At 42.5% G+C, this 288,358-nt stretch overlaps 5 protein-coding genes, 2 non-coding genes and 2 pseudogenes across 24 annotated transcripts; 4 read left to right on the top strand and 5 right to left on the bottom strand.

The window, feature by feature from the left end:
• Positions 1 to 11,347: 11,347 nt before the first annotated feature.
• Positions 11,348 to 11,423, bottom strand: TRNAS-AGA (transfer RNA serine (anticodon AGA)). Its single transcript has one exon. It is a non-coding gene; the product is annotated as a tRNA-Ser (tRNA).
• Positions 11,424 to 63,706: 52,283 nt separating this feature from the next.
• On the top strand, positions 63,707 to 145,691 carry FRMPD1 (FERM and PDZ domain containing 1). 5 transcript variants are annotated; one of them, XM_066367634.1, is made up of 17 exons: positions 63,752 to 63,812; positions 64,072 to 64,272; positions 102,465 to 102,554; positions 111,135 to 111,292; positions 112,068 to 112,170; positions 115,430 to 115,475; positions 121,262 to 121,369; positions 123,987 to 124,082; positions 127,412 to 127,537; positions 128,646 to 128,765; positions 129,614 to 129,750; positions 130,953 to 131,079; positions 131,218 to 131,313; positions 133,168 to 133,350; positions 134,165 to 134,312; positions 135,956 to 136,750; positions 143,142 to 145,691. In XM_066367634.1, exons 3-17 carry the CDS (start codon positions 102,469 to 102,471, stop codon positions 145,520 to 145,522), a joined length of 4,710 nt encoding a protein of 1,569 aa, XP_066223731.1. In that variant the 5' UTR covers positions 63,752 to 63,812; positions 64,072 to 64,272; positions 102,465 to 102,468; the 3' UTR covers positions 145,523 to 145,691. The 5 variants fall into 5 exon arrangements, with proteins under 5 accessions (XP_066223728.1, XP_066223731.1, XP_066223729.1 ...); XM_066367631.1 differs by lacking the exon at positions 64,072 to 64,272 and having other exon boundaries at positions 63,707 to 63,812; XM_066367632.1 differs by lacking the exon at positions 63,752 to 63,812 and having other exon boundaries at positions 63,937 to 64,272.
• Positions 78,001 to 87,491, bottom strand: LOC136392955 (zinc finger CCCH domain-containing protein 15-like; annotated as a pseudogene).
• A 7,851-nt stretch (positions 145,692 to 153,542) lies between the features above and the next one.
• On the bottom strand, positions 153,543 to 153,618 carry TRNAA-UGC (transfer RNA alanine (anticodon UGC)). The gene has a single exon. It is a non-coding gene; the product is annotated as a tRNA-Ala (tRNA).
• A 629-nt stretch (positions 153,619 to 154,247) lies between these two features.
• TRMT10B (tRNA methyltransferase 10B) lies at positions 154,248 to 171,184 on the top strand. 3 transcript variants are annotated; one of them, XM_066367628.1, is made up of 9 exons: positions 154,248 to 154,298; positions 159,428 to 159,630; positions 160,070 to 160,178; positions 160,794 to 160,918; positions 162,491 to 162,643; positions 164,230 to 164,308; positions 164,748 to 164,815; positions 169,398 to 169,521; positions 170,086 to 171,184. In XM_066367628.1, the coding sequence occupies exons 1-9, from the start codon at positions 154,286 to 154,288 to the stop codon at positions 170,190 to 170,192; spliced, it is 981 nt and encodes a 326-aa protein (XP_066223725.1). In that variant the 5' UTR covers positions 154,248 to 154,285; the 3' UTR covers positions 170,193 to 171,184. The 3 variants fall into 3 exon arrangements, with proteins under 3 accessions (XP_066223725.1, XP_066223726.1, XP_066223727.1); XM_066367629.1 differs by lacking the exon at positions 154,248 to 154,298 and adding an exon at positions 154,802 to 154,913; XM_066367630.1 differs by lacking the exon at positions 154,248 to 154,298 and adding an exon at positions 157,675 to 157,694.
• A 1,718-nt stretch (positions 171,185 to 172,902) lies between these two features.
• Positions 172,903 to 178,662, bottom strand: EXOSC3 (exosome component 3). The gene is made up of 4 exons (XM_066365644.1): positions 178,101 to 178,662; positions 176,853 to 177,002; positions 174,796 to 174,947; positions 172,903 to 173,298 (listed from the first exon to the last, which is right to left on the bottom strand). Exons 1-4 carry the CDS (start codon positions 178,419 to 178,421, stop codon positions 173,097 to 173,099), a joined length of 825 nt encoding a protein of 274 aa, XP_066221741.1. The 5' UTR covers positions 178,422 to 178,662; the 3' UTR covers positions 172,903 to 173,096.
• Positions 178,663 to 189,558: 10,896 nt separating this feature from the next.
• On the top strand, positions 189,559 to 244,684 carry DCAF10 (DDB1 and CUL4 associated factor 10). Of its 3 annotated transcripts, none has more exons than XM_066367613.1 (7): positions 189,559 to 190,172; positions 202,448 to 202,561; positions 215,595 to 215,792; positions 227,460 to 227,662; positions 229,886 to 229,999; positions 232,906 to 233,051; positions 236,370 to 244,684. In XM_066367613.1, the coding sequence occupies exons 1-7, from the start codon at positions 189,625 to 189,627 to the stop codon at positions 236,736 to 236,738; spliced, it is 1,692 nt and encodes a 563-aa protein (XP_066223710.1). In that variant the 5' UTR covers positions 189,559 to 189,624; the 3' UTR covers positions 236,739 to 244,684. The 3 variants fall into 3 exon arrangements, with proteins under 3 accessions (XP_066223710.1, XP_066223712.1, XP_066223711.1); XM_066367615.1 differs by lacking the exon at positions 236,370 to 244,684 and adding an exon at positions 235,420 to 235,569; XM_066367614.1 differs by lacking the exon at positions 229,886 to 229,999.
• Positions 225,784 to 226,356, top strand: LOC136393636 (pancreatic progenitor cell differentiation and proliferation factor pseudogene; annotated as a pseudogene).
• A 6,866-nt stretch (positions 244,685 to 251,550) lies between the features above and the next one.
• Positions 251,551 to 274,148, bottom strand: SLC25A51 (solute carrier family 25 member 51). 10 transcript variants are annotated; one of them, XM_066367621.1, is made up of 6 exons: positions 273,932 to 274,148; positions 268,380 to 268,504; positions 261,863 to 261,914; positions 259,569 to 259,641; positions 257,976 to 258,060; positions 251,551 to 255,527 (listed from the first exon to the last, which is right to left on the bottom strand). In XM_066367621.1, the coding sequence occupies exon 6, from the start codon at positions 255,485 to 255,487 to the stop codon at positions 254,615 to 254,617; it is 873 nt and encodes a 290-aa protein (XP_066223718.1). In that variant the 5' UTR covers positions 255,488 to 255,527; positions 257,976 to 258,060; positions 259,569 to 259,641; positions 261,863 to 261,914; positions 268,380 to 268,504; positions 273,932 to 274,148; the 3' UTR covers positions 251,551 to 254,614. The 10 variants fall into 10 exon arrangements, with proteins under 10 accessions (XP_066223718.1, XP_066223719.1, XP_066223717.1 ...); XM_066367622.1 differs by lacking the exon at positions 257,976 to 258,060; XM_066367620.1 differs by lacking the exons at positions 257,976 to 258,060; positions 259,569 to 259,641 and adding an exon at positions 257,339 to 257,425 and having other exon boundaries at positions 273,932 to 274,147.
• Between the last annotated feature and the right edge of the window lie 14,210 nt (positions 274,149 to 288,358).

Below are 288,358 nucleotides of genomic sequence, written 5' to 3'. Positions count from 1 at the left end.
ACACATGCATGTGTTATGGAAATGTGTTTATATAGCTGGGTGAGGTTTCTTGCTTTTTAATCAAACTGCAGTGTCGGAGTATAATAGATGCTCAATTAATATTTATCAAGTGAAAGAAAGAAAAATTTTTTATTGATTCAATTATCACAAGTCTACCTCTATATTGATCAACACACTCTCTCACCCAAGGTCAGGAGCCCTTTGAGAAAGCAGAAAGTGAGTATCTTATTTCCAACCTCCACAGGAAACAAAGGTGAGGCTACCAGGATCCATTGCCCACACCCTGTCCCCGACATTTTCAGGATGACAGACCTGCCTGATCAAAGCCAACAAGTAGATAGTCACAAGCATATTTTCTCATCTTAAAACAAACCAAAGCTTCCTAAAGGTAGGAACACATTTTGTTCTTGCATATCAAAGTTGAATTGCTATACATTGTTTGTACAAATTGTGGATGAAGAAGGAACATGCCGATCTTCGCACTACATAAAATTTAGAATTCACTTAGGCATTAATGTGTGAAACCTTGTTCTAACCATTTTCTCCAGTGGGTCGGGTCTCTCAATATCTCAGGTCTGAAATGGCCTGAAAGCCCATTCAAGCTTTCTCTGATGCTTGGCCTCCACCACCAACATTCCTGCTTCTGTTTGAGTATCTTCAGTGACAGGAAGCTTACCATTTTCCCATCTATCTTTGAATAGGCAACCCTTGTTGTTAGGGCCAAAATCTGCCTCTATATCATATCCCCACTGGTCCCAGTCAGAATGTCGAAACCAAGTCTGATCATTATTCCTCATGAATGTGTAAATGCAGCTTGGGTTTCCTTAATTCTTGTTTTCTTCAGGCTACAAATAATTTTGCAAAATTCTCTTAAAATTTTCCAGTTTCCCTTATCCAAAACTTAACTTTTCTGGTTAGTAATGGTGGACCGATTAGTTAGTAATGATTCCTCCGGGAATCAAAGCCAGCGACTCCTGATTCCTTTCTCAGAAATTGTCCCTGAACGAGAAGTATGTGCCTGAGCTATCTATTTCTTCCCTCAAGTCTCTCACAATGGTGGATAGAATGCTATGACCATTTTAGTTCCTGGTTTTTTGCACCGGGAAATAAAGGCCAGCTGTAGGAAGCATTCAGGAAAAGGAGTGTGGTTACTGTGGAAAAAAGCATGGGCTTTGGAGGGAAGCTGTTGTTTTAAATTCCAGCTCCTCTTTGAAATTGTTCTGAGCCCCTGTGCAAGATGATTAACTTTGCTGGGTTTTTATTTCTTCCTCTATAACAGAAAGATATATCTATGTTAAAGTGTTGCTTCAAGAGCTAAACAGGATAGTATACTTAAAGCCCTGGCTTATGATGGACCTGCTATAAATGGTAACTATTACTAATCAGAAGAAATAATTTTTCACTAGAAAAATTATAGCTCAGTCATACTCTGAATGGAATGGGTACTTTTTTACTACCACAGCATCCCTTCTCACTTGTTAGTCCTGCTTAAGTGCTCTCTGGCCTCCAATTCACAGTAGATCTTTTTTTTTTTTTTTTTTCTGAAGCTGGAAATGGGGAGAGACAGTCAGACAGACTCCCGCATGCGCCCGACCGGGATCCACCCGGCACGCCCACCAGGGGCGACGCTCTGCCCACCAGGGGCGATGCTCTGCCCCTCTGGGGCGTCGCTCTGCCGCGACCAGAGCCACTCTAGCACCTGGGGCAGAGGCCAAGGAGCCATCCCCAGCGCCCGGGCCATCTTTTTTGCTCCAATGGAGCCTTGGCTGCGGGAGGGGAAGAGAGAGACAGAGAGGAAGGAGGGGGCAGGGTGGAGAAGCAAATGGGCGCTTCTCCTATGTGCCCTGGCCGGGAATCGAACCCGGGTCCCCTGCACGCCAGGCCGACGCTCTACCACTGAGCCAACCGGCCAGGGCCACAGTAGATCTTTTTAAAGAATGACCCATATCCACAGTTCTCTTGTTCTTATCTTCTATTTATTCTGTAGCCCAACGACAGACGGGGCTTCTGACCTCGCATAGTCTCTGAAATGCCTCTTCTAAGGGAAGTCTCCATTGCCAAATCCAAGCGACATTATTGGCCACAAGACCCTTTCAGGAAAATTCTCCCCTCTTAAGAGATACCACATTCTTCTGGTTTTCCTCTCTGGATGCCCCAAAGTTTCCTCCCATACCTCTTCCTAGGGTCGACTCTTAAATGGCAATGTTCTTTTAGAGTTCTTCTTGGGCACCCTTCTCCTCCTATACTCATGGGCAATCTAATCTGACTTCAACTACCAGCCTTAGGCAAAAAATAGGTGTACAGTTGTTCGTATGGAAAGTAATACAATAATGAATAAATAATAATACAAGAATAAACTGTTTTTGCATACTCACAATTGTAAACCTACTTTTGCCCCAACCTGTGTGTCTCCAGCTCATATTTCTCTCCAGAAACACAGACCTATATATCCAGCTCATTCTTGATTTGGTGTTTTCTGGAATGTCCCTTGGGTACTTCACACTCCACTTGTTCAAAGTGGAGCTGATTATCTTCTTCTTCTAATCAGTCTGAACTCCTGTGCTCTGTAGCTGAATGACCACCACCACCATCCGGTCCCTCCATCTGCGAAAGCCAGAAATCTGAAAGTCAACCTTCAGTCTTCTCTCTCCCTTAGACTCTCTAATCTAATTAACCACCAAGTTCTATCAATTCTGGGTCTTTAATCTCTCTAAAATTCATCATATTCTGTCTATCCCCTCTGCCACCATTTTTGCTCAGGACATCAACAACTGGTCTTTTTTCTTTGGTCTTATCACTGCTACTGAATTTTCTACCCTGTGGTCTAAATTCTCTTTCCAACTATAATTTTTATAATCTTGGCCTCCTATATAAAATACTTTATTTTCTGGTGTCCTCAGGAAAAACTACAAATGACTTGACCCTGTTTAGAGGACCTTTTTATTAATCTGGCTCCTGCTTTTCTCACTAAGCTTATCCCTTTCCACTCCTCGGCCCCTATCTAGTGCCTCTTCTTCGTTCTTTCTCTATTTTTCTCCTTTCCCTCCAAGTCTCCCACCTCCATACCCACATACTCAACTAACTGGCTATCTCCTGAACTCACCAAACTGTTAGCTCAGTGTCTTTGCACATGCTTCCCTTTCTAAAAACGTATCTACTGGCCCTGGCCGATTGGCTCAGTGGTAGAGCGTCGGCCTGGCGTGCAGAAGTCCCGGGTTCGATTCCGGCCAGGGCGCACAGGAGACGCGCCCATCTGCTTCTCCACCCCTCCCCCTCTCCTTCTTCTCTGTCTCTCTCTTCCCCTCCCGCAGCGAGGCTCCATTGGAGCAAAGATGACCCAGGCGCTGGGGATGGCTCCTTGGCCTCTGCCCCAGGCGCTAGAGTGGCTCTGGTTGCGGCAGAGCGACACCCTGGAGGGACAGAGCGTCGCCCCCTGGTGGGCAGAGCGTCGCCCCCTGGTGGGCGTGCCGGGTGGATCCCGGTCGGGCGCATGCGGGAGTCTGTCTGACTGTCTCTCCCCGTTTCCAGCTTCAGAAAAATACAAAAAAACAACAACAAACAAACAAACAAAAAAAACTTATCTACTAGTTTAGTTAAAATAATGCGCCAGTGCTGGTCCCTTTGCTGTCACAAGTATATAGCACAGTAATATAAGATGTTAACACCATGGGGAACTGGGGTGAGGGATTTATGGGAAATGCTCTGCACTATTTTTCCAACTTTGCTTAAACTATTCCAAAATAAAAAGATCAATAAAAAAAATAAAGTTTCCATGAACCCTTCTGTGTCTGCTTAGCCACTACTTCTATGTATCTGTAAGACCTGTGCCCGCTCCTGTCAGAGCATTGAACACAGTATCTTGCCATTGTCCATGTGCCTGTCTCTTCCACTGAAAAAGGATAGAAATCATTTCTTACTCATTTTTGTATCCCTGCTACTAGCATAGTGCCTAGCAAATGGGAACTGTTGAATAAGTATCTCCTAAGTAAATGTTTGTTGTTCAATAAATTGATTTGGGGCAATAGTACCAAAGCTTTTGTTGTAGAGCAATATGAAATTATAGGCCTAGAAGAAAGGAACTTTAAAGTCTCAGATTAAATGACTTGTAGGCTCAGCTTGTTTCACAGCATGATGGACTTGACAGATATGAAACGATGGATACACCCGAATATCACATGTGTCCCTACATGCTCTGTGTGTGTTTCCAAGAGAGTCACTTCTTCCTCTGCAAGTAAAGAGTCCTGGGCCAGCCCAGCTGGGTTGGCTCACTCCGGGTGAGCCTTGCAGGTTACTGGGCACATCCTGGGAGGGTGTGGACGGTGTGTCAAGAGCATGAAAGCCAACTAGGGCAGAGAGCACAAGAACCTGTTGGAAGAAGAATGACACCACAAGGAGATGAATCTCCAGTTCAGCAATTCTAGTCCCAGCTCTTTCGTTAATGAGCTATGTGACCTTGGACAAGTGTCTTCCTCTTTGTAAGCTCCAGTATCTGTATTTGTAAAACAAGGGCTTGGATTGGCTGGTCTTGTTCAGGATTGATGCTCTGGGATTCCGTGATCAGTGTGAAGACAGTGAACACCAGCAGAAGGAACAAGTAAGTGAATATTAGGAACATGTGGCAACTAAACCATCAGTTCCAGGTCGGCAGCAGTCTTCAGCATAAAGAAAGTAAGACACAGATTTGTTTAAGTCATGGGGGGGGGGGGCGGGGGACAGAGACCTCTGGGGCACAATAGCTCACCATTGTATCTTAAGGTCTGTGAAAAGAAGCATTTTCAAGGACTAGAGTAGGGTTAGGTGGGTGGAAGAGCAATTTATTATTAATTTTTACTTAATAATAAAATGACCACATTTGGGAAAAAGTTTGATGTTAATTGGCTAGTAGCTGTGATTATTTTCTTCGCACTGAAATTATCCAACATTTAAGTATCAGAAACGATGTAAAGAGTACCAACTGGGACAGGAGTGATAGCAATGCAGTGTTTTTTCTGTTTGTTTGGTTTTCTTTTTTTATTGATTTTAGAGAGAGGGTGGCAGAGAGTGAGAAACATCAATCTGTTTTGTAGGTGCCCTGACCGGGTATCAAACCAGCAACCTCTGCATATTTGGCTAGGACAATGCAATGAATTTGTTTTGTTTTGTTTTGTTTTGTTTTTAGAGAGAATGAGAGAGACATAGACAGGCAGAAAGGGAGAGAGATGAGAAGCATCAACTTCGTAGTTGCAGCACTTTAGTTGTTTGTTGATTGCTTCTCATATGTGCCTTGAGGGGGCTTCAGCTGAGCCAGTGACCCCTTGCTCAAGCCAGTGAGCTTGGACTCAAGCCAGGGACCTTGGGCTCCAAGTCAGTGACCATGGGGTCATGTTAATGATCCCACGCTCAAGCCCGCTCATTCAAGCTTGTGAGCCTGCACTCAAACCAGAAGAACCCATGCTCAAGCCAGCAACCTTGGGGTTTTGAACCTGGGACTACAACATCCTAGGTTGATGCTCTATCCACTGTGCCACCATGGGTCAGGCTGCGATGCAGTGTTTTTTAATGGAACTTTTAAGTGGGTGAATTGAAATTACTTGGAGTTTGAAGCTATGAACTATCAAGTCATGAAAATTCAGAATTGCCTTAGCCAAGTGGAACAAAATTCTGTTGATTTTGAAGTTTACCTGTCTCAAATGGGCAGCTGTGGCTTTGATGATTATATTAAAGACAACTTGGGAAGCAGGAAGAAAAGTATGTATTTGCCTAATTGAATAAATACATTATAACCAACTGTTACTAGTTAGAGAACTTACTAATTCTGAGTAGAGCTACTGAGTAGAGAAGAATATACATTATGATTTTTTTAAATCCTGGGAATGTTTTTTTGCTTACCATTCACTGCTATCAGAATTTCCAAAAGGTGTGTGGAAACCACTGACTTTGTCCTTGAAGATCAGGAAGTATGTGGGCACAGGGTATGCTTAGGAACTGGCTCAGGGCGACTCCTTTCATATCTGGTCCTTCCTCTGTGTTGACAAGAGTTGCCTCACCTTCTTAGAATACTTATGCAATAATTCACTCGGGTTCAGAGACGGTAGACGATTGCTTCACCTCTTGAAAGTTTTGGATATGAATCCTCGTGGACACACTTAGTCAAACGTTAATATGCAGAAGTGTCATTTTTGGCCGTTAGCATTGAAGAGTGCAAGGAGCAAAGAAAGCCCCTCCTGAGAGACGAGAGAACCAGCCAAATTCAGAGAGAGAGTTCAGAGAAATGGGACAAGCTTTAGGCCCTAGATATTAAAGCCAAAGCACAAAAATAGTAATAGTTAAATTTATTGAGTATTTACTCTATACCAAGCAACATTCTAAATCAGAATCAGAATTATATTAATAACTCTCACACCAGCTCTCTGAGGCACGCTCTTTCCATTTTCTAAACGGAAAACTCAGGTACGCAGAGATTAAATATTCAAGTTGTAGAGCCAGGACACAAAGCCAAACCGTTGGGCTGCAGAGTATGTGCTGTTAACCACCCATGCCCTAGTGCATAAATATCTTTCAAGGTTGCACACGATGCTTATTCTATTATCTCCAGCATCCAGCCTGGGGCTTTGTTCAGTATTCAAGAACTGAATAGAAACAAGCAGACTCAGCCTGTGCCCAAGGCGGGTCCCTGGAGTGTGTGGGAGGCTCTGTTTGCTCAGCAAAGTACTTGAGAAATGGAATGCTAGGAAGTCCCTGAGCCTGGGTAGCAGAAGGCTAGGCCAGCCAGCTGACGTGGGATCGTGGGGAGGGTTTCTCCCCACTGCACAGAAAGGCGGGGTGGGGGGACCTTGGGTTTTTAGGAGCCCAGAGCTGAGGGATGTGAGAAAGCAGCCTGCTCATTCCATTGCACACCCTGAAAACTCAACCCTGTGCTGGGCGCTGGCCTCTGCCAATATAGGGTTGGATTGTGCACATTCCTTGCCCCGAGGAGCCCTCATCTAGTATTGGGAAGAGATGCCTATCCAATGGGACTCCAGAAATTGCCTTAGGACCCCTGTCCCGCTTTGTAAAGGCAGACAAGCTTAATTCTAAACCCTTTTGTTTTTCTTGGCGGAGTTTTTCATATTCAGCTAACTGCCCACTAAGTGGATTCAGGAGATGGGTTGTAAACCTTCAGACCCCTGGATGACCTTTCTGGATCAAGGATGGTGGGGGCTAAGATGACAGCAAGGCTGAGTAGTCAGAATTTGCAAAAAGACCCTGCAATTAAAATGGCAAGAGGGATTGTTGGAAAAGAGAAAGGAGGAGTGAAAGAAAGATACCTGTTCTTCCATTCACAAAACACTAGGACCCAGTTATCCCAGTGGGGAGAAGAGGGCGTTTATTCTGTGTTAGCCATGGAACCTTCTTTTGGGTCAGGTCTCTTGAGTGATGAGGAAATCTTGGTAGGCTAGGGAATCGTTTAATATGAAGGTGATGTCTGGTTTGTCTGCACAGTCCCGGTTTAGGTATGTTATTTATATTGCCTTATTCCACTCTAAAAGCTATCCTGGTTTGGATGATAATATTACCATTAGGCTACCCATGGACGAAAAACAAGTGTATTTTTCTGGTGGGCCTGAGTTATGAATTTTAAGGTCAAGAGATATTGGGGTATAAACACCACTTGCTGGCTAGCTGATTCCTGTTGCCACTAAGCCTGAGCATGGAGAAAAGTCTCTCCTTTTCCCCCTTAGCTTGGCTTGAAAAATAAAAAACTAAAATTTACTTGCAAAATTAATAGAAAACAAAAACAAAAACAAAAGATCTCTTTTGAAGTAGAAAAACAGACACAGGGTACAAATTTATTAAGTTGTTGTCACTGATCAACTTGACTGGCTCCATTGAGAATAAGCAGTTCTTGGATCTTCTAGCTTTCTTCACTTAGGGTTTTAGCTTTCCTCCATCCAGAGAGAGGCTAGGGTGGGGTGCAGGTAAGAACCATAGGTGGGGGTCTCAACCCCTCACATGTACTGCTAGACTACGGGACTGTGATGTGTTTGTGCTAGAGGTATACCCTCCTGAGTCTTGGGGAAAGGGAGGGAGATGAGTTATTTTCTTCTGTGGGAGTTACCCCTGAAGATCTGCTTGAAGCACACTCACAGAGAATGTAGCAATTATTAGAAATTTGCAAAGGAGTCAAGGAGAAGGAAAGAAACTGGTGTTTGGTGAAGTTTAATTGAGCATTGCCTTGACCATTTGCGGCAATCAGCTTTGCTTGTGTGGCCCGTTCATAGATGAAAGAAAGCGAGGATGTGAGGATAGAGCCTACTTTTGTGTCCTCCCCACCCCCACAGGCTCCTCCGTCCGTGTCTGTGTTGTGCTTCCATTGCTAAGTCCATCAGACAGGATCTGTGATTGTGTGTGACCTTAGTCATCTGTTTGTCACAGATGCATTTTGGACTGTTTAAATTGATTCATTGCCTCTTCCCTTTGGGTACAGATGGAGATAAGGAGGATTATTAATAGGCAATTATTGAGCATTAGGCCTGTCATAGACATTGAAGAGAATTACAGGGTCAGGGATTTATAGTCAAAATTTAAAGAGATGTAAAAAAAAAAAAAAAAGACAAACCTCAAATATTGTTTAGGTTTTGATGTTGGAAACTCATTGCTTCAAAGATCTAGAAGCGTGTAATAAAACCATGCCAGCTCTTGTTTCTATTTCCCCAGTAAATAGCTAAAGGTCACTGAATAAATTAATAACAGAGTGCAAGGGTGTGCTTCTTCAAGGAGGGTTCCTCTAAGAACTTTGCTATTTCAGGAAGACATGGGTGATGGCTTTTGTGTATCAGTTTTAGAAGGAGCCAGGTAAACTGGTGGCCAGCAATAACATCTGGAGCTATTGAAATTGAGACTGGGTAGTCAATTAGTTCTCATGCTTCCTTCCATTTAAACCTCCTGTGTCACACAGGCCACGTGAATGGTCTGGGAATATCCTCCCTGCAGGGTCCTTGCTGGTATTTGATTTCTTCTGACAAACTGCCAGTCTCCATGTCAAACCCTCTCTGAAAGTTGAAATAAATTCTGGATTGATAAAATAGCATACTGATTATTTAAGAGATGTGACTTAGCTTGACCAGGCGGTGGCGCAGTGGATAGAGCGTCAAACTAGGACGTGGAGTTCCCAGGTTCCAAACCTCGAGGTCGCCAGCTTGAGCACGGGCTCATCAGCTTGAGCATGGGGTCGCTGGCTTGAGTGTGGGATCATAAACATGACCCCATGGTCACTGGCTTGAGCCCAAGGTCGCTGGCTTGAGCAAGGGTTCACTCACTCTGCTGTAGCCCCCTGTCAAGGCACATGTGAGAAAGCAATCACTGAACAACTAAGGTTCTGCAACTAAGAATTGATGCTTCTCATCTCTCTCCCTTCCTGTCTGCCTTTTCCTATCTGTTCCTCTCTCTGACTCTCCGTCTCTGTCAAAAAAAAAAAGAAAGAAAAAAGAAAAAAAGGAAAAAAAGAAATGTGACATAACCTACTTATAAAGACTATTAAATGCATGCAAAAGCTTTAGACATTTTCAAGGAATCAATTCCTAAGGCACTGCCATTGCTCAAGACTTTGTTCTTTTCTACTAATCATGCCTAGAAACTGACACCAGAAACAATGTATCAATCTTAAAAGCAACCACACTCATAACTTTATAGTAATGATAGAAATACTGACTGAGAACATTTAAATGTTAATAAAAAATAATAGCCAAAAGGTATTGAGGGCATATTGTGTGCCAAATCCTACACTGAGAACTTTACATGCATTGTCTTGTTTAATCCCCCCAATAATAAGTATTATTATGTAGACATTATTATCTTATTACTTCAATTTTACAGATAAATATTATTAAGGCCCAAACTCTCTCCAGAATTCCTAACCAGACAGTCAACTGTCTACTCATCATCTCTATTCGGATGTTTAATAGGCATCTCAAGTTTAAAATGTCCCAAACCTGTCTCTTAATATTTCCCTTCTCATTCCCCTGCATCTAGCGAATTTGTACCCCTTTATTGTTCTTCATCTTGAGTAGTGACAACTCCAGCCTTCAAGTGGTCAGGCCAAACCCCTGGCGTCAGCTTGACTCACTTCTTTCCCTCCCATACCACCTTTGGTCTGGACAGCAAATTCTGTTGCTGCACCTTCAAACTGTGTCAGAATCCGACCACTTCTCAGAATCTGACCATTCTTCACTCCGCTGCTCTTACCCTGGTTCAAACCACCAGATCCTCCTTCACCTGGATGATTGCAGGGACCTCCTTCAGCCCTTGCCGCCTTTATGTCTATTGTCATCACCGTAGCCAGAGTGCTCCTATTAAAATGCAAGTTCAAAACCTTCTGTGGCTTTCCAGCTGACTCAGAGTGGAAATCAAAGCCCTTAAATGGCTACCAAGCCTCATCAAGGGCCAGTTTCTTTCCTGATCTTTACCTTTAGTTCGTAGACCGTGAATTTTATGCAGTCTCCGTGCATATGTGAATCTGTCCCCTCTTCCGGGGAGAGCCAAAGCAGCTGTCACCAGATTCTCAAAGGACTCAGAATCTCCAAAAACCTTAAGAGCTACTGCTCAGAGGAAGAGTCACACTTGAAAATCCGGTTTTAAAAAGGGACTTATTCAAATTATAAAATAATTTGGAGAGAATTCTTTATTTGACAAAAGGAATCACTTAAAATGTCTTCTGCCTTTCCAATAGAGTGAAATGAGTGACATTAAATGCATGCGCTTCTTTTACTGGATCTTTGTGACCAAAGTGTATCAGTTCTCAGGGGATTCAGAGTAAATCCTATTACAATAAAATCTATGTGTAACAAAAAGATGTTTGAGCCTATAGCTAAGGGTTCTCTTATTTCAAATAATAACAAACTTTTGTTTATAGCTTTGGGCTTGTTGTATGAGAGGTGCTGTATTTGGAGACATTTTTGACACATAGCCTAATGCAGAGCTTGGGACACACTAACCCTCAATGCCTGTCTTTGTATGCTTTGCCCTTTTCTCCTCATCCTAGAATTTACAGCATTTCGCAGGCACAGTTTTTTTTTTCTTGGGTTTTTTTTTTTTTTTTTTTTTTTGTATTTTTCTTAAGTTGGAAACGGGGAGGCAGTCAGACAGACTCCCACATGCGCCCGACCGGGAACCACCCGGCATGCCCACCAGGGGGCGATGCTCTGCCCATTTTGGGTGTCACTCTGCCGCAATCAGAGCCATTCTAGCTCCTGAGGCAGAGGCCACAGAGCCATCCTCAGCGCCCCGGCAAACTTTGCTCCAGTGGAGCCTCTGCTGCAGGAGGGGAAGAGAGAGACAGAGAGGAAGGAGAGGGGGAGGAGTGGAGAAGCAGATGGGTGCTTTTCCTGTGTGCTCTGGCCGGGAATCGAACCCGGGACTCCTGCACTCTAGGCTGATGCTCTACCACTGAGCCAACCGGCCAGGGCCCGCAGGCACAGTTTTAATGATATTGGGCCCAAAGTGATTCTGGAGCCCAAGGAGAGAGAACAGGAGTGCCTGCAGGTGGATTAGCCCAGAGGTGGGTTTTCAAGTCAATGAGACCCCAGCACTACATTCTCTCCTACATTCCCAGCATGTGTGTAAAATATGCCTTGGTCCTTGTCTTCTACCCCTGGACCATTAATAGGCCTAGAAACCCTGACCTATATCCCAAGGCTATTGTGTGGATTAACTAGTGAATCATAATTGATTGCAAAGTCAACATTAATTATTGTTATCACTGTCAAGTTCCAGTTTGAGTTCCTGACCTGGGAGAGAATCTGCTCACACAGTGGCTCTCTGTGGGAGTTCAGACACACCACAAGCCTATGAGGGATGTGTTCTCCTTTGAAGTATGTTAGGAGTACTTCAAAGTATTTTAAAGTACCTACGTCTACACTGGAGAGGTGTCCTGTTTGTAAGTGACTCAGGGAACCTGGTCACTGTCCATAAGATCAGAAGAACTGCCATGGGACAGAGGATGCAGTCTTGTTTGTCATGGGCCCAAAGGGCAGAACTAGCGCCAGTGGGAGGCTAATGTTAGCCAAAAGTGGGAAGAATGTTAGCAGCTAGAGCAGTTCAGCTATAGAACCAACTGCCTGAAAAAGCAGGGAGTTCTCTCGAGTTGTGGACAAGTTCAATCAAGCAAAGCTGGATGACTTTTATTTTCAAATAATTTATTGATTTATTACCTACCCTGTGCAGGGCATTGTGTCTTCTCCTGGCTAACTCTTACTTACCTCTGGGTTTTAACTTAAATGTAACTTTCCTGAAAAAGCCTCATCTGTATTCTCACATTACTAGGTACTTCTTCATGCCTTGAGCTCAAGGTTGCTGGCTTGAGCAACGGGTCACTGGGTCAGCTTGAGTGTCCCAGTCAAGGCACATATGAGAAGCAATCAATGAACAACTAAAGTGAAGCAACTATGACTTGATGCTTCTCACTCTTTCTCCTCTCTCTATCAAAATCAATTTTTAAAATGACTGAATAAATAGGTGAAAAGTTGAATGAATGTGATGTTCCAGGAAATTTTTCCTATGAAGGAAGAATTCTCTGAGTAGAGAGAAGACTGTCGTTTCTGGAATTCTTGGAGGCCTCACTCTTATGGCAGAATCCTAACTTAAGACAGAAGATGTGAATGAATAAGAAATAAGCTATGGAACTTCAGAGATGGAATAACAATTATGGAAATAGTTATAGAAGAGAGGGCACCTGACCTGAGTCTTGAATCAAAGATCAAAGATGGAATTTGGATTTGACATGTTCAGCTGAGAGGTGGAGGAAGAAAGATTATTCTAGCCAGAAATAAACGGTATGAGCAAAGATATCAAATTTGGAAATTCAGAGTGTGTGTAGGGTAGTAATGTGACAACACAAGGAAGGCCATACAGGATCCCAAATGAGACAGGCAGGATAAAGAATTTGGACGGAATTCTCTGTAGGCAGGCTTTGCCATAGAGAGGATCCCTCCACTGAATCAGGAAGGACGTGGGGGTCAGTTACTTCTGTAGTGTTCCTAGAGAAATGGTGTGGACAGTGACAAAGACTGAATGTCTCCAGGAAAAGGCCGGTTGGCTGTCTCTCTAAAGGCCTTCACAATGAGGTATTACAATAGTGATCTCAGAGGGGGTTCAGGTTCTGGCCATTGTCTATCAGGCTCAGAAATCGGACTTGTCAGCACTCACAAGTAGATCTAAGCTCACAAGGCTACTTACTATATATAACCAGGATGCTAATTTAGTAATTTACAAGGAAAACTAGAATTGCTAAAGGTATGGAATGCTCAAGTCCTATGACTACAGCATTCTAATTCTGTAAACAGATTGCATAAGAAGCCATATTTTAATTAGGCTTAGTCAGTATAGTAAATTACAATAAGTTACGCAATTGCCTAAGGATGCCCAAGTCCAATGCCTTGTGTATTGATTTTCTGTGGGTAGATCTACATGGAAAACCAAACTAAAATCAGATTGCTTGATAAACTTAGAGTTAGGACAAGGGGAAAACATTAAAAAGATGTTTAGCAACATCTGACCTCTATAATAGGAAGATACTTGTCACCAGAATTACCTAGGTCACCTTTTTAACCAGAGCCCCTCTGCCCTGGCTGGTATTAGATGGGCAATGCCAAGGTTTGCTTGTCTGACCTGATTTCCTTGCATTTTCCTGGCTAGCCAATCTTGTTCTGTCTGATGCTTTCCTTCTTTTGCTGTATGAATTCTTTCAATCAGATTTCATCAAATTCTCCTAGTCTGAGAACCATTCTTTTTCTTTAAGGTGACAGCAAATCTCTGCTGTAATCAATGATGTGTTGCCATCCTAGTTTAACTCTCAAAGAACAACTTTGTTTCTATTTCTTTCAGGATCGCTCACTAACAGCACTTTCCAGCCTCAGGTTCTAGTGCACCCCAAGTCCCACGTGGCTTAGAACAATCTTATTCAACGTTGTCAGAATTTCACAAACCAGATAAAACCTCACTCTGAGAAGGCTTTCCATTCCATTTGTGTGCTTCTTTGCAGTTAAAGCACACATTTACTTCTCCTATTTTATCCCATCCTTCTTAGAAATCGTGAAGTAAAGAGGGCGGGGGTTGAAGTTGCTCATGGTCACAGTTACAAAGAAGCAGAGACAACACTCAGACCCTAGGCCACTTTCTAGTACATCCTGCTGTACACCATAAAAGAGAAGAGTTTTCTTTTAAATTCCGCCTACACTGAAAAGAAAAATCAACACTATTGTTTAATTTATCCACTTGAAGGTCAAGCACGGAAGTCAGGTGCTGAGGCTTAGAGGGAAATCCAGAATTGAGAATTCTACTATCAGAACCAGAGTTTGGTTAGCAATAGATATGCCAAATCCCATTGCTACCTCAAGAATCAAAACACTTTCCTCTAAGCACTGCTGGATGCATGAAGACACATTCTTACCCCATCTTCCTTGCTCAGACTTCACATAGACTGCAGCCCTTAGGAGAATGATCATTACTGAGCACCCACACCATGCTAGTTTGGGTTTAGGTATATTATTTTGCTTATAACAAGCTTAAAGATTATGTTGCCTCCATCATATACCCAAGAAACTGTAACCCTTCAAATAAAATAACTTGCCCAAGGCCACTGGATAATAATATGATAGAAATGAGGTTTTAAAGTGCATCTGTTTGCATATGGGACTCAAGCTTTTCCCATTGTGCCATGCTGACCCTTGACACATTTGTGTCTCAGAAGGAGATGCTACAATTCAGCCTCTTTTGTCTTCCCATCTTGCTGGTCAGAATAATGAGAACAAGAGATGAGAGAAAGGCAGGACTGTTATATTCAGTACATGCTAGAACCAGACTGCTTGGGTTCAAATTCAGGCTCTACCACCTGTCAGCTGTGTGTCATCGAGCAAGTCTTACCCTCTCTGTGCCTCTTTTTTCTCTTTTAAAATGAGGATCCTGATAAGATTGTTGTGAGTATTAAATATGTTAACATAATTATATTTATTAGAAAAGTATCTGGCACATAGTAAATGCTCAATAAGCTTACCCATTATTATCCTTTGATTAAATCGAGGCATTGACCTTAGTCAAGTTTGATCCCTTCATTGGATTTGAGAGACACTGTATCCTCATTAATTCCATAATTCTAAGCCATCTCTTGAGGTGGGTTGCTTTCTTGATTGGTCATATTAACTATTTTAATGAATCATCTTAACCATTTTAACAGATCCCTACTGATGCCAATATTAGACCTCATCTAGAATTTTAGAGTCATACCATGGGTGGGCCTTATACTTTCTTGCTACCGTTCCCTCCTCCCCCTCCCCCTAGAAACACCAGCCTAAAGTGACTACAGATTTACTAGAGTGTTGCCTTATTGTGAGTCCCAGCAGCCCTCTGGTCTTTAGGACTTCCCAGAGAGCCCATTCTTTACATGCTTCAGAGCTCAACAGGCTCCCTGATGCCTGAACTGGCAGAAAAGGGTGGGCCAGCTTCAGTTGATTTCAGAAAGGAAACCAAGTCTGTTCATATGGACAACTGCTGAGCATTTAAAATGGTGCGCGAGCTAGTTAGGAGCTGTGAATGAAGTGCCCTTGCTCTAAGGCAGTGGTTCTCAAAGTGTGTGCCCTATGGTATTCCAGAGAAATACGTGCCTGTTGGGGACCAAAAAACCAACAGGGTTTTTGGAGTTTAGATTTTTGGGGGACAGAGGTGTGGGGAATTGGCTGTAAGCTGACAGTCTGCCCAACCCCCCAACTCACTTGCCTGATTAGGTTGCAAAAGGCTTTTAAACTGTGGTGCTGGATTGTTTACACTACACCCCATGTTCCCCAGAAAGACTGGAGGCAAGTTTCTTCTATCCTTTGTTTGGTGTAAAATAAGATGATATGTATGGTAGGGATTTTCTGCACTCAATACAATTAAGAGTAAAAAGAGAGGAATTCTTCAATGTATTGACGTGGAAATGAGAGTTTGCCTTTCAAATATATGCTCAAACACTGAAGAAATTGCTAGGACACATCAGGCTCATGTTTCTCATAAACACAAGAATAAAAAAACTTAACAAATTTGCACTGGGACCTGCCAAATTTACTAAATCTTACTAAGAATGTATCTATATATATTGTATAATGTATTGTATAATGTATAATATATAAAGATAATTTTTTTGTCATTTTTTTACATTTTTTAATCCCTCTTTTATACAAATTTTAAAAGCATAACTCAAAAAATGTAACATAAAATGTTTAATATCAGAATAAATTTAATTTTGTCATATTTATTTCATTTAATTACCATAAAAGCACGCTTGGACTTTATATTTTTTCTTTAATATTTGACTTAATTATTATAACATATTTCTCAGAAATTTGTATATAGTGTACCTACAATTATTTGTAGGATTTTAGAAACTTTTTTTTTTACAGGAGAGAGTCAGAGAGAGGGATAGACAGACAGGAACAGAGAGAGATGAGAAGCATCAATCATCAGTTTTTCCTTGCGACACCTTAGTTGTTCATTGATTGCTTTCTCATATGTGCCTTGACAGTGGGCCTTCAGCAGACCGAGTAACCCCTTGCTCGAGCCAGCGACCTTGGGTCCAAGCTGGTGAGCTTTGCTCAAACCAGATGAGCCCACGCTCAAGCTGGCAACCTTGGGGTCTCAAACCTGGGTCCTCCGCATCCCAGTCCGACGTTCTATCCACTGTGCCACCGCCTGGTCAGGCTATTTGTAGGATTTTAAATGCGCCCGACTTCAAAAAGTTTGAGAACCGCTGCTCTAAGATGTCACATAAAATTCCAGATAAATACCACCGTGGGAAAGGAACTTTCTAAGATTTAAAATTGGATGACTTAGGTGACAGGATTAAAACAAAAAGGACAAAACACCTGCAAGACAAATTCATCTTTCAAATTGAATTTTTAATATAGTTCAAGGAATAGTTATGAAACTATTTAATATAGTTCAAGGAATCAGAGCAGGGAAAAGTACTAGACATTATGGGGACACAATTGGGTGACAAGCGTGTTTTTCATCTCCGCTGCCACTTTTCACCAACACCTATGGTTCCTCTCACCTGACTATTGCAATCACTTCCTAACTGCTCTCCCTATCTCTTATCTTTCCTCTGCCCCAAGCCATACAAAACAACTTTGGTCACAGAATTCTTCATTCAGAATGGCTTTTCATTGCCTATGTATTGAGTGCAAATATCTTACCAATATTTAAAGATCCCATGGCTTGGTTCAAATGAACCTTTCCAGGTTTTTCTTTTTCTTTTCTTTTTTATTTTTTACAGGGACAGAAAGAGAGAGAGTCAGAGAGAGGGATAGATAGGGACAGATAGACAGGAATGGAGAGAGATGAGAAGCATCAATCATCAGTTTTTCCTTGCAACACCTTAGTTGTTCATTGATTTCTTTCTCATATGTGCCTTGACCATGGACCTTCAACAGACGGAGTAACCCCTTGCTCAAGCCAGCGACCTTGGGTCCAAGCTGGTGAGCTTTCTGCTTAAGCCAGATAAGCCCGCGCTCAAGCTGGCAACCTCGGGGTCTCGATCTTGGGTCCTCCACATCCCAGTCCAATGCTCTATCCACAGCACCACCTCCTGGTCAGGCCTTTCCAGGTTTTTCTTTAGTTACACTCCTCTCTTCTACCATGTTCCCTACCTGCCAGCCTCATTGGTGTACTGCAGTTCCGTCACACAACGCTTCCTCCATTCTCTTCCTTTCTTCCTGCTTCCCCAGATCTGTTAGAAGGCATAGCATGCTTTCATTTTCCACCTCTGATTACAGAGATCTTGATCACCTCTCAAGGCTCATGTCCAATGCCACTTCTTCCCTAAAGCATTCCACGATGTCGGCCTCCTTTAATGGAATATTATTGATCCCCATGTTCTCCTCCATTGCACTTGGTTCATCTTCTCTCTCTTTTTTTTTTTTTTTTAAATTTTTTCTGAAGCTGGAAACGGGGATAGACAGTCAGACAGACTCCGCATGCGTCCTACCGGGATCCACCCAACACGCCCACCAGGGGCGACGCTCTGCCCACCAGGGGGCGACGCTCTGCCCCTGCGGGGCGTGGCCCTGCCACGACCAGAGCCACTCCAGCGCCTGGGGCAGAGGCCAAGGAGCCATCCCCAGCGCCCGGGCCATCTCTGCTCCAATGGAGCCCTGGCTGCGGGAGGGGAAGAGAGAGACAGAGAGGAAGGGGGGGGGGTGGAGAAGCAAATGGGCGCCTCTCCCGTGTGCCCTGGCCGGGAATCGAACCCGGGTCCCCCGCACGCCAGCCCGACGCTCTACCGCTGAAAGAACCGGCCAGGGCCGGTTCATCTTCTCTTGTGTCACAGTTTTCCTCCTGCGAGTTCCCCTGGGGAATGGTCCTGGGATTGGTTTGTTATTCCCCTCTCCCACAGCATAGTTAGTATAGTCCTCACGCGGAGTGATTATATTGAATGGAATGGAGGACCTTGCCCAAAATGACTAATACAAACTAAAATGCCAGTGGAATAGAATTCAGCTTGGACTGGGGCTGAATATATTCAATACAGGAAGGGCTTGGAAAAGTTTCTCTCTCTCTCTTTTTTTTTTTTAGATTTTATTTTATTTATTCATTTTTAGAGAGGAGAGAGAGAGGGAGAGAGAGAGACAGAGAGGGAGAGAGAGGAGAGAGAGACAGAGAGAGAGAAGGGGGGAGGAGCTGGAAGCATCAACTCCCATATGTGCCTTGACTAGGCAAACCCAGGGTTTTAAACCGGCAACCTCAGCATTTCCAGGTCGACGCTTTATCCACTGTGCCACCACAGGTCAGGCTCTCTTTTTTTTCATGTAAACATTCCCTGATTTCTTCTCCTTGGCAGCATGTGTTCTTCCTGTTCCAACCCCCTCGCCCCCAGGGTGGTATTCACAACCCAGTACTGTAGTTATATACTTGTATGTCTGATTTATCTACTAGACTAGAAGATCCTGGAGGGCAGGGACCAAGCCTTAATCCCTATTATAATCTTGTACCTACTTGGCACATAGTGAGTGCTTAACAAATTTTTATGGGAGGAGAAAAAAGAGGGTGGGGAAAGGGAAGGAAGGCTTATTCATATAGAGATAAAGAATAGTGATGGCTACAGAGAACCTGCATCCAAAGAGGTAGTGTCACAGGTGAGGACCCTGCCATATTGTCTTTCTTGGTGGATTAGCTTGATATGACGAAGGTGCTCACTCGGTCTGCACTGTTTTTTGTAGGTGCTAACACTGAGTAAATAAGAAAAACAACCACCCTGTATTCCTAGATCCCTTTGTCTTCCTCTTTCCCCCGCATTCGGGAATCGGTGCAGTGATACATTCCTGAACAGAAGATTAGGAGGAGCTTGGCAATGCACTAGTCCATGATAGAGTATCACTGTGATTGCTGGAGATTTCACTAACACAAAGACCAGTTGACTGACCACTTAAAGTTAAGGTAGCTTTAAAAAAAAGAAATCAAAGGCTTCCAGATGAGACTGAAAGTTCTTTACCCTTCCTTCTACACAAGTAGACAAAATGAGGAGCGGAGCACTCACTTTCATCTGCCTCCAGCTCAGAGTACCGCAGCGGAGTGGAGGGAGCCTTCCGGAGAGCCAGGTGTGAGGAGCTGTTTGGCCACTTACAAGTCACACCACTTAAGACAAGTGCCTTAGTCAGAGGCTCATTTTCCTCATCCAGAAAATGGGAATAAACACTGTCTTCTTCATAGGACTGTTGTGAGAATTGAATAACACGTGCCATAAAAAACTGTGCCCAGAGTCCAGCATAAAGTCCTAAGTAAATGTTAATATCAATCACCATGATTATTATTTGTTTTAATTTGGGGAAAGGATTTGAGAGCTCAACAAAGTAGATAGCTGTTATATGATATTCAGAAATCCTGTTAGATGTTCCAGTCATCTGGGAGAGCAGTTTTAGAGCACTTGGTATTCCTTTAAAACTTTTTTTTTTTTAAATTTTGTTCCATTCATATGCCTGTATTTATAGGCTACAGAAAGTGTGGCCCAGTTATGTTGCCTCCTTAGTAATAGTTCAGTCCCTTACTGGCTCCTGTTTCATACTACACCAGGCCCTGTGTACTAGGAACACATGAAAATGCACCTTCTGTACTATAACATTCTAAAGAGCCTCTGTTTGCAAATAGCTTCACAAGAACTTTGCAAACTTGAACTTTGAAGAACCCAAGTCCAAATAGAAAACATGCTTTGGGTTAAAAAGAATTACTATGCTTATAAGATAATTCGACATCCACTATTTTCATTATTTATTGTAATTTTAAATTTTTAATTTTCTCAGTTTGTTTGTTATCCATTCTGGTACAGAAAGTGAAAATGTTTTCTCACATACATCCACAATAACAGCTGGGGATTTGTGGAGAGGGAGGAAGGGAGAAAGAGAGGGAATGATTGATTCTTCATCATAATATTTCATAGCAGGAAGGTGAAAGGTGGAATAATAAATGAGGAACAGAAAGGAAGTAGGGAACAAGAAAGAGCCACACTAGGGTAGACCTTCAATAATTGCTCATCAAATACATAAATGAATTGTAACAGTGTTAGTCTGAAACTTCCCATAGAGAATCAAGACATGATAGCTATCAGATACCCAAAGTTGTGAGACAGATCGGCCAGAAGAACCTACAAAATGAATTTGGCAGAAGAGTGGTTACACGACTCTTGTACTCTCAGACCACTGCTGGAGGCTTTTAGAGAGGATTTCTTTGGAGGGACCTGTGGGTGTGAGCAGTTGGATGAGGGATGCGGGTGCCCACCTCATCTCACCAAAACAGAACTACTCAGAGCTTGAGCTGTGTCTCCTGCACTTGGGAACCCTGGGGACTGAGTCTTGCCCAGTAAAATATGGGAAAAGAGCAGGGCTGGCTAATGCTTTGGCAGCAGAGCAAAGAAGGTGGCTGGCTGCTGCTTCCGGACTGGCCAACACTCCCAGAATTTGTTCAGGCAAAGAATGCTCCAAGGAGCAGATATGGGCATCAGCAGGGGAGAGCCAGTGTGGGGAGCACCTTACATCCATTTACCAGGGGGTGCTTCGCTCCCCAGTTGAGGAGAAGCTAGATGAGGGCTGCAGAGATTTCTAGGGCGTGGGGTGGAAGCTCCTGCTGAACTAGAATGTTTTTGCTCAGGTTAAGGGGTCCTCAAGTGAGAGACCGCCGGGCTGGGGGAGGGGCAGGTCCCTGAGGAACTTAAAATACCACAGAAGAGAAAGTTAGTTTTAGACAACTGCTAGGCCTAGAGAGTGTGACATCCTCTTACCAGGGTCCCAATCAAACAAGCACAGTTTGCCCACCTCCTCTCTCCTCCTCTCACTCTTTCTCTAGGAGGCCCAGAAACCCCATTGAGCAAGATCGGAGTATAATGAAGGGAAGAGAAGATTAACACCCTGATTTCCCACTTGCTCAAAGCCTCCCAAAAGAGGTTAGTAGTTTCTCTTTCTACATGGATGCGGATATTTTAATTTACTGAATTGAAACTGTGTTTGCAGACTTAAAGTGAAGGTCGGACTTTCAGCTATGTACTCAGGAATGACCACCAAAGGCCCAGGGCATGCTTAAGTTTATACCTAGTGGCAGAGGAAGATTTCTTCCCATTGCACCCCTAATTAGTTTAAAGGACAATAGGAGATTTTTATTATATTCCATGAGTTTTGGTTGATCATCTTACTGGTTACAGAATGAATGCATCAACAGATGGATAAATGAATGAGTATTATTGACATTAAGATGCACTGTGATTCAAACTTCCACTTCTCATTTTTTATTTTTAAAGATCTTAATTTTAGAGAGGAGAGAGAGAAAGAAAGAGAAGGGAGAGAGAAGGGGGTGGAGCAGTAAGTATCAACTCCCATATGTGCCTTGACCAGGCAAGCCCAAGGTTTCGAACCAGTAAACTCAGCATTCCAAGTCGATGCTTTATTCACTGCGCCACCACCGGACAGACTTCAAACTTCCACCTCTTAAAAATTGAGTTCTTGTAACATTTTATTACCTTCAGAAGGTATGTAGTTGAAGGCGACAGGTTATTCTGTAGCTCTTAGCTATATTAAGATCCTATGTCGAATTAACACCACTCTGTGTGTTTCCTGTTTTATCCATCCCACCCTAGAGACTGGCCTGTGAAAATATTTTCTGACATTAAACCGGTTGTGGCCCAAAAGCCTTTGCAAATGAGGAAGAAGTGTTAGCAATGTCTATTTGTTAGGCCCCTAACCTCCTTTTATTCTCTTACTACTTGCACGACCTGCTTAAAACCTTAGCCAGCTGTTCTGCTGAGGAAGTGCTGAGAATGCATCATACTCAGATGTAAATGAATTACAGAGTTGGCTATTTCCACAGACATTTTTGCTTTAACAGTAAAAGTGGCTGAGTTAAAAAAAAAGTGATGCTTTCATGGTAGATTTTGGGCAGGCATATGTCAATGGAGATTTCTTTGGGAAGGGGTTCCCCAGTTCCCTGGAAACCATACTTGGTATGCCCCAGAGTGCTGGGCACCTAGGTGGCTGCCCAGGTGCATACCACACCTTAGCCTAACTTGCCTGAGATGGTGAGTGTGAAATCCTGTTGTAAATTATAACAGTGCCATGTCAATGTGAGCGCATATGGTTATCATAGTTTTTTAATAGCTGCAACTACCCACAACAGACTTGTAAGTTCTTTTACTTTTCTGAAGCTGGAAACGGGGAGAGACAGTCAGACAGACTCCCGCATGCGCCTGACTGGGATCCACCCGGCACGCCCACCAGGAGCTACGCTCTGCCCACCAGGGGGCGATGCTCTGCCCCTCCGGGGCGTTGCTCTGTCGAGACCAGAGCCACTCTAGCGCCTGGGGCAGAGGCCAAGGAGCCATCCCCAGTGCCCGGGCCATCTCTGCTCCAATGGAGCCTTGCTGCGGGAGGGGAAGAGAGAGACAGAGAGGAAGGAGAGGGGGAGGGGTGGAGAAGCAGATGGGCGCTTCTCCTGTGTGCCCTGGCCGGGAATCGAACCCGGGACTCCTGCATGCCAGGCCGACGCTCTACCACTGAGCCAACCGGCCAGGGCCCAACAGACTTGTAAGTTCTTAAAAGGTTAATTACTCACACAGATGCCTCTGCTGTCCTTATCAAATTATCTCCTTATAACTGGAATTTCTTGAACACCCCAAAGGGCCAGAAGCAACTCCGATGCATCAAACATAGTTCTAAAATCAAAGGTTTAGTCCCTCTGGGGCATTTCTTCTTTCTCCTAGTCTGCTCCACCTGTCCAGAAGCATTTCTACTTCAGAGCCTACCAGTCCCATCTCGCAACTGAGGCTAAAACCCCTGCCTGGTCTGAGCTTGTCTGTGTGTTAGAAATGATAAAACAACAGCTGTCCTCAGATTAGTGCCATCCTCCCTGCTATGATTCAGCCATTCAGCTTGTGGCAGCAATTGTGTGTTAGATGAATGTCTCTCTAAATTTAATCACCCCAAAATAAATACATTGCAGTAGACTCATTAAACAAAATTGGATGGGGCTGACTGATAGGAAATGGGAAGTGGAGCATTTCAAGGCTGCACGCATTCAGTGCCCTACAGAAACCTCTTCTAGGACCTTGTTCAGCTTTAGCACATTTAGTTGTTTTTGTGTGTGTTTTTAAAGATGCTTATGTATGTGGTCCCCAACCCCCAGGCCGCGGACCAGTACCGGTCCGTGGGCCATTTGGTACTGGTCCGCAGAGAAAGAATAAATAACTTACATTATTTCTGTTTTATTTATATTTAAGTCTGAACAATGTTTTATTTTTAAAAAATGACCAGATTCCCTCTGTTACATTCATCTAAAACTCACTCTTGACGCTTGTCTCGGTCACGTGATACATTTATCCGTCCCACCCTAAAGGCCGGTCCGTGAAAATATTTTCTGACATTAAACCGGTCTGTGGCTCAAAAAAGGTTGGGGACCACTGCCTTAAAAGATATCTTTTTAAAAATGACAAATGATAAAATCCATTCATATTAAGGGACAGTTTTTACAAAATACACAAGTATACAAATATGTTAATGTGCAGCATCTCATATATAACATTTACATACATTATCCAGCTTGTTCAGTTGATCAGTCAAATTATTTTCAAGTCAAACCATACAGCAGACACAGTGTTAGGTCCTGAAGGGATGTTAAATTGAATTGACTCATATATTCACTCATCCAGCATGTACTTGCTGAGACCTACTCTGTGCTGTGTCTTGTGCTCATTGTTGGGGTCCAAGAACAAACCGGACAGCCTTTGGTTGGGAAAGATGCTTTAAATGGGGTGTTGGAGAGGATGGACACAGATAACTATCCTGAGAGGTTCAACATGCTAGTTGCCCCCCCCCCCCAACAAAAAGGCCCACGAGAGTTTCAAAGAGAAAGTGGTTATTTATCTTTGTAAGGAAACGAAATCTTCGGGCCAGAGGCAAGGTTTGGGCTGGATCTTCAAGTCTGTGCACAGTTTCTAAGTGGAGACCTTTCTAGGCTAAGGGAATGATGTAAGCAAAATGAAGATTCTTACTTTTTGGTGAGGGGCAGGAGGGTGGAGAGTACAGACACACATAGGGGAGTTGTAGGTAAGGCTGAGCACACAGACAAGAGCCTTGCATGCCGGGCTAAGGACCTTGAACTTTCTGCTGTAGTCACTTGTCAGCCATCGCAGGAATGATATGATCAGAATCATGCACCAGAGCCCTGGCCGGTTGGCTCAGCGGTAGAGTGTCGTCCTGGCGTGCGGGGGACCCGGGTTCGATTCCCGGCCAGGGCACATAGGAGAAGCACCCATTTGCTTCTCCACCCCCGCCCCCCTCCTTCCTCTCTGTCTCTCTCTTCCCCTCCCACAGCCAAGGCTCCATTGGAGCAAAGATGGCCCGGGCGCTGGGGATGGCTCCTTGGCCTCTGCCCCAGGCGCTAGAGTGGCTCTGGTCACGGCAGAGCGACGCCCCGGAGGGGCAGAGCATCGCCCCCTGGTGGGCAGAGCGTCGCCCCCTGGTGGGCGTGCCGGGTGGATCCCGGTGGGGCGCATGCGGGAGTCTGTCTGACTGTCTCTCCCTGTTTCCGGCTTCAGAAAAATACAAAAAAAAAAAAAAAAAGAATTATGTGCCAGAAAACTTAATCCAGTAGCAGGCTGGAGATAGAACTGATTGGAGGTGGGAGGCTTTAAAGACGGGAGTCCACTTAGGAAACCATCACGCAAGTTCAGGCCAAAGATAAAGAAGGGCCCAAGGTAGGATTGTGGCAAATAAGCACTGGAGACACAAACATTAATTATTAAAAGGGAAAAATCAATGAGGTTGTGACTGTGGATGTTTTAGGCTGGCTGTGTTCCTCTGGGTATTAGATTTATTTTGACTGGTTAGGGCTGTGTGGGAGAGAGGTTTGTGTGGCTTGGGCTGTAGGCGGGAAACAGAATCTAACTGACATGGCACTATATGTGGGGGTGGGGTTAAGGGAACCAACAAGGGGTGGTGAGGCACCCCCAGAGTAGCACGAGTGGGAAGCTGTTAGCAACCTGAAGGGGTAAGGAGAGGAAATAGCATTACCAGTTTCCAGAGAAAGAGCTGGAGCCATGGAGGGAGGACCTGTGGTCTAGGAGGGACAGTCAAGGGAGCAGGAAAGGAAGACCCTTACCTCTCTGTTGCGGTCCTGCTGGGTCCTTTCATAGGCCACACGCAACTGAAAGAGGACTAGGTAATGCAGTTATAGGGGCAGGCCCCTCAGGGGGAAACATGGGCAGAAATATATGTGGGGGAATAATGGTGGATAACCAAATACAGTGCCAAATTGTGCCATATGTTCAATGGCAGTTAGTGTCTTGGAGCTTCTTAAATCCTAGGGATTTCAAACAGAGGGTGTCACCATGAAACCTGATGCCAATATGATCATTATCATGCACTTGACAATAAAAGCTAGTAGTGAAAGCTAAGTAATGAAAAGCAAGGGCCAGGCTTGGGCACATAATTTAACTGTTGAATTTCGGTTTGTCTGTAGGACAATGATATTAGTTCCTGCTGTGTCTTACTCTGTAAGGTAATTCTGAAAATAAAGTGAGGTAACAGTTGTTAAACTGTACTTTAGATTAATTTTTAGCATTAATCACTAGAAAGATGTGAAGGATTGTTACTGTCGTCTGGGATTGTGCCTTTTTAGTGTGTGTGCTCTGCACCCCCACCAGCAGTGTCTGGACCAGGGGATTGTTCAGTCCATGTTTGTGGCATTGAATTAACTTGAATTTTGAACACATACACCCTTTCCCCCTTGATTCATGCACGATCTCTTCCAAGCAGCTTTGTTACTGTGAGACATTTTACCTTCTCTGACATATTTCAGGCCTCTAGCCCTGGCCGATTGGCTCAGTGGTAGAGCATCAGCCCCGTGTGTGGAAGTCCCAGGTTCGATTCCCGGCCAGGGCACACAGGAGAAGTGCTCATCTGCTTCTCCACCCTTCCCCCTCTTCTTTCTCTTTATCTCTCTCTTCCCCTCCTGCAACCAAGGCTCCATTGGAACAAAGTTGGTCCCATATGCTGAGAATGGCTCCATGGCCTCTGCCTCAGGTGCTAGAATGGCTCCTCTTGCAACGGAGTAATGCCCCAGATGGGCAGAGCATTGCCTCGTAGTGGGTTTGCTGAGTGGATCCTGGTCAGGCGCATGCGGGAGTCTGTCTCTCTGCCTTCCCACTTCTTACTTCAGAAAAATACAAACAAACAAACATATTTCAGCCCTCTAATAACCCTTCAGAAAAAACTTAAAACCATTCAGAATGAAAATAATTAAACTTTATGAAGGGAAAGCTCTTTCATATGTTCTTAGAGTGAGACACTGTTTAGCAGCTTTGACCAAGTATCCCAGGTCTAGAAGTGGAATTCCTTACCTGCATTTACTGGTTTCCATTTTGAGCTTGAAATTGCTGCAAATGCTGTAATCTGGAGGAGGTAGCAGTTTGAGAGATGAAAAGCGCCTCCAAGCTGTATGAAATCTCTAAGTCCCATGTGTGGGAGACTCAGCTCTTATAATTGCCTTTCTTAGTCTGGCCCTTTGGGAGAGGCCCTAAATGAGATACTAGGTTGGTTCCATCTCTAATACTTATTACAATTTTGCATTCACATCTCTGATTTTGCTGAAATATTTAGATGAAATGCAGGCAGAGAGCTTCCTGCTGGGAAGTCATTTGAGGAAAGTTCTGCATATTGCTAGCTGCAGCAAGCAAAGGGAATCTCTCACATTCTCAGGAGGTCCCCCTATTTTCTAGTCCCAGACATCAGCATGAAGAAATCTCTCCTGAACCCTGGGCCGTTCCTTAATGCTTAGGCAGTCTGCTGTCCCCTGTCCCAGGGGTCTGTGGATATAATGGCTTCCTAAGCCAAAGGACCTGGAGAAAACATGTAAACAGCTTAAAGCAGGGGTCCCCAAACTTTTTACACAGGGGGCCAGTTCACTGTCCCTCAGACCATTGGAGGGCGGGACTATAAAAAAAACTATGAACAAATCCCTATGCACACTGTGCATATCTTATTTTAAAGTAAAAAAACAAAACGGGAACAAATACAATATTTAAAATAAAGAACAAGTAAATTTAAATCAACAAACTGACCAGTATTTCAACGGGAACTATGGGCCTGCTTTTGGCTAATGAGATGGTCCATGTCCTGTTCCATATTTGTCACTGCTAGCCTTAACAAGTGATATGACGCTCTTCTGGAGCCGTGAGGCGAGCGTCCTGGGTCACTAGAAGTAGTACTGTACGTGAGCGACGCTGTGCTTTGCAGCGCTGCCACATACAATGCTCCTCTCATTGACCACCAAAGAAAGAAGTGCCCCTTCCGGAAGTGCGGCGGGCAGGATAAATGGCCTCAGGGGGCCGAATGCGGCCCTTGGGCGGTAGTTTGGGGACCCCTGGCTTAAAGGAACTGTAGGTGTGGAGCATAGAGATAAGATAACGGGTGGGAGGCATTGTGAGGTTTCACTCTATGGCTATATGTTAGGGAGTGAGGGGGTGGTCTCCCCCAGAGGACACCTTGTGTCCACAGCTCTGCCCCTCCAGGCCTAGAGTGCTCCTCCCCTATCAGGTTGGCTGCCTGAGCAGTGCTACTCCAAGTGTGGTCCGCAGATGAGCAGCAGCATCCCTTTGGAACTCGTCAAAAATACAAATTAGGAGCCTTGCCCACGGACCTACTGAATCAGAATGGGGGCGGGGCAGGAAGGCTGAAATCTGTGTTAGCCACGCCCCTAGGGAGATTTGTGAGCTCTTTGAAGTTTGAGAAGCGCTGGTTTAGAATACTACAGATATTGCTTTGCTGAAGAATGTAAAGATCTTGAGAGTAACATCATATGCAGAGAGGTGACTAAGTTTGTCTTCGTTCCCTTTGGTGTAACCGAGATGCTCGGGTAATTGGGCTTCGACAGTCACGGCCAGTTCCTACACCCTCCCGGCCACTGTTCCTAACGCACTTTTCCTTACTTTTGCCTGGAGCTGTTTATTTCAACTCTGATAGTCCCAAAGAAGCAAAATTCTCTCGCTTTCCATTCATTCCACTCCAGTTTGTAACTGCAGTCTCCAAGGCCGTCAGTATTCCAGTCCAGTTTCCCCACCTCAGTTCTCCGAGTTATGGAACTTCTCTGGCTTTCTCCCTTCCAGCTCAAGGGCCACGTTCAATCTCCAAGGGACCTCTTTGCTCCCCCTCTTTTCAGTTTTTCTTCTCTACCTTCTTCAACTGAAAAACGAACTCTCCTGACAAAGTTTTATTTCTTACTCTTTATATCTCTGGCATCTTCCCACATCACTGTCCACAGGAGTTTTAAGACATGGGGCCCTCTCCTTTCTTTCCAGTCAATGTTGGGCTTCCATTTTAAACAACCCAATTTTATTTCATCATGCCTTCCCCCAAAGTGGGTTACTCCTATTCTCTTTAGTTTTGGGATACTGGATGAAGGAACATATGTACTTAGTTAGTATGATAAAGTTGCCAGATTTTGGTTGGGAAAAGTATAGCCTGTTCTGGTTCCAAAGTAATGGGGAAAATGGGAGGTTCCTAAGAGTGATTAGCAGGCTCCAACGAGGCTTAAACTCAGTGCAACTCTACATACATTTATTAAGTCCCTGAACACCGTCTAAGATGTGTATTAGGGGGTCAGGGATGGGATTATGACATAAAATGGTATGGTTAAAAATCAGGATAAGGCCCCAACAAAAAAGAAAAGCCTCTCCTGGCAGACCCCAATTACTAATTAGGTATGTTCTTTTGCAAGGAGTAGACACTTAAGAAAATCTTTGTTAAACAAAGAAAATAATTCCCAGTCTAACACGCCTTTGATTATGTATGTCTTTTCACCCAATTGCTGTGAACTGGGGAGTCACAGAATGCATTTGGTAATGTTTCTTGTTGCCAGGTTGGGTGCATACACGTTTCCAGTCCTACCTGACTTCCTTCTGCTTCTGTGATAATGGATGGGGCGTCAGCATGATGGAGTTTTACTGGAAAATGTGAAGGAGACACTTGGACTCAAGACAAAAGAGAACTTGTAAACATATTAGTCTTTGGGGAAATCTTCCTGCAAATTGCTCTGAAGAATGTAGGGAGACAGAAAAGGGACAAACAGAAAGAGTGAGGAAGGAGAAATCAAGTTTTAAAAGCAGACAGAAATTATAGCTTAGATTGGATGGGTTTGTTTCACTAATAAACCTAATGACCTAATGGCCCAAGGAGTCTCATTTGATTATTAGCAACTATATTTGAAATTTAAATATGAAAGTGAAATATAAAATAAATTTAAATATAAAATTATCAGATTTATATTTCCCTTCTCTGAGTTGGCAAGTAATGTTGCTTCTGGAGAGAAGGCCACGTGGTATAGCACAATGAGGAGAAGGGACCTAGGTCCAGGCCTGGCTTTACCATAATCACAGTATGTGATCTTTGGCAGGCCCCTTCCCTTCTCGGTGCTCCAGTTTCTTGTCCATAAAATGACTAGTTTAGACTTGGTTGGTGGTTCTATATGTGTGGTCACTGAACCAGCAACATCAGCAGCATCTGGGAACTTGCTAGAAATGCAAATTCCTCCTGCATCAGAGACTCTGGGGTGGGGTCCAGCAGTTTGTCTTTTACCCAGCCCTCCAGGTGATTCTGAGGCATGCTCAAGTTTGAGGCCCGCTGGACTCATCATTCCATGTTTCTCTAAATGAAGTAATTGCAGCACATGCAAAGCAGATGCAGGAAACTGAGGCAGATATTGGTGCTGTGCTTTAGGCCACCAATTTACAGATGCTTGACCGTGGACTGTTGTAGGATTGCTCTACACAAAGTGGGCTGAGTCATGGGGCCAGACAGCCCATTATAGGCACAATAAGCACACTCCAGGGCACTAGCAAGACAGAGCCACTCACCAACATTATCTTTGTATGGAAAAAAATAAAATTACATCTGATGTTTTCCAAAAAAACATTAAAGTGGTTCTCAGGAAAAATCAGAACTTTGTTAGACTTCTTTATATTTAGTTTCTAGTTTAGTGCCTTTTTTTTTTTTTAATTTTAAAATTCTCAGGGCAGAGATGGGGACATGGTGGGGACATATAACCTTTACAAAGTTGAGGGTGTTTAAAGTTTTCCATCCTGCCTTTCTCCTTGTTTTTCCTTGCTTTTCAAGGTGCATTTGAGGTATTTAGTAAGTCATTTACATACTCCATAGACTCTAAGAAGCACATTTTAAAATTTCTGTGACTACAATAGATGGTGTCTTACATCCAATGAAATATGGTATATTGTTGGCACTGTTGATGTTTCTTAGAAGCCATCCTGTGTCAGGCTTTCACTCATATACTTTTCTGAAGTCAAACTTTCTTATAACCCCCGTCTAGGATTAGAGTTCATGGGCAGTGTGCACTATGATTGGGCATTCTGACAAACTTCTGCAGAAGGGACTTACTTGGTTACTCATAGAGGTCCCATGATTATGGTAGCCATGAATGCTGGGATGAGCAGCTTCCTCTAGGCAGCTTGACTACTTTGGGCAACAATTAATTTTCAGAAAGACAGTGTAGCGGGTGGGTAGACACATAGCTTATCCTTAAGGAGCTGGACATTCTAGTGGACATAGCATAAATATCAACAAACAATAAGAGTGTAATATGCTAAATGCTGTAAAAAGGCAAATATAAACTTGCACAGAAGGGAAAAATATTGTATGGGTTTGTCGGGTGTGACTTCACAGAGGAGGTGACATCGCCTGGATCTTGTAGAACAGAAAATCACTAAGTACACGTTCAAAGCACTTAGGGTACAATTACAATGGGTGAATTTTATGGTGTGTAAATTGTACCTCAATAAAGCTGTTTTTTTAGATATATATTTTTAAATAAAAGTGCTGAGAGTCTAAAATGCAAGGTGCATTTGAGAAATGACAAGGAAATCTTTGAGAGAGGGGGCAAGAGGGTGTAGTTCTAGTCAGATTGTGAAGTTTTGTCGGTCTTACTGAAAAGTTCAAGTGGTCAGGAATTTAGGAGACAGTGTTGAGAAGAAAACAGAGACTTGAACGTTGGCGGGATAGACTGGGAAGCTGTGGGATTTGTTGCTGTCAGCCAGAAAAAGTTGCTGTCTTGTGGCATGAAATTTAACTCTGACTTTCTTGGCAGCTGGACCCATCTAAAATGTGGGGTGAATTAAATGGCTTTCATGAACAGATAAAGGGAAACATGTCAATTTGTTAAAAGAGACAAATTCTTTTCCTGGCACTAAACTTGAAGGAATTTCTAATGTGCACCTTAATATCAAGGTCTTTGAACAACACCATTTAAAATAGTTTTGCAAATTTTACATTTCTTTATACAAACTCCTGAGTCCATGAGAATGGCAACTATGTGACTCATCTCTGTGACTCTAGAAGTTGGGGCTCAATAAGTACTCATGGAATGACTGGGTGGCTCTCAGAGGCAGTGGGAGGCTTGGTGCACGGGGCCCTTTGCTTTCTGGAGAGGTGGGTGGCGGTGCTCAGTCATTAAGGTCCCACAAGGTAGGCAGCATGACAATGATGGTGGCAGAGAGAGGACACTCAGCAATTAACTCATTATGGAACTTTGGATTAAGTTCAGCTGCAAATAACAGAAAATCCAAAATAACAGTGGCATTAACGCATAATGGATTAATTTCCTTTCATGTATTTTCATAAAGTGCACTCACTCACCCATGCGACCAACAACCAGATTAAAAACAAAAACAAAAAACATGACGTTACCCCAAATCCCTCTTGTGTCTCCTTCCAGACACTAGTCCTACCCAAGGGTCACTACTGTCTTGACCTCTAACACACAGATTAGTATTGTCTGTTTATAAACTTTGTTAAATGAAATCATTAGTATGTACTGTTTTTGTCTGCCTTTTGTTTTAACCTTTTTAAACACAAAATCATATGTAGAAACAGAAAACTATAAACAAATGTGTTTTTTAATGAGTTCTTATAAGGGTTGTTTGAAAAGAATTCTTGTAACCTAGGTCTGCAAGCCAACCAAGGGGCTCTTTCATGTGCAGTCTCAACTCTATTTCTCTCAAAGTAATTACTCTCCTGACTTTAGAATGATTATTTCCTTACAATTCTTTATTTTATCACCCAACTCTTTATCACTAGACACTATATTTTAATCTTGCTCATTTAAAATGTTATGTCATTTAAATCTCTTTTAATCTCCCAGCCACCCTTTCATTCCTATCTTTTTCTCATAATTCATCTGTTGAAGACTCTGTACCATTTGATTTATTTAACTTGTTGAGTTTCCCGCAGCCTGGATTTGCTTCTTGCACACGCATGGTGCAGTTCAGCCTATCTCCCTATTCTTTGTATCATCTGGCAGCTGGCTACAGAGTCTCTATAGACTTGGGTTTGATCCCACGTCAAAACACTAGTGGTGTGGCATTCTTTCATCAGAGGGGATATAATGTTTGGTTATGTCTTCTAGTACAATGTTGGCAGCTGTGGGTGCTCAGTGCCAAGATCCTCTAATTCACAAAATAGTGATGTTCTAATTCTGTCATTTCTTATTCACTTATAAGCGGGAATACTTTTGATAGAGAGGTCTCCTTTCACTACATGTTTTTTTTACTCAGAGATATAGCCAGCCAGTTCATGAGAAACAATCACTCACATCTCTTCCCAACCCCATGTTCACTGATGTCATATTGGCAGCTTGAAATTTACACCATGGAAATTGGCAAATGATGCAAATCAAAGCTTCCCCCCAAGAGAGTCAGTTGTTCAATGTTCAAAAACACACACTGGGTACTGTTCATGTAGGAAAGGTAGGAGAAATATTTGAATTCTTCCTCTTTATTGACCAGCTTTCAAGATAATGAATTGTTTCCCTAGCATCCACCAAAGGTTACCATATAGGTTTTTTTTTAATATATACTATTATAAATCCATGGACTTAAACATATTGGATGAGTTTCTTTTATTATTATTATTATTATTATTATTATTATTGAGAGGTGGAGAGGTAGAGAGACAGACTCCCACATGTGCCCCTACCAAGATCCACCCTGCAAGCCTACTAGAGGGCAATGTTCTACCAACCTGGGGCCATTGCTCTGTTGCTCAGCAACCAAGCTATACTAGCACCTGAGGCCAGACTATGTTGCCATCCTCAGTGCCCAGGGCCAACTTGCTCAAATGAGCCATGGCTGTGGGAGAAAGAGAGAGAAGGGAGAGGAGTGGAGAAACAGATGGTCTCTTCTCCTGTGTGCCCTGACTGGGAATCAAACTGGGACTTTCACACCCCAGGCCAATACTTCACTGCTGAGCCAAATGGCCAGGACCTTGGATGAATTTTAATCCAGTGCTCTCATTGTTGTTTTTTTTTGTTTGTTTGTTTGTTTTTTGAATTCTTCGGAAGCTGGAAACGGAGAGGCAGTCAGACAGACTCCCACATGCACCTGACCGGGATCCACCCGGCATGCCCACCAGGGGGTGATGCTCTGCCCATCTAGGGCATTGCTCTGTTGCAACCAGAGCCATCCTAGCGCCTGAGGCAGAGGCCATAGAGCCATCCTCAGTGCCCGGGCCAACTTTGCTCCAATGGAGCCTTGGTTGTGGAGGGGAAGAGAGAGACAGAGAGGAAGGAGAGGGGGAGGGGTGGAGAAGCAGATGGGAGCTTCTCCAGTGTGCCCTGGCTGGGAATCGAACCCGGGACTCCTGCATGCCAGGCCTACGCTTCATTGTTTTTATTGAGACTCAGATTGTTCCATCTTAGGCCAGTGTGGGGATATGATAGCTGGGGCTCTAGCAACTATTCATGCTTGTCATTTATTTAAGTCTATTGCCACCATCTTCATATTTATTTTCCATTTGTCTCACCTGTTTTATATTCTTTTTCTAATTATTGTTTGCCTTATTTTGAATTAATCAACTATTTTTAATTGAATTTATTGGGGTGACATGGGATCACAAAACCATACAAGTTTCAAGTATCAAGTTCAACCAACCATCATCTGAATGTTGCTTATTATTCCATTTTCCCCTCTTTGAGCTTCTTAATTACACATTCTTTTACTATTATTTTAGTGGCTACCCTAGCAATTATATCCTATATTTTTTACTTCTTATAGGTCCAGACTGCATTTATCTGTTTGTTCCACAGTCTTTAGCATCGTTTTCCATCTTCAACATCACCTCATGGTCCCAATAGCTGCTAGAGAAGCAACAGGAAGAAAGAAAGGGGAAGGACAGAAGGGAGCACTCCATTAGCTTTCTTGAGAATCTCTTCCCATGATTTAAAAAAAAAATTATCATTATTATTTTTAAGTGAGAGAAGGGAAGATAGTGAGACAAACTCCAGCATGCGCCCCAACTGGGATCCACCAGGCAACCCCTGTCTAAGACTAGCCAAGCTATCCTCAGCACCTGGGGCCGATGTTTGAACCAATTGAGCTACTGGCTGCAGGAGGGGAAGAGAGAGTGAAGGGGGAGGGGGAGAGAAGGGGGAGGGGGAGGGGGAGAGAAGCAGATGGTCGCTTCTCATGTGTGCCCTCACTAGGCATTGAACCTGAGACATCCATACACCAGGCCGACACTCTATCCACTGTTCCAACTGGCCAAGGATGACTTTTTTTTTTTTAAAAATGTTTATTTTATTGATTTGAGAGAGAGAGAGAGAGAGAGAGACAGGAATACCAATCAGTTCCTGTATGTGCCCTGAAAGGGGATTGAACCAGCAACCGCTATGCTTCAGGACAATGCTCTAACCAATGGAGCAATCTGGCCAGGGATTCCCATGATGTTTTTTAAAAAGTAATTTTCTTTAAAAATTTTTATTTATTTATTCATTTTAGAGAGGAGAGAAAGAGAAAGAGAGAGAGAATGCGGGGAAGCAGGAAGCATCAACTCCCATATGTGCCTTGACCAGGCAAGCCCAGAGTTTTGAACTGGCTGGTGCCCTCAGCATTCCAGGCTGACACTTTATCCACTGCACCACCACAGGTGAGGCCCCTGACTTCTTAAATCCCAGTGGGCGCCTTTAACTGAATCAAGGCAAGTTAGAAAATGTAAAGTTTCAGTTAGACACAATACCAAGCTTCTGCTCCTAAAAAGTTGCAGAATGCATTCTGAGTAAGCAATGAGCAGTTGCTGCCTCACTTTTCCTCTTTAGACCTCATCTGAAAAAGCAGGCCATTGAATTAGGTAACACCTAAGGCAGTTTAAGAATTCTAAGTATAATCAAAAGTATTTTTATCTCTCTGCTTTCTTAATAACTTAAAGACAAAGAAGTAAACACTTTTCCTTAATTAAAATTCTGTGTTACCTTTCTAAAACTCATTTTTATGCTGTCAAAATCTAATAGAACAGTGAATAATTGAGCAAAGCTCTCCATCTGGCTCTAGGAAAAATAATGTCCTATATCCTCCCTCTCCATCTCCTACAGCATTTTGTTATAAAAATTTTTTTGATGCAAGAGATTCTTTGCATAACTTGGATGCAGATTATTACAGTAGTATTGTTCAAGTGTTTCAGGAATGTGGCAGTGTTAGAACAATACAGCAATCTGTCTGTGGATAGGGATGGGTGGTATAGGTACAAGCACGCAGAATTATAGACAGAACTGCAAGGCCCAGAGGGACCTCTCAAATTTTTTCATTTCACAGATGGACAAACTGAAGCCCAAGCTGGGCATTTGGGCTAAGTTCATACTGCCCCTTGGACATATCCTTAAAACTATTACTTAAATTTTTTTTCATGTCTGACCTTATTATAATTTACTTCTTAAAAATCAATCTAGCTGCACTTAGCTGGAATTTCACAAAGTCTATAGCTGGCTCATGGAAACCTACCTCAGGCAGCCTGCCCTAGAGTTCACATGGGGAAAGCTGATGAAGTGAGCACTGTCCTGAGAGACAACCTAGAAACCTGAGTGCTAGGCTTTGCTCTTCCTCTAGCTCACTTGGAGATTTTGGGAATGTTTGTTAAATGCATGGAGCCTGTTTCCACATTTATAGAACAAGGGGATTTAACCCGCATGTAAAGTAGATCCCCCCCCCCAATATGAATGCATATTGTCCATCTGCTTTGCCTGCCTCACAAGGTGGCTGTGTAGAAATACTGTATAAGGAACCGCTTTCTACAACTCAAGTGATGGTCATCACCACCATCATAACCCATTCCCAGACCCAGAGCCAGGACAGCACTACTAACAGTGCAGATGGCGTGAGAGAAGGTCAAGGGCACTATCTGTCCTGGTCTCCTTGACATCAGCTGGATGGTTCACCTGAGGGCTGGAGGAGCCACTTTCAAGATAGCTGGTAAGTTGATATTGGCTGTTAGCTGGGAGTTAAGTCAGGTTAAGGACTAAGGACCTTGATACCTCTTCATATGGCCTGAAGATTTCTCACAGCATGGTGGCAGATTTCCATGGACAAATGTCCTAAGAGAGAGAATCAGGCAGAAGGTCTGCTGCTTTTTTATGACCTAGCCTTAGAATCACTAGTAGAGTAAACGCCTATACCTGTTGTCCTGCTACCCACTTACTTTCTCAGCTTTAGGCCTTCTTTCCATTTGTTTCCAGGCAATGCTGCCTCTGTGAGCTTCCTTGGATACCATTTGGAGCTCTGTCCACACATGGAAGGAGAGGGAGCGGAATAAACCAAACAAGGAGTCTAAAAAGCACGGGTACCTGGCCCAGTTCACTTGTTACGGACTCTGACTCTCCAGAGCTCTGGTCCTAGGAGGTATGATGCCTGTAACCTTCACAGGTGAACACCTTAAACACCAGTATCATACCTTGGTATGATAAAGACTTGTGGGGGCTGAGGTAGGAGGAGACTATATCCACTGTGGTTGGGAGAGGCATGGCAGAATCAAGAAGGACTTCATGGAAAATGTGATATTAGCTCTAACCTTGAAAGATAGATGAGATTTAAACATGTGAAACAGAGAGAGAGGCAGATTCTAAGTAGATAGGCCAGCATTGACATGACCAGGGAGACTGGAATGTGTGGGCCACTTTCAAGTCACCTGAGTGGTTTATGAGCCTGAGGCATGAGAAGATCAGAATGGTGAGCTGGGCCATAGTGTGAAGGGTCACCCAGTGCCAGATAATTCAGTACACAACAAACTATAAGCATCATAAGATCAGAACAATATCTGCTTTATTTGACATTTTTTATCTTAGCACATATAGTTGGTAATCAGTCTATATTGAATAAATGAATGTGATTAATAAGTGAGATACGAAAAGGTTTGGGGCAGGGGATGGATACAATTAGAAGTGTGTTTTGAGAGGCACTCTAGCAGCAGCATGTATTGTAGATGGGTTAGTGCAGGCGAGATGGGAGGTGGGGAAACCAATTAAGAAATAGTTCTAAGCCCTGGCCGGTTGGCTCAGGAGTAGAGCGTCGGCCTGGAGTGCAGGAGTCCCGGGTTCAATTCCTGGCCAGGGCACACAGGAGAAGCGCCCATCTGCTTCTCCACCCCTCCCCCTCTCCTTCCTCTCTGTCTCTCTCTTCCCCTCCTGCAGCCAAGGCTCCATTGGAGCAGAGATGGCCCAGGCACTGAGGATGGCTCTGCGGCCTCTGCCTCAGGTGCTAGAATGGCTCTGGATGCAACAGAGTGATGCCCCAGAGGGGTAGAGCATCGCCCCTGGTGGGCATGCCGGGTGGATCCTGGTCAGGCGCATGCGGAAGTCTGACTGCCTCCCCGTTTCCAGCTTTGGAAAAATGAAAAAAAGAAAGAAAGAAAGAAAAAAAATAGTTCTAGAGCATCAGGTAAGCACTACTGAGGACCTTTATCAGAGTAATGGAAGTGTGATGGAAAAGAGAATGAGTGCAAGGCATATTTTAGGGGTAGAGTTGATAGAACTAGTATTGGATGTATAAGGCAAGGAAATAGAGAGTTAAGGCTTCTTGGGGACTTAGGTTTGGGTAAAACTGGATAGCAATCAAATTGCTGCTCTCTATAGATAATACTGTGTTGGGTCTACCAACACAACATTTGATGGGTCCTGTTTTACTCTCATTGGTTGTAAAGTCAGGTACCACCGCCCTTGCCAGTACAGAAGAGCAGGAACCTTACTATCGGTGTGTGAGCTCCAAGCTCAAGAGGCATAATATTACCTTTTCTATGTGCCCCATCAAGGCACAGGCCCTGGAATAGAATGTGGAAATCTGACTTAACTCCTAAAGTTCTTCCTTCCCTTGATTCCAGCTCTGTTTCCCACCTACCTCTTCTCGTTGATTGTGGCTCTGCCCTGTGAGGGACATGAAGCAAACCTAATTTGTTTTGTACCACATGGGCCTCCATAGAGTTGAAAGCAGCCATCATCCTCCCTAACAGGTCTGATTTTTTCCCTCTGAAACACTCCTTTCTGTAACAGAGGGCACCTGCATTAGTCCACTATAGAACGAAACAGACTCTTGAGCAGGGGTAGTCAACCTTTTTATACCTACCGTCCACTTTTGTATCTCTATTAGTAGTAAAATTTTCTAACCGCTCACTGGTTCCACAGTAATGGTGATGTATAAAGTAAGGAAGTAACTTTACTTTATAAAATTTATAAAGCAGAGTTACCGCAAGTTAAAGCATATCATAATAATTACTTACCAAGTACTTTATGTTGGATTTTCGCTAAGTTTGGCAGAATAAATCTTTATAAAACAACTTACTATAGTTAAATCTATCTTTTTATTTATACTTTGGTTGCTCTGCTACTGCCCACCATGAAAGCTGGAACGCCCACTAGTGGGCGGTAGGGACTAGGTTGACTACCACTGCTCTAGAGTGTTTGAAATGAAGCTGTCATACTTGCTAGGAGCACGTCCTTGTGAACTGCCTCTTTACACATATTCTAGGGCAGGGGTCGGGAACCTATGGCTCGCGAGCCATATGTGGCTCTTTTGATGGCTGCATCTGGCTCACAGACAAATCTTTAATAAAAAAAATAATAACGTTAAAAATATAAAACATTCTCATGTATTACAATCCATTTATTTCCTACTGCTCATGTTCATGGTTGCGGGTGGCTGGAGCCAATCACAGCTGTCCTCCGGGACAACACCAAATTTTTATTGGATAATGCCTAACGTACACTGGTTGTTGTATGGCTTTCATGGAATTACATTTTAAAATATGTGGTGTTCATGGCTCTCTCAGCCAAAAAGTTTCCCGACCCTGTTCTAGGGGCATATCCTCACGGAGGGATGGCACTGATGCTGCAGCAGCCCCTGCAGGAGCTGAAGGCTGTGGAAGGAGAGCCCCACATTTTCCCAGGTGCGCTGGACAGGCTCTCTTCACTGATTTGGATTTAGATTTTAAAGTTTAAGGACAGTCTGTGAGCAATCTAAAAGCTCTGTGAGAGTGCCACACCAGGAGACAAGCAGAAACTTTTGTGGATTTCTTTTCCCCTGGTAATGGTGAGTAGCTATTGAATATATTCAACTATCCCAGACTGGGACTCAGTCTGTGCCCGGAATACAAAGGTAACTTCCCCATCAATGACTCACATTGTATCAGAGCTCAGAAGAAACCTCAGAGATCATCAAGTAGACCCTCTATGGGTGAGCAAGTGATGCATGGTTACATCCATTGCTGTTCTAGTACACCACCTGCTCCAACCTGTCAGACAGAGCAAAGGCCCATTCTTCTCTCTTCTTCTTTGTTTTTGTTTTGTTTTAGTGAAAGATAGAGACAGACCGACAAAGCGAGAGGGAGGGACGGACAGGGACAGACAGATAGGAAGGGAACAACTTGTTGTTGTGACACTTTAGTTGTTTATTGATTACTTTCTCATATGTGCCTTGACCAGGGGGCTTCAGCTGAGCCAGTGACCCCTTGCTCAAGCCAGTGACCTAGAGCTCAAACCAGTGACTTTCTGCTTCAAGCCAGGGATCTTTGGGCTCAAGCCAGCAACCACGGGGTCATGTCTACTATCCCACATTCAACCCAGCAACCCCACGCTCAAGCTGGTGAGCCTGCACTCAAGCTGGATGAGCCCACGCTAAAGCCGGAAACCTTGGGGTTTCAAACCTGGGTCCCCAGTGTCCCAGGCCAATGCTTTATCCACTGCATCACTTCCTGGTCAGGCCTCTCTTCTTAAAATAGTTGTTTCCCATGGAAAAAACACAAGCTTGGCTAAAAGCTTTCTACCCTCAGAACCTTGGTTTCTTATCTGTAAGGTGAGGGTGATGTCCTCAAGCTATCCAGGACCTATTTCAAGATCCAGGACAAGTGAGGTTAGAGTCAGAAATTAAGCTAGGAATAGTGTCCAGGCACTTCTCTCAACCCCTAGCCTCCTAGCCTGACCGCACCCCCCCACATACACACACACAAGTAAATAGAAAGAATAATTCCTTGCCTTTTTAGAGCTGTGTAGTATAATTATTCTGATTACTACAGAGAGCACTTACTACTAAACATGGGGATTCATTTTCTATGATGCTGATAATTTCATATCGGGAGCCTTTTAGGCTCAATTAGTCAGATAATGGAGGGCAATTGAAGTCTGTATTTTTAAATATGCAAGCAGTTGTTTAGGTACCTTTTGTTGATTCGTACTGCTGTTCCGCAGGAGAAGCAAGTGCTGGGTAAAGGTGCTTACATAAAAACAATATTCATAATCAAAATGTTGCCTGACTAACTTAAGTTCTAACAGCAATAATATTGGGCAGGCACTTTATACAGCGCTCCTGAACGCTGAGCAACATTCAAATAGCAACACAAACTTAAACTAATGATTTATAAAGTAAGAATTGTAAATATTGATAAGAACCTGAAAACACATTTAACTTCTCTTGTAATCAACTAAATGCAAACACATTTTTGTGTGTGTGTGACAGACAGAGAGAGAGACAATGAGAGGGAGGGAGAGAGATGAGAAGCATCAATTCTTTGTTGCGGCACCTTAGTTGTTCATTGACTGCTTCCTCATACGTGCCTTGATTGGGGGGCTACAGCAGAGCAAGTGGCCCCTTGCTCAAGCCAGCAACCCTGCGCTCAAGCTGGTGAGCCCACACTCAAACCGGAGGAGCCCACACTCAAACTGGTGACCTCAGGGTTTCAAACTTGGGCCCTCCGCATCCCAGTCTGATACTCTATCCACTGTGCCACTGCCTGGTCAGACTGCAGACACATTTTTTAAAAATAATGAGAAATAATTTTATTCCCTATAAGATTAATAACATTGTGTGTGTGTGTGTGCATGTGCATGTGCGTGTGCATGTGTGTGTGTGTGTGTGTGTGTGTGTGTGTGTGTGTGTGTGTGAGAGAGAGAGAGAGAGAGAGAGAGAGAGAGAGAGAGATGATGCTTAGTTTGGCAAAGGTGAGGTCAAATGCGTACCTGTAATGCACAGTAAATTGGTATATTGCTCCTAGAATGCAATTGAACAGTTATGTGTCAAGTGTGCTTTGACTCAGGAATTCCACTTTTAGAAATTTATTCCAAAGCATAATCAAGGAGACAGATGTTGCATTATGTTCAAAGATGTTGATCATAGCATTATTTAGGGAAAATTGGAAATGCAATGTCTAAAAATAGGTAAATGGTTACATAAATTACAGTACATCTTCAGGGAAGCGTGTTTTGAAGCATCACCAATCATGCTTTTAAAAACAGTTAACATGGGAAAATGTTAGGCTATAATGTTCAGTCAAAAGAATAGAATACAAAACTGTATGTCAGTCAGTTTTTTTTGTGGGTTTTTTTTTTTATTTTTCTGAAGCTGGAAACGGGGAGAGACAGTCAGACAGACTCCCGCATGCGCCCGACCGGGATCCACCCGGCATGCCCACCAGGGGGCGACGCTCTGCCCACCAGGGGGCAATGCTCTGCCCCTCCGGGAGGTTGCTCTGTCGCGACCAGAGCCACTCTAGCGCCTGGGGCAGAGGCCAAGGAGCCATCCCCAGCGCCCGGGCCATCTCTGCTCCAATGGAGCCTTGGCTGCAGGAGGGGAAGAGAGAGACAGAGAGGAAGGAGAGGGGGAGGGGTGGAGAAGCAGATGGGCGCTTCTCCTGTGTGCCCTGGCCGGGAATCGAACCCGGGACTTCTGCACGCCAGGCCGACGCTCTACCACTGAACCAACCGGCCAGGGCGTCAGTCAATTTTGAAAGAAACAAAAATATATAAATAGAAAAAAATGGTGGTATGTGGTAAAATTGTGGATTTTCTTTTCTAAATGTTTCTGTATTTTCTAAATTTTATTCCATGGCCTACAGCATTTTTATAATCAGGAAAAAAGAAAATATTATCTTTAAAAAGTAAAGAAAGGCCCAAGAAGGACTAAAGTAAATTCATGATTGTATCTAGATTAGAATTGCTTGAAGAAGACATGGAAACCCCCTTTGCCTTCCCGGAGAACTCAAAGATCTCCTTATAAGTGATGCAGGGCCGCAGTAGGTAAGGAAAGTCCAGCATGTGTGAGCACGTCTTTAGCCAGCTGTAGATTCAACTTGCTCTTCCCCAGACCCACTTGGGTCTGCTTTCACGAATAGTCTCTCACAATTCGAACCACCTTGGTATTTCTCTCATTCTTAAATGTTTCATGAAATTATGGTTTCGAGCAGGTCACCCTGTGTTCTAAACCATGCCCTCCCTCAGCCAACCCGAATCTAGGTTCTGCTGCAGATAAAATACAGCAAGGTCCAGGATGACCACTACCTGCTTACAGAAGAAAGGAAAAGCATCCAGGTAGCCTTACCTCAGTTGTGTGGAGGCAGGAGTGCCTCAGTGGATGATGTGTTTCCACCATTTCCCACTGGCTTAACTATTCCCCGTCCAAGGCAGAAATCCCAGAAGGGAGAATGTCATAGCAGCAATGGAGAGAGGACAGCAGCCTGCTACATTGTGAAAAGTGGTACTCAGCTTTGGTAATGCTCTCTCCAAGAAATCCCAGGACCTGAGAGTTCCAAGAGGGAAAACAGCATGAGGAAGGACCTCTCCTACAATTTGTGACTCTGAGGGAGCTTGGCTGGAGCAGTGAAGATGCAGAGTATTCAATATCTCAGGAGGGTCTAGTAGGACAGCGGTTGAACCTAGTTTACATGTGACCCTAATGATAGAATCTCAATCAATACGCAGAATTCACAGGGAGGCAAATTTAAACTCAATACAGAGAGTCCCCTGTTTTTCAACATGATATGCTAAATTTTTTGTTGTTATCGATTAGTTAATATTTGCACATTGGTAACACATTTGAAAGCTACAAAGGTGGGATTCAAATAATTTAACAACCGGTTCTCTGCCTTGATGACCATTCTAAGTATAAAAAAAGATATACCGAAAGGTAGTTTATTATTTCATGCATTTAATACTTAAATAAGAACAAAAAAGAGGTACATAAAACTAGATTATGTTAAAAGAAAGTTTTAAAATATTAATGAAAAAATATTAAATAATACCTGACAAAAAACAATAAAATTGTTATTTAAGGATATTTCTATATTGCTTCCTTCCTTTTTTTTTTTTTTTTTTTTTTGTATTTTTCTGAAGCTGGAAACGGGGAGAGACAGTCAGACAGACTCCCGCATGCGCCGACCGGGATCCACCCGGCACGCCCACCAGGGGCAAAGCTCTGCCCACCAGGGGGCGATGCTCTGCCCCTCCGGGGGGTCGCTCTGCCTCGACCAGAGCCACTCTAGCGCCTGGGGCAGAGGCCAAGGAGCCATCCCCAGTGCCATCTTTGCTCTAGTGGAGCCTTGGCTGCGGGAGGGGAAGAGAGAGACAGAGAGGAAGGAGGGGGGGGTGGAGAAGCAAATGGGCGCTTCTCCTATGTGCCCTGGCCGGGAATCGTACCTGGGTCCCCCCGCACGCCAGGCCGACGCTCTACCGCTGAGCCAACCGGCCAGGGCGTACCACAGCTTTTTAATCTACTCATCCACTGACGGACACTTGGGCTGTTTCCAGATCTTGGCTATTGTGAACAATGCTGCAATAAACATGGGGGTGTATATCTTCTTTTGAATCAGTGATTTGGTATTTTTAGGATATATTCCTAAAAGTGGGATAGCTGGGTCAAAAGGCAGTTCCATTTTTAACTTTTTGAGGAATCTCCATACTGTTTTCCACAGTGGCTGCACAAGTCTGCATTCCCACCAGCAGTGCAGGAAGGAGGGTTCCCTTTTCTCCACACCCTCACCAGCACTTATTGTGTGTTGTTTTGTTAATGAGAGTCATTCTGACAGGTGTGAGGTGGTATCTCATTGTGGTTTAAATATGCATTTGTCTGATGATTAGTGCCATTGAACATTTTTTCATATGCCTATTGGCCATCTGTATGTCCTCTTTGGAGAAGTGTCTATTCAGTTCTTTTGCCCATTTTTTTAATTGGATTGTTTGCCTTCCTGGTGTTGAGTTTTAGAAGTTCTTTATAAATTTTGGTTATTAACTCCTTATCAGACATATTGGCAAATGTGTTCTCCCATTGTGTGGGCTGTTTTTTAATTTTGTTCATGGTGTCTTTTGCTCTGCAAAACTTTTTAATTTGATATAGTCCCATTTGTTCATCCTGTTCTTTATTTCACTTGCCATGGAGATAAATCAGCAAAAATATTGCTACAAGGGATATCGGAGAGTTTACTGCCTATGTTTTCTTCCAAGATGTTTATGGTCTCATGACTTACATTTAAGTCTTTTATCCATTTTGAGTTAATTTTGTAAATGGTTTAAGTTTGTGGTCTAGTTTCATTTTTTTGCATGTACCTGTCCAGTTTTCCCAATTTCATTTATTAAAGAGACTCTCTGTACTCCATTGTATGCTCTTACCTCCTTTGTCAAATATCAATTGACCATAAAGGCGTGGGTTTATTTCTGGGTTCTCTGTTCTGTTCCATTGATCTGTATGCCTGTTCTTATGCCAGTACCAAGCTGTTTTGAGTAAAATGGCCTTGTAGTATAACTTGATATCAGGAAATGTAATACCTTCCACTTTATTCTTCATTTTCAAGATTGCTGAGGCTATTTGTGTTCTTTTATGATTCCATATAAATTTTTGGAATATTTTTTCTATATCTTTGAAGTATGTCATTGGTATTTTAATAGGAATTGCATTGAATTTATAGATTGCTTTGGGTAATATAGACATTTTAATGATGTTTATTCTTCCTATCCATGAACATGGTATATGCTTCTACTTGTTTGTATCTTCCTTGATTTCTTTTATCAATATTTTATCATTTTCTGAGTACAAGTCTTTTACCTCCTTGGTTAAATTTACTCCTCGGTACTTTATATTTTTGTTGCAATAGTGAAGGGAATTGATTCCTTAATTTCTGCTCCTTATTCTTTTATCTATTTTTTATTTTTTTAGATTTATTCATTTTAGAGAGGAGAGAGAGAGAGAGAGAAAGGGGGGAGGAGCAGGAAGCATCAACTCCCATATGTGCCTTGACCAGAGAAACCAGGGTTTTGAGCCGGCGACCTCAGAGTTCCAGGTCGACGCTTTATCCACTGCACCACCACAGGTCAGGCCTCCTTCTTCTTCTTTTTTTTTTTCCTGAAGTTGGAAACGGGGAGGCAGTCAGACAGGCTCCCACATGCGCCTGACCAGGATCCACCTGGCATGCCCACCAGGGGGCGATGCTCTGCCCATCTGGGGCATCGCTCTGTTGCAACCAGGGCCATTCTAGTGCCTGAGGCAGAGGCCATAGAGCCATCCTCAGCGCCCAGGCCAACTTTGCTCCAGTGGAGCCTCGGCTGCGGGAGGGGAAGAGAGAGACAGAGAGGAAGGAGAGGGGGAGGGGTGGAGAAGCAGATGGGTGCTTCTCCTGTGTGCCCTGGCTGGGAATCAAACCCAGAACTCCCGCACGCAGGCCAATGTTCTACCACTGAGCCAACCGACCAAGGCTCTTTTTAATGAATGTATGCAACTCTTTGTATGACTGTACTATAATTTAATGAGCCCTCCCCCATGAGTGAGCATTTAAGTTGTCTTTAATGTTTTCTTATTATGTAAAACACTGCAGTGAACATCTTTTACATATGGAACATATATGTAAATACATGTGTAGAGTTAATTCCTAGAACTGGAATTTCTGAGTTAAAAGATTTTTTTAATATTAAAATTAAAAATATATCATATTATTATGTAGTTCAAAATTCAGAAGATACTCAGAGTATATGTGAAAGGTCTAACTTTCATTCCTGTTCTTCAATCTTGCAGTTCTAGTCCCCAAGTCAACTGCTATTATCACTTTCATGTCTATTCTTAAAGAACTATTTCCTCCCCTTTTGTGCCTTGCTTAAAAAAATGTAACAATATACAATAGCAGGAAAATTGTTCTCAATTAGTGGTACCCAAAGAGTTTTCTTTTACTTTTTTTTATGGTGACATGGTCTTCCATTAAATAGATATGCCATAGTCTATCTGTTTTTAAATGATGGACATTCAGGTTCTTCAAAATGTTTTGCTATTGGTACATGGTTAAATTTTTTTCATAGATATTGTCAAATTGCTCTTCACAGAGATTGTGCGAATTTACACTCCCACCAACAAAGTATGAAATTTTGTTTCCCCACATCTTCAACAACACAGTGTATTTTAAAACTTCTTGATCTTTGATATTATGATAGGTAACACATATCTCAGTGTTGCTTTATTTGAATTTCTCTTATGAATGAGGTTGGGCATTTCTGTGGATGTTTAGCACCATTTATAATTGCATTACCATAAATAATCTATTCTTATCTTTTGCCTATTTTTCTATTTTATGCAGATTGATTTATATGAAAAATGATAATACTTTTTGCCTGATTATGTATCTTTCAACTATATTTATAGTGTTTTTCCCCATGAAGGATTTTTATTTTTATGTAATAATATCGATTCATCTTTTATTTAGTGCTATGACCTTCTCTGCTCCAAGATTAAATTATTCAATATTTTCTTCAAGTACTTTTATAGTTTTACCACCTAAATATTTTATTCATTTGGATTTTACTTAGGAATAAAGAGTAAGATATAGAAAGTAAGATAGGGATTCAGCTTTTTTCTTTTTTTCAGATGGTTATATAACTTATTTAAACTTTAGAGCCTTTTGAAGGTCAGGGTCATGTGTGACTTGTCCCTGTGTCCTCCATAGCACCTCTCATTAATAATAACTAGCACTTGGTGAGCACTTGCTAGGGCCCGATTATTTATTTTTATTTTATTTTTTTATTTTTCTGAAGTTAGAAATGGGGAGGCAGTCAGACAGATTCCCGCATGCGCCCGACCGGGATCCACCTGGCATGCCCACCAGGGGGTGATGCTCTGCCCATCTGGGGCGTTGCTCTGTTGCAACCAGAGCCATTCTAGTGCCTGAGGCAGAGGCCACAGAGCCATCCTCAGCGCCCGGGCCAACTTTGCTCCAATGGAGCCTTGGCTGTGGAGGGGAAGAGAGAGACAGAGAGGTAGGAGAGGGGGAGGGGTGGAGAAGCAGATGGGCACTTCTCCTGTGTGCCCTGGTTGGGAATTGAACCCGGACTCCTGCATGCCAGGCCGACGCTCTACCACTGAGCCAACCAGCCAGGGCTAGGGCTCGATTATTTATACATCCGAGAGCTGAATGACTCCAAAGCCCTTACACTTCCCAGGACACTAGTCTCCTCATAGCATAGGATCCCCTTCTAGCCTTTCCCATAGGATCCCAATGTTACTTAAATTAATGGATAAATTTGCATATACTTAATTTGGGCCACATCTTGATTCAGATGAGCAAAGAAGAGCAATTCATAGAACCCAATCAAGCCATGTAGATGCCTGATTGGGCACCCAGCATGAAGTTAGCTCATTACATTGGACTAAGCATAGCCTACCATTTACCTCTGACCTCCAAACAAATAGTTTAACTTTTGTGTGCTTCCATTTTCCTCATCTGTAAAATGGGATAATAATACCTAGCTCAGAGGAGTATTGTGAAGGTCAAATGCAATATTGTCTGCATAAGGCCTTTGAAGGACATCAAGGTGGGTTGTCTTAGGGGATCATGGTTCAAGTGTGGATAACACAAATACCATTAACGGCACACCCCTAATTATATGTATTTTCCTGGTAAGACTGAAAGGAGAAGGGGAGGCTGAACAGAGGACAGCTGTGGAAGAGGTGGGGGATATAAGTAGCTATTTCTGTTCTTCAAGTGACCATTCTCTAGGCATAGACTAAAATTCCCTCTGGTGCCACACTAATGGACACATTAGTATCAGTTGACAAAAGTGCCATATGCTCTGAAATGTTCTCCCATTAGGCTTCATGGGAAGTGGCAGGAATTCATAGTCCATTATAGGAGATCTGCCATAACTTTAGTCTCTAATAAAGCACACTCTTAGATCTCCTAGGCTCTGGAAAGCTAGGCTATGTCTCCAACTACATGATGATGCACAAAACATGACATTTTAAGACAGAAATTCTGTCAAGTCAGGTTATCCTTTTTGTCAACACTAGGATCATAAAGGCATCTTTTATTTTTGAAAACATAGTGTATGTTTTCATAATGAATTATTTTGTGAACACTTTTGCTGTTGGTTGCAAGCTAATCAGTATGTGTAACAGTCATTAATCAGGGTCTAGATTATGGAAATACCTCATATTTCCAGTGTCAGTAAGTATGTGGTTTTTCATAATTCACCACCTTAAATTTATGGTATCTTCAGCATTCCTTTGCAAAAAAAGTATCTTCTCTTTTCATATCAACAAATCTGCATAAAAAAAGAAGAAGACAGACCCAAGCTTCACAAACTAAAAGGAAAGGCAAAGTTAAAGTGTCAAGATGTGGGGGTTTCCGCCTGGCCTGTGGTGGCGCAGTGGATAGAGCATCAATCTGGAATGCTGAGATGGCTGGTTTGAAACATTGTGCTTGCCTGGTCAAGGAGTATACAGCAAGCAAACAGTGAATACCTAAAGAGAAGCAACTATGAGTCGATACTTCTGGTTCTTTGCCCCCACCCCTCAGTAAAATCAATCAGTAAAAAAAATTTTATTTTTTTTTTAAAGAAGATGAGGGATTTTCCAAATGCATAGTAATAGCTGCCTTTTATAGACAGTCTATAACACCCTGATCATACACTAGGTATTTTGTTCTTATTGTTTAATTTAGTCCTCAAAATACCCTTCAAGGTCAGTATCATCTCTTTGCTACGATAGGGAAACTGAAAGGTTACACTAGTTGTCCAAGGCCACAAAGCAAGCAAGAGCTAGATCTGGGATTCAAGCCACATCTGACTCCACAGCCCAGACCCTTCCCAGAACATCCCTCTAATTCAAAGGCGAAACTGAACACAACGTTGCAGTTCACAGTACATAGTAACAAAACATGAATAAAGCCTTGTTTTAAAGAGAATCTAGGTCATCCATTTCTCTCCCTAGCCTACACTAAAGATGGGAGAGAATGCTTCCAAGAATTTCCCCTGTGCCCAGGGCCTCTCCACATACTATATCCAGAATTTAGTGTTGCAAAAAAGTGTTTTTACACAAGAGGGTCCAGGCTAGCACCATCCCTACATCCTCCAGCTCCCTCCGGCTGGGTTTGCTCTGCCTTGACCTGTCTTCTCCTTTGGGCTTCTGTTTAATAGGATGTGTACTGAATAAAAGATTCCACTGCTCTCCCCTCTGCCAAAGTTAGAAAACACTGATGTAGCCTGATTCTCTGTTTTATGGAAGAAGACACTCAGACCCAGGGAAGTCTGGTTAAAAACATACAGAATGGCAGGACTATTTCTTTCTCTTTAATGTTTTAATTATTAGGTCACTCACTACAGGGAAACTATCGGGGTAGCAAAGACAACCACCATGGGAATATATGTTTGTTCTACAAGCCTTTCCAGACTGTTGATCTAAAGGGGGATGGTGGCTGACCCAGATTTAAATTTTGGCTCCATTATCTACAAGTAGAATTATGTTGAGCAAGTTACTGAACCTTGCTGAGTCTTTTCCTCTGTGAAATAGCCACCCTAATACCTCCTTGTTGAAATTTTGTGATAATTAATGGTATATTTTTAAAATCCAGTATGTAATAGGTGATCCTCCCCATTGTCAGAACCTTCCCAGGGGCTGTTCTCTCTGCCTGGGAGCTTTATCTATTAACTATTCAGATAGTTAACCTGTACTCATTCTTTAGTTTCTTTCATTAGGCAACCTGGGTTTGAATCTAAGCTCTGCCACTTACTAATTGACTGAATTTAAGACAATTAGCCTTAGTTTAAGTATCTATAAAATAGGGATACTTATGATATGTATCTCATAGAAGTGTTAAAATGAGATAACATAAACTGCCTAGAACAGTATCTATGAAATATTAGGTCTCAATAAATTTTTTTTTTTGCCTTTTTTCTTTTTTTTTCTTTTTTTTAAATATTTTTTTATAATAATTTTATTTTTTTAATGGGGTGACATCAATAAATCAGGATACATATATTCAAAGATAACAAGTCCAGGTTATCTTGTCGTTCAATAATGTTGCATACCCATCACCGAAAGTCAGATTGTCCTCTGTCACCTTCTATCTTGTTTTCTTTGTGCCCCTCCCCCTCCCCCTTTCCCTCTCCCCTCCCCCCCCCCCCCCCCCCCCCGTAACCACCACACTCTTACCAATGTCTCTTAGTTTCACTTTTATGTCCCACCTACGTATGGAATAATGCAGTTCCTGGTTTTTTCTGATTTACTTATTTCGCTTCGTATCATGTTATCAAGATCCCAACATTTTGCTGTAAATGTTCCGATGTCATCATTTCTTATGGCTGAGTAGTATTCCATAGTGTATATGTGCCACATCTTCTTTATCCAGTCATCTATTGACGGGATTTTTGGTTGTTTCCATGTCCTGGCCACTGTGAACAATGCTGCAATAAACATGGGGCTGCATGTGTCTTTACGTATCAATGTTTCTGAGTTTTTGGGGTATATACCCAGTAGAGGGATTGCTGGGTCATAAGGTAGTTCTATTTGCAGTTTTTTGAGGAACCACCATACTTTCTTCCATAATGGTTGTACTACTTTACATTCCCACCAACAGTGTATGAGGGTTCCTTTTTCTCCACAGCCTCTCCAACATTTGCTATTACCTGTCTTGCTAATAATAACTAATCGAACAGGTGTGAGGTGGTATCTCATTACCGTTTTGATTTGCATTTCTCTAATAGCTAAAGAAGATGAGCATCTTTTCATATATCTGTTGGCCATTTGTATTTCTTCCTGGGAGAAGTGTCTGTTCATATCCTCTTCCCATTTTTTTATTGGATTGTTTGTTTGTTGTTGAGTTTTATGAGTTCTTTGTATATTTTGGATATTAGGCCCTTATCTGAGCTGTTGTTTGAAAATATCATTTCCCATTTAGTTGGCTTTCTGTTTATTTTGTTATCAGTTTCTCTTGCTGAGGTCTCAATAAATTTTAACAAGGGGTCCATAAAATAATTCTGGAGGGTTCCCTTTCCTTCATCAGTAAGCTATTCACATTGGCTGGAAGCTTATAGCATTTTCTCTTTATTCTTGGAGTATAGCAATTTCACCAGGACTTGTTTTTAGAAATCCATTTTGCCAGTCTCAGTCTTTTAATTGGTGCGTTTAGACTACCTTAATTTAATGTTGTTATTGAAATGTTAAGACTTAACCCTGACATTTTATTATTTATTTTTGTTTGTTCTCCGTTTTTCATTTCTCTTTTTTTCCTGCCAATGACTTGAGCGTATTTTAGAATTCTAATCTGAGTTGTCTCTCATATTTTTGAGTACATCTCTTGATACTTTTTCAGTTGTTGGTCAAGTATTAAACTGTACATACATACGTTATTATAGTCTACTGGTGCTGACATTAAAAAAATTTATTTAGACAATTAATTTTAACAGAGTGATATTGGTCAACTAGATTACATAGATTTAGAGAAAACATCTCCAGATCATTTTGACATTCGATCATGTTGTATACCCATACTGGTGCTGACATTTTACCACTTCAAGTAAAATGTATATAGGTCTCTTTAACCATTCTCCTTTTTAATATAATTGTCTTAACTATTCCCTCTCTATATATTGAAAACATCTAATATTATTATTATTTTTGCTTCCACTACCAAATATACATTTTAAATGCAGGAGGAAAATGATAATATATTAATCAATATTTTTATCCTTTCTCTTATTGGTCACAAATTCTCTTATTTTTTTCTTCAAGTGAGCTCTTTCTTTCTTTCTTTTTGAGAGGAAGAGAGAGGAAGGGAGAGAGATGATTGTAGTTGTGGTACTTCTGTTGTTCATTAATTGCTTTCTCATATGTGCTTTGACTGGGGGGCTTGAGCTGAGCCAGTGACCCCTTGCTCAAGCTAGTGGCCTTTGGGCTCAAGTCAGTGACCATGAGGTCATGTCTAAGGTCCCATGCTCAAGCCAGCAACCCCTCACTCAAACTGGTGAGCTTGTGCTCAAGCGGATGACCTCAGGACTTTGAACCTGGGTCCTCAGCTTCCCAGGCCAACACTCTTATCCACTGCACCACCGCCTGGCCAGGTTAACTTAGCTTTTCTTTTCATTCCTGAAGGATATTTTTTACCGGTTATAGAATTCTGGGTTAACAATGCTTTCCTTTCAGCAGCTGAAAATGTTGTACCATTTCTTTCAGTCTCTATGATTTCAAATGAGAATTCTGCTGTCATTTGAATTGTCTTTTCCTTATAAGTCATGTATAATGTCTCTCTGCATTCAAGGTTATTTTGTCTTTAGTTTTCAGAAGTATAATTATGATGTCTTCGTGTGAATTTCTCTGAATTTATCCACTCGAGTTTGTGCAACTTCTTCAACCTGGGCTTATGTCTTTTGCTAAATTTGGGGAATTGTCAAAGATGAACTCTTCAGCTACTTCTTTTGTCCCACTGTCTCTCTCGTCTCACTTTCTGCGGTGCTGATGTTATAAATGTTAGCTTATTTCTGCTCATTTTGAGTCTATTTTCTCTCTGTTGTTCAGAACAGCAAATTTTATTAATCTGCCCTAAAGTTTATTGATTTTATCCTCTGCTACCTCCAATCTACTATTAAACCTATCCGGTGGTTTTTAACTTCTCTTTTGTGTTTTCTAATTCTATAATGTCCATTTGGTTACTTTTATAACTTCTACTCCTTTGCTGATCTTTTCTATGTTATCATTTGTTTCAAGAGATTCACAATTGCTTGTTGAAGCATTTTTATGATGACTGCTATAAAAGCATTGTCAGATAATTCTAATATCTGTAGCTTTTCCATTTTTGTATCTGTTGCTTGTCTTTTTCTCACTTGAGGGGAGATTTCTCTGCTTCTTGGTATGATGAGTGATTTTTTTTTTTATTTTACCCTGGAAACTTTGGGTATTATGTTATGAGATTCTGGGTCCTATTTGAATTTTCTATTTTAGTAGGTCTCAACTGATGCTGTACTGGTGGGAAAGGAAACACTGCTTCATTGCCCCTGGGCGGGGGTGGAAGGCCAAGTTCCCCACTCAGCCCCTGCTGGCACCACCCTGGGAGGGGGCAAGAGATGTGTCTTGTTACTTCAGAGCAGTGGTGGAAGTCTAAGTTCCCTACTTACCTTCTTAGCCTTTATTGACCAGGGCCGGAAGAGTAGGAGTGTTGTGTGTCATTTTTTTTTCTGTGGTGTTTGCTGGAATAAGGTGGGTGTTGTTACAAAGGCTTCTGTCTTGTTAGGCTGCCCTTTCCCATTCCTTTGGCTATGGATCAGACTTTTCTTGAGGCTTATTTTGTCTGTGCCTATTAGCATTTCCTAGTCGTGGGCTTCTCTAGCGCCCATCTGGAATATTTGGAGGCTAATAGAAACCACAGGGAATTAATTAATTGCCATGTTGTCTTAAATCCTTAAATCCTTAGCTGGCCTACCTTCTCTCCTCATTATTCATGAGTTTTCTTACATTTGTTTGATACATTATGTCTAGGGGTTTTAGCTGTATTTAGCAGAAAACTAGGGAGAAATGTATCTTGTCCAGAACTGCAAGTCTAGGTATATGTTTTTAAATTACAATGTGTAGCATTCATTATGTCTTTTTTTATAGATATTTATATATATTCATTTTAGAGAGAGGAGAGAGAGAGAGAGAGAGAGAGAGAGAGAGAGAGAAAGAAAGAGAGAAGGGGGAGGAGCAGGAAGTATCAACTCCCATATGTGCCTTGACCAAGCAAGCCTAGGGTTTTGGACCCGGCGACCTCAGCATTGGAGGTCAACGCTTTACCCACTGCACCACCACAGGTCAGGCTCATTACGTCTTTTCTATCTGAAAACACAAGTTTCTGGAAGTCCGTAAGATTTTATTATATTACTTCCTTATTGCTTTGCTCCCTGCTTATTTTTGCTCCATTTGGTACTCTTATTACTTGTGTATTTTCTAGGTAGTTTATTCATGTTTTTTAATCTTTTCATTCACAATTTCTATTTATTTGAGTTTTTGGCTTGGTACTAGGGGATTGTTCTTCATTTATACCTTTCAGATCATTAAACCAGTTTTCAGTGGTGTGCACTCCATTTTTCATTTCCACAATTAAAATGTTTGCATTTAGAAATTATCTTTTTAACTTTCCAAAGCTGTTTTATCTCGCTTATCATTTTCAATCTCTACTTGAATCTCCTTATGCTAAGTGAAATAAGCCAGGCCGAGAAAGGAAAATATCGTATGACCTCACTCATATGAGAAATCTAATGAACAATGTGAATTAAGGAACAGAATAGAGGCAGAGGCGGGGTCAAAGGGACCAGAGGGACAGCAGTCAGAGGGAAAGGGGATGAGAGGTTGGGATCAGAGAAGGGGAAGGGATTAGGGAAATTATATACACATAACACATAACAGATAAAGAGAGCAGGATAGCAAATCCTGGAGGGAAGGGGGGAGGGCGTTGGGGGGAGGGGGCAAAGGAGGTATGAAGGGGAACACGGGGGTGGGGGAGAGGGAGATATATTCAAAGGGTCACTTGAAACTATGTAAACACAATAAATTAAAATCAATAAAAATTAAAAAAAAATCTTATTTTAAAAAAGCTTATTTTTTCTTGTTTAAAATCTATCCTAACATGAATTCTCTCTTCTAGTTATTTAGCTCTCTTCATCTCCTTAACTTTTTCATAGCACTTTACAGTTTGTAAAACACCAGTCAGAAAAAATCATCTCATTTTATTCTCTTATGAGTAAATTGAGTTATGCAGGATGAACATTATGATCTCCATATTACAGATGAAGAAATTGAGACAAGCTCCAAGAAGTCAAATGATTTGTATAAACTGGGCTTCAAATTCAGGTGTTTCTGAAGAAAGCGGTAACGGGAGATGGTGGCCTCTGTCCCTGGGGCTCTGAAGACACAAGCGGTACTGTGAAACTACAGTCACCTAAAGCAGTGGTCCCCAACCCCCGGGCCACGGTGGGCCATTTGGTACCGGTCTGCAGAGAAAGAATAAATAACTTACATTATTTCCATTTTATTTATATTTAAATCTGAACGATGTTTTATTTTTAAAAAATGACCAGATTTCCTCTGTTACATCAGTCTAAGACTCTTGACACTTGTCTCGTAAGTTCGACAATTATATTTAAAAATACCATAGTTTTTACGCCGGTTACATAATTTTATTTTGTGCATTTATCCGTCCCACCCTAAAGGCCGGACCGTGAAAATATTTTCTGACATTAAACCGATCTGTGGCCCAAAAAAGGTTGGGGACCACTGACCTAAAGGATTCAGAGCAGAATTGGGCCTGTGGGAATTAGAGCAGACATAGTGGCAAGATCAGGGTAGGGCCACGCAAGACACTGGCCACAACCTCAAGGGCATGTCTTTGAAGCTGATCTTAGAAGGTGATCTCTCAAAAACCAACCAACAGAGGGAAAATTTTTTTTTTAAGATTTTATTTACTGATTTTAGAGAGAGGAGAGAAAGAGAAAGGGGAGCAGAGGGGTGGAACAGGAAGCATCAACTCGTAGTAGTTGCTTTTCGTACGTGCCTTGACTAGGCAAGCTGGGGGTGTTGAACCAGCGACCTCAGCATCCCAGTCAACACTTTATCCAATGTACCACTACAGGTCAAGAAAAACAAAAGAATTTTGAAAAGAGGTAAAAAAGATAGAGTAAAAGATGCTAAAGCTACTATATTTTCAAAACTGTCTCTCAGAACACTGAAAAAAATTTTTTTAAGTGAGAGGAGAGGAGATAGAGAGACAGACTCCTGCATGAGCCCCAACCAGGATTCACCTGCCACATCTGGGGCTGACTCTTGGACGCTTGAATCAATTGAGCCATTGACTGTGAGTGGGGAAGAGAGAGAGAAAGAGAAGAGGGAGGGGAAAAGAAGCAGATGGTCTCTTCTCATGTGTGCCCTGACTGGGGATCGAACCCCGGATGTCCGCATGCTGGGCCAATGCTCTATCTGCTGAGCCAACTGGCCAGGGCCCAGAACATTGGAAGATTTATCATTTGAGGAGTGAGATAAAATCTTGTTTGATAGGATACATAATGAGCACAAATATATTTTTTAATTATGATAAAAAGAGCAAAAATAACAAATAGGAAAAGAAAAAGAAAAAAAATTGTGATAATCATTCCCAAACCTTTGCAAATTTGCCAGCCTTTCCCTCTGTTTCCAATCAAGTCATTAAGTCCATTGCATTAGCTATTTATTAGAGTACCAGCTTTATCAAGGAGCAGAGAATGTGATTAGGAACAGGAAAAGAAGTTTAAGCAGACAAGGAAGGCTTCCATGAGAGCAAAAGAAGCAATCCAGAAAGGAGACATGTTTTTCAAACTTTCACACCCTCACCCCCTTCCCAGAAGAAAAAGTAGGTCATATTTGGGAGAATGACTGTGATCAAACAAGATTTGGAGAATACTGAGAGAATGATCTGTCTTCACTAATATACAGATAATCGACTTTCTAGCCCAACTCCCTATTCTTAGTATTTTGCAGTTAACTGGAGAATTCATTGTTAAGAAATGAGCAGTGAATGTCTGCTTCTGTGTCCTAGAATTGTGGGAGTAAGAACATGTTGTTTTTATGTCATCGTTTCTCTCTGTAAAGCAACAATTTATTTGTCCTCAAGAGGTAATATAATCCTCATGATAAGCACCCCATTTCTTTTGCAGGCAGCAGCAGAACCTCTCTTTTTTTGACTAGAAAATACTTTAGCTTCTTTAATCTCAAAGAATCATCCAATTTAGAGCTCAAGAAAATTCGGTTGTCATAAAGTATAATTTCCTCCTTTTACAGAAGAGTAAACTATGGCCCAGAGAGATGATGGGACTTCCCCATGACTGCATAGCAAGATAAAGACAAAACTAGGTCCTAGAACCTGAGGCACTGCTTTTCTACAAGCAGCTCGCTACAGTACTGGCATGGATCTCAGGTAGGGTATTCCTAATGGTCTTCCTATAATACTCCACTGGTCCATGAGTCTTGGTGCAATGAAACATCTCTATGAAACTGCCTTCATTATAGTTCAGTATTAAGTTGATCTTGAATATTAAAAAACATGTAACCAGCTTACACAGTATAATAACAAGTCTCTTAATCAAACCATTCCATTCCCAATCTGGTCTGGATTTATATTTAAATCACTACACCTTAAAAGGCATAAGCCCCTGGTAAGAAGTAAGCACTCAACAACGTTGAATGATGCCACTTGGGGGCCCATTAAGGAATCAGGTCATTTTAGATCTGAAAGAGACCCTGAAGGTCATTGTGTCCCACTCCTTTCTTCTGCTGCCTGAAGAGTGAGGAGATTTGGGCAAGTGCAGAACAGTATTAGAATCCTTCCTATCACCACTGCCCTTTCCCAGACTGGGGTTCTTTTTTTCACCTGCACTGCTCTCATTAATTTGATATGAAGGTATTAGAATTGCCAATTTACTTGTGCTCTGGTATACAAAATGAATGTTTCTAACATCTAATTTAAAAACGCTACTTCATACAAAATGAAAGGATCAGGGTTTCGTTTTGTTTTTTTTCAGCCATATGGAATTTGATCGTTCTGAGGGGGAACAGAAACATGTCCTAAATCACTGCAGACAGTAAAACTGAAATTTGAAGCAGTAAACTATTCTATTTCGGGAACAATAGATTTGAAGTCAGGGAGAGTTAGGCATTCTAAGAAGGAAATTATATAGAAACGCTAACTCTTAAGTCAGCTCTCAGAAATATTTGAATGCAGAGGAGATGAATACAGATAAGGAGAAGGTATGGGCACTTAGCAGATGACAAATGGCACGCTCATGCCATAGAGAAAGCAAACTTTTAGCCGAAATGGTACTTATGGGAAATAAATTCAAACCTCAGATGTTTTAGTCAGGAAGTCTCATTAGGATGCAACAGAGCTTCTCATTATGGGTTATTACATAGTGTCACTAAAAAAGGAGACACATCTGAGAGGGACAAGGCATGACCAAACAGCAATATGAGAAATTTCAGTCATGCTTTATATTAATAATGGATCATTTGATGCTATTTTTTCACCAAAAATGAATTCAGAGTGAGAAAAACAGAGGTTAAAAGTGATCTAGATATTGAAATGACGGCTGCTAGAGCAAAACTCTTTGAGAATCTTATGTATATTTTATTCATTGACTTATTCATTCATTCATTAAAATAGCTATAGAATTCTAGGAAAACAAAAATAAATGAGATATTGTCTTTCTAAAGGAAGTCTCAAGAAGAACCGTGTAAATGAATCACTATAATGTGGTGTGCTCTGTGCTTTATTTGAAGAATAAACCAAGTACAGCACAGACACAAAGGAGGGACTGGCAAAATTCAGAAGAGAAGACATTAAAAAAAACCCAACTTTTTGTTGAATTGATTGGGGTGACATTATTTAATAAAATGATATAGTTTCAGGTGTACAATTCTATTCTACATCATCTGTATATTGTATTGTGTGTTCACTATCCCAGGTCAAGTCTCCTTCAATCATCATTTATCCCCCCAACATCCCTTTCAATTCCCCCACCCCCTTTCCTTCTGGTAATCACCATACTGTTGTCTGTGTCTATGAGTTTGGTTTTTGCTTAATCCTTTCACCTCTTTCACCCAGCTCCGCCACGCCCTCTCCTCTGACAGCTGTCAGTCTGTTCTCTGTATCTATGAGTCTGTTTCTATTTTGTTTGTTAGTTTCTTTTGTTCATTAGATTCCACATATAAGTGAAACCATATGGTACTTGTCTTTCTCTGGACGGCTTATTTCACTTAACATAATGCTTTCCAGGTCCATCTATGCTGTCACAAAGGGTAAGATTTCCTTCTTTTTTGTGGCCAAGTCATATTCCATTATGTAAATGTACTACAGCCTTTTTATCCACTCATCTGCTGATGGATACTTTTGTATCCTTCTAGTTTACCAAAGTCATCCAGCAGTTCTAGTAGTGTTTTGGTGGAATCTTTAGAATTTTCTAGAAGTAAAACTGTCATCTGCAAATAATGACAGTTTTACTTCTTCCTTTCCAATTTGGATGCCTTTTATTTCTTCTTCTTGTCTGATTGCTGTGGCTAGAACTTCCAGTACTATGTTGAATAAGAGTGATGAAAGAAAGTGGACATTTCTTAAAAAAAAAACACTTGTAATTTTGCCCAATGGGTCTGATGTTGGCTGTGGGTTTGTCAGATAGGCCTTTATTATGTTGAAGTATGTTCCCTCTATTCCCACTTGCTGAGAGCTTTTATCATAAATGGGTGCTGGATTTTATCAAATGACTTTTTTCATCTATTGATATGCTTATGTGGTTTTTATCCTTCATTTTGTTCGTATGGTGTATCACATTTATTGACTTGTGGATATTGTACCAACCTTGTTTCTCTGGAATAAATCCCACTTGATTATGGTGGCATCTTGTTAATGTATTGCTGGATCTGGTTTGCTAATATTTTGTTGGTGATTTTAGCATCTATGTTTATCAGGGATATTGGCCTATAATTTTCTTTCTTTGTAGTGTCTTTATCTGGTTTTGGAATTAGGATAATGCTGGCCTCATAAAATGGGATTGGGAGGAGGAGAAGACATTTTTGACCAGAATGTAAAGGGGAAAGAAAAGTTTTTCTAATAGTTTGTGGTAAAGGTGGGGAAATGAGAAAGCTTCAGAACAGGTAAAAGTTTATGCAAAGTATTTGGCAGTATGAGATTTAGAATCACATATGAATCTCAGTGCAGCCACTTTAACACTGTGGAATCTTAGGTACATGACTTTACTTCTTGGAGCCTCGAGTTTCCTTCTTTGTAACAGGAGCATGGTAATCCTTACTGCATATACTAATTATGAACAGGACTAACAGAGCTGGCTAGCAGGTAATGAACGCTGTTCTATCTGTACTAACACTTTTCAGGTATCCTTATGTTCCCTTTGCAGAGGGAGAAACCTAGAACTGAGAGATTATGGAACTTTCCCAATATTACGCAAGTTAACAAATAGCTGCTTTGGTATTTGAACCCAGGCAGTTTGGCTCAAGACTATTTTTTAGTGCTATGCTCTATGTCTTTCACTATAGGAAACATTGTGTAAAAACACTTAACACAACACCTGACATAGTAATAAATTATAACTATTTTCACTATTGTAACATATGATGTGCCCAGGAACATAAGGTATTTGGTTTGCAGGCATGGGGTGAGGTGGAGAGGAGGCCACAGCAGTAATAGGTGGGCTCCCCTAGGGCTTCAGGCCGGGATAAGGAGTTAGAACCTTACTGCAAGGTCAAGAAGGAACAATGGAGGTATCTTCAGCAGGAGAGTGACTTGTCAGATTTGTGATTTAAAAAGATCACTGGCAGCAGGTGGCAGATGAATTGCAAATAGGCAAGACTGGAGACATTCACTGTAGCCTCATCCGGAAATGGCCAGGGCAGCAGGATGAAGAGGAGAAGACATGTACATGAGATATTACAGCGATAGAGATGACTAGACTTAATGATCAGTATGGTATAGGAAAGAGTCTAGAATGTCCCATTGGTTTCTGGTTTAAGTGCCACTACCAGTTGAGACATGGAAGCAATGCCAAAGGGGTAAGTTAAAGGGAAGATGCAAGTTGGGTTTTGGCTCTGTTAAGATTGGGGCACCTGAGGGACATTCAGGAGATGTCCAGCAGGCAGTTATGTCTCTGGCTTTGGAGAACAGAAAAAAGTCTGGGCAGAAGCCCTATAGCCAATGGAATCGCTCAGCGAGGGTAAAGAGAAAAAAGAAACCATGAGAGGACATGAAGAACTTTGGCATTTAAAAAGCTGGTGGAAAAAGGAAGGCTGAGAGGGAAGAACAATCAAAATGGGAATGTGAGCAGGGTGGGACCCAGGAGCCAAAGGTGAAATTGTTTGCACATGAATACATAAAGTACCCCAAGAGGTGGCTGCTTCTGGCCCGGGCAGTTAGAAAATTGAGAGGCACAGGACTAAATTCCAAAAGCAAAATTTGTATACGTTGGACAGGAGAGCTGAGTTTTTATTTTCCTTTCTGGAAAGTGCCCTCTCCAGTCTTTAATCTACAAGAGTAATTTGTTTATTAATCTTTATCTACAACACAACTTAAAAAATTAAACCTTATTTAGAGATAACTACAGCTTCACATGCAGTTTTAAGAAATAATGCAGAGAGACACAGCACTTACTTGTTTTAGAAGCTTACTTTATTTCCATCATGGCTCCAGAATTTTTTATGTTTGTCCAGGTCTCCTAATGGTGCTTATCCTGGGGCAGAACTTTGTACACTATATCTAGAGTAGAGACAGGTGAGGAAAACAAACTTCAAGGAGTAAAGGGCTAACTCACCCCATGGATGTGGGTGACAGATGCTGGGGCACTGACAGAAAGGAGCTTTGGGTGCAGGTATCTAGGGGGCTTTCAAAGACAAAACCTCTCAGGAGAGTTTTTGGATAGAAGCCTGGATTTGGGAATGAAGGATATAGAGGCAGTAGGTACTGGAGTGCTTTCTTTATCTAGGCCAGGTGGGCTCCAGTGTGCTGAAATCAATGTTACTTGTTTCTCTCTCTTTCTCTCTCTCTCTCTTTTGACAAAGAACACATTTATCTGGTATTTGCGCTCCATTCCATCACCAGAATGGTCTAACACGCCAATCTGACAGTGCTCCTTCCCTACTTCAAACTCCCGCCATGGCCTCTACTGCAGACTCTCCTGCTTCAGCTCTGGCTCCTGCCCCTCCCTCACTGGGATCTCTGTCATCCTGGATCTTTGCTCGTGAAGCCCCTACCTAGAAGGCTCTCTTCATGGTCCTCCTTTTCATGGACCAACCTGGTTGCCTTTTAGGTTTCTGTTTAGAGGGCCACCTTTCCAGGCACCAGCCATGGCCCCGGTGGCACTCTGGGCTCATGCTGTTGTTATAGGAACTGCACTGTATTAAGGGTCCATTAGACAGTACATTCCATGAGGACAGGGGCTGTGCTTTATTTCAGGCTTGATCTCATGTCTAATACAGGGCAGGGACCTAGTAAGTCTTGAGTAGATATTTCAGCAAGGAAAAGAGTTCTTGGACAGAGGCATGCATTTGAGTATGATGGGTAGGGAGATGGTAGGGCCCGAACCGGAGGAGTGAGTGAGATGGCCCAGGGATTCAGAAGAAAACTGAATGCAGAGTCCTAGGGCGCCCCAGCATTTAGGGTTTGGGGGTTTGAGAAGCACCCAAGGAGATCAAGAAGGAATGGTTGGAGAGGCCAGAAGAAAGCAGGAGTCCATTGCCCAACTCTGAGTTTCCAGAGGCAGGTGAAGTGGTCCGTAGTGCCCGATGTGGGCCCACCTCTGCCATCTCCCCTCAGCCCGAGCACCTGGGGTAGGGGTCAAGTTGGGCTCATCTGCCCCCCCCCCCCCCCCCCACACACACACCCTGCAAAGTCCCACATAGCTGCGTGCTCTTCGAAAGGCCTTGGAGTAGGAGAACCAGGAGAAGGGAGGCTTGCAAAGGGGTGTCGTTCCTAGGGACTCTTTTGGGCTCCAGTTCTGGCCCCACTGTGGCGGGTCTGGGTGATCTTGGGGGGGAGCACTCCTCTCCGACCTCAGCCTCTCTGGGTACTCGGCGGAGGCTGCGTGCCCAGACAGGGAGCTGGGGGAGGCCGGCAGAGGCAGGGCCCGGGTGGGAGCGGGACCGCCCACTGCGGCGGGCCGGGACCTCCAGGGCCCGCGGAGGCGGCGCGCGGGGCTCCTCCCCCGGGGCGGGGGTCGCGGCGCCGGCAGCTGGCGGCCCGCAGCTGCAGCCTCAGCACCTGCCGCGGCCAGACGGCGCGGGCGCGGCCGGGCCCTACGCCCCCCCCTCCGGCTGCAGCCGCGGCACGGGAGGCGGAGCCCGAGCCGAGCCCAAGCCGAGCCGCTGCCCGAGCCTTGCCCGCGTCCGAGCCCGCCGCCGGGCGGGGCCGCCCCTCGCCCAGAGCGCCAGGTCCGCGTCCGTGCGGGCGGCCCCTCCTCTGCAGGTAAGGGCAGGTCCCCGCGCCACAAAGTTTTGGGGGGCTGCCGGTCCCCGCGCCCCGGGCCTGCGCGAGCTGCACACTGCCTGCCGCTCGGCTTCCTCCGCGCTGCCCTCCGCCGTGCGCTCTGCTTGCACCGCTGGCCCCGGGTGACCCGCGACCACCTCCAGTCGTCTTGTCCCCACTCCTGGAGGGGGCGCGTCCGCGGGCTGGTTCAGGGCCTGCAACGGTTAAATCTTTACACAGTATCAATGTGTTGCTTAAGTTTTCGAGATCTGTATGGTGTAGTGCAAAGAGCGGCAAACAAGGAGGCAGGAGACCTGGGTTCAGGTGCGGTCACGGCCAGCGCCAACTTTCTGAGTGACCTCCGACCAGCTTGCCCTGCCCGGTCTCGACGGCCACACTTGGACCGGGAGGGGTTCGCCAGGAACCATCACCAGGAGCGCCATGCCTGTATTACCATTTTGTGAGTCAAGGGGCACCCCTCCGAGTGTCTCAGTTCCAGGGTTCTTGGGGGTGGAGAGGAATGTTGGGACCCACATAAGTCAGTGTTAGGGGTCCTGTTACAAACATGCAGTAGCTTTTGTTGAGCTTTAGGAGGGGTGTTGAGTCAGCCTCTGGGAATATTTGATGCTCCCAGGGCTGGGAATCGGTGTCTGAGGGACCCTGGCTCCCGGTGGCTCCTCTGTCATCCACTGTGTGACCTTGGGCAAGTACCCTTACTGGTGTTGCAGCCTATAAGAAAGAGGGTGTGTGTGCAGTAGGTGATCTTTGAGGTCCTTCCGCTGTAAATCTGGAGAAGTAGAATCTCCAGGTCTTTGTATATAGTTAGGATCAGTTTGAGTAGAGGAAATATTTCACCAAGAATTCACCCAGCGCTTGCAGATGGGCAATTAGAAAATAAAGAAGGCATTTGCAATTTACTTTGGGAATCCCGAAATAGATATGGCAAGGACTAGTGAATGCTAGCCTTCCCTCTTTCAGTGCTTTGGATCATCATAAAATATTCAAGGCATAATGATTTGTTTTCAAAGTGGCTTATAGATCAGGAAGTGTTTCTGTTTGCGAATCAGTTATTTTTATAAAAACCTCAAAATAGCTGTTTAGTAAAAAATAATGCACAGTTCCAGGGGTCCTGACACAGATGCCAGCATCTGCCTGTTTCTAGTCTAAAGTGTTGGTTGAGATGTTTTCTGATTAAGCTGATATAAAATCACTCCAGATCAGGCATCCTTTGGTGGATGTTCAACATAAGTGTGGTGGGTGAGAACTACAGTTTTGCAAACACACATTTTCCAGGACAGGTGAATTCTGGTGCAGCCGCAGCAGAACAAGCTTGAGGTTTGTTCATCCTAGAAGATGAACTTTGTCCAATCTCTAGTCCCCCTGGTGCTGCAATGATCATTTCCTCCAGTGTGTGGGTGAAATCCATTACTATGAAAGATTCTTATGGAAAATGATTTTATTATTTTATTTCTTTTCTTAACTTCCTGGTTTTAAGTTTCAAGCTTTATGAAACCAGAAGACTAGTGAGTATGCTTTGGGACTGGAGCAGGAAGATGGCAGTGTTGTGGTACGTGTTTGCTTTTCTTGCCCAATACTCGGTACTGAGTAGGGGAAGCTAATTCATCCAAAACCTTTGATCTCTCAAATGCATTCTAATGCCACCAGCCTTTCTGTTCTTCATTCTTCAGTGGTTCAGCAAACACTTTCTCACCCTCAGGAGGACACAAATAGGGAAAATACCAGTCAGCCCTACCCTCAAGGAGCTCAGGTTCTAGTGGGGGGAAGAGAGGAATTAGATCACAGGCCATTCTGGGAGTCATCGACACATGGGACCTCTGGGAACACTGAGGAGGCTGGATTATAACTGGAGAGATAGAGGAAACCTGCATCATGGAAGGCAGAAGAAGAGGATTTCAACAGGTGGTAGAAAGTGGCAAGGCTATTTTAGGTCAAGAATCTGGTGTGAGCAAAGCTACAGAGACAGGAAAGCACAGGGCCCAGATGGAGAACAATGAGTGTGGTGGAAGCACAGGGAAGTCAGGACACTTCAGAACAGAGGACAGTGGACAGAGGTTCAGGAGTTTCTGAACCTGGCCTTGAACCCACACTGGCTTAGGGATTTTGGGCCTCTGAGCCTCACTGTTTTCACTTGTAAAAGGGAAATAATAGTAATTCCAAACTCACAGAGTTAAATGAGATCATGTGTAAAAGTGCCTGAGTATTTGCTTACAATGGGTGTTTGATAACAGTTCCTTTTATTAGTGTGTTTATGGGCAAGCTCCAAATGTTGCTGGACACCATCGGGGTATCAAATGGTGCTTTTTTGTTTTAGCAGATGTATTGATTTAGAACCTTACATCAGGATGGAGTTTCTGTGACAGTGACATTTATATTCAAGGAGCCTCCTGATTCAAGAGTCAGGGGCTTTTTGTTATTTGGAGAGTGCTCAGATTAGGCACTGTCATCAACAGCAGCCAATACCCATTAAATACTGTTAGGTGCTGGGAAACCACAGAGGGGTTAATCGGAATATACAGTCCCTGCCTCCCACAAGCTTATCGCTCCATGCTCAAGGACCCAGCTGAGGGGATTTGACAGTCAGACACAGTTATAAATATATCAGCATCATCCATATATACTGGGAATGGGGTGCTGCTCCCATCTGCCCTAGTGGAGGTTGATGGGGATTTGCAGCAGCTAAGGAAGGAGAATCAGACAGGCTGTAAAGGATGATTGTGCAATACCTTATGCTCCTGTATAGTGTCACGTAGCATCCACAATACTGTCCTTCGTTTGTTTGCTCAACAGTTATTCATGGAACACCTACTCTGTGCCAGAGAATTATTCTAGGTGCTACAGGAATACATTGGAATGAAAGGGAAGATCCCTGCCTTCCTGAATTTATATTCTAATTGGAGAAACACAGTGTAAAACAAGTAAATACATAAATAATTATAGGTTGTGCTAAGGGCTGGGAAAGAAATAAGCAGGGTAATATGAGGGAAGGGGGGAGGGGGTGCTCCCTTTGAGGATGGGCAGGGAGGCCTGTCTGAGTCATAGAGAACCAAAGGAGAGAAGGAGCTGGTCATGATGAGAGCTGAGGAAGGGGCAGTCTGGCTCTGCAAGAGGCAGAGTAGCTTCATGTATGAGAAGGCAGACCCTGGGGCCACACCTCCTGGATTTGAATACTGGCCTCTCCAACAAATGCATAGACTCCAGGGTCAGGTTATTTAATCTTCTGGGCTTCCATTTCTTCATCTAAACTAGGAATAATAACCCCACCTGACAGGGTTGTTAAGATGAGATGAGTTGATGTATGTAAAGTATTTAGAATACTGCCAGGTATGGAAGAAGCACCAAATAAAAATTAAATGAAGGGTGGGCAGAGGGTGGGCAAACTGTTCCAGGCAGAAGGAACAGCAAATGCAAAGCCTGGAGGCCTGAAAGGGCTTGATGTGTTGCAGGACCAGCCAAGCTGTCTTCACAGACATTATCCCCATGGGTTATGGGAGACTCTAGAGCAGGTGGTCTGCCCCTTCTATCCAAAATCATGGTTTCGGAGTCCTGTGAAGAGAAATACTCTGCTTCAATACTCCCCTGCACGGTCAGGCCCTGAGTGGGGTGGTGAGTTGCTGTTGTGGCTGATGCTGCTTTAGGGGCATTCCACTGGAGACCCACTTCTTCAGGGTCTCTCTTCCTTTCTTACCCTTCCTCTCACACCCCTCCTCCCTTCCTCTCTGTCCCCGCTCCTTCTCTCCCTTTTCCTCATCTCCTTTCTCACCAGCAATTCCGGAAGAGGAGTGCCCCGAAGGTGCTCATCAGTGTGCAGCGGGGAAGCCTGGGGGGGGCTGAGTGCCTGGAACCACCAGCGCTCCCCACGCCCCATCACTGTGGGACCATGGCCAGCATCCCCCTTCCACTCCCAGGTGGGAAATGCCAGAGCACATGAGCTTAGTCATCTATAAACTTACCCTCTCTCTGGACCCCTCCTCACTGGAATTTAGTCACTCACCAACATTTTTATTCCTTAGATCTCTCTCAAACATGTCCCCCTATCTCATTCTCTCTCTGAACCACAGGCTTCTGTTTTCTTTAAAGTGTAAGGATAATGAAATCCAGAGTCCTCAATTGGGAAGACGTGATGGGCTGTCCCCATCTCTTCTCTCAGTTCCCCTCCTCCCTCACCATTCTACCGCATTTACGTAATCCCTCCCACCCCCATGGGCTGTCCCCATCTCTTCTCTCAGTTCCCCTCCTCCCTCACCATTCTACCGCATTTACGTAATCCCTCCCACCCCCAGGTCTCTAGGCTTTTGCTTCTCCATTTGGCCCCTCTGCCTAGTGTGTGCCTCAGCCCTGGTGGCCCTGCTCATGCCTGAAGGCCCAGCTCACATCCCATCGGCCCTAGGAACTGTCTCCCAGGTCCCCTCGTCCCAGGGTTTTCACCTTCTCTTGATCTCCCACTGCACGGAGTACCTCTCCCAGAGACACGGTCACCACCAACCGTAGAGGATTCTGTGTGTGGTCACTTGTGTATGTGGCTGTGGCCTTGAGAAGTCCCTGGGAGGGCGGGCACAATGTCCCTCTTACCCTCACCCCACAGCCCTGCTCGCAGAGCCTCACTATAGTGCAAGCTTAATAGGTGTTTGTTGCACTGGGTTGACAAAAGCCTATGGTTTTCCTGAGACCTGCAAGCCAGAAACACGCGGCTGGAGCTCAAAGCATCCGGTGCCTACTCATGTAGGGCCCTTCATCTGACGAAGACTTGATAGAACCTCAAAAATGAGTCTGAATTTTGAATTTAGCTTTTCAGTATGCCCTATTTTAATCAATATCCTATGTAAAAATGGAAACTTCAAGCTAGATAAACTTGGAAATAATTATTTATATTATGAACAGATTCTGCACTATATTAAAAGATCTGATATGGAAAACTATCAAATACCAAACATGCCAGTGTACTTAACACCACTCAGTATATAAAATTTTGATTTATGCACAGCTGTTGAACTGTATTTCCATTACAGCCTAAGATATACATCAAACTTAATAGACATTCCTGGAAGCAGGATAACACTGTCTTAAATTTGTTTTGGTAACTACTGATTACATTATGCAGCTCTGATAATATGAGAATTAAAAAAATTAACTCTGCCCAAAGGACAGTGGAAAGCTTGATTTGGTGCTCTGCTGATTGACGGGAAGGCAGTAAGCCATTATTTGCATTGAGATGACACTATTTTCAGAGACCCACCTGATGTTCAGAGACCTTTCTGCCTGGGGTTAGAAATGGTTCAGGCTTCCAATCTTTCCATAGTTGCTGCTAAATGATGTTTACGCTTAACACTGAATCTTTCGGGGGGGGAAAGAGAGAGAAAGAGAGAGAAACAGAGAGGGGGAGAGAAAGCAGTAATTACGGGCTAGAAAAGATATGGTGGTAGATCTAAAGTATGAAAGAATGTGCTTTTGACCTCTCTGGAGGAATGATCTGAGCTTGGCCACTGAGTAACACGGCACATTTTCAAAATCCTGAACAGAAAGAACTTCAGAGAAATTCATCCGGATGCAATGGTGCTAGTTCTCTGAGATTTTGGTTTAAGAGAAGACAGATATACAGGCAGAGAAGAAATGTTGCCCGTCCTGTTCTTTTGAGTATCTAGAACGTAGGGTTTGTGCTTGTCACAACCAGCAATAGCAATACCACTCCCAACCCCCCCCCAAAGCTAACTTGTGAGCATCCATGCCATTATGCTTCTGAGTTACTGCTTTGTTGTTTCCAAATGTTGAATTTAGAAGGATGAGAAAAGGAAAAGCAATTATCAAAAAAAAAAGACGATTTGTTTTTATAAAGATTATTTGTTCTTATGAAAATAATTCAATTGGTGGTCTCTCTTCTCTGTGGTTTCCCTGGGGAAGGACATCAAGCCCAGGCTGTCCAGGGCGCTCTACTGGCGCATGTGCTATTGGCTCCCCGTCCGGTTGGAGGGTGATGTTCAGATGAAGGTATATGATCTGCCTTCCTGGGTGTAGGGGATCTTTTGTATGCAGGAGTAAGAAGAAGTAATCATTTCTTTACTGAGCTCATTCCCGAGTAGTTGCAGTACTTAGTCCTTCACAAATGCTGTAAAACAAGTTTCTTAGAGCATTCTTAATGAGTGTCTACGTTCTGAAAACCTAGATTCATGCAGGGTATTTTACAGGATATTTTAGCTAACAGCTATGGGCCTTCAAACAGTGTTGCCAACTCTGGGGATGATCAAGAGCAGCCTCTGTTTGGTGCAGGAATTCCCCTAACCCAGCCAGCCCCTCTCTTCTTAGACCACCAATCCCTGAGGCCCCCTACGCCATTGTCAGTTGGCTCTGGTTACTAGGAAGTTCATTTTGCTGACCCAGACTCTTCCTTCATGCAGTGGCTGCCTCATTGGCCTTGATTCTGGCTGTTGGAACCCCACAAAAAAAGCTATTTCTTCTTTTCTTTGACAGCCATTTAAGCCATTTGGACATTCAAAGATAGGGATCAGGTTCCTGAGTCTTCACTTCTTCAGTCAGAATGCCCTGACTTGTCCATTCCCCTGAAAAGGACAGAGCTAAGAGTTGACACCGCTGTGTAGATGGTGCCTGACCAGCCTGGAAGACCACAGCAGCCCCACTTCGCCTGTCTCTGTGTTAGCACCGCCGGAGGCCCAGTTAGGCTCCCTGTGTCCTCCCCCTAGTATGCTGTTGGGCCTTCTTATGGGCTCCACACTGGGCCACTGGGGAGCTGCATGCATGTCAGTGTCAGAGAGGCCTGGTGGGCTGTGGAGGAGGGTGCCTGGAACCAGTGGCTGACGTGGAGTCGCTCTGGGGAACTCAGCCCCCTCTCTGGGCTCAGATCCTCATCAGTCTGATTACTTTAAGGTGCTGCATTGGTTTCCTGTATCAGCTGCAACAAGTCACCATAGTCTTGGCTTAAAACAGCAGAAAATTACTCTCTCACAGTTCTGGAGACCAAAAGTCTGAAGTCCAGGTGTGGGCAGGGCCACACTCCCTCTGGAGGCTCTGGGGAGAATCCTTTCTTTGCCTCTTTTAGTTTATGGTATTTCTTGATTTGTGGACACATCACTCCAAGCTGTCTTCTTGGTCCCATTGCCTCCTTCTCTTCTATGTCAGATTTTCCCTCTTAGAAGGACACTTCTCATGGGATTTAGGGCCCACCTGGATAATCTAGGATAAACTCCTGCTTGAAGATCCTTAACTTAATTGCACCTGTAAAGACTCCTTTTCCAAATAAAGTAACGTTTATAGGTTCTTGGGATTAGGATGTGAACATATGTTTTAGGGGCCACTATTTAGCCTTTGGGTCTCCACTTTCTCTCCAGCTATGTGACTGCCTTATTTCTCTATTGTATTTGAACCCAGCTCTCTGGAGTCACCAGCCTCAGGTCTTCAATCTGTATGAGTCATGTTTTGCTTCCTGCAGCATCATGGCTGCTGTTGTGAGGATGCCGGGCCGCTCCAATTATCCTGCTCCACAGATGTGGGTGGGGGCTCGGGGTGAGGCTGCCCAGGAAAACACAAGTTTTGCTAGTCCACCCCCTCATTTTCACCAGCATGCTCTAGCTGGTCAGTGGAGTTTTTATCAATGGGAAGGGAAAGCTGTGGCTATTAAAATATTCATGACCAGTTTTTAGACTTAGGGGAGATTGCACAGTGAACGTGCTCAGACCTGAGATGGGACACATAAGGGAAGACTTAATGTCCTTGTGTTTCCCCTCTGATTTAGTCTCAGCTCAGCTCATTGAACTTGAGGGAAATTATTTATATTCTCAGTGCCCAGTACATATCTCTTTCTGTAAAAAAAAAAAAAAGAAAAGAAAAGAAAAATAATCAGGAAATGCCACTTTGAAGCCCTGAAAGTGTGTTGGAGTGTGACCTTTTTGCCCTTTAACTAGACTGTTTCTGAAGTCCCCTGGTTCTTTAAATGGGACCTTCAGTCTGCTGCTGGTTAGTGGGCTCTCCGAATGTAATGCGCAGTACAACGTGCTTTTCTCCAAAAAGTGTGTGCACCATTTGGTTTGCAGTTGATATTCCAGAGAGCCAAAAAGGCCTGGGGCAAGCTGGAGTGTTGAGTCTGGTGAAGCTGGTGGGGGAGCTGGGGGAAGCAGAGGGAGGACAGGGGCCCGAAGGGGTCCGGCGCTGAGCAGCTCCAGACTCGCTCGTGGCTGTCACTGCTGCTCCAGGACTACTGGCTCACACCTGGCCGGTGCATCCTCCTAGACTGCTGCTCCACACTGGTTAATGTGCTTTGCTAAGAAAGGCCTGCACAGGGATGGGGGCGAGAGGAGGCTGGAGGAGACAGGTGAATCAGCCTGGTCCCGACTGCAGCTAACAGCAAGTCAGAACAGGGTAGGGGGCTGTATGCTATTGAGATTCATGGGAGCCCAGCAGAGCGCTCGCCATGCCTTGGGTGAGATCCAGGAAGGCTTCCAGGGGGAACTGGCATTTAAACTAAAACCTAATAGGTGAGTAAGAGAGAGAGAAAGAGAGGAAAGGCAAATAGAGCAGTACACCCCAAGATGTCCTCCGTTGTATCCCCATCAGGACCCCAGATTGCCCTCTGCCTGATCATCGACCTAGAGCTAAACTGAAGAACCTCAGGTCTAAAAGGATCACGTAGCAAGCCAGATATTCCTTACTACATGGAATATCTGCTTGGAGCCCCAAGAACAAGGGGACGGGAGCAGTTCAGAGACCTCTGCTTCTCATTTTGCTTCTGGTTTAAAGAAAAGCTATTTCCCATTTGACAAGGCTTGTTTGATGGAGCCGCTTGGAAATATCCCCACATCAAAATGCCCTGCTTCGTCTGGGAAGTCTCGTCCAGGCTGGGAAAGCTCTTCCACTCCTGTCCCCTCGCGCCTCCAAGATAACACTGCCCAGATCATGTGGTCACAGGGTGTTTCTATGGAACTTGCCCCATTTGACAGTGAGCCTCTCTGGGGCAGGGGCAGAGCCCTGCTGAGCACTCAATTCGAAGGGAGGAGAGGCACAGTGTGGACTGCTGAAGGGCTGATTCTGATGACTGCCTTCCTTGCATCTGGCTCCCAGCTGCCCTCCTTGCTCTTTCCAGTCACAAGTGGTATCCTAGTTAAGTCAAAGGCAAATGTGGGCCTCTGCGTTTCTCTGTCTCTTACCGGCTTCTGAAGTGGGTGTGGCCTGTCAGCCTAGTACAGGTACTAGGGATGGGTGGTCCCTACTCTGTACTTTCAGAGGTTAGGGAGGCTGCAGAGCTAACATTCAGCCTCTGGAGCTGCTGCCTGTTGTCCTGGGACATGGCCAAGCCCACCTGTGAACTTGCTCACTCAGTCCAGCCAGCTCTTCCTTAGTACACTGTCGCCTAGGACTAGAGTCAGAAAGGCAGTGAGGAGCAGGAAGAAGGTGCCGGGCTTCTTACTCAAACCAGCCATGGGTTTTCTAGCTGCATGACCTGACATACATTATTTACCATATTTCCCCATATATAAGATGCACCCTTTTTCAAAAAAATTGGGGTCTAAAAACTGGGTCCATCCTATACAGTGGTTATAGTTATTTTACTTGCATTTCCCGCTTTTTCGCACTTGTTTCTGTGCTCATTCGTCATCAGACACAGATGAGGACAAACTAATGGATAGGAGTTTTGACAGTGATGAGGAGTTGTATGAATTTTACTTTGATGAATAAAACTTGAGTTCAATAATTTTATGTAATACATTTTTTTTTTCAAATTTTGGGCCCCAAAATTAAGGTACATCTTATACATGGGAGTGTCTTATACATGGGGAAATATGATACTTGCTTATTTAATTAATTAAATGTGAGTGTTAAACTTCTAAAAGACACAGGGAGGATACCATCGCTGTTTTCAACCTACACATGATAAACATTCAATAAATGTTAATGCCCTTTTTATATTATCTGCAGGGCTGCCATGGAGAAGTGAGAAAAGACTTGCTCCGTGTGTTAGAGACCGTCCAGATCCAAACTTAGTTTTCCCTCAAGTCGCTATCCTTTCCAAAGTCTGTTAAGCCCTTCAGCCCAATTCCTCAACATTGCTAACATCTGGATTTCTTTCTTCCATCTGCTAATTACCACCAACTCTCTGTTGTGTATTTGGAGAGTTGCCTCCCCTGTCTGGGCCTCCGTTTCTTATCTCTGGACTGAGTTGTTTCCAAGGTCCTTTGTAGCCCTGGAACTACATTTAATTTCACAACAGAGGTTGATCCTCCTCCATGCGGAAGGTGATATTCTAAGCCCCAAGGCATATAAGGATAGAGAAACAGTCGCCAGCCTTGTAGTGGTCGCAGCCCAGTGTGGGGACAGACGAGGCGAGCAGTGTGATGAATGCTGTGGTAGGGGCTGAGTTCAGAGCTGGAGGAATTCGAACCAGATGAGAGACAGACTGGCCACTTGAGGAATACATGGGCTCTTTGCCTTCAGGAAAGAATTATCTAGAAATTGCTTGTTGCCTGCATACAAGTATGAGCAATGGAAACTGGTTCCTCTCAGGTGGCATTAGAATTTTCTCTTTGAATTGGAATTATCAATATGGAAAATCCCAGCAGAAATGGCAATTATTAGGGACCTTGTGCCCTCTCTTCTCCTCCTGCCTTTCTGCAAAGAAAAAAAAATCCAAATCTCCAGAATATATTGACCTTTATTCACAGAGCTCTTGGGATGTGCAGCGCAGTTTAACAAGGACCATTTGTGTGCCTGAGAAATGTCTAGGTAGATGCAGAATTACATGCCTAAAGAGAATTAATCTGTCTTTTGCCACGATTATGTTCAGAGCTAATTTTCAAAGGCAGTTCCAAATTCCCCAATTGTCTGAATGAGAGTTAGATGCATACAAACTGCACTCTCATCCCGTCTCTTGTATTTATTCCGCCCAATTTAATTTGGTTAGATTCCATAAGCTTTTATTGATTTTCTATTATAAGTTAGCCCAGTGTTGAGAGGCTAGTGGAACGAGAGAATGTATCACTATCCAGAAGTTCCTTCTCTAGCTGGACTGATAAATGTATACCGAGGAATAAGTGAACAGAGCCATCTATTCATTGGGGATTGCTGAGTACATTGGTGTGAGTGCCAGGAATCCTGCCTCGGGCACAGAAGTGTGGGGAGATGGATGGTGAGCATGGTTCTTCAGGAGGCTTTTGGAGGAGTCTGCACTGGAGAAGGGCCAGGGATTGCAAGCAGAGTTGAGGTGCAGGAAAGAGCAGAGCAGCAGGTGAATTCAGCATGAGCTGACTGTTCAGTCTCATCTTCAATCCCTCATTCTCATGCCTTAATAATGAAAATATTCCTTTTGCACACCACACTTCAGCATGTCTCAGGCAGGACCTTTGCTCACTCGGTTTCCTCTGCCTAGTCTGCCCTGTGTCCTCACCTATCAGCGGACATCGAGTTATCCCTTAATTCTGGTCTACTTCTGCTGTTTGGTCCTCATTAACAACTCTCCCTCTCCGGGCTTTTCACAGCGTTTTGTTTATACTTCTCTCTTAGTATGGTGCCTGGAGCGTTACAGACACCCCCCCCCCCCAAGAGATAGCAGGTGAATGAAAAGGCTGAGAAAATAAATGACTGATTATTGGGTTCTGAGTTTGACTCGCTACTGGAACTGAAATGTTAAGAAAGGAGTGGAGCATACCGAGGGGAAAATGTGAGCTGGGCAACCACTGAACTGCCTTTGGTGGCGGGTGGGAGAAGTACCTTTAGGAGAGGGAATAGGATGTTGACTTTCCAATGGATAGATGCACATGGTGAAAAATAATACTCTGAAAAAATACCATAGACGTGAAACATATGGGGAAAATCTGCCTAGAGCAGTGGTCGGCAAAGCGCGGCTCACCAGTCACATGCAGTTCTTTGGCCCCTTGAGTGCGGCTCTTTGGGCAGCTTAGGAGTTCCCTAATTAAGTTAATAACAATGAACCTACCTATATAGTTTAAGTTTAAAAAAATTGGCTCTGAAAAGAAATTTCAATCGTACTGTTCATATTTGGCTCTATCGACTAATGAGTTTGCTGACCACTGTCCTAGAGTAATCAAAGGACTGTAAATAAAAGCAGCAGCACCCCCTTAATAACTCCACTAAGTCAGGGGTCAGTGAGCAGTTGAGGGAAATAGCTTCCCATTGACCGAGGAAATGAGCTTGGGATAACCTTTCTGGAGGGCAGTTTGGCCATATCTAAAGCTTTAAAACTTGTTCAGTTTTCTACCCAGCAGTGCCTCTCCTAGGAATTTATCTTAAGTGAATAAGTAGAGACGTATTCTGCAAAGGTGTTTATCTCAACATTGTTTGTAACGCAGACATTGCTGAAGTAAACCAAATGCCCGGCAATAGGGGATTAGCTCACAGAGGGCACTCCTGTCTATAGGACATGGAAAAGAACGCTGCAGCCTAAGAAAGAGACAGGGAAACTGTTCTTAGAGGAAAATCAGGCTATGAACCAGTATATACAGTAAGTTTCCAATTATGTTGAGAATATATATATGTCACCCAAAGACTAGAAGGCTAATTAGCAATTGTAGATTATGCTGGATGATTTTTTATTTTCTTCTTTCCAAGAAGAAAAATTTCCAAATTTCCTACCAGCCTCATCTATTACTATTATAATCAGTGGGGGGAAATGAGTTATGTAAGAAGAAGAGATAAGCTGTGGAGAGCATTGTCTGAGTTTCTTTGGGTTGAAATCAATATGGGCACATCATTTATCTTGCAAATTTCAAACAGGTAGTGTTTTCATAAGGACGAGTGGTCTTAAATCCATTTGTGTGAGTGTATTTATAGAAGTGAAAGCTTTGGGGGAAGGAAATAGATTGATTTTTTTTTTCCCCTTGAACTTTTGAAATTATTTTTTCCACTCCATTTGTAATTGAGCCCAGGGAGCTATTCTTGTTTCTTCCTTTCTTGGGTACTTGCATGAGACTTAAAAATATTAACTGGCTTAGGATGTGAGTTTAGCTAAAATGATTCCCCTTGAAGTCTTCCCTGGACTCTCATGCTTAGACAGTAGGGTCCCAAGGAAGACCATCATTTAAAATCTCTTTTGCTTTGTTATCCGATGCATTTTGTCCCCACATCGTTGGATAAACCTGGATATCCACACTGGAAACCACGCCTGCTTTGTTGGGGTGGTTTCATCAGCTACCTGTAAGGGACTCAGGAGAAGGTACCTGCTTTGGGCGCTTTCTGTTGGAAAGGTTTATTTAGAGGCTAATCTGGCATCATCTTATCCTGTGGACGTAACATTAGTCTGCAGAAAAAGAGATCAGAGCTGGGTAGAATCTCTTTAAATATTAATTATAGTGATGCCTTTTGCTACACATCTCCAAAGAGCTCTGAACATTTCACAGACATTACCTCATCATTAATTTTCACAGTGTTCTTGGGTGAGAAGCTGATGGTGAGTATTATAGTCTCCCTTTGGAGCAGAATATAATATATATTTTAGATAGTTAAAATAAACTTTGGAGTTGTACTGACTAGATACCAATTGTTTTTTAAAAATCAAGGCAATCTTTTTGGTATCTTCTTCACGGCTGTCCTGTATTTCCCACAAATTAAATTGCCTTTCTGCATTTTTCTCCACCAACACTTATTGAGTGCCTACTATGAACAAGCTATAGTGCTGAGCACTGTAGTTAGGAGTGGAATTTAACCTACGTAGTCCCACACTTAAGACCTTTGGTGATATGGCCTCTACCTGCCATTCCCTCACTAAATCTCTCAACCCTGCTTCACATATTTTTTGACTCCCACACTCCTCTTCCTGAATTTGCCTTTAGGGTAGGCCTGTGCCATCTCCCTTTGGTGTACTTTCTATGCCATTCCTCAGCCACTGCCCCCAGTGCCCTCTTCTCCACCCCTGTAGGCCTCACTTTCCTATCCTTCATAGCTTGGTCACCTCTTCCACAGGGCCTGCTCTGGTATCACTCTACTGTATCCAGAGCTGGATGTGATCTCCTGTTCAACCTCCAGGCATTCTATCAGCCTCTCTGCTGTGGGCCTTACTAATTTTTTCTTAGTATTTTAGAGGTCTATGTGTACTCCTTGATGACATTTTAAGCTTCTTAACTGCAGGGATGGTCCAACTCATCTTTATGTCTCTCTCAGTGACTTGCCCACATTAACTCTCCAAGTACTCGTGTAAAGGAATGAAATGGACATGATCCCAGGCCACTGTTGCCAGTTTGTGCATAGCCCTGTGGGGTGCAGAGGACAGAGGCTACTGATAGAGCCCCGCTTGGTCTGACCCTTCCTTTGATCCTAGTCACTGAGGCCACACGCTGCCTACAGGCCTGTTCTGTCCTCTCATTGCATCCACACCCACGCCATCTTTCATCTAATAATTGTGTCTCAAAATCATTCTTCTCTCGTGGCATCCTGGGGAGGCACAGGAAAAGAGACAATTGGAGTGGTTTTAAGGGTTACCTTTGTGCTTATTTCTTTCTTTTTCACCTCTGTTGTGCAGATCACCCACACTGCTTGGGACCCAGAGTGTTCTCTGTCCATGAGCTGGCATGAGGGCTGGGATCGGCTTGTGCTCCACCTGTGGCAGGCTGGTGAGGCTGGGCAGGTTATTTAATCTTCCCGTGGCGTCATTTCCCTATCTGTTAAGAGGGGATAATGTGCTTGAGGGTGACCTGCCTCCCTAGGATGCTGTGAGGCTTATCAACTTAATGCCGTTGCTATTAACTTTAACTGAAAATGGCTAGGCAGAACCGGCTGGAGACCGGGTACAGGATAAATACAACAACTGGGAAATGGACTCCTCAGGCATCTTCTGTGTTGCCCTTGGCACATAGGAAGCCAGTTAGCCCACCAAGGACCTCTAGCGCTGGAAAGGCACTAACGGGCTTCTGGTCCAGCCCCTGGGTGCTTTGTGTGTCTGCGTAGCAGTCGGTGGCACCAGGGAGAATGTGTTATCATGAAGGTTTCAATTACCAAGTCTATGGGCCCTTTCAGGATGGATCTTTTGGCTATCTTGGCTGATTTGGCATGATTGGTCACCTATTCTTGTGTATGTGTATGGTAAAATACATATAACATAAAATTTACCTTGTAGAATGATTTTTAAGTACACTATATAGTAGCATTAAGTGCATTCACAATGTTGTGCAACCATGAACACTATCTAGTTCCCGAACTTTTTCATCACTTCAAAAGGAAGCCCTTTACCCTCCTCCCTGGTCCCCTGGCAACCACTAATATGTTTTCTGTCTCTATAGGCTTACCTATTTTGGACATTTCATATAAATGGAATACCACAGCATGTGGCCTTTTGTGTCTGCCTTCTTTCATTTAGCACGATGTGTTTGAGCTTGTTTATATGGTAGCATGTGTCAATATTTCATTGCTTCTTTGTGGCTGAATAATATTCCATTGTATAGATGTTCCACAATTTGTTTATCCATTCATCTGTTGATGAACCTGCAGGTTGTTTCCATCTTTTGGCTGTTATGCATCGTCGCTATGAACATTCAGGTGCCAGTTTGTTTGAACATCTGCTTTCAACTCTTTTGAGTATATACCTAGGAGTGGAATTGCTGGGACAATGATAATTCTAAGTTTAACTTAGGAAAGAACCACCAAAGTTCTCCATACCCTTTTTGGACCTTTCTTCTCCCCAGGCTTCTCAGGTAGCTCTCAGTCTTCTCTGAACATTTCTTCTCAGTTACCTTCATGACGCTCTTAGGTCTTCAGCCCCTGAAATGACAGTGCCACCCAGGGTTTGTTCATTCCTTCCTTAGTTCCGCTCATTCTACCCTAGTGATGCTCAACCCTAGCTGCACAATACAATTATAGGGGCTCCTCCAACAAACCCTGCCCAGGCCCTACCCCAGACCAGTTACATCCCTGCCTCTGGACTGGTAGGACCTGGGCATTGATTGGCGGCATTTAAAGGCTCTAGGTAGTTTTGATATGCAGTTTCTCTTGGAACAACCATTCATTCTCGTGGTTTCAACCTGATCACTGCCTAGTTTTTATTTTCAGCTCTAACTGTCCACTGGACATATCCATGAATGTTCTTCCAGTCCTCCAATCCAGCTGTTCCCAACCAAACTCTCCATCTTTCCTTGCAAACCTTTCCTCTCCCAGTGTTTCCCCCATTGTCCATCATCCAAACCAGAAACCTGAGACTTATCTGTGCCTTTTTTCTCTTTGTTATTCCAGTTGCTCTTTTATTTATTTATTCATTCAGTAATTCATTGCCCATTAGTTAGGAGAGAAATGCAGTTTAGGAATTATGTTTGGAAGACAAAAAAGACATAGGTGAAACAGTTAACTCATAATATAAACAAGAGGATAACCTGAAATTAACAGCAACATTATTATAACTACCATTATTGAGGACTTTGTACGACCAGTGCCTCCTGGTATATCTATAGACCAGATTACAGGCCTTCTGCCTCCCTATACAGTGCTCTGTTCCTGCCTAGGGTGGACACAAGAGGCTTAGCAGCCACAGCTGACCCAGCAATGTCCTTCTGTCATTCACCTTAAGGCTGCTTACGAGGCCCTTTCAAGTATAGCTGTGGTGAGGTGAGACCTTGCAGGGAGCATCACTGTGTTAGCATCAGCCCTTTCCCACCCACATCCTTTCCAGAGCTCACTGTTCATCTGATAAAGTGGACAGCTTATGTGACCAGCTGCTAGTTTTCTATTTGGAGTGGCCTGGATCCCTGTGCCCTCCGATTACTCACAAGAGAATGGCACAGCCTAGGCCCCATTCGTGCTGACTGTTGTGCTGCCGTCCTCTAGTCCCAGGAGGCCATCTGTACTGAGCTAGATAAGAGGCTAAGCCCTTCCTAACAGACACCTAATCCTGTTATGCAGATGTGAAATCTGAGTGGCATGACGATGCCCCGAACCCACATGGCACCCAAGATGATTTTAGGTGATATGTGAATGAACATTTCTGTTTCAATAGTTGTTTGTTTATTTTAATGTGTATCAGGGGCAAAATATCCAGCATGATCAAACCTGTGACTTAATGAATATTATTGTCAGGGTGAAGCTCAAGTAGGAGGCACTGTACCGTTGAATCCTTTTACACAGACTGTGTATTACAGGTGTGGTAGTGTGGCAGTTTGCTGACATGGCAGAAGTCATGACGGCAGATTGAGGTCACCTGTGATTTGGGGACTGCCACTCTAGGCTACTTTCCCATGAGCCACCTCCTGCATCTCCTTTTCACCTTGTACAAGGTGAGATGGCAGAAGATGCTGATGGCTAGAGTTCCTTTACATGACCAAGGGGCTTAGAAACCGGAGAAACAGCTGTGAGACACTGTGGTTCTTTGGTCCATGATCAGTCTTCATTCAGACACTTAAAGTCCTTTCCATGGAAAAGGGATTCCTATGGGAGACAGAGGCTACAAGAGGTCAGGAAAGGCAGAGGAGGAGCAGAGATGATGTATAGTGCTATTCCCCAACAGGAAATGAAAATAAAACAATTTCATTTAGCTTTTGACCTTTTTTATGACCCCGAGTGAAATGACCTGTGACGTCAGAGGGTCAGAGCCTGGGTTGCAGTGAAAGGCTTGACTGGAACCCCTGTGGGCGGGAGACAGAACTGAAACTCCTTCATGAGGTCCTGGTTACACTTAGGCTTTGAGGAATAATCATGTGGTGTAAGATAAGTCTTCCTTCCTTTGGCAGAACTGTCATTTTTCTGATAAAGCATCATTTTAATCAGAATTCCTTTTAGTAATGAATGCAGGTGTGGGGCATCAGCCCATTATCTCTTTCTGAGCCTTGATCACTGTAACGAGCCCACCCAGCATCAAATGATCAACATGCACTCCTCTAAAATATTTGCAAATAATATTTTCTCTTTCTTCCTTTATTTATTTATTTTTTTGTGAATAACTTTTTCTTTTGGCTTAGAACATTCAAGAATGAAATCTGCTTATTGTTCTAGTGTTCTGATCTTACCATAGCACTTCAGACATTCATAATCTGCCATTATCAATTCAATAAATGTCAGTTGAGCCTGACCAGGAGGTGGCGCAGTGGATAGAGCGTCGGACTGGGATACGGAAGACCCAGGTTTGAGACCCCAAGGTCGCCAGCTTGAGCGTGGGCTCATCTGGTTTGAGCAAAGCTCACCAGCTTGGACCCAAGGTCGCTGGCTCGAGCAAGGGGTTACTTGGTCTGCTGAGGGCCCACGGTCAAGGCACATATGAGAAAGCAATCAATGAACAACTAAGGTGTCGCAATGAAAAACTGATGATTGATGCTTCTCATCTCTTTCCGTTCCTGTCTGTCTGTCCCTATCTATCCCTCTCTCTGACTCTCTCTCTCTGTCTCTGTAAAAAAAAAATAATAAAATAAATAAAAATAAATGTCAGTTTGAGCTTAAGGTATTCTGCTAGGCCCTGCAATGACTGTAAAGAAACAATCCTACTCTCTTTTTTTGGATTTTAGTGTATGATGGTCTTTATTTATAACTTTATTGGCAAAAAAGAAAAGGGGTAAGTTTAAAACAGTTTATCATAGGGCATTGCAGCTGATCCTGTCAGATTAAAGAAGTTTCATTTTAAATGTCCATTTAATTGTCCAAAGACATACAACACTGAATCTGCATATGCAGTTTCCTTTATGAAGTACAGCACTTGTATTTTAGGCAGTCTTTTAGACATATAAATACAAAAGAAATAAAATCACCCATTAAAAACTGCATTAAAAAAGGATATTTTAAATTTAAATTTATGCTGTTCTTATAGTAAACATATGCCCAATGAAGATCAAAAGCTGGAAAAGCAATAACACTTCCTACTTGAATAGACAGTTACAACAACCATTTTCTGCAATGACCATATTTTCAATTTATCATGAACTACTCTGAACTTACTATGAGATGTAGCCAAAGTCAGGAGACAAGATGTAAGGAGAATATTCTTTCTGGAGGAGAGTAAGCCCTCCAAAATCAGCACGAAAAAGAAATCATTCTGTTGAAGAATTCTAGGTGGAAAAAAAAAATTAATGTAGTCAATTCTGATTCATGCTGAGCTGGGTTAGTTTTTTCACTGATTTTTTTGGTGTCATTCTTCTAAATCAAGTGTGTTTAATTCTTCTTCTAGTTCATCCAAATCTTCCCCGGTAAAAAGATTTTCATCAACAGGAACAGCATCAATGATCCCATTTCCTTGTCCCTCCTCTTTGGTGTCCTCTTCTAAATCACTTCTTTCACCATTTTCAGCCCTACCTCCGGAAGCTTCATCTTTTTCTGAAGTATATGTGCTGAATCCTTCAAGACTGGCTACTGTAATACCTGTCTCATCTACATCCCTTGGGATGTACAGGCTTAAATCTATGTCATTAATGCTCACTGAATCATCAACCTCATCGACACCTGTTTCCTGGGTATAGCGGGTATCATCTGCTTCATCATCATCATGAACCAGTTCAGGACAAAATTCAAACACTTCGTGACCACTGATCACTAATGCTTTCCCTGATTTGAAGTCTGCTTTTCTTCTTTCCATATCTTGCTCAAGTTTATCAATCTTTTCTTGTCTTTTCCTTTTCTTCCACGCAAGGAAAGATTCTAGAGTAATTTTGGTAACATTCGGACCTAGGGCAGAACGCTCTCTTTCAATTAGATCTTCTAATGAAATTTCATCTTCCTTCTCTTCTTTGTTTTTAACTTTCTTCAATACAAATCCAGGAGGAAGTGCATGACGATACATGCAAACATCACCCCCTCCACAGCATACCCAAAACCAGCCATATTTGTTGTTTTCAATAGCTTCAAGGAAATGCACACTATTTGAGTTTTTGGGTTTTTCTTTTCCAGCTCACCGTGCTTCTTGTTCACTACTTCCAGTTTTTTCTCATCCCAATTATTCATAGTATCTTTTTCAAGTTCTTCATCTCTTGCATCAATACAAACACTCGCTTTTCACACTTTCTCTCCAGAGTGAGGTCATGAGAGAACTTACACTTATCTCCTTTAGTACATTGTCCTTGCTTGAAGAATGCACATACCACAGATTTGGGATCTGCACCTTTACTGATTTTCTGAGCAGCAACTACAGGCTTAAACAGTTCATTTAGCTCTTGCAATTCTTTCTCTTGTCATCTTTCTTTAACTTCTTTTCCACTTCACTTTGTGCTATCTGACGTGGATTTTGCTGACCAAATTTTTTTTTTATAAATAAATTTTTATTTTAATGGGGTGACATCAATAAATCAGGGTACATATATTCAAAGAAAACATTTCCAGGTTATCTTGTCATTTAGTTCTGTTGCATACCCATCACCCAAAGAGAGATCGTCCTCCGTCACCCTCTATCCAGTTTTCTTTGTACCCCTCCCCTTCCCCTCCCCCTCTCCCTCCTTCCCTCCCCCCACCCCCCGTAACCACCACACTCCTGTCCATGTCTCTTAGTCTCGCTTTTATGTCCCACCAATGTATGGAATCCTGCAGTTCTTGTTTTTTTTCTGGTTCACTTATTTCACTCCGCATAATGTTATCAAGATTCCACCATTCTGCTGTAAGTGATCCGATGTCATCATTTCTTCTAGCTGAATAGTATACCATGGTGTATATGTGCCCCATCTTCTTTATCCAGTCTTCTATTTTTTTTACAGTGATTAAAAGCTTTTAAGCAAACTCTTGGCCAATACAGCAAGAATCCATAAAAGAGTAGTGTCCTTAACATGTTCACCAAGTCCAAGTTGGCCCCATCACCATGCCAAATCCCTGAAAAATGCAACCCAATCACAGTTCAGTCTGTTAGGAGCTGTCACAGGGAGTAGGAATCCAGGAAAAGTCCACATCCAGGAAAAGTCCTCATGGCACTAGAATTGTTGTCACCATTCTATACTTTGCAGCTCATGTCCAAGTCCCAGTGACCGCTGCTTCTAGCTGGTAATGATTCAGGTAGACTGGAAAAGCCATTTGCAGCATGCATGGATATGGAGCTTCTGTTCTTTGCCTGGAGAGATGAGACCAGGGTGCTTTTCCCTGGAGCTCTGCGACTGTGGCATGGTAAAGAGAACCTTGGGGTACACTAAGCTGGGTGGCAAAGGTAGATTCATAATAGAAGTTGGCAAAAGGGGGAAAGAGAGCTCTAAATTAGGAGTAGGTCCCAGCCTGAAATATGAGTGGGGCATTGAGGTAGGAGGGATAAAGGAAACACTATATATTAAGCAAAGCTGCAGAAAATAGGACTATCAACACCCACAACAGAGATCTTTGAGGGAAGAATAAAAAAACCTAACTATTCAGGCAAGACATAGTTAAGTGGCCCTTGTGCGAATGAGATCAGTTTACCTGCTTCTTGGAAGAAATACCCTAGGCTCTTCCACAGTGTCGTAGATGGGGCCGACGGCCCTGGGCGCCTTCAGCCTTCAGTGGCAAACCCCAGCTTTCTGGGCAAGGTTAGGTCATAGGTGGGTGGAGCAGGGCTAGAAGAGACTGAACCCTCCCTTAGAGGAGAGAGTGGGAAGCCTACCTTCCAGTGTCCCTGTTTCCTCACAGCAGAGGCATGTAAGCCTGGCAGGCTTTAGCTCAATGACCTTCCTTTCCACTATTGAAGCAGGACCCAGATGGCATCCTATGAGACCCCTTTGGGACGTTGGAGCCTTTAAGGGTGTATCCTAAAAGCTGGTAGTTCCCCTGATCTCTATTGGGCTTTTTCTGCCTCTAGGTATCTTAATAGCCATGCTCAGAAGATCTCGGTGAGGGGTTTGAGGATACCCATCTGCCTATATAAATCTTTTCCATATATCTGGAGCTATTTGAAAAAAGACAAAACAGTGTTATTAGCTGGATCTAATAAAGAAGGTAGTAGTTTACAGGCGAAAAAGATTTGGTGTCTCCTGTTCATCGGCATTCAAAAGAAATGTAATTTTTTTTTTAAGTAAAAAGCATGATATGGTAGACCCGTAGGAGTTCTAGGATGTGACTACCCCCTTTAAATTTTTTTTAATTGACCTTAAAATGTTTGCTGAGTACACTTTAATAATACCTTAACTTTAAAGATTGTAAGCATGACAAAATACAGTAAATGCTTTTGCTCCATATGCAGGAGCATTTTCAGTTTAGCCAGTTTAGGAAATCCAATAATAGAACAATGCATACAGACAATGAGCTATAACATGCTTAGCAGCCTCTCCTGTTCTGACAGAGGTTACTATAGATCTGGAATATGTATCCACTGTAATGTGGACATACGACTGTTTGCCAAATGAAGGTATATGAGTAACATCCATCTGCCAAAGTTGTCCTGGTAGGGGTCCTTGAGGGTTAACTCCAAATGAAGGGGCAGTATAGGACCCCTTGGACAGGATTTCCCAATCTGCCGTGCTGCTTCCCAAGAACGTTGAAACTGTTTACACCGGGCTGCAGCGTTCTGGTGATGAATAGTATGAGACTGACTTGCTTGGTCTGTCATGGTTGCTCCATATAATTTTCTTTTGGGTAGCTTGATCAACAAGGGCATTCCTAGGCCCTGGCCGGTTGGCTCAGTGGTAGAGCATTGGCCTGGTGTGCAGGATTCCCGGGTTCGATTCCCAGTCAGAGCACAAAGAAGAAGCGCCCATCTACTTCTCCACCGCTCCCCCTCTCCTTCCTCTCTGTCTCTCTCTTTCCCTCCCGCAGCCAAGGCTCCACCGGAGCAAAGCCACCCCGGGCACTAAGGATGGCCCCATGGCCTCTGCCTCAGTCACTACAGTGGCTCTGGTTGCAACAGAGCAACACCCCAGATGGGCAGAGCATTCCCCCCTGGTAGGCATGCCGGGTGGATCCTGGTCAGGCGCATGCGGGAGTCTGTCTAACTGCCTCCCCATTTCCATCTTCAGAAAAATACAAAAAATAAATAAATAAAAGAAAAAATACAACAACAACAAAAAAAAAAGAAAAGGAAAGAAAAGAAAAAGAAAAAAAAAGGGCATTTCCTTGTGCTAAAGCTTCAGGGAGCATGGAGTGAGCTTGAGTATGTCCTATGAAATATGGAGCTCTATGTTGACATATAAATCTTTGAAGAAGGAGGAACTGCTGAAATAGTTCATCAGCATTTGTCCCTAAGACAGCAGTCTTTATAGTGGAAACACCGTAAGTAAATATTTTCTGTCTGTCTATAGATTAAAGGGGGAATATGGCAAATGCTGAAAAGCCATGATCTTTGTGCCCCTCCCCTCCCTCAAACCCCTACCTCTCCTACCCCCACCCTGTAACCCCAACTGTATTGTCCATGTCTCTGAGTGTCATCTTTATGTCCCACCTATGTATGGAATCATATAGTTCTTAGTTTTTTCTGATTTACTTTTTTTGCTCAGTATAATGTTATCAAGGCCCATCCATGTTGTTGTAAAAGATCCTATGTTATCATTTCTTATGGCTGAGTAGTATTCCATAGTATATATATACCAAAGCTTTTTAATCCACTCGTCCTCTGATGGACACTTGGGCTGTTTCCAGATCTTTGTTATTGTGAACAATGCTGCCACAAACATGGGGGTGCATTTCTTCTTTTCAAACAGTGCTGCTGACCAAATTTAACTTGATGAGTTACAGCCTTGATAAACTTCTGTTGCTTTGCTTCTTTCTTATTCTTTAGACCAAAAGTTTTGTCTTTGATAATCTTTTTTTTTTTTTTTTGCTCTGCCTTTTTGCTGCCCTGGCCTGAGCCTGTTTTGGGGGGGGCATTGCGGAAGCAGGTGGCACCGGCCAGACTTAGGCGCAGCTGAACACCGTTAGGATTTTCTCAACAATCCTACTCTTAAGGAGTTTGCAATTCTAGGGGGCAGAAAACAAGACCTGAATCTATATGAATTAGGAAACATAAGACAAGAGCATAGATAAGGAGGTCATGGGCTGACTGGAATAATAAGCCACAGCACAACAGCTCTGTGATTGGGAAGCTGGGTGGGATGTGGTAGACCAGTAGGCAGGAACCCGTCCTGGATGTGCTGGTACATGCGCTGGGCAGTGAAGGTTAGACAGGGTTTGAATAAGTCTCAGGGAGTAGGGAGATCATGAACAAATATTCAAGGAGTGGCTACCTTAGGGCTGTTTGGAGGGACAGAGAGCACCAGAACAGAGAATTTTGAGACAGGAGGAAGATGGGATCTTGGGTCCCCTTGGCCACATTTTCTTTCTTTTGGTGATAGAGACAGAGAGGGACAGATAGGGCAGACAGACAGGAAGGGTGTGGTGCCTTAGCTGTTCCTTGATTGCTTTCTCATATGTGCCTTGACTGGGGGGTGGGCTACAGCAGACCGAGTGACCCTTTGCTCAAGCCAGCGACCTTGGGTTCAAGTTGGTAAGCTTTGCTCAAACCAGATGAGCCTGCTCTCAAGCTGGCGACCTCGGGGTTTCGAACCTGGGTCCTCTGCATCCCAGTCCAATGCTCTATCCACTGTGCCACTGCCTGCTCAGCCCCCTTGGGCACTTTGAGGAAGTTCTTTAACCTCTCCAAGCCTGAACTTCCTTTTCCTCAAAATAGAGTTACAGATTTCCACTGTGCAATGTTGTCATGGGGAGTAAATGATGTCACAGGTTAAGTGCAGGTTAGTTTCCCTCCTTTTCCTAATTGCTAGGGAGAGCAGCAATGGGCCATGGAGCTGGACGTGTGGAAAGAGGTTGGATTTTAGGGATGGGGAGCCCTGGACAACTGAAGGAGGGAAATGACGAGACAATGCAGTGTTTGGAATCGGCAGACACTTAGAGAAATTCAATGTTAAGATAAAAGAGGTAACCAGTGGTTTGATGACGGGAATCTAGGCTGAATTAGAGAGAAAGCCTGGAAGAGAGGAATCCAGGTCTCCTGACTTCTCATTCAGTGCTGTTTTTCAGCATCCCTAGCTGTTATCTAGAGAGACGTAAGAAATGCACATTCTTGGGCCCACTCTAGATCCACTGAATCAAAAACTCTGAGGCCTCAGCAGTTTGTGTTTTAACCAGCCCTCCAGATGCTTCAAATACTTTCAGGGAACCAGTGTTCTGGGTTTTACTAGAAAGAATGGGGGAGGGTTTTGAGAAGAGCAGGCTCCTTGCAGGAATTGGGGTATTGTCACAGGAAAAGGGACAGAGGGCAAAGCAGGTACCATAGATAATCTTCTTTTTTAAAAGTTGAGGCCCAATTTACATACCATAGAATTCACTCTTTTAATGTGTACAATTTAGTGTTTGTTAGTATATTCTCAAGGTTGTACCATCACCAGTCTAAATTTCAGAACATCCTTTACCCACTAGCAGTCAGTTTTCATTTCCCATTCCCCACAGTCCCTGGCAACCACTAATCAGTTTTCTATTGTATGGATTTGCCTATTCTGGACATTTCATGTAAATAGAATCATATAATACAGGGGTCCCCAAACTTTTTACACAGGGGGCCAGTTCACTGTCTCTCAGACCGTTGGAGGGCCGGACTATAAAAAAAACTATGAACAAATCCCTATGCACACTGCACATATCTTATTTTAAAGTAAAAAAACAAAACAGGAACAAATAGAATATTTAAAATAAAGAACAAGTAAATTTAGATCACAAACTGACCAGTATTTCAATGGGAACTATGCTCCTCTCACTGATCACCAATGAAAGAGGTGCCCCTTCCAGAAGTGCGGCGGGGGCCAGATAAATGGCCTCAGGGGGCCGCATGCGGCCCGCGGGCCGTAGTTTGGGGACCCCTGATATAATATGTGGCCTTTGAGCCTGGCTTCTTAGCACAATGTTTCCAATGTTCATCCATGTTGTAGCATGTGTCGGTTTTCCACTCTTTTCTATTTATGGCAGAGATAAATGTCTTATGCTTCAGACTTTTGCCTCAGAGAAATTTGGTCATACAACTGAACTCATACTACCTCAGAAAAAGAGGTTTTTCTTGGGTATATTTGAATAGAACTTTATAGCTTTTAAAGAATTGTCACCACATAATGGAATGTAAAGCCTTCAACCAGTCCTGGAACTCAGCTGGGCAGGAATCATTGTAATTGTTTTTATAGAGAAAACAAGCTGGAAGGAGACATGTTCTGTGCTAGTCTGGTGTGCTGCCACGCACACTCATTGAAGTGTGGTTGGACTTGATGGGTGGACAGGCAGAAGAAAAGCATTTTCCGAGTCATGACGGTGTGAGAATTCAGGGCCTGTTTTGGGAACCATAGGTCATTCAGTTCTACTGGAGTGGACAGTGTGACAGAGAGGAGATAGACAGATAGTCGGGGTCCAGATCCCAAAGGCTTTGACTCCTATCCCAGGCCCAGAGGGAGGCAGTGGGATGGAATAGTTGATCCAACTCCAGAGACAAGTAAGTAAGCTAATCTTGCCTGATTTGAAATTCCACTTCTGCCACCTCCTTACTGTGTGCTCATGACCAAAATACTCACCTTTTTCATGTTCAGTTTCCTTTGGTAAATGAGGATTGTAATAAACATTAAATATGATACCACACATGGTACTTGCCCAGTACCTGGCACATAGGAAACAGCAGTATCGCTAAAGTGGTTGTGTTAGTAGGATTGTAATTCTTCAGCTCAGACTTCATCCTAAAGGTGAAGGGGAAGCCCTGAAGGATTTTGCAAATAAAAGTGACATGGTTAGAATTACACGTTGTATCACTTTGGCAGTAGTGATGGAGAGTAGATTGATGCAGGGTATATCTAGAAGCAGAGACACTGGTTAGAAGAGTATTACAGTATTTCAGGCAGAATTAAAGTTTGAACTGTGGTAATAGCCCTAAGAAAGCAGAGGAGGTGAGAGGTTAAGATCATGGAGAGCAAAGTCAGTAGAACTTGGTGGCTGGCTCCGTGTGGGGCATGAAACGGGGAAGAGTCAGGAACGATCCCCAAATTTTTGACTTGGGAAGTTAGAGAAGGTAGTCTCCTTCAACAAGATGTCCTACCTGGGAGCAGGGGATCTGAAGTGTGAAGCAAAAAGACATGGTGAATTCTGTTTTAGATATAACTGACTCAAGTGCTTATTGCACATCTTGGTAGAGATTTCAAAGAGGCAGTTGTTTCTTTTTTTAGTTATATTTTTATTTTTTATTGCATTTGTTGGGGTGATATTGGTTAATAAAATTATATAGACTTCAGGTGCAGAATTCTGCAATACATCATCTGTGTATATTGTATTGTGTGTTCACCACCCCAAAGTCATCTGGTCCTTAAAGCAGCTGAAACTGTGGAAGTAAAGGACATCACCTAGGGAGTGTTTAGAGCAGTGAGTCTCAAGCTTTGCTGTATATTGGAATCACTGGGGTGCAGGGTGTCTTTAAAAACTACCAATACCTGACTTGTACCCTCCAACATTCTGATTTAATTGGTCTAGGGTGCATCCTGGGATTGTTAAAAGTTCCCAGGCAATTCTCATGTGCAGCAAAGTTTGAGAATGACTGGGTGAGAAATAGATACTATTTATTTAGATAAGAAGGGAGCTGAGAATCCAAGGCCAGAATTAGACGATGGAGGGAAGATGAGTTCGGAAGGTGGCTAAGCAGGTACAATCTGAGAGGCTGGAGGATGATGAGGAAACAGACGTCACAAGAGCCAAGGGGGAGGATTGTCAAGAGGTTTTAACACTTTTATTATGATAGTTTAAGAGAAGATGCTAGTTTGGCAGTTCTCTCACTATTCAAAAAGCTGGATATTTGCCATTCACTTTGGTTTCTTGTATCTGCGGGTGTTTCTGTGTCAACAGTTGGTTTATGTCCTTGGACCTTGTGGAAGTAATCTTTGGCTCTTTAATTTCTCTTCTATCCTTTACTGACTCTACTGATGCTTTTCATTTCTTAATAGCAGGTACTAGGTTCCTGGTCTTTTATCATCACCTCTTATATCTCTTTTGAAGGGTTTATATCCTTAATTGCCGATTTGCTTTTAAGAGAGCTAATCCCTTAACATTTAGACTTCTCCTTTTGCAAAATATTTTGAGAGAGTTTGCCTTTTTATATTACTTTGTTCCAGACAACTAGAAGGGTGTTCAGTTTGGGGAGTCATGCCCTTCACAGGATTTTGCCAAATTGGTGTGTGCCCAGAGGAGGATGGTCCAAACATGTGAAGAACTGTGGAAGGAACTAAGGATGTTTATTCTGGGGCAGAGGAGGCTTGAAGACAACAAGATTGCTATGTTCAAAATAGTCATGGGATGTAAAGTACAACGTGGGGAATATAGTCAATAATATTGTGATAACTATGTATGCTGGCAGTTGGGTACTGGAAATATCAAGGGGAACACTGTGTAAAGTACATGAGTGTCTCACCACTATGCTGTACACCTGAAACCAATACAAAATAATATTGAAAGTACAGTTTAATTGAAAAAAAAGATTGCCATGTTCAAATTTAGAAAGGCCGATGTATAAAAGAGGGAGCTGATTTATTCTGGATGATGGTAGTAGGAAGAAGCATGGGCAGTATCATGGTGGAGGACCAAAGAGGCAGAGAGCTAGAATTCAGCTTTATACAATATAATGAAACCGTCTAGCAATCAGACAGGTCCACAGTGAATGACAGGACAATTAGAGGCCAGATTACTTCTTGGCAGTGGGATTGTAGAACAGATTCAAATGTTTGGGGATTATCTGGGCTCTTATTTTCTTCCATTAGCCCAGCAATTCAGAGGCTAACACTAAAACCATTAGCAGGTCATTTTCTTGATTTTAAAATTTCCTGCTCAGACCTGGCTAAGGTGGGGAGCCATTTTAATGGCTTGGTTGATGTAGTTATTTGTTTGGTCTTTGGGGATCCCTGGGTGAGGCACATATCTGCCCACAGGCCAGATATATAATGCAAACTAATTCTTTTAATTAGAGTTGTATATGTTTATAGAAATCAATTAACTAAATTGTATTTGGCAGCAGTTTCTTAACGATCCCCTTTAAGTAATCGTTGCAGTTTGGTGACCTTTGAAAGCAATGGAAAGACTTGGTCTTCAGTCCTTAAGTATATGTCTGAGATCCCTGACACCTCTACAATCATTTGGTATCTGAAACAACGTAGTGGTCAGAGGTTGTGCTTTTTCCGGTGTTGTGGTTACTTCAGGATTTTCAGAAACTCCGGGGGATGTGGGTCTTTTGAATTTCAAGACAAAACACAACAAATATCATCAGGCCTGGTTCTTAGATCTAGCCTCAAGTTGAGATGGGAAGAACTGCAGAAGTCATCTAGTCCCCGTATTCCATAGTAGTGTTCCTCCTACAGCCATGCAGAATTAGTTATTCAACACCTGCTAGACTGCCTTCAGTGACCAGGATCTTGTTAATTCTTGAGAAAACTCTCTCCATCCTTGGATCCCTAGGAATATTAGAGAGGTCTGGCCTTTGCCAAGCCAAAGTCTCCCTCTCTGTGACATTATCCCCATTAATCTTGGCCCTGTACCCCAGAATCATGTGGATTATGTCTCTTCCACCTGGTGGCCTTTTGGCCATTTGTGAACCATAGCCTTTGTCAAGCAAGCATTCTCTGATTTTTCAAAGACATGGCTTTAATCTTCTTATCATCCTAGTTCCCTATAAAAAGGTGCTGAAAATGTGATGCTTAGACATAAGACAAACCAAGTTAATAGCCATATCCTAGAATTGCCAATTGACTTACTCCATTAAGGGCCTGATGAAGTAATTGATATTTAAAAACAATATCCTGTGAGCTTTGCTAGATGTTTATTTTCTATCCTTTGTGATTAGTTTCTGTGTTGTCAAGACACTAGAATCTATATTCTTGACCCTCCATACTAAGTCTCACAGAAATATGAGGTTTTGTGTCCTTGGGAAAGGACATTAAATAATCAATAAAAGAGCTTTTACAATAACAAGAAGATAAACAGTCCAGTAGAAAATATAAGGGGAAAGCAGAAATAGGAAAGTAACAAAAAAGAAGTACAAATGGCTATGGTGAATGAAAAATGTACAGGTGTATTCGTTATCAAATAACTTCAAAAGTATAATGAGCTTTAATTTGGAAAGATGTTCATAATATATTTATAGGTTGAAAAACGCAAAGTGCAGACCAGTGAGTATAGCATGATTCTATTTTTGTGGACTATATATTGTAATATAAGTAATATAGGTCTCTATTGATTTAAGGCAAAGTTAGTGTGAACACCCAGCCAACAGTGTTAATCTCTGAGGGACTGGATTGGATGCTTGAATTATGATACTTTATATAATTTTTAATGTGATGGAATGATGTCTGACATTTACTTTTGTTTTCTATAGGTCTCAAAAAAATGTATATTTAAACCAATAATTAGATGCTACTTTCCATCCAATTAGCAAATATTTTAAATTATAATATTCAGTGTTTATGAGAGTGTGGATGGTATTTACTTTTATTGTCTGTATTTTTCAAAATATAAATATATACATTGATAATTAGGTACTAAATGCTAATAGTCAATGTTTATGCAGGTCTGTCCTGGCAGGGGTGCAAATTGGTACCTTCCTGAAAGTAATTTGACAATACACCTCCAAATTCTTAAAAATGAACATATGCTTAAGTCTAGTAATATAATTTCTAGGAATTTATCCCAAGAAAATGCCTGGGATGTAGCCATTTACCATGAATAAGGATGTTCATTGTAAAGCTTTTATAATAATGAAAAATTGGAAACAGCACAAATGTCCAATGATAGATTTATTGAATAAATTATGATATAGTCAAAGCAAATAATACTATATAGCAATTTAAAATGATGATGTAAAATATTTAAATATTAATATGAGAGGATGTTCATGAAATATTTAGGGGGAAAAGTATACTATCTCATTTTAATAAAAATTATAGCATGTATAAGCATAGAAAAAAATGAAAAATTAATTGATAACTCTGGGAGGTAGGATTATAGATGATTTTATTTTTACTACATTTTTCTATATGTTTTACAGTAAACATATACTCAACTTTTAAAATTAAGTTAAAGTAATAAAAATAGTTAAATAAAATAGTACTAAGAGTTTATAACAAATCAGCAATTCCTGCCTTACTTCTCATCCTCTGATTTCTTTTCTTAGTGGCAGCCACCTTCAATTCTTCATTAAAAAACAATGAAGTAAATAAAGAAGAAATGGGATCCAGGGAATTGGGGATGAAATACAGAGTATATCCCCTAGATGTTTTCTGTGGGGATTTTTCCTCCATATTTCTGAGAAATGTCCTTGCATTACTATTTCTTAATTTATGGATTTCAGGTATTATCTAATTATTATGGTAGATGAACATTTAATTCTCATACCACTACACTAACTTCCCTGTACTATATCCTCTCAACATCTTATATCACTGTTTTTGAGAAATCATTTTTCAATATTTACATTATTATGACAATTATAAATATTGTCCATTGCTGAATCAAGTAGTGAACTATAATTTTGTTCCATTTTTGTACAACTCTCAGGTTTTTTTGAATTTTATAATTTCCTTTTTTTTTTTTTTTTTTTTTGTATTTTTTTGAAGTTGGAAACGGGGATGCAGTCAGACAGACTCCCGCATGCGCCCAACCGGGATCCACCCGGCACGCCCACCAGGGGGCGATGCTCTGCCCATCTGGGGCGTTGCTCTGCCGCAATCAGAGCCATTCTAGTGCCTGAGGCAGAGGCCACAGAGCCATCCTCAGCGCCCCGGCCAACTTTGCCCCAATGGAGCCTTGGCTGCGGGAGGGGAAGAGAGAGACAGAGAGGAAGGAATGGGGGAGGGGTGGAGAAGCAGATAGGTGCTTCTCCTGTGTGCCCTGGCCGGGAATCGAACCCGGGACTCCTGCACACCAGGCCGACGCTAATTTCCCATTTTTTTATTTGCTTAGTTTCTCATGTACCTGTTGCTAATTCTTTCCACATTCTCTAACAGCCTCTCAGTGAAATTTTCTGCACAAACACATCAGATAATCTATTTATTATTATTTTTTTTCTTCTTTGTCAAATTAGAGGAGGGGAGATAGAGCGACAAACTCCCACATGTGCCCTGACTGGGATCCACCCGGAAACCCCGTCTGGGGCTGATGCTCTGCCCAACTGGGGCTATGCTGGCAACCAAGCTATTTTTAACAACTGGGTGGAGGCTCCATGGAGCCATCCTCAGCATCCCAAGTGATGCATTTGAACCAGTCGAGCCATGCATGCGGGAAGGGAAGAGAGAGTGAGAGAGAAGGGGGAGGGAAAGAGGTGGGGAAGCAGATGGTCGATTCTCCTTGTGCCCTGACTAGGAATCGAACTTGGGACATCCACATGCTGGGTTAACACTCTACCTCTGAGCCAACCAGCCAGGGCCATTCTTATTTCTTTACCCTAAAACTTCTGTCTTTATGCACCAGCCTGTACAGACTACTCTCTAGATCTTAAATGTAGGTGTTACCACATCTCTTCACAGTCATTCTGGATGTTCCTTTTGCCTCTTGTCTGTATTTCATCCCCAATTTCCTGGATCCCATTTTTTCTTTATTTACTTCATTGTTTTGCAACAGTACATTCCCTAGTAGCATCCTGAGAAAGGGTATATGAAAGGTTAATATTTTGGGACCCAAACATTTGAAAATGTCTTTCCTGTTTGTTTGACAGTTTGGCTGGGTATTGAATTCTAGACTGAAAATTATTTTCTTTCAGAAATTTGAAGATAAAACTTCAGTGTCTTCAAGCTTCCATTTTTGTTACTAAGAAGTCTAATATAATTCTTCTTCTCAAATGTTTGTATGTGATCTTTTTTCCGCTCTAGAAATTTTGAAGATACTCTTTTTCTAGTCTCTAAAATTTAAGTGTTATTTCTTGATGTGGGTCCTTTTTCATTCATTGTTCTGGGCAATTAGTCGATGTTCCTTATCTAGAAACAGATTTTTCAGGGAAATTTTATTGAATTATTTTACAATTACCTTACCTCTATTTCCTTTACTCACTTCTTCTAGAACTTTGACTTGGATGAATATTGGACCTATTGAGTTGATAACTATGCGTTTCTGATCTATTCCATTTTTATGTCTTTGAATTTTGGTAACTGTGATATTTACTGACTACATTTTTGAACATTTTAATTGGATTTTTTATTCCACCCATATTATTTTTAATTTCTAAGTGTTTATTCTTATTTTATTACTTTTTCCCCCAAAGGAAATCCTCATTTTGTGGATATAATATGTTTATATCCACATCTAAAGATCTAAATTATAGATTTTTTTTTCTTCTGTTTCCTGCATAGTCTATGTTTCTTCTGATTTCTCTTTGTTTCCATTGTTTTCCATAATGCAGGCTCTCTTAAATGTTTATTCATGTTGATTATGGAAAAACCTCTGCAGTTTGATGGCCACACTAGAAACAAATGATTGGATGCTTTGTATGATAGGTAGAGCTTATTAACTAATAGTTTTCAATGCACGATGACAAATAGCTAGTTGCCAGAAATATCAATATCCAAAGTCTTTTTTTGTTTCCCCAGAAAAGGATTCTCTAGCCTATTATTTGGAATAGAAAGTCCTAGCTGCCAGTATTCTGGGCACTGGGCTAGAAATCTTATCATTTAGTATGAAGAGTTATACTTAATCCTTCTATTTTCATTTCTGTACCCTCTATTATGCCAAGTCTCTCCAAATTTGAAGCCTCTCTTTTTTATTTCTTCAAAGAATGAGCCTCTTGTCTCCAGTATGGTGGGGAAAGGTTGGACAGGGTTGTCTAGAGTGGGATAGTACCTGTGAACAATTGCTAGTTATAGAGATGTTTCCATATTTTCAGCCCTAAGCCTCATTCTTGCTGTCTCTAATTCTAAAGCCATCTTAGGGCAAATCAGCTCATTTTTTTCAACAGACTCCCTTCTGAAAGCACATAGATTTCTGTTTCCTTTGCTCTTCTAAGTTACCTTGCCTCTAAACAATGTCTATCTTCCAGACATTGTCAACATTTCATATCTATTGTCTTTTCTGTTGTTCTTTTTATTCTATAGGTTCATCTTCTTTTTTTACTTCTTTACTATTATTTATTTTTGGAAAGAGAAAAGATTAAAATATTGTTTCAACTCATCATGCTTAACTAGAAATCTGTTCTTTCTACCTTTTTAAAATTTTTTAAACAATTTTTTTTTGTATTTTTCCGAAGCCAGAAATGGGGAGGCAGTCAGACAGACTCCTGCATGCAGCTGACCAGGATCCACCTGGCATGCCCACCAGGGGGCGATGCTCTGCCCATCCGGGGCGTCGCTCTGTTGCGACCAGAGCCACTCTAGTGCCTGAGGCAGAGGCCACAGAGCCATCCTCAGCGCCCGGGCCAATTTTGCTCCAATGGAGCCTTGGCTGCTGGAGGGGAAGAGAGAGACAGAGAGGAAGGAGAGGGGGAGGGGTGGAGAAGCAGATGGGTGCTTCTCCTGTGTGCCCTGGCCGGGAATCAAACCCGGGATTCCTGCATGCCAAGCCAATGCTCTACCACTGAGCCAACTGACCAGGGCCTAAACAAATTATTTATTTATTTATTTTTAGATAGAGGAGAGAGAGAAAGAGGGGGGTGAAGTGGGAAGCATCAACTTGTAGTAGTTGCTTTCTGTATGTGCCTTAACCAGGCAAGCCCAGGGATTCAAGCCAGCAACCTCAGCATTCCAGGTCAATATTTTATCCACTGCACCACCACAGGTCAGGGTCTCTACTTTTATGATTTTAAAAAAGCAGGATGCCTACAACTGAAGGCAATATTCAGAACTGATGTCCTCATTGTGGAGAAAAACTAGACTGACATATCCCTTGATCTAAATGGAATTCATTTTTGTTTTCACCCAATGAGAGCAGCAATAAGAAAGAAGAATTTTAAAAATGAGAATAGTTTAAGGGACCTCTGGGACAACATGAAGTGTAACAACATCTATATCACAGGAATGTCAGAAGGAGAAGAGAGAAAAAAATAAAAAGGAGAAGAGAGAGAACAAGGGATTGAGAACCTAGTTGAAGAAATAATGACTGAAAACTTTCCTAACCTGATGCAGGAAAAGGACACACAGTCCAGGAAGCACAGAGAATATCAAACAAGATGAAGCCAGAGAGGCCCACACCAAGACACATCATAATTAAAACAGCAAAGGTAAAAGATAAAGAGTAAATCTTAGAAGCAGAAAGAGAAAGACAGTTAAGTTACCTACACGGGAGCTCACATAAGACCATCATCTGATTTCTCAATAGAAACATTTCAGGCCAGAAGGAACTGGCAAAAAAGAGGTGACATCTTTACCTTTTTGTGCTGTTTTTAACGGAATTGTTGTCAATATTGTACTGGCTGCATAAAAAGAATGTGGAAGCTTTCCTTCTTTATGCTCTAGACCAGGGGTCTCAAACTCGCGGCCCGCCGAACAATTTTGTGCGGCCCGCAGACCAATCCATGAAGTTCAAAATATTTTGGATAAAATTAAGTAAGCCTAGGGGCCTACTTGTATTTGCTGAACGGCTGTGATCTTGCTCTGCGGCCCACATGCTGAGTTGAGTTTGAGACCCCTGCTCTAGACTAAAATTGCATTTTGGGGGAAATAATCTAAGTTGACTAAAACAGCATTATCCTGAATTGGATCCTGGAATGTAAAAGGAACATTAGTGGAAAAAATGCTGAAATTTGAGTAAAGTCTGTATTTCAGTCAGTATTCTTGGACCAATGTTAATTTTTTAGTTTTGACAAACGTACAATAGTTATGTAACATTAGAGAAAACTTAAGGAAGGGTATATGTAGAAACTCTCTGTATTAGTTTTGAAACCTTTTATATATCTAAAATTACAGTATTCCAAATACTGTTTATATTTTTTTCAAAATTTATTTAAGATTTTATTTATTTATTTTAGTGGGAGAGGCAGAGAGACAGACAGACAGAGGAACATCATGTGCCCTGACTGGGTGTCGAACCGGCACCTCGTGCTTCAGCACAGTGCTCTTAACCAACCAAGCTATCTGGCCAGGCAGGATAAGTTTATATTTAAAATGAAACAAAAATGATCAGGATGAGTTACATCTTATAGATGTATAAGAATTCACTTTTCAACCTGTCTGGGACTTTTATTTTAGGGGGAGGTTAGTTCTTTATTTTCTCTCCTATGGTAATTGGCTATTTAGATTTTCTGTCTCTTTTAGGTTCATCTTATACCATTTTACATTGTATACCATCTGTCTCATCAAGTTTTTCAAATGTCTTCGTGTATTGTTAAGCAACATAATTGCTTATAATTCTTATTTTTCCCTGTATCCATGGTTATTTCCCAATGTCATATTTTATTTTATGTGATTATTTATTGGGTTATGAGATTGATTTGGTGACTTGAGACCAGTGTTTTAAGTGAAATACACTAGAATAGCCATATATATGTGTGTGTGTGTGTGTGTGTGTGTGTGTGTGTGTGTGTGTATAAAAGGTCTACCGGAAAGTTCTGTCCGTTTCTATTACAAGTTTCGACACGTAGGCACATGTTTATTTGGCGCATGTGTGCCTCTCTATTTTTATCACTTAATGTATACATACTGACGTAGCAAATTAACTAAAACAAAGTTGATTCACGTTAGTCTTATGTGTGAAGTGATAGTGTACCCATGGCTACTGATAAAGTTCATTTACGCCACTGTAATTTTTACAAATTTCAACAAGGAAGAAATGCTACAGAAGCATGTCTGTCGCATCCACCATATTCCCTGGACTTAGCACCCTCTGACTATCACTTGTTTTTGTCCTTACAAAATTTTTTGAAGGGCAAAAAATTCAAAAATGAAGAAGATATCAAACAAGCACTGGTTCAATTTTTCGCATCAAAAAATAAAACATTTTTCAAAAATGGGATATACAAATAGCCCTCATGCTGGCAAGAAATCATTAATAATAATGGCAATTATATTATTTAATAAGTTTATTGATGGTAAGAAAAATTTGTATTTTGTTTTATTCCAAAAATGGACAGAACTTTCCAGTAGACCATATAGATAGATAGATAGATAGATAGATAGATAGATAGATAGATAGATATAGATATAGATAGATATAGATATAGTTTTTGAAACTGGAATCTCAAGCACATATATTGATTTTTGTTTTGTTTTGGTAACTTGACAAAATCTATATCAAAGCAGGAATGCATATCATTTTAACTTAACAATTTAATATTTGGGAACTTACGCAGATATATAATTGCATACATGCAGAAATGATACATTACAGTATTATTTAGAATAGCAAGAGATTGGCAGTAACCCAAACATCTATCAAGAAAGGACTACTTTTTTTTTTTTTTTTGAAGAGAGGACAGCTTTGCCTGACCAGGCAGTTTCGCAGTGGATAGAGTGTTAGACTGGGATGCAGAGGACCCAGGTTTGAAACCTAGGGGTCACCGGCTTGAGCATGGGCTCATCCAGCTTGAGTATGGGGTCACTGGCTTTAGCCTGGGATCATAGACATGACCCCATGGTCGCTGGCTTGAGCCCAAAAGTTGCTGGCTTGAAGCCCAAGGTTGCTGGCTTGAGCAAGGGAAAACCTAAGGAAGGGTGTATGTAGAAACTCTCTGTATTAGCTTTGAAACCTTTTATATATCTAAAATTACAGTATTTCAAATACTGTTTATATTTTTTTCAAAATTTATTTAAGATTTTATTTATTTATTTTAGTGAGAGAGGGGTCACTGGCTCTGCTGTAGCCCCCCAGTCAAAGCACATATGAGACAGCAATCAGTGAACAACTAAGGTGCCACAACGAAGAATTGATGCTTCTCGTCTCTCTCCTGTCCTGTCTGTCCCTACCTGTCCCTCTCTCTGACTCTGTCAAAAATAAAAAGAGAGGACAGCTTTTTAAAGTACAATACATTCTTTCATATAAGGTAATACTCGATTGTCAGAAGAAGCACTCTATGTATTGGTGTGGAAAGATATCACGGAAATACTATATTCTAAGGAGAAGAAAGCATGGTGCAGAACAATGTGTATGGTGTACTATGCGCATTGTGTTAAAAAGAGGAAACATAAAATCTATATTTTTATTTGCTTGTATAAGCTTAAAGAAACTCTGGAAAGACAAATAGAGGAGAGCAGTGATTACAAATGGGTGTGGAAACTGGGTGGATAAAGGCCAGTAAAGATAGAAGGAAGACGTTTCACTGCACTTTTTTTTTAATTGTGTTAAGAACAAACACACTTAACATGAGATCTGCCATCTTAGCAAATTTTTAAGTGCACAGTACAGTAACTATATATTCTTTTTATAGTCTAGAGTTTGAATTATATAAATGAATTACCTATTCAAAAATTAAATATAAACTAGTGAGCAAAAGAAGCAGCACCCAGTAGAATAAGCATGTGTGTGCCCTTCCGGACGCTGGCAGGACTGAGCTACGCTGTCCAGGGTACACACACAGTGGGGGTGGGGCAGTGTCAGGCAGTACGGTGTGTCTTTTACACTGGTCTCAGTCACAGTTTGAGAAACTTTACCTATTTTATAACCTAAATCTTATGATTAACTGTTTAAGATGTAAAGCCATTCTGTTTACCATAAGACTGTGGACTCCTCAGGGCAGAGGGCTGCTAAGGGTGTGTACTCTGTGGACACTGAGCACATGTTTATGTTCATTTCAGGTGGAAGAAGAGCCCTAGTTATTTGATTAGCATGTCTTAAAATGGACAAATACAGGAAGCATCATACTGACTTGTCAGAATCCTCTTCAAAATATGTTTACTGGCCTCTTAAGAGAACTCTTTTTCCTTTCAGATAAATGGAAGAGCTGGAGACACGGAGAGCACACAGAATAGAACAAATGGTGGCAAGATGGCTTCGGCGCTCCCGGGACAGCTCAGCCCGGTAAGGCTCCTGGGCAAGCAGAGATTTCTGTCTGTAAAGGTTTGGTGTCCAGAGGGGAGGAGGTTTTGCCACTCTGGGCAGTGCCTGGGGATCACTATCTTTGGCTGTCATTGTTCTTACACCATATGGTGAGGGAAGTACAATATAAACAGGTCAGCAATTTTGCTGGAGTGCCTTTCTCTGTCCCCCTTCCAATTCTTACCCCTCTGTCACTCAGATGTGCACTCAGATACACAAACACACTCACGCCAAACTCATTCACACGTTTACAGAGACAGACTCACACACCAACACATTCATACTCACATGCACCTATATACACTCTGGAATATACACATTCATATATACATACTCCTTTGAACACACACTCATGCATGCTCGCTCTCTCTCTCTTTCCCTATCTCACACACACCCCTTGTCTTCGTACTTCATGTGAGGGGCAGACAATCTGCTGTTTATACTCTTGCCCAGTCTTTGTTTCTAGCAGCTGTTCCTTCCTTGCAGTCCCTGTTTCATTCTAAACAAAAATAAAATGAAATCAAATACAGATCTGATTTGACTGCTACAAGAGAACTTAAAATATGCTCTGTTTCAAAGCATTCATTTTCCGTCTCAGATTTCCCATCTGGCCCTGCCACACAGATGAAAGATCACATGTCAGGTGTTTCTGAGACACACATTCTTCCAAAGGAACTGGAAACAGCTGTTCTGCTGCTGAGCAGTAAACCTTGCTCAGGGCTGCACTGCCCTGTGGCCAAGTGCTCGAATCCTCACATACTATGATGAGATAAGGCTGGTAGAATTAGCCCCATTTTACAGATGAAACAGCCAAGGCTCAGAGAGAGACTTGTATAGGACCATCGCCACCCTCTCTTCTTCACTCAGAAACCTTTAATGGGTTTTCATTTCTTTTAGGGTGAGTTTAACATTTTGGGTTTGGCATTCAAGGCTCTCCATGATCAACCTGCTATCATTTCCAGCTCTTTGTCTTCTTACTCTGTTTCTTTCACATCATACTGCAGCTAAAATAACCTACTCATTATTCCCTTCCTGTAAGCACTTCCGCCCCCCTTCTACCCTGTAGTTAGACCTGGGCTCCTGTGTCAGATCCTTTCCTCCCATCTCCACCTGTCCGGAACCAACCCACAGTGCAAGGTCTGACTCAAGTGCTGTGTCTCCCGTGAAATGGTCCCCAGCCCACAGAGTTACTTTCTCCCACAGGGCCCCATAGTATTTGATTTGTAGCACTGGCATTGTGCTCCGCTTAGTGTGTTCAGCTTAACTGAGCATATCCCTTTTCTTTCCTTTAGATTGTAAGCTCTATTAGGGCAGGGAAAGTATCAGCCTCATCTCATAGCCCAGAGGAGATTGAATTCCAGGAGATTGCAATTCTTCTGGTTAAATCAGGGGTCCCCAAACTTTTTACACAGGGGGCCAGTTCACTGTCCCTCAGACCCCATTGGAGGGCCGGACTAAAAATAACTATGAACAAATTCCTATGCACAGTGCACATATCTTATTTTAAAGTAAAAAAACAAAACGGGAACAAATACAATATTTAAAATAAAGAACAAGTAAATTTAAATCAACAAACTGACTAGTATTTCAGTGGGAACTATGCTCCTCTCACTGACCACCAATGAAAAAGGTGCCCCTTCCGGAAGTGTGGCGGGGGCGGATAAATGGCCTCAGGGGACCGCATGCGGCCCGCGGGCCGTAGTTTGGGGACCCCTGGGTTAAATAGTGCTTGATGAATAAATGGGAAAACTGCTAGGTACATTGTTTCCTAAAGTTGGTTCTTCAAAACCTAGAGTGATGCAGCTCCTTGAAAAGGTTCCATGGTCAGATCTGTTTGGGAAGTGATGCAGCCTATATCCAACTCAAACTTGCCCCCGTTTGGTGATTCATAGTGCATTTTAGCACATTAGAGGCTCTGAGAACTCCTGCAGAAAAGAGATGGGAATAACTTTAACTTGTTCTTGCCTAAATATTCAACCTTGGAACTCTCTAATATTCAGCTTCTCTCACTGACTATAAATAAAATGTACCATTGATCTCTAGGAAGTTATATATTTAGTATATATACAGAATTATGCAACAGTCCCTACAATCTGATTTTAGAATTCTTATTTTCAATGCCCCCAAAAGAAACTTCATACCCACTACCAGTCATTCTCCATTTGCCACTCCCCTATTCCAGGTAACTACTCATCTATTTTGTCTTTATAAATTCTCCTATTCTGGATATTCACATTAAATGGAATCATATGATATGTAGTTTTTTGTGACTAGCTTCTTTCACTTTGCATAATGTGTTCAAGGTTCAACTATATTGTAGCATATATCAATATTTCATTCCTTTTTTATTGTCAAATAATATTTCATTATGGAATATTTACTTTGTTCATAAGTTAATGTACACTTGGGTTGTTTCCACTTTGGGGCTATTATGAATAATGCTGCTATGAACATTTGTGTACAACTTTTTGTCTGAATTGATGTTTTCATATCTCTAGGGTAAATATTTAAGAGTGGAATAGCTGGGTTATAGAGCAACTCAATGTTTAACATTTGAGGAATTACCAAACTGTTTTCCAAAGTGCTGTGCCATTTTTTTTTTGTTTGTTTGTTTTACATTTCCACTAGCAGAGTATGATAGTTCTAATGTCCATCTTTGTCAACACTTGTTATGGTCTGTCTTTTTTTATTGTAGCAATCTTAGTGGGTGTAAAGTGGTATCTCATTTTGATCTGCATTTTCCTGATGGCTATTGATGCTAATGAGCATCTTTTCATGTCTAGAGAGTTTTGTTTTCCAAGTGCTTGAGACAGAGAAGAAAAAGAGAGAAAGGTTTCTAGCAGTGTCCATGGAAGACCTAATTTCTGTGTTTCTAGGATAAATCACAAGTAGCCTTAATTAAATTGCTTCTCATCTCTAATTCTGCACCTTCAATATAGGCTCGGTTCTTGGTGTCCTCAGATTACTTGGTGATAAAGAACTGAAAAGTTAAGTTTGGGGTATATGATTGCAATTTCACTGGAGTAGAGTAAATGGTATTACCTACCACTCATTTGCTTAATCAAGAACCCTGAGGCCCTGGCCGGTTGGCTCAGTGGTAGAGCATCGGCCTGGCATGCAGGAGTCCCGGGTTCAATTCCCGGCCAGGGCACACAGGAGAAGCGCCCATCTGCTTCTCCACCCCTCCCCCTCTCCTTCCTCTCTGTCTTTCTCTTCCCCTCCCGCAGCCAAGGCTCCATTGGAGCAAAGTTTGCCCGGGCGCTGAGGATGGCTCTGTGGCCTCTGCCTCAGGTGCTAGAATGGCTCTGATAGCGGCAGAGTGATGCCCCAAGATGGGCAGAGCATCGCCCCCGGTGGGCATGCCTGGTGGTTCCCGGTCGGGTGCATGCAGGAGTCTGTCTGACTGCCTCCCGTTTCCCACTTCGGAAAAATACAAAAAAAAAGAACCCTGAGAGTCATCCTGAATTTTTCTTTCTTCTTCACTCTCCAATCTCCCAAAATGGTCTCTATGATGTGTTTTGAATTTCTGTATAAATAATGCAATACAAACTACTTTATAAAAGCTGAAACAGCCTGACCAGGCGCTGGCGCAGTGGATAGAGCATTGGACTGGGATGTGGAAGGACCCGGGTTCGGACCCCGAGGTCGCTGGCTTGAGCGCGGGCTCATCTGGCTTGAGCAAAAAGCTCACCAGCTTGGACCCAGGGTCGCTGGCTCCAGCGAGAGGTTACTCAGTCTGCTGAAGTCCCGCGGTCAGGGCACATATGAGAAGGCAGTCAATGAACAACTAAGAAGTCGCAACGCGCAACGAAAAACTAATGATTGATGCTTCTCATCTCTCTCCATTCCTGTCTGTCTGTCCCTGTCTTTCCCTCTGACTCTCTCTCTGTCTCTCTAAAAAAATAAATAAAAATAAATAAAAACTTTTAAAAAAAAGCTGAAACATAGTGACATTATTACATCATAAACTAATTTTTAAGCATTTGGTTTTAACTTAATTGGCATCTTCTTAACAGCTTTGTATAACTGTAGAAGTGATAAAATGAGAAAGACTTAGTATATCTGTCTACTTAATTATACCAATTTTTTATCTTCTACAAAAGTTTTGGTTTTAGTGTTAAATGGTATTCTCTTGGCAATTTCTTTGGTTGCTTTTAAGTTTAGAAAATCCTCACCTAATAATTAATTAAATTAAGTTAATTAATTTCCAGTTTAATAGTTAAAATACTTTGCATTTAATTATCTAATTTTTTATTTTGGTATGGGCTATGAGACGAAGATCTAACTTGATTTATTCCAAAGTAGAAAGTAGTTTGCCTCACCATTAACTGTAAGCGATCTTTCCTTTCTTTGCTGATTTATCACCCCTCTTTTATCTTACATGAAACTCCTGAGTCTGTGAGTGGGAAGTTGGATCTATTTCTAGGCTAGCTCTTCTGTTCCATTGATCTAATTTTCTGATTTCACATACCTGTATATTAAAGCTATTTATATTATCTATTAAATTAGACTTTTATTATCCTTGTTTTCAATTGTTTTACTCTTACCTGCCCATTTTTTATTAGAAAATAGAATTGAGTACATTAGATAATTTTATTGTATTATTAAAACAATTCAACATAAGAGTTATTGAATTTTTTTATGCCTAATCTGGAAATGTTAGTTCTATAGAGCAAGATATAAAGAAACAAAGAGATTAAAGCAACTTGATGTCTTCTACTTGGTGCTTGGTTTTATCCCCAGAGCTGTATAAGATGATTTCTTTCAGCCTTCCTTGAATCTTGCTACTAATGTGCACGCACATGCACACACATGTACACACATGCACACACATGCATCATGGCATCTTAGTGTCAGAGCCCTTGCTGTTGGTTTCCAAATTTATGTGTTCATTCCCATCGTCTCTTTACTAATTATAGGGATGGCCTTATTTGACGTTTCTAGTACTTCTGATGATGTAGAAAGACTATTACAGGTACCAGGTTTTTTATTGCGTTTTGACCCATAGGCAAGAATGGAAAAATCCAAGGAGAATAGGCTTGGAAGCTCCTGCATGGCATGTATGCAGTCGCCATCATCTCCTGAATCTCCTTTTTAAAGTAATAATGGAATAATTTCTCCTCCTCTCAGCTGCAGGCTGTTGCCCTATAGCACTGCACTCACAACATATATATTCAGAGGCCCTTTAGAAGCTGTCACAGCCACGAGCATAATCCTAAATTTCTTTCTGGTGCAGCCTACTACCTCTATTTATTATTTCTTTGACTAAACCTTCAATTAAACATCCAGCTAATACCAGATTTTAGTTTTTTAAATTACTCAAGATGAACATAATACAGTGTTTAAACATAGATTCAACATAATTTCTCCATATCCTGCTGGAACTCAGAGGTGAATTCTTTGTTGTTAAAAAAGCCAATAAAAAGCCAGGGAATGTTTGAAGCATAGTCTAGTATTTTTTCTTTTTCATGTTACTGATCATCTCAATATGAACTGATAGTCAATAAAATATGGAATTAGTCTACATGAGACTATTTTCGTGATAAATTTAACATGTTTTTTCCTTGTTCTACCTTAGTCTAGATCCTGTTCGGACAGGAATCCCATTAGTGTAGCCACAGGTCTTACCTCTGTTCCAATGTAAAAATCATAGGAATGACTTTAGATTTATAATTTGAAACCATTACAAAGGCAGCAGACATAGGCTTTTGGATTACCAGCACTCAGTTTGACATTTATAGGATGCATCAGGAGAAAAATTTTGCTATAGAGATCATTTCCTTCAATTCCCCGTCAAATATTGAACATATTTTTTTGTGAAGAGGATGTGGTTTGGTCATGTTCTTAAGCAATCCCTTTCCAAACAAAAGCTGAAACATGGCCTTTGGGGAAAATGTCAAATCCAGACTTTGGGTCAAAGCTACTGACACTGTCCAGGGATTAGTCAGCACAGTAGGACCTCATTTGTCCACCATTGTTGAAGAATGTACCTTTCCAAGTGGACAAGTCAGATAAGGCTACCCATTTGAAAAACATCAAAATGGATTCTAGTTAACCATGTCATAGGGTTTGTTTTTTCTTGTTCTCCAAATATTTATCAAGCCTTGTGCTATGCCTAGCATTTAATTCAGCCCATGGGACAAGGCATAGTTTTTGCCATACTATCATAATCAAACAGGAGACTTCACACTGATCATTAGAAATAGGTTGTATGTTTCACAAGGGGATGCACAGTTTCAGTAGGTGTGTTCAGCAGGGAGGGTGGGATATTTCTGTCAAAACCAGAGGACAGAGTTGGAGTAAAGTGCATGGTAGGGTATATTGGGGAAATCTGTAGAGAGAATCTCTGTTGGGGTGGGGGTGGAGTCTAGGCAGAGGGAAGAGCTTGTGTGAAGACCAGTGTATTTGAGGAACTCCAAGGAGACTACTGTAGTTTGGAATCCAGCATAACTTTGTCCAATTACTTATGTCTTCCTTTATTGCATCAGCTCATTGAGAATGCCTACTGCCTAATGCATATTCAGCTAATCTGTTTTTAATGATTGTTGAATGCTTTATGTGGTTGTGTTTTTATCCTGCAACTTCACCAAACTTATATTTTTTAGTACGAGCAGTTCTCTCTGTTGATCATTTTCTAGGCATATATCATCATCATGTTTTTTAAAAAGGTGGTACTTTTAAATTTCCTCTGCTTATTATGCTTCTTATTGTTTTTCCATCTGTGAAAACTATTACAAGCATTCCTCCTGCTACATTAAATAGGAGTAATGTCCAAGGTATCCTTCCTGTTGCTTTTTTACAGGGATGTAGATGTTGATTTATGGCTTTCAGAATAGTATGTTATTTATTATATTTAGACAATCCCTTTCAGAGTTTTAAGGTTTTTTAAAATCAGGAATAGCTATGACTTTTATTCAGTATAAATTTTCACAGCTATCTCTTCCCTTTCAGTAGGTCTGTCTGCTAACACTTCTCAGTGCTACCAGTGCTTGCCTAGAAGAAATCTTCTCTTTGTTTCTAAGCTGCGTGAGTCAGGCCATCCTCTATTCAGACAGCCTAAGCCTCGTCTAAGCCAGGGTCTGAGGAGCTTCTTGGTGGATAATGTGCAGGAGACTTTGTACTTGGACTTGTCGTATGCATTTTGGCTCCATGAGAGTGTTTTTCATATTTCCTGGTCCTTGTTGAAATGGGAGATCATTATAAATGACTGAGAGGTGATTCTCAGATAAGTGAGATCCAATTGCATTAGTCAGAGCTCCTGACAGTGTTTGGTAAATAGATGAGAATGAATAATAGACTGTAACTGCAGAGCCCCGAGGGAGCTGTTACTTCTCCACATTTCTGTAGTTTATAATGACAGTAAACACCTCATCCCATCACTATTTGACCTTCCCCAGAAAGAACCATTGACTCTTAAAGGGAGAAAAATCATTTGCCACTAATAAAAAATAGTTTGTGACTCACTTTGTGATTTTGAGAGATAGAAATTACAACTTTCAACTTACCTGACTTTTGGTAGACAGAGAACATATATGTTTTTAAGGAATAATATAGAGAGTTTTCACTATCTGGAATTTCATATTGGAATCTTCATGAATATAAAGTTGAAGGGGAAGCAAAATTCATCATAAGAAAAAAAAGAAAAAGGAATCACCAAAGACATAGTAAAGCAGGCATCCACAGACATCCAAACCGAACAACTCTTCATTTTGTTTGCTGTCCATGTTTTTCCTCTCTGTACTTCTGTTTAAGCAGTGCCTTCTGCCCACCCATCCATCCATCCATCTACCCACCCACCCATCATCCATCCACCTACCTACCAATCCATCCATCCATCCGACGACTACCACCATCCATTAAGCAACAATACTGTCCCACTCCACCTCACCCCGCAAAGTTAAAATTGCTCTCCCCTTGTCTGAGCGCCCATAGCAGCTCATGACCTCTTTTAGAGCATGGTGCTACTTGGTGATTTACCTCCTGGTGTTTGTGTCTTACCTCTGTCTAAGAAGAGTTATTGGTTCAGCTCTGCATCTTTCTTCTCCAGGATGCCTAGGGCTACCTGGTTTGTAGCACCAGTTAGAATGCTCTGCCTCTCGGGCCCTGGCCGGTTGGCTCAGCGGTAGAGCGTCGGCCTAGCGTGTGGAGGACCCGGGTTCGATTCCCGGCCAGGGCACACAGGAGAAGCGCCCATTTGCTTCTCCACCCCTCCGCCGCGCTTTCCTCTCTGTCTCTCTCTTCCCCTCCCGCAGCCAAGGCTCCATTGGAGCAAAGATGGCCCGGGCGCTGGGGATGGCTCTGTGGCCTCTGCCTCAGGCGCTAGAGTGGCTCTGGTCGCAATATGGCGACGCCCAGGATGGGCAGAGCATCGCCCCCTGGTGGGCAGAGCGTCGCCCCTGGTGGGCGTGCCGGGTGGATCCCGGTCGGGCGCATGCGGGAGTCTGTCTGACTGTCTCTCCCCGTTTCCAGCTTGAGAAAAATGAAGAAAAAAAAAAAAAAATTAAAAAAAAAAAAAAAAAAGAATGCTCTGTCTCTCTTTTCTACATACTCCTTCTCTTCCAGGGCTAAAGTTGCTGCAGCTGACGGCCCCCCTGGGATCCCAACCCAGACCTTCACCCCTGTGAAGCACACAGTAAAAATAGACAAAGATGCCCTCCTGCAGGACTATGGATTTCACATTTCCGAGAGCCTTCCCCTCACAGTGGTGGCCGTCACAGCAGGTAGGGGCTGACTGGGAAATGGAAAAGGAGTTTGGCTTCCTGGGGGGGATATAGCCCTTGTTCTCTTCCCATCTCTGTCCTGTAATAGTGCAGAAAATGCAGACCCAGGAAGTTAGAAAGGGCATGCCTAATTCTGACCTAATTCTCTCTTGGACTTGGCACCTTTTTCCTTTGGTGCTGGGAGGGAGGGAGCCCCAAGTGCACTTGCCGATGTGAACCCTAGGCTCGCTGGCCAGACTCAGGAGCAGGGACAGTGTTTGGATCAGCCAGCGCTCCTCTTTGAACTCTGCATGCTCTGAGCTGGGGAGAGTTTCTGGTCAGGCAGTAATAGAAATTATTGACTTGTTTTCACTCCAGTCTTTGTAAAATATAGGCTCTATCAAGGTGAAGTGTAGCAGGCCAGAAATATCTAATTTTTTTTCATCCTCTACCTATTTGTTGATGGTAGGCCTGGGACTATTAAAATGTATTAATTTCAATTTACACATACTCAATTATTTAGAAATGAATGTAGTAGACCAGCTCTGTTGATTCAGGGAGTTCTGCTGGCTGTCTTTCCCAGGACAGTCTCCTAACATCGCTTGAAGGTGATGGATGATGGGTACATTGTCCATGATTTGTGAACAGGAAAACAGAGATCCATGTGAGCCCAAGACTGTCTGAGAGTTGGGATGGGTTGGGGGGGTTTAGGGGACTGCCATTCAGGTGTGCTGCTGTAACACATGTGGTGAGGCCCTCTGGGACAAGCACCAGTTACTTCTTTTCTGTCCAACAGGAGGCTGTGCTCATGGCAAACTCTTCCCTGGCGATCAGATTCTCCAAGTGAACAATGAGCCAGCTGAAGACCTCTCCTATGAACGAGCAGTGGATATTCTGAGGTACTAAATTGTCTTCCATTGTTTAGAGTCATGCAGATCGGCACAGAGCAGAAATGGGTGACAAGGATGATCTCCCTGTGATTTTAGTAGGGTCCAGTCTCCTTCAGAGCAGCACCACCAGCCTCATCTTAGAATTCCATCTTGATTACTATCTCTCTTTCATTTGCTGACAGAGTGATAGAGAGGCACAGGATGCTACATTTATCAAACACTTGCTATGCCCAAGACACTGTGCTAGGGACTGTAATTATGAATAAAGACATAGGTGCTGCCCACTAAGGATTTGTAGGGTTGTTGTAATATATGTCAAAGATTGAATTAAATTGATCCTCAGTCTCTTTGTTCTTCTTTAACCCTTTTGATGTCTCTTCTTCTTTTTTTTTTTTTTTTTTTTTTTTGTATTTTTCTGAAGCTGGAAACGGGGAGAGACAGTCAGACAGACTCCCGCATGCGCCTGACCGGGATCCACCCAGCACGCTCACCAGGGGCAACGCTCTGCCCACCAGGGGGCGATGCTCTGCCCCTCCGGGGCATTGCTCTGCCGCGACCAGAGCCACTCTAGCGCCTGGGGCAGAGGCCAAGGAGCCATCCCCAGCGCCCAGGCCATCCTTGCTCCAATGGAGCCTTGGCTGCGGGAGGGGAAGAGAGAGACAGAGAGGAAGGAGGGGGTGGGGGTGGAGAAGCAAATGGGCGCTTCTCCTATGTGCCCTGGCCGGGAATCGAACCCGGGTCCCCCGCACGCCAGGCCGACGCTCTACCGCTGAGCCAACCGGCCAGGGCCTTGATGTCTCTTCTTAAATGTTGCAGACACAGCCTGGTTGGAGTACATGTAGTTCCATTGATATGGCACCTACCACCTTCTACTGGGTGTCATTGTGATTTGTGTCGATGCCTCACTTTCTGCCTAGACGTGATCTCCTTGAGGCCAGGCACACAGTGGATGCTTAGTTGAAGGAGTGGGTATGGTTGGCGCTGACAGTTGGTGACCCTGGTTTTAAGGAGCAGGAACGCTGGTGACAGGAGAGAAGAGGACTAACAGTCATTATAGAGGCGCATGCAGTCTTTGTCTTTTAGATTTTTCAATCAATACTGTTTTTTAATTATTTTAATGTGAGTAAAGAGAAATGAAAACGTAGATAACTTGACAATGCATCGTTGTTGTTTTTTTACTTCAGTTTGTGTCTTTTTGTGAGTGGCTGATCTGGTTTTGGGGTGGTTTCCGTTTCTGAGGGCATATCATGTGCGGCACACCCTGAGCATAGGTAACAATAACAAAGCCAGAGAGAGAAAATGAAAACACAGAATGTGGTCTCCACCCCAGGAAGCATTGTCTCGCTACAGACGTGGGCACACAATTTAAGATTTACAGAGAATCCATCGAAGTGCACAAAGTGACAATCTTTCAGCCAAGCCCAGCATTGCTTCCAGATTGCTGGAGGACAAGTTGAATGGGTGGGGCGGACAGGAAGAGATTTGGTGTTCATTTTTTAAAAAATGAAGTATGGTAATAGAAATCATGACATTCCCAATTATTGGGGAAAATTTTCTCAAAGGTGATCAATCCTAGCAAGTGAATTTGAGATTTTCAGCGCTACTAATATTTCTGCCAGGCTAGATCAAACTCTAACTAACGAACCAAAGTATTTACAGTTTAAAGCAGTACAGCAGAATTTGGGTGTCTAGGTAATACTGACACCCTATCTGTTCACTGAGCACCTTCCCCCAGGCAATGAACCCCGTGGGACAAAGGGGCTCCACTGCCCAGACACATACAGGCTGATGATACAGAAACAGCACCTGCACCCCCTGCTGAGACTGAGGGTAGCTGCTGTGTCAAGGGAAATGGGAGTTGGGCTGTAAACAGAGTTCTCCAACTTGTGGGGGAGTTATGGTTTGACAAACAGAGGGGAGTCAGTGTTTCCTCTGTCTCTTTACCGCTGGATAACATTTGGTCCACAAAGGTGGAGGTGAAGTGTGCAATCCAGACGAAGAGATAAGCAGGAGTAACTGAGTGCAGAGTAAGGGAGCACTGAGCACTTCAGTTTGCCCAAGGCAACGCCTGCTGGAGGGGAGTTCTGGGAAGTGAGGCCCAGGGGATGGAGGGTCGTGAATGCTGACACCACAAGTTCAGGTGGAACTCTCCTCCTGGAAGAGCAAGCCATGGAACGTCTGAGCAGGGATGTGACTTGACGTGCTCTCTGTGTATCTGTGTGCTCTGCTGTGCTGCGTGTGGGAATCCCCCCTGATTTTTTTTTTTTTTTTTAGCTTAGTTAGTTCCCAGGGTCATTGTTACTTACATGGGAAAAAAATTAAAAAAGCAAAGGGAAACGCACAACAACAAAACCAGCCAAACCTCCCTAATTCCTCCAACTCTCTGTGAGGCCAAAATGTCCTTAGGAGAACACTTGGACCTTGTTTTGTTGTGAATTATCTTAGAAAGGGCCTGTTAGTATATGAAACGGAAAAGAGGCACCTAGAAACGTGGGTTGACTTTATCCATCTGAAGAAGTAATGTGCTCACAGTGCTTGGCCTCAGTGTTCGTATTGCAAGAAGTTAAATGAAATTATTTTGCAAACTACTTCTCTATGTAGCAATAGAGAAGGAAAAAGGAAAATACGAATTGATTTTTCAGTCCTGTTCTCTAAGTCAAAGTGGAAGTTTGGCAGTTAGCTGGTTGATTTGGTCACTTTGGGAATCCACGAGATAAGACAAAAATGTCTGGCATCTTGATTATGTGATTGGGCTCATTACACTGACATTGTGTGCCTAACCATAAACACGTTGGCTTTTACCTGATAAAAGTCGTTCACACACATTCATTCTATTTAGTGAAATGTTTAGTCTTAAGTTTTCTGATGCAGCACCATAATATCTGTATTATTGCTATGTTTTCTCTTTAAATTGCTTTTTGGATATAAACCTAGCTAGTGGTCATAGCAACTGGATGAATTCTCAATCATATAGACTAAATTTAGTGGCTGTTGGCATAGACTAGATGGTAGAGGCAGGTATCTGTAGAGTCCCTCAAGTTAGAAGGGGCATCCTGGGACAGAGTAAGTTCCTTTGCAGATCATTACTTTCCTCAACATCCTTCTTAAGTTTCCTGAGCCAAAGAGGCTGAGGAGGGAGGGAGAAGCTCCTTTGTTGTTCTGCTCGTCTTTTTGACCCTAATACGTTCACACGCGCACGAGCACACACATACGCACACCCCTCACCATCACCCAGAATGACAAAATGTTTTTGTATTTTCTTTTTCAGGGAAGCTGAAGATTCTGTTACGATAACAGTTGTTCGCTGCACGTCGGTAAATCTCTTTCTATGTGTGTTAGTTTCACCCTTTTCAACCCCAAGACCCTGTCTCCCTGTGGGATATCCCCCAGAGGATACACAAGGGAGGCAAAGGGCAGAGTGGGCAGGGGCCAGGCAGCCAGCGTTGTCTGAAGACTGCCTGTGGGCCGGTGCTGTGGAGGAAACAGATACATGTCCAGGCTTCAGGAACTGGTGGTCCAGCTAAGGAGGCAGGCCCGTGATTACGCAGAGAGGAACAATGAGAAGGGCACCAGAGTAGGTGTCTCAAGGCAGATTTTAGTGGTATGGCTTCGGGCAAGTCATTTCATTTCAGTTTTCACTTTTGTAAAACAGTGGTGATGACAATAACTGCCTTGTCTCTCTAATGGGTTGTTATGACGACCAAATGAGGTATTGGATGTGAAAATATTTCATCAGCTCTGAGGTTTATCACAAGGCAGGCGTGGCATAGATGAGGCACAGGGAGGAAATGGCAATCCTAAACTACCACAGGGAGCAAGGAGCCCTCTACATGTGATACAGGGAGAGTATATGACAAATATACCAAGGGGGAAAAGGTGAAATAAAATTCTCATGCTGAGAGACTATAATATATACCTCTTAGCTTTGGCCATGTAAAGACAAAAGATAAGTAGAGGCATAGAGAATTTATGCATGTAATAATCTCATCTAATTGACCACACACCAGACTACCAAAGAAAACCCTCAACAAATTCCCCAAATAAGACACTGTATAGGTCTCTTTTTCCAGAATACAATAAAATAGAAATTAATAACTATCAAAAACTAATTAAAACCATCAATCCATTTGGAAATAAAAATGTTATTTCCTAATAAAGATGGAGTCTGATAGAAAAGCAAAACTACCAATATAGACTGGTTAGAAAATAATTTCAAATTAGATCTCTACTTAAAATGTATATATAGATGAAACTATACTCAGAATATAGTTAATAGCCATAAATGATTTTTTAAAATAAGGAAATAGGTCAAGTAAATATTAAGTGAAAGAAGTTGGGAGAAAAGACCAATAAAACAAACATAAAGCAGAATAAAGAAAATAATAAAAATTAAAATCTAAATGATGCTTTGGAAAACAGGAAAATGGTAAAGTTGATAAATAAATCCAAAGACTAGTTCTTTAAGGGAGAATATAAAAAAATAGGAAAACTTAAGAAAAAAGAAAGAAATAGGTCCTATGTGAAGGAAACTAGAATTTACTAAAGGATGTTAAAAATATTTTTTCCCATGAAAGGAGACACATACCATGTTCCTTGATGGGAAGACTATTATTAATACACTGGCTTTTCTCATATTAGTGTACTGTGCATTGAAAGCTAATCATTATAAATGGCTGTGCAGGTGTTAAGAAATTATTTTTATTTAGTTGATTATCATCTCAATAGAGAACATTTTAATCTTAATTAGGTGGTTATTTTCATTCTCTATTTCTAAGAAATGAATGCAAAAATTAAATAAGAAGAGGCATATAGCTGTATCCTTTAAAAAATGAAAAGTGTAGGGAGGGGAAGACATGTTCCAGTACCACTCCTGAGATTCCCTTGAGATTCCAGGAAAAGGGGAGTGTGAATGCTGTGCTCTAAAGTCCTACAGAGAAAACTGAAATTAGCCTAGTTGATAGCTCCCCTCAGTGCCTCCCAGGAATGCCCTGAACACTGTCTAGCCCTCTCCTCTCACCAGAAGTTACATGCTCCTAAGATAAATGATCGTAGAGGTCTTGCTTCAGCAAGGGACACTCACCTTTGCCTTGGTAGATTGTTAAGAGTCCTCAAATGACTGAGATTGGTCAGGGGTTATAAGATCCAAAATTGGTCTGTCAGTTACTGCTTCTGTAAGGCATAGAATTTGATGGGGGGGGGATGCTCTGTTTCAATTGTGAAGATCTGCATTTTTATTAATTTGTATATATTGTTATGATGTTGATACTAATATTTAATGTTTGATTTAGTTTTTACCAAAAGAAAATCCTGCAAGGCAGATATATTCATTACTGCCCCTTTTACAGATGAGGACACTGTGGCCTCACACGCCCATGGTCTCACATGAAGAAAATCAGTGCAGCTGGGTTATTTTCCAGGTTGTTAGGCTCCAGAACCCACACTTATTAGCATTATGCTATTCTACCCTGCTGTCTTCATAAAATGACGTTGGTCAATCTGGGCAGGGTGGCAGGGGCAATTGCAAAAAGATAAAGAAATAGTTTCCAACTTGTCCCTTTCATTTCCCTTTTTTTTTTTTTTTTTTTTTTCTGAAGCTGGTAACAGGGAGAGACAGTCAGACAGACTCCCGCATGCGCCCGACCGGGATCCACCTGGCACGCCCACCAGGGGGCGACGCTCTGCCCCTCCGGGGCGTCGCTCTGTTGAGACCAGAGCCACTCTAGCGCCTGGGGCAGAGGCCAAGGAGCCATCCCCAGCGCCCGGGCCATCTTTGCTCCAATGGAGCCTTGGCTGTGGGAGGGGAAGAGAGAGACAGAGAGGAAGGGGGGGGGGGGTGGAGAAGCAAATGGGCGCTTCTCCTATGTGCCCTGGCCGGGAATCGAACCTGGGTCCCCCGCACGCCAGGCCGATGCTCTACCGCTGAGCCAACCGGCCAGGGCCTCATTTCCCTTTTAAGTATTAACTTTTAGTTCAGCAAAAGCATGCACAGAGAGTTGGTTTTTTTTTATCAGCTTAGGTCTGCTGCTCTCTGATGAATTAATTTAAAACCCAGGGAGAACTTAGATGTCCTAGGATAATAGACAACTCATATCCTTTCAATTGTCTCTTTTTAGTATCAGATGGCGCAAGTGGGTAGTTTGAAATATGTTTTAGAGGCCCAGGTATGCAGCTAGTGGAGCTGACACAATGTGTAAAGGTGCCAAGCTATGGGTGGGGTCTGGGGTTGGACATTTTCGTTACAGAGAGTGTGTCTTTTCAAAGCAGCTAATTTCATGGTGGGATGGTTCCATGTGGAAGAGAGGCCCTTCTTCTGTGTCTCCCAATTAGTCCTAGTTCAGAACAACTCAACCTTGTATGAATGAGAGTTCTTTACATATTTACATGTTGGCAGTGTAAAGAGCTATTTCAGTTCTTCACTATATGGTATGTTTCTCTGAATTCTCACTTCTCTGATAACTTTCTGAACAGGTTCTAATTTTGTGGCAACCCCCTGCCCCAAATTGCAGCACCCAGAAAGGCATATCATTCCACCTATGGCCAACTGGTATGAGTACCACAGAGAACAGAGGGTGAAGTTCCAACATGTACCAAGATCACTAGTGAAGCCCAAGATTGAGTTAACATTTTAGCAGGCCCAGTCATGCTTTTGGCTTGGGTGACACTTGTGGTTGACCAAAATCTGAGCTGCTTTTCAAATGAATAGCTTCCCAGCCAGCCTTCCCCCGCCCCCATCTTATGCTGTGCAATTGATATTTTTGATCCTCAGTGCCACACTTCACAATAATCGCACTGCTTTGGCCCAGTGTTCTGGCATGCTGAGATTTTCCAGTCAGGGAGTTGTGACTTATTTATACAGTCATCAGCTATAGTCATTGTCTCTTCCTGTCAAAGAACCATGTCTTCCTAAGTCTCCTCCCCTTTTTCTATTATGCAGCCAGTTGGCCTTCTTTATTTAGCCTGATCTAGTTCTGGGCCTCACTCTTGCAGGGTTGCTTTCCCTGGGGTGACAGATAATAGCGGTTGCCTCCACAGATTCCTTTTCTCTCTGTATCTCCCCTTGTTCTGCCCCTGATTCTCATTCGTTTGAGTCTTTAGGGGGGAGGTGGTTGTACCTGTCGCTTTGACCATTCACTTTACCCTGTTCCCTTTGGCTCTTGACAGCCCTGTCCCCCTATACCCTCTGTGTTTGTTCTCAGTGGTTGCCTGGCCTCTGACCCGTCGCTGCCCCTGGTCCTCGAGTTTCCATTACATCTTTTATAGATTCCCAGTTCCTTTACCTTTTCTCCAAATTTTTTGCTACTTGAGATCTGATGACACCTTGCAGCACCATGTCATTTACAGGTCTGGTAAGTCCCATTTCTTTGACTTCATCCAAGGCATTGCTAAACATCATTGATGAAGACAGTGCCATTGGGAGCCTGAATTGCTTAGTTAGAAATCGGGGCATTTTTGAGGATAGGTCAACTAGTTTTGCATCCACCTAATGGCTCTGCATTTGGCCTTTTCCACAGGGGGATTATAGGGGGCCTTATCAAATGTTTTGCAAGAATGAAGGAATACTACTATAGCCACAGGATCCTGGCCTACTAATCTGGAATTCGGTCTTCAAAAGAAAAATGAACTTGGTTTGCTCTGACTTGTTTTTGGTAACTTCATATTAGTTATTAGTGATCCATGTCTGAAAGCTCTGACCAGCTCTTACCTTGGATTTTGCCAAGAATTAATGACAAGCTTACTAATATGTGTTTCCTTGAATCTTCTGTATTCATTTTCTGGGAAACTTGATATTTAACCATCTTTAGTACTCCTAGTATTTCTTCTATACTCTATTCTGTGAGTGATGCCAATTGATATCTATAATAGGGCTATCAGCCTGGTATAGTCACTGTTATGGGTGTTCTTGAAGACATTCAAAGCAGTCTAGTAGTCTCATCATTAATTTTGGGTTATAACTTTCTATCTCCTGTATTCCTTCTATCTCTTCTGGTAGGAAAACCATTCTGTTTGAAAGAGAAAGCAAATTGAGGTTAATTTCTCCAGTAGAGGGTATATCTCCTCTCTGGGAACATTGCCATTCCTCCCTCTCCTTCTACTAATCTTTTTTTTTAAAGCAAACCATATATTTGAGATACTAAATCATAGTGATGAACCCTATCATGCCAGGTTCTGGTTACCATAAGATCTTATTTATGTTCTTGCATTAAAATTTGATATAGGAGTCCATGGATACTGTTTCTAGCAGTTTCCCTGATTGCTATTCCATATTTCTTCCCTCGGCTTCACAGAATATGGCCCAGAGCCCCATCTTGGGACTCTTATACCCATGAACATTCTAGAAGCTGTCCTATAGGACTTTCCAGATTAAGAAAATAGGATGTCAGGCCGGGAAATAGCATATCAGGATTTCATCTAAGATCACATCCTGTTGGTCTAGATCATGTTGCTGTTCATTGTGTCACAGTTTAGCCTGATACAGCCTAGGCCAAGGGCTTCACCACATACTCATACGAACCTATGATGACTCCTTTATCTCTGGGGAGAAAAGGTACCACTCATAGATGAGAAGAACAAAGAGGGGCCAAGGATAATTCACGGGGCTGAGAGCTTCAGGGAACACTGGAGGGGGAGCCGGTCCAACTCTCTACATTGTGCTGGTGGGAAGACTGAAGACCAAAGAAGGTCCGTGACTGGGCCAAAGTCACACAGTTATTTTGTTTTACACACACACACACACACACACACACACACACACACACACACACACACGCGGGTCACACTCACACAATCTGGTTTTCTCCCGTAAGATTTTGTGTTGGAAGTAGTTCTCACAACCATCGAGTAGCAGAACTTGGACTGGGATTAGGGTCTCCTTATTCACAGGCCAGGTCTCTTTGTCTTCATCAGACCACAATCATGTACCCCAGCACTGAATCTTCAACTGTTCTCAGAGACATAAAAACATCGTGTGTGTTGGGGTCCCTAGATTTTATGAAAAGAGATCATTAATGAAATGTCCTCTTTTTGTTTTTAAGAATGAGGTAGGTGTTCAAGGCTTTTATGAAAGTCCTGTTCTAAAATGTGTCACATTAATGTTTTGCAGGGAGTCCCCAAGTCATCCTTCCTGACTGAGGAGAAGAGAGCCAGGCTGAAGACCAACCCTGTGAAGGTGCACTTTGCTGAGGAAGTGCTGGTCAGCGCACACAGCCAGGTGTGTCACTCAGCAGGGGGCTGAAATGACTCTTCATGAAGCTGGGAGCTACCTCCTGGCACACTGCTCCCTGAGACGCTGGGATCCCCTGGAATGGAGAGGACGCAGAAGAAATGCAATGGGTTTGACAGAAGCCCTGTTCACCCCCAGCAGGGTGCATGCAATCCACAGACAGGGCGAGAAGTAGGGGCTCTGGGTGGGGACCAGAGAAAGAAGCACTGAGGGTGGCTCTCTGTTATTCTGTGCCTCCATTCTCCTGCCATGAAATTTCAATAGATACCAACTGTTAAGTTCTCATTTTGAATCTTTAAACTCAGTATTCCCTCTGAAAGTGATATACTGATGGTGATGGTGGTGGTAGGGATGGCTTTTTTTTAAGAGCCCATCGGTTGAACCTCTATTGTAGGAACCTAAACTTTTTGTGTACTTAATCCTTAGTCATCACAGTACCCTACAAGGGAGGTGTTTTAACAAAAGAGGAAGTAGAGGCTTAAAGAGATTAAGAGAATTAACAGGTTAAGAGATCACATAGCAGTAAAATACAGGAGCTCAGACCCCTGTGACTTCACTTCTTTTGTTTTCCACGTGACATGCTGTTTAGTCCTCTTTGACATGAGGAGATCCTGGGTTGGGTGTTCTTAAGACATATTTGTAAAGAGAACATATTGGCTGGAGTTTTATGTTTTTAATGTGGACCGTTGAATAAGACTCACTGATTCATAGTTTACACATTTCCTTCCCAACAGGTTTGTAACATTTGCTCCTCTGAATTCAGCAATCAATGTAAGATTTAAAAATTTCCAGGTCAGCGCCTGTCCTTATCTGGTCTTCTCACATAGACACCAGGAAATGGGGAATCCTGGACATTTTAACAAAGGGCCCTAATGATCTGGTTCACATCTGCAGAGCCCTTATTTTCTACATGGGCTGCTACTTAACAGACCACACTGTCGTTGGACCTGAGAGTGCAAGGTGGATTCGTTCAGGAAGGGGTGGTGGGAGGCCTAATATGTTCATCATGGTGAACACTCAGTACAATGTGCAGATGATGTGTTGTAAAATTTTGTGTAGTTTTTGTTAACCAGTGTCAACCCAATAAATGGAAGGAAAGAGGGAAGGAAGGAAGGAAGGAAGGAAGGAAGGAAGGAAGGAAGGAAGGAAGGAAGGGAGGGAGGGAGGGAGGGAGGGAGGGAGGGAGGGAGGGGAAGGGAGGTAAGGAAGGGAAGGAAGGGAAAGGAAAGAGAGAGAAAGAAAGAAAAGAAAAGAAAAAAGAAAGGGAAAGAGAGAAAGAAGAAAGGAAAGACCCGAGATCCTGTCACTCAACAATGTTTGGGTCTCTGTGTGTCCACATGTGTGAAAATGGATTGAAACTCTTTCTTAAATTAAATTTAGATTCAACAATTCAACATGTGTTTTTAAGAGTAGCCCACAGTAGTGAGAAATGGGGGTAGAACCTACTAAGAAGACTGGTTGTAGCTTGGATCTCAGTGACTCTAGAACAGGGGTAGTCAACCTTTTTATACCTACCGCCCACTTCTGTATCTCTGTTAGTAGTAAAATTTTCTAACCGCCCACTGGTTCCACAGTAATGGTGATTTATAAAGTAGGGAAGTAATTTTACTTTATAAAATTTATAAAAAAGAGTTACAGCAAGTTAAAGCATATAATAATTACTTGCCAAGTACTTTATGTCAGATTTTTGCTAAGTTTGGCAGAATAAATCTTTATAAAACAACTTACTATAGTTAAATCTATCTTTTTATTTATACTTTGGTTGCTCCGCTACCACCCGCCACGAAAGCTGGAATGCCCACTAGTGGGCGGTAGGGACCAGGGTGACTACCACTGCTCTAGAACCTCTCACTGGTTTGGGGGGATGCTAGCCCCAAGGGTGCTCTTTATTTACATTAACACTCAGAGGCTGTGGTTATGAGAGCTGGCCCTGGGGGATGCTCCAAGTCCAAAGAGAATCTTTTCCTGCCCTGCTCCACCTCAAGGATTCTGGCTGGCTTGGGTCACCAGACATGGCCAGGCCTCTGCCTCCTTCCCCCCAAACCCTCCAAAAGTTGGTAGAGTCCCTTGGGAGATCCTGCAAGTATGGGGTGATAGTTGAGATGAGTGGAGGCAGCGAGCAGCCCTCTGTCTTTTGGTGATGCTTCCCTACAGGGACACAGCAGTAAAATGGGGATGAGGGGCTCTGAGGGTTTCACTCCAACCTCATAAGACATTATTTGGGACAGTGTGCATGCTTGTCATCTGACTTGCTAAACTGCATCCCCTAAGGATAGCAACCAGTAGTGACGTATCAGCTGGGGATTCTGAGACATCATGTAAGCTGGTGTAGCGCTATTGGTATGCTTGTGGCAGGGATCGCTGTTCTCCAGCATTCCTCCTGTCTCACAGATCTAGTGGCTGTCCCTTAAACAAAGTGTGCCTGTCTATGACAGAGGCCTCCTCCATTGGAGAAGTCTCCAGATGCCAAGAATCAACCCATGGCATGAGGAGGAGGTTAGAGAGGATCCTATTCTCTGCTCTAGGAAGGCCAGGGAGGCTGAGGATTTGTCACACCAGGGGCAGGAAGGGCTAGTAGTTTCAACAGTACCCTTGTGTTTTACAGGGAAACTCTCTGCTGTGTATGCCCAACGTGCTCAAGCTGTACTTGGAGAATGGACAGACCAAAGCTTTCAAGTTTGAGGCAGATACAACTGTGAAGGTATTAAGAGTAAAGTTGAATCTCTTCCCCAGTGAGGATTTGCTGGCTCCTAGGACTCCGGCATCTTGCCCTGCGGCTGTCTTGGTGGTCTCACAACCATCGTAGTCTGAGCACCTGCAATAAGCCAAGCACAACCACCCAGCAAGATGGTATCTTGCAGGGGAGGAAATCAGGGCTCAGAGAGGTGAATTGACTTGCCCAATGTCATATTACAACTCATAAGCTTTCAGCCTTAACCACTAGGATTCCCTGCCTCATGTGTGTGACCCTACCTGCTTCCTGAAAGACTAAAGCAGCTGAAAACCCAGGCAAGGTGTCACAGCGGGCTCAGGTCTCTGCATATTCTATTTTGAGTTGAAATCAGCTTCACTTATATTCAGCTAGTTCCCCCATACAAGATGCTGTGGGCAGGGGTGAGGTAGAGAGCTAGGTACAGTGTGGACACGGTCTCCCAGGAGCTTACAGCCTAGCTGAGGGAGGATGGACATTCAAGGAGCTCCAAGTAGCCCAGGGTAGGATGAAATAAGGGCTGTAGAGAGAGGGACAAGGAGGTGCTCTGTGCACAAGGGTAAGTGCGCCATCTGTTTCATCCTGTGTCTTTTCTTTTTTAACTGAAAGCAAATTAATTTGTAAAAATAAGGAATAAAAAGAGAAAATTTATAGAAGACTTCTGAACAGAGGGAAGGTGCCAAGATGCAGAGAAAAAGAAACATGGGGACATGAGGAACAAAGGGCTTGTTGGGAGGGTTAGGGTTAGGACATCAGAGAAGGCCTTGGAAAGAAGCTGGACCGGAGCTGAGCTTTGAAGGGCATCTAGGAAATTCCTCTTTTCTAAATAAGGAAACTAGTATGTCATTTGACCCAGCAAACATTTACTAACATTTTTTGTGTGTTGGCAAACTTGATGTTACAGAAATAAATTGCCTAGGGTCACACCCAAAGGGAGCCAGAGTCTTTGGGTGGGGCTGGGGTCAAGAGATGACCTGGGGATAATTCTGTATGAAAGGTACAGCATGCTCAGGACCATGGAAAGGGGACCATTTAAAGTGATTCAGGGGAGAGAGATCTAGTTGGTGGCAAGGAAAGACTGCTGGGGAGTGGTGGGCTATGAGGCAGACTTGGAAAGTTGGGTGGGTTCTGACAGGAATGGGCCAGGAGTGGGATGTAAAGACAACATCCTGGGCATGGGCTATGCCACTCAACCAAGATCCAAATATGGCAAAGTTTGTCAAATATATGGGGCTTATGAGCAAAGGTCATTGGTAGGAGCAGCAGAAGATAAAGTGGTAGAAATTGGTTGACATCTGATAATTGAGAGCCCTGAATATGAAGCTGAGGAGTTTGGATTTGGGCTAATGAGCCATCAGGAGCCACTCGGTGTTCTTGAGCAAGGGAGAGCATGACCAGGTCAAGCCTTAGACAAGTTCCTCTGTGTCAGGACTCAGGAAACGTTTTCTGTAGAGTGCCTGATAGTAAATATTTCAGGTTTTGCAAGCTGTAGGGTCTCTGTCACAGTTCCTCAACTCTGCATTGTAGCAAATGGCTGGGTTCCCACATACCTTTAATTACAAAAACAAGCAGTAGGCTGGATTTGACCTACTGGCTATGGTTTGTCAACCCCTGTTATAGAATCAAGGTACAGTGGGTGATGGGGGGTCCATAGGACACCACTCTACAAACCCAAGAGAAGTGTGTGAATTCAAGCCAAGATAGATGTGGGAGACTGGAGAGTGGGGACAGGCTCTCCATTATGGTCAGCTCCCAGTAGGCACTGAATTGGTGTTGCCGAGTTACAGAAGCAGAGAGACTCTTCCAGACTTAGTCACTGGTTTCACATGGAGGGTGATGGAACAAGTGGAAACGGTATTCAGAATCGGGAGCTGTGAGAAGGAGGCAGCACCTAATGGTTTGACACTTACTAAATCTGAGGTTCTGGCAGGACATCTATGATGAATCTGTGATGATGATTATTCATCAAGTGAAATTTTATTGAGCATTACTGAGGACCAACCTTTGGGGATATAATGGAGCACAAGGCCAGCCAGGTTCATGTTCTCGGGGAGTTTACCATCTAGTGGGGTGAGAGGCAAAAAGCAAGAAGACAAATCTTAGCAGCTAGCAATAATTGAACACTTGCTATCTCCCAGGTATTGTTCTAAGTGCCTTACATGGGAAATTAATTTAACACACACAACAACCCTATGAGATAGGTGTAAATATTACTACAATTTTACAGATGAAAACACTCAGCATAAGGAAAGTAAGCAGTTTATCCAAGGATACACAGCTAGTAACCCATTCACTTAACTTTACTATGCTGTATCTCACTAAAGAACATAACTTTAAAATATATTATTGATACATAGTGATGAGGTGTCCTGGCCAGATAGCTCAGTTGGTTAACGAGCATCATTCTGATAAGCAAAGGTTGAGGGTTCGATCCCCAGTCAGAGCACATACAGAAACAGATTGATGTTTCTCTCTCTCTCTCTCTCTCTCTCTCTCCCTTTCCCTCTATATGAAATCAATCAATTAAAATATTTTAAAAAATAGTGATGAGGGAGATAAATAGGACCCAGAAACAGAGAATGACAAGGGCATTCACATGTAGAAACAGTAACCAGAGAAAGCCTCTTCAGAGAGAAAGAAACAGCATTGTGAAGAGTAATGGAAAAAGTGTGCTAGGCAGAGGGAACAGCACGTGTGAATGCCTTGAGGCTACAACGACCTTGTGGTGACAAAGGGCCGCTGTAGTGAAGAGGGGGAACATGGCATAGCAACTCTAGTGGCACAGTATTAATTATTCCATCCTATCAGCAATTCTAAATAGACATCATTATCCTCTATTTCTCAGGAAGAAACTGAGGTTCAGAAACGTCTGGTTAATTTCTCACAGTGGCATAGCAGGTGGGTGGTGGGAGTCTTTCTGTTAAGCAGTTGAATATGCAGACTCCAGAGAGATGAATCTGGAGACCTTGAAGAGAGGCATAAGCCCCCAGCGGGTGGCTTTCATCTTCCAAGTGAAGCAAGAGAGGCATAAGCCCCCAGTGGGTGGCTTTCGTCTTCCCAGTGAAGCAAGAGAGGAGAGCCATGTGGGTGGCCCCGAATCCCTGAGGAATGGTGTACGGCCTGGATGGGCCATGAGAAGTCCCATGTGTGGCCGATCAAGGGTCAGCTGCGACTTGGCAGTGGACTGAATGAGCATGGGCTTTTCTCTCTCCAGCTGCACCAAGGAGCAGAGAGGCCAGGGAAGTCCTCGCTGTTCTGTGCCTGAGTGAGAGGGCCAGCCTGCTCCTCAGGTGACCCTCATGCCTCTCTGTGCCTGGCAGGACATCATCCTCACGGTGAAGGAGAAGCTGTCGATCCGAAGTACGGAGTACTTTGCGCTGGTCCTGGAAGAGCAGTACAGCGTCTCACGGCTGCACCTGCTGCATGAGGAGGAGCTCATCCAGCAGGTACGACCTGCTCCTGCTCCTGGTGAGGAGGTCAGGCTGGGCAAGCTGCATGCCTCAGGCAGGACCTTCGGGCACAGGGCTAAGCACATCTGCAGGTCTGATGCACTTTCTCGTGCCAAGAAGGCACAGAGCTCACTCAACCTGGGAACAACAGGACTAGAATTAGGCCTGATTTTCAAATGAGGTAGACGGCCCCATTTTGCTGATGGGAAACAGAGGCTTAGAGAGGTAAAGTGACTTACCCAAGGTAGCAGCCAATAGAACCTCATCTTTTGCTTCCAGCTCTGATGATCTTCCCCCGAACCTGCTGCCCTGGAGATGTCAGGGGAGCATTGGTTGCTGTGTCTGAGTCCTTTCTGTGAGACAGCACAGAGCAAACAGCCGGTCCCTCTGCGCCGCTCAATCTCCCAGCCAGTCAGTGATTTGTTTTACCAACCTTTTAAAGCCAAACACAGGTCAGTTCAACAAATCCTTGTTGAATGTGTGCTGTGACAAAGATGAGCAGGATTTCCACAACTGCAAAAGGAGAAGAGGCTTTGTAAGCAGGGCAACAGCATGAGCAAGGCATGGCTTCGTGGGAGCCACTCAGCATTCTTCATTGCAGATGGATTCTTACCCTAGTCACCCACCTTCTAATGCTGCTGCTTGCAAACTTTTAAAAAATAACTTCTATTAGCATTAGAAAAGAAAGTCAAATTAAATCCCTAAGATAGCTAAAGTGAAAATAGGTATGGTACAAAATATATATAATGTATACTATACTATTATTTGTGTGAAAGAAAGGAATACTCATGAATAGAAGCATGTATAATATATATACATAGACTGTTTCTGTAAGGGCATGTAAAAAACTGGAGATTTCTTTCCAGAAGTTTCTTTTGGAAAGAGGAACAGGTTGATGGAATCAGTGGGAAACTTTGCTCTTTTGAGCCTTTTACATTTTATACCCATGGGAAAATCAAATTAGGAGCAAATGTCTGCGCTGTCTTGGGAAGCACTAAAATTGGTATCTCCGGAGACTTTCATTGTCTTTTCCTTTGTTGTTTTGTGGAATAACCACAAGGACAAAGGCAGCTCAGATTGATGGTCTCTTTCTTACCCATCACAGGTGGTAGAAAGGGAGGAGTCACATGACTACCGCTGCCTCTTCAGGGTGTGTTTTGTTCCCAAGGACCCCCTGGACCTCCTGAAAGAAGACCCGGTGGCCTTTGAATACCTCTATCTGCAGGTGACTGGGTCTGCACTTCCTAAAACAACAGTAGTTCTCAAAGATGACACATCAGGTTATTTTGAACATTAGCTCAAGGCAGTAAGTGACTCTGGGGAGGGATTATCTTTATCTGAAGGAGAATGGGCCTGGATTTCCCTCAGAATTCCTTTTTCAGTCACTGAGTTGCTATGTTAGTGATAAACTGATAAAATTTTGGCTTAGTCCTAACTGTAGATGATACATTTCCTAATACCATTTAAGATTTTTAGAGTTACAGTTTTCATTGCTAAAAGAGGCTTTAGTGCTTCAAAGCTTTATTTTAGAAACGATGAAACTGAGCCTTGAGAAGTTCACATGACTTGCCTGGGTCACCCATTTGGTGGTGGAGCCAAATGGCTTCCTGGATCCCTGAAGCCTGCTGCTCCTTCCTCTGCCTCCTCAGATGAGATTTATTATGCCATTTTTTCTGATGAAAAGGAATCATTTGGGAGGCATCAACATTTTACAGATGAGATAACTCAAACTAGTTGGATTGATTTGCCCATGGTCTTACAGAAATGGTGGTAGCAAATAATAACACTCCTCTATATTTGTATAACACTGTATTCCTCATACCTGTTTTTATATGCATTATCTAATTCAGACCTCACAGAAACCGTGTAAGGTAGACTTCAGTATCCCCATTTAGCAATGGCAAGAACAACATTCAGAGACTTTTAGTCACTTAACCAAGGTCACACAGCCAAGTATCAGCACAAGCCAGGTCTAAAGGTGAGCTCCTGGTCCTGCTGCCTTTCACTTGAGAGAACTAGGAACACAATCCATGTGTTCTCGTTTCCCAATTCCTCTGATATGATCTCTTTTAGAGCTGCAGCGACGTGCTCCAGGAGCGCTTTGCTGTGGAGATGAAATGTAGTGCTGCGCTTCGACTTGCAGCCCTGCATATCCAGGAGCGGATCTACGCATGCGCTCAGCCACAGAAGATCTCTCTGAAGTACATAGAGTGAGTGAATGGCAGGGGATTTCCATGGCCCATCAACAGCAGCTGTGCTGCACTGATAATTTGGCTGGCCCCTGGCCAGAATGGTCAGATTCCATAGAGAGCTAATATTCACCTACCTAGCCATCTGTCCGTTGTCTTTCTATCCATTTTCCTTGCCACCCTCTCCAACTCAGCCAGGCTTCCCCAGATGTCAGAATCTGGCTGCTCCCTCTGGGTCAGAAGCCAAGTGCAGATAGAGTGACACAGGGCCCCTTTGTAAGTTCCCAGTTCCTGGGCAAATGTCTGGGGAAATTGTTTGATGGTGACTGCTCTGATAAGGGCAGGAATGCTTGGAAATTAATGTTGTGTGAACCAATCATGTTGCATTATGTTCCTAACAAGGCGGTTTCAAGTCCTGGGATTCCAACACCACCTGATTGCTAGCTTAAATTCCGCTTTGCTCTTGGCAGTGTCAGCCAGGTTTGCTAACCCCCTCACCAAATCTCAGTGCCGTTGTCCTGTCTGGACATCAAAATCAAGTGGGAATCATATTTAAAAAATAAAACAGATCCTAGGTCCTATCCCTGATATACTGGGTCACATCACTAGAGAGTAAGACTGAGAATCTGTATTTTTAACTAGTTTGTTGGAGGATTTGGAGGCTGATAGGCTGCCATTCTTTCTGAAGCATGACCTGGGGGAGGGGGGTGTCACAGGTGTTTTCCCATGAGAGTGTGTTATGCATGCATGATCATTATTTGTCACACATATATATTATACTAAAAAATGATTGAGATCTCCTGCTGTGATGAACAGAATATCACACCACACCAAGAGTGACGAGTCCCAGAAAGATCAGTGGGATTTAATTCCTGAGTGGCTGTGGTTTTTGTGTATGTGTTGGGGGGGGGAATACATATAAATATATTTATAAATGTATACATTACATATTTATATAAAACATAAATAATATGTTAACAGAACATTTTTATGTTTTATATATAAATTATATATTAGTATTTATATATAATATATAAAATATACATTTATATATATTTATATACACATGTCTGTGCATATGTATGTATCTTCTATTGAGAAAGAGGCTCAATTGCAGTACTCTGGGAGCACTAAATACTGAACCAAATGTAATTATGCTCTTCATTAGGACCACCAAATACACTGTAAACATGAGCCTCCTTGTCCCCAATGTCTCATGGCAGGAAAGACTGGGGAATAGAGAACTTCATATCTCCAACTTTACTCCGAAACATGAAAGGCAAAGACATCAAGAAAGCCATAAGCTTCCACATGAAGAGGAACCAGCATTTGCTGGAACCCCGACAGAAGGTAAGGCAGCCGCAGCCTCTGCCGACCACTCAGCGAGCTTAGCTGTCTGTCGTGGAACCTCAGGGACTGCATCTTCATCATGATTTTAGGCAACTGAGTAACTTGAACTTAACAGTCTTTTTTTTTTTCCTATTTAAGCAACTTATTTCTGCTGCCCAGCTACGTTTAAACTATTTACAGATCCTTGGGGAACTCAAGACGTATGGCGGGAAAATCTTCAATGCTACTTTAATGGTACGTAGTAGAGAACTGTGGAATCTCACTCCTATAGGGGACCTTAGAAGTCCTCTGAAGGTCAGTTAATCTTCTAGCCTAAAATTTTTGAGAACCCTGTCATGTGTTAGAATGGGTTTGGGAAACTAAATATCATGACACCGGGGAGTGTTTATTATGTTCTTGCTTGGTGCTAGCCCTAGCATTTTGAGGGAAGGGTACTGTAAGCTATTTACTCTGGGGCTTTGGGAATATGGAGGTGAAGAGAGAAACATGGAAATCATGAAGGAAAGATAAGAATGTTGGACTTACTGCCAGGCTGGGGTCCTGATTGTTCAAAAGAAGGGAAGAACTGAGAGATGGACCTGAGGATAGAAAAGAGAAGTAAGGAGCCCTGTGCTCTGTTACCCGTTCCTCCTCCAGCTTCCTTCTTGGAGCCTCGGTGCCTATAGCCCTGTGCTTTTCACCAGCCTGCAACGGGGTTGTGTGTGGCTCAATCAGCCCCACAACCCTCCAGCACAAAGCCAGACAATTGGCCAATTAGAGATTTTGTTTTTTAATATTTACAAATTTTTTCTCAGGGGATTTGATGTGCCTCTCGGTCATTTACAGTGATGAGTCAATTTAATCATACTGGTGACCTAATAATATAGATGGAAAAAAAGAATCAGTGCTTTGAGAGCAAGGGAGAGCAATCAGGTGGTTAGGGAAAGGGAAAAGTAGACGGCCTCTTGCACAAGTAGATGACCAAAAGGTGGAAAAGAGACTAGATCACAGAAAGGAAGGCTTGAAGGTACAAGAAAAGCTTCCCACTTTTCCCTAGGGCCACTCCTGCTCTCTCCCAGCTGGCCCAGTCCCCAGTTACCTTTCCTGTCTAAGGAAACGACTGGTAATGGGAGAGGAGGCCAACCACATTGAACTGGCTCGGGGTGCTTACTGGGCACTGGGTTACAAACGTAGATAAATACAGCCTGTCATCGGGAAACTTGGCAGGGAATATGAGACTTGAATACAAATAATTAAAATAAGAAATTGCAGCTCAGGGCTATGAGAGAAGTACAGAGGAAGTAGTGTGGGACTAGCACGGGGAAAGGACTCTTCTGGTTTGAGGAGGCTGATCAGGCAGATATTGCTGTAGACGTTTGCAGTAGGTTTTGATGGAAGTTTTTTTTATTTTTAATTAATTAATTAATTAATTTTTAACAGAGACAGAGAGAGAGTCAGAGAGAAGGATAGACAGGGACAGACAGACAGGAATGGAGAGATGAGAAGCATCAATCATTAGTTTTTCGTTGCGCATTGCGACACCTTAGTTGTTCATTGATTGCTTTCTCATATGTGCCTTGACCGTGGGCCTTCAGCAGACCGAGTAACCCCTTGCTCAAGCCAGCAACCTTGGGTCCAAGTTGGTGAGCTTTTGCTCAAACCAGATGAGCCCATGTTCAAGCTGGCAACCTCGGGGTCTCGAACCTGGGTCCTCGGCATCCCAGTCCGACGCTCTATCCACTGCGCCACCGCCTGGTCAGGCGGATGGAAGCTTTTAAAGAAGGGTCAGAATTTCAGTAGGTAATGACGGCAGGGAAGGAATTGCAAGAGGAGTGAAATTGGCACATTGTTGTGGAAACACAGGTTGTGTCTATGGAACAGGTTAGCAGCCTGGTTTGGCTATTGTAAAATGTCTTAAGGGAGGTAAGTTTATACTTAATTTAGCCGTAGATGGGGTCCAGTTAGGCTATCGCCTATCTTGGTGGTCTGGTGGTGAGGACTTGAAATAAGAATCAAGGAGTTTCCCGAGTGAGGTGCCATGTCTTACATGTGCAGTGTATTTTCACTAGCTTATGAATGGAAACTAATTCCTCCTCTGCCCTTCTCCAGTTACAAGATAGGGAATCCTACGTTTCCCTTCTAGTCGGAGCCAAGTATGGGATCAGCCAAATTATCAATAGCAAACTCAACATCATATCCACGTTGGCAGAGTTTGCAAACATCAGCCGTGTCGAGCTAACGGAAGAGTCTGAGAAAGTGAGCATGGTCAAAGTCTATCTCCAGGACATCAAGGTAACACACAAGGAAGAGATTCTGAATCCCACTTCTGGAATTCAGAGATAAATTATTTTAGGGTAGTTTATATGAGTTTTGATATTAACAAAGTCTAATGTCCAACATTTGCTTAAAGAGGACGATGAATTGTCCATTCTGTCCCATCAAAGGAACAGTGGTAATCAGGGTACATTTTCCTGGGCAGGTCCTAAAAGGATTTTTGTATAAACTGAGCCTGACCCTGTGCTTTCCTGAGGGGTTCAGAAACTTAGACAGGAACACCAGAGGATTGTATCATGTGCATGGGACCAGAATAGCTGTCCGAGAGTTTTGAATGGCAGCAGTTAAAATGGGTAAATGATGTTGTGTACTTCCTGAGTCTATCTGGAAAGTCCTGCATCCATCCTGCCTTCCTTTGCTTTAATATCAACCTGCTCAAGGATGGTGTTTTATTCTTAGCACCCTCACCCTCCGTCTCCATTTGCTTTTGCTCCTTTTCCTTTTCTAGGTCAGGTCTTGAAGGGGCCCTATTATATGAAGAGCAGAGTGGGGTGGGTGGTTCAGATGGGGGTGATAGGGTAAGGGAATGGGATGGAGAGGCAGGAGATATTGTGGATATTCTCTGGGAGGAACTTTCCACTCTGTGTGTGTGTGCACACGCGCACACACACTCTCATTTCAAGTCTTAAAGGTGAGAATACAGGCCATGAGGCCTGCCTGTGGGCTATGGCTGGATTTGCTTGGAATCTCTCATTGGCCCTACCTGGTCTTGTCAGGCTTTAGACTGTTCCTGAGTTCTTTATAAACTTAAGAGCTCTCTTTACCTTCAAAGGTTCTAACTTTGCTGCTGGAATCCAACAGTGCAAAGGACCTAGCCTGCCTGATTGCTGGGTACTACCGGCTGTTTGTCGACCCAGTCACCTCCATTTTCCTCTGGCCGGGGAACAAACAACAGGTGCACCGGGTGTCTGCTGAGGAAGGTGAGGCACTGGGGCCTGCCCTAGGGAGGACAGCCCCATTTCACCGCCTGTAGGGAAGGGCAGCCTAAGGGGAGGTAGTGAAGTGAATTGAGCTGAAGCTTCCCCCCAAGTCGATGACAGCTATTTCTCCATTTATTTCCTGGTAAACAGTTGCTCTTTCTAAAGTCCTGAACCGACAAGCTTTCTTTGTACCTCAGAGTCCTGAAAACCAAAGAAGGTCTCTGATTCCCTGTAGAATTTCCTGAAATCATCTCTAAGACTCACTGTATCTGTCTTTATTTGCCAGCAAACAGAGCTGTCAGTTATTTGTTCAAAAAATACAGATGACCTGGCTTCTCATTCCAGGCCCATGAATTCTTTTGCATTCTCTTGCATTATAATAGAAATTCTCAACCCTACACCTTTAGAGGAAGGGGCATCTGGAGATAGAAGGGACCCAGAATCGTATCGCATAAGGAATGGAGCAGTGGAGGCCGGTGGGGTGAACAGTCATCTAGGCCAACCTTCACTTTCTCTCAGGTTTCTGCTTCAGCACTGTTGACGCAGCATTTTCCCCGTGGTTTTCTGATAAATGTTTAACAACTGTCTCTGCCGAGAAAAAGCAACAACAAAACACAAGCCAACAAAAACTCCAAACCCTGATTTGAAGCAGTTGTGTATGTGCATGGGACAAACATTCCCACCATGACTAATTTCAAGCTCCAACATGATGTCACTGAGCGTGGAGATGGGAGAAATGCTCAGTAGCATATATATTATTATGTTGTATTTCCTCTATGTGGATAAAGTAGACATAAGTAATCTCAAGAGCTTAGATGATAGTAAGATAAAGTAAAATGAGCAGGCAAGGCCATGAGCTGGGAGAAGCTCTCTGTAGTAGCGGGAACACGGGAAGGCTGCAGCGGACCATCAGGCTGCCAAGGCGGGGTCAGGGCCGTCTTGGGAGGCCTTAGTTCTTGTGGAAGAGTTTAGGTTCTTCCCTGAGGGCAGGAGAAGCCATCAGAGGCTTTAAGTATGGGCGATGTTGATCAGAAAGAAGTTTTTAGAAAGATCACCCTGCAGGCTTATGGTGGAGGAGAGAGTGGAGACCTGGCTACATAGCCCCATCTGTCTCTCCATGGATCCTCCTGGAGTGCCAGCAGCTGGATGAGCTGTCACCCTCCCAAAAGCTCTGTAAGCACCTGTGGGTCCTCAAGATCAGGCTTCAGAATGGTGCCAGCCTCACAGCCTCAAATGTTCCATAAAGGTGCTACAATATACGCTTTCAGGCCCCACTTCCTAGATGTTTGACCCAGTACATTAGGGGTAGGGTAAGAATCCATTTTGTTCTTGAAATATGGTTCCCCATTAAGTAAATACCCACCATATTTCTGGGAACAGATAGCTCTCCCCGGAAGTAGGGACGGAGGTAGTCCGGTCTGTTAGGTGGTTCAGACAGGTGGGGGGACGGAGGCCTGGTGCTGTGGGAGAACATGCAATTTGGAGTCCCGTGATCCTTTATCAGTCAGTGTAGTGTGATCTGGGCCAGTCACTCTCCGGGCCTCAGTTCAGGTCTAATCTGGAATGAGAAGGCAGGAAGATACATAGGCCTCTGCCAGTCCCCAAAGGCTGTTTTGTAACCATCAGTGCCCCCTGTGTTTCAGGTTATGAGTCCAGGGCGTGCAGTGACTCTGAGGAGTCCTCTGAAATGGACTGCATATTGGAGCCTCTCTCTGACCGATGCTTGCCAAAGCTGGGCCCTGGCAGAGCACTCATAAGAGAGGAGCAGCCTCCTGGGGACAGCCTCATGCCTGAGATGGCCACGAATGGCCCGAGCACCTGCGGGGCCAGCAGCATGACAGACAGTGCTGAGTCCGAGGCGTCCGACTCGGCCAACACTGAGAGCCGAGGCTGCAGGACCAGCGGCTCAAGTGAGTCCATGGACGCCCTGGAAGAGGATGACTTGGATGCCTGCTCCTCCAGCAGGTCCAGCTTCTTCCACTTCGGCCCGCCAGGCTTCCCAGAGAGAGTCGCTACTGACAGCCAAGAGGAGCAGAGCAGGATTGAAACCAGTGGCTTCCTCTGTCTCCTGGCCCTGGCCCAGGGAGCCACCCCTCAGTGTCAGAAGACAGAGCTTTCTGAGAGTCCTGCTCCTGGGACCTTCAGCTGGGGACCAGACTTGAGTGCAGTCAGGCTGGATCCCCGGCTGTATGAGGGCAACCAGACTGACTACTACAGTCTGTGCACCAGTGTCTCCCCGGCCAGCCACCTGAGTGACAGCTCAGACAGCACAGCTTCCCGGCAGGGTGGGGGCCAGCCAGCCTGGGGCCCACAGGGCTGGACGGAGTCCCAGCCCAGCTCCACGCCGGAAGCCCCAGCCACTGCCTGTGAGGATGGCAGTTCGGATGAGGAGTACTATGATGCCGCTGACAAGCTCACACCCCCAGACACCCTCTCAGGTGAGCCTAACTCAGCGGGGCCCTGGACTTGGCCGGCAGGAACCCAGCTTGTGGGAAAACACATGAAGAAAGCAGGGTCATGATCCTCTTTTGAGGAGGCTGCCCTGGGCTCAGTGAACTAAATTATAAGCCTCATGACTTCAAGTCAGAGCTACAGGGGAGGTTCAGAGAACTGTAGGTAAGGGGGAATGGGAGGCATTCATTCAAGAATAGAAATCTGGGAAGGCTCCCCAGAAGAGGTGTGAAAGGGACTGAGACTGGTGAGATAGAATTGATATAGAAAGAAAAGGGTTTGACAGCAGTGTCCCAAGAAGGAAGTGGCTGTGTCCTTTTTAACCCTGAAGCTACATTAAATGAAGCCTTGAAGCAAGAAGAATCTACTTGACAGGCCATTGGTGGCCCTATAGGGGACTCAGACATAGGAAGGCAGGGGAGATCTGTTGGTCATCTTTCTCTCAGGTTCCTCTTGCCTCCCTCCATGTAGAGTGCGGGAGTCTTTCTATACAGAATGACTCCCCAGCTGACCTGAAAGCCTTCCAGGACATTTACTCACACACATGCTCTCTCTCTCTCTCTTTTTCTCTCTCTCTCTCTCACACACACACACACACACACACACACACACACACAGTCCACATGCTGCAGGAAAATAATTGGAAAACAGCATGCAGAAGTTTCAGCCTTTCCCTGTTGCTTCCGGCCCTGCAGTGGTTTCCTGGTGCTCATGGGAGAAAGGCCAGCTCCGTAGCAGCCCTGGAGGCCCTTTGAGGCCCTGTGTGCCCTAGACTCTGCCTGTCTCTCTCTTCATGTGCCCTCTCTCTGCACTCCTGCCAGACAGACCTCATTGCCATTCTTTAAAAGTGCCAGGCTCTCTCCCATCCCCAGCTTTTGCACATGCTGCTCTTTCCACCTGATACACTCCTTCACCATGGTCTTTGGCTGCTAATATCCACCCATCTATCAGGCCTCACCTGGAAATTCACTTCTTCCAGAAACTTTAACCAGACAAAAAGAGTAGGGCAAGTCACCCTATCCCCATCACATTTTTCTAAAGTACCTTGGGTGCTTCCTGCCTGGCATTTAGCACTGCCTGTAATTATGTATTTATTTGTGTGATCTTGTGTTGATGCTTCTTTCCCTCACTAGACTGGGAACACCTTGGAATGCATTTCCCACTCATCTCTGTGTCCCAGCACATAGAGTCTGGCAGTTGTTGCTAAGTGAATGAATGAACTCTCCTATCATCTACCCTGAGTTCATTAATTGGCTCTATGATATAATTTGAGGTCAAGTAGTATGATACCTCCAGCTTCATTCTTTTTCCTCAGGGTTGCTTTGGCTATTTGAGGTTTTTTATGATTCCATACAAACCTGATGATTTTTTGTTCTATTTCTTTAAAAAGTGACATTAGAGCCTGACCTGTGGTGGCGCAGTGGATAAAGCATCGACCTGGAATGCTGAGGTCACTGGTTCAAAACCCTGGGCTTGCCTGGTCAAGGCACATATGGGAGTTGATGCTTTCTGCTCCTTCCCCCTTCTCTCTCTCTCTCTCTCTCTCTCTCACTCTCACTCTCTCTCTCTCCTCTCTAAAAAAATTAATAAAAAGTAAAAAAAAAAAAAAATGACATTAGGATTTTGATGGGGATTGCATTAAATTTGTATTTTCCTTTGGGTAATATGGCCATTTTAACTATGTTCATTTTCCAAATCCATGAACATGGAATATTTTTCCATTTCATTGTATCTTTTTCCATTTCTTTCAATAATGTTTTGTAGTTTTCGGTATATACATCCTTCACATCCTTTGTTAAGTTTATTCCTAGGTATTTTTGTTGTTGTTGCAATTGTATAAGGAATTTTTTTTTAGTTCATTTTCCAAAGTTTCATCCTTGGCATATAGAAAAGCAATAGACTTTTGTATATTGATTTTGTATCCTGTGACTTTACTGTATTGTTTCTAGTAGTTTTTTGGTGAAGTCTTTGGGGTTTTCTATATACAGGATCATATCATCTACAAAAAGTGATACCTTTACTTCTTTCCTGATATGAATGCCTTTTATTTCTTTCTCTTGGCTCATTACTCTGGCTAAAACTTCCCAGAACTATGTTGAATAAGAGTGGAGAGAGTGGACAGCTTTATCTTGTTCCTGATTTTAGAGGAAAAGCCTTCATTTTTTTCACTATTTAAGATATTAGCTGATGGTTTGTCATATATGGCCTTTATTATGTTGAGGTACTTTCCTTCGATTCTGATTTTATTGAGCGTTTTAAACATAAAGAGATGTTGTATCTTATCAAATGCCTTTTCTTCATCTATTGATAGGATTATATGATTTTTGTTCTTTGTTTTGTTGATGTGGTGTATTACATTGATCAATTTCTATATGTTGAACCATCATGTGCTCCTAGAATGAATCCCACTTGATTGTGATGTATTATTTTTTAATGTGTTGTTGTATTCAATTTCCTAGTTTTTTGTTTTTTTTTTAGGATTTTTGCATCTGTATTCATTAGAGATATTGGTCTGTAGTTTTCTTTTTGTTGTTGTGGCCTTGCCAGGTTTTGGTATCAGGGTTATGTTGGCCTCAAAATGTGTTAGGGAGTATTACTGCTTCTTCTATATTTTGGAAGACTTTGCGAAGGATAAGTACCAAATCTTCTTTGAATGTTTGGTAGAATTCACTAGTGCAGCCATCTGGTCCTAGACTTTTATTTTGGGGGAGATTTTGTAGTTGTTTCTATTTCCTCCCTGCTTATTGGTCTATTTAGGTTTCCCACTTCTTCGTGACTCAGTCTAGGAAGATTGTATAGTTCTAGGAATTTATCCATTTCCTCTAGGTTATTGAATTTGTTGGCATATAGTCTTTCATAATATTCTACTGTGATCCATTGTATATCTATGATGTCTGTGGTAATTTCTCCTCTTTCATTTCAGATTTTGTTTATATGAGTCTTTCCTCTTTTTTTCCTTAGTGAGTCTAGCCAGTGGTTTGTCAATTTTATTGATCTTTTCAAAGAACCAGCTCTTTGTTGTATTAATTTATTCTATAGTTTTTATATTCTCTATTTCATTTAGTTCTGTTCTAAGTTTTACTATTTCCTTTCTTCTGCTGACTTTGGATTGCCTTTGTTCTTCTTTTTCTAGTTCCTTAAAATGTGATGTTAGGTTGTTTACTTGGGATCTCTCTTGTTTCTTGATATAAGCCTGTAGTGATATAAACTTCCCTCTTATTACTGCTTTTGCTGCATCCCAGAAATTTTGATACATTGTTGTCATTTTCATTTGCCTATGTATATCTTTTGATCTCTGCTTTTATTACTTCTTTGATCCAGTCATTTTTTAGAAGTATGCTGTTTAATTTCCACATTTTTGTGGAGTTTTTTTACTTCCTTTTTATAATTGAATTCTAATATCAAAGCCTTATGGTCAGAAAATATGCTTGGTATAATTTCACTCTTCCTTAATTTGTCCATTTGGTCCACTGTGTTGTTTAAGGCCAATATTTCTTTATAACTTTCTGTTTGGATGATCTATCTGAAGCCGTCAATGGTGTGTTAAAATCTCCAAGTATGATTGTGTTTTTTTGTCTGCTTCTATTTTTTAGATCAGTTAGTGAATGTCTTATATATCTTGGTGCTCCCTGGTTTGGTGCATACATATTAAGAAGTATTATATCTTCTTGATACAATGTCCCCTTTATCATTATGCAATCAATATCCATCTTTGTCTCTGGTTACCTTTGTTTTCTTGAAGTCAGTGTTGTCAGATATGAGTAGGGATACACCTGCTCTTCTTTCGATATTATTTGCTTGGAAAGTCGTTTTCCAACCTTTGACTTTGAGTCTACTTTCATCCTTGCAGCTTAGATGTGTCTCTTTAAGGCAGCATTTGGTTGGGTTTTGCTTTTTGATCCAATCTGCTAGTCTGTGCCTCTTTATTGGTAAGTTCAGTCTATTTACATTTAGGGTAATTATTGACACTTGAGGATTTCCTATAGCCATTTTATGTTTTGTTTTCTGGTAGCTCTGTTCTTGTTTGGTTCTTCTCTTTTTGTTTCTGTCAGTTGTTTTTGTTTGGTAGTATTTCATACTTCTTTCCCCTGTTTCTTCTTTTTTTAAGCTGTGTGTTTCATTAGTAGCTTTTTCGTGGGTGGTTACCATTAGGTTATTAAGCGGAAAATGTTTATATGTACAAAAGTCCTTTGTCTTATGAGTGCTCCTGCACTCCATCCTCCTTTGCTACTGAAGATCTTTATCCTCTCCCCTTTTATGTTATTGTTGTCAGAGAGTAGTTTTTTTTATTGTGACCTTGTTGGAGCTTTTACTTGTAGTTTTGATTTGTTTTGTTCTTTGTATTTGATCAAATAAACCCCTTGAATATTTCCTGCAGTGGGGATTTTCTGGTGATAAATTCCCTTAGCTTCTATATGTCTGTAAAAGTATTTATTTCTCCTTCATATATGAAGGATAACTTTGATGGATATAGTATTCTTGGCTGGTAATTCCTCTCTTTCAGTACTTTGAATGTTAGGGTCCACTCTCTTCTGGCTTGTAGAGTTTCTGCTGAGAAGTCTGATGATAACCTAATGGACTTTCCTTTATATGTTATATTCTTCTTTTCCCTAGCAGCCGTGAAGATTCTTTCTTCATCATTGATTTTTGACAATTTTATTATGATGTGCCTTGGAGTAGGTCTGTTTGGGTTGAGGTAAATCGGCATTCTATTTGCTCTTGGATTTGAGGCTTTAACTCCTTCCATAGGCTTGGGAAGTTTTCATACATTATTTGTTTGAATAGGCTCTCCATTCTGTTCTTCCTCTCTTCTTCTGATATATCCATTATTCTTATATTGCTCTTTCTAATGGAGTCAGACAATTTTGTAGAGCTCTTTAAGTTTTTTTAATTCATGAGTCTCTCACCTCTTCTCTCTGTAGCATCTCTAGTTGCCTGTCTTTGATGTAACTGATTCTTTCCTCTATCTGGCTTGTTCTGTTAGCCAAAATTGCTACCTCGGTTTTCCATTCATATATTGAGTTCTTTATCTCTGTTTTTAAAGTTTCAATCTCCTTGGTGAAGTATTCGTTTTGTTTTCTGAGCTCATTAAGTTGCCTATTGGTGTCTTCTCGCATCTCGTTGAGTATTTTCAGAACTTAAATTTTGAATTCTCTATCATTTAACTCCAGGGTTTCCATGTGATTGAGTTTGTTTTTTTTTCTGGAGATTTTTCATTTTCTTTCTGAACTACATCTCTGTCTCGTGTAGCCATGGTATGCAATTTCTTCTTCCTTGATGGCATTTGAGAGTGGTGTTGTTAAGAACCCTAACCAAAAAAATAACTAAAAAATATTAAAAATAAAAAATGTAGAAATTTTAAAAATTATGCCAAGTAAAGGAGAAAAAACACAGAAAGATAATAAAACAAACAAAAAATAAAAACCAAAACACCCAGGAAAAAATAAGAATAAAATTTATAAAAATTAAAGAAAATAAAACTCAAAAGAGAAAGAGAAAAAATATAAGAAGAAAAAAAGGGAAAAATGAAGAAAAATAAATAAATTTTGGTTTTGAGAGGTTTCTTACAGTAGGTGTCGCTGTATTACAAGTTTTAGCTCTATAAAGTTCCTGGGCTATCCTCCACTGAGATATTGCTGTCACACTGATATAGGTGGGGCTGTAGTCACGTTGGTGGGGCATGTTTTGAGGGCTTTACAGCTTTGGCTTTATGGCTTTGGCTTTCCTGCTTTACGGCTCTAGCAATGGTGATCTCAGGCTTCCAGGCACTCCTCCCCACATCTCAACAGACCTGGGGACCGGATGTGGAGCTTCTCAGGGTTGAGAGTGGCTCTGAAGAGCTAGCTGTGGGGTTTGTCTCTGCCACTCTTGGTACCGCCAGGTGAGGGAGGCAGGATCTGGGAGACTGGGGGCCGGACTTTAGCTTTCTCTGTCTCTACTGAGTGTGGGCTGCAGGCAGACTGTGGGAACACTGGCTGTGACCCTATACTCTGGCCGCTTTGGTTTATCTCCCCTTTGCCCCTCTATCTCACCACTCCTCCCAGCAGAAGGAGGCCCAGTCACTCTGGGGTCCCTCTCCATACCCCTCAGACAAAATCTAAATAGCCTGAGCTTCCCTCCTCCCCAAAAATAACCCAGTCTGGGTTTGTTTCCTCTCCAGAGCCAACCTCCATTGTGTTTTATCTTCTCCCCTTTTCACCTCATCTCACCTTTAGTCCATTCAGTGTGCAGATCTTTCAGATGTGCCTGTGAGCCCAGTTCCTTCACTGCGTTGTGGTTGTTCAATTTGTTGAAATTTCAAGGGGCGAGATCAGGAGTATCTCTCACGCCGCCATTACTCTGACATTATCTCCTACTTTTCCCTTTCTTGATTCTCAGGGCCCAGAGCTCTTTCTGCTGTGGAACCTGGTGCCACCAGTATGCAGAATAAGGCCAGCACTTCCAGCCTTGAGGACAGCCTGGAAACTGGACCAGAGGGAAGGGAGCCAAGCAGACGGGGAGGGGTGAAAAAGTATGCCAAGACCCTGAGAAAAAGAAGGTCTTTCCTACAGACCGACTACACCTGTCAGGTCTCATTCCCCCTGGTCCCATCAGCCTCCCTGGAGAATGTGGATGATGTGTGCTACTACAATAGAGAGCCCTACCTGGCCCTTGGTGCACCCTCCCCAACTGTGTCCACTCTGCAGGACATGCAAGGTGAGCCTGGCCTCCTGGAGACCAAGGCCCTGGGGCTTCTGGCTCCCTTGAGGGAGGCTAAGAGCAAAAACCCAGCCTCCCGGGTCATGGAGATGGAGCCTGAGACCATGGAGACCAAATCAGTCATCGACTCTTGCGTGTCTTCTATTTCTGCCATTCGCCTCCGGATTGATCCCAATCATAAAGAAAATTCTGGGGGTGCTTCTGTGACTGCCACTGTTGCCAGTTCCCCAGCAAGTACTCCTAACTGTTCCAACCCAGGTTCATCTGGCCAAGATACTGCGCAAGCAGAGCCTTCCCCAACTTTACCTGCATTTCAAGACTCAGATGGCAGTGACCTCAAAGAACTCACCATAGAACTTGAGGACAGCACATCCTCCCTCTCCAGCACTGACCCAAACCCAGACCGAGTCTGCCTGACAGTCAGCCCAGAGCCACATAACATCTCTCCAGGAAACACACCAGAGCTGGAAGGAGTCCAAGTGGAAACAGGATTGGGATTTTTGTTTACAAATCATATGCCAGAAACTGCCCCCAAATACACAACGCCATTGTTGTCTCCTCCAGACAGGCCCAGAAGTGATGAATGTGGAACACATTCAGGAGAAAAGATGGCTTCTTTCCCTACAAAGGAGGAGCAGCAAGGACAACTGTCTTTGGAACATGATGGAGAAGTTACTAACAAAAACAGCACCAACTTATTTCCTGACGAATCTGGGAAGGATCCAGGTGACCCTAAGGGTGATGTGTTGAATGCTGTTCTGCAGAGGATTGGTGTCAGTGCTCAAGATGAAATAATAGCCTCCCTCTCCTTGGAGACTCCGGTAACCGAGACTGAGCCGAACCTACCACACTCCCCAACAGAACTCCAAGGACAAAGCAGAGAAACCCTAAGCCAAGCCTGCCAGGCCCAACAACAAAAACTATTGGCAGAACTAGATTTAGACCCAGATATCTTGCTTGAGAACCAGACTATTCCATCAGACTTCCCTCTGGACAGGGTCAAAGCAGAACTACTTAGCTATGTGAAAGGGGAAGACACAGCCCCCAAGGACGCTTCTCAGCAGGTCTCTTTTAATCCAGGACCTTCTCTACTAAGCCCACTACCATGTCCCCAAGAGGAGCCCCACTTAGAAGGTTCAAACCAATGTTTGCTGTCAGAAAGCAAAGACAAAAGCCCTAGTGTCTGCCTTCCTGCCGAGAAGTCTTTCTTGTGCTTTTCCCCAGAAAGTCATCCTAAAGTTTCTGCCAGTCTCAGGATGGCCACATCTCTGGGGTTTGCAGGGGTGACTGAGACAGTGTCCCCCAGGGTTGGGATGGAGCAGTGCAGCTGCCAGTTTTCCTACGCCACGTGCTTCCGTGGCCTGCAGCCCGAGATGGAGGAAGAAGAGAGGGACTCAGAAGCACACCCCACCGTCCCCCTCACCTCCCCACCTGCTGCGGGAAGCCAGCTGGCCCTGCCCTGGAGGCCGGTCCGGGCCCACAGCTGCAGTGCTGTGCCCCTGTCCAGGAATAGCCACATCTGGCCAGAGTACTGCTCCAGGGCTCTGAGACAACTGAAAGCTGTGCCCACCAGCACCCCCGAGGGCTTCATCCGACTCACAGAGAGCTTGCTGGAATTACAAGGCATTTTAGAAGCTTCCTGGGGGAATGGGAAAAAACACCCCCCAGAGAAGTGCACCTGGCACTTTTCTGAAAGCCGGAGCCACCTGTGCATGGGCTCCCAGAAGCTCCTGTCCAGCTGTCAGCATGTGATCAGAATGGACCAGTCTCCCGAAGAGATGCAGGGTGCCGTGTGTGACACCTTCCAGTACCTGGTCCAGCTGGCTGGCCTGTGCTTCCAGTTGACAGACTGCAGCCGCTGCTCCGCCCGGCACAGGGAAGCGGCAGGGAACCTGAGGGACGTGGTGTACACCTACCACCAGTTTGTAGAGGCCGCCAAGCTGACCTGTGAGAGAGGCTACCACGACCTGAGTGTGAAACTCTTGGCCCGTCAGTGCACGGCCCTCACGGCTGCTGTGTTCTGTTTGACCCAGAAGTTCCGGGCATCCACTGCCCTGTGAGCAGGCCAGCTGCCCAGGCTCCCTGCCCTGCCCTGCCCTGGACTCTTCCCTGTGAAGCCTCTTCCATTCCTCCACCCACCCTCTCAAATGTTTACTATTAGAGCATTTAAATAAACTGCTGCTTACTCTTGGCCTGAATCAGACAGAGTGATAAGTTTGGGTCAAAACATTCACTCCTATCCATTCAACATACATTCACTGAATACCTCCTCTGGGCCTGGCTATGTGCTAGGAGCCTAGGATAATTATAGACAAATAAGACAAGTCCCACCCTGGTCAGGATGCTCACAGACCCTTTGGGGACACAGATAAATAGGTTACCATCAGTAAAGTGTATATTCTATATAAAAGGAGCATACCCTGTGGGCGTGGAAGCAAGAAGTCACAAACTGTCCTAAGAAGGCAGGGATGCTTGAAGAAGGTGAGGGGGGTCACCAATAAACACAATCTCCTGATACCATACTTATTTGGCAAGAACTTTGGGATATAGGAGTGAACACATGATATCTGGTAGATTCTACTTTCTCAAGTTTTGGTTTGCAGTAGCTGCACCAGGAGGCCTGGTAATCTTGGCTACCCAGCTGTGATAAGCATAGGTTGCCACCAGGTGTCAGTAAATGCCTTAGCTACATGGCTACATTCTTCAGGTGTGCTCTGTGCTTCATCTGAATTGACTGTACCCCTAAATCTTGCACCATATTTTTGTTTAACATAGTTAAAAGGCAAACATTAAAGCCCTGAATTGTATTTGGCTTTTTAAGAATAATATTAGTGCAAAATAAATATATTTAGTACCTTTCTTACTAATCCCAGTTGAGCTAATTAATCCTAGTTAGTCTTGCTGGGACCTTGGACAAGCAATTTAACCGCTCAGTGCTTTGGTGTTTTCTTCTGTGCATTGGGGACATTAACAGTGCCTGCTCTGTAGGGTAGAAACCTAGTAAATACTCAATCTAGTAAATAGTAAGTAATAACTCCCAGCGTTATGGCTGCCTCTCTTCCTCTGAGATCCTTCCCTGCATTTGAGATCCTTCAGACCCCAGGAAACCTGATTTAAAACTATCCTTGTGATACTTTTTACCCCTGGCTTATCTGTGCAGGCCATAGGTGGTTTAGACACTCACCTTGGACTATTAGAGTTTTTCAAGGGGTCCCTTTGGCCCTCTGGAGCTCCGGATCAGTTGTGAGCCCAGTGCTGCCTCTGTGGTTCTTCTCCCCTAGGGCTCCCTAATCCCTCTCCTTCACCCTGCAGAACAGGAGCAGAGATGAGGGTGTTTAGTCACTGCGCACGATCTCTCCAACCAGAAGGAAAGCAACACTCTGGAAGAAGAGAATAACCATTCTTTCTATCCCCTGTTACCAGTAACTTGTTAACTAGTCAACAATTAACCAGTACCTGTGCCAGGGAAAGATTTATTTTTTTAGAGCCCTGTTTCTTTTCACAGAGTACTTTGAATAAAATTTGAATAAGGCTCTTTTTTTTTTTTAAGGATATATATTTTTTATTCAAGTAACTGCAAATAGGAAACCAAAGGGGGGGCCCCAGGCTGGGACAAATCACGGCCATCTCCTCCCTGGCAGAACAAGGGGAGAAGGTGGCTCTATTGTTGGCCATCAACACGGGCCCCTCCCCCCTGCTCACTCTGCTGCAGCATCCTAGGGGCAGAGCCCCCCTTCCCTGGGACTGGGGTTGCCGGTTCCCAGCCTGCTTTGCCCCAGGCCCCTTCCCAAGAGTCTCTTGGAGGGGAGTGTGGGCAGAACAGGAGGCAGTGAGGATGAAATTTGGCGCTGATAGCAGCAGCAATAACAGATGTCTAAGAATGAAACAAACAAAAAACAACACAACTGTCCAGAGGTAGTTTGTGAACAGAGGAAAGATGGAACCAGAACCTTGGGGGGTGGGGAGGAGCAAGGGGGGCAGGCAAGGCTGGCTCCTGGTTAGTGCCCCATGTTAGGGGAGGGGAGACTCAAGCCTAGAGTGGAAGCAGACAGGGAAGGGGGCTCACACCCCTCCTGCCTTCTCTTCCTGTGCCCCAGAGCAGGCCGCCCAAACTAGAGCAGGGCCTACGCAAGGCAGGGAAGGCAGGGGTGAGCTGCCCCTGTGAGACACAGGTTGGTGGGGCATCTTTGGGCCAACCAGCCCTATCCATGACCACACATGCTGCTGTCGCCGCCAGTACAATGGAGCGGGCATGTCAGAGTGAGATGGCGCTCGGGCCCCTTTAAGGCCGGGGAGCCCTCCCAGGCCCCTTAATAGGAGGCCAGAGGTAAGAGTGGGAAAGGGACCCCCCCAAAACCAGGAGCCCAGTCAGCAATGTCCCCACCACCGAGGGAGCAAGGACGCAGCAGGCGCAGGATGCGGCTAAGTGAGAAGTCAGCTTTGTCCAGGAGGGCGAGTGAGTGAGTGCACGTGGGCGGGTGAGGGGTGTCTGGGAACCGAAACCAAAGGAACGCTGCCGCCGGGGCCCTGCAGCGGCTGGTGTGCTGTGTAGTGTGGTGGTGCGGGTGGCGGGCGGGTGCAGGGGTGGTGGTGACCGGGGCCGGGGACGACGGGGGCGGGGCAGGGGAGCGGAGCTGTTCAGTCCCAGGAGGAAACTGCTCCCCAGGGGTGGGGGGCGCGGCCCGGTCACTGCTCCTCCTCTGAGGACTCCTGCGAGATGCCCTCTTCTTCCTCCTTCTCCTATGAGGTGGGCAGGGCCATGAGCTCGAGCGCCAGGCCGGCCCTCCTCCACTCCATCCCCTGAATAAGGCTCTTGAACAGAGATTTGAAGTGAGTTTGTGGCAATGAAACATAGGAACACCAGGACATTGAAAAAATTAAAAATTGTGTGATGTGAAAAAGGGCTTGAATGCTTTCACCAGCAGAAGGTTATGAGGAGCTACATCACTTGTTTACGTGAACACAATCTACACGTTCACAAATTTAGGAAAGGGAGCTTAGGGCTTCAACTCAATCAGGGCTTGAATCCTGGCAGTGTTATGATAGGAACTTGTTGGGGTCTCAGGTTCCCAATCCGTCAAAAGGAAATACTAGTCTTCATTTAGGGAGGGCCTACACTGTGCCAGATGCCTTGAATACATTTTTGTATCAACACAACACCCCAAAGTAGAGATTGTTATAAAATACACACTCCGCATTATTATGAGAAACAGATCATTAGGGAAGGCAGGAGCCTCCAGCACAAGCACCCAGATGTTTGTTTCCTTCTTTCTTTGCTTCCTCTCCCCTCAAGTCCATGACCTTCCTTGGGTTGCTACAGTATGAAGCTGGTATTTTGTTCTGAAGTTTTCATGAGGAGCACTAAGTCTCAGAAGTTCTGGGAAACCCCTCATTGCTTTGAGATGCTGAAGTACAGGAGGAGTTATTCTTTTTTTTTTTATAAATAAATTTTTATTTTAATGGGGTGACATCAATAAATCAGGGTACATACATTCAACGAAAACGTTTCCAGGTTATCTTGTCATTTAGTTATGTTGCATACCCATCACCCGAAGAGAGATCGTCCTCCGCCATCCTCCATCCAGTTCTCTCTGTACCCCTCCCCCTCTCCCTCCTCCCCTCCCCCCACCCCCCATAGCCACCACACTCCTGTTCATGCCTCTTAGTCTCGCTTTTATGTCCCACCAATGTATGGAATCCTGCAGTTCCTGTTTTTTTCTGATTCGCTTATTTCACCCCGCACAATGCTACCAAGACTCCACCATTCCGCTATAAGTGATCCGATGTCACCATTTCTCCTAGCTGAATAATATACCATGGTGTATATGTGCCCCATCTTCTTCATCCAGTCCTCTATTTTTTTTACAGTGATTAAAAGCCTTTAAGCAAACTCTTGGCCAATACAGCAAGAATCCATAAATGAGTAGTGTCCTTAACATGTTCCCCAAGTCCAAGTTGGCCCCATCACCATGCCAAATCCCTGAAAAATGCAACCCAACCACAGTTCAGTCTGTTAGGAGCTGTCACAGGGGGCAGGAGTCCAGGAAAGTTCCCCACAGGAAAAGTCCGCATGGCACTGGAATTGTTGTCACCATTCTATACTTTGCAGCTCATGTCCAAGTCCCAATGACCGCTGCTTCTAGCTGGTAATGATTCAGGTAGACTGGAAAAAGCCATTTGCAGCATGCATGGATATGGAGCTTCTGTTCTCCTCTGCCTGGAGAGTTGAGACCAGGTTGCTTTTCCCTGGAGCTCTGTGACTGTGGCCTGGTAAAGAGAACCTTGGGATACACTAAGCTGGGTGGCAAAGGTAAATTCATAATACAAGTTGGCAAAAGGAGGAAAGAGAGCTCTAAATTAAGAGTAGGTCCCAGCCTGAAATATGAGTGGGGCATTGAGGTAGGAGGGATAAAGGAAACACTATATATTAAGCAAAGCAGCAGAAAATAGGACTATCAACACCCACAACAGAGATCTTTGAGGGAAGAATAAAAAAAACCTGACTATTCAGGCAAAACATAGTTAAGTGGCCCTTGTGCGAATGAGATCAGTTTACCTGCTTCTTGGAAGAAATACCCTGGGCTCGTCCACAGTGTCGTAGATGGGGCCGACGGCCCTGGGCACCTTCAGCCTTCAGTGGCAAACCCCAGCTTTCTGGGCAAGGTTAGGTCGTAGGTAGCTGGAGCAGGGCTGGAAGAGACTGAACCCTCCCTTAGAGGAGCAAGGGGGAAGCCCACCTTCCAGTGTCCCTGTTTTACAGGAGGAGTTATTCTATTCAGCACTTTCTGAGTACACAGCCCCCTACATGAAATAGGCAGAGTGGGACTGCCTAGTCTGCAATGCAAGTTACTTGTTTAATGATTAAGAAACTACTGGACATTTACAGTCCTCCTTTCTTTTCCCACCCACCATCCTACTGGCTGATTCATTTCTTTCCATAAACATTTATGGCACACCCGTGCCAGGTGATGCCTTGTCATTTGGGTTCCGTTCCTCTCATGGGGCATCACTTGTCGTGAAGAAAATGACTACTTGGAGACCACATGGAGTGCACTGAGAGACCTAGGGGAGACTGCCTCACAATCCCCTATACAGGTTTCATGAGATAGCCCTGACCCCGAGTCCTTAGGGGTATTTATTGATACACACAAAATAGAAGCAGGGAGAATGAGGAAGTCAGGAAGCAGAGAAGAGAATGAGAAAGTCAGGAAGCAAAGAAGAGAATGAGGGAGTCAGGAAGGGGAACTTCATTAGAGCAGATGAAAGGGTAAGGGAAGTAGCTCGAATATCCCCACTATTGATTAATCATAATTGTTAAGCCTAATCCGGAGGGACCCGAAACATTGAAGACACGAACAAAGTCCATCGATTACACATCAAAGCTTTATTATCTAGCTTGGCCAAGCGGCGGCAACTCTGACAGAAATCTGAGAGAGAGCGTGCTGGCCCTTTGTTCTACCTAGTTTTTATAGTATTGTAAGTGGGAAGTACAGAAGCAAAAATTGTAATTAGGAGCCCTTTACTACTATTGGTTATAGTCATATGTCCTTTAACATGATAGGACCATGTTAAATTTGCAAGCCATACATCATTTTGGAGAAAACAAAATTTACAAGCCAACACAATGGTAGAAAGATATCTCTTTACATATTAAAAGGCATTCCTATATTATCTAGTGTTCATCCGCCATCTCTCTGTCCAGAGTCACACATGTTAACCACATGCATTTACATAGGAGAGGTAGTTTCTGTGGGGACAAATGCCCGCAAATGGCTCATTGCTATAAGAAAAGGTTTATTATGGCTTTTCTCTCCCTGTACCTGGCTAGTCATTCACCCCTTTCCCCACAGGCGTGGTGGAATGTCTGGGAATCCATGTTTTCCTCCCCTTTGCATTTACAATACAATGCCAAGGGCCATCCTGGTCATGCCAATCACACAGTACAGATACTATTCTCACAATTTCTCTGCACACCTTAACCCAAATTAATAAAATGTTCTTCAAGCCTCTTAAAATATTAATATTAATTCTGTAGTTTTTGGTACCTTACAACACCTGCGGGTGAAGTGGCGCAGTGGCTCCTCAATAATTGCTAATTCTATCCCTATTGTGCTGCATTCAGCCCGTTGGTACTGTGTTCAGTACTTTTGTGAGCAGAACCACTGTGGCTTTTGCCTCACTGAACTCTGTCCCTGTTCTGTGTTCCTATTCAGGGCTTCTACAATGCCTGATGCAGGATTATGGATATAAGTAATTGGGTGAGAATCTGGTTTTCAAGTATTTATTCTTGGTCCAAGAGATAAGATGACATGTAGAGATAGAGACCTACAACAGAAGGTGCGCTCAGGGCCACCAAAAAGAACAGATAAAGTGTGTGAGAGCTCAAAGGAGAGAAGTTGTTGGATGGGGGCAGAATAGTGATCAGGGAAGGCTTCCTGTAGGAGGAAGCATTAATTACAACTAGTTTGTCAAGAAGTATTTTTAAGTAGCTACTGTGTGTCAGATCCTAGCTTTAATAGATAGGAAGGTAAGTTTGAGATGTGTTGAGAAAGAAGAAAAATCACTCATTTGTTTTTTTCCGTGAACACATATTTACTGTGCAGCAGTACTGGGGATACAATCATCATGATAGATATAGTCCCCTCAAGGAACTTATAATTAGTAGGAAAGATACATTTTTAAAAAGAGAGATGATCTGACCTGTGGTGGTGCACTGGATGGAGCACTGACCTGGAATACTGAGGTCACAGGTTCAAAACCCTGGGCTTGCCTGGTCAAGGTACATATGGGAGTTGATACTCCCTGCTCCTCCCCTTCATCTTTCTAAAATAACTAACATCTTAAAAAAAAAAGAGAGAGAGAGAGAGAGATGACTGAATGATAGGTGATGTAAAGAAAGTGAAGAGAGTGCCAAAATGGGATGGGATGAGCCAATCTTACCCAGGGTGATCAGGAAAGGCCTCTCTGAAGAAAGAATGTTGTAGCTGAAGCTGAAAGGATGAGAAGGAGTCAGCCATGGAGAAAGTGAGAAGAAAGGGAACAGTATCTGGAAAGGTCTTTGGTGTGCTTGAAGCATTTCAAGAAGATAAGTGTGACTGGAACACAGCAAGTTGGAGGAAGAGTAACAGATGAGGTTAGAGGGGCAGCCAAGAGCCAGGCTGTGCAAAGGCCTTAGGAAGGTCAGATTTTACATCCGAGTATGATAGGAAGACACGGTGCGGTTTGCAGTAGGGGAGACACATAATCACCTGGCAAATGGATGGGGGCCAGTGGGGCTGGGACAGCAGTCAGTGAAACAGCTAGGAGGCCTCTGTTGCAGGGAAGTAGACATGAACTCATTTAAAGCAAAGAAACACAAGAGTAGTGGCAGAGAGGGGTGAAAGGTATTCAATATGACTGAGTGCAAGGTGCAGGACTGGTTGGTGTGGTGGGAGCCACTGAAGACCATTTGAGCCACTTTGCAAGCCCTGCTGAGCAGTAAGCCAAGGCCAGCTTCTGAGCAGAAAAGAGGCATTAGAGCTGGGTTTTTGCAAAAGCCTTCGGTGGGGTGGGGCAGAATGTTTAGTTTTAGTATTTAAAAATTGCTCCAGTAACAGATAATGAATGGATTGGAGCATGGGTTGGGGGCCGGGTGGGAGCTGCTGCGGGAAGAAAAGCCCAGAAGGGGTAGCAGTGTGGGGTCAAGGTAGCTTCCAACAGTGCTGTGGTTTCTTTGGGTGGGAGACATTTCAGGCTCATTTATGGTAGGATCTTTCTTTTTTTTTTTTTTTTTTCATTTTTCTGAAGCTGGAAACGGGGAGAGACAGTCAGACAGACTCCCGCATGCGCCCGACCGGGATCCACCCGGCACGCCCACCATGGGGCGACGCTCTGCCCACCAGGGGGCGATGCTCTGCCCCTCCGGGGCGTCGCCATATTGCGACCAGAGCCACTCTAGCGCCTGGGGCAGAGGCCACAGAGCCATCCCCAGCGCCCGGGCCATCTTTGCTCCAATGGAGCCTTGGCTGCGGGAGGGGAAGAGAGAGACAGAGAGGAAAGTGCGGCGGAGGGGTGGAGAAGCAAATGGGTGCTTCTCCTGTGTGCCCTGGCCGGGAATCGAACCCGGGTCCTCCGCACGCAAGGCCGACGCTCTACCGCTGAGCCAACCGGCCAGGGCCAGGATCTTTCTTAAAGGGCAAGACTGCGAGGACTGAAGGAATAAAGTGAAGAATGGCTGACAAATTTTTATCAGCACAAGGGTTGGGCAAGTCACTTCAGGTCTCTGAGCCTCAGTTTCCCCATTTATATATGAGAAAAGATGGATAAAGGACAGTGGCCAGGAGCTAGACTCATTCCTTACCTGCTCAGGCCGGATAGCTCTGTTGTGAGCCTGGACAGCCAGGTATGGTGAAGGGGAATGGTCGCTCAGGGAAAACCTGTCAGCTCATGGGCCTTGCTGCTTGTGGGGAAGCCAAGCATAGCGAGACTCCCAGGCCGTAAGATGGGAGGTTGTAAAAGCCCATCTGGATTCAGCCCAATTTCACAATGTCCAGTTCTTGACAGTCACATAGTCACCTGCAGCAGCCCGGTAGGGTGGGCAAGCAGCTAGGATTGTAATCCCATGTAATAGTCCGGGAAACAGGCTCAGGGAGGCGTGGCAACACTTTCGGCGAGATGGAGTTACCTTGTGCCTGGGTGAGGTTCAGAAGGCCAAGCCTCCGCTCGGGCCCCTGAACACCGACTTGGTAAGCGGAAAACTACAATCCCCAGAATGCCATTCGGAAAGGGTGGGAACCGGAAGTGGGTTTGAAGGTGTGGTCCGATGTGCCCTACCGCTGCGTGAGATGACAGGATCAGGTACGCCCGGGGCTCTTTGCGGTGTAGGTTAAGGTTTGGAGCAGGGGTCCCCAAACTGCGGCCCCCCCCCAGGCCATTTATCCGGCCCCCGCCGCACTTCCGGAAGGGGCACCTCTTTCATTGGTGGTCAGTGAGAGGAGCATAGTTCCCATTGAAATACTGGTCAGTTTGTTGATTTAAATTTACTTTTTATTTTAAAACATTGTATTTGTTCCTGTTTTGTTTTTTTTACTTTAAAATAATATATGTGCAGTGTGCATAGGGATTTGTCCATAGTTTTTTTATAGTCTGGCCCTCCAACGATCTGAGGGACAGTGAACTGGCCCCCTGTGTAAAAAGTTTGGGGACTCTTGACTGGAGTGTGGCTCCCGACTGCTGCAGCGTTTGAGGGCGGGGAAGATGCCGGGATACAGCGTTTAAGAGTTGTGTGGACTGGTGTTCCGCACCTTCTTGGTGCTTTACCTTCCTGTTTCTCGTCGCACTCGCGGGAAACATGGGCTAGGCGGGGCCATGGGAGGGGTACTTTCGGGCCCGTGTTCTATTGCTGAAGGTGCTGGAGGCGTGGAGCCAGCTCCGCAGACCAAACCTGAGAATGAGAAGAGTATGCAAACAGAGGTTGGTCCTTTACAAAGCGCCCGGGAATATGCTTATCAAGTGGGACTTGGGTTAGAAAACTCAGAGATGCGGCTGCAGTGCGGATATATTAATTTAGCTAGTATTTATTGAGCATCTGTTATGTATTATGACCCTTTCTAGGCATAGAAAATACAGTAGTGAAGAAAGCAAACAGAACACTTAGTTATAAAAATAGGGAAGTTCTGGCCCTGGCCAGTTGGCTCAGTGGTAGAGTGTTGGCCTGGCGTGCAGGAGTCCCAGGTTCGATTCCTGGCCAGGGCACACAGGAGAAGCACCCCTCTGTTTCTTCACCCCTCCCCCTCTCCTTCCTCTCTGTCTCTCTCTTCCCCTCCTGCAACCAAGGCTCCATTGGAGCAGAGTTGGCCCAGGTGCTGAGGATGGCTCCATGGCCTCTGCCTCAGGCTCTAGAATGGCCCTGGTTACAACAGAGCAACGCCCCAGATGGGCAGAGCATCACCCCCTGTTGGGCATGCCGAGCATCACCCCCTGGTGGGCATGCCGAGTGGATCCCGGTCGAGTGCATGCGGGAGTCTGTCTGACTGCCTCCCCGTTTCCAACTTCAGAAAAATACAAACAACAAAAAAAATAGGGAAGTTCCCACAAAAACCAAGTAAAGTATATTGGATAATGAAAATCTAAATGGAGTGAGAAATGTAGTTACATATTTATTTAGAGGAAGAACATTGGAGTTAGCAAGAATAGAAAGTGCAAAGGCCCTGAGGCAGGAATATCCTTGGTATGTTTGAGGAACAGCAAGTAGAGCAGGTGGCAGAGAACAGTAGATGGGGGAGATAGAGGTTAATGATCAGTACCAGCAGTCGTAAGGATTTTGGCTGTTTACCATTAGCGAAATGGAGAATCCAGCATGATTCTGAGCAGAATGACATGATTATCAATCATTTAGGATGCTTTCATACTTTGAGGTTCAGTACTGAGTGCTGGGGGTATGCATGTGAATTCTTCATCCTCTCTTGCCAGAAGGGTTTGTAATCTGGTGGGGAAACAGGCAGACCACCTATCATACAAGGCTGGGTCGGATAATTGCAGCCCCATGAAAACAGGATGAACATTATCCCCAAATATTCAGCATGTGTTATGTCAAGTGCTTAGTAACTAACCATTTGTTAAATGATTAATTGAGTAACCCCAGTACCCTGCACTGTACCTGGAATGGAAGCTCAGAAAACAATTTTATTAAATGAAGAAATGAAATGCTAAATGTGGGCATAGATAATGTCTCACATGGATTGGTAGATCCGTGCTTCTGTGATGCCCTACTTCCCCATGCTAACTTCCTAGGATTACTAGGAAATAAGCTTTGATTCAATATTCACGGAGCTTCCATTCTGTGCCAGGCCCATGCTAACCAGTGAAGATACAAAGATGAAAAAGATGTCCCTATCCTCATGAATGCCCAACCTTCTATATTAATGATTCTACTGGTAGTGGTTGGAGTTGCCTTCATTTGATTTTCAAGATCAGTGTATCCCAATTTCTAGTCTAAAAAACATTTCCAGGGACTATAGGACTTTGGAGAGACCAGAGATACAGGAATAGAATAGGAAAGAAGGGAATGGGGACGGTGGTATTAAAATTCTGTTTATTCAGCAAATATTTAGGCCTGACCTGTGGTGGCGCAGTGGGATAAAGCGTCAACCTGGAACACTGAGGTCGCTGGTTCGAAACCTTGGGCTTGCCTGGTCAAGGCACATATGGGAGTTGATGCTTCCTGCTCCTCCCCCTTCTCTCTCTCTCTTTCTCTCTCTCTCACTCCTCTCTCTCTAAAAAAATCAATAAATAAAATATAAAAACAAAAACAAAACAAAAACAAACAAACATTTATTTAAACACTGCTGTTTGCCAGAGTCTTTGAACTGTTCAGTGTGTAGGTAGATGTAGTTACTGGGTCCTTCCTGAAGAGGAATTCAGATTGTTGGGAGAAAAAAGATAAGCGTTGATTGTCCAATTTTCAGAACAGCAATGGAAAATTCTGCAGCCCCTCCAGATACTTCAACCCTAGCTCTCTTTTCTCCTCAGCCAGACTTCTCCAGTGACAATATCTACATTCATTGCCTCCCAGTCATCCTCCAAAAGGTCCTGACACACAGGAGGAGCTTGATGAATATTTATGGACTAAATGAATGGACAAACACAGATAAGAATGCAAAATGCTATGGAGTTCAGAGGAGGAAGAGATCTCATGGCTGTTAACAAACTACCATTTCCTTAACAAATTTGTTTTCTTATAATAAAATGAGGTTGTTAGGTATTGGACCAGTTTATCTTTTTTTTTTTTTTTTTTTTTTGGTGACAGACAGAGAGAGGGACAGACAGGAAGGGAGAAAGATGAGAAGCATCAATTCTTCATTGCGGCACCTTAGTTTCTCATTGATTGCTTTCTCATACATGCCTTGACCAGGGGGCTACAGCAGACCGAGTGACCCCTTGCTCGAGCCAGTGACCTTCACCTTAGGTGAGCCTTACTCAATCTAGTTGAACCTGCGCTCAAGCTGGCGACCTCGGGGTTTCGAACCTGGATCCTCTGCATTCCAGTTCAACGCTCTATCCACTGTGCCACTGACTGGTCAGGTTGCTTTTCTTTTTCTTTTTTAAGATTTTTTTTTTTATTCATTTTAGAGAGACAAGAGGGGAGAGCAGGAAGCATCAACTCCTATATGTGCCTTGACCAGGCAAGCCCAGGGTTTCGAACCAGCAACCTCAGCATTCCAGGTTGATGCTTTATCCACTGCGTCCCCACAGGTCAGGCCAAAGATATGCTTTCTCTAAGATGGTGGTAACACACTGGACTCAGGAGCATCCATGAGCAATGGTCATACCATTCTTTGTGACAACTGTAGACTAGACCATTTTTTACTCACCTTTCTCAGGGATTTTGAATGCCATATTGAAATTGTGACATTCCTTAAGTGTGCTGTAACAGTGGTTCTCTATATTTTCTGCCTCAGCACTTCTGAGAGACATTAAATATTCACACTGGTGATGGTGGCTTTCTGCTGCAGTGATACTTCACTGAGTTGAGGAAGGGAATAGTCTGGGATAACAAATTTTGATACATCACCAGTGTAAAGCCAGTAGGCACAGCCACCATCACAGCCTCCTGGCCCATGCAGGTTTGCATTTGATTCGGACAGACAGTAATGAAACAACAGAGCCAAGAACTGGTGGGCCATTAGCTTTAATCCTAGCTTGCACCCAGCAGGCAAGACACACACAGTGGGAAGACACTTCCCTTTCCATTCAGGGCTCCCAAAGCCACTGACTTATCTGAGTTTCCTAGAATCAAAGGTTTCTACTTCACAAGCCTTATTCACCTCTGTTTCACATCTCCTTCTCTCTGCACAAACTGGCTTCTTCTTCAGCACGCTGCCATCTTGGCTGCTTCTCCTCTCCTCCACGTGGCCTTTCTTTGCTCTCCTCCAGCATGGGCTCCTCTGCCCCATTTTATAGTGTAGAAAATAAAAACCTTTAATTCAATATACAAACAAGGAAGTTTCTGATACAAAGTCACTTATCTGAGGCATAAATGGGATTCCTCATAAGAGTGCACCACCCCCTATTATGCAACAGTCAAGGGTGTGGGCAAAAGCTTAGTTTTAAAACTAAGCCTTAGGCTATAATGACTTTGCCAGTTTACAGCCTGTCTCCCACACCCAATGCAAACTATAAGGGAGCAAACATATATATCATATTTACAAACTTATTTGACCAACAACCAGCAACCCAGAAGAATTCTTTGTTGATTTTGGGCCACCCTTTGCCATATGTTTTGGCTCACTCTTCCTCCTCCAAGGATATTACTAGGACAGGACTTTGCATATAGTAGGTGCTCAATAAATATATGCTAAAGGAGTGGTTTTGAAAATAAACTCTGACCTGTGGTGGCACAGTGGACAAAGCGTCGACCTGGAAATGCTGAGGTCGCTGGTTCGAAACCCTGGGCTTGCCTGGTCAAGGCACATATGGGAGTTGATGCTTCCTGCTCCTCCCCCCTTCTCTCTCGCTGTCTCTCCTCTCTCTCTCTTTGTCTCTCCCTCTCCTCTCTAAAAATGAATAAATAAAATTTAAAAAAAAAAAAAAAAAAAAAAAAGAAAATAAACTGAAACATAAGGGAGGTGGCTTTTGCCATCTCTGTCCCACCCTTAGCTCCTGAATGGATTTCAGAAAACACCATAAATGACTTGGTTTCCTGTGTCACTCAAGCAGTGACTAAACCAGTGATGGCTTGAAGGTGTCAGACCTGTGCTTCTCTTCCGAGAAGTGGATTTGGGTCTATTACCATTGCAATGTTTCTGTGCTGACTTATTTCTCTGAAAGACACACATGCTTTTCAATAAACCTGTTAGTATTTTACACACCTCTTCAGTAACACAATAACATTATTTGTTTGTCATTTGGATATAGGGAACTACCTCTGTAAGTGAAATAATGTAATGTCTCACATAATCGTTCCTTTTTCTAATCTGGGCAAAAAGGACAGAGGAGTAAGCACATGGACTGGAAGTTGGAAGGGAGTGCTCAGGAAACAGAGTCACACGTGCTGCAAGAACAAGAAATCATCCCAGAAGACACAGGTGAAGATGGCATCTCTGAAAGCTTCCGGCTTCTACAGATTGATGTGGAATGTGAGCATCAGAAGAGAGAGACCCTGCCCGCAGGCAGTGCGACGTGGTGCTCGGTGAGTGCAGTGGTGGCCGTGGGTTTTGAGATGATGGAATGTCCCAGAGACCCCTATACTAAGGGTAGATGCTGGTAACAAAAAGACTGTGAATGACTGGTGTATTCCAGGGATTGGGTTTCCTACTAACTGGTTTAAGGCTTCATTTCCTTTTGTGTCGTAGGAAAAGTAAGTCAAGTTCAAGAGGAATTTTTGATACACCACAGAAGGATCAGGAAGTCTAAACTCTACTTTGGTCCCATCACGTCACATGTCTCTTCTTGGGGCTCTGCTTTCTCTAAACACAATCTAGTCTATTTTTGTTGTTAAGACTAATATCCTTTTTCTTTCCTAACTTTATATCTAAATTTAAAAAAATTAAGTAACTGTTTCTAATATTCATTTTCCTTTTTGGTGCTTATGAAGTTCTCAAACAATTTTGTTTTCTGGATAACCTAAGAAAAATGTCCAAAGAAAACAAAGAAACTGGGAAAAGATAGTTGCAGCAAAGAAGAGCAAAAGAAAGCAAGAAAAAGAAAGAAGAAAAGCTAATCGTGTAGAAAATTCAGGTAACAATACATCAGGTTCCTGGTATAATTATATTTATTTCTTAACAAACTGATATCTGCATGTTCCTAATACTGTTTTTAAGTAAAAAATAAACATCTGGGAGCTGAGACCTGTTGTCCTATTCTGTTGCGAATCAGAGTATCAAATAAACAAAATTGAAGTCTATCATTCAAATATAAACAATCTAGTGTACATGTGTGTTTATAAACTCAGAAGTAGAAGAAATGCCAACAATAGCTAACATTTTTATTCAGTGCTGTGTGCTAGGTTCAGTGCTCAGAATTTTACATGGATTACCCTAAGGGGCAGGTCCTTTATTATTGCCATTTTGTAGGTGAATAGACTGAGGCTCAGAGAAATTAAATAATATGCTTAAGATAATATATGAACAAACTGAACTTAGATTTAGACCCAGCAGTGAGCTCCAGAGCCCACAGTCATCACCACTCTGCTGTATCTAAATGGACTAATGAATGAATACCCTACCTGAGTTTCAAGTTTCTAGTTTCTCTTTCTGTGAAAATAGGACTCACCTGGCTGGGGAGATTTGTTTCTTACTGAATACTATTCCTCTGTTTTCTCACTCATATTTCTTTCTGCTTTTTCTACTCTAGGCATCTGCCCCCAGCACAGCAAACGTTTTCTGAGATCCTTAACCAAGGAGAAACTTTCGGAAGCCAAACACTCAGGACCAAGACTCTGTATCGATTTGAGTATGACCCACCACATGTCTAAGAAGGTAGAAGATCCACTGAGTTCCAAATTCCTGCTCACATGAGGGAAATCTGGAAGGGAGCAGCTTTCACAAAGAGCGGGACCAGCTCCAGCATCTGTGATTGCGCAGTAAACCAGCAAATGTGTTTGGTTTCCTACACATGGCTAAGTTCCAGGATGGCTCTTGTAGAGAATCAGGAAGAGAATAGACATCCTCTGGTTTAGTCTGCAAATCTTTACCTTAGCTTCTGTTTTGAGATCTACCCTTTGCCTCTGTGTTCATGGTGTTCCCAGTCTGGTTGGAGCCTTTCAGTTTCAGTTCTCTGGAGGCAAAATTTTAGGAAGAGGAATGTTTACCTGGTTACATATTGTGGGGAGATGATCTGGTAGGATTGTCTACCTGCAACATATCTGTTTAGGAAGTACATCCATTGTCCTTCCTACTGGTGAATGAGGGATTTCCACCTATGAGTTCTGGGGATGGCTAAACACATGGCACTCAACACTGAACAGATAAAATGGATAGTTTGTTAGTGACATCCACTCAGTCCTGAGGGAGGAGGACACTGCCCACCATGCAGGGCCACGTGGGGCTGCACCTGGGAACAACTGGGGACTGTGGAGCAGGCTCTGTAGCATCAAGAGGGTGGTGGTACCCCTGGTTCCTGCAGGAGGATGTGATTTGTCTGTTGGAATGATTCTGTGGGCTGTTAGAGAATTAAGACCCACTGCTCAGGGATAATCAGGAACTAAACCTGGTCCCTTTGATGAAATGATTTTTAGGGTACTTGATTCGTGGAAGCAGAATAGGGAGAAGAACTTGTAGGTAGGCCATTTAAGGCCCACCCAGTTCCACCAGATGTCAAGGCAGCACATCATATTGGGCCTTAGTTTTAGGCTTTACACTACAAAACAAGTCTTTGTGTTTTCCAGTACCCCTGTCAGATGTGCTAGGATTTGCCTGTTTTTCAGAGAAATTAGGAGAACTGAAGATCTGAGGTTCTTACATGGAGCCTCTTTTAACTGTAGCCCTCTGAAAAGGTCAACCAAGAGTTTTCTACTATTTATTATATTGAGATAATCAGATTAAATCAAACCCAAAGCTTTCTTTCCTCTACTGAACCAAATCAGACCTGATTGTGAGCTCTCTGAATCATAATGGAAAGTTAAAACTTTCAATCCTATTACAGCTACTGGAGTTAGGGAGCCAAATTTATTTGATGCAACATAAAAATGTCTATGTAGTAATCTAACCTCTCTTTAATAAATAGTAAACATCACATGGTAAGATTTTAGATAAATGCTAAAAGAACAGTTTAATATGTCATTAGCCATATAATGGCAGGCTCTGAAGGAGGGAGAGTTCTCAGTTTTTCCTTTGAACTCACTGTTTCTGGGCTGTGTCATTACCTCAGCTTTCATCTACAAGGTGTGGGCCATAGGGTACCATAGGGTACTCCCCCCTGAGGTAAAGGAGGTCATTCCAGTTCTTGAGATTTTCCTGAGTAGCACTCAGTGAACTTATTGAGTAACCATTTATTGATAATGAATTCAGAGAGGGCATGTTTCCACCCTACGTTTTCTTATTTCGTTGAAGGAACTAAGCAGACTGGCTGGACAGATCCGAAGGTTGTATGGTTCAAATAGAAAAGCTGGCAGGCCATTTTGGATCTACCTCACCGGATTCTCAGCAGACAGTCCCCTGTACGAAGAGTGTTTGAGGATGAATGATGGATTTTCTAGTTACCTGGTAGGCATCATTTTTTTTATAAAGACTTTATTTATTCATTTTAGAGAGGAGAGAGAGGGGAAGGGGGGAGGAGCAGGAAGAATCAACTCCCATATGTGTCTTGACCCGGCAAGCCCAGGGTTTTGAACAAGCAACCTCAGCGTTCCTGGTCGATGCTTTATCCACTGCGCCACCACAGGCCAGGCTGGTAGGTGTCATTTTGAATTGTCATCTAAAAAGTATGTTGTGGGGTGATTTTTTTCACTTTTTCATATTTTGATGTAAAATACATATCTAAATATGTGTTTTCATTATTACAATGTAAAAACATTAAGAACTTTGACCAGTGGTGAGGCAGTGGATAGTATGTCAACCTGGGATACTGAGGTCCCAAGTTCAAAACCCTGAGGTCGCCAGCTTGAATGCAGGCTCACCAGCTTGAGCCCAAAGGTCACTGGCTTAAGCAAGGGGTCACTGGCTTAGCTGGAGCCCCCTGGTGAAGGCACAAATGTGAAGCAATCAATGAACAACTTAAGTGATGCAACTATGAGTTGATGCTTCTCATCTCTCTCCCTTCCTGTCTTTCTCTGTCCCTGTCTCTCTCTGTCTCTGTCTCTCTCTCTCTCTTGCTAAGGCGGGGGGGAAGAACCACTTATCAGTTCTTATATTTAATTTTTTCTCCTTTCCACTACATGGATAAAAGTATCTAGGACTGTATTTAGTTTCCTGTATATTGCATGCAAGACTGTATGCTGCAGGAATGTTTTAGGGAAATGCCCTGATTCCTTTCCTGTTCTTGGTAATGCAGAATTATGAAACATGAGTTTTGGAGGAAGAGAAAGAATCCTTGTGGAAGTAATATGGATTTAAGATGAGTTTTAGGGAGTACTAAGTTAGTTTTGAACTCTTTCTCTTGGATCTCTTACGTGTTGTGATTGAGTTACAGGGACAATCTAGGTCAGTTCCTAAGAAATGCCACTAAAAATGCCCGTGTGTGTTTGCATTATGTAGCTGAGCCTGGGCAGTGTGGCCTTTCTGAGGGAGGTCCATGGAGGCAGCGAGTGTGGAGAGCTCCAGTGCAGTGCTGCACAGTTAGTTGTGGCTGCTGTTTCTGTCCTCACAGCCCCTCCTGTAGTGCAGCCACTTCCAGCCTTACTTTCCGCTGGGCGTGTTTTATGGTTGCTGCATGCAAACCAAACAGACCCATGCTCAGGGCCCCGTAATCCCCTGCTCTCCTGTCTCCATGCCTTTCTTTAGGTGATTCCCTTCACTCTGAGTGCTTCTTTTGTACATGTCAACCTCACCTCTTTTCAGAAACCCAGTTCCAGCATTCCCTTCACTAAAAGCTTGTCTCTGGTGTGTCCCTCCCTCATCTGTAGTCCTGGGGGTGTACTCCCTGCATGTCTGGTAGGGTTGAATGTGCCTTTCTTCTTCCCCCTTCCCAGCTGAGCACTTTCGGAGAACAGGTTGTCAGACATATATATAGCCTCTTAATGTACCTAGAGCCAGGCCTGATAGGAACTAGATGTTCAGTAACTATAGTAGTTGCTTCAGTGTGGGCTGTGTTTAACCTCGTTCATAGCACATTGGACTATTGTATTTTTCAGCTAGATGTAACAGAAGAAGACTGCTTTAGTTTATTCCCCCTGGAAACCCTAGTGTACCTGACTCCTGATTCAGAAGATGGTATGTATATTACTGCATAGATTCATGGAGCACATGTATCTAGCTAGTTTCCCTGGTCAGCTGCCCTCATTGATGCTCTTGGATCAATGTTAAATTTTTTTCCCCCAGAAAATCATCTATTTCACATAATTCTCAAATTTATTGATATAAAGTTGATCTTCATATTCTTTTCTAATTATTTTACATTCCTCTGTAATTTTAATTTTTGTCTCCTTTCTGAATCCTAATGTTGATTTGAATCTACTACCTTTTTTCTTGATTAGATATGCCCAAATTTTGTCTATTTAATTGGAATTGGTCTTTTCAGAGAATTAGCTAATCTCCTATCTATGTTTTCTATATCATTAAATTTCTACTTTTATTGTTCTTTCCTTTTCTTTCTTTGGATTTAGAAATTATAAAACAGTCTTGATCTCATTGGCCTTTATTTCTTCATTAGCTCTTGAAGATGTTGATATGAACAAAGTTTACATCCTTGGTGGACTTGTGGACGAAAGCATTCAGAAGGTAAGTGTGCACTTTACCTGAAAACCTGTATTTTGAAAAGTGGTGCTACTTTTAGAGGCACCTACCCTGTAATAATTTTACTCAGAGGCCTGAAAACTCAGAGGCAATAGGAAGAGGAGCCTATTCGGCCTGGGTTGGCCCTCCCGCTAGTGAAGTCCCCTGTCTTCAGCAGCGATGTCGGCAGTTCTGATCTGACAGAACCTAGTCAGGAACTAGAATGGGGAGTTTGGTAATTACACCAACACCATTGGTGAATTCCTTTCTTCTCTCCTCTTCATTTCTGTAAGGGTAACTGATCTTGACCAGGGGATCACTGATGTAGCATTCTTACCAGCTTTTTGTTCTTTGTGAGAGTCATTTGCTCCTTCTTAGTCCGTCTTCCCTGCTGACAGAAGCCTTACAAGCTTGACCTCAATAGTACTGTCCAGAGTTCTTTTGTTGAATTGGAATTTTATTGGAATAATTGGAGCTTTCCAGTGTGTTTCTATTATATAAATATTTGTTGATAATTTTATTTGTATTTACTAATTAACATTTCATAGATAATAAAGAATAGTTTAATAGTTAAAATATATAAAAAGGAATACAGTGAGAAATACGGTAAGTCTCCCTCCCATCTTTGTCCTCCACTAGAGAAAACACTGTTTTGTTGTGTATCCCTTGTTATAGTCTATGACAGGTGTCCCCAAACTATGGCCTGCGGGCTGCATGCGGCCCCCTGAGGCCATTTATCCGCCCCTCCCCCCGCACTTCCGGAAGGGGCACCTCTTTCACTGGTGGTCAGTGAGAGGAGCACTGTATGTGGCGGCCCTCCAACGGTCTGAGGGACAGTGAACTGGCCCCCTGTGTAAAAAGTTTGGGGACCCCTGGTTTATGATCACACAAGTATCTATATGTTTGTGTATATATATATATATATATATATATATATGTTTTCCGGGTAAGTGAGTGTATTTTATATATTTTTTATAAATGTATGAGATACACACACATATTTAACAAGATATTTAACTAAATTGCATTTATTCTAAAAAGGTCTGTGTTCATGACTTCATAAAGATAATCTAAAAATATGGTGGGGGGGGCTCTTAATCCAGCTAATAATGAGAAATTCATAGTAGAATTTTTTAAAATCATCATTTTGTCACTCCCACTCCCATCTTTTTTTTTTTTTTTTTTTTTACAGAGACAGAGAGAGGGATAGATAGGGACAGACAGACAGGAATGGAGAGAGATGAGAAGCATCAATCATCAGTTTTTCATTGAGACACCTTAGTTGTTCATTGATTGCTTTCTCATATGTGCCTTGACCATGGGCCTTCAGCAGACCGAGTAACCCCTTGCTCGAGCCAGCGACCTTGGGTCCAAGCTGGTGAGCTTTGCTCAAACCAGATGAGCCCGCGTTCAAGCTGGCAATCTGGAGTCTCGCACCTGGGTCTTCCGCATCCCAGTCCATGCTCTATCCACTGCGCAACCGCCTGGTCAGGCCCCAGAGTCATCTTTGATTCAGGGAATTGATTCAACAAAAGGTTGTGAGGGAACTGACTACTAACATTGTCTCAAAGTATCACCCCATGGACCTGACTTGTGGGGGCACAGTGGATAAAGCATCAACCTGGAAAGCTGAGGTCGCCAGTTCAAAACCATGGGCTTGCCTGGTCAAGGCACATGTGGGAGTTGATTCTTCATGCTCCTTCCCCTTCTCTCTTTCTCTCTTTTCTGTCTAAAAATGAATAAATCTAAAAAAAAAAAAGTCACCCCACAAATTACAAAGGCAAAAATGTACCATAGTAATTAAATGACATGGAGGTCACCATCTTAACAAAATTATCAAACTTAGACTCACCACTAGTGACATTAGATACCTCTGATTTCTGATATTATGGAATCTCAGTTGTGAAGTATTACCAGAAAATGTCTAAATTAAATGTAATCATGAGGAAACAGATCCAGGATCTGAGACATTCTGCAAGACAACTGGACCAGACTTTCAAAAAAGTCAGTGTAATAAATACTGAAATCATCAGGGAAGGGGCTGTTTTAGATTAAGAGAAATTAAAAAGACAACAGCTAAATGCTGTCTCCCAAGCGTAGTGACAGTGCCCTTTTTGAGGCAGCAAAGTCTAGAGCAGGGGTCCCCAAACTTTTTACACAGGGGGCCAGTTCACTGTCCCTCAGACCATTGGAGGGCTGCCACATACAGTGCTCCTCTCACTGACCACCAATGAAAGAGGTGCCCCTTCTGGAAGTGTGGCGGGGGGTGGATAAATGGCCTCAGGGGCCACATGCGGCCCGCGGGCCATAGTTTGGGGACACCTGGTCTAGACGATCAGTAAGTATGGTCTATAGATATGCAGTATTGACACATTATCTTACTTTATTTTTCCACCATCGTTTAAACAGAAAACAACTGGCACAGAGATTTTTCAGATGAATGGAACTTTTTGGTTGTTAATAGAGTTTGACTTCTTCCCAGAAAAATGTTTCTTAAGAGGAATCATTTTATCTTTAAATGTTCAGAGAACAAATACTGGACTGTAATCTCCAGGGCAGCTCCAAGTCTCCTACTTCCTACTAACTTTGAATTCTGTACTCTAGTTCAAAGTATTTATAAAGCAATAGACGTTTTATTTAAAGAGCAATCATAGTTCATATATGCAAGGAGTGTTATTCTTCAAAGAAGTCCTTTGAGTAGCTGTACCCTTATTCCATCTGAAACACATCACTTAAACCATTTTTGGAAGTTCTTTCTTGGAATTGTATTTCATGTGTCTGAGAAGGAGGTAGTCCAGGTGTCAGACAAAGTAAGTGCTGGGACTGCTTCATGCTATTCCACTTGGTTAGACCATACTTGGGGTGGCCAGTCAATTATGGGACTGTAAATGAAAAGAATTGACAAGCTAGAACAAGTTCAGAAGAGGTTGACTGAATGATGAAGGGACTCAAAACTATATCATAGTCAAGGAACAGTTGACAGAACTGTGAGTCTAGAGATGAGAGGATTCATAGTGGCATGATCCCTGACTTCCAGTTTCTGAATCTTTCATGTGGAAGGGCCATCTTACTTGCTTGGTGTGGCCCTGGAAGGATAGAACTAGGACAAATGGGTGGAAGTCTCAGAAAAAACCCCAACTTGGCTCAATATCAAGAAGGCTTTCCTATTACCTAGTATTGTTAAAATTGGAGTAGATTTCCCCAGGATGCATGGATTCCCTGTCATAAGGGTTGTCCACTTAAAGCCAGAGGCCACTTGAGAGGAAGATCATAGAGGATAGACAGACATGGATGATGTTGGATGGACTGGACTAGTTACTGCTGAGGCTCCTTCCAAACCTGAGTATGTGCATTATCCCAATAATCTTAACCTTTCTCTTTAATCCTGAAATTGCAAATAGGTAAGATGACCTTTCCAGCCTCTCACAAGATAGCAGATATAATTTCAACTTCATTTCATGGCTCAGGGACATCTTTAAATGGACATCAGTTATTTTTCTCTAAATGAGACCCTACGTGACCTCAGATTATTGAACTTTTGATTTCTTGTGACTCCTTTTAGCAAGTTCAGAGCCCTTCCTCTTCCTCAGTAGCATCAAGAGAGCGTTGTTCTCACACCTAATGCTCTCTTGCAGCTACTGGTGGACCCTACTTGAATCCTGTGTCCCTTATCTCTAATTTGCTGCTACCAATTGGCTGTGAGTCGAAAACTTGATATCCAGAATTGGGTATTCTGAGTTAGGGCCAGGAAGGTTCTACTCTGACTGATTAGACTGCTTGGACTTCAGGACACAGAATGTGGCTGCAGACATGCCTCTTTCAACTCAATTCTTTCTTGGTTTTAAGTAGTAGCAAGTGGAAGGTACCTGGATAAATGACTCTCAAATAAGTAAGGTATTGCCGCACAAGCCATTTCTTTCTTGGGACAAGTTAATATTCTTCATTATCTGCAAATACTCCTAATTATCTGCAGGATGTTTTTTTTTCTTTCATTTTACCTTTTAAAAATTATTTTTATTGAATTTATTGGGGTGACACTAGTTAATAACAGGCTACTTATATTTAATACACTTATCATAATGATTACAGATAGAAATTAAGAGTTGTGATAGGTAGGGGCCCTGGCCAGTTGGCTCAGTGGTAGAGCGTCGGCCTGACGTGTGGGAGTCCTGGGTTCGATTCCCGGCCAGGGCACACAGGAGAAGCGCCCATCTGCTTCTCCACCCCTCCCCCTCTCCTTCCTCTCTGTCTCTCTCTTCCCCTCCTGCAGCCAAGGCTCCACTGGAGCAAAGTTGGCCTGGGCGCTGAGGATGGCTCTGTGGCCTCTGCCTCAGGCGCTAGAATGGCTCTGGTTGCAGCGGAGCGACACCCCCTGGTGGGCGTGCCAGGTGGATCCTGGTCGGGCGCATGCGGGAGTCTATCTGACTGCCCCGTTTCCAACTTCAGAAAAAATACACACACAAAAAAAAAATACAAAAAAAAAAAGAGTTGTGTTAGGTAGGGATTCTCACTATTTGTTATGTGAATGAAAATAAGACTGTCTTCATGTATTATTTTCAAAAGAAAAATATTTAACTGTGATTCACAGAAGGTGACATTTCAAAAGGCCCGAGAACACTCTGTCATGACAGCCCGCTTGCCAATCCAGGAATACATGGTCAGACGCCAGAATGGAAAAAACTATCATTCAGAGATATTGGCCATCAATCAAGGTATGCTCACATGGACCATGCTTAACGTGTTAGTGCTGGTGCTGCTTCCTTGCATCATGTTTAAGTCTGAATGGCCCTTGAAGCAGTTCCCTGTGATTGACATGCTTGGGCTTTACTGCGTGTACTTTGTGACATGTATACCTTCAAAGGTATTTTTCATTTTCTTCCTGATTCCCCACTATGTTAAATACCATTGAAATTGTTGCCTTGGCCTGGAATGCCCTGCCTTGAACTCTTCTTTGACCAGTGAACTCCTGTTCATCCTTTAGGCTTCAGTTCACAGGCACCTTGGCTGCTGCCCTTCCCACTCCAGGCCATGGCAGGGCCCCTGCTTTGTGTTCCAGTTGTGCCATGTTCCTCTCTGTTGCAGCACTGTCCATTTGCAGGCCTCTGTCTCTCAGTGTAGGCAGGCAGGGCCTGTATATTTGCCTGTCTCCCCAGCATCTAATACCATGTGTGGTAGAGTTTGTTGAATGAAATATTCCAGAACACCATTTTCCTTATTAGTCATATACTAGTTCTTTTTCCAGTGTATGATCAGTTTGCTATTTACCTTTCTGACAGTATTTGATATCCTGTCCACTTACTTTGAGACTCAAAACTGGCCTGAAGCACTGAAGAAAGGAGTTTCTTCTAGAAAAGGCTATGTTCTTCAGAACTCAATGGAATGACGGACAGCCTAAGGTTGCAGCCACAGGAAGTGAAGTTGCTGGAGGGGCCTTGACCAAAGAGCAGAGCAAAGGGTGGTGATGGCACACACTTGCCTTGACTTGACCCCTTGGATCTTCATGAGAATACAGGTTACTAATAACAGGGACCACATTTCACGCTCTTTTGTATCTCCTCTAGTGCCTGGCTCACAGGAAGTGCTCAGTATATCTTAACTAAGTAAAAAGTTTACATAACAAGGAATTAGCCTTTAAGCTACATGGTTTTGGATGTGTTAATTCATTTTTGTACATCTATTTATGAAAAACCTACTCTTTAGAGATAGCTTAAATAATTAAACATTGTGATATCAAGAGTTTTCACTAAACTGGCATCCTTAAGTTCTATGACTTTGTCCAACCTCCTCTGCTCATGCTGATTTTCCCCAGCTCGGAATAAGCTGTACATACGTGTGCTTTTCAGGATCAGCCTGTCCTAACCTAGCCCTCAAGCCCCCACAGCATTTTTCCTACACCTGTGGCCTCTGCCTTGTCTCCCCTGTTACAAGTATGGGTGTGGAAGGTTTCTCTTCCTAACTAGCCTCCTTACAGGACAGTTTGTGGGAGTATCTTTTTATCCTTCTGAGTCTCGTACAAACTAGATTCTTCATATGTATTTGTAATTATCAGTCCAAATTGAAGAGCAAAACCATAGTATTGGTAAGTCTAACTTGAAAATAGCCAGAAAATACATTACATCTGACACAAGCATGTTAGAGAACCTCTTATTACACAAATCTCAGTGATCCCTTCTCATGTCCTAGTTAGATACAGTTGCTTCAGTTACTCTGGCCAGTTTGAGCTAGTCAACTTATTTCTAAGCTGCTAGCAAACTCAGAAAATGTATTCTGTATCTCAAAGAACTAAAACGATACTTCTGTGTTCTGTCCCGTTTCACAATCTAATCCCTCAGGAACTATAATCACTTGATAAATTCTCTTTATTATCTAAAAGCAGCCTAGTCTTCAGGAAACATCTTTGGGAATACATAACATTCCTTAGACTTTGTCAACATATTGAATGAATTATGATCTTTGTCATTCAAAAAGGACTGCTTGTGAGTAGTCTTCAGGGATCTATAACTTATATTCTCAGGGAGGCCTCCCCAGAACCATTGACCAGGCTTCATTTTCACCTCTAAAGGTTTTGTTTAAAATACCAAATAGCACAGAAGAATTTCCTCTCCAATTCTATCACACACCTCTACCATTTTTCCAAAACCTAGGCAGATAGTTTCTTGTTTGGCTTCTAGGAAATGACCTTAGCAAAATAAGATTTGGTTGGACATAGATTCAGAGATACTCATCAGTATTATGTATAACACAACAAAAACTGGACATACCCAAAATGTCCTATAACTTGAAACAAATATACAACTATTGAATTTTTAATAGCAATCATGAAAGAAATATATTAAATGTTGTTTGAAGGGGGCAAAGTCTATTACGAAGTAGTATATAAAGTATAATCTTAGCCCTGGCCGGTTGGCTCAGTGGTAGAGCGTTGGCCTGGCGTGCAGGAGTCCCGGGTTTGATTCTCGGCCAGGGCACACAGGAGAAGTGCCCGTCTGCTTCTCCACCCCTCCCCCTCTCCTTCCTCTCTCTCTCTTCCCCTCCCACAGCCAAGGCTCCATTGGAGCAAAGTTGGCCTGGGCGCTGAGGATGGCTCTATGGCCTCTGCCTCAGGCGCTGGAATGGCTCTGGTTGTAACAGAGAAATGACCCAGATGGGCAGAGCATCGCCCCCTGGTGGGCATGCCAGGTGGATCCCGGTTGGGCGCATGCAGGAGTCTGACTGCCTCCCTGTTTCCAACTTCAGAAAAATACAAAAAAATAAATAAAAATAAAAAAGTATAATCTTGTAATTCCAATTTGAAAAACATGCATTCACATAAAGTGGTTGAGAATGTAAGTCAAGTTAAAGTCTCTGTCTCAGTTTCTTGCATAGAAGGGTGTCTTCTGCAGTTACTAAGAATAAATGAATTAATCTAAGCAAAACACTTGAAACAATACTTGCTACATAAACACATAATCATTAGCTGTTACATAGCACTAAATAATGAGATCAGCAGGTGATTTTTGTTTGCTTTATATATTATGTATTCTACATTTTCTGTGGTAAACATGCTTTACTATTATCAGAAAACAATTGCTGCCCTGGCCGGTTGGCTCGGTGGTAGAGCGTCGGCCTGGCGTACAGAAGTCCCGGATTCGATTCCCGGCCAGGGCACACAGGAGAAGAGCCCATCTGCTTCTCCACCCCTCCCCCTCCCCTTCCTCTCTGTCTCTCTCTTCCCCTCCCGCAGCCGAGGCTCCACTGGAGCAAAGATGGCCCGGGCGCTGGGGATGGCTCCTCGGCCTCTGCCCCAGGCGCTAGAGTGGCTCTGGTTGCAGCAGAGCAACGCCCCGGAGGGGCAGAGCATCGCCCCCTGGTGGGCGTGCCGGGTGGCTCCCGGTCGGGCGTATGCGGGAGTCTGTCTGTCTCTCCCCGTTTCTGGCTTCAGAAAAATACAGAAAAAAAAAAAAAGAAAAAAAAGAAAACAATTGCTATCTTAATGCTCACTTCCAGTTTATTATAGAAGCTGCTCTAGTAAAACTAAGTTAACACCAAGTAAACCATAATACTAACTTTTAGTAAACTTTATTACAAAGAAAAAAATACACCGTTATTTTATAATGATTTTTCTCACCCACAAGAACATGGGTGGTAACCAGTACCTTTTTTATAAAAATATTTTAAGACTCTGAAAAAGACAGTATCTTATCTTCTGAAGATTTAATGGGGAGAGGTTCACCTGAAAAAAAAATCTTCCCCAGGGAATCCTCAGTCTCTTGGCTCAACCAACCCACTAAAAAAAAATCCACATAGATCAACTTTCTGCCAATCTGGAGAAGATCTGTTTTCTTTGATCTGATGTCATATGTTCACAAGCTTCTAAAATGTTTGCCAAAATTAAGGTCTGCTGAATGGTTTTTGCCTTCACCCATATTCTTCCATTCATTCCAAATACTATCTCCAGTGGGTAGAGTTTTCCCACTTCCTGTAGGATTTCACAGTCTGGAGCTAGCAGCCTGGTGAGGAAGAGAAAAGAAAATGAAATTTTAATGAAGTACAGTGTGAACTGATTTTCCTTTAGGAGACTCCTTTTCTAGGCAATTCTCCATAGTTATTTAAATATATTTTTTAATTTTTTATTTATTGATTTACAGTGAGAAAGGAAGAGAGAGAGAGAGAGACAGGAACATCAATCTGTTCCTATTCGTGCCCTGACCAGAGATTGAACATGAAACCTCTCTGCTTCTCTAACCAGTTCTCCATAGTTACTAATTAAAGCCCCACCAACGTCATTCCAAGAACAAGGCACATGAAGTTTGCTGCCCTTTTTCTTCTAAGAGGCTTTATACTTACAGTATGTCAAAGGTCACAGCTGTGAGCTGCCCTCTACAAGGAAATCAAATTACCTGTGTCACCAGCTTTACCAAAAATGTATAAATTGGCCCTGGCTGGTGGCTCAGTGGATAGAGCGTCGGCCTGGCTTATGGACATCCAGGTTCAATTCCCAGTCAGGGCACACAAGAAAAATGACTGTCTGTTTCTCTCACCCTCCCTCTTCCCTTCCCGCAGCCAGTGGCTCAATTGATTTTAAGCATTGGCCTGGGCACTGAGGATAGCTCAGCTGATTCGAGCTTTGGCCTCAGCTGGGGTTGCCAGGTGGATCCTGGTCAGGAGTCTGCCTCACTATCTCCTCCCCCCCCCAAAAAATATAAATTTTCCCCTACATTGTCAGAGTACCTTAATTCTAGGCTTTAAAAGCATAGCTTTTTAATCATCAACAGTGCTAAAAGAACACCTTAAACTTTCCTGACCATGTAAGTTATTCCCTGGTATAACATTCACTACTTGGAGAGAAGCGTTAACTCAAACCACAGGGGTGCTGCTTGGTTAAGAACATTCATCTCTAATGACCTTAACTAATTCTCCAAATCTGCAGAATAAGTAGCAGAGTCATGTTAGATAGCTCTGAACTTCAGGATCTAGAAGTAAAACTCTCTAATAGGGCACAGCTTTGGGTAGGTAAAGGTGTAAACAAAGAGAATCTGCCTCTGGAAGCTATTAACTCTACCAGGACAGAATAGCAGAACACTTTTGTGAATGTCTGCAAAAGCCCGAGGGTCACATCAGCCTACTGTACTGGCTTCCATTATTAGAAAAATTTGGTGATTCTATACAACTGTAAATTGCATCTATATTAAAGTGACTTAGCGGGAAAGGCCAATTTTTATATTTAGGCTGAGTATATCAGCTATAAGGGACAGCAGACCTGGGAGAGAAGCCCTGACTCCCTATCAACAAAGAAACAACACGACCAGGTATATCTGAATTCAGTGTATTCACACTAAGAGAGGGCGGGACTAAATGCACGAGTTTACAACTGTGCTTAAATAGATACTGATTTTTTAACTCAGGAGATTCCGACGTTGTTACAAAGAAGCCAAATCCCAAAGATTAGTTGGCTTTCCAAGAAGGTATAACTAATTATAAAAGAAGCCAGAGGCATTAGGACTTACTTTCTAATTAAGCCCAAAGTCACTTTAAAAAGCAGACCATCTTGTCCTATCACACCCATTCCGTTGGCTCGTCCACAGCTGTCAATACAAACCATCTCTGGTTCCATATCTTTATTAGCAACCACAAACTGTCCATAAATGAGATCTCCAACCTACAATGATAATTTAAAAAGTTTATTTTCTATGAGAAAACCATTCTATATCAGGCGTCCCCAAACTATGGCCCGCAGGCGGCCCCCTGAGGCCATTTATCCAGCCCCCCACCGCACTCCTGGAAGGGGCACCTCTTTCATTGGTGGTCAGTGAGAGGAGCACTGTATGTGGCGGCCCTCCAACGGTCTGAGGGACAGTGAACTGGCCCCCTGTGTAAAAAGTTTGGGGACCCCTGCTAGGTGCTACTATTCGTTCTTTCCCATAGGCAGCAATGCCAACCACCTACACATGTACCCTCTCCCTTCACCCACCAGGAAAACTAGACTGGGAGCAATCGCAAAGCCAGATAATAAATACCCTCTAGGGTTACACTGTCCAATATGGTAGCCATTTATCCACACATAGTTATTTAAGCTCACTTTTAAATTAATTAAAATTCAGTTCCTCAGTTGCACTAGCCACATTTCAAGTGTTCATCAACAGGCACACATGTGACTAGGGACTAGGGGCTACCATACTAATCACTGTGGATATAAAACATTAGCATCATCTCAAAGTTCTATTAGGTAGCACCACTTCAGGGAATTACAGAAGATTGATGGATGGAAGCAATTCCTGGTATGTATATTATTCAAAGCAAAATGGAACAATGGTAATTCCTTGACACTTATCCATGTGAGATTTACTTAAAAACTTCAGAGATGAACTTCAAAATGATAAAACTAAGGAAATTGAGAGTGAACTTGTTCTGTTAAGTTGGTGACTATAGGAACTAGAAACAAAACATTCTCTGCCTTTCAGAAGCATTTGGTCTTGGAGGGCAGTGGGGATGTACATATAAACAGCAAACTCATTCAGGGTAGTTAAGTTCTAGAGCAGTTATAAAAAAAACGATTGAAGATTAGGGATGTTTTTACAGAGGTGGTGGTATTTGGCCTGGGTCTTATGTGATGAGTATGTATGTGTTCCACAGGCTGAAAAGAGGATAGAGCAATTCAGACAGAGGAACAGCATGAGCAAACAGCAACAGCAGGAAATGATGAGTTCAGTGGTGCTGTTAAATAGCTTGGCGTGTTCAAGCATAGCTGTGTAGGGGTAGACTGACGGGTGAGGGAAGACTTTTGGAGTATAATGCCAAAGAAAGCTGTAGGCTTTGAAGAAAAGAGTGCATGAGGCTGTCAGCTCACAAAAGCCAGGATGGAGGGGCAAAAGTGTACTGGCAGGGATGTTATTGAGGAGGTAATCGACCAACCCCAATCAAAAAATAGCTAAGACCTGAACTTGCAAAATAGAGATGCAGGGGTGAACTTAGAGACAATTTAAATAGGATCAATAATATTAAGCAACAACAACAACAACAAAAAAAACACATGAAAGGTGAGAGAGAGAAAGGGCAAAGAAACCTCCAAATTTCTGGTTTGGGTGGTCAGGAAGAATGTGGCTAGTACCTGAAAAGCCCAAACAGAAAACGTGAGGAAACAAGACTACTCTTCCACCAGCTCCAAAAAGGGATTGTTGGGATACAGTAATGTGACTGAAGTTGTGAGATACCAGTTCCAGGACCCACAGTAAAAATAAATGGATGGCTGATATGGCAATTTGCACCACTTATCCCTCCTTCTTCTCTAAGCCTATGGCCTCCTTGTCCAGTGGATATGGACATAACAGGTAACAATGGAGAGGACAGATATAACTTTTCGATTCAGAAGAGATGAAACAACCCCCAACATAGCAAGTGTAACACAGTACAGTATGTAACTCTGGTCCCAGAGCTGAAGCAACAGAAGGAACTCTTGCAGCCTGGAGTGACCAAACAGATGCTCGAAGATCATCTTATACACAATTCAGGTAGCCTTCTAAAATCTGGATGCTTTTCTTTTGAAATCAAAGTTTCTCATCATTACCTGCACATTTGGTCTGTTTCTTTTAGTTGCACCTTCAAACGCCAAGTAAGACAAAGAAGCTGGTTCACTCCCTCCAACATCAACTTTGAATATATCTCCTGATTTGGCTGTCACTATGCCAATCACGTGGTCTCCTTTCACTGGGACATACTACAAAAGAAATCAGAATGAGAGAACAACCATAAATGACAATCATTCCAAGACATCCTGGAAGATATCTTTAGCAAGTCCTTAGTGGTTACTTTGTCATTGGGGGTAATTACGAAATATTTTGAAATCCAAGTTTACAAATACAAATCTTAAAACAAACTCAGTCAGCCTGACCAGGCGGTGGCGCAGTGGATAGAGCGTCGGACTGGGATGCAGAGGATTCGGGTTCGAGACCCCGAGGTCGCCAGCTTGAGTGCGGGCTCATCTGGTTTAAGGGAAAGCCCACCAGCTTGAACCCAAGGTCACTGGCTCCAGCAAGGGGTTACTAGGTCTGCTGAAGGCCCGCGGTCAAGGCACATATGAGAAAGCAATCAATGAACAACTAAGGTGTTGCAACGCGCAACGAAAAACTAATGATTGATGCTTCTCATCTCTCTTCGTTCCTGTCTGCCTGTCCCTGTCTATCCCTCTCTCTGACTCACTCTCTGTCTCTGTAAAAAATAATAAAAAAAAATAAATAAAAAAAAACTCAGTCATATGCCACTTTCAGTAAAAGAAAAGCATATCATATAACTCAAGATTTAATAGTCTGTTCATTTGAGCTGCGGATCCCATACCTCTTCATTATCCTTATCAGAAGTTCCTAGCTTCTGCTTGCACATAGGTCTAGTAGCATTAGGTGTACTTACAAGGAAGACCATTTCATTGTTAGACAAATTTTCCTATATGAAAGTTCTTATTTATTCTAAGAGAAATTTAACTCCCTGTAACATCCACTTATTGAGCCTGGTTCTGCCCTTTGGAATCCCTAAAGATAAGCCTGCTTATACCTGATCTTTGAGATTTTGAAGACAGTGGCTATGTCTCAAAGTCCTTATTATCCCTTATATACCAAGAGTTCCACATTTCTTACTCTCCTGGTCGCCCTTCTTGGGCCACGTTCCAGTTTTTCACAGTCTCTCTAAAGGAGACGAGGTAGGGGCAGACACGGTGGCTCTAGACTAGCTTTAACAGAAAAGGGCTCCAAGAAGTCTTCCCAGAGCGAGGATACCCGATACCCTTCTCACGGCGTATCACCCCTCCAGAGTCCCCACTCACCCGTTTCTGCTGCGAGTCCACCCAGTAAACGCCGCCGCCGCCGCCGCCGTGTTCCTTGTGACGGAGGCGGCCGCACTTAGTGACCAGCAGGCGGTCGCCAGAGCGCCGCAAGCCGGGGCCGCACACAACGCGCACCCGGGAGCGCGTCCCGGCGTTGAGGCGCAGCGGTCGCTGCCCTGCACTTTCCGGGCCTTCAGCATCCTCTTGCTCCGGCAGCAGCAGCTCTTCACCCGGGAGCACCACCTGACCTAGCACTGTGCTCGCCGCCCGCGCCCTACTACCCGCAAGGGACTTGGCCGCGACAGCCGCCGCATCAGCCATCCCCGCCGCCACCAAAGTTTCCGGCTTCCGCTTCTGGCACCGCGTCCAATCGCCAGCCAGCCCAAGGCTTTCGGTTTTCGGCAGTAACGAAAGGGACTTCAGCCTACATCGATGAAGCCTGATCCCTGTGGGCGGGCCGATACCCCCCAAGGTGTCTGTGACTGTGTCTCTAGCCGGCTGCCTGTCCAGCAGTCTATCCCCGAGCGGGTACAAGAAGCGCTCAGTTTGAGTCCGTCGCAGAGAACCTACTTCCGGTGTTTGGGGGGTCTCACCGTGGGATACTAGAGCCTTGCACAAATGGTTCCGTGGGAACAAAGGGAACCGCCGTCAGAAAGAAAAGTATTTTCCTTTCCAAAGTAAAACCTTTTTGGTTGTTAGAGAAGACATCTATTCACACTGTGGAAAACACAGAGAGTAAAAAGAAAATAAAACATATTTGCCACGCCCCTGTTTGTCTCCCTTGCTTAGCTGTCAGCTAGTTCTAGTTCTCATTATTTGCAACCCAGGTCTGGCACAAAATAGGTAATATCCGATAAATGGATATTAATATTTTAGTATTGCTCCCTAGACTTTTCCCCTGCAAATATACACATATTAAATGCATATTTCTACATAATTGAGCTACTGCTACATAGCCTGGGAAAATCAGTAATTGCAATTAAGTCCTTGCTGCTACTTTTTACTTCAGGTGTATTCTGACATTTAGGGCCCTTACTTGAAATCACATTTTCCTCTGTTAACCGGTATTTCCAAATAGCTCTTGGTCAGATTCCCCAGTAAGGGTGAAAGCTGGTGGTGACTCGGAGGGCTTGGCTCTGTTCATCTTTGTGTGTGTGTGTGTGTGTGTGTTCATCTTTTTAACACATCTGCTTCCCATGTGAATTTTTAGATTTTTAGGATGATTAAGACAGATACTCTCTAGCATGCCCTCCAAATCTGGCAACATATTGATGAGACAACTGAATAAGAGGACAACTGAAATGTTTGTTTTTCAGATTTTTTTTTTTTTAGATTTTATTTATTCATTATTAGACGGGGGGGGGGGGGGGACAGGAAGCATCAACTCCCATATGTGCCTTGACTGGATAAGCCCCATTTTGAACCAACGACCTCAGTGTTCCAGGCCAATGCTTTATCCACTGCGCCACAACAGCTCAGGTCAGTCAGATTATAAGAACTGATCTTGGGGCAGTTACCCTGGCAGAAAGGATGGTGCAGTTTCTTTTTCTCTCCTTCCCACTCCAACCCAATTCCAGAGGGTCTGGAACTGTAGGTATTTGGTGACCAAGACTACCTCAATTGTGACTGGCCCATGGCCATGGTGGAAGGGTGCCCAATGACTTCTGATCTGGGCTAGGTCAAAAGGGAAATCAAGAAGTGATTCTGAGATTGACCTTCACACACCCATTAGTAGAGGAGGTGCTGGAGGAAACTGGGCTAAGGAGCTTCATTAAGTCCATTTCCCTGTGGGGGTGGCACATGGACATCCATCTCCCTCATTCATTAATCAACAGATGAAACCAGCCAGACACCTGGAATAGGTCCTTCAGCAGGAAACCTGAAGTTTGGGCCGCAAAGGGCGAGTCATCGGGGCCACACGAGCCAAGCCCTTCACCGCGTGATGAGGGCAGGACAGAGGGCTGGGCAAGGGAATGCTCTTGGCCCTTCCTTGTGCCACGTGATGCCATGTCAGTGCCTTTCGGCATCGGAGTCTTACAGCCACTGGTGATAGAGCGTACAGAGGGCCTGGGTCAGGGTGCAGAGCTTCGGGGATACGAGGTCCGCCCGCCTATGGTGGGTTGGAAATCTAGGCCACGAGCAAGTGCTCAGAGCCTCGCCTCGAGTTGCCGCCCTTGGCTTGAGAGATGAGAGGTCCCGCTCTGGGGTCCCTTGGGGTCATGGTTGTGAAGTTCGCGTTTCAGTACTGAGCATGCTGCCTTTTCTGGTTGTGAGAGTGGCCCCATCAATAGGGGAATGCACGCCTGACCAGGCATTGGCGCAGTGGATAGAGCGTTGGACTGGGATGCCAAGGACCCAGGTTTGAGATCCTGAGGTTGCCAGCTTGAGCGCGGGCTCATCTGGCTTGAGCAAAATAAAGAATGCTCACCAGCTTGGACCCAAGGTCGCTGGCTCAAGCAAGGGGTTACTCGGTCTACTGAAGGCCCACGGTCAAGGCACATATGAAAAGGCAATCAATGAACAACTAAGGTGTCACAAAGAAAAACTGATGATTGATGCTTCTCATCTTTCTCCGTTCCTGTCTGTCTGTCCCTGTCTATCCCTCTCTCTGACTCTGTCTCTGTAAAAGAAAAAAAAAAAAAATAGGGGAATGCAGAGGCCAGAGCTGAGCAGCCGCGGTGCACCTTCCGCAGCTGAGACCACGCCCCTCCCTCAACCCGCCCTTGGGGGCTTCCTGGCTAATGGGTCTTGTTTGGAGGTTCACAGTGAGCTAGCAGCATTGTCATCAACTGCTCGGAAGTGCACCACCTTATTTCTGAGTATTTTCTTTAGGAAACTACCATACTGTCCTTAGGAAATGTTGGAACAGACTACGACTTTCCATACTCTTTCCCAGAATTTCCTCTTTATTAATCTTTGTTAATTTAGAAGCTGGAAAAGTGGCATCTCTCGGTTGCTTTTCTTCGTTGATTAGTGATATTGGGCTGTTTTTCCCTCTCAATCTGCAACACTAGTTGAGCTGGGGAATCAGCTGAATCACGGCCCCTTGTGCTAGGGGAGTTCACTGTCTCCACATGAAAATACCAGATGTTATGGTTGCTGTAACAGTCTGATCAGAGTGTCAGCCCTGAAATTACAGACCATGAAATGGTCACCTCTATGTGCGAGGAAAGTAGGGGTCAGGCCAAAAGATGTACTATCTGAGTGAACCTTTAACATCTTTTAGTTCACTGGTTTCTAAAAATTACAAATCAACTACATGCTGATTTATATACAGAAGTTAATATCAAAAGAGACCATGTAGCCTGACCAGGCGGTGGTGCAGTAGATAGAGCATCAGACTGGGATGCAGAAGACCCAGGTTCGAGACCCTGAGGTCGCCAGCTTGAGCGCAGGCTCATCTGGTTTGAGCAAAAGCTCACCAGCTTGGACCCAAGGTTGCTGGCTCGAGCAAGGGGTTGCTCGGTCTGCTGAAGGCCTGCAGTCAAGGCACATATGAGAAAGCAATCAATGAACAACTAAGGTGTCAGAATGCACAACGAAAAACTAATGATTGAAGCTTCTCATCTCTCCGTTCCTGTCTGTCTGTTCCTGTCTATCTCTGTCTATGTAAAAAAAAAAAAAAAAAAAAGAGACCATGTAAAGAATGTTAATATCTTTATTCAAGTAAAGGATTTAAACATAAATGCTCAGAATTATCACTGCACAAATGAACATCTACTTGGTACAGATGTTTTTATCACCAAGAATTCTGACTAGGAAAAACTAAAGAGAGCTTTAAAGATTATAGGAAGAGCGGAGATAAGGACCAGCCATTATTACCCCAATACTGAGACAGAGCACCCAAGGACAAGCCTCTTCCGCTTGGAAGAACTGATTGAGATCTTGTTAGAGAGGGCATGGCCATGGCTCATTAAATGGCCAGAAGTGACTGGGAATCTGTGCCAGTAGAACATGCTAGAGATCCACCCTCCAGAACTTGCTGGCACTTCAAGGGTGCTGAGAAAGCTATTCCTGGGGAGGTGTCTCCTGGAAGTGTGTTACCAAACTGCCAGATAGGGTGCTAGGGAATACTGACGGCTGAAGCTGCCCTAAAGCAGGGGTATACCAAAGAGCACACTGGAGCCAGGAAGCAAAATCCATTCCTCCTGCAATGCCTCTGCAGGGCCTTCTACCTGTAAAGCTTATCTTCATGATACATAGCAAAGGCGTGGGGCAGCTGTCTTAGGCTTGCTCGCCAGGTTACCAGCTGCAAGCACTTTGCCTGATTGGTGAGTGGGTGCATAGCAGCACCATGTGTGTATGGTTTATATAAGGCTGGGGTCCCCAAACTTTTTACATAGGGGGCCAGTTCTCTGACCCTCAGACTGTTGGAGGGCCGGAGTATAAAAAAAACTGAAAAAATCCCTATGCACACTGCACATATCTTATTTTTAAGTAAAAAAAAACAAAACGAGAACAAATACAATATTTAAAATAAAGAACAAGTAAATTTAAATCAACAAACTGACCAGTATTTCAATGGGAACTATGCTCCTCTCACTGACCACCAATGAAAGAAGTGCCCCTTCCAGAAGTGCGGTGGGGGCCGGATAAATGGCCTCAGGGGGCCGCATGTGGCCCGCAGGCCGTAGTTTGGGGACCCCTGATATAAGGCTATGGGTGCTTGGGCTCGACAGATTTTGGGGATCGTGGATGGCGGATTGCCTGCCCGCCACTGTGAGGGGCCATTTTGCTGTCTGTCTGCCTGATAGGCGGTTTCCCCTGCCTGTGTGCTTGTCTGCCATTGCAAGACTTTTTTAAGTGGGATGGCCCGATGCTTTCTGGCTCTGCAGTTTCTCTACCGTCTACCTGAATCCAATGTGAAGCTGCCTGGCCTCTACCACCGGCATTACAAAAGGAAAACAATTTAAAGGCCCAGATTGCCTGACCAGGCGGTGGCACAGTGGATAGAGCGGCAGATTGGGGTACAGAAGACACAGGTTTGAAACCTCGAGGTCTCCGGCTTGAATATGGCTCATCCAGCTTGAGCTCAGCTTGAGAGAGGGGTCACTGGCTTGAGCATGGGATCATAGACATGACCTCATGGTCACTGGCTTGAGCCCAAAGGTCACTGGCTTGAAGCCCACGGTCACTGGCTTGTCCAAGGGGTCATTAGCTCTGCCGTAGCTACCCCCCCCCCATCAAGGCACATTATGAGAAAGCAATCAATGAACAACTAAGGTGTTACAACAAAGAATTGATGCTTCTCATCTCTCTCCCTTCCTGTCTGTCTATTCCTATCTGTCCCTCTCTGTCTCTCACAAAAAGCCAGATCAATTTTCTCATAGCAGGCAGTGAAGTTTGAGTTTAGAGCTTAGCAGAAATACATTAATAACTAGCCCAAGGTGTCCTGAGGTTGTAAGATCAACAAACTCATTAATAACCACAATAAAGTAGAGGCTTCCCAGATAAATTCTATAAACATTTAAAGAATTAATGCCCATTCTTTATAAACTCTTCCAACTCATTCTATGAGGCCAGTATTACCCTATATCAAGCCAAAGCTATCATAGGAAAAGAAAACTACAGATCAATATCCCTTATGAATATAGATACAAAAATCTTCAACATTGCCTGACCAGGCAGTGGCGCAGTGGCTAGAGCATCGGACTGGGATGCGAAGGACCCAGGTTCGAGACCCCAAGGTCACCAGCTTGAGCACGGGCTCATCTGGTTTGAGCAAAGCTCACCAGCTTGGACCCAAGGTCGCTGGCTTGAGCAAGGGGTCACTCGGTCTGCTGTAGCCCCTGGTCAAGGCACATATGAGAAATCAATCAATGGACAACTAAGGAGCTGCAACGAAGAATTGATGTTTCTCATCTCTCTCCCTTCCTGTCTGTCCCTATCTGTCCCTCTCTCTGACTCTCTCTGTCTCTGCCACAAAAAACAACAACAACAAAAAACCCCCAAAATACTAGCAAACTGAATCCAGCAGCATATTAAAAGGATTATATTCCACAGCCAAATGAAATTTAATCCCAGGATTTTAACATCTGAAATCAATTAACGTAATATACCATATCAATAGAATAAAGAACAAAAACCACACTAACATCTCGATAAATGCAGAAAAATCATTTGAGGAAGTCCAACCCCCCCATCATGATAAATAAATAAAAAAACACCTAATAAACTAGAATTAGAAAAGAACCTCCTTGCCTGACTTGTGGTGGCGCAGTGGATCAAGCTTCGACCTGGAACGCTGAGGTCGCCGGTTCAAAACCCTGGGCTTGCCTGGTCAAGGCACATATGGGAGTTGATGCTTCCTGCTTCTCTCTCTCTCTGTCTCCTTTAAAATGAATAAATAAATAAAAATAATTTAAAGTATACTTAAAAAAAAAAGAAAAAAAGAAAAGAACCTCCTCAACATATAAAGGAAATCTACAAAAACTCCACAGCTGAAATCATACTTAATGGCAAAAGACTTAAAGCTTTTTCCCTAAGATAGGAACAAGACAAGGAAGTCTCTCCCTCCACTGTTATTCAACACTGTACTGGAGAGTCTATTCCCAAGGTTGAGGGTCATCAGTCTTTTTTTTTTTTTTTCTTGTATTTTTCTGAAGCTGGAAACGCGGAGAGACAGTCAGACAGACTCCCGCATGCGCCCGACCGGGATCCACCCGGCACGCCCACCAGGGGCGACGCTCTGCCCACCAGGGGGCGATGCTCTGCCCCTCCGGGGCGTCGCTCTGCCGAGACCAGAGCCACTCTAGCGCCTGGGGCAGAGGCCAAGGAGCCATCCCCAGCGCCCGGGCCATCTTTGCTCCAGTGGAGCCTTGGCTGCGGGAAGGGAAGAGAGAGACAGAGAGGAAGGGGGGGTGGAGAAGCAAATGGGCGCTTCTCCTGTGTGTCCTGGCCGGGAATCGAACCTGGGTCCCCCGCACGCCAGGCTGACGCTCTACCGCTGAGCCAACCGGCCAGGGCTCATCAGTCTTTATACCCCGACCTTCCCTCCTGACCCAACATGAGTGGAGACCTTGCAAACTGTTCTCCATGGGCTTCTGTTGCTAGCCCGAAGATAACTTCAGGACAGGTACGTCATCCCTTTTGCCTTGCTGAGAGCCTCCTGCCTAGTTGCCAGACCTTTGTTTGTCCAGGATCAGTTTCTCTCTCTAGTGACCATAGGGTATACCGTCACACCATGGTTTCCAAACTATTCTATTTTGAGGTATTTAGTGGTTTCCAGTATTTTGCTTCAGTAAGGGTAATGATTATTAGTATGGTCTTTGGAATCCAATACATTTGGATTCAGATTCCAGCTTTACCAATCTCTAGCTGTGAGACCTTGGGGAAGTCACTTTGCCTCTCTGAGCTTGGGTTCCTTTGCCAATAAAATGGGGGTGGTAATAAAATTACTACTTCCTAGGGCAGTAAAGGGACAATTATCTGAGTTACACTTTTTTCATAATAAAAGATTTGAGATTTGAACCCTTGTGTACTAAGAGTTTCTGAGTCTTGGTTCTGATATTTTTGATGCCTAGATGTTTAGAGAAAGAGGCACTTATATTTAGAGTGATTAAAGAAGAATGCTCGGGGGCCCTGGCCGGTTGGCTCAGCGGTAGAGCATTGGCCTGGCGTGCGGAAGTCCCGGGTTCGATTCCCAGCCAGGGCACACAGGAGAGACGCCCATCTGCTTCTCCACCCCTCCCCCTCCCCTTCCTCTCTGTCTCTCTCTTCCCCTCCTGCAGCCGAGGCTCCATTGGAGCAAAGATGGCCCGGGCGCTGGGGATGGCTCCTTGGCCTCTGCCCCAGGTGCTAGAGTGGCTCTGGTCGCAAAAGGGCGACGCCCTGGATGGGCAGAGCATCGCCCCCTGGTGGGCGTGCCGGGTGGATCCCGGTCGGGCGCATGCGGGAGTCTGTCTGACTGCCTCCCCATTTCCAGCTTCAGAAAAATACAAAAAAAAAAAAAAAGAAGAATTCTCGGTAGAGATGGTGCTGGGCCAGAGTTCCTGGTTTGCATTCCACTGGACTTGATCAAGATATCATCTGATTTGGAATGGTGTTGGTGCCAACTTGGACTTGGTGAACATGTTAAGGACACTACTCTTTTATGGATTCTTGCTGTATTGGCCAAGAGCTTGCTTAAAGGCCTTAATCACTGTAAAAAACAAAAATAGAAGACTGGATAAAGAAGATGTGGCACATATACACTATGGTATACTACTCAGCCATAAGAAATGATGACATTGGATCATTTACAACAAAATGGTGGGATCTTGATAACATTATACGGAGTGAAATAAGTAAATCAGAAAAAAACCAAGGACTGCATGATTCCATACATTGGTGGGACATAAAAACAAGACCAAGAGACATGGACAAGAGTGTGGTGGTAACGGTGGGGGGGGGGAGGGAGAGGGGAAGGGGGAGGGGGAGGGGCACAAAGAAAACTAGATAGAAGGTGACGGAGGACAATCTGACTTTGGGTGATGGGTATGCAACTTAATTAAATGACAAGATAACCTGGACATGTTTTCTTTGAATATATGTACCCTGATTTATTGATGTCACCCCATTAGAATTAATAAAAATTAAAAAAAAAGATAGTCATGGGCATGTAAAGTGTGGCATAAGGAATATAGTAAAAAATACTGTAATAATTATGAATGGTGTCAGATGGGTACTAGATTTATTAGGTTATCACTTCGTAAGATATATAAATGTGTAATCACTATGTTGTATACCTGAAATGAACATAAAATAATATTGTATGTCACCTGTAATTGAAAAGTAAAACACTACTTTAAAAAATAATAATAAAAATAAAAATCCTTGAACATAAAAAAAAAAAGATATCATCTGAAAATTTTATTTTGCTCTGCCTTTGCCCCTTTAATCTAACCTTGGATTTTTTCATTAATGGCCTTTTCATTAGACCTCGTGTTTTACTGGCTGTATGTTCATGAACAGAGTTTCTGCTTTGGACTGTGTGCGTCCTTGCAGGTCTGTATGAATTGGAGAAACCCTGACCTCCCTGCTTGAGAAAAGGCAGTGCTGCAGTTTGTACTTGCTATTTCCCAAGCTGATGACATAATATATGGCCATTTAAAAAAGCTCAAGGTGCACGGCTTCTAATGAGAAGATGCCTGGGAAATAGCTACTATTTCAGCTTTTTATGCCACAACCAGCTGCCTTGCTTATTTTGTCCATCTTGCTCTTAACAAAAAATTCTATTTGATGGGCATAACCAATGATGTTAAAGACATCATGAGTTAATCTGCTCTCTCCACCCCCCACCCCAATATAAAAGCTTGAATGGAAAAGCCACTGTCTACATTCCAGGTATGTTGCATTAGAAGCCATCAGTTGGGAAGTAGTTTTTTTTTCTTAAAAATTTTTTCTTCTTTTTCAAGTGAGAGGAGGGACAATAGAGTGACAGACTCCTGCATGTGCCCCAACCAGGACTCGCCCAGGAACCCCTGTCTGGGGCCAATGCTCTGCCCATCTGGGCCATGCTTGCAACATGAGGTGGAGGCTCCAGGGAGCCATCCTCAGCACCCAGGGCCAATGTTCTCAAATCAGTTGAACCATGGCAGCAGGAGGGGGGGGAGAGAGAGAGAGAGAGAGAGAGAGAGAGAAGGGGAGGGGTGGAGAAGTAGATGGTTGCTTCTCCTCTGTGCCCTGATTGGGAATTGAACCTGGGATATTCACACACTAAGCCCTTGGCCGGCAAACTGTGGCTTGCGAGCCACATGCGGCTCTTTGGCCCCTTGAGTGTGGCTCTTCCACAAGGAGTACTCCACCTTAATTAAGTTAATAACAATGTACCTACCTGTATAGTTTAAGTTTAAAAAATTTGGCTCTTAAAAGAAATTTCAATCATTGTACTGTTGATATTTGGCTCTGTTGACTAATGAGTTTGCCGACCACTGCGACTAGGCTGATGCTCTATCACTGAGCCAACCAACCAGGGTCAGGAAGTTGTTTTTAAAAAACATGTAGTCATTAGATAGGGAAGAAAGTAAATAAACTTGCTCCCTGCTTACTTGATGAGATATATCCTAAGTGTTGGGGGTGGGGTATCCAGGGACATGTGATACCTGGACCCAGGGGAAACCTCTGCCAATTGTTTGTTGTAATCTAAAAAGAACATCAGGAGCAAAGGAGTTCAGAGGATGCTTTAGCAATTTTCTTTACCTTTTTTTTTTTTTTTTTTTTTTTAGAGAGACAGACATACAGACGGATAGGAAGGGATGAGAAGTATCAACTCATAGTTGTGGCACTCTAGTTGTTTGTTGATTGCTTTCTCATATGTACCTTGATGGAGGGGGGGCTCCAGCTGAGCCAGAGACCCCTTGCTCAAGTCAGCAACCATGGGCTTAGCCAGCGACCTTTGGGTTCAAGCCAGCAGCCATGGGGTCATGTCCATGATCCCACACTCAAGCTGGCAATCAAGGTAGTGAGCCTGCATTCAAGCCAAATGAGTCTATGTTCAAGCTGGCAACCTCGTGGCTTCAAACCTAGGACCTCAGTGTTCCAGGCTGACGTTCTATCCATTGCACCACTGCCTGGTCAGGCTAGGCAATTCTGATGAACTGATATCTGTGAATTTCAGGAACTTAGGTTGAAATGTTTTATTTTTTATTTTTTGGCTTTCAAAAACAGTGTTACATAGAAATTGATCTATATAGATTGTGATTGGAAATCAAACCTTGTTAAAATGGTTGTGTTTGAATACTCTTAAAGGCAGTGGGTAAATAGCAACAAGCACAGTTAAAGTTCTATCTTTAGTGCTTTCTCAATTAGTTAACCTCCAGTGTTTTTTTGTTGTTGATGTTTGTTTGTTTGTCTCTAGCTCCCCTCTAACTCCTGGCTGGATATACATGCTGCTTCCTGCAGACAGAAAGGCTTTGGCCTTGATCTGTGCAGTAACTGGGAATTGGGTAAATATGCTGCTCACAAAAATAGGGAGTATTTCAAAATGAATATGAAGCGATAAAATATCCCCTAATTTTTGTGAGCAGTGTATTTAGGGAACCAATATGATTCGATCTCTGTACAGGCCAGGGCTTTTTAGTGCTGAAGTTACCCGAGTCCTTGGACTTTCAGGCTGAGTAGGCAGTATACTACATCACTTACTGTGTGTGAACTGCACATACCATAGTAATTTCTTGCCCTCCTAGCTGATCTCAGTGTTAAGTGAGGGATAACAGTACACAATCATACCCAGCCTCCTTGTCTTGTCAGGCCCACTCATTCCCAAGCACACACTCACAGTCAGTGACAACTACAGACTGTCGCACATGGTGCCCAGATGCTAATTGTTCCACACAGGCCTGGCCCTGGGCATCCTCAGTAGCACCTGCAAAACTAGTCGGTGTTCCCGCTTTCGTGGTCCCCAGCGGATGATGGCCGAGGGGCGGTGCGGGTTTCCCAGCCGGCGGGGTTAGGCCGCCGCGCGCCGGAAGTGGCTGTGGGAGCGGGAGCACTGAGCTATAGGCCGGCGGGGCAGCGGCCGGCAGTGGGGCCGGGGGTGTTGGTCATGTTTCCCTTCGGGCCAGGTAGCCCCGGAGGGGACCCGGCAGCTGGACCCCGGGCTGAGGATCCGGCACTTTACGGGGGCCGGGCGGCAGCCGCCGGGCCGCTGCCTTTCCCGCCCGTGCTGCCACAGCCTGGGGCTGACGCAGCCCCTCCGTCGCCGACCGGGAGCCCTCGCTGCCCTGGCGGCCCCTCGCTGTCGCCAGCTGCGCGCGCGGGGGAGCTCGGGCGGCCCGGAGCTCTGGAGTCCTCCGCTGCTTCCGCCCAAGGAGAGCCGCCACAGCCTTCCCCGCCGCGCCGGCGACCCGGGCCCGACTGCAGGGCCGGGAGCCGGGGCCGGCACGGCCTCAGCCCCAGCCTGGGCGGCCCCGGCGCCCGGCTGTTTGGGTGGCTGCGAGAGCGCAGCCTGGGCCGCGGGCTGTTCGTGGACCCGGCGCGGGACAATTTCCGCACCATGACTAACCTCTATGGTTCCATCCATCCCGCGGACTCGGTGTACCTCAGCACTCGCACCCACGGGGCCGTCTTCAACCTCGAGTACTCGCCCGACGGGTAAGCGCGGCCCCTCGGAGGGCGGGTACCCGCCTCCGCCTGGCTGGGCTGCCCAGGGCTCGCTCGCTCGGCCCGGGCTGGGGTGTGCGAGTCCGCTTGGGGCCGCCGGCCTTCGTGCCCCTGTCACTGTCGGAGGCCCCATTGGCCCTTGGGTTAGGCCGCCCGGGGCCCCATTTGCTCACGTTCAGAACGCCCAAGCTCTGTGTAGGAGAAATTCCTGAACCCCAACAGCAGTCTGGCAGAACCAGCCCAGGACAAGAATCTTCAGGTACACAGTAGATGCTCAGTAAATACACTGAATAAATGCCCATTCTTTCCCTGTCACTCTCACCTAAGCTTGTGTCAGGGGTAGGAAGCCTGCAGATGCCTTGTACCCTGTGCCTGACTTGCCCCCGGGGGACAGGTATTGCTTTCCTCGGCTCCAGTAAGATGCTAAGACACGGCCCAGATGAAGGGCAGTGAAGTTCCCAGGCTATTGACATGCTTTTGTTCAGGGAGTCCAGCTTTTTTTCTGGCTGTTTAAATATTTCATGCTTGTCCTTGATTTACTTTGGGACAGTGTTTAAAAAATATCTTCTTAAATCTTTGTGAGTACACAAACAAGTTAAACGGCAATCAATGGAAAAAATTTACACACAGTTCCACCATGAGACATAGTTAATATAATCCTTATCCAGTCAAGGCCTCTTGATTTCCAGTCATTTGTGTAGTCATTCATTCCCTCATTCAGCAAGTAATTGTTGACCGCCTGTAAGTTCCAGATGGGACCAGAGGTCCCAAGTGATATCAAAACCAGGTAATGGCACTACCTTCATTGAGGTTGGGACCAATTATTTCAACTAAATATTAATAATCATACTAAATAATTCATTATGTGTATTTACAAATTGAGAATAGGGTGTTTCAGGTTTTCCTGAGGAAGTAACACTTAACACAGATCAGAAAAATGAGGAGATAAGTTAGTCAGGATAAGGTTGGGGAGAGGACAGAAGTATTTCAGATGGAGGAAATGGTATGTCAAAAGATCTGTGGCTGGAGGGGCAGCGTATCACGTTAGAGAAGCTGAAAGACAGTAGGTTAACAAAGCAAAAAAATTTGCTGTTGACCTAAAATAGTCTACGAAGGAGCAAAGCAACAATCTGGAGTCAGAGTGAGCACTCATTTCATTTCACTGAGCAAATGCTTCCTCCTTAATTATTCTTGGTGCTTGGATCTCCTTAGAGCTTGGATGGAACTTGTAGCAGTGAATGTTCATTTGAATACAGGGAGAATTACTGAGAGAAGTTTTGTTACAGTTTATCCATGGAACCTCCTTTCTCTTCTCCTTCCTCTAACCAAGACCTGTTCTTAAGGCTCCTCCCAACATACTTCTAGTCTGTTCCTCATAAACATTCAGTTCCTCTCTTCTCCATATCACAGCTCCTCTCCTCCCTACCTCCTACCTATTTTGTCAAGCCTTCAGAAGTAGGCATTTATACTCTTTGGAAGTGGGATTATAGGTAGAGGGTGAGAGGGATAGAATGAGTTATAAAAAGGAAATTCCATTGACAGTGATATTAGAATGAGGAATATATTACTGATAGTTCTTGTTTGAATCTGGACTACATTTTTTCATAGAAACATTTATGTAAATGGTAGTTAGATACTCTGATATTTAAAACAATAATTCAATAATGTTTAATTATTCAATAATATATACTTATTATAGAAAACCCAGGCAACAAATGAGCAGAAGGAAGCTAAACAAAACTTATGATCCCAGAGAGTAATTGGATATCCTAGGAAATTTTTTCTTTGTGTATATATAATATATTTAAATATAATCATGGAATTATGCTGTTTTCTAGCCTGCTTTTTTCCCCATACAATTTATTGTGAATTACCTATGTTAATAAACCTATTTCTATAACATTATTTAAATTTTTCATTAGTTTAAATAAAATCTCTATAAACAGATATTTTAGAGGTATGTCCTTATGATAAATGCCTGAAATGAATTAAAGGTTATGAAGATTTTGGATACCTATTATTAAATTGTTCTCTGTGAAGACTATACCGGTTCTCAATTCTGTCACTTATGAAAGTGCCTGTCTCCTTATACCCTTGCCAGCATTGCATATCGCTATTCTTTTTCATCTTTGTCAAGGTGATAAGTGAAAATAGTTCAGTGTTTTCATTTTTTATCATCTTACTACATCTATTAATATATTCCAAACTTTTATAGGACTTAAAGTAATATTTAGAAAAATTCTAAATATCTGTGTTAAATAAGATCATTTCTCGTATCCTTCATTTATATGAGTTAAATCAACTTACTGGGTCCTATAACCACTGTTACTTAAAAGACTTTTCAGTACAGAGAAGGAGAGGTGACACTGAAGGTAAGAATTAAAATTATAAATTTAATAGAGGCAGGGCTAGGAAGAATTTGGCACTAAAAAATAAATGAAAGGATACATGGATTAGAAGATAATTTCTAAAGAAGTCCAAAAATGTTTTAAGCAATAGCAGTATTGTCAAAATAAGTGAGTGTGTTTCCTTCTAAAATGACATTGTGGAAAAGGAAATTTGATGTTAATAGATGAGATAGATAATAATATGTGGGACTTTCTCAAGCAATTCCTCAATGAGAATACATTAGGCACTGCTGAAAAGAGAATAATGTATTGAAAAATAAAAGTGGGTCTGACCTGTGGTGGCACAGTAGATAGTGTCAACCTGGAACATTGAGGTCGCCAGTTTGAAACCCCAGTCTTGTGTGGTCAAGGGACATATAGGAGTTGATGCTTCCTGCTCCTCCCCACTTCTCTCTCCCTCTCTCACAATGAATAAATAAAATCTAAAAAAATAGAAGTGAAGTAATTATTCAGAATGTAGACAACAGACACAGAGATTGAAAATACAAAGGTTTAGTGACATGGAGAGAGGAAAAGCATACCATATACCGTATTTGGCTAGTTTCTGAAGAAAATGAGATATATAATTGGGGCAAAAACCTGTTTGAAGAAATAATATCTCAGAACTTTCTAGAATGAAAAACACTAAGCCATGATTTAAGAAGCCCAACACTCCGAAGTAGGAATTCTCCCCTAAACATATAGTGAAACTGCAAGACAACAAATATAAAATCTTAAAACCTAGAGAAAAAGACCTTCAAAGAAGTGGCTTTGAAGGCATTTAGTTATCATTAATAGTGTAAATCAGAGGACAGTGATGATTATTTTTAGTATGCTGGGGAAAAAAGCCCTGTCAATTTAGTTGTCTATATCCAGCAAACATGGGCTCTTTATTCTTGTCAAGAACAAAGGTGAAATAAATATCTATTCACACAGCCTGACCAGGCAGTGGCGCAGTGGATAGAGCGTCAGACTGAGATACAGAGGACCCAAATTTGAAATCCCCAGGTCGCTGGCTTGAGCCAAAAGGTTGCTGGCTTGAAGCCCAAGGTTGCTGGTTTGAGCAAGGGGTCACTTGCTCTGCTGTAGCACCTGGGTCAAGGCACATATGAGAAAGCAATCAATGAACAACTAAGGAGCCGCAACAAAGAATTGATGCTTCTTGGCCCTGGCGGGTTGGCTCAGCGGTAGAGCGTCGGCCTGGCGTGCGGGGGACCCGGGTTCGATTCCTGGCCAGGGCACATAGGAGAAGCGCCCATTTGCTTCTCTACCCCCTACCCCTCCTTCCTCTCTATCTCTCTCTTCCCCTCCCGCAGCCAAGGCTCCAATTGGAGCAAAGATGGCCCGGGCGCTGGGGATGGCTCCTTGGCCTCTGCCCCAGGCGCTAGAGTGGCTCTGGTCGCGGCAGAGCGACGCCCCGGAGGGGCAGAGCATCGCCCCCTGGTGGGCGGAGCCTCGCCCCTGGTGGGCGTGCCGGGTGGATCCCAGTCGGGCGCATGCGGGAGTCTGACTGACTGTCTCTCCAGGTTTCCAGCTTCAGAAAAGAAAAAATACAAAAAAAAAAAAAAAAAACAAAAAACAAAACAAAACAAAACCTTGCTCTAAAGGGCATATGTAGAATGCTACATTCAGGCCTGATATTCAGCTGGTACACATTGGTTCAGCCGTACCTGTTGTTAAAATATTGATGTATGTCCATAGTAGTTAAATAGTTACTGCCCCAATCCTGTTGAGCGCCCTCCTGATGTTTCAGCACCTTCCATGAGACCTCCCAGAATAATTCTTTATATAGTAACTAAAGAGTTCAAAACTGGCACAGCAAGCTGCCAGCAAACATCTCACTGGAGAGCTATAGCATCCAATCTGATTGCTCCTCACCCATGCCAAGTACTCTTCCACACACAAAACAAAACCATAAGCAAATGCCCAGTGACTGTTTGGCTCTCTTAGTGTGGGGCTGCCTGCTTTTATCAGGCACTCTCCTACTTTCATATGGTCATTTGTGAGAACTGCAAGCTCTGGGGAGATCCAGAGAAATGAAGGGAACAGTCAAATAAAAGTACAGTGATAGTACTATTGCAGGCACCATCCAAACATATGAACTCTTGGCATAGTGTGCACTACCATGGCAGGATAGAATTTACAGCTGATGAATGAGGCCTAAGGGGATGGTTTATGGATAAATGACCCCTAGGATGCAAATCTGTAATTTTATCATTCTTACTGAATTTCACCCTTATTTAGTGGGATATGTTTGTACCAGCCCACCATAGGCATTAATAATACTAATTTTATTAATGAAAATGACTGCCAACATAAATCTCTGTACCAGACACGTTTAGTTGAGAGAATACAGAAGCAGAAATGTCATATACAAAGGATATGTACCCTGGCTTATGCTTATAATTGCCATATTACATTACCTCTCATCTGGGCTGAGGGATTATGTTTGATATAATTAAAGATGGTATATCAATAAATTACTTTTATGACTTAGTTATTAATTGCATGCATAAAATTAGCAGCAAGCATTATAAAAACTAAAAAGATTTAATATACTTACTGTTACTTCAACAAAAGTTAGAAAGAGGATTCAGCCCCATGAACAATTCTATTGAGGCTAATAGTGATTTCTTTAACTTATCAAATTACGTAATGACTATTTAATGTGGAAATTCTTGGAGGAACTTTTCTATGTCCAAGGTTTAGATAAGGGTATCTGGATCAAACAAGATTGTAGCTACAATTTCCAAAAATTAATAAATGATTGGAAGTTACTAGAATAATTTCACGAACAATTTGAGTTAAAACTAATATCATTTGGCAAGCATATTTATAATCTACAGATTTAAATATTTTAATTTTATTTATATCTTAATTTGTTACTAATGAATGTTTAACATTTTTATGTATTTATTTATTTTTATATTTTTCTGGAGTGAGAAGGGGGGCAGCAGACAGACAGACTCCCGCATGCGCCCGACTGGGATCCACCTGGCATACCCACCAGGGGCGATGCTCAGCCCATCTGGGGCATTGCCCCGCTGTAACTGAAGCCATTCTAGTGCAGCTGAGGCTGAGGTGGTGAAGCCATCCTCAGCGCCCAGGCCAACTTTGCTCCAATGGAGCCTTGGCTGCAGGAGCGGAAGAGAGAGATAGAGTGAAAGGAGAAGGGGAAGGGTGGAGAAGCAGATGGACACTTCTCCTGTGTGCCCTGGCTGGGAATTGAACCCGGGACTTCCACACGCCGGGCTGACGCTCTACCACTGAGCCAACCGGCCAGGGCCAAATGTTTAACATTTTTTAATATCACACTTGACTATATGTAACATTTGCCTCATGCATGTTTTTTTAAACACAAGGAAAATATGCAAAATTTTACTTACAAGGCAATGTATTTCAAAAGATTATCATAGAGCAGGGATCGGGAAACTTTTTGGCTGAGAGAGCCATGAACGCCACATATTTTAAAATGTAATTCAGTGAGAGCCATACAATATGATTAACACTAAATACAAGTAAATATGTGCATTTTATGTAAGACCAACACTTTTAAAGTACAATAAGTCTCTGAATTCTTTTTAATAACGTTGTTCTGCTGTTGCTAACCATGATGAATAAAGTACTTCTTACCATTAATGTGACTTCTGGTGCTGCATGGTTTTGCTGATGGCTGTGTAGTCTGGTTGATATGTGGTGAAGTTAAGCTTCATGCAGACGTAGAGACTTCAATCTGTTAAACGTGATCATGGGTTGGTCTTAATGTTCTTTAGATGTGAGAAAGACTGCTCACATGCATACGTAGAGCCAAACATTGTCAGTACAGCAATACTCACACGCTGCAGTGTGTGGTATGTGACGGTAAGCGTGTTCCAAGTTTTGACAATCAGCTGGTCCGCGGGTTGAAGTTTTTTCATTTCTCCCCACTTGTGTTTGCTCGCCAACTCTGCTTGCTGTCGTGCAAGTCTTTCCAAATCTTCATTCAGTGACTTGAACTTATTCACCCACATGTCTGAGGCCTTCAGGTCAGCAGCTTGTAGCTCAGAATCTCTGACAGAGACACCAGGGATGTAACTCAGGTCAGCGCTGTCCACTGCACACTCGTGTGGATGGGTGATGAACTTAAAAAGACAAGTGCGCTCACAAAATTCTCCAAAGCATGCTTTGAATGACTGCAGGAGATTAGATGTGAAACCCGCTAGCTGCTGGAGATCAAGATGTTGAGCAGGGTCACTTGCTGTGCATGCATCTTTAAACTCTCCCAGTTTTTCAAAGTGTAGCAAACCACCTGTTTCAATGTCAGCGATGAAGAGTTCCAGCTTGTTTTCAAATGCAAACACTGTGTGTTGAAGGGATAAGACTATATTTCCAACGCCTTGCATTTTCACATTGAGCTGGTTCAGATGTTCAGTCATGGCCACGAGATAGTAGAACTTCAGGAGCCACTCAGTGTTAGGTAACTCAGGATACTTGACATTTTTCATTTTAAGAAATGTCTGGATTTTGCTCAGACAAACCGCAAAACAGCTGAGCACCTTCCCTCTTGACAACCAACGCACATTGCTGTGCAGAAGCAGACCAGGATAATTATTCTCAACTTCATCCAGCAGTGTTTTAAACTGGAGATCATTTAAAGCTCGGGCAACAGTAAAGTTGACCACCCGAATGACCAGCGACATCACCTCACCAAGTCGCTCGCCACACATCTGAGCACAAAGCGCCTCCTGATGTAGGATGCAGTGAAAACTTAGGATGGGTCTCTTTTCATGTTCACAAAGAAACGCTATGAATCTTCTGTTTTTCCCCACCATGCATGGAGCACCATCAGTACACACCGAAATAAGTTTATCCATCGGTAGATTTTTTCTTTAGCGGACTCAGTGAAAGACTTGAATAAATCCTCCCCTCTTGTTGTCTCTTTCATAGGCAAAACAGCAAGACTTTCCTCACGCAGTGTGTCACCAACAGCATACCTTGCAATCATGCTGAACTGGGATAAATGGCTTACGTCTGTTGACTCATCCAAAGCGAGAGAAAAGAATGGTGCTGCATTTATGTCCTTCACTTGTGTTGCCTCAATTTGATTTGCCATCATGATGGTACAATCGTGAACAGTTCTTGCCGACAGAGGCATATCTTTTATTCATTTGATTATCTTGTCTTTATCTGAAAAGTCAAAAAGTTCATTGGCAACATCAAGCATGAATGTTTTGGCATATTCCCCATCTGTGAATGGCTTTCCGTTTCTCACAATTGCTAAAGCACCAGCAAAGCTAGCCGAATTTCAGTCACCTTGTTGGGTCCAAACACGGAGTTGCTGCTGACTAGCTTGCACTCTGCACAGTAGCTCTTGACATGCTTTCTTCCTGCTGTCCCCCACTGGATATTTCGATGCAAATGTATGGTGTGTGTCGAAGTGCCGCTTTATATTTGACCGTTTCATCAATGCAATTTTATCATTGCATATTAGACACACTACAGAACCTGCTCTCTCCACAAAGGCGAATTCCTCTGTCCATTCCTGCTGAAAAGTACAATACTCCTCATTTTTTTTTTCTTTTAGCCATCTTCTTCGTCAAAAGGGTTTCTGCAATTAGCTAGTTGACTACTTGATTAAAAGGAGGGAAGTTTACTTCCTGACCTTACAATGACCCGTGTACGTTATGCATTATCCAATAAAAATTTGGTGTTATCCCGGAGGACAGCTGTGATTGTCTCCAGCCACCCACAACCATGAACATGAACGGCAGGAAATGAATGGATTGTAATATATGAGAATGGTTTATATTTTTAACGTTATTATTATTTTTTTATTAAAGATTTGTCTGCGAGCCAGGTGCAGCCATCACAAGAGCCACATCTGGCTCGTGAGCCATAGGTTTCCAACCCCTGTCATAGAGTATAGTTTCTCAGTACAATGTGATTGCTGTAAATGAATAACAATAAGATAACTAAAAAAACTCATGTATTCTCAAGTTAAGAAACACTTATAAATAACTCATGGGCCAAAAAAGAAATAACAATAGAAATTAGAAATATTTAGAACTAAATGATAAGGAAAGGACCACATGTCTCAAAACTTGTGAGATATATATAAGTAAAACTACTTCATAAGAAAATTACAGTCTTTAATAAATTGGAAAGGAAGACATGGAAAATTAATGAACTACATATCCATCTCAAGAAAAAGAATAATTATCTGAAAATAATAGCAAAGTAAATCTGAAGAAAGGAGAAGGAAGGAAATTCAATAACAAAAGGTAGAATTAGTGAAATTTTAAAAATTGCACAATACTACCCAACTAAGAAAAATTTGTATTTGAAAAGACAAAATTGAGAAATACTCACTGATTGAGAGAATGCCCAAATAAACAATATTAAGAATGAAAAGAGGGGTATAACTTCAGATGCAAAAGATAGAGATTGTAGCTTTCCTGAAGTAGCAAAGCAGATGATTTGGACCAACCCTCTGGGCATAATTTTTAAACTAGAGATATAAAATATTTAATGTAAGATATAAAAACCTTATTTGGAAGGCTTTGAAGAATTGAGACAATGAGGAAATTGCAGAGCCAAGATCTATAAAAAGAGGAAGCCAGAGATGTGAGTTCACTATTTTAGCCACATAAATCTAGCAATATGGTAGAAATGAAAGGTTAATTTGACATTAGAAAATAAATTAATGTAAATCACTATATTAACATCTTAAAGGAAAAATAGAAGATACCGTATTTCCCTGTGTATAAGACTCACCCGTGTCTAAGACACACCTTAATTTTGGGGCCCGAAATTTGGAAAAAAGACAAGCATGAAAAAGTGGCAAATGCAAGTAAAAAATCTACAATGAGTGCAAAAATAAGAGCGAAAAAGTGGAAAATGTGAGTAAAAAAATCTACAACCACTGTATAAGGCACACCCAGTTTTAGACCCCAAAGTTTTTGGAAAAAGGTGCATCTTATACATGGGAAAATATGGTATGTTGGAAAGTGTATCATACAATTTAACATACTAATGAAGATAGAAGCTTAGCATATGGTGGTGCAGTGGATAGAGCTGAGGTCCCAGGCTCGAAACCCTGAGCTCACCAGCTTGAGTGCAGGCTCATCAGCTTGAGCACATGGTTGCCACCTTGAGAGTGGGATCATCGACATAATCCCAGGTTGCTGGCTTGAGCAAGGTGTCACTGGCTCGGCTTGAGCCCCCTGGTCAAGGTGCATATGAGAAACAATCAATGAACAACTAAAGTGACACAACTACCAGTTGATGCTTCTCATCTGTCCCTTGTTTCTCTCTGTCTCTATCTGTGCGTCTGTCTCTATCTCTTGCAAAAAGAAAACAACAACAAAAAGAAACTTTGCATATTTGTTGTAGGAGAGAATTTCCTTAACCCAAACAATAGGAATATGGTAGCAACAACAAAAACCTCTACTGCAAACATTGCACTTAATGATGAAATGGTGACTATATTCTTGAAGATCAGGAACAAGACAAGAGTGCCTGCTATATTAACATTTCTATTGAACATTGTACTGAAAGTCCTAGCCAGTCAACAGTAAAAAAGGTATTAAAAAAGAAAAAAGCAATTGTTTGTAGATGATATGATTATCAACAAAGGAAAACTAAAATACCTACAGATAAAGTATTAAAATAGCAATATTGATGGTTATATACTTTAATAATCAGTTGCATTTCTGTACACCAGCAACAAACCAAGCACAATATTAAAAAGAACATCTAAAAAATTATCAAAAAAATGTCAAGTACCAAGGAATAAATTTAACAAAAGTTAGGTACGGATGGAGAAACTCCAGGGTAAATGGATCTGTACCATATTCATGTATTAGAAGACTCCATATTGAAAAAATGTCAATTCTGTGCAAACTTTTCTATAGAGTTATAACAATCTCAAAACCACATCTGGCTTTGTGGCTTTGTGTGCGTGTGTATATGTGCACGTGCACACATGCATAACTTGATAAATTGATTCTGAATGTATAAGGATGTTCAAAGGTCCAAAAATTGCTAAGATACTCTTGCTAAGAAAATCATGCCTGACCAGGCAGTGGTGCGGTGGATAGAGCATCAGCCTGGGATGCTGAGGCCCCAGCTTTGAAACCCCAAAGTTGTTGGCTTGAGTGTGGGCTCACCAACTTGAGTGCAGCATCGCCAGCTTGAGCATGGGATCATAGACATGACCCTATAGTAGCTGGCTTGAGCTCAAGGGTCGCTGGCTTGAGCAAGGGGTCACTGGCTCTGCTGGAGCTCCCCAGTCAAGGCACATATGAGAAGCAATCAGTGAACAACTCTAAAGGTGCTACAACTATGAGTTGATGCTTCTCTCTCTCCTTTTATGTCTGTCTGGCTGTTGTCTCTCTCACTTAAATCTTAAATATGTGGAAAAAGTATGCATATTACTAATGGAATAATACAATATTGTTTGATATAAATTTTATGAAATTAATTTTTAAAGTCAGTGCATCCCAATAAAAATACCAGTAAGATGTCTTAATAGGACCTGACATGCTATATCTAAAGTTCATTTGGAAGAGAAAGCATATTATTAGCCCCCCTGAAAAATGTTTATAAAACAATGAGGGTATCTTGCCCTACTACTTTTAGAAATTAAAATAGTGTGGTGGTGTTGCATAGAATAGAATATATTGGGGACCACTGTACAGTATACCAGGTCTTTTTCAGTGCATTCTAATAGATACTGATAAAGAAATATACAATTTTGTTGTATAGGATTTCCCCCTCTAAGTTGCCTCACTTATGCCTGTTTTGTCCAACCAGCTTTTCTCATTAAAAAATACGTTTTGGAGTTCTTTTCTATCTTATACATATACAACTATCCCTTTCTTTTCAAAAGTTGCACCACATTGCAAAGTACAGTGGTCCCTTGTCTATTGCAGGGGTTAGGTTCCAGAATCCCCCCGCGATAGGCAAAAATCCACAAAGTAGCAACCTTATATTTATTTTACTATTTATATATATTTTAAGGCTCCCCACACACTTATAAACCTTCCCCACACTCTTAAAAACCTTTCCCGTACTCTTATAAACACTTCCTATACTCTTAAACACTTTCTATACTCTTAAACCCACGTAATTTTAACATAAAATTTTATATGGGTACTTATCAGTGAATATAATACAATTTGAATGATGAAGATGATGATGAATTAGCTGTGCAGTACTGATGACGATGAAGGTAATGATGAGATGAATGTACTGCACAACCAAGAAGAGCAGTACAGCTCTTCTGAAGACTTTTAGGCTAGAAAATGCTTATTTTACCACAAAAATAATTAAAATAATAAATATTATATATAAAAATACCTATATACCGCAAAATCCCGCAATACAGCAAAAAATCCACAATACAAAATTAGATATATATGTATATATTTAAAAATCTGCGATACAGTGAGACCGCAAAAAGTGAACTGTGATATGGCAAGGGATGACTGTATTATGTACGATAGCTTATATAATCAACCATTCCTTCTTTCATATTCATTTAGGTTTCTTTTAATTTCTCCTTACAATAAAGCATATATTCTTTGTATTTATGAATGATTATATCTCTAGATTAAATTCCCAGAAAAATGCTGAGTCAAAAGGTATGCGTATTTGAAATTTTGGTGGATACTGGTATTCTCTGAGCATAAACTAGACCAGTTTATACTCTACCATAATGTACGACAGTGCTATTGTCTACTGTTGCCAATAGTGGATAGTATCAGTATTTTAAATATTTGCTACTAACATGGACAAAAAGAAGTTATTCACTTACAGTTTGTGTAATTATAAATAAATGAGTATAAGTAACCAGAGAATGCTAGAAAACTAAACAAGAAATGTGTCATTTGCTTTCAGGTCGGTGCTGACAGTTGCTTGTGAACAGACTGAAGTTCTGCTTTTTGACCCTATATCATCAAAGCACATAAAAACACTTTCTGAAGCTCATGAAGACTGTGTCAATAATATCAGGTTAGTATTATAGTGAAAAAGTGAACTTTTATTAGTGTGACCCCAAATATTCTGTTTTGCAATTTTGTGAAAATGTATAATGCCATGTCCAGCAATGCTAGATGATATACATTTGTGAATTGTGAATCTTACCCTTTGTGAAACATATTCCTTTAAGTACAAAACTACCATTAACTATTTTGGATTGGAATCTGTCTGAAATGCATTTTTCATTTCCACATGATTTTCTATTTTTCTTTATATTAGGGTCATCATTATGAACTTCAGCCAGTACTGTGTAGAATTATGGCAGTCCTCTAAGTTAGCCTGTCTCACCACCCCCACACCCCATTCAAACTATTGAGGGGAGAAAGCACTTATGCACAGAGTTTACAGCATGGTTGGAAGCTCCTTAAATTCTCAATAATATGGGAAGTAGGTAATAGTTGAACAGCTTGGTGGATTAATATGCAGTCATTAAAATGATAGTCACATAGACTACATATCAACATAGACAAATGCTTGGGATAATATAGATTAAAATAATGATAAAAATTTCACAAATATGACATAATGCAGAAGAAAAAAGATTAGGAGGAAAAATTTTAAAATGCTAACAGTGGATGATTTAGAATGGATGGATGATGAGTAATTTACTATTTTTTAAACTTTATGTAAAGAGATTATATTATTTTTATAATGATTACTTTTAATTTTCAAGAAAAAGAGAAATGTGGAAATTTTAGTTAAGATGACATGCTGAGGTTTAATGTAATAGACATAGAACAAAACATTAAATAGCACAAAAGATATGCCCAGGCTGTGAAACAACAGTAAACATTTGTGGGCCAGAAATTGAACACAGACACAAGCTGCTAGCAGGGTTTAAACCACAAGCCTGCTGAGTTTCAGTCTGGCACTGACAAGCAGTTGTTTTGTTCCTGTCAGGAATCAAAAGTGCTCAAATGCTTCATGTGAGGCAGAAAAAAGAACATGAAGAAACATAAATATGAAGCCAAGGGTTTGATTGGACTGTCTGTCCTATGTGTGAATGGACGAAAAAAGGAAAAAGCTGTTAACTACCCAGGATAATAGGTTTTAGCTGATAAAGACACAGACTCATGACCAGGAATTGATGAAGCCATTACTGAGTCAGTGATTGAATGTTTATGTGTGATAGCTCCAGTATCATCATGAAACTGGAGGCCTTAATGTCGTTATAAGGTCAGGTTGTGGATTAGGGGTCCAAAAGTCCAAGTGGGGGCAACTATAAACCATTAAATAGGAAGAGAGAGAGAGGGAAAAAAAAATTAAAAATCTTTCCTACTCATCATGAGCTAACAACAAAAGTTCTAAAACTCATGAAGACACCTGATATGTCATAACAAAATCAGTGACTAGAACAGACATTTTTTTCTGGATGAAGTTAATTTTATGGAGTACTCCAACAAAGACTTTATTTTTAAAAATAAATTATTTTATTTATTTTTTTTTTGACTAGGTAATACATGCACGTGGTACAAAATTCAAAGGTACAAAAGGGTAAAGAGTGAAAAGTAAGTCTATCTCTCACCTCTGTCCCCTAGCCACCCAGTTCTCCTCCCCAGAGGCAACCACTATTACCAATTTCTTGCTATCTTTTCTGAGATAGTTTGTGCATGTACAAACATATACTCACACATACATACACACTTTTATATAAATGGTAGCATTCTATACATACTATTATGTACCTTGGCTTTTTCACTTCATAATATATTTAGAAATTATTCCATATTAATATCCATGGGATGATCTTATTCTTTTTAACGGCTGCATAGTATTCCATTGACTAGAAGAAACTTAAAGGCTTTTTTTAGGATGCTCAAATAAGTAAGGGGTGCTTTCCATTTAAAGAGAGCTTAAAAATTATGAAACAACAAGAACAGGTTAATGTGGAAATAGACCAACTAGAACTCTTTGAAATTAAAAATGCAATCAGTGTATAAAAAACTCAGTAGATGGGATAAATTTACCCTATATACTATTGATAACAGACTTAATGAGCTGGAAAATAATACTAAAAAATTCACCTAGAACACAGGAATAAAGATATAAATAAGAAAGGGCAGTTAAAAGATATAGAAGATTAATTGAGAGACTCTAACATATGTATAAGAGTTACAAAAAAAAAAAAAAGATGCCGAGATTAGTGGAGAACTAAGTTTTGAAGACACAGAGGGATACAGGGGCTGAGAATTCTTACACCAACACCTGAGTCCCTCCATCAACAGTAACCTCTAGAATGACAAGTAGGTTAAAAAAAAATCGCTGTTCTAGACAAGTTGTGGTAAAACTAATATCAAAGATAAAAAGACAGTCTTAGAAACCATCAAAGTTAGAAGCCAGATGACATACAGAGGTATGATAATTAAACTAACAGCAGGTTCCTCATAAGTACAGTTGACGCTAGGAGAAAATGGAATAATATCTTAAAATACTAAGGCAATACTATATCATATCCAAGTAAACTGTTATTTTAGAATGAAGAATTTTAATTAGGCAAAATGATAAATGTTATTAATTATTAATAGCAGAAAGATATTTTAGGTTTTTTTTAGAGGGGGTGCATTTAAAACAGTAAAAATTAAAATTATAGATTAGCACTATCTAATAAAATTGTAATTCTGGCCACATACATAATTTAAATTTTTCCAGTCACATTAAAAAAGAGACATTTGAAATTCATTTTTAGTAATATATTTTATGTGACTCTGCATATCCAATATATAAATATTATTTCAGCATGTAATAAATATAAAATTTATTGAGACATTTTACTTGCATTTTTTCATGCTAAATCCTCAAAATCCCTACAGATTTTTTTTCTTTTTAGCGAGAGAGAGAGAGATAGAGAGATAGCCAGGGACAGATAGACAGGAAGGGAGAGCAATGAGAAGCATCAACTCATAGTTGTAGCCCTTTAGTTGTTCATTGATTGCTTTCTCAGACGTGCCTTGATTGGTGGGGGTGGAGGGGTAGAGGGTGGCTCCAGCCAAGCCTGTGACCCCTTGCTCATGCCAGGGACCCTCGGCTTCAAACCAGCGACCTTTATGCTCAAGCCAGCAATCATGGGGTCATGTCTATGATCCTACGCATAAGCCGGCAACCCTCATTCAAGCTTGTGAGCCTGCACTTAAGCCATGTGAGCCCATGCTCAAACTGGTGACCTTGAGGTTTCGAACCTGTGTCTTCAGTGTCCCAGGCCGACAGTCTTTCAGCTGCGCCACCACCTGGTCAGGCTCCAGTACAAATTTTACACTTAGAGCACATCTCACTTCAGACTGGCCACATGTGGCTAATGGCTACCAAATTGGACAATGTAGTTTTAGAGAGTAGCAAAAAATAGGTTGTATGTATAAGAGAGTTTTGTTCGGTGGGAAGGTATAACATGTTAAGGTTTGTCATATTCAAGAGAAGATAGAAATATAAATTAATTTCAGACTTTCAGAACAATGTATAATAAGTACAATAAAAAAACTAAACTAAAAGTAACTAAAATCATAGAAATTTAGTTTATAGCTTCCAGACCAGCAGAAGCAGGGCAAAAGAGAATATTGAAAACTTGATCAGTTCAGTAGAAGACAGGAAAGCTTTAAAAAGTTAAAAAATTAATTTAAAAAGTGAAGGAAAAGAATGATAAATAGAAAATAAGAGGTAAAAATAGTTCCAAATAAGACACAGAGATAGCAATTTGAATGAAAAACAGAATCATTTGTATATTTTTTATAGAGATACCAATAATAAGGCTATCCAGAAATGGACAAAGAAAACTTATGTAGGTTTATCATTATTGGACAGATGCAAGACCAAAGTTTTTAATAAGGATAAAATGCAACAGTATACATTTAAACAGGAAAAACCCACCAAGAAGATACATAATTATGAACTTGTATGCAACTTGAAAAGTTCTAAGCAAAGGTGGAATAATGAATTTTAAGTCTATAATCATAGTGAGAGATTTTAATACAGCTTCATCCAAAACTAGTAAATCAGCAGATAAAGATAAAAATTAGGCTATAGAAAATGCTGGATAAAACTTTTAATGTATAGTTGAGCTGATAAGAAAGAAATTCTAGGGGCTAAAATGAAGTAGAAGCAAAAATGCAAGGAAGTAAACAGATATTCAAGCTGTCTTTTACCACGGATGCATTGGCCAAATGCTGGTGACCTTGAGCTTCTGTTTTGACATGTATGAGGAGTACAGTGGACAGGAGAGTTAATTCTTCAAAGTTGAAGATGAGGAGTCTAGTAGAAAACTGCAGAAGGGTGGGACTCCAAAGGATTATATTTTTAGCATAAAGGTGATCTAGACATAAATCACCTTGTTTATTTAAAATGTGGCATTAGATAGGAGGGTGTCAGAAAAATCTTTGTGAACTTCTAACCACAAGCCAGTTTTCATGCATGTGTGGGGCCTAAAATCACACTATTATATGGTCCAAAAACAAATGCAAATCTCTGGGGGAGAAAACTCAGTCTCATAAAGAAGTCAGCTGTTCCCAAATTAGTCTATACAGTCAGTGCAGTTTTAATCAAAATATCAACTGTTTTTTAAACTTGATTTTAAAATTCATATTGAACAGCAAAGTGCCAAGAATATCTGAGACTATTTTGAGGAAGACTAAGATGGTAGGAGTACTCGCCTCTCTAGATGTCTATCAAACATAGTGTTAGGACAAGGATAGATTAGGTGACCAATGGAATGGAATGGAGCTTCCAGAAATTTGACACACGACAACAGGGCCATTATAAGTTCATGTGGGGGTGGAAGGGTGGAAAACAGAGAATTGGTTATGTATATAAAAATAAAATTAAATTAAATTTTGATCTCATAACTAAAAGTAACTGCCATTTAAAGACCTAATTATGAAAGTAAAACTTGAAAGCTTTATAAGAAATACAGAATACATTCTAAGAATTTTTAAGACACAAAAAACATAAACCATTGAGGTTTAATAAGTTCAACTGCTTTAAAATTTAAGACTTCATTGTAACCAAAGACATAGGAATGTGAAAAGATAAGCTGTAGGCTGGTGGGAGAAGATACTTTCAATGCACATAACTAAAAAATGGATTAATATCCAGAAACAAAATAAGCAGAGAATCACGTAAGAGAAACTTCAATGAGCAATTAATATGGAAAGATTCTCAAGCTTACCTGTTATCATGGAAATGTAAATAAAAATAACAATGAAAAATTACTAAGTATTGACAAAAATGTTGAGAAATAGAAACTCTTAGCTATTATTGATGGAATAAAATTGGTAAAATTATTTTGAAGAGCAGTTTAGCAACATCTAGTTGAAGATCAATATTTTAAAAATAATTAAAGCACATGTGAGCAAGGAGATACATTAAGAAGATTTATTATAGCATCATTTGTATTAGAAGTTGGAAATAAATCTCCAAGAGAGAGATAAGTTCTGATATACAATGGAATACTATACATCAGTTAATATAAATGAACTAGAAGAATTAGCATCTGAGATATATCTCAGAAATTCAAGGTTGAGCCAGAAAAGCAAATTGTAAAATGAGCTGTTCAGTGTGATACCATTTATATAAAGTTTGAACATATACGAACACAAGCTTGATGAGGGCATGTATTTGTCTGTTTGTTCTCTGCTTTATCCCCAGCACCTAGAACTGTGCATAGCACACAGTAGGTGCTTATTAAGTATTTAAAGAATAGAGTACAAACCATTATCAATTGTTTATACTTACATACTTAAGAATTCATGGTATTAAAAACTTGCATGGGAAGTGACAAACAAATTTTGGATAGTGGTTCCCTCTGGAGAGGGAGGGAGGGGAATGGGATTGGGGAGGGATATACAGGGTATTTCAACTGTTTGTAATGTTTTTAAAAATCTGAATGATACAAAATGTTAAAATTTGATAAAGCTGGGTGGTGGGTATCACAGGTGTTTGTTATATTCTTCATAATTTTCTGTTTTTAATATTTTACAATTTAAAAATTTGTTACCTCAAAAAGAAAAGATATATGTCAAGTTGTTTCCCCTACTCAAAATGACCTCTGACTAATCTTCAGTTAGAATTTGTGTTACTTATCATCATCAGCTCTCATTTGCTGCTATCAGTTTGCCTGTCCTAGTACCCCACACCTACAGATTTGAAGTTTCTTCTTATCTGTTGGTTAAGAAATGAAATTTTGGGGCTTTCTTAGTAGTATATATACCTTAAGAGTTTGGGGTAAGAATCTGAGGAGTTCCTGGCATGAGCATAAGTGTGTGTTAGTTAATAATACTAACTTCCATTTTTGGAGTGTTTACTGGGTGCCAAACCTTTTGTGAGCACTTTTCGTACATACTGTTATTGAGTCCTCATAGTATCCTCTTGTGAGATAAGATACTATACCCATTTAAGGAAATGAAGAAACTGCAACTGAGATCAAGAGACTTGTCCGGGTTCTTATATATAGTAAGTGGTAAAGCTGGAATTTGTACTCAGTTCCTTCAGGCCACCTCACTGTACTGTTCAGAAATGTGGGCATGCACTTCCTGGTTTGGCGCTGGATAGTCATTTTGCACATACTTAGTGATGTCTTTCGGTTCATTTAGTAGTTTTGAGGTTTGCTTATGTTGTAAAATAAAAATGTTGACAGTTGTGGAGAGTATTTTCTGTTGCTTCATATTTAGAGAAAGTAAGGGGGAAAGTGTGTAATTAAAAATTTTAAGCCTATTATACAGGCTTACTTATCATTCATGAAGATTCTGTATATAGATTTGAGTTCTCCCCAGTTTTGTGGTTACAGAGGGAACTAAAGTTATAAGAATATTTACTTAGTGATATTGCAGTTAAAAAACTAGTACCCATTTAAAATATCCCAGAATCCACTTTTCCCTCCCACTGTCTGTGTTGGTCTTCTCCTGGTTGTTATATTTCAACAATACATACTGTAAATGCAGTGCTTGTTCCTGGGGACATGAAATTTCTTGTCTTGCAAGGGATGTAGAATTTCACAAAACTCTGAGAGTGATGTTATAGAATTGATCCATTACATAAAAAATTATTGGAAAATGGGGATTTGATAGAGTTAGACTAGTTATCGGTTAGAGAAAAGAAAATGACAGAAATGGTGACATGATGGATACTTTGAAAAATTATGTATCTCTCAGAACTAAGGAAAGCCCCTTGGGAAAATGGGTAAAGCTCTTGACTATTATACAGAAAATAACCTTCTTTTTAAAAAATAATTTTTATTTTTCAATTACAGTTGCTGTACAGTATTATATTAGTTTCAGGTGTACAACCCAGTGCTTAGACATTATGTAACTTACTAAGTGATCATCCTGATAAGTCTTGTACTCATCTGAGAAAATGACCCTCTTTTTGATTATAGTACAAACTCAAGTATGAAGTAAGGATGTAATATTCTTTTGTCCTAATTTCATTGAAATGGTTATGCATAAAACCCAAACATTTAATTTATTCTTGTTCTGAGAATTTTCATGTAGTTAAATAAATGTAAGAAAGGCTTATTTTCATGAGTTTTAGTTCTTTTTAGATAAATACTCAACACTTTCTTTACCTTGTACAATGACATGTTGGTACCCATTTTAAAAAAATTCAATTTCAATTGCTGTTATCCTTTACCAGTTATTTTCTGATAATGAAGACTTCAATTTATCTGGATGTCAATTTATCCAGAGCTATTATAGTTCTATTTTGGGGTTTGATGGGAACATACAGAGAGGTTCTATAATTCAGACACTCATAGATTTCAAGTGTGTGAAGGAGTGTCTCCTGTTTATTAGGGACTATGGACTTAAAACATATTACAATTATTAACTGATTAGGCTAGACTGAGTTTTAATTTGAGAGAATTGGACCAGATCTCCAGGAACTTGTATAAAACTTCACATTCTCTGCATCTGCTTACTTTGGAATAAAAACTGTCAGTGCTTTAACTGGTCTTTTAGTTTACATTCTTAATTTTGAATAATTCACTCTCTTTGCCAATGATTCTCTAAACCAAGATTTTTAACAGGTAATATTTTGTGGCAAAAAAAAATGAGAAAACTAAAGTCAAAGTATTAAATTTTTCATTAAGGTAAATTTCTCCAATTCTAAATTATTAATTAGCTTTTGTTTTGAGATTATATTCTTTCTACATTATTGGTATCAAAATATGCTTTCATGTAACAGTGCTAATTTTTTTTGTTAGCCTTATAGACAAAAATTTAAACCTGATCCTCCACTTTGTTTTATTTTTTATGAAAATCTAAGAGTTTTGGAATCTGGCCACCTGAGAGTGCTCTCTGAAATTCTTAATCATGTCACTCTCTTGCCTTAAACCCTTCAGGGTAGATGACTGTGGCCTACAACAGTATAATCCCACTGGGGTTTTCAATCCATATGTGCATTAAGTATGTTCTATAAACTAAAAAAAATACCTTATATTTTTTCCCTAAAATTTCAAATGTATGAAGATGCTCTTGTGATGATTGTCAATTTATTTTAAAAGTTTAACTGACTTTCAGTAGCCTTTTGTCGTTGTGTATTTTGCAGTTATGTAATTCCTGTCATTGGTGTAAGTCATTAAAAAGCCTCATCAGAAAAGGTGAAACTATAAGGGGAACAATGGATTTGATAATATAATTAAAACTTTGATATAGTAAGAAAACATATAAACCACATTGAAAGAGAGAAATATAGCCTGACCAGGCGGTGGCACAGTGGATAGAGCATCAGACTGGGATGCCGAGGACCCACGTTCGAGACCCCAAGGTCGTCAGCTTGAGCGCGAGCTCATCTGGTTTGAGCAAAAGTTCATGAGCTTGGACCCAAGGTCGCTGGCTTGAGCAAGGGGTTACTTGGTCTGCTGAAGGCCCGTGGTCAAGGCACATATGAGAAAGCAATCAGTGAACAACTAAGGTGTCACAATGCGCAATGAAAAACTAATGATTGATGCTTCTCATCTCTCCATTCCTGTCTGTCTGTCCCTGTCTACCCCTCTCTCTGACTCTCTCTCTGTCTCCATATAAAAGAAAGAAAGATAGAAATATATATATGGAAAATATATTTAACACACAGTATTTGAAAATCTGAGGTATATAATTGTTAGTATAAAGATACTTTATAACTCAATATAAAAATAATACTACAGGGCCTGACAAATGGGACGCTGAGATCCTAGGTTCCAAACCCGAGGTCCCCGGCTTGAGCTTGGATTTATCCTCTTGAGCACAGGCTCGCCAGCTTGAGCTTGGGATCGCTGACTTTAGCGTGGGATCATCAGAATAATCCCATGGTCTCTGGCTTGAGCCCAAGGGTTGCTGGCTTGAAGCCCAAGGTTGCTGGCTTGAGTTCAAGGTCTCTGGCTTGAGGAAGGGGTCACTGCCTGGGCTTGAGCCACCTCCCCTCCCCCATCAAGGCACGTATGAGAAGCAGTCAATGAACAACTAAAGTGATGCAACCACAAATTGAAGCTTCTCATCTCTCTCCCTGTCTCTCTCTCTTAAATAATAATAATGATAATAATAATAATAATAATGCTGCAAAAGGAAAATATGTAAGGAACACGAGTAGTAATTCACAAAAGAAATAAAATCTTCCAGTTAATGTGAAAAAAGTTCATCTTTACTAAAAATAAAAATTTCAACTAGCCTGACCTGTGGTGGCACAGTGGATAGAGCGTCAACCTGGAATGCTGAGGTCGCAGATTCGAAACCCTGGTCTTGCTGGGTCAATGTACATACACAAGCAACCAATGAACAACTAAAATAAAGAAGCAAGTAGGAGTTGATACTTCTCACTACCTCATCTGTAAAATCAATAAATAAAAATCTTTAAAAAAATAACAAAAACAAAAATTTCAACTAAAACTAGGTGTTTTATTTTCAGTTCTTAGCAGAATTAAAAAATATCTGTGTGGCAAGGGTTTGGAATTATGGACACTGTCCTGATAACTGCTGTTGGAACTATAAATACTGATATGTTCTTTGAGGATAATTTGGCTATTTGTATCAAAAGCCTTACATTTTTAAAATCCCATTTTTTAATTAGCAATATAATTTTCTAGGAATGTACTTAGAAAAATAACTGGGGATGTGACTAATGTTCGGCTGTAAGGATGTTCATCATAGCATTTTATAGTAGTAAAAAATTGGGCCTGACCAGGCGATGGCACAGTGGATAGAGCGTCGGACTGAGATGTGGAGGACCCAGGTTTGAGACCCGAGGCTGCCAGCTTGAGTGCGGGCTCACCTGTTTTGAGCAAGGCTCACCAGCCCAAGGTTGCTGGCTCGAGCAAGGGGTCACTCGGTCTTCTGTAGCCCCCCGGTCGAGGCACATATGGGAAATCAATCAATGAACAACTAAGGAGCCACAACGAAGAATTGATGTTTCTCATCTCTCTTCTTTCTTATCTGTCTGTTCCTATCTGTCCCTCTCTCTGACTCTGTCTGTCTCTGTCACCAAAAAAAAAAAAAAAAAAAAAATTGGAAGAACTGCCTGACCAGGCGGTGATGCAGTGAATAGAGCATCGGACTGGGATGTGGAGGACCCAGGTTCAAAATTCCGAGGTCGTCAGCTTGAGCATGGGCTCATCTGGTTTGAGCAAGACTCACCAGCTTGAGCCTAAGGTCACTGGTATGGGCAAGGGGTCACTCAGTCTGCTGTAGCCTCCCACCCCCTGTCAAGGCACATATGAGAAAGCAATCAATGAACAACTAAGGTGCCACAACGAAGAATTTATGCTTCTTATCTTTCTCCCTTCCTGTCTGTCTGTCCCTATCTGTCCCTCTCTCTGTCTCTATCACACACACACACACACACACACACACAATTGGAAGAACTCTAAACATCCAACAATTGCATATTAGTTTTAAAAAGAAAAAAGATTATGGTTCATTCATACAGTGAATGCTGCCATTAGGAATGATTTTGTCAATAAAAATTTATGACATGACAAAATATGACATAATACTAGGTTTGACATACAGGAACAGCAGTTATTTTTGGTGGTAGATATTTTCCTCCATTAAAAATTATTTTCAATGGGCATGTATTTATAATCAAGAAATAATTATTGGGACTCATTATAGAATATATCTATGATGTCGTCTCTACTTTTTCATACATAGCACTCCTAGCAGCCTCTCAGAGTACACCTCAGGAATTCATTACATGCCTCTGTGGGAGTTCTTGCTTTTTTTTTTTATTTTTTTATGTGAGAGATGTGAGACACTCCCACATGTGGCTGGACCAGAATCCACCCAGCAACCCTCATCTAGAGTCAATGCTTGAATTAACCGACCTATCCCCAGTGCCTGAGGCCGATGCTCATACCAGTCGAACCACTGGCTACAAGAGGGGAATAGAGAGAGAAGGGGGAGATGGAGGGGAAGAGAGGCAAATGGTCGCTTCTTATGTGTGCCCTCACCGGGGATCAAACCTGGGACATCCATGCACTGGGCCGGCACTCTATCCTCTGAGCAAACCTGCCAGGGCCAGTGCTCATCTTTAAAGTCAGTTCAAATGATACCACCATGAAGTCTTTCATAACCACTTTCTTTTCTTTGCTTATTTCATATAATTATCTTGTATGGTTTTTTTAAATATGTATTTATGTCTTTTCTACCAGACAATAAACTCCTTTCTTGTTCACTCATTTAATAAACATTTGTGAGTTCTTAATATGTGCGGGCTTTATATGTGTCGGGTATTGGCAGATCTAACCATGAACTATGCAGACAGGTTCCCCTGCCTTCAATGCATTTTATAGCCTTGTAAAGTACATTGCAATATTAAACTTTGTAATAAAAGCGTAGAGTGCTTTGAAAGATTAGAAGATTCGTAAATCTGTTCCAGGCTGGATAGAGAAGGAAGGCTTCCTGAAGGGAATGATAGCTGAATATTAAAAAGAAAACAATGTTACCCAGGTCAAGGGGTAACAGGCAAGAGGTTTCAGGTAGCAAAAACAGCCTAAACAAAGGCCTGAAATTTTAAAACTTGTATTCAGTTTCAGGAAGGTCATTACGGTGTTCGTGGAGATTGATACTGATTTTCGATAGAAAATAATTTTATATAATTTAATCTTGGAAGAAGCTCCAGAATTCATTTCTTCTGTAAGAGTTTAGGAAGATATATAAAACAGCATATGTTAGAAAAATCATCCCAATGTTGAATTAAGCAGAAATTCAAGTACGATTGGTAGGTTTGTTATTTTTTAAGTATTTGTAAAAAAGATATTCTAACTAAAGATTGAAAAATTAGTGTAAAATAATTAAAAGTTTGAATTAGAGAGTATTTTAATTGTCTACTTATAATCTTGACTGGCCCTAATAAAGTGGTGCTAGGTGAGATTATTTAGAGAATGCTTTTGAATTTATAGATTAAAATTATGGCATTTTAATAGCAATTTTTGTATGTAAGTGTGTTCTAAAAAGAAGTTACTTGTAGCAGAGTAAGCATTTCTCATAATTTTTGACCCCTTTATGCTTAATATGTCTTCCTTGGTAATTAAGTCTTCAAAAAATCTCCTCTGTCTCCTGTTAAATTATTTCTCATCAGTAGTGTTTCCTATACAGATTTTATTTTATTTTTAAAAGATTTTATTTATTGATTTGAGAGAGAGAGAACGTGGCAGGGGTGGAGTGGGAAGCATCAGCTCGTGGTAGTTGCTTCTCGTATGTGCCTTGACTGGCAAGCTCAAGGTTTTGAACCCTATACAGATTTTAAAGTCCTTTCTCTTTAGCACAGTACTCCAAACACCCATCCCTATTTTCATTCAGTTCCAAATAAAAGGCAATATTGTAAAGACATTGGACAAAATTGCAGTGTGGCCCTCATTAAATCAGTTTCTTTCCCTGTAATCACATGTGATATGTGAATTATACTTTTCATTATATATTAGAATCATTGGGTTTATACAGTGAATTTGTAGTCCTTATTTGTTTGTTTTCTTGATTAGGTAGTATAGAAACTGTTTCTCAAGATTTCTTAAATAAGAGGTTAAATAAACCAGTTTTTCTTTTCTGCTTTGTAGATTTCTTGATAACCGGCTGTTTGCTACCTGCTCTGATGACACTACAATAGCACTGTGGGATCTGAGAAAACTGAACACCAAAGTATGCACTTTACATGGTCACACTAGCTGGGTGAAGAACATCGAATATGATACTAATACAAGACTCTTAGTAACATCAGGATTTGATGGAAATGTCATTATTTGGGACACCAACAGGTTTGTGAATAGGAGATCATGTTAGGAGTATAAACCAAAAAATTTTCTTCAAGATGGCAAATTCTTAAAATGTTCTGTCTTAGCTTTTATATCTCTTTAGGAGGAGGAAACTGGTTTTGTGAGAAATAATCAAAAATAATTGTCTTTTTTACTTGCACTTAGTCATACATTGCAACTAAAAAAATTACAGGAAATTATAGAGAAAGGAGACCAAGTAGCATAGTTACTGATGAAAAATGGTTTATAAGATGCATTTCCTGAATTTAAGGAAAAACATTTTTGTTATTTTCTTTGTGGAACTGAAGTGTTTTTCACTGATTGGTCTTTCAATTCTAAATCTATTTATTTTGTCATTCTTGCACTTTGTTTTCATGCATTAAAAGAGTAATTAGTCTCTTTATTGGAGTAGTACTGATCCCTAGGACAATGTTTAGAAATAATGTATGGTACAGTTTTAGTTGTCACTGTGGGAGAAGAGAAGAGGATTTCCAGTGGCATTCAGTCAGCAGGGATAAGAATTTCTGAACACCCTGCAGTGCATGGGACGGTTTGCACAGTGGACCATTTGTCTTGCTGAAATGCTGGAAGTGCCTCTGTTGTGAAACACTTTAATAAAATGTCTCCTTGTAGAGAAATTGATTATTTAAAAAGTTGAAATTTGAGAAATATATAATTAAAATATATCTGTTGCTAGCTATGGTGAAATAACAATACAGTGAATTGTTACAAGATTATTTCTGAAATAATCTTTTCAGAGGTCCTATGTAAAAAGTGAGGGGATATTCTTTTTTTTTTTTTTTTGAGAGAGACAGGAAGAGAGAGAAGAGAGATGTGAAGTATCAACTCATAGTAGAGGCACCTTAGTTGTTTATGGATTACTTTTTCATATGTGCCTTAACCCAGGGGCTCCAGCTGAGTAAATGACCTCTTGCTCAAGCCAGTGACCTTGGGGTTTTAAACCTGGGTCTTCAGCGTCCCAGGCTGATGCTCTATCCACTGTACCACCGCCTGGTCAGATTAGAGGATATGCTTAAAGATTTCTAGCTATGGACCCTGGCCGGTTGGCTCAGCGATAGAGCGTCGGCCTGGCGTGCGAGGGACCCGGGTTCGATTCCTGGCCAGGGCACATAGGAGAAGCGCCCATTTGCTTCTCCACCCTGCCCCCCTCCTTCCTCTCTGTCTCTCTCTTCCCCTCCCGCAGCCAGGGCTCCATTGGAGCAAAGATGGCCCTGGCGCTGGGGATGGCTCCTTGGCCTCTGCCCCAGGCGCTAGAGTGGCTCTGGTCGCGGCAGAGCGACGCCCCGGAGGGGCAGAGTATCGCCCCCTGGTGGGCAGAGCGTCGCCCCTGGTGGGCGTGCCGGGTGGATCCCGGTCGGGCGCATGCGGGAGTCTGTCTGACTGTCTCTCCCCGTTTCCAGCTTCAGAAAAATACAAAAAAAAAAAAAAAAAAAGATTTCTAGCTATGCATGTTGTTGGAGCAGAGGATAGAGCTACTGATTTTCTTTAGAGGAAGACGAACATACCTGTTAGAATTTAGAAATATATATTTTTTAATTTAGAAATAAAATTTGAATAGGAATATAAATGATAACTTTTCAAATTACTGGAAGGATAAAAGTTAATAAAATATAATCAACCCAATAGAGGAAGAGAAAATGGGGGGAAAGTCATTTTTTAGTAACAGGTAAATTAGGAAGCACAAAAATATACTAGGCAGATAATATAAATATCAATATTCATAATGTATATGGACAAAACTAGTCAATTAAAAGATAGTGTTAGATTAGATTATAAAACAAACCCAACTATATGTTCTTTGTTAGTTTTATTTTATTCATTTATTTATTGACTTTTAGAGAGAGGAAGAGAGAGAAAGAGAAACATTGATTTGTTGTTCCACTTATTCATGCTGGTTGATTCTTGTATGTGCCCTCACTGGGGATAGAACCCACCACCTTGGTGTATCAGGACGATGCTCTAACCAACTAAGCTACCCAGCCAGGGTCCCAACTATCTGTTCTTTGTAAGGGATACACCCAAAACATACAAACAGAAAGTTTGAAAGTAAAATGTTGAGGGGAAATAACAGGCAAATACAAACCAAAGAAAAAAAGTTGTATCTACATTAATGGCAGAAAAAATAGAGTTTAAGGCATAAAGCATTTTTTTTAAACAGTTCTTTTTTTTTTTTAATTTTATTTATTCATTTTAGAGAGGAGAGAGAAAGGGAGAGAGAGAGAGAGGAGAGAGAGACAGAGAGAGAAGGTGGGGAGGAGCTGGAAGCATCAACCTCATATGTGCCTTGACCAGGCAAGCCCAGGGTTTCGAACCGGTGACCTCAGCATTTCCAAGTCGACACTTTATCCACTGCGCCACCACAGGTCAGGCCATAATGCATTATTAACGATAAAAAGGTACTATATTAGAAGGTTTATTTCACTAGAATATAAAAGAATTCTTATCTCATATGCAACTAATAACATAGCCTCAAACCATAGAAAGCGAAAACGGTCAGAATTATAAGAAAAAAGTTAGAATTCCTGTCTTAGTAGAAAACATTAACACCATTCTTTTCTTTAGTAATAGATAAAATAGACCAAAAATTAGTAAGGCTGAAGAAGATTTTAATGTTATTAATATGCTTGATCTATTAGGCATATTTAGAATTCTGCTCCCTACACATAGTAAATACATCCTCTGAAGCAATGTTAGAACATGTATAAAAATGAGCATGTACAGACTGATCTACAAAGTAAGTCTCAGCTAATATCAAATAACTATCATTACACAGGCCATTTTCCCTGACCTCAGTACAGTTTAATATATATTTTTAAAGATTTTGTTATTGACTTTACAGAGAGAGGAAAGAGAGGCAAGGGGACTGAGAAGTATCAACTCATAGTTGCTGCACTTTAGTTGTTAATTGGTTGCTTGTTGTAATGTGCCTTGACCACCAGGCAAGCTCAGGGATTCGAACTGGTGACCTGAGCATTCCAGCTCGACACTTTATCCACTGCACCACCACAGGTCAGGCTCAGTACAGTTTAATTAACACAGGTAACTAATGCCCATGTTTAGAGACTTATAAGCTCACTTTCTAAATAGTTTATGGATCAAAGAAGAAATCATAGTTAAATTTAGAAGACAGACTGAAAATTAATGCACTAAGCATCTACTCAGAGAACTGCCTTTCAAAGATGGTATATACTGAAAATAAGATGCTTATTAACCCCAACAAATCTGTTTTATTTTTAATTTGAATTTCTATTTTTGTATTTTTCTGAAGTTGGAAACGGGGAGGCAGTCAGACAGACTCCTGCATGCGCCCTACTAGGGTCCATCCGGCATGCCCACCAGGGGGTGATGCTCTGCCCATCTGGGGCGTTGCTCTGTTGCAACCAGAGCCATTCTAGCGCCCGAGGCAGAGGCCACAGAGTCATCCTCAGTGCCTGGGCCAACTTTGCTCCAATGGAGCCTTGGCTGCAGGAGGGGAAGAGAGAGAGAGACAGAGAGGAAGGAGAGGGGGAGGGGTGGAGAAGCAGATGGGTGCTTCTCCTGTGTGCCCTGGCTGGGAATCGAACCTGGGACTCCTGCACGCCAGGCCAACACTCCACCACTGAGTCAACCGGCCAGGGCCCAAATCTGTAATTTGATGAAAAAAAACTATTATACCTAATTGAATATGTAGTTCTTTGGTAAGATTCATCAGGAGAAAAAAGAAGACACAAACAAAAATCTTAGGATGTAAAAGGAGACAATAAAAAATATATTGTAATATAGAATAACATCAGCTCTATGCCAGTATACTTGAAAACTTTAACATGGACAGTCTACTCAAAAAATAGACCTTAGTAAAACTGACCAAGAAAGAAGTAGAAAACCTAAAATAGCCTGATCTGTGGCAGCACAGTGGATAAAGTATCAACCTGGAATGCTGAGGTCGACAGTTCAAAACCCTAGGCTTGTCTGGTCAAGGCACATACAGGAAGCAACTACTAATAGAACTGTTACCAGGACTGATGTTTAACCAATATGCACTAGTTCAGCTAAAGTGGTTGTTAAAAGATTGAACTTTGATAATAATTGATAAATAGCCACTGTTGTGAATCATCCCCAGGTGTGATATCCTGGCATCCTTGTCTACCCAGGCCCCTCACTAGGGTATACCTCCCTCACAGTCTCCCTGTGACCAAGTAGCTAAAGTTCTCTTTATACAGTAAAGTAAATCTAGGACCCAGTTCCAGCACTATCATCAACATCAATTTTGACTGGCTAGTCTTCATGCAGTGCTGATGATTTAAATATTCTGAATATCACCTCTGCCATAGCCATTAAAGAAACGGAAAAAATCAGTCCGAACTGATCTATTAATAAAACAGCAGATGTGCTAGTTTCACTGGTGACTTCTATGAAATATTATAAAAACACAGAACATTTTAATTTTATTAAACTATTCAGACTTCAGAAAAAGAGAATTCTCATCACCTCATATATGAAGCTAGTATGACCTTGATACCTACACTCACCAAAGATAGTATTAGAAGAAAAAACGCAAAATCAGTCTGTAATATGGATGCAGGTATAAATATTCTAAATAAAAGAACATTGGATTCTGTAAGATATTAATCATAATATGAACAAGTTAGTCACTGGCTTGAGCAAGGGGTCACTCACTCCAGTGCCCCTCTCCCCCGTCAAGGCACATATGAGAAAGCAATCAATGAACAACTAAGGTGCCACAATGAAGAATTAATGCTTCTCATCTTTCTCCCTTCCTGTCTGTCCCTATCTGTCCCTCTCCCTTCCTGTCTGTCCCTATCTGTCCCTCTCTCTGACTCTCTGTCTCTGTAAAAAAAAAAAGAACTGTAACAAGATGTAAATGAATGGAGAAACTTTCCATGTTCATGGATTAACAGACTCTAGTTCTGTCCAAATTAGTCTAGATTCAAATTTTTATCAAAATTCCAGCTGTCCCCCCTTTTTTTGGACAAAGTGTTAAGCTGATTATAAAATTTATATAGAAATGTAAATGACCTAGAATAGCAAAAACAGTCTTAAAAAATAAAAACAAAATTGGAATACTACTTTTCTAATTTCAGAACTTACTATAAATCCATAGTAATCAAGACAGCATGGCCTGACCAGGCGGTGGCGCAGTGGATAGAGTGTCAGACTGGGATGCTGAGGACCCAGGTTCGAGACCCTGGGCTCAACTGAATTTTGAGCAAAAAAAAAAAAAAAAAAATGCTCACCAGCTTAGACCCAAGGTCGCTGGCTCAAGCAAGGGGTTACTCGGTCTGCTGAAGGCCCACAGTCAAGGCACGGATGAGAAAGCAATCAATGAACAACTAAGGTGTCGCAACAAAAAACTGATGATTGATGCTTCTCATCTCTCTCTGTTCCTGTCTGTCTGTCCCTATCTATCCCTCTTTCTCTCTCTCTGTCCCTGTAAAGAAAAAAAAAATTAAAAATTAAATACAGCATGATACTGGCAAAGGATAGATTGAGAGTACAGAAATAAATCCTTGCAGTTATTCAGTGGTTCAGGAAAGGATAGTCTTTTTTTTTTTTTTAAGATTTACTTACTGATTTTACAGAGAGGAGAGAGAGGGGGAAGAGGGAGCGAGAAGTATCAACTCATAGTTGCCTCACCATAGTTGTTCATTGCTTGCTTTTGTTTGTGCCTTGACTAGGCAAGCCCAAGGTGACCTCAATGTTCCAGATCGACACTCTATCCACTGCACCACCACAGGCCAGAATGGAAAGGATAGTCTTTTTTTTTTTAATTCTTTTTTTTCTTTTTTTAATGGCTTTTTTTTTATGAGTGTGTGTGTGACAGAGAGAGTCAGAGAGAGGGACAGACAGGAAGGGAGAGAGATGAGAAGCATCAATTCTTCATTGTGGCACTTTAGTTGTTCATTGATTGCTTTCTCATATGTGCCTTGACCGGAGGGCTACAGCAGACTGAGTGACTCTTTGCTCGAGTTAGCGACCTTGGGCTCAAGCTGGTGAGTCTTGCTCAAACCAGGTGAGCCCGCGCTCAAGCTGGTAACCTCAGGATCTCAAACCTGGGTCCTCTGCATTCCAGTCCAACGATCTATCCACTGTGCCACTGCCGGGTCAGGCAAAAGGATAGTCTTTTTAACAAACAATTTGAACATCTAGATAACCACAAGCAAAAAGATTAATTTAAACCCTTATATAATTCTTAGATGAAAACATGGGAGTAAATCCTTGTATAACACTAAAGCTGAGGTGACAAAAATATTTGATTAAATGGATCTAACAAAAATTTAAAAGCTTTGTTTATCAAATGACACCATTAAGAAAGTGAAAAGACAAACTACAGAGTGGGAGAGAATATTTGTAAATCAAATCTGATAAGGAATTTGTGTCCTTAAAGAACTCTTACAACTCCCTTATATGTATGTACACAAATAACCCCGTTTAAAAATGGGCAAAATATTTGCATAGGCATATTCCACCAAGGAGGATATGCAAATGATAAAGAAGCACATGAAAAGATGGTCAGTGTTATTAGTCATAATGGAAATGCAAGTCAAACTCAAGTAGATACCACTTCACGCCCACTAAAATGGCTTTAATAAAAAACACAGTAACAGGTATTGGCAAAGATTTGGAGAAAGTGGAACTTCATACATTGCTGTAGGAATGTGGGACAGCCATTTAGAAAACAGTTCAGCAGTTTCTTAAAATGTTAAACTTAGAGTTATGATATGACCCAGGTAGATATCTCTAGATAGCTAGAAATAAACACATATAATCATACAAGGATTTGTACATAAATGCTAATAATAGTATTATTCAGCAGCTTGAGGATTATTCATCCACATGACCTGAGGGCTGCTGGCTTGAGCCCAAGGTCACTGACTTGAGCAAGGGGTCACTGGCTCATCTGGAGCACCCTCCCCCATCCCAGTCAAGGCCCATATGAGAAAACAATCAATCAACAACGAAAGTGCTGCAACTATGAGTTGATTCTTTTCTTCTTTCTCCTGTCCTGTCTGTCCCTGTCTGTCTGTCTCTAGCAACAAAAAAACAAACAAACAAAAAAATTAGTACACAAGAATAAGTTACAACAGAGGATTTGTATATTTAAGTGATTGTAAGACCTAAGTAAAGTCTATGGATCAGAAGATACCCCTAAAACTACAATTAGAAAATGTAAAAACAAAGGGTGTAAACTCATAAAGGAAGGCAAATAGGAAAGGAAGCAATGACAATAAAAAATTTAAATCTGGAAAATAAGTAGATGAATGGCAACTGACTTAGCAACTTACTTAAACGACTTGACTTAGTAAGTGCAAGAAAGCCAGGCTCTAAGCTGGCAGTTGGGAAAGTTAAGAACTTAAGACAATTTATATGAAATCCTCAAAAATCAGAGGAACTGGGTACTCTATAGAACAAGGGTTGGGAACCTATGGCTCGTGAGCCAGATGTGGCTCTTTTGATGGCTGCATCTGGCTCGCAGACAAATCTTTAATAAATAAAAAATGTTAAAAATATAAAACATTCTCATGTATTACAATCCATTCATTTCCTACCGCTCATGTTCATGGTTGCGAGTGGCTGGAGCTAATCACAGCTGTCCTCCGGGACAACACCAAATTTTTATTGGATAATGCATAACGTACACGGGGCGTTGTATGGCTCTCATGGAATTACATTTTAAAATATGTGGTGTTCATGGCTCTCTCAGCCAAAAAGGTTCCCGAGCCCTGCTATAGTAGAAGGGGTAGCTAAAGTAGGGATTCAAGTGAAAGATATTTAAGAATTTATATTTCTTTCCTTAATCTATACTACTGGGTGATTGATTATCTCCCATTTCAGAAGATTCCAATTTTATCCTCTAAACTAAGAGAGTAAAATAGAGACTCTCTGTAGTGAAGGATACCAGACACAGTTGAAGGCTTGGGTACCTGCTGGTCAAATAAGTTTGTAAATATGATATATTTATAATATGTTTGCTTGCTTATAGTTTGCATTGAGTGTGGGGGACAAGCTCTAAGCACGTAGGGTCCTTCTAGCCTAAGGCTTAGTTTTAAGACTTAAGCTTTCCCCCACACCCTTGACTGTTGCATGATAGGGGGTGGTGAACTCTCATGAGGAATCCCATTATGCCTCAGATAAGTGACTTTGTATCAGAGACTTCCTTGTTTGTATATTGGATTAAAAGTTTTGATTTTCTACACTATAAAATGGGGCAGAGGAGCCCATGCTGAAAAGCAGAACAGAGAAAGGCCATGTGGAGGAGAGGAGAAGCAGCCAAGATGGCAAGGTGCTGAAGGAGAAGCCAGTTTGTGCAGAGAGAAGGAGATGGGGAACAGAGGTGAATAAGGCTGGTTAGGTAGAAATCTTTGATTCTAGGGAACTCGGATAAGACAGTGGTTTTGGGAGCCCTGAGTGGAAAGGGAAGTGTTTTCCCACTGTGTGTATTTCTTGCCCACCCAGGTGCAAGTTAGGATTAAAGGTAATGGCCCACCAGTTCTTGGCTCCGTTGTTTCATTACTGTCTGTCCGAATCAAATGCGAACCTGCACGGGCCAGGCGGCTGTGATGGTGGCTGTGGCTACTGGCCTTACAGTACCTTACCAAAATCAGGGAAATTGACCTTCCATATACACACTGAATATTGAATTCAGAGGCCCTTAGTTTTTTCCAGTTAGTGAACCAAAGGTGCTCAGTAGGAGTTTCTCAAAAAATGGCTTCACCCTACATAGTGACGCTCAAGCCTATCCCAGCACTCAGAGTTTCCAGTCAGCTTTTTAGTTCCCCACTCAATTATGAGCAGACAGCTAAAGATAATCAGACATTTGAGAAAAGTTTCTAATATAAAGACCTTTACAAATGGGGAGATATTTTGGAGGGAATAGAAACTACATAGGGAGAAGAAAACTTAAAATTTTAAAAACCTAGTAGTTTCCTCAGAGATTAGGAGAGACATTTTATGCTTGAAACATTGAATGTTGACTGAAGGATACAACAGAGTAGAGAAATAGAAGGGGCTTTCAACAAGCTGGTATTGTTTTACTTCTTTTTTTAAAATTTTTCATTTGATTTGAAAAAGAGGAGAGGAAGGGAGAGAGAAAGAGGATTAGGAAGAGAGAGAGGCTTCAACTTGTTTCCACGTAGTTTTTCCATTTAGTTGTACACTCATTGCTTCTTGTATGTGCCCTGACGCAGGATCAAACCCATGACCTCAGTGTGCCAGGGTGATGCTTTATCCACTGAACCATCTGGCCAGGGGCTGTTCTTCTTCTTAACATGGGTGATGAGTCACAAGTGTTCTTTTTTTTCAAAATTTACATGTGTTTTATTTATGTACTTTTCTGTAGGTATGATATAGTTCACAATTTTAAAAATAAAAGGAGTAATAGAAAACATAGGCAAATAATAAAAATCTATCCAGAAAGCCAGGCAGATTTGAAAAAGAGCCAAATAGAACTTAAAGAAGAAAAAAAAAAAAAGAAAGAAAGAACTTTAAATGGAAATTTAAAAACACATAGGATGGATCAAGTAGCTGGTCAGACACAGCATTAAAAAACAGATTGCAAAATATTGAAAAATTACCCAGAATGCAACATATAGCCACGAGGCAATAGAAAACATAAAGAGCAGTTATGAGACAGAGTCAAAAGTTAATTATTTCAGATACCTATTTGGTGCTTTAAAAGAATAGAGAAAATAAGTGAGAGGCAATATTGAAATAGTGATAGAGAATTTTCTAGAATATATAAATAACATGAATCAAGACTTAGAAAGTCAAATGAATCCCAATAAATAGAAATCCAAATTTACACATATCAGAGTGAAACTGCAGTAGTACTCCAGAGACGAAGGGAAGATCAGTGGGGGGGGGGGGGGGGGGGGGGCGGGGGGGCGGATTATCCAAAGTAACAGTGAGACTGATAGCAGACTTAAAAATAGCAACAATGGATTCCCGCGTGTCTTGGTCGTGGAGTGGCCTCCCGCGGTCTCCTCTGCAAATAGACTCAGTGGCCTAGCACCCTCATTCCTGCCACCCATGATCATGCGCTGAGGGTCCACGAGGGGCTGCCACCGAGGTTTCCACCAATCCACAAGCAAGAGCATGGCAGCCATCCCCTCCAGCGGCTCCCTCGTGGCCACCCATGATTACTACCAGTGCCACCTGGTTCCATTTCTGGTAACAGCTCTTGTGGAAGTCCTGAGTTCCCTGGAGAAGCCATCCCCCACCATCCTGGTCTCCCCAAGGCAGACCCAGGTCACTGGTGGGCAAGCTTTTTTTTAGGGAAGTCCACTCTCCGCGGTTCATGACCACCGTGTTGGAGTCCCCAGAACACTCGGAATTTCCCCAGGCCTCCAGCAGCATGATCACCTGTGACCTGGCTTGGGAAGCTACAAGGAAGCAGCCTGGTGGCCAGCCTGGCAAAGCCAACACTGGGCCTCCGTCCTCAGTGGCCACTACCAGCCACCAGACTTCCGGAGGCGCTAGGCTCTCTAGAGCCCCTCCCCCACCTCCTCCACTCTCCTTTTCCCCCTCCTCACCCCAACCCATAGACTAGGCAGGCTGTAGCAAGCAGAAGCAGTTAGATTCTTTTTTTTTTTTTTTTTTTTTTTTAAGATTTTATTTATTCATTATAGAGAGGGGAGAGAGAGAGAGAGAAGGGGGGAGGAGCAGAAAGCATCAACTCCCATATGTGCCTTGACCAGGCAAGCCCAGGGTTTTGAACCGGCAACCTCAGCGTTTCCAGGTTGACGCTTTATCCACTGCGCCACCACAGGTCAGGCAGATTCTTTTTTTTAATCAAAACAGCGAAATACCAAAAAGGAAATTGAGGGAGCCCAGCTCTTTCCTACCCAAACCGCACACAAGCCTTCCTAACACCCATAACCGTGTGCCTTGCACCACATGGAAAATAAACAACAAGCAGCCAGCAAAATAAATAAATAAATAAATAGCAGCAATGGAAGCCAGAACTCAGTGGAATATCCTTGATATTCAGAAAGAAAGAAATATCAACCTAAAGTTAAACCTTCAATCAAAAAGAAGAGTGAAACAAAGATTTTCAGAACAATAAAGAGTAAGTTTACCTAAACAAAGTCTTCCTTAAAAAATAAACTTCAGAACCTGCCAGCTGGCTCAGAGGTGGAATGTTGGCCCAGCATATGGATGTCCCAAGTTCAATTCCTGGTCAGGGCATACAAGAAAAGCAACCATCTGCTTCTCTCCTCCCTATCCCCCTTCTCTCCTTCTTCCCTTCCCACAGCCAGTGGCTCAGTTGGTTCTAGTATGGCCCCAGGCACCAAGAATAGCTTGGTTGGTCTGAGTGCATCAGCCTCAGGTGCTAAAAATAGCTCAGTTGATCCAAGCATTGGCCATAGACAGGGTGCTGGGTGAATCCTGATTGGGGCACATGTGGGAGTCTGTCTCACTATCTCCTCTCCTCTCAAAAAAAAAAAAAAAATATATATATATAATATATAATTCAGAAAGAAATAATAATCTAAAATGGAAAGTTGGAGATAAAAGAGTGAATGGTGAGCTAAAAAAATCAATCATGTAAATCTAAGTATGCATTGACTATGAATTCTAGTTTGAAAGGAAAAAATATGACTACCACTGAATCCTTAACTCTAGGTTTTGTTGCTTTGATTTCTTCTATAGGTGTACAGAAGATGGGTGTCCGCATAAGAAATTTTTTCACACACGTTTTCTCATGCGAATGAGATTAACGCCAGATTGTTCCAAAATGTTGATCTCAACGTCCTCTGGATATCTTTTGATTTTGCATGATCTTGATTTGACCAAGTCTTTAGAAGTAGGCAGCTATCCCATTTTGAGAGCAAGAAGAACTACATCAAGTTCAGGTAAGCTTCTCTTTTTTGAAGAAGTTTCCAAAGAGTCTCAGACATAGGAATGGTATATGTTTCCATTCATCTGAGAATGATAGCAGGAAGAAGGGAAGAAAATTAAGACATTTCTTTGGAAAAGTCAGTGAGAACTTTTTTCTCATGGAAATATAATGAGCTATATGTATCTCTGACAGTATTAATTTGTGCCTCTGATCACAAATGATCTAGGAATAATAACTGCTAACTCTAAAAATATTTCCTTTAGCTCTCTGCTAGGCAGAAAGTCTTTTATCGTGTTTCTAAATTATCACTATCTGAAAAATAAGTGATGGCCTAAGACAGTGGTTCTCAAAGTGTGTGCCAGGGTGCACTGGTGTGCCCTAGAAGATTTCCAGATGCGCCTATGGTATTCCAGAGAAATATGTGCCTGTTTGGGACCAAAAAACCAACAGGGTTTTTGGAGTTTAGATTTTTGGGGGACAGAAGTGTGGGGAATTGGCTGTAAACTGACAGTCTGCCCAACCCCTCACCTCACTTGCCTGATTAGGTTGCAAAAGGCTGTTCAGCTGTGGTGCTGGATTGTTTACACTACCCCCCATGTTCCCCGGAAAGACTGGAGGCAAGTTTCTTCTATCCTTTGTTTGGTGTAAAGTTAAGATGATATGTATGGTGGGGGTTTTCTGTACTCAACACAATTAAGAGTAAAAAGAGAGGAATTGTTCAATGTATTGATGAGGAAATGAGAGTTTGCCTTTCAAATATATGCCCAAACATTGAAGAAATTGCTGGGACACATCAGGCTCATGTTTCTCATAAACACAAGAATGAAAAGACTTAACATATTCACACTGGGACCTGCCAAATTTACTAAATCTTACTAAGAATGTATCTATCTATATAAAAAGATAACTTTTTTGTCGTTTTAAAATTTTTTAACCCCTCTTTTTTATGAATTCTAAAAAGCATAACTCAAAAAATGTAACAAAAATGTTTTTTAATATCAAAATAAATTTAATTTTGTTGTATTTATTTTGTTTAATTACCATAAAAACACGCTTGGACTTTTTTTTCTTTAATATTTGACTTAATTATTATAACATATTTCTCAGAATATATTGTGCCTACAATTATTTGTAGGATTTTAAATGCACCCCAACCCTTCAAAAAGTTTGAGAACACTGTAATATCAGTCTTTTCTCTGGAATCCAGCAGAGCTTTGTAATTATAGTCAGTATGGAGTTTTAATTTGAAGTCTATATTGTGTCCTAGACTTCCAAATGTCTAGACACAGGTAGGCAGTGGAAAAATAATATATTTAGAACATATAATGTTCATAAATTTCTATTAAAAATTAGCTTCAAATGCTAGACTCTTTCTCCTGTGTGCACAGGGCCATTTGTGAGGACTCCTCTGTGAATGTGCAGGTCTCATTTTACTGCAGTAGCCCAATTTCACTGCTCAAAGTAGAAATTTAAGTTTTATGAACTTATTTATTTGCAAGCAAGGGATATAATCCTTTTGGATTCAGATTTTTTTTTCAGTCAAACATTAATAACCAACTTTAGCTTTCTGAGAAGTAGTGATTTAAAGCCCTAGTTGGAATTTTTTTATTAAAAAACCAAGAAGGTTTTCTGACTTCTAAGGGTAATTCTGATATTTAATAACATCAAAGTGAACTAAATTAATAAGAAGCCCCCACAGAACTGTGGGCCACTAGAAATAGAGATTGATTTTTGGAGTACTACATTAAATTCAGCTATCTGGTATTCATTTTTATTTTTCCACAGATTTCATTGTGAAGTTTGTATTGCGTTTCAAAGATAATACATAATGTCAGGAATGATAATAGATGTTTTTGGTATGCTTTAAGAAGGATCTGTCCATGTTCTCAGAAATGAGCCTGTTGTTTGTACCCTATCCTAACATTAAATAATGGGCTGAACAGCTCAGTTCTCATTCCTATCAAATTGGATGCTCCTATGTTTATTTGGTTTATCATTTTTATTTACTTATGCTAGGCATTGGGATAAAAGATTTTAGAAAGGGACTAGGCCTTAGATAGAACACTTCAAATAACTGTCCTACCTCAGCCTTAGTTATAAGCCAGTTTTAAGTGGACATGTACTTGCCATGTTTCAGATGGATTTTAACAGTGTGGTTCAGGTAGATGATTAAGAAGTTGAGAGACATTACCAGAATTTTGCTCGGTGTATTGTCAGAACTTTTTGTATTTTTAAGATCTGAGCACTTCATCGAGTTCATCTGGTCCTAGAGTTTCTGGTTCACCTTGTCATCATAATGATTCTAACTCATCCTCTGAGAAACACATGTCACGAGCCTCGCAAAGAGAAGGTAGGTTAAAAGTTGGATTTTATAATCCTGCAACAACAGATTCTACGAAATAGCTTTCTTTGGTTTGGTTTTAATCCATAAAGTTAGCTAATAGAGATGAGGCTGTTCCTTGCCCCTCAGTTATCTTTTTCAAAAAGCTAAACAGAGTATCTTGGGCTTAAACCTTTGTTGGAATTTAAGCTTTGGTTTAATTTCCTGGATGTAGCTTAGTGTAGTTTGGAGAGGAAGGAGTTGGGAAATTTAGATTCCAGTCAAGGTTATTATGGAAATTAAATGAAATCATAAATGTGAGAGTGCTGTATAAATGTACGGGGATGAGTTTATCAGGTGCTTGTGAACGGCACTTGGGCCCAGCCCAGCAGGATTTACTCTGCCATTTCCTTATCTGAGCCATCCTGATGGACACAGAGGCGCTTGCGGGATAAAGTGAGCTACAATCTGACTCCGCTCTGCTTTGGCCGTTTGTTCCCCAGCCACTCTGGCAGAGCTGGCTGCTTAGTCTGTTCCTTCAGCCTTCTAATTGAAATGCTTTCTACCCATGCAGATTTCACATCTCGTGCCACCTCCGTCTAATCCACATCTGAACTCCCACACCACATCTCGTTTGTTTTCTTTGTAGACTGATGGCTAGATATGTTTTCTTGTGTGTGTAATTTGGGATCATCTTTTGCTGATAAGCATGTTTCCTACCTAGATATTTATGGGAAGTATTATAATTAGATTAGTACTGCATGTTTTCCCTGCATGTCATGACCTTTTAAGTGCTTAATAAATGCATACATGACTACTTATGTTAGTAGAATGGTTTGAGAGCCCTTCCTAACCTAACTTATAGTTTATCCTCTTTCTTCTGGTTGTTGAGACTGTAACATTTCACTTTAAGGTTAAAAACTCCTCTGAGAGATTTATGCCCAGATGTGTAACATTTCTCCTTCAGTTTGTAGCAGAAACTTTTTTTTCAGATTCTACCTGTTCTCCTTGTTCCTTGGCTAAGGGAAACAAGCCAAGGCTCTAAATAGAGAAAAATCTTTATTGGTTAACCTAACCATCCATGAGAAAATAGGAAACTTAGTTTAAGAACAATAGTTCACATGCTTGCTTGTTACCTTGGTAAACCCCAAAACAAAACTGTATAGCAGAGCTGTGTCTGGGAGAAGAGATGATGTGTTGGGAGCCCGGGCAGACAGGACAGCAAATAAGGGAATGGTAAGGGAGAAGAAGGCAGGGCGGTAAGGTTGCTGTTTTTTGTGGGAAATCCTGGATCTTCAGGTGTCAGAATAGGTTAACACCATACTTTGGCAGATGCATAGCTGCAAAGAGGAGAGGCTTCCAAACTCATTTCAGGATTAAAACTCTATTTTTGACATGAAATTTGCTGTGGATTCTTAGGGATGTAGCACAAATGAAAGAGGAGTGACTCTGGTTCAGGTGAAATTAGGGAAGCCCTTGACCCTGTGGTCTTCCCCACCCCGTCTGCCCTGGTCCCCAGGTGGTCCCCCCTTTTGCCAGCTCTTGAGGAACTCCAAGGAGCACAGCTTAGACACCACCACCTAGCTATTTAGAATGGGTTTCTTTCCTGCTTTTGTGTATTTTCAAAATTAATTCTTGAAACAGGAGTTTGTTTTTCTCAAAAATTATTAAAGTTTTATCACATGTGAAATCATTATTTAGATATACTTTGGTTGTAACAGTGTAACTTAGAGCTTCACCAGTTTCCACCAATGCTGTAGGAATCTAATGGGAATCTTTTAAAAGAAGATACATCTTTTTGAGAAACAATTCACAAAGGTTCTGACAGAGGAAGCTCATTATCTTCAAAGGAATGTTGAAGTATTTCTCTTGATACTATATTTTTAAGCTGTTTTCTCAATGTCTGTAAAAGTGGTTCTCCACACACCTGAGGGATATGCCATACTCCCAGAAGCAACAGTGGCTTAATGCAGCAGTCACTTTCATTGGGGGCTCGGCTGGAAGGAAATGATGGGCCACAGCAGAGGACCGCGAATATGTATGATTGGCATGTCTCCCACCCCTTGTTTTGACATGCCTCTATGTGAAGTGTCCTCTCTCACCTCCAAAATTATAGGTCTGTTTGTTGTATACAGTACTGTCCTTGGCAGCCATAGTCCTGCTCTTTGTGTACAGAATAGTCTTTAATTTATGTAATGGCAGTATTCCTGGCTTCCGTTCTTTCCTTCTGTGTACTAAAGAACACCACGTTCTCTGAGATGAGACTTGTTATCTTTTACTTTCCCAGATTCCTTTCCTGTCACATAACTTTGATTTTACTTAAAGGAAGAGCTTTCTGAGATATAATCCAAATCAAAAGGACCCCTAGTTAGTTTTAATGCCTTAGCTTTAGGTCATTGGTGATTCCTGCTGTAGGAACTTGGATTCTTTAGTTCTAGTCATACCTTTCCCCATACCATCACTCCAAAGACACACACTCCATACACATGTGTGTGTGTGTGTGTGTGTTTTAAACAAGTGTTAGCATAAGGCAGACAAAGGAATGAAGGTATGGCGGCTGGCTACAGAAATCAAAGCTTTTTAAATTTTTTAAAAATTTCTTAAACTTTTTTTATTGAGTTTATTGGGGTGACATTGGTTAATAATATTGTATAGATTTCAGGTGTGCAATTTTATAATACACCATCTGAATATTATATTGTGTGTTCACCACCCAAGAAGTCAAAACTTTGCCCTGGCCAGATAGCTCAGTTCATTGGAGCATTGTACTGATATGCAGAGATTGCTGGTTCAATCCCTGGTCAGGGCACATACAGGAACAGATTGGTGATTCTCTCTCTCTAAATAAAAATAAAAATAAATAAATCAAAGCTTTAATAAGCTGCCTTAGTCATTTGATAATACAAATCCCACATTCTACTTTTCTTGTATCTCAGGAGTTTCACCACGTAATAGCCTTGAAGTCTTAACCCCTGAAGTTCCTGGTGAGAGAGACCGTGGAAACTGCATCACATCCTTACAGCTGCACCCAAAAGGCTGGGCCACTCTTCTTCGGTGCTCGAGCAACACTGATGATCAGGAGGTATGGGCAGCAGCACTCCACCCTCAACAGAACTGACTGAACAAATTGCCATTGCCATGTGCCTTAACACCCGTCCTTCTCTCCGTCCTGGCTGTGGCAGCTGGGAAGTATACTGCTCACAAAAATTAGAGGATATTTCAAAATGAATATGAAGTGATTAAAAAAAGAAGCATTTGATTTTTTTTTATTAAACAAGAACATCAGAAAAGCAAACGACAAGTCAAAGAAAGTTGTTTGATTATGCAAATGAGATGCAAAACCAACTTTTATTTCATTGGTGAAACTGCATTATAAAAAGGCTGAAAGGGGCCCTGGCCGGTTGGCTCAGTGGTAGAGCGTCGGCCTGGCGTGCAGGAGTCCCGGGTTCGATTCCCAGCCAGGGCACGCAGGAGAAGTGCCCATCTGCTTCTCCACCCCTCCCCCTCTCCTTCCTCTCTGTCTCTCTCTTCCCCTCCCGCAGCCGAGGCTCCATTGGAGCAAAGTTTGCCCGGGCGCTGAGGATGGCTCTGTGGCCTCTGCCTCAGGCGCTAGAATGGCTCTGGTTGCAGCAGAGCGATGCCCCAGATGGGCTGAGCATCGCCCCTTGGTGGGCATGCCAGGTGGATCCCGGTTGGGCGCATGTGGGAGTCTGTCTGACTGCCTCCCCATTTCCAACTTAAGAAAAAAAAAAAAAGGCTGAAAGGACCCTGGCCAGTTGGCTCAGTGGTAGAATGTTGACCTGGCGTGTGGAAGTCCTGGGTTTGATTTCTGGCCAGGACACACAGCAGAAGCGCCCATCTGCTTCTCCACCCCTCGCCCTCTTCTTTCTCTCTCTCTCTTTCTCTTCCCCTCCTACAGTTAAGACTCCATTGGAGCAAAGTTGGCCCCAGTGCTGAGGATGACTCCATGGCCTCTGCCTCAGGCACTAGAATGGCCCCAGATGGGCGAGCATCGCCCCCTGGTGGGCATGCTGAGTGGATACCAATCAGGCGCATGTGGGAGTCTGTCTATCAGCCTGCCACCCCCCACTTCTCACTTTGGAAAAATCCAAAAAAATAAAAAGGCTGAAAGTACAGGAGTATCTGCAGGTTCCCAGGTCCCCTAATTTTTATGAGTAGTGTACTTTAAAACAGTGATCAGCTTTTTTCCTTCTTCTTGTAAAAAAAAAAAAGCCTTTATATATATAGTAAACATGAGACTGGGTTGTTTCAGCTAGGTTAGTTAAATGTGAGGTTTTGTTAAGCCAATTGAGTATTATAATTTCCTCTTTTTAAAAACTGGGGGAAACTCTGGGAAAGGGAAAGAACTGAACTGAGACTAGGGGAAAAGGCAGTATATGACCATATGACTTTCACCACTTTGAAGAGCAATCCTCCAAGAATCTCACTAGCTCGAAGATCCACCACTGAAAAAAGGAGAGAAGAGCCTTTGAAGTGTGTAGGATCGGTATTCTAGGGCTTGAACGTCTTAATCCTAGAATTTTTTAAATATCAAGATTGTTGGTCCCTAGCCTGGTAATTCAGCTGGTTAGAGTGTTGTCTCAATAGGCCAAAATTGTGGGTTCGGACCCAGGTCAGGGCACATACAAGAATCAACCAATGAGGGGTAAAGGGTGAAGGTGTTATATATTCAGTGGGACATTTGAATCCATGTAAACACAATAAATTAAAATTAATAAAATAAAAGAACCAATCGCCTGACCAGGCGGTGGCACAGTGGATAGAGCATCGGACTGGGATGCAGAGGACCCAGGTTCGAGACCCCGAGGTCGCCAGCTTGAGCGCGGGCTCATCTGGTTTGAGCACGGGCTTGCCAGCTTGGACCCAAGGTCGCTGGCTCGAGCAAAGAGCAAAGGGTTGCTTGGTCTGCTGAAGGCCCGCGGTTGAGGCACATATGGGGGGGCAATCGATGAACAACTAAGGTGTCGCAACAAAAAACTAATGATTGATGCTTCTCGTCTCTCCGTTCCTGTCTGTCTGTCCCTGTCTATCCCTTTCTCTGACTCTCTCTCTCTCTCTGTAAAAATAAATAAATTAATTTAAAAAATAGTAAAATTATTAATAAATAAATAAATAAAAGAACCAATGAATGCATAAATAAGTGGAACAACAGATCAGTGTTTCTCTCTCTTTCACTCTCCCTTTCTCTCTCTGTCTCTCAAGTCAATTAAAAAAAAATGTTGCCTTGGCCAGTTGGCTTAGCGGTCGAGTGTCGGCCTGGCATGTGGAAGTCCCGGTTTCGATTCCTAGTCAGGGCACACAGGAAAAGCAATCATCTGCTTCTCCATTCCTCTCTCTCTCCCTTCTCTTTCTCTATTTCTCCTTCCCCTCCCATAGCCATGGCTCAGTTGCAAGTTGGCCCCGGGTGCTGAGGACACAAGTCTCCCTAGTGGACTTGTGTTTATGAATTCCAGGAAGGAGCTCCTGTGTGACCTGTCTCGCCTTGCTGTTCTTTACGACTGACTCATTACATTGAAGAAGCCAATGTAGGCAGGGGTTATATCAAAGAACTTTGCTTCAGCCCTGATGGGTGAATGATTTCTTCCATGGCTTTCACCTCAGGCACTAAAATAGCTTTAGTTGCCAAGGAATGGAGCAATGGCCCTAGATGGACAGAGCATCACCCCATAGAGGGCTTGCTGGGTGGATCTGGTCAGGGTGCATGCGGGACTCTGTCTCTCTTCCTCCCTCCTTTTCACTTAAGAAAAATTAAAAAAAAAAATTGTTGCCTGATCTATGGTGGCATAGTAGATAGTGTGTCAACCTGGAATGTTGAGGTCTTTGGTTCAAAAGCCAAGGTTGCTGGCTTGAGTTCATGTTTGTCAGCTTGATCACGGTGTTGCTGGCTCGACTGTGAGGTCACCAGCTTGAGCCTGAGGTCACTGGTTCAGTCCCTAGTCTAGGCACATACGAGAAGCAATCAATGCACAACTAAGTGAAGCAATGAGTTGGTGCTTCTCTCCCTTTCTCCCTTCCTCTCTATCTCTCTTCTCTCTCTCTCAAAAAAAAAATTGTTACTCTCAGAAAAAGGATTATTACTACAGAAGTCACAGTGGCCTCATGAATAAAAGGCTTAAAGCATCATAGTACAGACCCTAGTTTATGAAGATAAGGTTCAATAAAGCCTATACGTTAGTTGGAAGAGGGATAGCATTCATCTAAGTGATTTTTTGCAACAATTCTGTGGCTTTGGCATTCTGTTGAGGTTTTTTAAAAATGGAGCAATGGCCCTAGATGGGCAGAGCGTCACCCCATAGGGGGCTTGCTGGGTGGATCTGGATTATCTGTAGCACTATTTGGGGCTCTATAACTTTGGTTTGTCTTTCTCCTTTCTCCCTAGTGGACTTGTGTTTATGAATTCCAAGAAGGAGCTCCTGTGCGACCTGTCTCACCTCGCTGTTCTTTACGACTGACTCATTACATTGAAGAAGCCAATGTAGGCAGGGGTTATATCAAAGAACTTTGCTTCAGCCCTGATGGGCGAATGATTTCTTCCCCACATGGCTATGGGATTCGCTTATTGGGATTTGACAAACAGTGCAGTGAACTTATTGATTGTTTGCCCAAAGAAGCCAGTCCCCTGCGGGTGATCCGGTCTCTGTACTCTCATAATGATGTGGTACTGACAACAAAGTTCTCTCCAACGCACTGTCAGATTGCCTCAGGGTGCCTTAGTGGACGGGTTTCTTTGTATCAGCCAAAGTTTTAGGCACAACTTACATCAAATAAGCAACTTGTCTGGTATTTGACATAAAAATTACTTCAATTTAGGTGAAGTATTTCCTTTTTAGAAGATCTTAAAAGTTTGGGTCAAGATCCTGATTCTTGTGGGTCCATGAACACACCTGTGACCTGAGTACTGGGCCGTCCAGCGCAATCAGGCGCCACCGAGTGAGACTGGAGCAGCGTCTGCAGCACTCCGCGCTCCTGCTGCCTGTGCCACCGAGCTCCCCTCTGGCTGTATGCATGGTAGCACTTGTCAAGTTTCTTCCCTTTTATTTCTCTTTTGTCATTTTTATTTTGGTGTGGATTTTGTGAACACTTGGCAGGAATTTTGGTTGGGTTAGGAGAAACCCGGGACACTAGAATAAAACCCAAAAGTTTGATGTTGGCATACTGGTTGTTAAAAAAGAAATTTCATCTTCACTTATCAGTATACTTTGCCTTTTAAAGTTGCTCTTATGTTTCTTTATAATGAGCACAGAAAATGGCATTATTCTCATAACTGTTAGTCTTGCTACAAAATGTCTTTTAAGCTTCCTGTCAAAATTATACCTATTTTTTCACCATTGAGAGGGTTTCATTGTGAAATTCTAGAAAAAAGTATTATCAGCTGTCTTTGTAATTCACTTGTATGACTTTTAAAATCTCTAGCATGTGTCCTTGGAATTTTGTTCCTGTCAACAGCATTACGGAGGAAAAGGGGAGAAGGAATGGGCTCTGGTCCTTTCTGTTGTATAGCAGAGAATTTATTTATTGGAGTAATACTCTATCTGACCACAGAGTGATGAGAACAGTGTGGCTCAGGTTTCTCTGCCGGGTTATTTGAATCACACGGGATGACATGGTATAGAGTATTGGAGTGGAGCGGGAATTGTGACTGAAGAGGTGTTCTACTCCTCTTTCTCCCATGAGCCAGGGGGCAAAAGGTCCTCTTTGTTAGCATTAGCAAGAGGAGAACTGCAGTCCTCTTCAAGCTGTTGGCATAACTGGCCATCAGTGACTTGGATGTCAAGACTAAGAGCTGACATGAAAACTTTGTGTTGTGTTTTGTTAGGGAGCACAGCAAGTAAGAAGCATGGAGCAGGGCTCAGGCCCCAGGCCTACCGCCCTGCTGACTTAAGGGCTGTGCTCTAGCCTCCTCCACTTTGCTGGGATGGTGTTGAGAGGGATTTGCCGGAGGTTGGACTCATTCAAGTCCGGTGCTGGCTTTTTCCCTCTTAGATCACATTCTCTTAGGCCACTGGTCCTCAGACATTAGAGCATGTTATGGTCATTGAAGAGCTTGTGAAAAATAGAGAAAACGCCCTCACCTTAGGGGGTTCTGACTCTGTGAGGGAGGGGACAGGGAACTTATTTTTAACAGGAGCATCAAGTGATCTTTTTTCAGATGGCCCCTGCATCACTGTTTGTAAAACACTACTTAAACATCAGTAACTACTTTTGTACCCATCAGGCGCTTCAACAATTCCCAGAAGACATTTTGATTATTTTTTAAAAAATAATAAGTAAATGAAAGCATTTTAGAGGTAGAAAATAACATGTAATCAATCTCATTATTTAAAGAATGAGAGAAGTGACTTGCCTGAGGTCATCCTGAAAAATTAATGGCAGAGCCAGGACTCGAGTTAAAGTCTCCTAATTCCTTGCTCAGGGCAATTTCTACTATACTATGGTGTCTGTTCAAACAGTGACTATGAATGAACACTTTATTTTGTCTTTAAGTTGTATTATTGTGAATACCCTACCCATAAACTGGCCAGTAGATGGAAGCAGGTAGGCATGGGAGCAGATGCTGGGAATTCCAGCCATAAAAAGAAAAGTATTTTAAATCTTGTGGAAATGTTTAAGCAACCCAAATAGGTGAATAAAAATGACACTTTTTTTTTGGTAGGGCCTACCAGACAGCCATTCACACACATGTGTAGAGTTTACATCTTAGTTGGAACAATGTTGGCTCTAGAACAAATTTTAAAAATTAGATCAATTTACCATGAATGTTTAAAATTTGCAAATTTTTTAGTCATCAAAAAAAATTATGACAAAATACAGTGAAAACACAGGTTTGCCATAAACTTTTAAAAAAAATATTCTTTAGAAGAAAGAGGTTTGGAAGCAAAAACAATTGTTAACATTAGAAGTAAGCTACTAAGTACAACAATTGTATTGATAATCAAAAGGCTTGCACCCCCTTTGGAGGGAGTTCCATGTCAGACGCTGGGTGCACATGGTGTCCAGCTCTGAACTTCAGTCCATGATTGTTCAGCCACTATAGAGCACCTATCTCGTGTCAATATTGTGCATACTTTACTGATCCTCACAGAAACCTTGCAAAGTAGGTGGCAGAAGCACCACTTTTCTTTGACGGAAATGAAGGGTCAGAAAGTTTTAAGTGATTTGCCTTAAGTCACAGAGCTGGGCAGCATCACTGGGATTCAAAACCAGGCCCATTTGTTTTCATCCAAAGCCTGTGCTTACTACCTACCATTCTGCCCTTTAGTTTGTAAAGGACGGTAAACTGGCCTGTTAATTTACTTGTTTAGGATCCTCTGGAAGTTATTACAGAGCTGGCTTACCTTCTGCACCATGTCAAAGAACATTTACAAGATTGACAATTTCCATTAGAATTAATACCATAAACTGAAGAACATACATACAGTCTATGCCTAACTAAAAAACCTCAAGCAGGATACATAGTTAAAAAATAAAGAACAATAGAAGATAAATAGCCATGTATAAAAATATAGCCACACAGATGAGATTTAGAAATCAACAGCCAGCAAACTCAACAAAACAACCTTTGTCCTCTTTGTGGTATGATCATGATCATGAAGTCATCCTGGGTATTAATCAAGGAATTTAGTCATCAGCAATGGCATACATACTATCGGAAGATATTACACCTTAAATTTCAAGGTCCTGTTTCTTAGAATATAAAATCTAATCTGTGTGCTTTTATTAAATTATATTTAGTCATTTTTATTCATGATAATAAATGTATTATAATTGGTAATAGTAATATAATTGTTGGTAAGTGTAGTATAAGTTATATTTCTGTTTTCAAAAGCTTTCTGTAGAACAGTATATTTATGGCAATGCTATGTTGGATGAGTTTAGGAACATCAAATATATAGTAGTTCCTTATTTTCAATTGTGAAAACAAATGGCAAAAGCAGAAAAGATCTCTATTTTAATCTTTTGAAAATGTGTGTGGTCTTTTTTCTCAGAAGCCCAAAGAACATGTATATTTTGTTATTTCTCATTGTTACATCCTTGAGAAGAAGTTATACCAAAAATTTTAGAAAAACAAGCAAGGAAAACGTAAATCACATGCTCCCCACTCCCATGTCTACTACTAAGATCACATTATACCATTAGTATTAAAGTTTTGTTTGCTAGAAAGTGCAATATAGAAAAAATACTCTGAGAATCTTTTAGAGGTCCAGTGTTTCCCAATTAGTGAGAAGATACGTTATTGGCACCCTTTAAGTATCTGTTAAGCTTGTGTTTAGCGAGAGAAATATTCTGATAACTTACTGATGACAATCAGCCCCACTCAGTGACCTGCAGTCACTGAAAGCTATGAAATTTCACTACATAATAACCTGTGTTGGTCATGAAGGAAAGCTGGTATATGTTGGACAACTAATGCATATCTCTTAAGTGCCAAAGTTTAAAAGTTGTAATTATTTTTGATGTGAATCATTCAGATATGTTAGTATACCTCCCTGCCTTCTTAAACAGCATGCTCATTATAACTCACTTCTTCATGATGAAAAGTTAAAGTTATATTCATGTATCATTACAAATATCCAGGGAGCTCTGGTGTATATAAAATAACTCATAAAATGTAAAGGGCTATCACAGTATGAGTTAATATCAGTCATTATAAAGTGATCCCCACAGCCCTGAGGTATATACAATCATTTGCCTCAGATTGCTGGTGTTTTGTTTTTTTAATTTAAAAATGATTTATATCTGCTCAGCAGTTTGTTCTGTCTCCTTCCACACTATTTATTGGCATGCCTGCCTTTGACAAGCCCCCCACTTCTGTCTAGTGTGTTGTGTTCGACTGCCACAAGCTGGGACATGAGATAACCAGCTTGCTTTGTGTCTCCAGTGCTGGACAAGCTCTGGGTGCACAGCCTTTGAGACAGCTCTTTTGGTTGCTTGCCACCTTTCTGACAGGTTCACAATAGCCTCTGGATGATAGAAGTTTCCAGTTAAAACCTAGCCTAGTGGGGTTTTTTTCGTTGCCACTAGGCAAAATACTACAAACTAAGGATGTTGCTATATTAAGGAATTAACAGCAGTGTACCAAAGAAAGCAAAGCACCAACAAAGGCTCTGTGTTTGCACAGGGTTTTTCATGCTTTTAAGAAAAAAAAATGCAGGGGGTGGAGGGGGGGACAATGGAAATCAAATCCTGATAGATTTAAGAGTATTTTTGGTGCCATTAAATGTTGTCAATTACCATTAAAATATATGCTTAAATTATCACATGTTGTTACAAATATAGTTTAGTCTCATTGCACAATAAGATTGTGCCAAAATTTATACCCTAAAGATGATTCTTAAAAATTTCTCCCATTCAAATGATAATGGAAATTATTATCAAAGGGAAAGTCTCAAATTTACCTGTATTCTGCTCTCTTTAGTTGCAAATGAAGTAGCCGTAGAAAATGGGTTTTATCAAATGTTCCAAGGGACCTATCTCACACATACCTCCTCTATGTGTGTATATATAAATGTCACTATAAATGAAAATGAAAGTGTCACCCGGAGATAATAAAATAATTGTTGAAATTTAAATCTGGTCCAAAGTATTTAAAATAGAATTTTCAGCTTTCTTAAGTTTCTTCCCCATTTAGATTTCATAGTTTTTACATTAAGAAATTGAATATTTGAATTTTCTTTTAAATTTCATTGCATCTTCTGTTTCCAGACTGCTTTCTGGTAAATTTTAGATTCACATTTTCAGGAAATTTGGAATGTTCCAGACAATATACACAGGAAGTTTCCTTACTGGGCTCTGAGGTGCTATAAGCTCTTACGCTAGACTGGAAGCTCCCCACGGGCAAGACTGTCGTACGGACTCCTGCAGCCCCAGTGATCAGTCAGCGGAGGGTCTGACAGAGCAGCAGCTCCAGAAATATCTGTTGAACGAATCAAGTGAACCTTCACCGTATGTGGCCTCAAAGTTCTCATGAAGCCAGAATGGATGTGCAGATTATTCAGTACTGAAGGAATCTGTTACTTACTACAAAGAACACATATTTCTTCTGAGCATAGGTCAGAAAAATGAAGCATTTCTCATTGATCTAGAAAACAGGGTAAGACTCAGTTTTTCATTCAATCAACATTTGAATCCCTACTAACTATATGCTTAGTCCAGTACCAGGGACTCGAGGAACAAAGATAAGTCAGGTGCTGGGATTGCACAGCTGCAGCTGAAACGGACTAGATGCAGGGCTGGCTTCCTGGGTGTGCGGCCTGCGTTGGGAAAGGTCTCATGCTAGGGTTCATGCTGTGCTGGTGCCATCTTGAAATGCTTAATTTTTTGAACAAGGAACCCATATTTTTATTTTGCACTAGACTCATAAGTTATGTAGCTGCCCCGGCTTAGATATTATCATTTTGACATGGTGGAAACAAAAGAATAAGAATTACATTATCTTTTCACATTCACTGCAAACTAGCCACAAAATGAATGATTTAGTAAAATAACTTACAAAACCTAAAACTGAAACAGAAGTACCTCCCTCCCAACAAACTTTTTAACAGATGAAATGTTCATTTCAGAAATACAATAGAAAAGCTTTCTAAAAATGTAATGGACTTTTTACCTTTTTAATTGAATTGCTTTTGAGTTTTTCAGATGGATTACTGTAGAGTTATAGGTGAATGTATTATCTACATCCATACCTACATACAACTTTAAGGTTTTAATAAACCTTTCATTAATATATGCACTGAGTATTTTGGTCTAAGTCTACCTCCTAATGTACTTTCCATAATAAAAGCTACTCTGAAACCCTGACACACTTTTGTGTGTGTGGTTAACCTGTTTAAAAGGTTGATGGCAAACTTACATTTAGCAGTAATTTGAATATTTTTGTTGAAATCTCTTAGATGTTCATCTTTAGACCAGAATTGGGCATAAAGTTATGGCAGAGGCGGCGGTTTGGGGTTCTTGTTAGTCCAAATGTTTCCAGTCATGCAACCCTATCAGAAAACATGAGAGAATACACTCCAAATGTTGATAGTTTATAAATTATGTATACACAGATACTACTGTACTGATCTATATGCAGATTATAAACTATGTACAGAGATAGAGGTGAAAGAAATCCATCCCTTCCACAGACCATATGCTTCCACGGGCACGTTTCTTGTTGTGAAGGCCACTGTTCAAAAATGTAGAATTGGCATTTCACTGAAAACACTACTGAGATCTGATCTGTTTGTTTATGTTCTGGCCACTTACAAGTTTATTCGATATGAGTTATGTTTTGTAGAGTTTTATAAATTAGTTCTTTATTCAGTAACTATTCAGTAACTATAAATAGAAAGCATAGTTGACAAATGTTTACGTTTGTCAAGCTGCATCCAGTGACTGGTTCTCATGTAGACAATGTAGAACATGCTGTTTTCTTCACTGTTCCCCAGAATGACTTTTTCTGTAACAGTGTGATTGGTGGTTCGTTTTGTCATACCATTTCAATTCACTAGAAAAATGACAATCAAGTTTGTGACACTCACTTTTCTCATAAGTCAATGAAGAGAAAACAGAATGAATCCCTTTCAATTATTCTATAAGGTGAACCATTTAGATAAACCCATTTAATCATAGCACTAATTATCACTATTTCAGTTATTCCTGTGCCTGACATACTATTGGCTATTTAAAAATAGGTATTTTTATTTAAAAAGAAAATGGTTATTTGGCATGCATTTACACCAATGAGCTAACAATTTATATTAGTTTTCTATTACTGATAAAACATGACCACAGACTTAGTGGTTAAAACAACACAAATTTATGTCCACTGAGTTTTCTTCCAGGCCCTTCCTTCTGGCAGAGGACACGAAAGTGGTGCTCAAACTCGAGCACGTGTTGCTGTCACCTGGAGGGCTTATTACAACACAGACCGCTGGGTCCACATCCAGAGTTTCTGATTCACAGGGCTGGCGTGAGAGCCTCCGGTTTGCCTCTCTAACCAGTAGCCTGTTGCTGCTGTGGGTCTGGAGCCCACAGTTTGAAAACTGTGGATATTAAAACTGCAGTTATGAGTTTAGATTTCTCTGGGATGACACATCCCGGCATCTTTACGTAGACACAAGAAGCCAGTTTAGCGAAGATCCTGACTTTAGAAGTTGATACTGCAGATGGACCATGTGCATCCATCCCATCAGCTACACCAGTCAGTACGTTGTCTGGTTGGCCATCCTCCAGGGAGAGCTGAGTCTTTCCTAATTGAACATGATATTTAAGTGACCGAGCAGCCAATTACGCTAAGATCATCTTACCTTCTCAGGAACAGACTGGTGCCATGTGGCATATCTTCTAACTCAAAAAGAGGAGCACTGCTATAGAAATACATCTCTGGTGTGAGTTCTATGAGCTGCAGCTGCCGGAAAAATAACAATGGGAACTAACAGGGCAGAGACAGCTCAAAACAGTTTTTCACCTTTCTTTGGGAAATAGCTGTTTCTATTGAAAGCCATTTAAATTATGTGTACACGAGACTACTGCATTGACGTTAACTTGCAAAAGCCCTTCACTCACAAAGGTTAGTGTTTGGGTAAAATGAAGGATCCAAATTTCATTGTTAAAAGATTAATTTTTTAAAAAATACAAAGTATCAGACCTATTCTGAATACATTGTATTTATTAAGCAGTTATTAACTAAATAGTATTTTTGTGTGTGTACTTAATAAATGTACATAATTAAAAGAAGTATTTGCTGGTATTTATTGAAAGTTGCAGTGTATTGACAGGGAAATTATGATCCCTACCCTGGTCCCTTCAAGGGGTAGGTAGATTTCTCACTTCGGGTAGTCTCAAGAAAAAATAAGTTGATTAAGCTCTATTTTATCTACCAGCCCTGTCACAATGTGGGAGGGGGGAATTGCAGTATTCTGGGCCTGAGGGGAGTGAGGAGGGTGGCTACCATATCATTAGAGGGAAAGAGAGGGAATTACTATCCATACACTTGAATTCCCCTCCAGTAAGTGCTTCTGTATAGTACCCCATGACTTCATGGCACTCTAAGTAGAACATACTAAAAGAACTAAACTGCATCTCTTAACATATCGCTAACATCAAATATTGTGATAAGACCCTAATGATTTTTCACAACATTTTATTATGAAAAGATTCAAACATACAGTAAAGTTTAAAGAATTTTACAGAGAACATCTGTTCACCAAGATTCTACCATTGACATTTTACTATGCTTGTTTTGTCCCTTATCTAATACTCTATCAGTCCATCTTAATTTCTTATGTATTTTGAATAAACTGCAGATATCTGTACCCATCCTTCTAAAAATCTTCAGCAGTACATAAAATTAACTGAAGTTCAATTATTTTTTGTTGAAAAATTTCCACGATTGAAGCCCACATATATTAATGGCATGTCTTCTAAGTTTATACAAATGTACACACACGTGTAACCCAAACCGGTATCATGATAAAGATTACTACCATCACCCCAGAAAGTTCCCTGCTGCCCCTTCCCAGTTAATTCCCTTCCCCACCCCTCCCAGAGGCAACCACTGTGTTTTCTTTTCCACCATGGATCTGCCTGAATTTCAGATGAGTGGAATTCTACATTATGCATTCCCCATAATTTTTAAAAGAGAAATTCCTAAGAAAAAGTGTCTCTGAAACAGGGAGAGTAATAGTAAGAAAGACAACATCTGAGATCAGATGATTCACTCATTGAACCAATATGAGATCTCTGGTCTATAGACAGAAAGATCAGAAGGCAGTCCTTGCCCTCAATGGAGTCACAGTGAGTGACAGGATACAGCATAAACACCATGCAGAGAGCAGGGTCTAGACAGCCATCACGTGCCACAGGAGATCCACCTGGTCTAGCCTGGGTGTCACTGGGGCATCAAGGAGGTTTAAATTTTCACTTTGGAACTTGTCTCAGGCATTCAATGCTCTGTATTTCTACAAGTCTAGAATCTTGTATCTCAAAATTATTTGTCTTTAAATAAGGGCAGTTTCATAGTACTGAGCAGATGCAAGGCAAATGTGCTAAACAAACAAGAAACTACCTGTGAAGCCAGTAGCCGCGGCCACCATCACAACCGCCTGGCTCGTGCAGGTTCACATTTGATTCAGACAGATCGTAATGAAACAGTGGAGCCAAGAACTGGTGGGCCATCCTTTATTTTAGCTCACAACCAGCAGGTGAGAAAATACACACAGTGGGGAAAACACTTCCCTTTCCATTCAGAGCTCCCAAAGCCACTGACTTTCTCCGGTTTTCCTTAGAATCAAAGGCCTCACCAGCCTTATTCACCTCTGTTCCCTTTCAGCTCCCGGCCATCTTGCTCCCTGCCTCCTCTACAACCACGTGACCTCTCTCCTCTGCAACACCATGGTCTCCTCTCTACCAAAACGGTCTCCTGGCTCCTCCTCTTAAAACTTTTCAGCGGGAAAGCCCTCCTCCAGCACATATTAGCATAACCAAGCCCCTTCCCAAGCAGAAAGGCAATTAACCATATCACCTGGGTGAAGGCCACTCACGTGGGCAGTGCCATTTTTAACAATAAAAGTGAGCAAAACCAGAAAATACAGATTTTACAAACTTATTTGCCCAACACTACCAAAGGCAAAAACTGAAATTAAGGATTCTGTTTTTCTCTAGTTTGAGTTCATATAAATGCAAATATACTCAGTAATGCCCCCAGACACAAACAACATGCTGTCCTGTTCCTGGGTGGAAGTAGCGGAAGCTTTGAAGCGCTCTATACCCCAACAGCACTGCCGTCACACTATTACATCTCCAAGTTCAGGCCTAACGTTTTACTTTCATATTTTACAAATTAAAAGTACTTGGTTTCCATACATACCCAGTTTTACCTACTATTATGTCTTTCTTGAAATTCTATGGCTGCTTCCTAGTGGGGAGTCCCCAAAACTCTGGAAATTTCTTTTTAAAATCATTCTTTTCCCAAAAACTAAGAGAGGGGTTAAGGAAAGTTCTGAAGCTTCTTTTTACCCAAGGGAAAGGAGAAAGCTTTATACCAGGAGCCTCCTAGTACTGTAGTTACAATGAACTTTGAAAGAGGAATTAGTTCCCTTTTTCTAGTATCTGAAACAAAAGGGTAGCATCTTGTAACTAAATGCATTCCCCTTTTGTGGTGTACTTTGTTCTCAGGAGCAAGGAACTGCTGACTCATCACGACTGGTTTTTGTCAATGATTAGAGGAGGTAATTTGCTCTAAACAAAACAAATTAACATCTTCGTGACACTTCTACTGTAACAAAGTAGCAGTCAATGACTATTTTAAAAGACGTTTCTTCCTGTCCTGGTTGGTCAGCTTCATTTGCTTCCACAGACAGTGCAAGGAGGGATGAGAAAATGGAGTGCCTGTACATACATACAGTCCTGACTCACGTACAAACCTTTTTGTCTCAAATTGGCCAGGAAAATCAAGAACACTCATCAGTCATTTAGCTCATGTATGTCACAGACTTATGTTTGTGTCCCCCAAAACTGGTAGGATGAAGTCTTTAAACCCTGCTATGTGATGGTATTTAGAAGTGGGGCCTTTTGGAGATAATCAAGTTAGATGAGGTCATGAGGTTCTCTCTCTCATGAGAAGACACAGTGAGAAGTCTGCACACCAAGAACAGGCCTCTCTCTGGGAACCAAATCTGCTGGCACCTTGATCTTGGACTTAGCAGCCTCAAGCCATCCACTCTATGGTATTTTATCTTGGCAGCCTGAGCAGTGTAAACATTCTCCTTAACCTCCATGACCCATCAAGGAGTGTTCAGACAGAATATTCCAGAATGCTGTGATCCTGAATTTCCCATGTCCTTTTACTCTCAGAAAAACCTTTTTTTTTTGAGAGGAAAGGAGAGGGACAGGGTGGGGAGGGGGGAGAAAGAAGGGAGGAGAGAGAAGCATCAACTCGTTCCACATAGTTGTGCCATTGATTATTTATGTACCCTGACTAGGGCTCGAACCACCAACCTCAAGGGTCGAGCCAACAACGCCCTTGGGGTTCAGCCCCGATGGGGTTTGAACAGGCAACCTTGGGCTCATGCCGGACCAACGTCCTATCCACTGCACCACCAGCCAGGGTACTCTTGATTCTTAAAGAAATATTTATCAGCTATCAACCAGCTGTCAGCCACTGTGCCAGGCACATAAAACACTGCCGACTACAGCAGAATCCCCACTTATGGAACTGGCATTTGAAAGGGGCAAGAAGCACCAAACAATCACAGGATAAGTTAAAACAAGAGATGTGGTGATGTAAGAACATTTTTAAGGGGGGGAAGTAGACTTAGTCCTGAAAGTGTGAGCCATCTTCCCTGACCTATGATCTCAATCTCAGATCTTCAGCAGGAGATATGGAATCAGAGCTGGGTACAGGGCTCAGGGCAAAGGAGCTCGGCATGGGTCAATGCCAGGAGACGAAGAGTACAGAAGTGCTTGTGCTGAGGGGAGTGGCTAGGCAAGGCAGTTTTAGTGGGATCATTTTGCATCAGGAAATGGCCCAGGGAGTATAATAGACATCTAGACAACTTGATGGAAGAATTTATTAGTAGCCGGCAGAGCACATAAAGTTAGTAGCACCAAAGCACAAGCTCCCCAGTTAGTTTTTTTGAATCTTATATACCTTTACAGCTTTAGTTTTCATGTGACAAGTGCCTGATTTCTTTGACTTCTTTGCTGACCTACATGACTTTTGAGTCTCCAGGAGGGGAGGGGGTAAGAGGGGAGGTTTGGACTGTCTGTCCTTGACTATTCACATATCCCATTTTTCTTGCTGGTGCTGCGAGTTTATTTCAGGGAACTGATAAAGAGGCTACAGCTGTGGTTTGTAACTTTTCAAACTTTCTCAGTCAGCCCTTCCTCCCTCAGTCCGAAACTCTGAGGTCACTGGCTTGAGCATAACAGACACTGCAATCCCCCTCTCCTGCATTCTTCTGGTTTCTCCCCTTTTCAATTTCATCTAAAAAAATTAGCAAAATGAAAAATGGATTAGAAAGGAGAATTTAGATAATACTATTCTCCATTTCTGCTTCAAAATCAGATATGCTCATTAGGAAAATAACAAGTTCCCAATTGGAATCTTCAGTTACTAAATGGACTAAGCTGGGAAGCAGCCTCCCAGGAGACTAGGGTTGCTCTGCAACTGTGTGAGCGCCCCTTGGGGCCCTTACTGGCCCCACCTGAAGAAATGTCTACTCCACTCTCTCTCTGCTCTATCAAGGCTGCTGCGGGTGGGTTAAAATAACATTGCATCAAAATCAAAACTGAAATGAGATGCTACCTCACACCTGTTACATTAGCTATTATCAACAAGACAGGTAATAACAAGTGGTGGAGAGGCTGTGGAGAAAAAGGAACCCTCATTCACTGTTGGTGGGAATGTAAAGTAGTACAGCCATTATGGAAGAAAGTATGGTGGTTCCTCAAAAAATTAAGAATAGAACTACCATATGACCCAGTAATCCCTCTACTGGGTATATACCCCCAAAACTCAAAAACACTGGTACGTAAAGACACATGCAGCCCCATGTTCACTGCAGCATTGTACGCAGTGGCCAAGACATGGAACAACCAAAAAGCCCTTCAATAGATGATTGGATAAAGAAGATGTGGTACATACACACACACACACACACACACACACACACACACACACACACACTATGGAATACTACTCAGCCATAAGAACTGATGACATTGGGTCATTTACTACAACGTAGATGGACCTTGATAACATTATGAGCGAAATAAGTAAATCAGAAAAAACTAAGAACGGTATGATTCCATACATAGGTGGGACACAAAATTGAGACTCATGGGCATAAATAAGAGTGCAGTGGTTATCAAGGGAGGGGAAGGGAAGAGAGGGACAGGGTGGTGGGAGTGGAATAAAGAAAACCAAACAGGCCCTGGCCGGTTGGCTCAGCGGTAGAGCGTTGGCCTGGCTTGCGGGGGACCCGGGTTCGATTCCCGGCCAGGGCGCATAGGAGAAGTGCCCATCTGCTTCTCCACCCCCGCCACCCCCTCCTTCCTCTCTGTCTCTCTCTTCCCCTCCCACAGCCAAGGCTCCATTGGAGCAAAGATGGCCCGGGCGCTGGGGATGGCTCCTTGGCCTCTGCCCCAGGCGCTAGAGTGGCTCTGGTCATGGCAGAGCATCGCCCCTGGTGGGCGTGCCGGGTGGATCCCGGTTGGGCGCATGCGGGAGTCTGTCTGACTGTCTCTCCCCATTTCCAGCTTCAGAAAAATACGAAAAAAAAAAAAAAAAAAAAAGGAAAACCAAACAAAGGGTGAAAGAGGACAACTTGACTTTGGATGATGGGTATACAACATAATCGAATGTCAAAACGATCTGGAGATGTTTTCTCTAAATCTAAGTACTCTGGTTGACCAATGTCACCCCATTAAAACTGTCCAAATAAAATTATTTTTTAAAAAAATGACATTGCATCAGATGACATGTAAAACACCCCTTTTATCAATTCTGAAGTTCAAGATATTCACTTAAAAACAATTTATTAATTGCTTTTACAAAAAGAAAGAGAAACACCGATCCGTTCCTGTATGTGCCCTGACCAGGGATCAAACCCACAACCTTTGCATATTGGGATGAGGCTCTAACCAACTTAGCCTTCTGGCCAAGACAGGATATTCACTTTTATAATGAATTTCTACCCCAAACTGGAGTTTCAGAAACATTTTACAGCACCTGCTCCCTTACCCAATGATCCTCATCAAGCTACCTCAACTACCCCTTGACACAGGGAGCATCTTACAGTTTAACATGCAAACCAACAGTGCAGCTACTCTAACTTCACTCTAACATGAAGGAGCAACTATGAAGTTAAAAACACATATACAATTCTTGAAAAGCATGAACATCCAGACCATCTAGCTGGGGGTAACCATGACCTGAAGGTATAGGATTGTACAGAGATTACTAGTAAACTGAATTTACCAAGACAGTTTTATACTCTGTAGAAAATAAATGCACTTGACAAAAAGCTATAACAATTGAAATGCTGTTTAGCTCTCTGGAAAGTTTCGTGGAACTCCTCTTGATCAAAGAGATCAATGAAGGATTGTTCAATCGATAAAGTCATCAGGTGAAGCTGCTGAGAGAGGAGTGTGCTAAGTGTATTAGCAACAAAAATGAACAGACCCGTTTACTACACAAAAAGGAAGGTACTAGTAACTAACCCAACTACAAGAGAACAAGTGGACTTAAAAAGAAAAAAAACTTTATTCCAAAAGAATTACCAAAAGCATGTTAACTGAAACATTTAACAGGTTTCATTTAAAATTACATAGTTACAAAATTCAAAATATCAAACAGAAACAGCTTTGTGAACTTAACCATTTTGAATGAAACTTTAAGAATGAAAATGTAGAGATTGCCCATTTTGGGAGCCATTTAGGCAAATATTTCATATTGAGGAAAAAAAGGCATTAAAAACTAAAAGTCTCAAATTTATGAATGCCTGTTCAAGTCTTTGATATGTATGAGAAAACAAAGAGAATTATTTTAATTTAGAAGAACTCAAGTCTTTCAAGTGTTCTCTCCTGTCTCGCCTTCATTTTGACGGCACACCCGTTCCGCTGGTACTTCACACCAACCCCTACTGGTCTGCACGACTGGCTCACCAGGGGGCCTCTCGAGCCCGGGTCACCCATCCTGCCTAGCACCCCTTCTGAGACCTTACATGTCTGCAAAGCCTTCAGAGTATCACCACTGTAATGGAGCCAGGGAATTTCAGGTCTCCAAAGACGATTATATATGCACAATTCTGTTTCACTGCACAGTTCACAATATATAGCAGGTGATTATATATAACTGTAAGGTAAGATAAATATTGACTATTGAGACAAAAACATCAACTCTGTCCGCAACAGAAATGAAAGATACACAAACTTGCCAACGTATAGAGGCTGTGTTTTTACTCTGTGGTGCAGTCCTGAGGGCTCATGCCACTCTACTTATGTTAAATATGGAATCTGTAACATCAGACATGAAGTCTCAGAGGCAAGCCAGAAGTGCCCTGTGCTCATGAGCAGTCTGTGTTGTGTATGTAACAGAAAGGGCCACTTTTAAAGCTTTTCCAAGTTATTCGATCATTACTTGCCTTTTCAAGATTACTGTACTAGTTCACACTGAAAGTAAAGAAAATAGTTAGTCTTACTTATTCACACATTGTGACTTACTTTAAAATTCAGACAAAGCTGTGGGCTACAAATAGTTAACTTTTTTGTCAAATTTAAGAAGTCTACAGGACAACACAAAACCATCCCTGGTAATGTAACTGCAGTTTGGTCTTCGAAAGCTGTAAAAAGTGACAAAGAAATCCAAAAATATGAGTTAAAACCATTAAAAATATTTATTGTTTGTAAATGCCAAGTATTTGAGACAGCAGAAACCAAAGCATTCTCCTTCAAATTCTCACCCATGTTTCACAAAAGTGTTTTAGAACTCAGATTTCTACCACCTGTGTGGAGTGTAGAGACGAAAGGAAGCCCCACGGAACCAAAGGCCCGTGGAGTCCGTTCCCAGGGCAAGGGCATGACACCAGGCTGCCACACCTGCCACAGGCTGAGCACCTAGCATGCCCAGGAGTCCTCAGGGCACAGACATGAATGAGGGGATCAGGCACCACAATATCATTGTCATTCATTTCTGAGAGTCGCTTCAGATCCTGATGCTTAACTTTGATAGGCCAAAGGAAGCTGCTCATATTTATTTGGTGACAATGTTTTCTGAAGTCCTTACATCTGCACCGTGGTGGCTAAAGTAAACTGCCATTTTGAGCACAACACCATCAGAGTTGTAGTAAATCTCCTGAGCTTAATTACTTCCTAACAAATATGCTTGACTGTGCTTCTGAATCCTTTTGGTTGGAGGACAGATGTTCATTTTATCTGACCAGCCATACTGCATGTAGAGGTAAACATCTTTTTTGGATTATCCGTCCAGAAACTGAGTAAACTACCAATTAAGACCCTGATTTTACTTTGGTTGGTTTGTACACATTTTCATATGCAATTACCCAGAATGAGAAACTGGTAATAAGAAACCTAACTACTCCATCATATCAGATGCTGGGGAGCAATCCTAACTACATATTCACAGATGCAGAGTTTTAAAAGATAAACTGCCTTTCTGGGGTGTTTCATATGTGTATTAATTACTCAACTGGTGTATGTGTCATTTTGCCTTATTTATCTGGAAAAAATATTTTAAGATCTGATTCCTTTGACAAATAAGTTTTTGTTAGGTAAAGGATGAGTAATCTATCCAGCTATTGTCAATTTCTAGAAATTTAAAACTAATCCCTTCAAATATCTTTATTTAGATGTTATCCTCTCAAACTGTCTGTTGTAATGATAAAATGGTAAAACTGGGTTCCCAAAATGTAAATATCCTAATAGAAGTCTCTATTTCTAAGAGGAAGATAAAAGGGGGGGCAATCCTGAGTTTTTTCCTCCCTCCCCAAAACATTTAGAAACCAGAAAAAACAATTTCTGACACCCTGCTAGACTTCCAAAATACAATTTTATGGAAGTGTTTTTTGAAAGAGATTCAAGAGAACAGAATATTTGAATAAGAAATTACATGGACTTGGGGTGGTGAACACACAGCACAGTATACAGAAATGTGTTGTAGAATGATGCACCTGAAACCCGTATAATTTTGTTAACCAGTGTCACCCCAATAAATTCAATAAAAGGGGGGAAAAACCCCTACAATCCAGAAGGGGAAAAAACCCAAAGCTGTTTGCTAGGTTGACAACAATTCAAAAAACTTGAGCTCAATAATTTGATCTTTATGCAGTTTATATTAAACTTCACAGGATGAAATGCCTAGGACAAAATATAAGTCTCCCCATCTTTTGGCAATGAAATAAGTAAAATTAACATAAGGATATTTTGAACAGATTTAAGGTCACATTCAGAACTAAACAGAAAACTTTCAAGCCTAGAAACCAAAATAGGAGCTTTCATTGGCTGCTTGACCTACTACGTCTAAGCAGAAATAGTTTGGAAAATGACCATGCCAACAGATGCTTTGTTTCAAAACTAATACAACTTATCACAAAAAGTTTACGTCTACTAAGCTCTTTCTTCCATGTCCTGCTCCTTTGTCCTCTGGTGTACATGCTTAAGTTTAGCAAAGACTACCCTTTGCAACTCCTCCTAAGAGCAGAGGAGCAAGAAATGGAGCAATAAAAGTAAGCCTGAGAACTCAAGGGGCCTTCAGAGCCTTCCCTCCCACTGCTCATGGCCACTTACATTTCGATACAGAAGGTTTAGACTTTGGGGAAAAAGACCGTTTTGGCTGTTAGTTTCCTCTCAAAGCCATCTATCATAGAGACAGCTATTAACAAGGCAATTAACCTAAACTTCTCAGATATTAGAACAAAAAAAAGAACAAAACCCCTCAAATTTTCCTACTGAACCCTTTTATTCTGAACTTATTGGTGCTTAAGGAAAGCAGCTTTGCCCACAATTCACTGTGCCCTAAACTTATGACAATTTATATTTGGCCAATTAGGAACAAGGCCAAACTGCATTATTCTTTAAAGGTCTATAGTCAGTTGATAAATGGCACTTAACGGGTGATTTCTTTCATGTAATCTTTAACAAGAACTCGTAAGTCGCATTGATTATGCCCCAAGAGATGAGGGACCTGTGGTAATTCAGATGGGCACCTCTGAAAAGATTTGTCAGTTTCCTGTCCCGTTCTAACCAGATTTTTCTGAAAACCTTGGGAAAAGACTGAAATTCCCCACCAATCTGAGACTGCATGCGAGTTTTTACAACATTAACTGGAAAAAACAAGATTCCCAACATGGCACCCAACAGACCTCCACAGATAAAATCATTGACCAGATGAGCACTGTGAGTGGTGGCGGTGGGCAGGTGCTCCTTGATGGGGCCCCGCAGGCCAAAGAACAGGACATTGCTGACGCCATTACGGAAAAGAACAGGTATCAAGCCTCGATAATACTCTCCAATCCCATGGCATTTCAGTGCCTTGAAAGCCTGATAAGTGTTTGTAAATTTGTCATGATGCTTGTGGTCTTGAAGCAATGTTTGAACTCTTTCCAATGGAGTGAAAATCGCTTCTGTTGTCCCTGCAAGTAATGCTGCCATGCTACGGGTTGCAAACTCTGGGGCACTAATGTGCTTACGGAGAAGGCAAGATAAATCCTCATAGAGACCAAACATAAGAGCCAGTGTGGTTGTCTTCTGCATTAATGGGGGAAGGATTCCACGATATAAGTTTCGGAACCCATCCCTCCTCAACTGAAGCACTGCATCCCGGGTTTTGATTCCATATAGCTGTTGCCGGAAGAGGACCTTCTGAATGGGAAACGTGATGGCTACATTGTTGAAAGCTGCACAGCAGCCACACAGGTAATGTTTCATTTCACCTATATCTTGTTTTGAAGATGTTATGATTGCCGACCTCTTTTCATGAGCTTCTGAATCCATCATGGGGCTTAAGATCTTTCTTCTTCATGAAGGCTTTTTTAACCTACAAATAATGAAATGACAACTGTAAACCTTTAAACATAGTGTTAAGCACACATGCATCTTTCCTTTCCCTAATCCTTCATCCAATTTCTGAACACTACTGCATTTTCCCTTTTAGATAGATCAGTAGCTCTGCGAGTATTTTCAGAGAACCCCTGGAGGTCCCTGAGGCCCTCTCTGTTGCCCAGGAGGTCCTCCTCTCTTTTCCAACTACATGCTATGTGAGGCTAGACTTGCTGCACACACTTCAACCAAACAACTCGGGCTGAATGTGGAAGCAGATAGGACACCCTGCCTATTTTTTAAGCCAGCCATTAAAAAAACTTGTAACATTGTAAAAACACTCTTCTCAATAATTTTTGAAAGTTATTTTTCATGAAATATGTAATTGTTTATCATCTTTATTTTAAAGTGAATTAGTATATGTTTTTAATTTTTTTTTTAATTTCTAAGACCACAAATATTAATCTACATAAGTAAATAAAGGCTCTTTGGCATCCACAATAATTTTTAAGTGTAAAAGGGTACTGAGACCAAAACATTTGAGAACCCCTAGTCCATTCATACACTTTGTCTACACCAGTGTTTTTCAACCGCCTGTCTGTGGGCCAATGCCAGTCCATGAGAGATTTTGTGCTGGTTCGTAAAAGTTAACCACCTGACGCTATATGAAAACTATAGTCTATAATCATTGGGTCTATCTTCATGAACCTTCTTCTGGCAGACCAGCACCGGTCCACAGCCTTCTGCTGGTTAAAAACCACTGGTCTACACTACATAATGATAGACACCATTAACCTCTGAAACAGATTCAAAGTCCTCCCATGAGAAATAAAATAACAAGTCAATCATTCTGTTCACTAATGTTTACATAGTGCCTACTCTGAACTAGGCCCTCTGCTAAGTACTAGTGTTTAAAGACAAGGAACTCACAATCTAATAGGAGACTCTGCCAGGTGAACAATCACACCACCGTGTAATACCTTCTATGATAAATATGCTGTGGGAACACAGGTAAGGGACACTAAGCATGCACGTTGAGAGGAGGAACTGGAAGGACAGGGTCGAAGAAGGCCTGCAGGTATATACTATACACTGCATTTTCACGTATTTAACACTCAAAACAACTCCATAAAGTAAACATTATTTTCCTAGCTTTTCCAGGAAAATGACTAACCTTCCCCTTTGCCCAAGGTATAGTTAGTGACTGGGAGAGCTGTCATCTGGAAATGAAGTCAGGCTCCAGGGTTCACGTTCCTGCTATCACACCATAAATGGCAATGACTTTGGGAGGCTGCCCTGAGACAGTAGTGGTTGTGACAGACCATGCTGAAAAAGATTTGAGCCTAAATAATGAGCAGAACTAATGAAAAACCCTACCCCTATCCTATTTCTGTCTCCTTAAAATCTCAGGATTGTTCCTCACTAGTCATTAAAATCTGACTTTCCTCAAGAAAGGGTCCAAACAGATCATCCAGAACATTTCCTGTATCTCAGAAATAGTCCCAGAAATTACGTTTAGTCAGGGACATGGTAGTTTTATATTTTAGATGTATCAGACTTAATATTTCAAAGTTGATTTTAATTCCTCAACAGTAAGACACCACATTTAACTACAACTTAACAAAAAATTAAATAACCCAATTAAAAATGAGCAAAGGACTTGAACAGACATTATACAAATGGTCAACAAGCATATGAAAAGATGCCTGACATCACTTATCAGGGAAATGCTAATTAAAACCACGATGAAATATCAGCACATACCCATCAGAATGGCTACTACTAAAAAAGAAAAAAAATAACAAATACCGGTGGGATGTAGAGAAGTCAGAACTCTCTGCACTGTTGGTAGGAACGTAACCTGGTATAACCACTATGAAAAACAGTCTGGTCACTCTGAAAAAAATTTAAAATAGAACTACCAGCAATCCCAATTCTGTGTATATATCCAAAAAGGAAGGGAATCTTGTCACATACAGAGGGAACCCTGAGGACATTATGCTAAGTCAAATAAGCCAGTGATAAAATCACTTATGAATCCACCTAGTCTAATTCAGTCAGAAAGTAGAATGGTGGTTACCAGGGACTGAAAGAAAGGGGAACAGGACTGAAAGAAAGGGGAACATTATTGTTTAATGGTTAAAGATGAAAAAGTTGTGGAGATCTGTCTTATAACAATGGGAATATACTTCATATTATTGAACTGTACACTTAAAACGGGTTAAGATGGTAACTTTTATGATTTTTTTCATAATACACACACACTGTATGTAAGAGTTTCAATGGTATATAAATTTAAAAAAAAAAGATCAGATAATCCATCTAGGTCTTTGACCTATTGACAGAAAAACAAACCAAGTTCATTGTTCCCTTCCTCCCCATACCACATGCTGCTATAAACCACTAAGCATACTGGACAACATATGTCACAGAAAAATGTGCTCACTGTGAAGGTGAAGTGCAGAGTTGAGACACAGAAGAAGGAAGCATCCGTTCTTCCATCTGTGGGAGCGACAGATGCGTAACAGAAACTAGAGAACACATGCATACTCAATCATAGCTTCCCCTCTAGGAACAGAGCTGAGGGAAACAGTTGTTAACATAAGACAAACACAAAGCTTCAACTACAGGACAGTCACGGAATGCTCTGAACAGGAATACTGAATAAAAAATAAATGGTCATCTGACCATGGTGGTGCAGTAGGTAAGAGTGTTGACCTGGGATGCTGAGTAAAGGTTGCTGGCTTGAGTCCAAGGTCGCTGGCTTGAGCAAGGGGCCACTGGCTCAGCTGGAGCACCCCCCACCCTCACTGTCAAGGCATATATAAGCAGCAATCAACAAACAACTAAAGTGACACAAGTATGAGTTGATGCTTTTCATCTCTCTCCCTTCTCTCCCCCTCAAAAATAATTCTTGACAGTAAGAGGCATGCCACATAAATAAAAATTATTGACAAGTGGGATATCAGGCCCTGGCTGGTTGGCTCAGTGGTAGAGCGCCAGCCTGGCGTGCGGGGGACCCGGGTTCGATTCCCGGCCAGGGCACACAGGAGAAGCACCCATTTGCTTCTCCACCCCTAACCCCTCCTTCCTCTCTGTCTCTCTCTTCCCCTCCCGCAGCCAAGGCTCCATTGGAGCAAAAATGGCCCGGGCGCTGGGGATGGTTCCTTGGCCTCTGCCCCAGGCGCTAGAGTGGCTCTGGTCACGGCAGAGCATCGCCCCCTGGTGGGCAGAGCATTGCCCCTGGTGGGCGTGCCGGGTGGATCCCGGTTGGGCACATGCGGGAGTCTGCCTGACTGTCTCTCCCCGTTTCCAGCTTCAGAAAAAAAGAAAAAAAAAAGAAAAAAGAAGAAGATGGGATATCATACAGATATTAAACATAAAGGAGTATTTCAAGTTTAGTATAGTAATTTTGAATGTTTAATGGTGTTAAGAAAATTTCAAATAGCAGTGAGTCCTTTTACTGATCAATAAAAAGTGTTACAGCCTGACCGGGCGGTGACACAGTGGATAGGGTTGGACTGGGATGTGGAGGACCCAGGTTCCAGACCCTGAGGTCGCCAGCTTGAGCGCGGGCTCATCTGGTTTGAGCAAAGCTCACCAGCTTGGACCCAAGGTTGCTGGATCGAGCAAGGGGTTACTTGATCAGCTGAAGGTCCACGGTCAAGGCACATATGAAAAAGCAATCAATGAACAACTAAGGTGTCACAACGAAAAACTGATGATTGATGCTTCTCATCTCTCTGCGTTCCTGTCTGTCCCTATCTATCCCTCTCTGGCTCTCGCTCTGGCTCTATAAAGAAAACAAACAAAAAAAAAAAGTGTTACAAAAAATATTTTTTAACATGTCAAAACCTTTTATCAATACCATATAAAAGCTAAAATGGGTAGTTTAATGTTTTCTAATTTCATAATAGCTGTATTTTCCTTTTCTACATTTTTCAGTTACACTTGTCTTCATCGCCTGACCTGTGGTGGCGCAGTGGATCAAGCGTCGACCTGGAACACTGAGGTTGCCTGTTCAAAACCCTGGGCTTACCCGGTCAAGGCACATATGGAAGTTGATGGTTCCTGCTCCTCCCCTCTTCTTTCTCTCTCTCTCTCTCTCTCCTCTAAAATGAATAAATAAAAACAAACAAAAAAATAACCCTTGTCTTCATCTATTCAATTCTGTTTTCAAAAGTTACAGTGACAGCCTGACCAGGCGGTGGCGCAGTGGATAGAACGTTGGAGTGGGATGTGGAGGACCCATGTTTGAGACCCTGAGGTCGCCAGCTTGGGCGCGGGCTCATCTGGTTTGAGCAAAGCTCACCAGCTTGGACCCAAGGTCGCTGGCTTAAGCAAGGGGGTACTCAGTCTGCTGCAGACCCACGGTCAAGGCACATATGAGAAAGCAATCAATGAACAACTAAGGTGTCGCAACGAAAAACTGATGATTGTTGAGTTTTATGAGTTCTTTGTATATTTTGGATATTAGGCCCTTATCTGAGCTGTTGTTTGAAAATATCATTTCCCATTTAGTTGGCTGTCTATTTATATTGTTATCAGTTTGGAGAGGGAAAGGGGAAGGGGGAGGGGCACAAAGAAAACTAGATAGAAGGTGACGGAGGACAATCTGACTTTGGGTGATGGGTATGCAACATAAGTGAACGACAAGATAACCTGGAGTTGTTATCTTTGAATATATGTATCCTGATTTATTGATGTCGCCCCATTAAAAATAAAATTATTAAAAAAAAAGAAAAACTGATGATTGATGCTTCTAATCTCTCTCCATTCCTATCTGTCTGTCCCTATCTATCCCTCTCTCTGACACTCTGTCTCTGAAAAAAGAAAAAGTTACAGTGACAATAATGAGGTCTAATCAGACTACAAAAGGCCTATAGTGTTAGAGCAATGAGAAAAAGTTCCAAAGTGACAAAAGGCAAATTGCAGTCTCTCTCTGAGACTCAAGTTTCCACAATGATAACCAAGGCCAATGCCAGCCACGCTGCATGACTGGAGAGAAAGTCAGGTGAAGGGTACCATTATGTCAGGTCCTCCTGCCATGTTGGGGACACGATAAGCAATGAAGTCAGAGCCAATCAACAAACAGCCTTTCCATTTGTTTCCTTCCTCCCTAAATTCTTTCTAATAAACATGTTTCTTGTACTTGGTTTGTACAGACTTTGGGTAAAACTGTCAAGACTCATTTACTTCTATTGGGAATTTCTTCTTTGCTTGCTTTTATACTGGCCTCTCAATACACTACTAAGAGAATTAAATCAACCAACTTACTCAACTCCTATAATGTTCCAGGCATTCCCCGGGGTGTCAGAGATGAGAGGTGACTAAGGCCCCTGGCCTCAGGGGAGATAAAACATGCGAACAATTACATTACAGCGTGCTAAATGCAATCAAAGAAGTTAAATAATACACTGTATACAGGCCCCAGAGAGAAAGGGGTTCATTAACTGGATGTCTGCAGGGAACGACAGGGCAGTCTAGAACCCTCGGGCAGGGCTCTGAAGGCTGAAGAAGACTCCCTACCTACTTACAAATAAAGCACATTTTAGCCAAAGGAGGTATAGGCTAAGGTGTGGGTCCTGTGTCAAACAGCAGCAGTGTCACATTCTTGAGGAATTACAGTAGTCTCCCTTTAGCTGCGGGGGATAAATTCCAAGACCCACGCTGATGTGAGATGCTACAACACCTGCCTGATGAGACAAAGAGGGATGAACCGCGCAGGCACTGTGAGACAGTTAGGCTACCATAAGGTACCTGAACACAAGCCCTATGATACTGTGATGCTGATAACCAAGAGCTACTAAGAGACGAATGGGTAGGTAGAATACACAGCATGGACGCTCTGGACAAAGGATGACCCGCATCCTGGGAGACAGCAGGAAATGTCTTCATACTACTCGGAACGGCATACAATGTAAAACTTATGTTTACTTCTAGAATTCTCTATTTAATATTTTCAGATTTTGGCTGACTATGGTAACTGAAACTGGGAATAAGAAGGGACAGCATGCTTGAGTCACGTCCTGCTAGAGTGTAACACGCGGGCGAGATGGACCGGCGGCACGAGGACAGAGTCAGGTCAGGGCCTGTTAGGAGACCTGCAGGAAGACCCCAAGACCCTCTGACACTATGTCCTTCTTTTTCCTTTCTCATGTGAAGCTAACGGAAACAAACTATTTTCCTCAAGTATGTCACACCAAGATCTATGTATGTGCCCCTTTCCCTGAAGATAAACTATGCCACGAAAATGTAACACGTGTACACTTTGGCCCAAAGCCTCTTTGGGGTTCGAGCTGAGCTGGCTTGTCCTAGGAGAGATAAACTTACCCTCAGTTGTGAAGAATTCTTACTGGATACCATTGCAGGCTCAAAGTCTGCCCTAAGGAAAGTAATAAGAGGGGTCAGGAACTTTTCTCTTCAGTGAGTCCCTGGTCACACCTACAGAACTCAACAGTGCCGGGGGTCCAGCCTGCCACTGTCCACCCCCACGGGCACCAGAAAACTTTGTTCACTGTAGAAACCACACTTATGGCAGAGGGCTAGAAGCAGTGGGACTTGTATCTACTGTATCTCCCCATGTATGACACGCACCCCACTTTCAAAAAGTTTGGGGTCTACAAACTGGGTGTGTCTTATACAGTGGTTGTAGATTTTTTTACTTGCATTTTCTGCTTTTTCGTGCTTGTTTTTGTGCTCGTTGTAGATTTTTTTGCTTGCATTTCCCGCTTTTTTGCACTTGTCTTTGCATTGTTTCGCATTTGTTACCAGTATATTACAGTAGGTTATGTTTTGCCACATTCTGCCCAGAAATGGCTCAGAAAAGATTTTCATACAGTGCTGAATTCAAGTTAAAAGTGATCCAGTTTGCAAAAGTGAATGGAAATCATGCTGCTGAATGTTAAGTTTGATCCTCCTCCAACGGAGAAATCAATCGGAGACTGGCTACAGGATAAAGAAACCCCACTGAAAACGCCACGGCAGAATAAGGCCATGAGAGGCAAGTCAGCAAAACGGCCAGATTTAGAGAGGGAACTGAAGATATGGATTGAAGAGCAAAGGGCAATGGGAATCCCTGTGTCCACAAAGATGGCTCAGCATGAGGCAAGAAGAATTGCTGATGAAAAGGAAGTTACTGATTTCAAAGGAGGACAAATTGATGCTTCAGGTTCATAAAATGGAATGCACTAAGCATGCGTACATGCACCAGACTTGCCCAAAAGATGCCTGAAAGCTATGAGAAGGTCCTTGAATTTCTCTGTTTTGTCATTCAATGTTAGAAGACACATCAGTTTGAGTTGGGACAGACTGCAAAGATGGATGGGAGTCCCCCTTCAGTTTGATGTCCCAAGTAACAGAACTGTTGATAAGAAAGGGGTGAAAACTGTAACTGTGAAGACAAGTGGACATGAAAAGAGCCATTATACAGTTGTTCTGGGTTGTTGTGCTGACTGAACCAAGCTGCCTCCTATGCGGATTTTCAAATGCAAAACAATGCCAAAAGAAGACATTCCTTGAGGACTGACTGTCCATGTTTATAACAAGGGCTGGATGGATCAGGATGGGATGAAGATCTGGTTCCAGAAAGTTTGGAGGAGGAGACCAGGTGGGCTCTTAACGCAAACCTGTCCCATTGGTGTTTGATCAGTTCAGGGCACACATAACAAAAAATGCAAATACTGCTGAAGAGCAAAAAAACAAAACAAAAAACTTGCCGTTATACCTGGAGGCTGGACATCCCAGCTCCAACCACTTGATGTCAGAATTAACAAACCCTTCAAAGCTGCCATGAGATGAATGGAACCAATGGATGAAGTCTTCTGGGGACAATTTGACACCAGCAGGAAGAGTGAAGAAACCAACTATAGGAGAAGTATATACCTGGGTGGAAAGATCCTAGGATAATATCAAGATTGAGATAGTTGATAAGTCATTTTAAGAAGTGTGGCATTTCAAATGCCATAGATAGAACTGGGACGAAGCATATATGAAGACAGGGATTCGTCATCAGACACAGATGAGGACAAGCTAATGGATGGGAGTTTTGACAGTGATGAGGAGTTGTATTAATTTTATAAATAAAACCTGAGTTCAACAACTTCATGTAATACATCTCCCCCCCCCAAATTTTGGGCCCAAAATTAAGGTGCGTTTTATACACGGGGAAATACAGTAAACGCTGCTTACCAAGATCATGAATGGAGAATAAAAGGACAATAAAAGCTGTCCCCTGGAGTTCTGAAAATTTGTTTCACTGCAATTTAAATAATCAAAATAAGCGCTGGCTCAGAAAAAGAACTATTTCTAATTTTGGCAGGTATTAATGCAGTTAGATTGCTCACCCAAAAGGCCATACTCCTTCGAAGTCGGGCTGCTTGTACATCCAATGCAACAATAGATCATTTAAATAACTTCATAAAATAATATATATTAATTTTTTTAGAAACTTACACATTAAATTTACACATTAAAATACACATTTAACGATCTCCCGGTCAGAGCACATACAGGAGCAGCTTGATGTTCCTGTGTCTCTCTCCCTGCCTCTCTCTCTCAAAAACAAATAAACAAAAAATACCCCCACATATTTAAAAAAGATGTGTTAATTTTTCTTGAGAGAGAAAAATAGGGTTGTAAACCAAATATACAGACCTCCTCTCCACCTGGCTCAATGTCCTGACTCTCTTGCCTGACTAGGAGAAAGCCTCCTCTATCCTCATCAGCCTGACTAGTCACTCACTCCACTGCTCCCCACCCCACTAACTACCCATCGTTTAAAAAATACACCAAAAGAACATGCTACTAAGTGAAAAAACTCAAGGTATTCAACAATGCATTTTGGAATCTTCTAATAATAGCACAGAGATACCCTAATGTTTTAAATGGCTACACAGTATTCTATCAACTGTATTATGTAATTATATTGTAATCTAGTCTATCTCTTATTTATGGTTACTTTCTTTTTTTTTTTGCATCTAAAAATTGCTGCAATAATCAGCTTTGTACCTATACCTTGATTAGGCAACTCTCACAAATTTATCAGTCAGGTAAATCTTTACAATGGCCTGTTGGCTCAAAGAGTAATGCATTTTAATTTAATAATTACTCCAAACTGCCCCCAGAAAATTTATGATTTCCATTTCCATTAGGTGTATGCCAGTATCAGTTTTCCTACTATTTCCAGCATCAGGTATTAAACTATAATTTACACCAATGGGATGGGTGAAAAAAAAACTCATTTATTTCATTTAAAATTTTTGAATAAAATTCAGCATTTTTCATTTTAATTGACTATTTAAATTTCTTTTATTATAAATTTTCATGTCACCCATTTTTCTGTAAGCACTATTTTTTATTGATTTGTAAAATTTGCATATGAAGAAAATCAATCTTATATTAATCAAATTGTGGCAAACACTTTCCCCACTTTGTATCATTTTTATGATACTGAAGTTCTTAATTTGAATATTAAATTTATCAATCTTAGTTTCTAGGTTTTGTGTCCTCCTTAGGACTTCATTACTCTAAAATTATAAATTAATAATCCATGCTTTCTTCCCTAACTTTTATGGCTTCATTTATTACCTGTTCTGTATTCTCTGAAATTCAGTATAAAGAGTTAGGCAGAAAGTTGGGTTAGTATAACCTAAATACCGATAGGCACTTTTATATATTTCTGCACTCTATTCTGCTCAACCAATAGCCTAGTATCTCTTCCCTTATACCAACCCGTTTTAATGTGCTGTCGCATCAGAACTGATTATCTAGTAGGTCTTCCCTTTCTATTCTCCCTGTCAGAATTACCAGTTTTCTGGGCTCTTATATGTCTTTCTCAAAAATCCTAGTATTTTATAGCAAAAGAAACTTTACAAATTTGAAGAACTGTTTCAATACTGAACTTTACAAGGACATGAGGACTTCCTTTTTTTTTTTAATTTTATAAGGCACACTCTTAGGTAAGAGGCTTTTTTTTTTTTTATTATTCATTTCAGAGAGGAGGGGGAGAGACAGAGAGAGAGAGAGAGAGAGAGAGAGAGGAGAGAGAGAGAGAGAGAAGGGGGGGAGGAGCTGGAAGCATCAACTCCCATATGTGCCTTGACCAGGTATGCCCAGGGTTTCGAACCGGCGACCTCAGCATTTCCAGGTCGACGCTTTATCCACTGCGCCACCACAGGTCAGGTGAGGACTTCCTATTTACTTGTATCTTTTTACAAACCTTAGTAGCATTTTTTTTAAACCTTCATTTATTGATTTTAGAGAGGAGAGAGAGGGAGAAAGGGCGGGTAGGAGCAGGAAGCATCAACTTATAGTAGTTGCTTTTGGTATGTGCCTTGACCAGGCAAGCCCTGGGCCTCGAACTGGTGACCTCAGCATTCCAGGCTGCCTCCCTATCCACTGCACTGCCACAGGGCAAGCACCTTAGTAGCATTTAAAGGGCTCTCTTTTCTGTTCTTTCTCTCTCTCTCTTTCTTTTCTTTGAGAGAGAAAAAGGAGGAGGTAGAGGAGAGGGATGGGGGAAGAAAAGACAGAGGGAGGGAGGGAAGGAGGGAAAAGGGGAAGGAAGGGGGAGATAGGGAGGGAGAGTAGAGGGAGGGAAGAGAGCAGAAGGGAGGGAGAGGGGGAGAGAGATGCAACAACTAGTTGCACTTAGTTGCGCCAATGATTGCTTCTCATATGTGCCCTGACCAGGGCTCAAACCAGCTAGACCTCGAGATCTAGCTAGCGACCTCAGAGCTCCACAATGCTCCATCTATCCACTGTGTCACCAGCCAATTAGCAAACCTTAGTAGCATTTACATTTCTTCATATAGATCCTGAATATTTAGGTATGTTACCTTTTCGGTAGCTATTATGAACGGGCTGTTTTTTTCCAATTAATTTTCTCACTGCTTTTTATCTGCCAATTTTTTATGAAAAAGCTGCCAATTCTTGTATTAAGGTTAGAACCAGCCAATTTACCAAATCTTCAATTTTCGATTTTTTTGGTGGATTTGCTTAGCTTCCATACATAAAACATCATGAATAATTTTGCCTTCTCCTTTGTAACACGTATCTTTGTTTCTTCTACCTTACTGTATTGGCAAATACTTCCTAAATAAAATTAAATTATGACAATAGTGAATATCCTGATATTTTTCGTGACATCTGTGGGAACTTTGCTGGGGATTACTGTTAAGTATGATGCTGGCTTTTGTTTGAGAAACAAGGAGTTCTTGTCATCTGAGTGTTCAAAATTCAAGTCCTAGCAGTTTCAAATTTACACAGAGAAACTAGTTTTCATGACACAAAACGTTCCACTGAAGTGACCCTCCCCGCTTACGGTCTAGCCCACCCACCTTTTGGACTATGCTGCAAGCATGACGTGGAGCACATCACATCTTCCCAGTGCTATCTACTTCCATCTGACATATTAAGCTAAAAACTAAAACTTCATTCTGCATTCATTCTAAGAACTAGTATATTCACAATTATACTTGAAGCCCCTGCCCACCACTACTAGGAAATTATGTTTCCCATTAAAAATGTATTCCATTTTTCTAGTACTATTAATTGACAAAGAATAGGGCCTTTTAGAGAGTCTTTAAACATGGGAAAGGAATACACATTACTCCTGTTTTACTAAAGTTCAACCATCTCCACCCCTTTCCACAATCAGGAATCTACCTGGTCACATGTCTTTAGGAAGCAACTGAAAAGATCATATACATACTGGGGGCAGAGCCAGTGTAACATTTAAGAGTTAGAGCTAATTGCCTGGGCTCAAATCCTGGCTACTGTTTGACCTTCAGCACGTTACTCAAGTCTCTATGGCTTTGTTTCCTTGTTTATAAAATCAGGATGTTACCTACATCATAGGCTGGTTAATTAACTGGGTTAATACATGTAAAGTACCAAGGAGAGGAGCTAGAAACCAACAGTGCTCAACAAAGATAACTATTATTATTGTTCTCTTCTGGTGTATTTATTTGGTGTACACAATAGTATGTTTTTTTTTCTTTCTTTTTTTTCTTTTTTTTGTATTTTTCTGAAGCTGGAAACGGGGAGAGACAGTCAGACAGACTCCCGCATGCGCCCGACCGCCCGACCGGGATCCACCCTGCACGCCCACCAGGGGCGATGCTCTGCCCCTACCGGGCGTCGCTCTGCCGCGACCAGAGCCACTCTAGCGCATGGGGCAGAGGCCAAGGAGCCATCCTCAGCGCCCGGGCCATCTTTGCTCCAATGGAGCCTCGGCTGTGGGAGGGGAAGAGAGAGACAGAGAGGAAGGAGGGGGGAGGTGGAGAAGCAAATGGGCACTTCTCCTGTGTGCCCTGGCCGGGAATCGAACCCGGGTCCCCCGCATGCCAGGCCGACGCTCTACCGCTGAGCCAACTGGCCAGGGCCAATAGCATGCTTTTTTGGTAATTATTCTCCCTTGTAATATGGTTATGAGTCCTTCTTGGCTATGGTGAAATATTAATGTTTATGAAATATCATTGTCTAATATTTCTTTTTAAAACTTTACAACTTCATAATTATAGAGTTTTCAATTTATTACTATCATCATATCAAGTTCAACATCAATGTTCCATTGGCTTTGTAGAAAGAATCTTATTTTTCCTTCCTTATGACGGTGAACAATTTAAGTCTTATCAAAATTACCCTTTGTCAAAATTTTAAAAAATTCCCCAGCAGAAGGGGAATATAGCCAATAATATTGTGAGAAGTATGCATGGTAACAGATGATTACTAGACTCAGTGAGGTGATGACTGTACTGTAAAGTATAGAAATGTTGAATATTGTACACCTCAAACTAATATAAAATCATATACCAACTATACTTAAATAAAAACAAAACAAATTCACCTGTAACACCATCTGGGCCTGGTGTTTTGAGGAATGGTAGCTTTCTGATAACGTTCTCAATTTCTTCCATTGTTAATGGTTTGTTAGGTTCCCTCTTCTGGAGTCAATTTTGATAACTGGATTTCCTTTAAAAAAAATTCTGGTTTATTTATATAGTCTTATAAAGCACCTGCTATTTTAAAAACTATTTCTAACCACGTGTTACTTACATCCCCTTTTTTGGTAAGCAGGGCAGCGAGTACATCTAGTTTACAATCTTCCCACCTTGCAAAGAACCAGCATTTGAATTTTCCAATTTTACTATCTTACACTTTTTATTTTTTATTTTTTTGTATTTTTTTTTTCCTGAAGCTGGAAACGGGGAGAGACAGTCAGACAGACTCCCGCATGCGCCCGACCGGGATCCACTCAGCACGCCCACCAGGGGCGAAGCTCTGCCCACCAGGGGGCGACGCTCTGCCCCTCCGGGGCGTCGCTCTGCTGCAACCAGAGCCACTCTAGCGCCTGGGGCAGAGGCCAAGGAGCCATCCCCAGCGCCCGGGCCATCTTTGCTCCAATGGAGCCTTGGCTGCGGGAGGGGAAGAGAGAGACAGAGAGGAAGGAGGGGGGGTGGAGAAGCAAATGGGCGCTTCTCCTATGTGCCTTGGCCGGGAATCGAACCTGGGTCCCCCGCACGCCAGGCTGACGCTCTACCGCTGAGCCAACCAGCCAGGGCCTATCTTACACTTTTTAAATGTTCTTCCTTTTTATTATCATTTTTCTTCTGCTTTGTCTATTTTATTCTAATTTTTTAAAGTTACATGCTAACTTTTACTTATTTTTTGTTTCATAATCTTAGTGTTTAAGGTTATGCATTTTACTTTCAGCAACACTTTTATTACTTTTTAAGATATTCTGTGGATAACTTTGGTCTGATGGTCGCCTTACCATCTGTATTATCTCCTGCTTTTTTTTTTTTTGCCACCTGGCTTTGATTTGGGATGGCTGTAAGTGCCCCTTTTCCAGAGTCTGAGCCTGTTTTAGCTTTGTGTATCACATCCTATTCTTTCTTTATACTTAGGAGAAGAGCATCTTTCTCATGGCCCACAGAAAAGATCCTACAGGAATGGAACTAATATTTGGCAACTGTTCACCAGTTTCAAAGGTCCAGTGACAAATACATCCTTCTCAAGCTGACCTTCATCAACAGGAAAACAAAGCAAAGGGGTGAAGCCAAGTTTACCAAGCCCACTGCTACTGTAAGTTTTTTTACAAACAGTGGGATGCCAGTCATAAACACATATGAGCATAAAGTACCCGGTTCTGTGACTTTGTCACCACACAAAAAACTAAATAGCCAATTCTAAAAGCAGCCATCTTTCTGCTGGATCATGTTGAATTACAGGGTGAGGGGGAAAGAAACAGAGAACTTTAAATGCTGCCCTGGCTGGTTGACTCAGTGGTTTTAGAACATTGGCCCAGCGTGTGGAAGTCCCAGGTTCAATTCCCAGTCAGGACACACAGGAGAAGTAACCATCTGCTTCCCCAGCCCTCCCCCTCCTCTCTTTCTCCCTCCTCCCCTCTGGCAGACACTGCTTGAATGGTTTGGCCCAGGGTGCTGAGGGCTCCATGACCTCACCTCAGGAGCTGAAACAGCTCTGCTGCAGAGGAGCAGTGGACCCAGATGGGCAGAGCACCCCCTGTAGGGGGCTTGCAGGGTGAATCCCAGTCAGGGCACATGCAGGAGTCTTTCTCTGCCTCCCTGCCTTCTGCTTACTAAAAAATAAAAATTTTTAAAAATGGATGAATGTTAAAAATGGCCATTCTGGCCTGAAATTTTGGTCCATTCTGAATAAAAAGAATTTTCTAGCTCTGATATGAGAAGCTGAAATTCTGATACCCTCCTTGGTCTGTTGATTGTGTTGTTTCAACTTGTTTTTCTGAAAAAGCATTTTTGCTAAAAGCTACAGACATCCTCCTTCATATCTAGCAGTACTTTCTATAATATAGTGTTGTGCCATGAAGCATTTCAAGACTCAGTCTTTAAAAACTTAATGTGTTGCTGACTTTGTGTTAATCCTGTTCCAACAGCTGTTTCCCTTAACTCAGGAGACAACTTCTTATGTGTGACAGTTTCCCTTAACACCATTTTTGTGTGCATATATCTGACTTGAAAGAACTGGGGAAAAAAAGCTTTATAATTTTTTTTCTGAATAGACCTTCTGCCTGTTACATTTATGCTCTTAACCAATTAAAGAAACCAATGGTGTTTTTAGTTTAAAATTTTTTTCTATAGATGCTCAAGAAGTAGTTTGCCAGAGTATAGAGTTTCATAATCATTAATCATTTAATTTAGAAATTAAACGTAATGGGGTGACATTGGTCCATAGAACACATAGGTTTCAGGTAAACATCTCTATAGCACTTGAACTGCACACATTTAATCTTTTATATTCTTACTTCTGTTTCAGCTGACCAACATGAGTTAAAAACTCATTACTACAATACTACTACTTAGCACAAAGATGCTTTGTAGCAATGTAATGGTTTCCTTCAGTTTCAGAACTAAACATTATGATTAACAAAAACATTCAGATTAAGGCAGTGGTCCCCAAACCCCCCCGAGCCGTGGACCCGTACTTGTCTGTGGGCCATTTGGCACTGGTATGTAGAGAAAGAATAAATAAATAACTTACATTATTTCCGTTTTATTTATATTTAAGCCTGAACGATGTTTTATTTTTTAAAAATGACCAGATTCCCTCTGTTACATCCGTCTAAGACTCATTCTTGACGCTTGTCTTGTAAGTTCGACAATTATATTTAAAAATACCCCAGTTTTTACGCAGGTCACATAATTTTACTTTGTGCATTTATCCATCCTACCCTAAAGGCTGCTCCGTGAAAATCTTTTCTGACATTAAACCGGTCCATGGCCCAAAAAAGGTTGGGGACCACTGGATTAATGTACATCTGATCACACAATGATACATTGTGACAATTTATGAACAAAAATATTTTCATTTGTACACAGGGAACACAACATACAGTATTTTAAATTCTAAAGCTGTTAGCTACAAGCTATTTAAGAATATGTTCCTTCTGGGTATATATCCCAAAAACTCAGAAACATTGATACGTAAAGACACATGCAGCCCCATGTTTATTGCAGCATTGTTCACAGTGGCCAGGACATGGAAACAACCAAAAAGCCCATCAATAGATGACTGGATAAAGAAGATGTGGCACATATACACTATGGAATACTACTCAGCCATAAGAAATGATGACATCGGAACATTTACAGCCAAATGGTGGGATCTTGATAACATGATACGAAGCGAAATAAGTAAATCAGAAAAAAACAGGAACTGTATTTAATATTCCATACGTAGGTGGGACATAATAGTGAAACTAAGAGACATTGATAAGAGTGTGGTGGTTACGGGGGGGAGGGGGGAATGGGAGAGGGATAGGGGGTGGGGAGGGGCACAAAGAAAACAAGATAGAAGGTGACAGAGGACAATCTGACTTTGGGTGGTGGGTATGCAACATAATTGAACGACAAGATAACCTGGACTTGTTATCTTTGAATATATGTATCCTGATTTATTGATGTCACCCCATTAAAAAAATAAAATTATATAAAAAGAAAAGAAAAAAAAAAAAAGAATATGTTCCTTGATAATACAGACCAAGTTACCTGCACACTTGAACAATATTTCGTCCACATTCATTTTTAATTTTTATTGGAATGGTACTAGCACGACTTTCCAAGTTTTTGCAAATTAAAGTTACTTCGTCCAGTTTGTAATTACTCTCAGTAACAGTGGCAAACAGAAGCTGGCCATTTATTGACCACTGTATTGAACTATTTTAAGAACATTACTGTACATGTAGAGTTTGATTTAAAAAGAAAAAAAAAAGGCCTTAACACAAGGAAAAGCAATGTAACGAACCCAGACTTCACAGATTTAAAGCTTTCTCTCTCATTCATCCTACACACCAAGATGGTGTGAAAAGGTTCTTAATTTAGCAACAGAAGCAAGGATAGTGTGCTCGGTATTCTGGCAAAATGAAGTTTAAAATTTTTTATGTTCATCTATACTATGTACATGGCTATATTTCTCTGCTAAATTTTCCCCATTTTAAATTCTTTAACATGGATAATTGTTTTTTTTTACAATTTATTGCAAAATTTATTTATCATAGTTTTACACTCCCTAAAACACTCAACCTATCTCAACATTAGGAAGCAAAGCTACTGAAGTTGACTTTCAAGCAACTCCAAGTGTCAAACTTTTGTTGCATAAGAAAACAGTGTAAAGTCTAAATACTCACTGTAATTTACGATAAACGAGATCCAGATGTGATCCCAGCACAAAGGTCTTTGTGCAAAACTGGGGAGAAGGCCATAGTAATTCTCAAAGGATGTGAACTCAAAGGACTCCAAGTCCACAGGTCTGACTCAGCATTCATAACAAGATCAACCTGGGTTCTAGTCCTAGTTATAACACTATTGTGCTACCTACCATAGATACAAAGCAATTTCTGTAATTTAAAAATCCACATCTCTGGGCTTACTTTCATCTACCGAAAGAGAGATCTGATTAACTCCACTCCTTAGAGGTGACAGCCTGTGATTTTTCCCTGAGATGCACACTAAGGGTGAGTCCAAAGTGTCTAACCTTGTCTAACCCTGTGCTCTGGAACCACTAGGGGACCTGACCAGCCCTAACATCTTTTAATTTTATGGAATACTTTCAAAGCAAGGGCAGGGGAGGCTCAAAGTGGCAAGGTCCCTGAGGGCTTCACAGCGTACTGACAGAGAAACAGGTGTGAATCAAGACCAGCTGTGTATAGCTGTAAAGGGCAAAATAATTATGCCGAAAGGGTAACTACAGCCGAAGCATCGACATGCTCCATCTAGCTAAGCTTCACACCAAATAATCGGTACAGAGATTTACCATTAACACCACCGTCTCCCTTCCCCACATTCCCAGAAAAAATATGCCCTGTATTGAGTTTCGCACAACGCCAAGCAACATGGTGTCGCAGAATAAGCATTGTCTGGCTGTGCAGCTAAACTTACCTCTCCCAGGCGTCCATTTGGCCAATCAGTGAGAAGGGGAAGGGCAGGGGAGGCGAGCGGGTTGCCCTTCCTTCTCCGACACTCCGCAGAGTCGGGGGTCCCGGAGTCCCAGACGCCGGGGGCGGGGGCCCTTGCGCCGCGCCAGCACCGCCCTTCTCCCGAGGCAATGGCAGAGCCGGCCCGTCCCCGCCCTGCAGTCCGAGCGCGCTCCTAGCACCTACCCGCTCGGGGCGCGCCCGAACGAACGTGCAGCCTCCTTCGCGGGAAAAGCAAGCTTCGGCGGCCAGAGGCCGTCTCTAGCCCACGAAGCCCCGCTGCAGGCGGGCAAGCGGGGAGCAGCGAACCTCAGGAGGGAAGAATCGAACCCACGCCGAAGCGCGCAGCGCGAGCGCGCGGAGGGCCGGGGCAGGGTGGCTTCCTCAGACCCTCCTTCGTGCTACTACGCTCTCCAAACAGAAACCGGGGCAAAGCCCGTGCTTACCTTTCGCAGGCTTCTCCCACTCACCCATCGCCGCGGGCGCCCGGATCCACGCCCGGTAGCCGCCGGCGGCGGAACCGCGAGCAAGCGAGCTCGCGCAGGCGCAGACTTGGACCGACCCCGGTTCGCGGGGCGCAGCGTGACGCGCTTGCGCTGTCCCAGCCCAATCACGTGAGGGAAACGCCGCTGCCGCTACACAGCTTTAAAATAGCGGGAGTCAGGTGACGCCGACCTTCTGGTGGAATACGTTTGGCTCAGGGCAGGTAGAGGATCACCCACCAAACCTGCTGTAAGGCTTTGGGGCTTCATTAGCTGGCACACCGTACCCTTGGCAGCTTACGGTGGCCTAGCCTTGCCACAAACAGCCAACGCTTTCTCTAGTGTGCAGCCTACGGGCCGGTGGGAACTGATAGTTGTAATTGACAAGCTGGTGACATGAAGATTTGGAAGTGCCCCACCCAGCCCCTTTTTATTCTCCGTTAGTTTCATCAAACCTTCGGAGTGGCCTTTTGTCAGCTACTAATACCACAATTTACAGAACACCTGTGTGTGCTTTAGGACATATAAATCACCTTTAAACCCGACCTCAGACAACTTGCGGGTCTTGGACTCCACTTCACTGGCAGTTAGGAAACCGAGGTCAGGTAATAGTCCTGACACACTTCCTGGGAGTGACTTTAGACAAGGGACTGGTCCCTGAGCCCCAGATCCCTCTCGGAAAAGTAAAGCCTGCTTTGTAGGCATCCCCTGGCCCTTGTAAGAATTACTGAGAAGAATAGTCTGTTTCTAACGTGTGAACTGGACGGCATGCAGCAAATGTGAGGAATTGAAGGAAACGGAAAGGTCAGTTTGAGAGGAGGCGTTCTTCAGGAGGCTTGTCAAATATGTGAAGTATATGCACTTTCTTGGAGATAGACCAATGGCAACTTCACTGGAGTGAAGCATTAGTCAGGGGATGAGTTTTAGGTGGTTGGCTTTTCTTGCCCACCTCCCCCAAGAGCTCTTTGTAGATATGGACACCAGGATTTTGTCTGGTCTGTTTGAGCTGGCCTGTTTTACTGCTTTTTGGGAGGATGTAGGAAATTATACTACCTAATTTCAGCAAGCAATCTACTGAGGTACTTACTCCATGCCATTATCCATGACTAAGCTCTCTGGGGGAGCTTAGAGTGGAATGAGGGATATAAAAACAAAAGACTGGAAAATCAGAAGCATGAAGGGTCTTTCCCCTCCAGAGAGGACTGGGAATGGCATCATAGGGCAGGAGGTGTTTGAATTGGGCTTTGGAGGATAAATGAATGGAATTTGGACTCATGGAGAGAAGGTCATAGTGCAAGAGATAAGACTGAAGGTCAGGTGGTGGGGTCTGATAGTTCAAATCTTGACTGTCAGACATAGGCACCTGGCATGTAATTTGTGCACAGAGATAAATTTTGGACTCCACAGGATAATGACAAGGCCACACTGTGGTTTGGAATGATTAATCAGGCAACAGGGGAAGGACATTTTTCTCAAAATTATGTTTGCCCTGTCTTGTGAGAACTCCTATCCAGATGTATTATTAGAAAAACAAATAAATCAGGCAGGCATCCAGGATGTTCATCAGCATAAATAATTCATTTTAAATTAGAATAGGTTATTCTCCTGTGGTAAAACATGAAAAGGAGGAAAAGATTGAAATGAAACACACAGCTGGGGAGATCCCAGGCCAGCAGGAACACTCCTGTCTGGAGCTGAGCCAGTCTGTCTCGTTTATGCTGCAAGCCACAGTGTGGTCCTCTGCCCCTCCAGCTAACTGCCTGTCAAAAAACCCCAGACCCTTAATTGGCTCTTCTTGGGCATATGGATGTTGGAAATTAAAACCTATTTTCTGATTCAGGATTTATCATAAAGTTAGCCTGTCATTTCTTCGTTCCCATCCACCCATTTAAAAAAAAAAAAAAAATTAAGGCCCTGGCTGGCTGGCTGGCTCAGCGGTAGAACCTCAGCCCAGTATGTGGAAGTCCCAGGTTCGATCCCCGACCAGGGCACACAGGAAAAGCGTCCATCTGCTTCTCCACCCTTCCCTCTCTCCTTTCTATCTCTCTCTTCCCCTCCCGCAGCTGAGGCTCCATTGGAGCAAACTTGGCTCCCGCACTGAGGATGGTTGTTACATGGCCTCTGCCTCAGGTGCTAGAATGGCTCCTGTTGCAAGGTAGCAAGGCCCCAGATAGGCAGAGCATCGCCCCCTGGTGGGCGTGCCGGGTGGATCCCAGTCTGGCGCAAGTGGGAGTCTGTCTCTCTACCTCCCTGCTTCTCAATTCAGGGGGAAAAAAAATTTTTTTTTTTACACTTGATCTTAGCCAAAAGGCCGAGAAGCGATAAATTTTTTTTTTTTTAAATTTCAATTGACATTAGTTTCAGGTTTACGGCCTAGTAGTTAGACATACAACTTCCGAAGTGATCACCCCCAATAAGTCCAGTACCACTGATACCATACATAGTTATTACAATATTGTTGACTATATTTTCTGTGCTGTACTTTACATTGTTATGACTCTTTTGTAACTGCCAATTTGTACTAATTAATCCCTTTCTCTTTTTTCCTCAGCTCCCAACACCCCTTTTCACCTGGCAACCATCAATTTGTTCTGTATCTCTGAGTTGGTTTGTTCATTTAGTATTATTTTTAGATTCCACATATATGTGAAATCATATGGTATTTGTCTTTCTCTGACTTACTTCACTTAGCATAACACCCTCTAGCTCCATCCATGTTGTCACAAATGGCAAAAGTTTACTCTTTTTTTCTGGTTTAGTATTTCATTGTGTGTGTGTATGTGTGTGTATACCACTTCTTTATCCATTTGTCTATTGATGGGCACTTAGGTTGCTTCCATATCTTGGCTACTGTAAATAATGCAGTGAACATAGGGGTGCATATGTCTTCTTGAATTAGTATTTTGGGTTTCTTCAGTTAAATACAGGAAGTGGAGTTGCTGGGTCCTTCTTTGGCTCTTGTTAATGGTCTTTGTTTTCAAGCCTGTTTTGTTTGATGTAAGTATTGCTACCCCAGCATTTTTTTTCCATTTCCATTTGAATGAAATATCTCTTTCCATTCCTTTACTTTCAGTCTGTGTATCTTTCCATTTGAAGTGGCTCTCTTGTAGACAGCATATGTATGGGTCCTGTTTTCTCATCCATTAACCCTATGTCTTTTGATTATAGCATTTAATCCATTTACATTTAAAGTAATTATTAATAGATATGTAGTTATTGCCATTTTATTAATATTGTTTATCTTTCTTTCTTCTTAAATAAATTCCTTATAATACCGCTTTCATGGTGATGAACTCCCTTAACTTTTTCTTGTATGGGAAGCTCTTTATCTTCTCTTCAATTCTAAATGATAGCCTTGCTGAGTAGTCTTGGTTGAAGGTCCTTGCTTTTCATCACTTTGATGAAGTCCCTCTGGCCTGCAAAGTTTCTGTTGAGAAGTCAGCTGACAGTCTTACAGTAGCTCCTTTGTATGTAACTGCTTTTCTCTTGCTGCTTTAAGAGTCTCTCTTTAGCCCTGACCTGTTAGCTCAGTTGTTAGACTGCTGTCCTGATACACCAAAGTTGTGGGTTCGATCCCTGGTCAGGGCACATACAAGAATCAGCCAATGAATGCATAAATAAGTGTAGCAACAAATGATGTTTCTCTCTCTTTCCCTTTCTCTCTCTCTCTCAAATCAATAAATGAAAATTAAAATAAATAGTTATCTTTAAAAAAAGATTCTCTATCTTTAAGCTTTGGCATTTTAATTATGTGTCATCTTATGTGCACATCCACACATTCATTCATTCTTCAGTCTCTTAAACTTCTCTATACTTCTAGCCTTCATATCAGCTGTCAGACTATAGCCTGTAACCCAGTTTTGATCATCTCACTCCTCAGCCTGAAAACTTCCGATGGTTCCCTCTTGCCTCTCCAATGAATCAAAATTCCTTAACTTGGCATGAGGGCTGTCTGTCCCGGCCCCTCTGCCTACCAATCCACCTCATTCCCAACTGCATTCTGTGCTTCAGCCATACACAATCTCTCAATGTTTTGCAAATCCTTGTGTTCTTTAATCCTTTTTCCCCTTTCACCGCTGTTCACCAAACATCTTAAACCTTCATGGCCCTTTGCTTCCTCCTCTGGAAAGCCTTCTCTTACCCAGCTCACTAGGACAGAGCTGGTAGACTTGTTTCTGGCCTTCCAACTGAGTGCTTGGCAAAAAAGGTGCTCGCCCAAATAGAATCCGGGTGGGGAGGGTCTGCATTCTTGGGGAAACGGACGTGGGATGTAGCCGATGGATCTTTGCTTAAGCACTCTCCACTCTGCTCCCTGCAACTGCTTTCTAAATAGTTGTCCAGTGTCCTCAGGCTCCATGGGCCCATATGTCCACAAAAACAGCTCCACACAAGCTGTCGTTGGAGTCTTGCTCCTGTGAGTGGCTCTGCCCAGATACGGTCACCTTAGGTCATTCCCTAGCAGGAGGTCAATGACCTTCCTTTCTCTCCAGCTCACATTTCCCAGGCCCCTGCAATATCCAGGCCTGTCTCTGCCACGCCCCTTCCCATGCCCAGGCTCCCGCCATGAGGCCAGCACCGCTGGTTCCCTTCCGTGAAGTTGCTGCTTTCTTTTACACACCCACAGACTGTGTACGTTTTGTCCTCTGGGCCTGGAAGGCCCTGTCTGCTGTTCACCCTTCACACACAGAGCTTCTTGCTGCTTTCACTGACCCTGGCGTCAGGGCCCTGCACTGCAGAGCTTCCCACTGTACTGCCAGCCCTTCCCCGCCCCAGGGTGTCCGGGAGTGCCTTCTGTTCCTGGGGCTGGTCTGTGGACTCCAGGACATGCTCCCTTTCTACTTCACTCATTTTCTCTCTTTTTATTTTTATTTATTTATTTATTTTTATTTTATTTATTCATTTTTTAGAGAGGAGAGAGAGAGAGAGAGAGAGAGAGAGAGAAGGGAGAGGGGAGGAGCAGAAAGCATCAACTCACATATGTGCCTTGACCAGGCAGGCCTGGGGTTTCAAACCAGCAGCCTCAGCTTTCCAGGTCAATGCTTTATCCATCGCACCACCACAGGTCAGGCATTTTTCTTTCTTTTTAAATTTTTATTTATTGATTTTAGAGATAGAGAGAAAGCAAGAGAGAGAAACATCGATTTGTTGTTTCACTTATTTATGCATTCATTGGTTGATTCTTGTATGTGCCCAGACTGGGGATCAAACCCACAACCTTGGTGTATTAGGATGATGCTCTAATCAACTGAGCTACCAACTGAGCAACCCAGAAAGGGCCGACTTCGCTTATTTTCAAAATCTCATTGATCTAGTAACTCACATGATCTGCGTGTGTTACACATATAACCCGTTTAACTGAGTCAAAGGTTTTATTTCACAAGCCTGTGAGACGGTCTATTCCCTTGCTCATTACTTTCATACTGATGGGGAGTGAGGGTTAGCCTTGTTTTACATCAGAATTATCTTGGAACCTTTAAAAATTAAACCAGCCAACCAAACAAAACCTGAGAAATTCTGATTTAATTAGTCTGTGGTGGGACCCAGAACTTGGTATGTTTTAAAAGCTCCCAGGTGTGCTGACATTGAAAAGAGCACTGAATCCTTGCTTCTCCAATGTTCCTAAAATAATCACCTGAACTTGTCCAAGCAGCTTGTGATCCTAGACCTGCAACGTGGATATCACCTGGAAGCTTGTTAGAAATGATTCTTCCGGGCCTGCCTCAGACATAGTGAATTAGTATCTGTATTTCACAAGGTCACTGGGTGAGTTTTATGACTTTATAGGTTGAAAAGCTGGATTCTAGATCCTGTGGGTTTGGTTAAAAAAATATATGTCCAGCCCTGGCTTGGTTGGAGCATTGTCCCAGTACGGCAAGGTTGTGGGTTCAGTCCCTAGTGAGGGCACATACAAAAGACAACCAATGAATGCACAAATAAATGGAACAACAAATTGAAGTGTTTTCTTTCTCTCCCTTCCTTTATAAAACCAATCAATAAATTAAAAAAATAAAAGATCGTCAGTCCCAAATCAGACGTACTATGAAATCAGAATTTCCAGGAGAGAAGCCAGTTGGCCAGTCTATATTTAACACAAACCTCAGGCAATTCTTAGGCAATTTTGAAAAATAACAGCTCTATATTGATATCCTAACCTATAACAGTGACCTAAAGTTTGAAACACAGTGCCTGCAGGGCCCAGGAATGTGTGAGTTAGCCTGCAGCCCATGGAGAAATGGGTTCAGTCCTATAGAGAAACCATCAGTGCTTGAGATGGGCACATACCAAGTGCAATGAGTGTCTATAGAAGAGGGAAAATGCATTAGCTGCAATCAGGGAAGGCTGCCTGGAAGAGGACCTACAAAACATTACTAGGACTTAAGTAAAGTGGACTCTAGGAAATGTATGGGTCAGGAAGGAGTGTGTAAGGAAGGAAAACTAGGCTTCTCATTCTTCCTGACCTTATTCCTGTTCTCTGACTTTGCCTTTGTCCCTGGCACAACTATGCAGAGAGCCTGTGCCTCTGGTGTACTCAGGGCTCAGAATAGTTGCTGACTGTAAGGTATTTTTCCCCGCCGAGAAGGAAGGCACAGGTCTCGGAGCCACCAAGTGTGGTAAGTTCAAAAGGCTTTATTCAGTACACAGTGTTTCTCGGACGAGACTCACTGGCCTGGAAGATGGAGGTCAGGAAAATTGCGCACGTAGAGACCGCGTGGGTAAATTTAAAAGGGGGTCCCTCTAGGGAAGTCGGGCTAATATGACGTAGAGAAATCTCACTGGCTGACAGTCACTTTTTTTCCAAGGACTCCTAGGAAGTTTCTTTTGGTGCGCTTGTCTGTGGGCGGTCCTAGCCAAAGTTCGCGGGCCTAGGTTCCCCACATGACCATCCCTCTATCCACCGACCTTACATTGACCACTGGGTAGGATCAAGGGACACCTTAGTTGGTATCTAAGTGACATATACTTGTGAAATACAAACATTCTTATCTAGCAAGGGCCAAGTCAATAAAACAACATCAAACATTTGCACAATACTCTGGGTTTTTCCAAGCAGTTGCATGATAGTTAATTCCTCAGATTTTCACATAATTTGTGTACACAGTGAAGTCCCGTGACTTGCTAAAGTTTGGATCTAGTGAGAGGTGAGGCTGGGACCCCACCACCTCCACTGTTTTCTAGCACAGAAGCATAATTGAGTAGTTGGTGCCTTGAACTTGGGGAAAAGATCAGGCTGTAGGGCAGCAGGCAGACTAGCCCTTTACCAAGACTCTGCTTATAAGGCACTCTGAGGAGCTTGTTATAAAAACAGGTTCCTGGCACCCACCCCCAACATACCGACTCTGAGCCTCCCAGACGAGGGGCTTAGGAGTTTGCATTTTACAAGAGGCACATTTGAACCTTATGATAGAGCAGGGTGGGAAACGCTGAAATAGTTAGTTGCAGCCTCTTGCAAGGTCAGTGGACCTGGATTCGAGCCCTAGACACACCACTCCTGCTTGTGTGCTGTGTCAAACCCCTCCCTCCCTCTGGGCCTCAACATCCATCTTCCCTCCTTCCAAGTCCCTGAGGGAGGCCCCCCGAGATGGCAGATCCCGCATGATGGAGGTGCATTCTCCTGGTTGGTGTGGAGGGGGCAACAGCTCAGGGACGGGGTCACCCTTTCCTCTTGTTTCTGGGGAAGAAGAGACCATGCAGTTCTCTCTAGATCTTGCTCGCTGGGGGCTGTGACCCTCCTCTGGGGTGTGAGGTACAAGATCATGAGCTCTGACCCCACCCCCACCCCCCACACCTAAATCTAACTTTTGCTTTTCCTAGTAGTCACTTCACCTTTTGAGCCTCAGAGCCTCAGTTGCTCATCTGCACAGCAGGTCTTTCAACACGGAGACCAGGGCATGCACGAGGTGACGTGCACACAGTGAGCTGGCCATAAGTGAGGACTTTTATCCTTGTTGCATTATTTAACACACCCTTATTGAGCACCTGCTATGTTCCAGGAGCTCTGCTGGATCCCTATTTGTGTGTGGGATCTACATTCTGGTGACATTATAGTGGATGGAGACTGATAATAAATAACTAATGAATACAATGTTTAATATTTAAACAGAAAAGGCCCTGGCCATTTGGCTCAGCGGTAGAGCGTCAGCCTGGTGTGTGGAAGTCCTGAGTTCGATTTCCGGTCAGGGCACACAGGAGAGGCAACTGTCTGCTTCTTCACCCCTCCCCCCATCTCTCTTTCTCTTTCTCTCTCCCTCTCCTGCAGTCATGGCTCTAATGGTTCTAGCAAAGTTGGCCTCAGGCGCTGAGGATGGCTCCATGGCCTCTGATTCAGGTGCTAAAATAGCTAAGTTGCCAAGCAATGGAGCTGCAGCCCAGTTAAGCAGAGCATGGCCTGGTAGTGGGCTTGCCTGGTGGATCCTGGTCTGGGGCATATTCAGGAGTCTGTCTCTGCTTGCTAGCCTCTCAATTAAAAAAAGAAAAAAGTTAAACAAAGACACTGCATAGATATTTAATCAGTAAGGACAATAAATAGGTTTAATATTGAAACAAACAACCAAGGTAATTATTTAAATAGTAAACACAACAGATGCTAATTATTTAAATAACTGCAGTTATGTTAGCATTAATTTACATAACAATAAAGATGGGCTCTCAGAGGTTGCCTAGGTAGGGGAATGGAGAAAATGGAGAGACAAGCTCTAGAGTTTGGTTCAGAAAGGAAAAGGGTCTTAATCTATGATCCTTCACTTTGTAGATGTTCAGTAGGACCAGGGTATTTTTTATTTGTAAGCTCCACTTTCACCTCTCACAGGAAGCCTCTGGGAATCCCAGACCCTCTTTCCTTTGAAATTCTACAGCCTTAATGACCCCTGACTTTCCTGTGAAAATTCACCTTGTTCTCACCTTAACTGACATTCTCTGAAGCTTGACAAAGCTAAGGTGTGCTAAGGGCATTCACCCAACACTGCACGTAGTCTTTGCAATAACCCTGTGAGGTCTCAGGCCATTTTATAGTGGAGGAAACAGAAGCTTTTTGCACCTTGCCCAGGTCACATAGCTGGAGAGGATGGAGTTAGAATGTGAGCCTGGGCCTCCTGCACTCCCAGGGTGACAGCTGTTCCTCTTCTCTCCTGCCTACAACATTGCAGGGGGGCAGGGCTCCTTCTGCCCCTCACTTGGTCCCTCATCCCTGGCTCCCAGCCCAGGATGTCACCCTCACAGGGTCAGAGGGTAAGAGGATTGCTCAGGGTCATGCAGGAGCTGGTAGCTAAGATGACCAACTGTTTCAGTCTGCCCAGGGCCATCTCAGTCTTAGCGCTGGGAGTCCTGCATCCTGGAAAGCCCCTCAGCTCTGGATACACTCCAGCACAGCCCGTTGGCCTCCGGTCCTGCCCCCATAGCTCTCGTGCCTGAACTTGGGCTATCTTTGCTGAAAAGAAACTGATTAGTCATGCCTCACGTTTTAAGCAAAGTCTAAGTTGCTTTTCTTTGAGGTACTCCCAGACATGGAAGTGGAAGATAAACTAGCCTCTCCAGAAGATGAGAGCCTCAGAGATGTACCTAGCCTCTGACCCAGTAATGCCACTTCTATCAATTTCTGCTTAAGAAAAAAAAGAAGGCCTGACCTGTGGTGGCACAGTGGATAAAGCGTCGACCTGGAAATGCTGAGGTCCCCGGTTTGAAACCCTGGGCTTGCCTGGTCAAGGCACATATGGGAGTTGATGCTTCCAGCTCCTCCCCCCTACTCTCTCTCTGTCTCTCCTCTCTTTCTCTCTCTGTCTCTCCCTCTCCTCTCTCTCAAAAAAAAAATAAATAAATAAATAAATAAATAAATTAATTAATTAATTAAAAAAAAGAAGGGAAAAAAAAAAAAAAAGAAAAACCCAGCCCTGGCCAGTTGACTCAGCGGTAGAACGTCAGCCCGGCATGTGGAAGTCCTGGGTTTGGTTCCTGGCCAGGGCACACAGGAGAAGCGCCCATCTGCTTCTCCACTTTTCCCCCTCTCCTTTCTCTCTGTCTCTTCCCCTCCCACAGTGAAGGCTCCATTGGAGCAAAGTTGACCTGGGCACTGAGGATGGCTCTGTGGCCTCTGCCTCAGGTGCTAGAATGGCTCTGGTTACAGGGGGGCAACTGCCCAGATGGGCAGAGCATTGCCCCCTGGTGGGCATGCTGGGTGGAACCCAGTCGAGTGCATGTGGGAGTCTGTCTTTCTGCCTCCCTGCTTCTCACTTCAGAAAAATACAAAGCAAAAAACAAACAAAAAAACCCCCAAAAAGCAAAAACAAAAGAAAAAAGACCCCCCCCCGAAATAGAGCTAATGATCTCTGAACAAAGATATTCCCTGCAAAGCTGGTTATACAAAAACTTGAAGAAGTTAACTAAAGTAGAATATTATTCTGCTAAGAATAAAAAGATAATATCATAGAAGATTTAATAATATTAAGGAAAAGCAGGTGGCACTATGTTAAGTGGAAAATGGAAGGTATATAACTATGTATATAAACACAGAATGCCCAATTTTGTTTAAAATATACAAACTAAGATATAATACCCGTCCATGCATGGATAAAAGAATAAAGAAAAAATATGTATATAATGGAACAGTATTCAGCCGTAAAAAGGAAATTCTGGCATTTGTGACAACATGGACGGACCCTGAGAACATTATGAGAAATGAAATGTCAGGCAGAGGAAGACAAGTACTGTAAGATCTCACTTACAAGTGGAATCTCAAAAAGCCAAACTCATAGAAACAATGTAGAATGGTGGTTGCCAGGGGTGGAAGAAATGGGGAGACTTGGTCAAAGGGTTTAAACTTACTGTTATAAGATGAATGAGTTCTGAGGAGCTAATATTCATCGTGGTGACTGTAGTTACAATACTGTATATACTTGAAAGTTGCCAACAGAGTAGATCTTAAATGTTCTTATCACAAAAAAAATTGTAATTACGTGAGCTAACGAATGTGCTAATGGGTGTGGTAATCATTTTTCAGTTTGAATAGAACTGAACTGCTCTAATTTGGCCTCACATTTCTTTCTCAGTCAGCATGAATTAGGGGTCTTAGAGTAGAACAGTTGAGAGCACTGGACGGGGAGCCAGGGGGAGCTTCCCGCTCTTGGCTTACACGGGTTCCTCTCTGTGGGATGCCCCTACTCCCTGCACATAATACACAGCTCAGATGTCACTTCTGTCCGTTTCTCCACTATCTGTACCTCTGCTCAGCATGGATCATCCACCACTCCACATGGTCTGCCATGAATCTTTTAAAAAAAATTTATTAGAGAGAGAGAGAGAGAGAGGAACATCGATCTGCTCCTGTATGTGCGGGGATCGGACCGACAACCTCTGTGCTTCTGGACGATGTTCCAACCAACTGAGCCATCCAGCAGGGCCCTGCCTTGAATCTGTTGATACGTCTGCCTCTTCCCTTTCTTGGCCTCAAGTGACTTGAAGCTGCTTTCCCCTACCCCTGGGAGTGGATGCGATACAGAGAAAAACCACACGAGGGCGCCAGAACCACACTGGTGATGCCCTGCTGCCCAGTCAGACCATGGTTTCTTCAAAATTGTCCCTCAAACCAGAGATGACACTGGTCACTGCAGCCCTAGGAAGCTCCCATTCACGAGGGTGCCAGCAATAAATAATCGGCTTCTAAACACTGAGAAGAATCCCCACCACTACCCCAACCACCCTCCAACACCTGAGGCGTGTGGGGAGGGCCTTGCTAAGTGGTCCTGAGCCAGGCTCTGCACCTCTCTGAGGCTCAGTCTTGGGCCGCTGAGTCTCCGAGCAGAGATGCAGAGATGCAGAGATGCAGTGAAGCAGAGAGGCAGAGATGCAGAGATGCAGAGATGCAGAGATGCAGAGATGCAGTGAGGCAGGCATCGGGCCGCCCACAACTGCCTGCCCACTCTGGTTGAGGAAGACGTTTCCCGTGCACAACTTCCTGCTCCATGTCACCAGCTCATCCCAGGCCCTTGTTTCACGCTCAATGATTGTTAATGAACTGAAACAGAAATAACTCCTCAGAGCATAAAATAGGAGTTCAGAGGTGGCCACCAGAGACATTTTCTCCTCCTTCAGGAATTCCTGGTCAGAGCACCGGCATTGCCCGGGAACGTGCCGGAGCTTTGCCCTCCCTTGAACACAGGCATCCTACAGCAAGCCCTGTGCTTGTATGGGGTGGGGGCATGCACCGAGGGGCTAGGGAGTCGAGGTGTGGATTCTGGGTCATGGGACTAGGGAGAGAAGGGAGAGGAGAACCTAAGCCTGAGCCTGAGGGTTGTGGGGGACGCAGGGCCATTCATCCTCACCGGAGACCAGTGCGTTCCTCCAGGGTGAAGACGGGATTGGGAGACTGACTGCAGAACAGGCTTCCTGGCTGGCCAGGGGCCCAGCGCATGCTCAGGTGCTCGGCTGTGTGAGGAGGCTTGGGCTGCAGACCCTCTGGCCTCTGGCTGTGGTGTTAAGATGTCACCGTGATGGTGTGAGGGCAAACAATGGAGGGTGTGTGCCAGTCTTGCGTCTCCCAAGATCTTCAGGAAGACCAGGAATTGCTTCCTGGCTCGAGGCCTGACTTTTCATGAGGGCTGCAAGCGGATTCAGTTCCCTCGTTCTGGGCTCCAGCACCCTGGGGCTTCCTTCATGTCACTAGGGGTTGTCTGTTTATTTCCCCCACACCGGACACTTCCTGAGGGTGAGGACTTGGTCCCAATCTCCTCTCTATCCTCCAAGGCTGAGGACCAGTGGGGACTCAACAAATTTTTGCTGAACAGCTGAATTCATTTTTATTCAACGGGCTCATTAGGGCTTTCTCCTACTCAGGAAGCAGGAAGCTTCCTTTTTTCCTGTGTAACCCTCTACCTCTGGGGGATGATTGCCTCTCTGCAAGCAGACTGCAATCACACCAGATCCCTGGGGCCCGCGACTGCATTTTAAAGAAATAAAACAATGTGCTCAATGAGATGCATTTAAACGGGACACTGGCATATTAAGAGCTTCACATTAACTATACATCATTACTCAGTTTATCATACAGAATTAGAGCTTCACGGGACACCTTTTCAGCTGTAGGTGGCTGGCACAAGCCTCCTGGCAGGGACACTACAGCCTCAGGTTGCCACCCTGTCAGAGGGTGTGTGAGGGGTCTCTGTGGGGTTCTGGAAGATGCTCCAACACCTAAGGTTCTGGGCCATGCTGGCTCCGTCTAAACAACTATTTGCTCTTTGCTGGTCACAGATTCTGGAAGGGTGAGGAGATAGATGTGGCGGTTTACTGGGTCAGCCAGGACTCTTCACGGGCCAATTCCAGATGTCAGCCGGCCTCGTCTACCTGGTTTCTGTGTGTACTGTCCCTAGGGTCTGAGCCTGGCCAGCTGCCCCTGCGATGCCCTTGGTCAAGTGACATCAGCCACTTCCTAGAGCAGGGGTCCCCAAACTACGGCCTGCGGGCCGCATGCAGCCCCCTGAGGCCATTTATCTGACCCCCCCCCCCCCCGCCGCACTTCCGGAAGGGGCACCTCTTTCATTGGTGGTCAGTGAGAGGAGCATAGTTCCCATTGATATACTGGTCAGTTTGTTGATTTAAATTTACTTGTTCTTTATTTTAAATATTGTATTTGTTCCCGTTTTGTTTTTTTTTTACTTTAAAATAAGATATATGCAGTGTGCATAGGGATTTGTTCATAGTTTTTTTTTATAGTCTGGCCCTCCAACGGTCTGAGGGACAGTGAACTGACCCCCTGTGTAAAAAGTTTGGGGACCCCTGTCCTAGAGAGTGTCTCGGAGAGCCTGCCAGAACTTGGTGTTCAAAAATCTTAAAATGAGAAGCTCTGGGTCCTGTGATGGCTGTAGAGCCCAGCAGCAGGTCAAGAGCCCGACCTGTTGCTGAGGCCATTTGCTCACACTCTGCCTGCGGAAGGGCACCGCCCTGGAGATGCCCCAGAGGTGCCAGGAGGACATGCACAGCTCAGCTCTGGTCGCCCGGCTTCCCCGAAGGGCTGTTGCAGGAGCCTCTCCCCAGGAGAGTTTGTTAGCATTTGTGATTATTCTGATAGGACCCTCTCATGACAGGCAGGTGGGCCCTATCTCCTCACAAAGCCTCCTTTCTCTCTGTGGACGCCATCTTGTGTGTGTGTGTGGGGGGGTGCCGAAAAGGCCCTTGACTCCCCAGCGCTCAAGGACACAGCCGTTGAAGTGGCTTGGTCATTATGGTCAACAATGAAGCCGGCGAAGAAGGGAAAGAGAGGCGGGCGGGAAAGCCGCGGCTCTGAGCAACGAGGCCTGTTAGTGGTCGGAGGCTGTGTTCCGAGACACAATGCTGAGTGAGGGCAAGACATTGTGTGGCAGGGAGCTTTTTTTTCTTTTTCCCTCAAAGAAATCCAGCTCATTTTTT

The sequence above is a fragment of the Saccopteryx leptura genome, chromosome 2 (assembly GCF_036850995.1).
Source record: "Saccopteryx leptura isolate mSacLep1 chromosome 2, mSacLep1_pri_phased_curated, whole genome shotgun sequence".
NCBI lineage: Eukaryota > Metazoa > Chordata > Mammalia > Chiroptera > Emballonuridae > Saccopteryx > Saccopteryx leptura.
This window is presented reverse-complemented; position numbering and strand designations above follow the sequence as displayed.

What these genes read in the sequence shown, in the direction of transcription:
- TRMT10B (XM_066367628.1), top strand. An exon ending in CCCACCACATGTCTAAGAAG is followed by an intron (nt 160,919 to 162,490) that starts GTAGAAGATCCA and finishes ATTTCGTTGAAG; the next exon opens with GAACTAAGCAGACTGGCTGG. An exon ending in TGGACGAAAGCATTCAGAAG is followed by an intron (nt 164,816 to 169,397) that starts GTAAGTGTGCAC and finishes TGTGATTCACAG; the next exon opens with AAGGTGACATTTCAAAAGGC.
- SLC25A51 (XM_066367621.1), bottom strand. Translation starts at nt 255,487, where the DNA reads ATGATGGATTCAGAAGCTCATGAAAAGAGGTCGGCAATCATAACATCT.
- DCAF10 (XM_066367613.1), top strand. Translation starts at nt 189,625, where the DNA reads ATGTTTCCCTTCGGGCCAGGTAGCCCCGGAGGGGACCCGGCAGCTGGA. An exon ending in CTCGAGTACTCGCCCGACGG is followed by an intron (nt 190,173 to 202,447) that starts GTAAGCGCGGCC and finishes ATTTGCTTTCAG; the next exon opens with GTCGGTGCTGACAGTTGCTT. An exon ending in AAGAACTACATCAAGTTCAG is followed by an intron (nt 227,663 to 229,885) that starts GTAAGCTTCTCT and finishes TGTATTTTTAAG; the next exon opens with ATCTGAGCACTTCATCGAGT.
- FRMPD1 (XM_066367631.1), top strand. Translation starts at nt 102,469, where the DNA reads ATGGAAGAGCTGGAGACACGGAGAGCACACAGAATAGAACAAATGGTG. An exon ending in CAGTTGTTCGCTGCACGTCG is followed by an intron (nt 115,476 to 121,261) that starts GTAAATCTCTTT and finishes AATGTTTTGCAG; the next exon opens with GGAGTCCCCAAGTCATCCTT. An exon ending in TGGTCAGCGCACACAGCCAG is followed by an intron (nt 121,370 to 123,986) that starts GTGTGTCACTCA and finishes TGTGTTTTACAG; the next exon opens with GGAAACTCTCTGCTGTGTAT.
- EXOSC3 (XM_066365644.1), bottom strand. Translation starts at nt 178,421, where the DNA reads ATGGCTGATGCGGCGGCTGTCGCGGCCAAGTCCCTTGCGGGTAGTAGG. An exon ending in TGGACTCGCAGCAGAAACGG is followed by an intron (nt 177,003 to 178,100) that starts GTGAGTGGGGAC and finishes TTTCTTTTGTAG; the next exon opens with TATGTCCCAGTGAAAGGAGA. An exon ending in ACTTTGGGCTTAATTAGAAA is followed by an intron (nt 173,299 to 174,795) that starts GTAAGTCCTAAT and finishes CTTCCTCACCAG; the next exon opens with GCTGCTAGCTCCAGACTGTG.